Genomic DNA, 250,454 nt, shown 5'->3' with positions numbered 1-250,454 from the left:
GGGCCGAACTATCTGCCTTGTCATTCAATCCCCCCGCCTAAGTCCTACCGGCCCCGGCACCCAAAGGCTCAACCCGAGGGGAACGTGGGCTGGTATAGGTGAAGCTCCAGTGGCCTCTAGCTTCAGCCCACTCCGCCTGCTGACGGTGGGGACCCATAGGCTCTTGCCTGCGGGTTGCGTCAACCCCACCTCAGTCCAAGAATCCACCTCCAGTGCAACAGATTGTAAAGGCCAAGGGCTCGGTGGAGCCACATGCCCTCCAGGCCATCCCAGGCTTGGCTTCCAAGGTGCAAGAATAGCAGCAATGCCTGGAGGCATTGGCCTCCTCCATGGACTGTCTTCATGCCCAGGTCGATGCCTTCCTTAACGATCCAGCTCCTCCTCCTCCATAGCCACTTCCATCATCACCACGAGCCTTGTTGGCTCTTCCAAAGCCTTCATGTTTCAATGGTGATTCCAAGCTTTGCAGAGGGTTTATAAACCAGTGCTATATGCAATTTGCTCTGCAACCCACTGTCTTCCAGGATGACTTAACAAAAGTACCACTTCTCGTACCAGTTTTCACCTCTTTTGGTACCTTGGGCTTTTGATGCCAATCTTCTTCCTGCCTCAGCCTGTTGATGCCACTCCTTTTGCTGTGTTGCTCTGCACCTACCATTTGTGATATTAAACACCAGAGCTGCAGCTGCTCCAAGTCTCTCTCTTGGTACCTTTCAATGTTTTAGCCTCTGCTCCAGCTGTCTTCAAGGTTCTTTCCAAATTCCCTTCCTTTAATGTACTGCTAATGAGGAACCTCAGCATTCAAGAACAAAATATCTGGACCTGGCAGAGTTTAAGCACTAGGGTTATACCACCAAACTATTGCATCAGCTGAACAGACTTTAAGGCAACTTTTAAAAGCCCTGCATGCGCTACAACCAGGAGATATAAGCACAAGTCAGACCGGCGCACATTGAGCGGATTTTAAAAGCCTCCTAAGGACACACATCTCCTGCTGTGCACACAAGTAAAACATTTCTATAAAGGGATGGAAGGTGGGCATGCCATTGCCTGACCAAGAGATGTGCATGTAAATATGTATCCTTCCACATGCTGGGGTCCCCGACCATGTACATTTACTTCTGTTATGGATGTCGTGTAAGTAATAAAAATATAGGCAAAGCAGTGGGGTTTTAAGGGTTGGGCTAATGGGGGAAGGGGGGGCTATTAAATTAGGGGGGTTTTAAGTTTTTATCTCTAAACTGGGAAAATGGTGTATGCCATCGGCGTGCATCCCTTTTAAAGTTCCCCAACTTATGGGGTAGAAGCAGCTTTTGCATGCACGCATGCATGTCCATTTAAAAATGCACGCACATGTATGTGCATCCAGGCTATTTTATAACATATGAGCATATGTTATAAAATGGATGCGTCTCTGGGAGTGAGTCAATGAATGTATGCCAACGCGCTTGTTTAAAAGGTATCGTCTTTGTGAGCTGTTACTGTCATCTAAGTATCCCTCTTTAGAAAGTATTGTGGAATTGTGTTGTGGTGGAAATAAACAAGATGATTGGGCTCTAATGATGTCTCAAGTGGTTTGTTGCACACATATATGTGAGGAACATTACAAAGGGAGTGTAAAACACCTGAAGCTTATCCCAACGTACTCTAAACCCTAAAAAAGACAGAGGTAGTATAGACTACACAAGCAATATTTCAGTGACTGTGAGACTGATCCTTTTGGACATAGAAGCAAGTTGCTGACCCCTCTAAATGAAGAACCACCAGGATTGCATCAAGTTTATCAGGCCTCTACAGTGCCCTTTTCTACAGGAAGTTTATCTGGCTAACTAATGAGCCTCACGGAGGCTGAATATAGACCTCTGACCAAATGCGTTCCTGCAAACTCCATACTATTCCCTTATCATTGCTTTGAAAGATTTTATTGTAAAATCTGGAAAGCGACTAACAAATTTTATAAATAAATAAATCCTCATGGTCAGGGACTACCCTCCGGACTCCATCTTCATCCTCTTATTGCTGGTTCCCCGGACCTCCACACATCAAAGGACACCCTGGGATATTTCCAATTTTGTGAATTCACCCCAATCCTACATTTCTCCTGGTTGGGCATGATTAGTTCCCCTAGAGAGAGAAGAAACCCACACCTTGCCATTTTGCAGGCACCATCTCTCTGCTTCTCGGCTCCCATCCAACTCCTTAAGGGAGAAGGACTTGTTTCCATTCTTCCTGGCCTTGAGCCTCTTCCCTTCAGTGGAAGAGTCCTTGAAGGTCCCACTGCCCTTGGTGACTTCCTGAGCCTCCCAGATCTCAGTCTGGGTACTCCAGATGATCACACAGTTGGAGGACCTTAAACCCCACCCTCTACTGGAACTGGCAGGGGAAGAAAGGGTAAAAACTTACCAGAACTCTACACTTTTATACCTCTTGCTTCCTCTTGACATCCAATCACAGAATCCAAATATTTAAGGGGACATATACTTTTCCCAATTTCACATTATCACATTAAATATCATTGCTCATTCATATAAAGGACATCCAGTGCTTGTTTACTAATACCACTACCATAGCAGATCTATAGAACATTTTCTCAAACATGGTTAACATGATCATATGGTGGTGCCCTCCACCCAAAGCCTCTTGTATGCATACCTGGTGAAAACAGAGTGCACTAAAATTTGGGGGGTCTCTCAACATATGGATATCATAAGAAGAATGTGTTTTCTTTCAGCTGGTCACCATTCATCAAGTTGTACACCAATAAACTCTCTTTTTGGAACAACAACCTCTGATATGGACTATCGTTATTTCAAACCTATTGCTAAGTCATCATAACTCTAAGTGCTCTGAAGGAAAGCTTTTCCCCCGCTGGAGGAATGCCAGGGCGCCCTATGGGCTTTATTATGGCCTAGCAGCTTCCAGATGTGCCCCCTTGTCCAGAGAGGGTTTGGTAGGGAGGTTACATGTAATTATAAGTCCAGACACTGATATGTGACCAGAGTGGGTAACTTGCTTAGTGCTGCTGTCCTCTAATGTTGGAATCTGTGTTCATATCTAATATAGTAACATTAGGATCAATTTCAAGAAAGGCCAGAGTGCCTAACTTAGCCAACACAATTTTGACTGGGTAAGTTATGTTTGTTTAGAGCCAAACATGGACATCTTGTTGAGGTTCTGTCATTTTTGCTTCCGAGTTGGGAAATTCATTTATTTTCTAACCTTGCTGCCCAATTCTATCAGTTACAGGCACTGTGGTTAAAACAACCCAAGGCCAGAAAACAAATCAAACGAGATTTTGACAAGACCAAGTATGGCATGAGATCAGCCCCTCTGAGAATCGAGGTCATTTTTCAGATCCTCATCTAAAGTTATAATGGCCACAGAGTTCAGCTGGTACCTTCTTACCACCTTCTCTTTGGGAATTTCCAGGAGTTCAGTGCAGGCACTGAAAATGTGCTCATACCACAGCCAGGCTGCTGCCTTATGAGACCCAAACCTAAGGGACTGCTGCTTCCGTGAGTACTCCTGTGGGCAGTGCTGGTTAAACAGCCATGCGTCTTCATCAATTCTGCATTCTAGCAGTAGTCAGTACCAGCCAAATGCAAAAATTCTGCCAAAAAACTTGATTACTTGATATGCCCAGGAGTACTTTTATAGATTACCATCTGTGGATGTGCAGTTACCTGCTTCTGAACTGTCTTTCCACATAAATGCAAAAAGCTAACTACACTCTGAAAATATAGCTAAGATTTTTGTGTTATTTCATTACCATTAAAAGCTGAACTGTTTAACACGCATTAGGACTGCTCATGCTAACAGATATTGAGGTTATTTATATAATTTGCATATCATTTCATTATCATATGCAAGCACATTAATGGTGATTTAATGCACATTAAGTATTTGCATTATTGTATGATAGCTAACATAGGCATTTAAATCATGTTAATGTTTGTGTTAGCACTAATGCACATTAGTAAATCAGACCACTAATTCAGGTTAACAAGGAAGAAGCAGGTGACTTTCATCATCTTTTGCTTGCATTGCTGTGATGAGTTTGCTAGGTTTCGTCCTTGCAATGAAAAATGACTCTAAACCTATAAGATCAGCCTAAAGGGGGAACTACATTTCCCAATCTCCCTAGAGATTACTTCTAGGAGAATCTAAATGAGAGTCAGAGTGAATTAGCATGGCTATAGGCTGGTGGACACTACAAAGGAGAGGAACCTTAGGAGTAGGGAGACATCTCTCAGGGGAGCAGCAGAACATCTGGTTCCAGTGGAGCTTCGGACAGGTTGAAATGAATGATGTCTTGACAAGTAACTGAAAATAGGGCATGCTGAACAAAAAATAGTGAGATCAAAAAATATTGGGATGAAAATCGGTATGTGGAGACAAGAAGAACATTGATTATAATCTGGGAAGATTACATGGTGAAGCAGTTGACAGCAATAGTAAAGTCTCAAGATAAGAAGTACTAGAGTGATATGGACAATATCAGAAAAAATATTATATGACATTCCAGTATTATCAATAATGTAATAAGGTGATCCTGAAATTGTAATCATTGCATTGGAAGATCTGCATTAACCCTTGAGGAAGCTCTGAGAGAGCGAAATGATTAGGTTCCTATATTGTTGGGTATTGGGTATGTATTTTAATATAGTATGAATGATGAGTGTGAATGTGGGGGATAATCAGGGGTTTTAACAATTTGGTGGTGTATTATTTAATACATATGAAAAATTTGTTTGTATAAGGCAAGTATGAATAAAGGATTGAAATAATATTAAATAGTTTCCTTTATGTTGGTGGACTCTCTCATCAAGGCCACAGTTGGGTCAGCCATGGAAACTAAAGACAGGGACTGCTGCTGCTTCAAGAGGAGAAAAAAGTGAGTGAGAAAAGGAGCATGTGGTGGGTGGGTGAGAAAATATGTATGTGTGTGTGAGTATGAGAGAGCACATGCGTATGTGTGGGGATGAAAGAGCATGTGTATATGTGTATATGTGGGTGAGAACTCATGTTTGGGTGAGAGAATATGTGTATGAGTGGGTGACAGCATTGTGTGTGGGTGGATGGGTGAGAGCACTTGTGTGTGTGAGTGAGAGAGCATATGTGTGTGGGTGGGTGAGGGACAGCATGTGTGTGAGAATGAGAGGAAGCATATTTCTGTGTGTGAGAGTGAGAGAGAGCTCATGTGTGCAACAACCTCTCTGCCTGCTAATCCATGACAATCTTAAGGCATCTGGAAATCAAATGTTCCTAGGTTTGGAGATTAGGGAATTCTTTTAAATCCTTACTAGTTTTAATTGTAAGTATTATTTTATGTGTCTGCTTTGAAATATTTAATGGGTGTTGGAACATCTTTTTTGAGTTTGTAACTATTTGATTTTATTCTATTTGTTTTGAGTTATTCTTTTTATCGGTTTGGTTGCAGCTTTTGTTCCCTCAGTATGCGGTATAATTGCTACAGTACCCCTCTCTCCTCCTGGAGTTCTAAGGGGGACTCTCCCCAACCCCGGCCCCTGGTTCTGATAAGAATCAATAATGTGACCCTGTATAAAACATTTTGCCCACCCCTAACTTAGAAGAATCAAACTCTGATTTCTAGATTGCAATTGTGTGTCTAGGGAGGTTTAAATCAAATTAAAAGAATGGAAACCTGGGGAAAAAGGACTGTTTCTTAAGTGAAATGGTTAAACCCAATTAAGACTGGAAACATTTGGAAAAGAACTGTCTACCTGACTACTGTGGGATGAATTCCAAGCTGAGAAATCTTGTTTGTGAATAACCAGAAATAAAATATCACAATCAACTGCACTTTGCTCTACTTACATTTTTTAGACAATCTGGTTATATTTGTTTTGAAGGCTTCCTCTCCTTACCTGTCATAGGCTGCTTATGAAGAACGGTTGGGATTTGAGGCTCAAGCTTTGGAAAGCTTCGGTTATACCTGAGGGGAATTAACTGCAGTGTTAAAAGGGGAGGCCAAGAAGAACAGCAAAGCAGGGGCTGCTGGTTTTTGGGCAAAGAGAGAGGTTGTTTCAATAATCCTCCTAAGCGTTTTTAATACTGGCAGAAAATCTGAGTTTAGTCTCATACTAAGAAACTGAGGCAGATGCCCAGAAAAAGAAGAGGTCATGTGAATGCTGGCAATACAGGCCCTGATAACTCTTTATCCAGCCAAATTGCAGAGGTTCTAAGCTCAGATTTGTGGACAGTTAAAAGAAAGTCCATGGAAATAGCACCAGAGGAAGGGGGATTCTAACCATAAACATGAGGGAAATGGACAAGGATTCTAGCTACTCATCCACAACGGGGTGCTGTGTACTCTTAGGAGGACACTAAAGGCATGGGCTATCTCAAGAGGGGGAGGGGGGAGTAAAGTTGGAGATGCAGAGTGGTTTTGGGTTTGCTTGACTCTTCTCTTGTATTATTCCTAGGGTTAGCCTATGCCCGAGTTAGAGAAGCCAAGAGTAGCAGCATTGTGGACTAGATCACATCCCGAGGAAAGTAGACTTCACTACAATTGCTAATGGTAATGTTAGGGTTTTTTTCCTCCTCAATAATCTATTTAACAACTGATATGAAGTCTCAGTCAAGAAGTCCTCAGACACACAAATGTCTAGGGCAGAGCTTCCCAAACCTGTCCTGGGGACCCCACAGCCAGTGGGGTCCCCAGGACAGATTTGGGAAGCCCTGGTGTAGAGGCCTAATCTCATTTCTTCCTCTTGTTCAAGGAGCCCCAAATTTACTCCAGAATCCTTTATGGGAGAAGAATTCTCTCCAAGCCCTGAGCACGTACTCACAGTCCACTTGGTAAAAGTAGGCTGTGAGTACATGTAAGTATGCTGGAGTCTACAACTGGGTTCCAACATTACATGCCAATAATTCAGTAAAACTAAGAAGTTCAATACAGGCATATGTATTAAAGAGTGTGAGGGATTTCCATGAGTCTTGTGTATCTTTCAGTTCTAAAGCAAAGTAGAATTGTGTGAATGTCGCAATGATGGAATTCTAACTGCAGAACTTTAGAAGGTAACATTCTGTTTCTCTCCACGGAGATCCTTTCCTTATTCTCCATAGCTGAGAGACACATTGACAGAAATTTTGTGCTATGAATTATCCAAAACATTAGGACATATATGGTAATCAGAAGCAGCAGCCCTTTTCTGAATCCAAGTTAAGCTGAGACAGACGAGGCTATTGTCCTTAGAACTTGTCATCTATCTGAACACTGTCTGATTAGGACCTGAAATGTGAAGAGGGTATGTGTCCCAGCACTAATCCAGATGGACATGGAGTGCACCCTGTGCTGAGGGAAAGGGGCAGTGCCTTTTTTTCTCTTCCCCCAGTGAGCTCTAAGTATACCTGGGAACTCTCCGGATTTGGCCTGAAGACTCCAGATTTTCAGACAAATTGCTGGGGCTTTGGAGGCAATGCTAAAATCTCCAAGTACCATATAGAGCCGATATTTAGGTAGAGCAGGCTAGGCAGTCACCTGGAATGCTGAGATACAAGGGGCACTGTCACAGACATGCCGAAAAGAAAGGAATCATGGTGGTACAATGATGTCGTTGTAGTGATGACAAACCTGGGGGGAGTTCTGGATTCTAACTGCAAACACTGAGTTTTACTTACGGGGGCTTCTACATGCATGCCAGCAGGATTATATCTTGGGAGCTTACCTATTGTAATCATGCATCCACACTTATTGGGTTTATACCTGGGGGCTTGAACCCAGGAGCTAATTCACCACACAAATATTCACACACACACTCTGACTCAGGTCATCACGGCAGCCCATAGTATCTTTTTATTGGGCCTTTCTCTCTACCCACCAGAGCGTGGGGACATTGTATAGAAGAGGACATGCTGGTACCAAATATCACATGACCAACTGCATTGGCCCACTGGGGGATGCCCAATCCCCAGATAGGCCAATCCGCCCCTGCCTGGGCCTTTTCTTTGTGGGAGCAAGGAGATTCCCTTCTTCAAGATCTGCAACAATTTGTCAAGGCCTTCAAGCTCATCTTTGATGAACCCAGTTGACCACGGTGGGTTTGGACCTTCTTCACCTTCGTCAGGGCAATCTGTCCTTAATGGACTATGCAATTGCGTTCTGGACCATGGCCACAGAGTTAAACTGGGGAGAGGTCACACTCCATAGCATTTTTATGGAGGGGCTGTCGTCCTGGGTTAAGGAAGAGCTAGCCGTTTGCGAGCTTCCTGAATCCCTAGATGGCCTTTTCAATTTGGCTGGGAGAATCAATTGGTGCTTCCAGCAACAAGCCTGGGAGCTCCGCCCATCATACAGACAGTTTGCGCTGGCACCTTCATTTTCACACCCCCTCTCGCCTATGCTGATGGCAGCTCCAGCCCAGGCACGTCCGGAATAACCGATGCAACTCAGACAGGGACGCCTCACCCCTGAAGAAAGTTTCCATCAATGCCAGCTGGAACTCTTGCTTCTACTGTGCTGGGGCTGGGCACCAGCTTGCTCGCAGCCCGCTGAAACCAGGAAACTAACAAGCCTAGGATCCAATGGGGAGGTGATCCTAGGCTTCATGACTCCACCTCCTTAATTGATTCCTGTGACTATTTCCATGAAAAAACAAGAATTTCCCACCCTGGTGCTGGTTGACTCTGGTGCCAGGGGGAACATCATAATGAAACCCTCGTCAACCACTTACAGCTTCCTGTAGTTACCAGAAAGATGCCCTTTGTCATCTACTCCATTCACGTGGATCCTCTCTCCGGTTGGATTGCCTTAGTTACGGCACCCTTTCACCTCCGCACTGGCTTGCTACACATGGAGAGCATAGTCTTCCATATCGACAAGGCGGTACATACCATTTTGCTGGATTTATCCACTCTCCACACTTTGACTGGGGTTTATTACAGCTGACGAGCTGGGGCTCCCATTGCCACAATTTGTGCCTGCAACACATTGAACCACCACCAAGTTTGCCTTGGCGATAACCCTGGTAGGACTGCCTCCACAGTACACCAATTATACCAATGTGTTCTCCAAGAAGGAGGCTGAGACTGTGCCGTCCCATAAGGTGTGTGACTGTACTACTTAACACCGAGACACCTTGTGGGAGAGTAAATCCCTTCTCCACCCTGGAGACGAAAGCGATGTCAAGTACATCAATGAAAACCTTGACCGGGGTTTCATCAGGCCCTCCACGTCGTCCACCAGGGCAGATTTCTTGTTTTGTCTCCAAAAAAGATGACTCATCATTACGTCCATGTATCGATTATAGGATGTTGAATGCAATAACGAAAAGGACCAGTAACATTTATCACTCATTTCTGAGTTATTTGACTGTCTCCAGGCGCCAACAAAAGTACGCTGGATTTTATAAGATACGCGCGTAGCCTATAAAATCCTGGATCGGCGCGCGCAAGGCTGCCGATTTTGGGCAGCTGGCGCGCGCCGAGCCGCGCAGCCTGCCTCCATTCCCTCCGAGGCCGCTCCGAAATCGGAGCGGCCTCGGAGGTAACTTTCTTTCGCCCTCCCCTCACCTTCCCCTCCCTAACCCACCCCCCCCGGCCCTATCTAAACCCCCCCCCCCACCTTTATCCATGGATTTACGCCTCCAGGAGGGAGCGGCCTCGGAGGGAATGGAGGCAGGCTGCGCGGCTCGGCGCGCGCCGGCTGCCCAAAATCGGCAGCCTTGCGCGCGCCGATCCAGGATTTTATAAGATACGCGCGGCTACGCGCGTATCTTATAAAATCCAGCGTACTTTTGTTGGCGCCTGGTGCGCCAACAAAAGTACGCGAACGCGCTTTTTAAAAAAATCTACCCCTAACTGTTTAAGAGGGCTTCTGAAAATTGCTATAATATATGCCATTGAATTGTCCACAGGATTTACCCTCGTAAGTGCACCTTACGCGCATAAATGGCTCTTGAAAATTGATATGATCGTATGTTACATTTACATGCTTAACTCTCTGAAAATTTACCTGTATTGTAGCAGTTTTTGAAAGCCATTTAGGCATGTAAAGTGCACGTAAACGTAAATATCCTATGGGCAATTCAATAGCATATGTTGCAGCAATGTTCAAAAACTAACTTCCATGGGTAAAGAGCATTTACAGTGTAAAACCCAATTTTAAGCATGTAAATGCTTTTTAAAATCAGGCCCTTAATATCACTGAATTGTCCATAGGATTTACCCACATAAGTGCACTTTATGCATGTAAATGGATTTTGAAAATTGCTATGATAGTATATTACATTTACGTGTGTAACTCCTTTGAAAATTCACCAGATAGAGAGCAGTGTTTTATTGTATCCAGAGATGTTTGTTTTTGTCTTGGTAATTCTTGATATGTTTTTTAATTTATTTAATGTTTTTTTTAGAAATATAAGTATAGGTTTTTATAGTTTTCTTTAAATGTCTTTATTTTATTAAATTGTTTTTGATTTATTTTATTGAATATCTTATGTAAAACTTGTCATAACCCATCTAGTATTTTAGAAAGCTGGGATATAAATTTTATAAATAAATATTAGGAAAACAGAACGACTGCCTGATTCACTAAGATGGTAACTTTAAAACCCACGCGCGGGCATCCATATGCGCACGGTTGCCGGTGCACGCATCTGGTCACGGCGATTTTATAACATATGCATGCGTCGATGTGCACATGTTCTAAAATCTGCTACCCATGCGCACGATTTTATATCAGCAAGCGCATGTGCGCACGATTGCCAAATCGTGCGTGTAAGCAGGGGGGATTTTACAACCTGCGCGTGACTGGGAGGGAACTTCCTAAACCACCTACTAACCCTGACCCCTAAAACCCTGCTAACTACCCTAGATTTTTTTGTTTTTCTACTTACCTGCAGTCCAGAGCAGCAGCAACTTGAGCAGTCCAGTCGGTTCCTGGCGCACACTTTAGCCGGGACAATGCCTAATGGCGCTGTCTCAGCCCTCCCACGCCCCGACCAGACACACCTTCGGCCCACCCCTTTTTCAAAAATCCTTTTTTCAGCGGGCACAGGAAATATGCGCCTGGCCGTGAGCATTTGGAAATCCGCGCAGCGTGCATGCATCCCAGCCACTCATGTATCTCCCAGTATAGGCATGCGAAGGCCTTTGAAAATTAGGCCTTAAAGCTTTTCTCCTATTCTATGTCTTTGGGAAAATACCTTGTTGAATCAGGCCCCAAGTTAGGAATCTAACAACACAGAAACTACATGCTAGCAGAATAACTCACATTAGTCACACATGCAGACCCTCAACAAACACAAAATAAAGAGATCTTAAATAGAAATGTGCATTCAAAAAACAAACTGGAAACCCAAACCTGCCAGACTCTGTATGCTGTTCAACAGTGATAAAACAGAACCATCACCAGTCCTCACAAAAACATCAGATATTAAAATCAAGAAATATAAAATATCAATCATAATAGTAAAGTCATACTAAAAAAAATCATGTTTCAAAACCTTTGATGACTAGAATATTCAATAATTAAATAATCATAATTTTTTTTTTTTAATTTCCAAACCCCAATAAAATATTTCAAAACAGCAAACACATCAAACACGAATAATATAACCAATAAGAATAAAACATCCCCTGCTCTCCATACCTGGGACCTTTTGATTCCAAACACCCAGAGATTGTCAGGACTGAGCACAGATGCTATCTTTCCGCTTTCATATACACACACATTCTCTAATACACTTATCATACTCTCTCACATTCTCACTGACACACATATGCTCAGTCACACACACTCTCACATATTTAGATTTTTTTTTTTTTTTTTGTTGTGGCCCGAGGACGAAGAGGGTCCACAGCAAAGGAGAGCAACTGCAGAAAGCCTAGTGGCCAGTTTTCACTAGGAGAAAAGGCAGAGCTGGAAAAGGGAAGTGGCTGGATTATTTCCTGCCTCTATTGTTGAAGGTAGGGGAGGGGTCCAAAAGACCAGTAGAAGGAGGGCTAGGAATCCACTGCTGCACCACCATGGGAAAATGTACGGGCCGATACAGTAAAAGTCGCGGGAGAGTGGGCGAACAGGCCACTCTCCTGTGCGCGCGATTCAGTATTCAAATTAAGGCCGGTAGTAAAACGAGGCGCTAGGAACACTAGCACGTCCCTAGCGCCTCTTTTTGGACAGGAGCGACGGCTGTCAGCGAGTTTGACAGCCGATGCTCAATTTTTTTTTTTTTTAACTTTTTGTAACTTTCGGGACCTCCGACTTAATATCGCCATGATTCAATCAACCAGTTCAAGTTAATCAAGTTTTAATGTTTAACCAAGTTATGAAGTTATTCAAGTTAACCAAATTATTAAGTTAATCAATCAGTCAGTCACACACATATCCACAATGCTTTTCGAGGAGAATACTGAAGAGCTGCACTTCCTGCAGGGGTATATGTACTAGGGGCTGACGTCAGATTGAAATCTGATCAGTCTCCAACTGCTAACAGGAGTACACTGTACCCATTGGTCCTGAGTCCATCTGTCTACACTAAGGAAAACGAAATTATCAGGTAAGTAATTTCTCCATTGGTGTCCAGCAGAGCGCACTGTTAACCCGCGATTGGACACGCGTTTTTGATGCTCTAGCGTTACCCCTTATTCAGTAAGGGGTCGAAAACGCGCGTCCAACCACCCCGAACCTAATAGCGCCCGCAACATGCAAATGCATGTTGATGGCCCTATTAGGTATTCCCGCACGATTCAGAAAGCAAAATGTGCAGAAAAGCAGTTTTTACTGCTTTTCTGTGCACTTTCCCGGCTTGGCTGCACATTTTGCTTTCTGAATCGTGCGGGAATACCTAATAGGGCCATCAACATGCATTTGCATGTTGATGGCCCTATTAGGTTCGAGGGGGTTGGACACGTGTTTTTGACCCCTTACTGAATAAGGGGTAACACTAGCACGTCAAAAACGCGTGTCCAATCGCGGGTTAACAGTGCGCTCTGCTGGACACCAATGGAGAAATTACTTACCTGATACTTTCGTTTTCCTTAGTGTAGACAGATGGACTCAGGACCAATGGGTACAGTGTACTCCTGTTAGCAGTTGGAGACGGATCAGATTTCAATCTGACGTCAGCCCCTAGTACATATACCCCTGCAGGAAGTGCAGCTCTTCAGTATTCTCCTCGAAAAGCATTGTGGAAATGTGTGTGACTGACTGATTAACTTAATAATTTGGTTAACTTGAATAACTTCATAACTTGGTTAAACGTTAAAACTCGATTAACTTGGGAGCCTGAATCGAGTTGGAAGTGGGAGAGAAGCCGACGCAGGCAGCCCGAGAAGGAGGCGGAGACGAGTAAGACCTGCACAGCTGTGAACCCTCTTGCCGGTGACATCACTCCTGCGCCCGGGTCCTGAAAAGAGCGCGGGTTGGCAGTAGAGACCGGAGCCTGAATCGAGTTGGAAGTGGGAGAGAAGCCGACGCAGGCAGCCCGAGAAGGAGGCGGAGACGAGTAAGACCTGCACAGCTGTGAACCCTCTTGCCGGTGACATCACTCCTGCGCCCGGGTCCTGAAAAGAACGCGGGACTGCGGCGCACCGAGCCGCCGGCGCATCGTCTAAGCCGCGCACGTCAAAGGCGCGTGCGATTGACTTAGATCGACTTGGATCGCTTGGATTGATTGCGATTGATTTATCTTGAAATATATGGGGCGGAAAAGGAAGGCAAAGATTGTGTCATCCTCTCCAGCTCCCCTCGCTTCAGGGCCTATGGACGCACACGTCTATAAAGTATCGCCATTAAGGGGCGGAGAGAGGGACACTTTGGAAGTCTCTCTGAGCCCCGGCATCGGGCCAACACCTCCTCAACCCCCACTGGAACTATCAGGTGAAACCAGTAGAAGATCAGCAATAGTAAGTGACGGTGAAAGTTTTTCACAACAGCTGAGTATTGCATGTGCTCCCTGTTCAGAGCTAATACAGCAAGGAACAGGTGAGGGATCCCTGATAACTAACATTGATAGCGTCAGGCTTCCGGCTGTGGACGCAGCCAATGTGACAATGGGGGATTTGTGGAGGATGATGGTAAAACTGGATTCCAATGTAACACAGATGAATATCTCATTAGGAGCTGTGGTTAATAAAAATAAGATTCTTATACAGGAACAAGGGAAAAGTTTGAATAATTTAGAGGTATCTGTTCAAAATGTAAAGATGGAAATGGAAAATGTAAAAAAGCTGGAAAGTATGCATACATCTGATAATATTGTATTACATTCTAATATGGAAAATCTGGAGAATTTAATGCGTAAAAAAAACTTGCGCATTGTAAATTTTCCAGTGACGAGGCTTCTGTCACCATTTGAGATGTTTTCTAAATATGTAAAAGAAATTTTGGTTTGGAATGAGGTTCCAGCAGTGTCAAAAATGTATTATTTTCCATCCCTAACAGGAGATAATCCTGGGAGGGAGGGGGAAAATTCACCTGGAATTTCCACTTTTCTCGAGGAATCTGTGGATCTCATAAATAAAAGAGCAACTTTGTTTGTCTCTTTTATTTCAGAGAGAGATAAAGAGATAGTTATGGAAAAGTTTTTCAAATCTAAAGATATATTGTTTTGTGGGCATAAGGTTTATATCTTTCCTGACGTATCCAGACCAACCCAGGTCAGGAGGAAACAATTTCTTGCCCTAAAAAATAGAGTATTAGAACTTGGGGCTACTTTTTTTTTAAAGTACCCCAGTAAATGCTTTATTAATTATCAAGGGAAAAAATTTATTTTTTCCCAACCGTTTCATTTGGAAAATTTTCTTAGAGATAAGAGTCAGGTTCAATTGGAAAACGAAGTTTCATCAATGTTAGCCCAAGAATGATACTAGACTATCTACTCCCTCCGTTTAAATAATGTATAGTAGAATTATATGGTTAAAGGGCTCCCATATTATTAGTTTATATTATAGCAGCGTGTTAGTTTATGGAGAGTTGAATACTTGTTGTTTGTATTGGAATTTAAGGCTGCTATAATTATTTTCCCTTTTATTATGTAAAAGAAATATGATTTTACATTTGTAAATGTCATGAAAAATTAATAAAGTGTAAATTATAAAAAAAAACAACTCGATTAACTTGATTAACTTGAACTGGTTGATTGCTATAGCTGGAGACCGCCAGTGTACTCAACCAGAAAGCGTCGACACCCGGCAGGGTGGATGCCCTAGGTAAATGAAAACATGGCTTACCCTTGAATCATTTGAAAGACCATGCGTGATGGCAGCCAAGGGTGAGATGCTGAGTCCATCTGTCTACACTAAGGAAAACGAAATTATCAGGTAAGTAATTTCTCCATTTCCTAACATGTAACAGATGGACTCAGGACCAATGGGATGTATAAAAGCTACTCCTGAACCGGGTGGGAGGCTGCCCGCGACCCACATAGTATTGCCCTTGCAAATGCCGTGTCCTCCCGAGCCTGAATGTTCCAGACGGTAGAGAATCTGGAGAAGGTCTGGATGGAGGACCATGTAGCCGCCCTGCAGATCTTGGCAGGTGACAGCATTCTAGTTTCTGCCCAGGATACTGCCTGGGCTCTGGTAGAATGGGCCTTGACCTGTAGAGGTGGTGGTTTGCCTGCTTCTACATAGGCCGCCTTCATGACTTCCTTGATCCAGCGGGCGATGGTTGCCCGCGAGGCCGCTTCCCCTTGTCTCTTTCCGCTGTGAAGGATGAAAAGGCGGTCCGTTTTTCGTACGGGTTCGGACATTTCCAGGTATCTGGATAGGAGTCTGCCGATGTTGAGGTGGCAGACTATGGGTTTCTTCCGAATTCTTCAAGCCATCTGTTGTTGGTAGCAAGATAGTCTGGTTAAGGTGGAAGTGTGAGACCACTTTGGGGAGGAAGGAGGGAACCGTGCGTAGTTGGATGGACCCCGGGGTGAGCCTGAGGAATGGCTCACGGCAGGACAGTGCTTGTAGTTCTGATATGTGGCAGGCTGAACACACCGCCAGCAAAAACACAGTCTTTAAGGTTAACAGGCGGGGGCAGAGGCCTCGGGAGGGGTCTGAAGGCGGTTCCTGCTAGGAAGTCCAAAATGAGATTGAGATTCCACAGAGGGTACCGGCCACTTCAGTGGTGGGCGAATGTGTTTGACTCCTTTCAGGAAGCGTGACACTTCCGGGTGAGAAGCTATGCTGTCGCCCTTGCTCTTGGAGCCATAGCATGACAATGCGGCCACCTGTACCTGATGGAGTTGAGGGACAGACCCTTCTGTAGTCCGTTCTGTAAGAATTCCAGGATCATGGGAACTTTAAATGAGCGTGGTTTGATGTTGTGGTCTTCGCACCAGGCTTCAAATACTCTCCAGATCCTTATGTACGTTAGCGATGTGGAGAACTTGCGTCCTCGGAGGAGAGTGTCGATTACCGGCCCCGAGTATCCGCTCTTTCTCAGGCGAGCCCTCTCAATGGCCAAGACCATAAGAGAGAATTGAGCTGGGTCCTCGTGGAGGATCGGACCTTGTTGTAGCAGGTCCCTGTGTGGGGGCAGGGGTAGGGGGTTCCCTGCCAGCAGTCTTCTCATGTCTGCGTACCAGGGTCTTCTTGGCCAATCCGGGGCCACCAGAAGAACTAGTCCCTTGTATGGTTGTATCTTGTGAATGATTGCGCCTAGTAGGGGCCACGGCGGGAAGGCATATAGTAGAGTCCCCAGGGGCCAGGGCTATACCAGGGCATTGATCCCTTGGGACTGCGGTTCCCACCTGCGGCTGAAGTATCTGGATACTTGGGCGTTGGATCTGTTTACCAGAAGGTCCATGTCCGGTGTCCCCCACCGATTCACTATCATCTTGAAGGCTGCGGATGACAGCCTCCATACTCCTGGGTCTAGTCTTTTCCTGCTGAGGAAGTCTGCCGTGATGTTGTCTTTTCCGGCGATGTGGACGGCGGATATCTCCTGGAGGTTTGCTTCCGCCCACGCCATCAGGGGGTCTATTTCTAGGTACACCTGTTGGCTCCTGGTTCTCCCCTGCCAGTTGATGTAGGCCACAGTCGTGGCGTTGTCTGACATTACTCTGACCGCTTTGTTTTGAAATCTGTGAACGAACCTCAGGCAGGCTAGTCTGACTGCCCACGCTTCTAGGCGGTTGATGTTCCATCCCACCTCTTCTGCGTTCCACTGCCCTTGGGCGGTTAACTCCTCGCAGTGTGCTCCCCATCCTCATAGACTGGCATCTGTGGTGAGTAGGGTCCAGGTTGGGGAGGATAGTCTTGATCCCCGGCTCATGTGGCTGGCCTGCAGCCACCACCGTAGCTGGGTCCGAACTCTGCCTGGGAGTGATAGGCGTACGGTGTAGTTCTGGGACCGTGGGCTCCACCGTGATAGAAGTGAGCGCTGTAGGGGCCTCATGTGGGCTCGCGCCCATGGCACAACTTCCAGTATGGATGCCATCAGCCCGAGGACTTGCAGGTAATCCCATGCTGTGGGACGAGGGTCGTTCAGCAAGGTTTGCAGCCAGTTCCACAATTTTGATCTCCTTGTGGGGGTCAGGCTGACCTTGTCCTCTTTGGTGTCGAATCAGACTCCTAGGTACTCCAGCGACTGAGAGGGCTGTAGGGAGCTTTTGTGTGTGTTGACCACCCATCCTAGGCTCTCCAGTAGAGTTATGACTCTGCTGGTTGCTTGGCGGCTTTCCTCCGGTGACTTTGCCCTGATCAGCCAATCGTCCAGGTAAGGGTGAACAAGGATTGGTAATAGTGGTGGTGTTGCCGCCACCACCACTATTACCTTGGTGAACGTCCAGGGTGCTGTGGCTAACCCGAAGGGTAGTGCTTGGAACTGGTGGTGACGGTTCAGGACTTTGAAGCGTAGGTAGCGCTGGTGTTCCTGATGAATTGGGATGTGCAGGTAGGCCTCCGATAGATCCAGGGATGTGAGAAACTCTCCTGGTTGTATCGCCCTTATAACGGATCATAGGGTTTCCATGCGGAAGCGGGGAATCCTGAGGTGGCGGTTGACCGACTTGAGGTCCAGGATGGGCCTGAATGTTCCCTCTTTCTTGGGGACGATAAAATAAATGGAATAATGTCCAGTATTTATTTCCTGTAGAGGCACTGGGGTTATGGCCTCGAGGGCCAGTAGTTTTGACAGTGTAACTTCCACTGCCGACCTCTTGAAGGGGTCGTGGCAGGGGGACTCCACGAACTTGTCCGGAGGGGTTTGTAGGAAATCCAGGTAGTACCCCACCCGAATGATGGCTAGGACCCACTTGTCCGAGGTTATCTCAACCCATCTGCGGTAGAATAGGGCTAGTCTGCCCCCTATGGCTTCTTCCCTTGGATGGGTCAGCTGAATCTCATTGTGGGGTGCGGCTGATGCCTGTACCCGAGCTGGTTCCCCTCTTGTTGTGCTTGGTCCAAAAGGACTGGTTCCTGCCCGTAGGCGGGGCGCTTGATAGTTGCTCCTGTAAGGATTGAAGCGCTGTGAACCTCTGCCCCTGGAGGACCTGGGGAAGGGCCACTGGTTTCTCTTTGTCTTATCCTCCGGCAGGCGTGGTAATGGGGATTCGCCCCATTTGTTGGCCAGTTTCTCTAGTTCACTGCCGAACAGGAGGGATCCTTTGAAGGGCATCCTTGTGAGGCGCGTTTTGGAAGATGCGTCAGCCGACCAGCTTCGGAGCCAGAGTTGCCTCCTGGCCGCCACCGCAGATGACACTCCTCTGGCCGCTGTGCGCACTAGGTCGGAAGCCGCGTCCGTGAGGAATGATACTGCTGGTTCCATGTATTCTCCCGGGTTGTTGTTCCTGGTTTGTGATAAGCAGGCACGTGTCACCACGGTGCAGCAGGCCGCAATTTGTAGAGACATAGCGGCTACGTCAAATGACTGAGGATGGACTCCAGACACCCGTCATGTGCATACTTGAGCGCTGCTCCTCCCTCCACTGGGATAGTGGTGCGCTTAGAGACCGCGCAGACCATGGCATCAACTCTTGGACATGCAAGAAGATCTTTGGTTGCTGGGTCCAGGGGGTACAGGGCTGCCAAGGCTCGTCCTCCTTTGAATGTGGACTCCGGAGCACTCCATTCCAGGTCAATCAGCTGTTGTGTTGCTTGTAACAGAGGGAAATGGCGAGAAATCTGTCGGAGACCCTCCAGCAGGGAGTTCGGTTTAGGTTCCCCCGAGGTCCCTGGGCCTGGGATAGCGAGCTCTGTCAGGCATTGGTTGACCAGGACCAGGAGCTCGTCCTTTGTGAAGAAGCGCCTCATGGTTCAGTGAGGCTCTGTCCCCGGGGGGAGCTCCCCCTCCTCTAGGGGTTCGGCTTCCTCTTCAGAGATTTCCGAGTCCCCATAGGTGGGGCTTCTGGGTAGTGAAAGCCTATGCCTAGGTCTTGAAGGGCCTGGGGCATATGAGGTTCCTCCGGTGGAGCATGTGGCTGGACAGCCAGAGGTTCAGTTTGCATTTGAACAAAGGTGTGAATCCCCTTGAAGAACTCCACCCATGAGATCGACGCTGGGTCAAAGCTGAGGGGCGCTGGTTCCTTGGGGGTCCCCGTCTGTGGGGAGGTCCCCCTGGCTAGGTCCAGGGTACCCCCTGAGGAGCTAGAACTCGGCCCTGGGTGGGACTGACCCTGAGCTGGATCTCCCAGGGCCTCCTCGCCCTGTGTGCACAGGGCGTCAGCCTCCTCGCTTTGTGCGGCTCTGATGTGGCATGCTGGGCAGAGGCCTTGAGCTTTTATCTCTATTTCTGGAGGTGCCATGGCTGTCGGCACGTAAACTCTTATGCGCACTGGCGTGCTTAAGGTAAGCATGTAGTTGTGCGTGTAGCTGTGCGCCCAGCCGTAGATATGCGCCTGGCTCTGTGCGTGTAACTTATGCGCGCAAGACCTGATGTGCGTGTAAGACTATGTGCACAAGTGCTTTGTGCGCCTAGGTCGGAATTGTGCGCTCGGGCCGAACGGCGCAGCGAATAGGGCCAAGATGGCGACGGCAAGCACGCGGGCAACATGGCGACCCCCTCGGAGAGTCTCCACATGGGTAGACCCTTGAAAATAACCGGGGCCTGGCCCTGCTAGGGCGGATCAACCCGGTGGCACTGGTCCTGGCCGGCGACCTGTGCTCCTCCTCAATCCTCGGAGACCGGATTCAAGCAGAAGATTTCTACCTTACCTTGTCTTCGGCGCTTCCCGGTTTCCTCCCGGGCGGTCTCCGGCTGCAGGGGGAGAGGGCAAATACCTTCACTGCCGCGCTCGAGGTTGCACCCGCTGCCTCTCAGCCGTGCCCGAGGATCGGGGGGCTAGGTCCTCGCCGCGATTCGGCCGCCGGGCCAAGGCTTACCTCCGAGGGACCACGGAAATCACCTCGGGAATCTCAACTGGGGGGTGGACCCAAGGGTATCACCGCAGGAGAGCGGGGCTCATCTTCAGGTAGGTTTCTTCTTTAAAATTTGGATTTTCTTCTTTGAGTTTGTTCGAACGCTGTGAGAGCGTGCAGATAGTCCCTAACTGCTATGGAGACGGAAAATATTGAAGAGCTGCACTTCCTGCAGGGGTATATGTACTAGGGGCTGACGTCAGATTGAAATCTGATCTGTCTCCAACTGCTAACAGTTGTACACTATACCCATTGGTCCTGAGTCCATCTGCTACACGCTAGGAAATCATGTGATTGGCTGGACTAGCCCATTGCAGCATGCCCAAAGCCATGATAGACCAATCTGTCCCTGGTCATACATACTTTCCCACACTCATGTTCATGCAGTGATACACAATCTGTGTGATACTCACTCTCAGACACTCACTGACGTGCAATTGCTGCCTGTCTCTCTCACTCACACACACCTCTTCTCTCTCTTGCTCTTTCTCTCTTTTTTTAAAATCTTTATTTATCAATTTTTCAAATATCAAATACACGAAAATCAAAAATACAGACTTTTTGACACAGATAAATTCTCTAGTAATTTAGTTTAGTATGCAATTACATAAAAATATAACTAGTGAGAATTTATATCAAACAAACGTAATTTTTTTAAATTGCATATTTAAACATAGGAAAAGGAAACCAATAATCATAATTTCTCTATCTAAGAGAAAGAAACATTGAGGCTATATGAGGAATTTAAATTATAAAGGAGATAAAATAGGAAATATTTATCGATAGCTTTTCATATTTACCAGCCGGGTTTTTTCATTATAGCTCACTTTACACTCACTCACTTAGTTGTATTACCTCATTAGATGTCATATTAGGCAGCGGGGTAGATGCAGTAGGTTGTTGTTGTTGAGCTTCTAGGAACTGCAATAATTGCTCAGAATGAAAAAACACATATTCACAATCCCCCTTCTTCAGCTCACATCTACAAGGATATCTTAAGAAAAATGTGAATCCTAACGTAATTACTTTTTGTCGTAATTTTAAAAATTCATTCCGTCTTAACCTTGTGATGGGAGCCAGGTCAGGGTATATTTTCACAGTTTGACCGTGAAAAACGGTTGGAAATTTTTGGAAATATTTTTTCATTAGGGTACTAATATCTTTTGTTGCAATAAAAGAAACAATCAGAGTATTTCTATGTAATACATCTAATGATGAATCTTTCAGGAAATTAGATAAATTAGAAGGTACAGGGGATCTTTTTAATAAGAAAAAATATGTATTTATAGATGGTAAATCATCATCAGAATATGATAATACTTCTTTCAAATATTTTTTAAAGGAAATATAGGGTATTTCCCCTAATACCTGTGGAAAATTAGTAATACGCACATTTAAATGTCTTGCCTTATTCTCTATCAATTCCAAACGGTGTGAAATAGCAGTTTGTTCTTTGACTACCATAACATTCAATTTATGTATCATTTTCATATCATCCTCATTCTTATTCACCTTTTTTGAAACCTCTGATAAATTAATTTGAATTTGTTGCATCTTACCCTGGCTTTCTAAAGTTATTGTGTCCATTTTTTTTCCAATCGATTCACGGCTCCATTCAAGCTCTTAACTGCGTCCCAAATTGCCTCAAGAGTCACCTTCTCAGGCCTTACAATCTTCTGCATCGGATCTTCCATATTTGAGGTTGAGGCTTCCTCCTGTTCAGGCATTTCTTCTCCTATTAGGTTAGAAGACTGAAAAGCCTGTTCCTCAGATGCACGTTGTACCGGTGGTGGTCTAACATCTGGGCTTAAGGACGCCTCTTCACGGGAAATCCCCATTTCTCCTCCTTGAGGAATTCCAACGGACTCATTGGCTCCTTGCTTTCCCAGCTGGGTCAAGAATTTTTGAATTTCTAACTGTGTTGAGGTTGATGGAATTGGTTCCGGAGGGAAGATCCGAACTTTCCCCTTCCTCTTCGCAGGCATTATGTCAAGGCAATAACTTTAAAACTTATAATTCTTGATTATGCAGCAATTTCCTGGGCTATGTCGGGCGAAGTCGGGCAAAGTCGTGCGCGCCCCTTGGACACGCGCGGCTTCGACGACACGCCGATTCGACGACGCGTCGAATGGGGGGCGCCTTTTCAAAGGTTCTCCCGACGTCGGCGAAGCCGGCGTCCCGATCTCCCTCAGCAAACAGGTAAGGAAACAAGGTCCCAGGTCTCACCGCAGTGATATCAAATATTGAATAGCCTCACGGGATCTCTCACGGGAGGCGCCTTTTCAAAGGTTCTCCCGGCGCCGCCCTCTGACGTCGGCAAAGCCGGCGTCCCGATCTCCCTCAGCAAACAGGTAAGGAAACAAGGTCCCAGGTCTCACTGCAGTGATATCAAATATTGAATAGCCTCACGGGATCTCTCACGGGGGGCGCCTTTTTCAAAGGTTCTCCAGGCGCCGCCCTCTGACATCGGCGAAGCCGGCGTCCCGATCTCCCTCAGCAAACAGGTAAGGAAACAAGGTCCCAGGTCTCACCGCAGTGATATCAAATATTGAATAGCCTCCTCTTTCTCTCTCTTAATCACACACAGGTTTCCTTCATAGGAAACTAGACAGTAAGTTATTTTTGAAGGGTTCCATCAGCTAATTAATGATAAGAAAATCAGTTCATAGAGGTAAAATATTGTTGCAATTAAAACATGAATACTGCAGGTTTAAAATGTCATTTTGAAACTATTCAGTGCATTTACAGAGTTCATTATATTGCATTAGCTTTCTGTTTCTTTTTTGTAGGATGGATCAACTAGCATTACCCCATCCTATAAATTCTTCTGTCTCCCTTGCTCACTTCAATATCTCTTCACTCCCTCATCTCTTCACTCCCTCCTCCCAGAACCGCATTGACAGCTAATGTCACCTCCTGCCACTTTTTCCCAGTTAACATCATCTTTCTAAATAACTCATTCCACCTTGTCCTACCCCCTTCCAATTCTCCCATCTTTGCATCTTGAACATGGCCAACATCATCATCTGCCCAGGCTATTGAATATCTCAAGCCTTCTTCAGACATATCCCGGACAATTACATCTGTTCCACCTGCAGCAAGGTGAGTATAAGAAGCACTGAATGAGGTAGCAAATGATCAGTGAGGGCAATTACAGTGAGCACTTTCATTAATAATCAGGAGAAAGTAGTAACTCAGGGGCTCCATTGCATTTTAAGAATATATAAAAAGGGGGGAGGCAGGGAACTACAAATAGTGGATTAATTGCATTGAGGTTCACATTCAAATGAAAGTCTGGCCATTTATCCAGTTAAATACTAGCTAGATAACGATTTGTCTGGCTAGAATTTAACCAGATTCATTAGAGGCATTCCAGGGGCAGGGCAGAGGCATTCCGGAGAGGAGCTGGGTTAGCTGGAAATAGTTATTCAGCTAACTCTGGTCGACTTGTAAAGCTGTCCTAAAGTTAACTGGATAAACTTGTCCAGCTAACTTCAAGATAGCTGGGTTTATTTAGATGTGTGGTTATGCGATTTAATATACAGGACTAGTTAGCTGGATAACTAGCAGAGCCATACAGCGGCTGAATTCTGGGGATTATGATGTAATTTGGATTACTGTAAAATGTTGCATCTTAAGACAAAGAATGAATGCACTTTAGTAAATAAGCCCCTAGGTGCTGGAGCTACATATGATAATGTTTCAGCCAGAAGGAGGAAAGAGGCTTTGGGAGAGATTAGTCATTTCCTCCAACCTTTCCTGCCCCCTTCCATATATCTATATATATATCTATATATCTATATCTATCTATCTATCTATCTATATATATATATATGTACACACACACACCAGCGGCTCTACAGTTTAGGATTAATATGAATTGGTATCAATAGTCCCTGGGGGAGGCAGAGTGAATGTAACGCTTTCTGTAATGCGATATAAACTCAGTGAGTGAAACTTTCTCTTTCTATAAACCAGACTGGAGGAACCAGACTGAACAGGAAAAAATACCCATAGAGAGAGCAGCAGGTAACATAATCTAATACACAATTTTTAGCAGTCATTCATTTACACTCCCTTATCAAGTACAACAATATAGGGAGCAATTAAAGTGGAGGTATCTTCCTTTTCTTGCGCTTGTCGGCCGTGGATGGCCGTGGCCTGCTTCCCCTACCCGACACTGCTCCGTGGCAGGGTCGGGCCCGGGTTCCTTAGCAGCGGCAGGAAGGCACTGCCGACACACAATGCCACCCTCGCTCTCAGCCCACCTTCCCGACGCGAGCCTTGACACCGCCAGTCCTCCTCTCCCCGCGGCTCTGATACCGCCCAGCTCCTCCTGTGAGGGACCTCCCTCTAGGCGCATGCGCCTTACAATCCTTCTTAAAGGGCCAGCGGAAGGGAATGCTGCCGGCTCTCCCTGATGATAGGGCTGGATCCAGCTTCTAGCCTTGCCAACAGGTCTCCTCGCTTCCTGCAATCTGCATATTGTTCCTGAGTTTCCTCCTCGCTCCTGCCCTCCTCGTTCTTTCTGCTTGTCTTTTGGCTTTGACTTCGGAGCGGATTTGACTACGAGCTATGCCACCTGCCACAACCTTTGCCTGGACACAGACTAAGAGCTACGCTGCCTGTTACGACCCTTGCCTGGACACCAGCTAAGAGCTGCGCCACCTGTCAAGACCTTTGCCTGGACGCCGACTATGAACTGTGCTATCTGCCTTTACTCTGGACTTTCATCTTGCGGAGGTCCGATGTAAGTCCAGCCTGCCCCGGTACCCGAGGACTCAACCTGATATTGGTGAAGCTCCAGCGGCTACATGCCTACTTTTGACTATTTCAGTCACTTATCTGGATAAAATTTAGCCAGATAACATGAGTCATTCTGGGGGTGCTTCGGGTCAGAGTTAAGTTAGCCAGATCAGTTATCCAGCCTATTCTGGTCATACTATAGAGTAGTCATAAAGTTAACTGGATAAAGTTATCTTTTAAGACAGCTGGATATATTTAATGGTAGGGATGTGCAACCAGAAAGTATTCGTTGCATTCGGGATACGTATTCGTCGGGGGGCATATTCGTTGCATTCTTACAATGGCGCCCCGATACATTGATACGTGCATTCGTTTTCCGGTTCCCATTAAAGTCAATGGGGGAAGTATTTGCAGCCTATTTTTGGCTGCAGAATTGGGGTTTTATTATCAATTTTGATGAAACCTCTGGAGAGCAATCATCAGAACAACAAAACAGCTCCAAGGTACTTAAACTGTGGCAAAGTGGCACCAAAATGGCATGAATAGCCTAAGGTACTTTAAAGGGGCAAAGGGGTACCAGGAGTGGCAAGAAGAGTGCTTTAATAGAGGCGCAAAGCAGCAGTGAGAGTGTCAAAAACACACCACAGCTTCAAAAGAGAGCACCGATAACAGATGCATGAACCCTCGAAGGCAGCACGACAGGCAAAGCGGCAAGACAAGTGGCATCGACATCCTACATCACAATGAAGGAGGAACATAGCAAGCAGAAAGACTAGCACCAACACACTGAGCAACCATGATAGTGGCCAGAACACTACAAGGAGTTGAGTGAGTCATCTGGTGTATGGCAGCAAGGCACAGAGGCAGAGGGTAGATGCACGCGGGGAGAGTTCCCATTCCTTTGAACCGGGAAGGGCTCCCCGGAATGGGTTGTCCCCTAGAGTGGAGCACGAGCCTTCAAAGCGTGGCGACCTGGAGCATGGTCTCACTGTGTTGTGTTTGCCACAGTCTAAGTATCTTGGAGATCTTTTCTTGTTCTGAACATGGGTCAACAGATGGTAAGAGATAGGCTGCAACAACAGGGAGAGTTCCCGTTCCTTTGAGCAAGAAAGGGCTCCCTGGAATGGGTTGGCCCATAGAGTGTATAATGGTACAAATTGTTAGGAATTAAGCATTTGCAAACAGATCATGACTTCATAAGCACGACGGAGGAAGTTCTCTTCTCTGCCTTGAAACTAAAGAAAACTGTTTTATTTAAGGATCCATGCTGTGAAGGATTACTAGTTTGAATTGCCAGAGACTGAGGTTTCCCTTTGCAATGAGGGTTCAGCCGTTAGGTCTGGACATAAGGCCTGGATGAACAGGCAAAGCAATCGAGGTCAAACACTTGTAGGGACAAAAGGCCTGGACGAACAGGCAAAGCAATCGAGGTCAAACCCTTGTAGGGACATAAGGCCTGGACGAACAGGCAAAGCAATCGAGGTCAAACCCTTGTAGGGACATAAGGCCTGGATGAACAGGCAAAGCAATCGAGGACAGAGGTCAAGCCCATGTAGGGACATAAGGCCTGGACGAACAGGCAAAGCAATCGAGGACAGAGGTCAAGCCCATGTAGGGACATATAAGGCCTGGACGAACAGGCAAAGCAATCGAGGTCAAACACTTGTAGGGACATAAGGCCTGGACGAACAGGCAAAGCAATCGAGGTCAAACCCACGTAGGGACAATAAGGCCTGGACGAACAGGCAAAGCAATCAAGGTCAAGCCCACGTAGGGACAATAAGGCCTGGACGAACAGGCAAAGCAGTCGAGGACAGAGGTCAAGCCCATGTAGGGACATAAGGCCTGGACGAACAGGCAAAGCAGTCGAGGACAGAGGTCAAGCCCATGTAGGGACATAAGACCTGGACGAACAGGCACAGCAATCGAGGACAGAGTCAATCCCACCTAGGGACATAAGGCCTGGATGAACAGGCAAAGCAGTCAAGGACAGAGGTCAAGCCCACGTAGGGACATAAGGCCTGAATGGACAGGGAAAGCAATCGAGGTCAATCCCACTTAGGGACATAAAGCCTGGACGGACAGGCACAGCATTTGAGGACAGAGGTCAAGCCCACATATGGACATAAGTAAGTAGTTGCCAGTCCTCCAGCATCTGTCTGATGCATGCTAGAATATTGGCTGCGGTATGGGCCTGGTCCGTCAGGTGGGTATGCAGTAAAGCCCACCTCCACCCTGATACTTGTTTAGTAATAGAGCTGCTGGCTGCCCCTGCCTCAGCCAGTTCCCACCAGTGTGCTATCAGGGAGAGGTAAGAGTGTGCAGCATTCATGGCGGTCCAGATATCGGAGGTGAAATGCACTCTCCCCTCTGCCTTAGCTAGCAGCGCTTGCATGCGACTGCGACACTGCCTGTACAGGCTGGGGATGACCTTTCTGCTAAATGTGGTTCTGGAGGGGACTTTGTAATTTGGAACTACGACCTTCAGAAAACGCTTGAAACCCACATTCTCCACTAACTGCAAGGGCTGGTCATCAAGGGCAATCATTTCCCCAATGTTCCTGGTTAAAACTTTTGAGGCTGTCTGCCTCCTATCCCGGGATAGCATTACTGCACTCCACCCCATTTCCTCCATGGTGGGTTGTCGCTTCTGCCACATGTCAGGGGGTTGCTGGCCTGCCACCTGACTGCTAGAAGGGGATGAGGGCTTGGGCTGACTCTGCTGCTTTTCAACCACTTTACGCTGCTTGGAAGGGGTCCCCTGACTGGTACTGCCACCATCCCCAGATGGCAGTAATCTTGTTGGGTGTTGCCTCTACATATGATACATCATGCCAAAATTAGATAGATGTCCCATTTGCTTGCCTCTGCTAATATCCCTGGCAAAACGCGGGTCATCCGTCACTTTAAAATGGCTCCAGATCGCAGATGTCTTTCGTGATCCTCCTTTCTCTAAAGCCTTGGGGGTGTATGCTGGCACTGGAGCTAAGGTAGTGGGTGCACCCTGAGAAGCAATGCCAGGGGCCTCAGTCACCCTCTGTGCCTGCGCTGACTGCTCTTCCTCCTCCTCCTCATCATCAGTTTCATCTCTCCCCTGCTGCACTGAAGTGGAGTCTAAGACAGGACTAACTGATCCTCCCAAAGATTCGTCCCCTATTACTTCTTCCGTTTCAGATGAGAATCCCACACAAGATGATTCTTCATCTGAATCAGAAGCAAACAGTGACTGCACTACATTCTCAACGCTAAGTGTTAGTCGAGACTTCTGTTCCCCTGCTGCTTTTGGATGTCGACATTTTGTCTGGCATGACTCAGCCTCCTCTTCCCTCACCTCCAAAACTACAGGGCCAGAAACAGGTGGTGGCGATGCATCATGGTCAGATTTCATTTTTTTCTGGATGGAACTGCCTGCCCCTACACAGAGTTTAGATTGCGACAGGTGCCTTTTTAACTTTAATGGGGGAGTGGCACTAGTGTCTTTTGAAGTGCCTTCTCTGCCAGTCCCAATCACTTGACTACATCTAGCTTTCCTTGACATTATGGATTTAATCTCACTGCCTAGTGCCTACCGGCTGCCCACTGTCACGGTGCCTTGCTATGCACTAATGTAACGTGTGTGGTATGCACACACACGCAGCTTGCTTGTCAGCACAAAAGAGGCAGACTGAGGACTTGACTGCACAGACCGTACCAATAATAATGTTCAGTCTGTTCAACTACCCACTGCCCACTGTCACGGTGCCTTGCTATGCACTAATGTAACGTGTGTGGTGTGCACACACATGCAGCTTATCCCAGGACAAGCAGGATGCTAGTCCTCACATATGGGTGACATCAGTAATGGAGCCCTATGTACGGAAAACTTCTTTAAAAGTTTCTATGAAACTTTTGAATGGCACCGGAGTGCCTACTGAGCATGCTCAGCCTGCCATGATATTCCCTGCCACAGGGGTCTCCCTTCAGTCTTCTTTTTTCCGCGAAGCCGTTAGCCTCGCGGTTTAATTGGAGTCTGAGGTGAATTTTCATCTCCAAAAATTTCGGAAAATTTCAGAAAAATATTAACTTCACCGCAGGGGTTTTCCCATCTGTTACCGGCGGTAACTTTTTCTCTTCTCGATTCCCGGCTGGGAACGATACAATTCGGGGTTTTCGCTGTCGACGGCCATCCGGCGCCATGGCCTCCGGGTTTAAAAAGTGCCCGAATTGTACTAGAACAATGTCTATTACCGACCCTCATTTTGAATGTGTTCTTTGCTTAGGCAAAGATCACAACATTCAGACATGTCCATCTTGTGCTGAAATGACCAGTAAGGGTCGGCGACTTAGGGCCGAGAAAATGGAACAGCTTTTTTCAGTTCAGCTGCTTCCAAGACCGTCCACTTCAACACAGTCTTCTCCATCGGCCTCGGTTCGGCAACTGCTGTTGAAGAAAAAACTTCCAGTTGCGGGAGACGCATCCACTCCATCCCCGTCGATTTCATCGAAGGCATCGACTTCAGGAAGCGACAAACAGCCCGAGAAGCATCGCCATCGACATCGACGATGGCGGGAACCGGTGACCGGAGACACTACCATAGGTATGGCCTCTCCGGCAAAGAAAACCCGGACGGAGACAGAGGCTCCAAGGCCTACTGACGGGCGATCCCCACCGATATCGGTGCCGGGTTCCGAACCTCCTCAGGGCCCTGAGGAGGAATCGGTATCGCCAACACCGCCTCCCTACACAGCTGCTCTGTTTTCACCAGCTGTGAGAGTGGAACTTGACTCCCTCATACGTCAAGCGGTGCAACAGGCTCTCCGAGAGGCGATTCCACCATCGATGCCGATTCCACAACCATCGATGCCCATTCCCGCACCAACGATTCCGGGGTCATCGACGATGCCGCGGTAACCGGTACCGATTCCACCCCGGTACATTCACCGATACCGTATACACCTCCACCGATTCCTTCCTCGGTGCCACCGATGCCCATACCGGTGCCCTCACCAAGAATGCCGATGCCAGCACCGATTCCTCAGGAGGATGTTCCCATTCTACATCCAGTTTTCAATAAACTGGACACATTACTGGGAATCCTAACAAAACAATTACCACAGGATCCACTTCCAGGCCCTTCTGGGGTGCCAAGGCCCCCTAGGCCCCATTCACCTGTAAAGACGTCAGTTCCTTATCCAATGCCACAGGATAAACCGGATGACTCTCATTCTGAATATTCTTCGGATGAAGATTTATTCTCTGAGCCTTCTCCAACTGAGGATCACAGAAAGTCTCCACCTGAAGACCTCTCCTTTACAAATTTCGTTAGGGAAATGGCTGACACCATTCCATTTCCTATACAAACAGAGGTAGATGAGCGACAAAAGACTTTGGAAGTCTTGCAGTTTGTGGACCCTCCAAAGGAGATGTTGGCAATCCCGGTTCATGAAGTCTTACAAGAACTTCAACACAGAATCTGGGAGCATCCAAGTTCTGTCTTACCGGTCAACAAAAGGGCTGAAGCCACTTATCTGGTACAACCAACTCCAGGATTCCAGAGAACACAACTGCCCCACCAATCAGTGGTGGTTGAATCCGCCCAAAAGAAGGCAAAGAGACAAAAGTCCCATGCTTCTGTGCCACCTGGGAAGGAGAGTAGGTTGTTAGACAACCTAGGCAGAAAAGTTTTCCAGGGTTCCATGCTGGTATCAAAAATTTCATCTTACCAGCTGTACATGAACCAGTACCAAAGGAACCTTTGGAAACAGGTTCAGGAACTTTCTCTTGCTCTTCCGGAACAATATCAAGAGTCATTTCAAACACTTATACATAAAGGCCTTGACTCTGGCAAACATGAAGTCAGAGCAACTTATGATTGTTTTGAAACAGCAGCAAGATTATCAGCATCGGCTATAGCTGCAAGGCGATGGGCATGGCTAAAGGCCTCTGATCTTCACCCAGAAGTCCAAGAGCATTTGTCCGATCTACCGTGCTTAGGGGATAATCTCTTCGGAGAAAAGATAAAAGAAGCTGTAGCGACCCTTAAGGACCACTCGGAGACGTTAAAACAATTGTCGTCTCAGCCTCAGGAATCTCAGGCCTCTTCTAGAAAGTTTCCAAGAAGAGACACTCGACGGCCTTACTATCGCCAAGGTAGATACTACCCCCCAGCAGGTAGACAAAGACCTAGCCGCCCAGCACAATGCCAGCAGCCTAGACAAAGGCAACCGAGGGCTCAACCACCTCCACAAACGACAGCCACTTCTGGTTTCTGAACATCCCCAGAGAGCAGCAGCCACATCAATCCGTTCCCAGAAACACCTGTAGGAGGTCGCATTCAGCACTTCCACAACAATTGGACCTCCATCACCACCGACCAGTGGGTGTTATCCATCACAACTCACGGTTACAGGCTGGATTTCTTAACTACCCCTATAGAGAATCCACCACTTCACTCTTCCTCAATAAATCAACATTCTATAATTCTTCAAACAGAATTATCCACCCTTCTGAGAGCCAGGGCCATAGAACCAGTTCCTGGACCTCAAAAGGGCAGAGGATTCTACTCTCGATATTTCCTCATTCCAAAGAAAACAGGAGGTCTTCGTCCTATCCTAGACCTCAGGAATCTCAACAAATTTCTCAAAAAAGAAAAATTCAGAATGGTATCCCTAGGCTCCATTCTACCTCTTCTTCAAAGGGGAGATTGGCTCTGCTCTCTGGATCTTCAAGATGCCTACGCTCACATCCCCATCTATCCTCCTCATCGCCAGTACCTGCGATTTCGGGTAATGGATCAACACTTTCAATACAGAGTGCTGTCATTCGGTCTCGCATCAGCACCAAGAGTATTCACGAAATGCATGGCTGCAGCAGTGGCACACCTACACAAACAAAAAGTGCACGTGTTCCCTTACCTAGACGATTGGCTCATCAAAAGTCAATCAAAAGAAGGAGCTGTCACTTCTCTCAAGCTCACCATCCAAGTGCTTCATTCCTTGGGATTTCTCATCAACTACCAGAAATCCCATCTGTCACCAACTCATCTACTACAGTTCATAGATGCAGAGCTAAACACTACACTAGCAACTGCTTTTCTACCAAGAGACCGTGCTCAGACACTTGTCCTCTTAACTCACGATCTTCGCAACCGATTCAAGGTGACAGCTCACCAGTGCCTCATTCTTCTAGGGCACATGGCTTCCACGGTTCATGTAACTCCCATGGCCAGATTGACCATGCGACTTCTACAATGGACACTCAAAACACAGTGGATACAAGCCACTCAACCAATGTCCACTCCTATTTACATCACACCAGAGCTCAAAGCTGCACTTCTCTGGTGGACGTCAATGCCCAACCTGCTCAAAGGCCTACCTTTTCAGCAACCACTTCCACAGGTGATGTTGACTACAGATGCATCCACCTTAGGGTGGGGAGCGCATATTGGTCATCTAAAGACACAGGGCAAGTGGACACGACTCGAAGCCTCTTTTCAAATAAACTTCCTAGAGCTTCGAGCTATACGTTATGCGCTGCATGCATTCAAAGACTGCCTATCACACAAGACTGTTTTAATCCAAACGGACAACACAGTAGCCATGTGGTACATCAACAAACAAGGGGGGATAGGTTCTTACCTTCTTTGTCAAGAAGCAGCACAGATTTGGGACTGGGCCCTGACACATTCCATTCTTCTATGGGCCACCTACCTAGCGGGTATCCACAACACAGTGGCGGATCGCCTCAGTCGTCAGTTCCAACCACACGAATGGTCCTTGGATCCAGCAATAGCATCCAAGATCTTCCAACGCTGGGGACAACCGACGATAGATCTCTTTGCATCCCAGCTCAACTACAAAGTGAACAATTACTGCTCTCTACTCCGACAGCAGAACAGCCTACCAAAGGACGCATTTGCTCGCCATTGGAACTCAGGCCTGTTATACGCGTATCCTCCGATACCACTCATAACCAAAACATTAGTGAAGCTACAACAGGACAAGGGGACTATGATACTCATAGCCCCATATTGGCCTCGACAAGTATGGTTCCCCACACTGCTAGATCTCTCAGTCAGGGATCCGATTCGCCTGGGAGTAACTCCCAATCTCATAACTCAGGAACAGGGTCAGTTGCGCCATCCCAACCTCCAATCCCTGTCCCTGAGCACATGGATGTTGAAAGCTTGATCTTACAACCTCTCAACCTTCCATCCGCTATATCTCAAGTTCTTATAGCTGCACGTAAACCTTCCACTAGAAAGAATTATTCCTACAAATGGAAACGGTTTACACTGTGGTGCACTCAGCAGGATTTAGATCCTTTCACTTGCCCCACTACCTCGCTACTAGATTAACTTTACCATCTTTCAGACTCTGGTCTTAAGACATCATCTGTAAGGGTACACTTAAGTGCAATCTCAGCTTACCATAATAAGCTGGACGATGCTCCTATCTCCACACAGCCTCTCGTCAGTAAATTCATGAGAGGCCTAACTCACATTAAACCTCCAGTTCATTCCCCAAGCATACTATGGGACCTGAACGTAGTATTAACCAGACTTATGCGGTCTCCTTTTGAACCCATAAATACTTGCGACCTTAAATACCTGACTTGGAAAACGGTATTTCTCATAGCCATTACATCAGCTAGACGGGTCAGCGAACTACAAGCGCTAGTCACATACGAACCCTTTACAAAGTTCCTACATGACAGAGTAGTCCTCCGGACACACCCAAAATTCCTTCCAAAAGTTGTCACGGAATTCCACTTGAACCAATCCATAGTTTTACCTACATTCTTTCCTAGGCCTCACTCTCACCAGGGAGAAAGAGCCTTACACACTTTGGACTGTAAGCGTGCGTTATCCTTCTATTTAAACCGCACTACAGCCCAAAGGAAATCCAATCAGCTGTTTGTATCCTATGATCCAAACAAACCGGGTAAAGCAGTGGGTAAGCATACTCTGTCAAACTGGCTAGCAGATTGCATACAATTTTGTTATGACAAAACAGGCCTTACTCTTCAAGGGCGAGTAAAAGCACACTCAGTCAGAGCGATGTCAACCTCAGTAGCACACCTTCGCTCTGTACCTATTCTGGACATTTGCAAAGCAGCAACGTGGAGTTCTCTTCACACCTTTACAGCTCACTACTGTTTAGACAAAGAGGGAAGACAAGATTCAGCCTATGGACAATCCGTCTTAAAGAACTTATTTCCAGTTTAATCCCAACTCCTGCTACATCCAACCTGCGGTGATCTTCGGCTGCCTCATTTCATCAACAATACCTCACAGTTGCTTCAGCACAAAATGACTCGGCCTCTAGCTTGTTAATCACCCATATGTGAGGACTAGCATCCTGCTTGTCCTGGGATAAAGCAAAATTGCTTACCTTGTAATAGGTGTTATCCCAGGACAGCAGGATGTAGTCCTCACGAAATCCACCCGCCACCCCGCGGAGTTCGGTCCGATACGTTTTATTATTTTATTTTTGGCTAACGCTTATTGCTATAAAACAAGACTGAAAGGAGACCCCTGTGGCAGGGAATATCATGGCAGGCTGAGCATGCTCAGTAGGCACTCCGGTGCCATTCAAAAGTTTCATAGAAACTTTTAAAGAAGTTTTCCGTACATAGGGCTCCATTACTGATGTCACCCATATGTGAGGACTACATCCTGCTGTCCTGGGATAACACCTATTACAAGGTAAGCAATTTTGCTTTGCTTTAAGCACAAAAGAGGCAGACTGGGGACTTCACTGCACAGACCGTACCAATAATAAAGTTCAGTCTGTTTAACTATCCACACGCTGCACACACACGCAGCTTGCTGTAAGCACAAAAGAGGCAGACTGGGGACTTCACTGCACAGACCGTACCAATAATAAAGTTCAGTCTGTTCAACTACCCACTGCCCACTGTCACAGTGCCTTGCTATGCACTATTTATTTATTTATTGTATTTATTTAGGAGTTTTTTATATACCGAGGTATGGCAAAAAAATGCCTTCACTCTGGTTTACATTTACAACAACCTGTTAAATCTAAAGCATTTAAACAGAAACTGGAACTGGTACTGAACAATAACTTAGTGCAATAAATAAAAACAAACAAACGATATAAATCATATAACGAGGTATATAGCTGTGCTCAAATTATGTCTGGGGAAGAATTGTTAGAGGGAGAAGACTGATGAGGTTTCGGTGAGTTAGTGAAATAGTCATTGGAATGGTATTGCATACCCAAAGAGGGGATGCAGTAGGTGTGGTCTGTTGTGTTATCCTATGCCGTCTTTGAGTGTTTGGCTGAATAGCCATGTTTTGAGTTCCTTTTTGAAAGCTTTAAGGTTTTCTTGTGAGTTCATGTGTTGTGGTAACGAGTTCCATAGATTCGGGCCAGCAATGGAAATGGCTCTATTTCTTGTGGAGGACAGTTTGGCTAGCGGTAGTGGTGGCACTTCTAGATGTAGGTTACTTGTGAACCTGGTTGTACGTAGTGACCTGTGTACATGTATGACATTGTCCAGAGCTGTGTTGTCGGCTTTATGAATTGCATTGTGTAGAATTGTTAAAACTTTGAATTCTATTCTTTTGTCTACCGGAAGCCAGTGTAGATTGTTGAGTACGGGGGTGATGTGGTCGGATCTCTTTTTACCAGTTAGGACTCTGGCTGTGGCATTCTGTAATAACTGAAGTGGTTTTAAGGCTGTTTTAGGTAGACCTATTAAGAATGAGTTGCAGTAGTCTAGGCTGGTGAAGATGAGGGCTTGTAGGACGGTTCTGAAGTCTTGGTGGTGAAGCAATGGTTTTAGGTGTTTGAGTATTTGGAGTTTACGGAAGCCTTCTTTTGTTTTAGTTGCAATGTGTTTTTTGTAGTTTAGATCGCTGTAAATCCAAAAGCCAAGGTCTTTTACGTTATCTTTGAGTTGTATGCGGAGGTTGTCAATTTGGAGGGGTGGGGTGGTTAATGATCCTGAGTTTTTTCTTCTGATTAGAATGCATTCGGTTTTGCTCATGTTTAGGCATAGTTTTAGGTGGTTTAGCATATTTCGAATTGTATCGAGGTGTGTGGCTGCAATCGACAATGCGTCTTCTAAGGTGGAAGTGATTGGAATGAGGAGTTGAATGTCGTCAGCATACATGTAGTAAGTTATTCCTAGGCTTGATAGGAGTTGGCAAAGGGGTAGTAGATAAATATTGAAGAGTATGGCCGATAGAGCTGACCCTTGTGGTACTCCTGTTTCAAGGGGGATGGCTTCGGAAGATTTGTTGTTGATGGAGACTTTGTAAAACCTGTTATTTAGGAAAGAGGAGAACCAGCCTAGAGTTTTGCCGGCGAGCCCAATGGTTTCTAAGCTAGCTATTAGCATCTTGTGGTCAACTGTGTAAAAGGCTGCGGAAAGAAAGCTGCGGAAAGAGGTACTAGAGGTTACTAGAGGTAACCTCTAGTAGCTGCGGAAATAAGCAAGCTGCAGAATAAGCAAGCTGTGGAAAGAGGTACTAGAGCAGGGGTCAGGAACCTTTTTGGCTGAGAGAGCCATAAATGCCACATATTTTAAAATGTAATTCCATGAGAGCCATACAATATGTTTAAAACTAAATACAAGTAAATGTGTGCATTTTATGTAAGATCACACTTTTAAAGTACAATAAGTCTCTGAAAATATTACACCAGGCCTTAAGACACCATTACATCTCCTATTAGGAAAACGGACCAAGTCAGGCTGCTATAGAGTCCTACACAGAAACTACACGCCAGCAGAAAACCTCACCTGAATCACGTGCTGTCCCTCACCTAACATAGAATAAAGAGACCAAAACGCATAACAAGAAGCATGCAGAAAAAACTGAATTGGAAACTGCAACAAGCCAGAGTCTCTGTATGCAGTGTAACAAAGGAAAAAAGAAACATCACCCATCCTTATAAAACAAATCAAGAAATATAAAATCATCAGCAGTAAAACTGTACTAACAAAAAGAACATATTTCGAAACAGCTGATGAGTGGAATATCCAATAATTAAAAACTCATATAAAACATTTCCAGATACCAACAAAATATTTCAAAATAGCAGACACAAAGACCCAGTAATGAAAAATAATAAGGATACAAACATTTTTTTGCTCTGCATACCTGGGAACGTTTGATATCCAGGTGTCTTGAGATTGTTCTGAATTAGCAGGAGGTGGGGTGGTTTGCTTGGAACTTTCTCCTCTCTCAGTCACATACCAGCGTTCTCATGCACACTGGCTCTCAATGACACACCTATACACACATGCTCTCAGTACTCACATATACACATGTTTTTTCTCTCTCACTTATATAGGCTCTTAATTACACATTTACACACATGCTGTCTATCTTTTCACGCTTACACACACACACAGGCTTTCAATCACATAAATACATGCTGTCTTTTTCTCTCACACACAGACTCTCATTCACATACTTACAAACATGTCCTCTCTTTCTCTCATTTACACACAGGCTCTCAATCACATACTCACATGCTCCATCACCTAAACCAGCTCTCAATCACACACAGACACACATGATCTCTCTCTCTCATTTAAACACAGGCTCTCAATCACATACTCACATGCTCCATCACCTAAACCAGCTCTCAATCACACACAGACACCCATGATATTTGTAAACCGACACTCATGTTATTTGTAAACCATGTTATTTGTAACATGACACTCATGTTATTTGTAAACCGACATTCATGTTATTTGTAAACCGACACTCATGTTATTTGTAAACCGATCTGATATGAATTTCTTTCATGAAGGTCGGTATATAAAAATGTTAAATAAATAAAAATAAATAAATGATCTCTCTCTTACTTATACACACAGGCTCTTAATCATACATACACATGATTTCTCTCACACACATAGGATCTCAATCATACACACATACTCTTTCACACAAACAGGTTTTCAATCACAAACTTACACATACAGGTTTCCAATGGTAAACTTACATTCATGCTCTCTCTCTCACAGGCAGGCTCTCAATCACAGACATACTCTTTCACATATACAGGCTCTCAATCATTCACAGACATGCAATCTCTCACTCACACACACAGGATCTCAAACACACATGCTTGCTCGCTCATTCACACTCTCTCTCCCCCACCCCGGGAACTCGCGGCAGCAGCAGCCTCCTCCCAACGCTAACCTCCTTCATTTTCAGCCCTTGCGGAGGCGGAGTCCCATCGGCCGCGGTTGAAGCTCTTCATTTTCCTCCGAGCCGCGCTGCAGTCTTCTTTTCGTCGCGCACGCACCCGATGCTCTCCACTTCCTCTTCCGGGCCGCGGGGGGGGGGGGGGGGGCGGGAAGAAGAGACCACACTAGCGTGGTCTATTCTTCCCACGCACGCACCCGATGCTCACCACTTCCTCTTCCGGGCCGCGGGGGGGGGGGCAGGAAGAAGAGAGCACGCCGGTGCCGCTGACTCCAGCTGTCCTGCCGCGTTCCGCCCTGGCTGACAGCATTTTAAGCCCGGGCGGGAGCAGCTGGGTCAGCGGGGGACTGGAAAGTGTGGCGACACTTGTCTGCGAGCCAGATGCAGCCCTCAAAAGAGCCATATCTGGCTCGCGAGCCATGGGTTCCCGACCCCTGTACTAGAGGTTACTAGAGGGTAACGGTGTGGTGTGCACACACACGCAGCTTGCTTTAAGCACAAAAGAGGCAGACTGGGGACTTCACTGCACAGACCGTACCAATAATAAAGTTCAGTCTGTTAAACTACCCACTGCCCACTGTCTCAGTGCCTTGCTATGCACTAATGTAACGTGTGTGGTATGCACACACACGCAGCTTGCTTGTAAGCACAAAAGAGGCAGACTGGGGACTTGACTGCACAGTCCGTACCAATAATAAAGTTCAGTCTGTTCAACTACCCACTGACACGGTGCCTTGCTATGCACTGATGTAACATGTGTGGTGTGCTCACACACGCAGCTTGCTTGTAAGCACAAAAGAGGCAGACTGGGGATTTCACTGCACAGACCGTCCCTATAATAAAGTTAAGTCTGTTCAACTACCCACTGCCCACTGAAGCCCAGTGCACAGAGAGACTGAGTGAATTGAATTAAACAATGTTAAGATTACTTACCTGGTAATCTCCTTTTCCTTAGTGTATGCAGATGGACTCAAAACAAATGGGTATAGTGTGCACGTGCTAGCACAGGAAGTAAAGCAATTCAGTAATCTTCCTTGCAAAGCTGTTATAGCTATATGTGTACTGACCAATCGATTAATCAGCAGGATTACCCTGACCAACTGATGGTAGCTGGAGACCGCCAGTGTTCTCAACCGGAAGGCGTCGACACCCAGCAGGGTGGAAGCCCTATTATAAGCAAAACATGGCTTACCTTGAGTCAGCGAATCCCCATGTATACCAGCAGCCGGGCGGGATGCTGAGTCCATCTGCATACACTAAGGAAAAGGAGATTACCAGGTAAGTAATCTTAACATTTCCTAGCATGTAGCAGATGGACTCAAAACAAATGGGATGTACAAAAGCTACTCCCGGACTGGGCGGGAGGCTGCCCGAGGACCGTGTAGGATCGCCCTCGCAAATGCTGTGTCCTCCCTGGCCTGAACGTCCAGACGGTAGAATCTGGAGAAGGTATGGAGGGAGGACCACGTCGCCGCTTTACATATCTCTGCAGGTGACAGCAGCTTAGCTTCCACCCAAGAGGCTGATTGTGCTCTGGTAGAATGAGCCTTGACCTGTAGAGGTGGTGGTTTTCCTGCCTCTACGTAGGCTGCCTTGATAACTTCTTTAATCCAGCGGGCGATGGTAGGCCGTGAGGCCGCTTCCCCTTGCTTCTTCCCGCTGTGCAGGACGAACAGGTGGTCCGTCTTTCGTACTGCTTCTGACATTGCCAGATATCTGGACAGCAGTCTGCCGATGTCGAGATGACGTAGTATTCGACCTTCTTCCGATTTCTTCAAACCTTCCGTGGTAGGCAAGGATATGGTTTGGTTGAGGTGAAAGTGTGAGACCACTTTGGGTAAAAAAGAAGGAACTGTACGAAGATGGATGGCCTCTGGAGTGATTCTGAGAAATGGATCACGACAGGATAGTGCTTGTAGCTCTGAGATGCGGCGTGCTGAACACACAGCCAGCAAGAACACCATCTTCAAGGTTAACAAACGGAGAGACAGGTCTCGAAGGGGCCTGAAGGCTGATCCCGCTAGAAACTCCAATACCAGGTTAAGGTTCCACAAGGGCACTGGCCACTTCAGTGGCGGGCGAATGTGTTTAACCCCTTTCAGGAAGCGTGAAACGTCTGGGTGCTGGGCAATGGATTTGCCGTCACGTCTGGGACCGTAGCAAGACAGCGCTGCTACCTGTACCTTGATGGAGCTGAGGGAGAGGCCCTTCTGAAGTCCATCTTGTAGGAAGTCCAAAATGATAGGAATCTGTGCAGTATGTGAATTGGTGCTGTGAGAATCGCACCAGGCTTCAAAGATTCTCCAGATTCTGATATATGTTAGTATAAACTGCTCAGTTTATACCTTTCTCTAGGTCTGTTATTATATAATAATTATAATTGGTTCCTTGCAAACTGTCTGTTTTTTAAGATCCAGTATAACTGCATTTCTATTTTGTATAGCTGTTCTTTAATAATCTGCTTAATATTGGCACAGAAGTGCTGAGGGATCTTTAATAGCTTAAGGACGAATAAAGTTCCAGAAAGTGTCCTGCTCTACTCAGCTTGTCCCAGGTTCAACTGTTTGTTTCCCTCCCACCCTACCCCTCTACCCACCCACCCCTGGCCTTAGATTCTAATATAGACTGACTAAATTAGCATTAGCAACAAGATAAATTAGTAAATTGTTACCATCTAAGAATCACCAACCCAAAACTTTACCAATATGAGAACTATCCTTTGCAACTGTTGTGGAGCCTTTATTCTGAGGGAAAACATCTGGAAACGTAGAACTTGCCCAATCTGTGCACAACTCTCTTCTATGAAAAAGGAGCTGACTGAGGTTAAAGCTCAATTAGCTTTAATTACAAAAAATACACCCACATTGCATTACTCAGAAAATAATTCCCCAATACCAAAGAATAACCAGGAGTCAAGAAAAAGAAATACAGTAGGCTCAGGTAGGATTACACATGTGTCCCATAGTCACCCATTCGTGTCAGATTTGCAGCCAACAAGTATACCCCCCCACTCAAGCAGGTCATTAAGTAAATCATTAAAAACCAGGATTACAGTGGGCTCTGGTAGAATTGGACCAGTTACTAGGAGACACACACAGTATCAAATGCAACAAGAACAAAAAGCCTTCCCTATATTAAAAACTGAAGTCCTAGAGAAAAACATTGAAGTGTTACCAGAAAAGAGAGAAAACCAATGCATGCAGAATTTCAAGATACATAACCAAAAGAAAAAGCAAATTGAGATGGATAACTCTGGCATCAGTGGCACAACTGCAAAAGGAAAGAGTGAAGTGAATAACAAATCTCAACTAAAGTCTCATAAGGAGTACAGGAAAAGCAATAATCTTAAAGAGAGTACCTGGAAAGCTATGACCACAAATGCTCATAGTTTGGGAAATAAAATACCAGATCTGCAGGCCCTAATGATAGAGGCAGAAGTGGACATTGTTGCTATCACAGAGACATGGTTCACAGAATCTCATGATTGGGATACGGCAATACCAGGCTATAACTTGTTAAGGAAGGACAGAGTGGATAGAAAAGGGGGAGGTGTGGCTCTTTATGTCAGAAACAATATCCAAGCATCTGAGCTACAAGGAAGTTGGGGCAAGGAAGAAGCACTATGGGTAGACCTAAAAACAGATGATGGAGCATCAATTTATATTGGAGTGGTTTACAGGCCCCCGAACCAAAAGGAAGAGCTGGACAGAGACCTGGTTGAAGACATCCATAAGATAGGTAAGAAGGGAGAAGTGGTGATCGTGGGTGACTTTAATATGCCAGATGTAGACTGGAAAATCCCATCTGCAGAATCTAAAAATAGTAGAGCAATAGTGGATGCCATGCAAGTAGCTTTGTTCAAACAAATGGTATTAGAACCCACGAGAGAAGGAAATATACTCGACTTAGTGCTCACTAATGCAGATAATGTCTCTGATGTCGAGGTGGGCACCCACCTCAGCACCAGTGATCATCAAACAATATGGTTTAATATCACTAAAAGAATAGGGAAAAGAACCACAAAGACCCGAGTTTTACAATTCAAAAACACAGACTTTGAGGAAATGGGGAAGTACCTAGAGGAAGAACTAAATGGATGGGAGAATGAGAGAGATGTGGATCAGCAGTGGATCAATCTAAAAGGAGCAATCACCAAGGCAACTACTCTTTATGTTAGAAATGTAAAGAAAAGCAAAAGGAAAATGAAACCTATCTGGTTCTCAAACGAGGTGGCTGACAAAATTAAAGCTAAAAGAACAGCATTCAAAAAATATAAAAGATCCCAAAGGGAGGAGCACAAAGAAGAATATTTGATTCAACTGAGGGAGACGAAGAAAATTAATCAAGTTGGCAAAAAGTCAAGCGGAAGAGAGGATTGCCAAGGAGATAAAAAATGGTGACAAAACATTTTTCAGATACATCAGCGAAAAGAGAAAAGTCCATAGTGGTATAGTGAAATTGAAAGGTGGAAATGATCAATGTGTGGAGAGAGACGAAGAAATGGCAGAAATATTAAATGAATACTTCAGCTCTGTATTCACTAAAGAAGACCCTGGAGAAGGACCATTTCTACACAAGAAGCTGGAGGGTAGTGGAATAGATGAAAATCATTTTACAGTAGAAAATGTATGGGAAGAGCTAAAGAATCTGAAAGTGGACAAAGCCATGGGGCCTGATGGGATTCATCCAAGGATTCTGAGGAAGCTCAGAGATGTGCTGGCGGGTCCGCTGTGTGACCTGTTCAATAGATCCCTAGAAACGGGAGTGGTGCCGAGTGATTGGAGAAGAGCGGTGGTGGTCCCGCTTCACAAGAGTGGGAACAGAGAAGAGGCTGGTAACTACAGACCGGTTAGCCTCACTTCGGTGGTGGGAAAAGTAATGGAGTCACTGTTGAAAGAGAGAATAGTGAAATATCTACAGTCCGGAGAATTGATGGACCAGAGGCAGCATGGATTCACCAGGGGAAGATCCTGTCAGACAAATCTGATTGACTTTTTCGACTGGGTAACCAAGGAATTGGATCAAGGAAGAGCGCTAGATGTCATCTACTTGGATTTCAGCAAAGCTTTTGATACGGTTCCGCACAGGAGACTGGTGAATAAAACAAAAAGCTTGGGAGTGAGTGCCGAAGTGGTGACCTGGATTGCAAACTGGTTGACGGACAGAAGACAATGCGTGATGGTAAATGGAACTTTCTCTGAAGAGAGAGCGGTTTTTAAGTGGTGTACCGCAAGGATCGGTGTTGGGACCGGTCCTGTTCAATATCTTTGTGAGCGACATTGCGGACGGGATAGAAGGTAAGGTTTGTCTTTTTGCGGACGACACTAAGATCTGCAACAGAGTGGACACGCCGGAAGGAGTGGAGAGAATGAGACGGGATTTAAGGAAGCTGGAAGAGTGGTCGAAGATATGGCAGCTGAAATTCAATGCCAAGAAGTGCAAAGTCATGCATTTGGGGAGTGGAAATCCGAATGAACTGTATTCGATGGGGGGGGAAAGGCTGATGTGCACGGAGCAGGAGAGAGACCTTGGGGTGATAGTGTCTAATGATATGAAGTCGGCGAAACAATGCGACAAGGCGATTGCAAAAGCCAGAAGAATGCTGGGATGCATAGAGAGAGGAATATCGAGTAAGAAAAGGGAAGTGATAATCCCCTTGTACAGGTCCTTGGTGAGGCCTCACCTGGAGTACTGTGTTCAGTTCTGGAGACCGTATCTACAAAGAGACAAGGACAAGTTGGAGGCGGTACAGAGAAGGGCGACCAGGAAGGTGGAGGGTCTTCATCGGTTGACATACGAGGAGAGATTGAAGAATCTAAATATGTACACCCTGGAGGAAAGGAGGAGCAGGGGTGATATGATTCAAACTTTCAGATACTTGAAAAACTTTAACGATCCAAAGACAATGACAAACCTTTTCCAACAGAAAAAAATCAGCAGAACCAGAGGTCACGAGCTGAGGCTCCAAGGAGGAAGACTAAGAACCAATGTCAGGAAGAATTTCTTCACGGAGAGAGTGGTGGATGCCTGGAATGCCCTTCCGGAGGAAGTGGTGAAGTCCAAAACTGTGAAGCACTTCAAAGGGGCATGGGATAAATATTGTGGATCCATCAGGTCCAGAGGACGCATATAAAGAGCAGGTAGTAAAATACTGCACGGAGCGGCAGTAGCCACAGAGGCATTCACGGAGCGGGATGCCAGTGGCCAGTGGTAGGTGTCCACCTTCATGGAGCGGAAGGATGTAGGGCTGTCATCTCCCAATTAAATAAAAAACAAAAACAAAAAACAAAACAGGGATGGGATCCATCAGGTCTAGAGGACACATATAAAGAGCAGGTAGTAAAATACTGCACGGAGCGGCAGTAGCCACAGAGGCATTCACGGAGCGGGATGCCAGTGGCCAGTGGTAGGTGTCCATATAAAGAGCAGGTAGTAAAATACTGCACAGAGCAGCAGTAGCCACAGAGGCATTCACGGAGCGGGATGCCAGTGGCCAGTGGTAGGTGTCCATATAAAGAGCAGGTAGTAAAATACTGCACAGAGCGGCAGTAGCCACAGAGGCATTCACGGAGCGGGATGCCAGTGGCCAGTGGTAGGTGTCCACCTTCACGGAGCGGAAGGATGGAGGGCTGTCATCTCCCAATTAAATAAATAATAAAAAAACCCAGGGATGGGATCCATCAGTTCTAGAGGACGCATATAAAGAGCAGGTAGTAAAACACTGCATGGAGCGGCAGTAGCCACAGAGGCATTAACGGAGCGGGATGCCAGTGGCCGGTGGTAGGTGTCCACCTTCACAGAGTAGAAGGATGAAGGGCATCCATCTCCCAATTAAAAAAAGAAAAGAAAAAAAAGAAAAAAAACAGGGATGGGTTCATGGGCTTATAGGTATTACCAATTATTAGGCTTTTCAATATTTGATGATAGTTAATGTGACTTTCAAGGCATTCTTCACTTTCGGTGCATGTCCGGCATGACTCCTAGCTTCAATGACAGGGGAAAGAACATAAGAACATAAGAAAATGCCATACTGGGTCAGACCAAGGGTCCATCAAGCCCAGCATCCTGTTTCCAACAGTGGCCAATCCAGGCCATAAGAACCTGGCAAGTACCCAAAAACTAAGTCTATTCCATGTAACCATTGCTAATGGCAGTGGCTATTCTCTAAGTGAACCTAATAGCAGGTAATGGACTTCTCCTCCAAGAACTTATCCAATCCTTTTTTAAACACAGCTATACTACCTGCACGAACCACATTCTCTGGCAACAAATTCCAGAGTTTAATTGTGCGTTGAGTAAAAAAGAACTTTCTCCGATTAGTTTTAAATGTGCCCCATGCTAACTTCATGGAGTGTCCCCTAGTCCTTCTACTATCTGAAAGAGTAAATAACCGATTCACATCTACCCGTTCTAGACCTCTCATGATTTTAAACACCTCTATCATATCCCCCCTCAGTCGTCTCTTCTCCAAGCTGAAAAGTCCTAATCTCTTTAGTCTTTCCTCATAGGGGAGTTGTTCCATTCCCCTTATCATTTTGGTAGCCCTTCTCTGTACCTTCTCCATCGCAATTATATCTTTTTTGAGATGCGGCGACCAGAATTGTACACAGTATTCAAGGTGCGGTCTCACCATGGAGCGATACAGAGGCATTATGACATTTTCCGTTTTATTCATCATTCCTTTTCTAATAATTCCCAACATTCTGTTTGCTTTTTTGACTGCTGCAGCACACTGAACCGACGATTTCAATGTGTTATCCACTATGACACCTAGATCTCTTTCTTGGGTTGTAGCACCTAATATAGAACCCAACATCGTGTAATTATAGCATGGGTTATTTTTCCCTATATGCATCACCTTGCACTTTTCCACATTAAATTTCATCTGCCATTTGGATGCCCAATTTTCCAGTCTCACAAGGTCTTCCTGCAATTTATCACAATCTGCTTGTGATTTAACTACTCTGCACACATTTCCAGCATTGCCCTCTGCTTCATGGCAGAGAGCTATGCTGCCGCTTACCCAACTAATCAAACTTAATATTTCACTTGGAAGCAGCTCCAGCACTGCTCTCTACATTAATGGTGGGGGTGAAAAGGGAATTAGAACATAAGGTTACTAAGAGCCAAGAGAAACAGTTAAGTATGAGAACAAATGTGTGAAGCTTGCTGGGCAGACTGGATGGACCGGTTGGTCTTCTTCTGCCGTCATTTCTATGTTTCTATGTTTCTATGTGGAGAACTTGCGTGCTCGGAGGAGGGTATCTATCACCGGCTCTGAGTATCCTCTTTTCTTCAGTCTAGCCCTCTCAATGGCCAGACCGTAAGAGAGAATTGAGCTGGATCCTCGTGGAGGATGGGGCCTTGCCGTAGCAGGTCCCGGTATGGAGGCAGAGGTAGAGGATTCCCTGCTAGTAGTCTTCTCATGTCTGCGTACCAGGGTCTTCTTGGCCAGTCCGGGGCCACTAGAAGAACTAAAACTCTATGTCGCTGAATCCTGTGAACAATGGCGCCCAACAGGGGCCATGGAGGAAATGCATATAGTAGGATCCCCTGAGGCCACGGCTGTACCAGGGCATCGATAGAATTTGGAAAACACGCTCAGCGAGCGTGGGTAGCTCCAAACTGCTTTGGAGACGGAAATTACTGAATTGCTTTACTTCCTGTGGGGGTATATGTACCCGTGCTGACGTCAGATCCGTCTCCAACTGCTAGCACGAGCACACTATACCCATTTGTTTTGAGTCCATCTGCTACCCGCTAGGAAAACTCAGTTTAAAAAAGCTGGAATTGTTGGCACACCAGGAAAATGGATGAAATATATTTTCTAATGCAAATTCTAACAAACTTGAATATATCTCTCCCAGCCACAACACCCAAATGGTGCTTGCTGGCTTGCAGCCTAGCCCAGAGGGTGTATGAAAAAAAAATGGCACTGCTAGCAGCTTCTCTCCCTGGCACAGAGAGACCATCTCAGATCACCTAAATAATAAACTGCTTCAAACAAACACAAACAGGGCTAGCTGACACTGACACTGCAGCCAAATTAAGAATAATAAACTTTTTTTCTCTTTCCTAACAAGCCAAAATTGCTCTCAGTGCAGCCTCCTTCCACAAAGCCCACCGCCCCACACAACCCCTGCAAAGAAAGTGCGTGGCAAGCATCGTGCTGATGTATATATAGTGCTGGCTCATCAGTAAAATCCTCACAGAGCACTGAATGACAGCACGATTGGGCGCATTCAGTGCATTTCACAAAATGTCAGCTCTGATATGCTGCATTCCGGTATCCGTGCCAACATGTCCGACCCTTTCCTGTGAGTCACTGTGAGTCTTGGCCTTCAGTACCCTTTTGGTTCTATTTCCCTTCCACCCCCGCTGTTAATGTAACCTTTTGGTACTATTTCTCTTCCACCCCGCTGTTCATGTAACCTTTTGGTTCTATTTCCCTTCCACCCCTGCTGTTAATGTAACCTTTTGGTTCTATTTCCCTTCCACCCCCGCTGTTAATGTAAACTTTTGGTACTATTTCCCTTCCACCCCCGCTGTTAATGTAGAGAGCAGTGCTGGAACTGCTTCTAAGTGAAGTATCTAGCTTAATTGCTTAGGGGTACTAACCTCCGCAATAAGCAAGCTACTCCCACACTTATTTGTTTACCCAGGCTGTGCCATTCAGTCCTTGTTGGTTGTTATCTGAATATATATCCACTTTTCTTCATTTTCCCCTGCCATTGAAGCAGGGGGCTTCTCTGGATATGTATTGAAAGTGAAGTATCAGGCTTAATTGATTCGGGGAAGTAACCGCTTTAGCAAGAAAGTTACACCCATGCTTATTTGTTTACCCAGATTGTGGGATTCAGTCCTTGTTGGTTGTTGTCGGAATATAAAATAATCTTTTCTTCATTCCCCCTGCCGTTGAAGCAGAGAGCAACACTGGATAGGCATTGAAAGTGAAGCATCAGGCTTGTTTCGTTTGGGGTAGTAACCACTGTAACGAGCAAGCTACTCCCCGTTTGATGATCACTGGTGCTGACGTGAGTGCCCACCTGGACATCAGAGACATTATCTCCATTAGTGAGCACTAAATCGAGTATAGCTCCCTCTCTCGTGGGTTTCATTACCATTTGTTTAAACAAAGCCCCTTGCAGGGCATCCACTATTTCTCTACTGTTGTTAGATTCTGCAGAAGGGATACTCCAGTCTACATCCGGCAGATTAAAGTCTCCAACGATCACCACTTCTCCCTTCTTTCCCATCTTTCGGATGTCTTCAACCAGATCTCTGTCATGCTCTTCCTTTTCATTTGGAGGCCTGTAAACCACTCCAATATAAATGGATGCCCCATCATCTTTTTTTAGGTCGGCCCATAGTGCTTCTTTATTGCCCCATCTTCCTTGCAGCTCAGATGCTTGGATATTGTTTCTAAATCAAAAAAATCTAGACTTGCTACTAAAAGAAACTTCTTGAATGATAAGTAACCTTCATACGTAGCCACTGTGAATTGTGTGGCTATCGTGAAGATAAACCCAATAGTCTTATGGGTTTTTAAATCATTAGGTTACTTATTGTTTATGAACGATTCTTGTGAAAGCTTTCGTCATAGAACTCGCACTTATCTGTAAATGTCCACTATCCTTCTGTAAATCAAGCCGACATCGTGAATGTTTCGGAGCTCTGCGGCTCCTTCTTCAGGGTGATTCGGCGAGAATAGATGCTGACTTGGTTGTGAACTGATTGGTCTGTGCGAGAAAAAAATCAAAGAGTTCTTAAGTATTGCGAACACAATCTACTGGAAAGAAGCTAATGCTGAAAGGTTGTGACACATACTTATGAAGTGCTATGCTGCCAGTTTCGCCATCAAACTTCTACTTTAGCTGACAGCTGCTAGCGGAGTAGTCAAATCGCGCTTGCGATGAATGCTATGACAAAAGAAGTATTATGAGTTTTAAAGTGCGGACTTGATAGAAGAGTCTAAAATTAGATGGCGAGAGATTCCTTTGCGCCTTTGGTACTTACTGTGACGGTGCTGCTGGCTCCCGGCACAACGAGGGTACTGCGCCCTTAAACTGACCCAAAAAACGCTGGAATCGTGCCATTTTTAAAGGGGGATTCCTCCGTCTGTCAAGGTTTGACAGGCGGAAGTGATGTCAATGAAAGCATCACGATTAATTAAAATTGATGAAATAGAAGAAGGATAATTAAAGAAAAATTTATATCAGCAAGAACCATTCAATTTTATCATTAAGTCCTGCAGGCTGTAATGTTTGCAGGCAGTGTATCCATTCATTTTCCTTGCGATTGAGAATCATATTTCTGTCTCCTCCGTGCCACGATAATGGGACATGTTCTATAATTACCCATTTAAATTCTTCAAACTTATGTCCGTGATCCACGCAATGTTGCACTGTAGGTGCTTTAACCTCTCCATTGTTGATGCGGCATTTATGTTCAGTAAACCGTGTTCTTATTTTTCGTTTCGTGCGGCCAACATACATTTTTGGACATGGGCACTGGAGTGCATAGACGACGTGATCGGTGTTACAGTCAACGTCATTGAAAAATTTAACCTTGTATCCAGTATTTGGGTCTTGCCAACCTTGACCTTGATGGGCTTGGGCACAAAAAGAACACTTGCTACAAACAGATTGTCTACCTATTATTTGAGGTTTAGACTCTATAGGGGATGCTCTGACAACGTATTGTTTGATGTTTTGACCGCGTGAATATGCAAACATGGGCTGATGTTGAAAGACAGAATGGGGGCTGAGAACGTGCCAGTATTTAAGTAATGTTTGCTTGATTTGATGAGTGAATTGTGTGTGCTGCAATACACAAATTAAATCAGGAGAAGAAGATCTTCGTATTGCAACAATATCTCTCTGTCTGAGAAGGGAGCTCTTTTATAAGCATGATTGATGGCTTGCCGAGGGTAACCTCTTTCTCGAAAACATTGTTTGAGCATGGTAGCTTGATGATGAAATTCTTCTTTATTGGAGCAGATGCGTCAAATGCGAAAGAACTGGCCTACTGGGAGGCGTTCCTTAAACCGCCTTGGATAGTGGCTTTCAAATCTTAATAAATTGTTTCTATCTGTGGGTTTTCTAAATAATGTAGTACGTAAGAGACCATCTTGCTTGTGGATTTGAAAGTCCAAGAATGAAATGCTATCATGATGATATGTGAAAGTAAATTTAAGAAGAGGATGTGATTGATTCAGCCACTGATGTAATGCTAGCAAATGATCTTCTCTACTGTTCCATATAAAGAAGATGTCATCGATGTACCTGGACCACTGGATGATATGTGAAAAGAAGGCCGATGTATACACTGTTTTTTCTTCAAATTGTGTAACAAAAAGGTTTGCCACGTCCGGTGCTACCGGAGATCCCATGTATGGGGTATACATCTGTAAATAATATTCGTGCTCAAATGAGAAAAAATTGTGAAACAGTATCATTTCTGTAAGTCGGATTAAGAAACTTGAAGGGATTCTATGCGGTCTGTCCCTCTGTTTTAAAATCTCTTTCACCAATTTCAAAGCTTCCCTCATGGGCACACTGGTGTATAATGCTTAAGGTGTATAATGTAAAAGGATCGTGTTTATTGGTGCCGCTCAGCACGAAGGAACGGCTGACGGCCTCCAGGCCGCGTAGGAGAAGCTCTCAGCGGTGGCAGCCCCGCCGCAAAGGAGGAAGAAAGGCAGAATGCAGGAACGGCTTCGCGCCGCGAGGACCTCCACCAGCGACACTAGGACCGCGGGGGAGCCAGAAGCAACGCGGTTAGGCCTGCCGCAGGACGGTGGCGACGGCGGAAGTGGCGGCAGCGGCCTGGCTGGCCGCGTTTCGAAGAAGCTGAAGGTAGGGTGTCTGCCCGCATCCCGTGGGCAGATTCACAACAATTACTGTAGGATTCAAATGTCCTTCCTGAACTATTCAGTATTTTCAGAGTTCACTACACTGCAATAACTTTCTGTTTGTTTTTTTGTAGACTGACTCAACTAGCCTTATCCCATCCTACAAATCATATTGCCTCCTTTGCTCATCTCAATATCCCTTCCCTCTTCTCCCTCCAAATATCTCCACCAGACACTGCATCCAGTGTTAATGCCACTCCTGTCTCATATGCCCAGCTTACGTCATCTATCTGGATGACCGGTTCCAGCTATTGGCACAGCACCCTCTCAATTGTCTTACTTTTGCATCTCTTATGTGGTCAATATCATCTGCCTTATCTCCGTCATCTGCGCACTCCATTACATATCTCAATCCTTTGTCAGGCATTCCCAGGGCTATTACATCTGCCTCACTTGCCCCAGTTGATAATCACTTTGTAGATTCCTTTCCTACAACTGTTCCACATGCAGCTACATCTACCCCACCTGAATCAACTGACTATTTTTGTCTAGACTGCTCTCCTGCAGCTGTTTCACCAGCAGATAAATATAGTCCATGTAAACCAACTCTTAATTGCTGTGTAGATTTCTCCTCTTTAGTTATTACACAGGCAGCTACAGTTGGCAAACATAAATCAGCCAATAACTGCCCTACCACTGCATATGCCCCTTCTCCCTTGTCTGTATGTACAGGTTTTAACGTTCTGAGAAATTATCTGCAATGGAGGAGAGCAGCAAGGTGACTAGAAGAAGCAATGAGTCAGGTAGTCAGTGATCAGTGCTGGCAAATCTGGTGAACACTTCTATTAATACTCGGGAGAAAGCAGTAACTCAGAGTCTCCATTGCATTTCAAGTGTATGTACAAAGGGGGAGGCAGGGAGCTACAAGGAATTGGTTAAATACTTTAATATTCTAGCCTGAGTTCTGGGATTATGAAGTCATTTGGATTACTGTAAAATGTTGCATCTCGGGAAAAGAATAAGGGACCTATTTACTAAAGTACTTCCCCATTTCACCAAAGTCTGTGTTTTTGAACTGCAAAACTCGGGTCTTCATGCTTCTTCTCCATATCCTTTGTGTGACATGAAACCATACCGTTTGATGATCACTTGTGCTGAGGTGAGTGCCCACCTGGACATCAGAGACATTATCTCCATTAGTGAGCACTAAATAGAGTATAGCTCCCTCTCTCATGGGTTTCATTACCATTTGTTTAAACAAAGCCCCTTGCAGGGCATCCACTATTTCTCTACTGTTGTTAGATTCTGCAGAAGGGATACTCCAATCTACATCCGGCAGATTAAAGTCTCCAACGATCACCACTTCTCCCTTCTTTCCCATCTTTCGGATGTCTTCAACCAGATCTCTGTCATGCTCTTCCTTTTCATTTGGAGGCCTGTAAACCACTCCAATATAAATGGATGCCCCATTATCTTTTTTTAGGTCGGCCCATAGTGCTTCTTCATTGCCCCATCTTCCTTGCAGCTCAGATGCTTGGATATTGTTTCTAAATCAAAAAAATCTAGACTTGCTACTAAAAGAAACTTGTTGAATGATAAGTAACCTTCATACGTAGCCACTGTGAATTGTGTGGCTATCGTGAAGATAAACCCAATAGTCTTATGGGTTTTTTAATCATTAGGTTACTTATTGTTTATGAACGATTCTTGTGAAAGCTTTCGTCATAGAACTCGCACTTATCTGTAAATGTCCACTATCCTTCTGTAAATCAAGCCGACATCGCGAATTTTTCGGAGCTCTGCGGCTCCTTCTTCAGGGTGATTCGGCGAGAATAGATGCTGACTTGGTTGTGAACTGATTGGTCTGTGCGAGAAAAAAATCAAAGAGTTCTTAAGTATTGCGAACACAATTTACTGGAAAGAAGCTAATGCTGAAAGGTTGTGACACATACTTATGAAGTGCTATGCTGCTAGTTTCGCCAACAAACTTCTACTTTAGCTGACAGCTGCTAGCGGAGTAGTCAAATTGCGCTTGCGATGAATGCTATGACAAAAGAAGTATTATGAGTTTTAAAGTGGGGACTTGATAGAAGAGTCTAAAATTAGATGGCGAGTGATTCCTTTGCGCCTTTGGTACTTACTGTGACGGTGCTGCTGGCTCCCGGCACAACGAGGGAGCCCCGCCGCAAAGGAGCAAGAAAGGCAGGCTGCAGGAACGGCTTCGCGCCGCGAGGATCTCCGCCGGTGGCACTAGGACCGCAGGGGAGCCAGAAAGAACTCGGTTAGGCCTGCCGCAGGACGGCGATGGGGGCGGCAGCGGCCTGGCTGGCCGCGTTTCGAAGAAGCTGAAGGTAGGGAGTCTGCCCGCATCCCGCGGGCAGATTCACAACAATTACTGTAGGATTCAAATGTCCTTCCTGAACTAATCAGTATTTTCAGAGTTCACTACACTGCAATAACTTTGTTTGTTTTTTTGTAGACTGACTCAACTAGCCTTATCCCATCCTACAAATCTGTAAGCTTCGTGGACCCTTGGGCCGATTGGAACCAGGAGATGGGATACCTGCGAGAGGTTGTGACACCGGTTCCAACCGGTAGGCGGCGGAGACAGGCTCGCGGACAGCTGAGAGGAAGACACGAAGGGCCCTATGCGACCAAGGGCCAGGAGAAGAGGCTGGCCTGGTGGAAGAGGATCTTCACCCTGGAAGCCGGTACCCCCCCGAGAGGAGCTCGTAAGGGTCCGGCCGCTGGGACTTAGGCGATTCACCCTGGAAGCCGGTGTCCCCCCGGGAGGAGCCCGTAGGAACCCGGCCGCTGGGACTTAGGAGATCTCTGCAGACGGAGTCGTTGCTCACCAGGCCAGGGTCGGGTGCCGGAGAATCGCCGTCAGCCAGTCCGAGTCCAAGCCAGGGGATCGTCGTCAGCCAGTCCGAGTCAAGAGCCAGAGAAGTACCGTAAGCCGAACCGGGTCGAGAGCCAGAAGACCACCGAAGCCAAACAGAAGTCAGGAGCCAGGAAGAACCACAAGCCAAAGCGAAGTCGAAAACCAGAAGATCAAGCGACGAGCAGGAACTCAGCAACTGGGAGCAGGACGAACCTGGGAACCTCGTTGCAAGGCGATGTCCTGGTCCAGCTGCAGGGCTTAAGTACCCTGCAGCGTCTGACGTCACAGGGGGCGTCCCTGAGGTTTTCCCGCGCTGGCCCCTTTAAATACTAGCCCTAGACGCGCGGCTTAGCACCGCGAGGCGCCGGCTGCTCCGGCGAAGCGAAGGAGCAGGAACTGAAGGCGCTGCAGGCCCGGGCGAGGTGGGGAGACGCCGGGCCTGCGGAGGAAGAGATACACGGAGGCCCGGGGAGACACGGGGCCCGAGCGGAAGCGCGACCAGGTGGGGGTGGCGATTCCGGGGGCGGCCCGGAATCGCAACAAAATCATATTACCTCCTTTCCTCATCTCAATATCCCTTCCCTCTTCTCCCTCCAAATATCTCCACCAGAGACAGCATCCAGTGTTAATGCCACTCCTGTCTCATATGCCCAGCTTACGTCATCTATCTGGATGACCGGTTCCAGCTATTGGCACAGCACCCTATCAATTGTCTTACTTTTGCATCTCTTATGTGGTCAATATCATCTGCCTTATCTCCGTCATCTGCCCACTCCATTACATATCTCAATCCTTTGTCAGGCATTCCCAGGGCTATTACATCTGCCTCACTTGCCTCAGTTGATAATCACTTTGTAGATTCCTTTCCTACAACTGTTCCACATGCAGCTACATCTACCCCACCTGAATCAACTGACTATTTTTGTTTAGACTGCTCTCCTGCAGCTGTTTCACCAGCAGATAAATATAGTCCATGTAAACCAACTCTCAATTGCTGTGTAGATTTCTCCTCTTTAGTTATTACACAGGCAGCTACAGTTGGCAAACATAAATCAGCCAATAACTGCCCTACCACTGCATATGCTCCTTCTCCCTTGCCTGTATGTACAGGTTTTAACGTTCTGAGAAATTATCTGCAATGGAGGAGAGCAGCAAGGTGACTAGAAGAAGCAATGAGTCAGGTAGTCAGTGATCAGTGCTGGCAAATCTAGTGAACACTTCTATTAATACTCGGGAGAAAGCAGTAACTCAGAGTCTCCATTGCATTTCAAGTGTATGTACAAAGGGGGAGGCAGGGAGCTACAAGGAATTGGTTAAATACTTTAATATTCTAGCCTGAGTTCTGGGATTATGATATCAATTTGGATTACTGTTAAAATGTTGCATCTTGGGAAAAGAATAAGGGACCTATTTACTAAAGTACTTCCCCATTTCACCAAAGTCCGTGCTTTTGAACTGCAAAACTCGGTCTTCATGCTTCTTCTCCATATCCTTTGAGTTGACATGAAACCATACCGTTTGATGATCACTGGTGCTGAGGTGAGTGCCCACCTGGACATCAGAGACATTATCTCCATTAGTGAGCACTAAATCGAGTATAGCTCCCTCTCTCGTGGGTTTCATTACCATTTGTTTAAACAAAGCCCCTTGCAGGGCATCCACTATTTCTCTACTGTTGTTAGATTCTGCAGAAGGGATACTCCAGTCTACATCCGGCAGATTAAAGTCTCCAACGATCACCACTTCTCCCTTCTTTCCCATCTTTCGGATGTCTTCAACCAGATCTCTGTCATGCTCTTCCTTTTCATTTGGAGGCCTGTAAACCACTCCAATATAAATGGATGCCCCATCATCTTTTTTTAGGTCGGCCCATAGTGCTTCTTCATTGCCCCATCTTCCTTGCAGCTCAGATGCTTGGATATTGTTTCTAAATCAAAAAAATCTAGACTTGCTACTAAAAGAAACTTCTTGAATGATAAGTAACCTTCATACGTAGCCACTGTGAATTGTGTGGCTATCGTGAAGATAAACCCAATAGTCTTATGGGTTTTTTAATCATTAGGTTACTTATTGTTTATGAACGATTCTTGTGAAAGCTTTCGTCATAGAACTCGCACTTATCTGTAAATGTCCACTATCCTTCTGTAAATCAAGCCGACATCGCGAATGTTTCGGAGCTCTGCGGCTCCTTCTTCAGGGTGATTCGGCGAGAATAGATGCTGACTTGGTTGTGAACTGATTGGTCTGTGCGAGAAAAAAATCAAAGAGTTCTTAAGTATTGCGAACACAATTTACTGGAAAGAAGCTAATGCTGAAAGGTTGTGACACATACTTATGAAGTGCTATGCTGCCAGTTTCGCCATCAAACTTCTACTTTAGCTGACAGCTGCTAGCGGAGTAGTCAAATTGCGCTTGCGATGAATGCTATGACAAAAGAAGTATTATGAGTTTTAAAGTGCGGACTTGATAGAAGAGTCTAAAATTAGATGGCGAGTTATTCCTTTGCGCCTTTGGTACTTACTGTGATGGTGCTGCTGGCTCCCGGCACAACGAGGGAGCTCCGCCGCAAAGGAGCAAGAAAGGCAGGCTGCAAGAACGGCTTCGCGCCGCGAGGATCTCCGCCGGTGGCACTAGGACCGCGGGGGAGCCAGAAAGAATGCGGTTAGGCCTGCCGCAGGACGGCGACGGGGGCGGCGGCGGCAGCAGCCTGGCTGGCCGCGTTTCGAAGAAGCTGAAGGTAGTGAGTCTGCCCGCATCCCGCGAGCAGATTCACATCAATTACTGTAGGATTCAAATGTCCTTCCTGAACTACTCAGTATTTTCAGAGTTCACTACACTGCAATAACTTTCCATTTGTTTTTTTGTAGACTGACTCAACTAGCCTTATCCCATCCTACAAATCATATTACCTCCTTTGCTCATCTCAATATCCCTTCACTCTTCTCCCTCCAAATATCTCCACCAGAGACAGCATCCAGTGTTAATGCCACTCCTGTCTCATATGCCCAGCTTACGTCATCTATCTGGATGACCGGTTCCAGCTATTGGCACAGCACCCTCTCAATTGTCTTACTTTTGCATCTCTTATGTGGTCAATATCATCTGCGTTATCTCCGTCATCTGCCCACTCCATTACATATCTCAATCCTTTGTCAGGCATTCCCAGGGCTATTACATCTGCCTCACTTGTCCCAGTTGATAATCACTTTGTAGATTCCTTTCCTACAACTGTTCCACATGCAGCTACATCTACCCCACCTGAATCAACTGACTATTTTTGTCTAGACTGCTCTCCTGCAGCTGTTTCACCAGCAGATAAATATAGTCCATGTAAACCAACTCTCAATTGCTGTGTAGATTTCTCCCCTTTAGTTATTACACAGGCAGCTACAGTTGGCAAACATAAATCAGCCAATAACTGCCCTACCACTGCATATGCCCCTTCTCCCATGCCTGTATGTACAGGTTTTAACGTTCTGAGAAATTATCTGCAATGGAGGAGAGCAGCAAGGTGACTAGAAGAAGCAACGAGTCAGGTAGTCAGTGATCAGTGCTGGCAAATCTGGTGAACACTTCTATTAATACTTGGGAGAAAGCAGTAACTCAGAGTCTCCATTGCATTTCAAGTGTATGTACAAAGGGGGAGGCAGGGAGCTACAAGGAATTGGTTAAATACTTTAAGATTCTAGCCTGAGTTCTGGGATTATGGTGTCATTTGAATTACTGTAAAATGTTGCATCTCGAGACAAAGAATAAGGGACCTATTTACTAAAGTACTTCCCCATTTCACCAAAGTCCGTGTTTTTGAACTGCAAAACTTGGGTCTTCATGCTTCTTCTCCATATCCTTTGTGTGACATGAAACCATACCGTTTGATGATCACTGGTGCTGAGGTGAGTGCCCACCTGGACATTTTCCTATGTCGTTGGTACCCACATGTACCACGACAGCCGGCTCCTCCCCAGCACTGTCTAAAATCCTATCTAGGTGACACGTCCATATATCGATTACCGAGGTCTAAACGAAATCACGATCAAAGACAATTACCCCTTGCCGTTAATCTCGGAGCTGTTTGACCGGCTGCAAGAGGCCAAGATATTTTCAAAGCTTGACCTGAAGGGGGCCTACAACCTCATTCGCATTCGGAATGGCGATGAATGGAAAACGGCCTTCAACACGCGGGACGGCCACTTCGAGTATCTAGTAATGCCGTTCGGGTTGTGCAATGCACCCGCCATTTTCCAAAATATGATGAATGACATCTTGCGGGATCTGCTGTACAAGAATGTTGTGGTCTACCTGAATGACATATTAATCTTCTCCCAGGATTTGGACACCCACATTGCAGATGTCAAGCAAGTACTCCACCGTCTTCGCGAACACCGGCTGTACGCCAAACTCTCTAAGTGTGAATTTCACAAAGACTCAGTGCCTTTTCTAGGCTACATAGTGTCGAAAGAAGGCTTCCAAATGGACCCTCACAAACTTGAAAGTATCAAGAATGGTCCCAACCTACCAGCCTGAAGGCTTTAAGGAGATTCCTGGGGTTCACCACCTATTATCGAAGCTGTATAAAGAACTATTCTTCTTTAACCGTACCCTTGACTGCGATGACTCGCAAGGGTGCCAACGCTTCAAAATGGTCAGCGGAGGCCATTTCCGCATTCGAGAAATTGAAGACTGCCTTCTCCACAGAACCGTGCTTGCGGCATCCAGACCCCCAACAAGCCCTTTATCGTCGAAGTTGATGCTTCAGATGTGGGTGTAGGGGCTGTGTTGAGCCAAACAGGAGACTCGAAAGCCTTACGTCTCTGTTCCTTCTTCTCACGAAGATTTTCTCCAGCCGAGAAAAACTATGGGATCGGTGATAAAGAGCTCTTGGCAATCAAGTTTGCATTCGAAGAATGGTGGCCTTGGCTCGAAGGCGCTCAACATCAAATAACCGTATTCACGGATCATAAAAATCTAGAGTATCTCCGCCACGCACAACATCTGAATTACAGACAGGCCAGATGGTCCTTATTTTTTAATCGTTTCGATTTTGTGCTGAAGTTCCCCCCGGGAGATAGAAACACCAGAGCAGATACTTTGTCATGCTCTTTTCATTCGGAAGATGTGCCTGATGAGCCTCAGCACATAATTGACCCGAAGAAGATCCTCTTGGCATCCACCAGTCTGTACTCGCTGGTAAAACTATCGTTCCTAAAAGACTTAAGAAGAAAGTGCTCTTTTGGGCGCATGATTCCAAGCTGGCTGGCCATCCTGGCCAACGCCGTACCCTGCTCAAGATACAGAAGCTGTATTGGTGGCCTACTATCAAAAAGGATATCTATTCCTACGTGGCATCCTGCACCAATTGTGCCAAGAACAAACCTGCTTCTGGACAACCGTGGGGTCAGATTGCAACCACTGCCAGTTCCGGAAAGGCCCTGGTCGCATATCCCTACTGACTTTGTAGTCGATTTACCCACTTCCGGAGGAATGAACACCATCTGGGTGACATTGGATCGATTTAGCAAGATGGCACACTTTGTGGCGCTCCCTGGCATACTTTCAGCCTTGGAGCTTGCAAAGCTCTTCATAACGCACATATTCCGCCTCCATGGACTACCTTCTCACATCATATCTGACCGTGGGTCCCAATTCAAGGCACAATTCTGGAGGGCCTTGTGCAAGTTGGTCGACATCTCTTTAGAGTACACCTCAGCCTATCTTCCACAGTCGAATGGCCAGACAGAACGGATGAATCGAACAATGAAGCATTTTATTCGAGCTTATGTCACGTCCCGACAGAATAACTGGGCCGAATTGCTTCCATGGGCTGAATTTGCCATCAACTCTCATCCAGCAACATCTACTGGATTGTTACCTTCTGAAGTGGTTTTTGGACGTTCCCCAACACTGCCACTTCCACTGAAGCTCTCAGTGATGTCCCCAGCAGCTCAATCCACTGCTGATGATATCCATAATCTGTGGGTTCAGACAAAGGACATGCTAATCAAAGCGAGTGACCGTGCTAAGAAGTACTACGATGCGCACCATTCGCAAGCTCCAGTCTTCAAGCCAGGAGAACAAGGTCTGGTTGTCAACCAAGCACCTCAGACTTAAACTACCCTCCTCTTGGTTTGCTCCTCGCTATGTGGGACCATTCACAGTCCTTCAACGTATTGGCAAAGTCACCTACCATCTGAAGCTACCACCTGGTCTCAACATCCATAACGCTTTCCATGTTTCACTTCTGAAACCGCTCATACTCAGCAAATTTTCTTCCAAATCTCAGGACCCCCCCTGTCATCATCAATGCAGAAGTCGACTTAGAGTTCAAAATCGAAGAGATTCTGGATGTTCGAAAAAGAGGCAATACTTTTGAATATCTTCTCTCCTGGGAAGGTTTCGGCCCTGAAGAAAACTCTTGGGAGCCTCAGACCAATATCCTTGACAAAGAGATGCTTCGTCAGTTCCACATCGCGCATCCTTCCAAACCCAAGCCTGGTACCCGAAGAGGAGATCGCCCTTTGAAGGGGAGTACTGTTGCGACCGTCGCTGCCCGACGTCTCCACTCCGCCCACCTTACCTCTTTTGCGACTTCCTCTTTGGTTGATGGAAGTTTGGCTGCCGCAGCATCGTCTTGCCGTTCTCCTCTGGCGTCCTCGGACCGGCTAGACACTGCCTTCTGCCATGTTCTCCTGAAGCCTAAGAGCGCGCGCGCAGCCCCGACTCATGTACCAGCTGTGGCGCGAACCTCAGGGGCGTCCCCGAGATGACGTCATCCTCACCAGATACTTAAGGTCTTTCATTTTGCTAGCTATTCGAGTTAGCAAAGGTAAGGTTAAGGGTTTCATATGTTTACCTATCTTCCTCCAGGTATCGCTGAGGATGGGATTCGCTCTCCGCATACCTTGCTACTCTGTCTCCTCGGACTTTACCAGGGGTACCCGATCCTCAGGGACCTCGCTCTCTCTCTTGCTTTTCAGGTCGCAGTCTGGAACTGGTACTCGCTCGAGGGCCCATGTTCCCGGACCTGCTACCGAATTCAACTTCTGCCAGGAAGTCACCGCTGCCTACAACACCAGTGAGTTACCATCTCTCTCTTTCTCAGAGCTTTCCCTGGAACCAGGTACTCGCTCCTCGAGGGCCTATTTCATTCCAGCCCCTGGGCTGCTTCAAGAGACTATTGTGTGTTACCATCAAGGTTCTGTTCCTGAACTCTGCATACTTTGCCTACTCACTATATTCAGTTTCTCTACAGCTCAGCCATCCTGGGATCGCTGTTCCAGTGTCTGAGGGACTACAGCCCAGCCGGGCTCTTCCAGCTCACTACTGTCACATCTGGTGATTCACTATACAGTTTAATAAAAGATCTAGTGGGTGTCTGTCTCCCAACTCTGAGCCTGACCGGTGGCCCCTCTCGGGATCTTCCCCCGTAGGCATGGTCATCTGCCACCAACCCAAGGATCCACCCACAATTATCACAAATAATAACACTCACACAGGTTCAAGGCTTCCCTCTCTTTGCATGCTGCTGGGTCGCAGGTCCTCTCTTTTTCAGCCCCCTGCAGTGGCCTGCCGGGATTTGTCTTCAGCCACCAATGGGATGGGCTCTGCTGCCGGCCGCTGGGTTGCAGTGTCTCCTCTCGACTTCGTCTGCTGCAAGATGGGTTCTGTGGTGGCAGCCTGCTAGATCACAGATTCCTTGTGACATGCCCCATATGCAATCGCATTGATGCAGCATGAACTCTTGTTGCCATGGGACCGATTTTGCGATAAGCTGTGAGATTGATCCGACGGCAGCAGAAGATGATGTTCACTTATAAGCAACTCCTGCTGCTGGTTGTGGGGGTAAGGAAGTGGCGATTGAGGGCAGCATCAGCTCGGGCAGGTACAAGCCATGCACCCCCCCACACAATTCACTTTAGAAAATTAACATTGTGAATTAGTAGGAATAAAGAAATCTGAATTTATAACAAATGTATTTTACCTGAAAAGGAGAATATGATAAGAATATACAATAACTTGTTCACCATTTCCCTCCATTCCCCCATTCCTGCTGTTCCACCTAATCCCTGCTTGTGTTTTGTCCTCACACCCCAATCCAAATCCCCCACTCGCCCATCCCCAGGCTTTTCTCCCATCAGTTCCAATTCTTCTTTCTCCCTCTTGCTTTCTCCTTCAATCCCTCCTTCACCTAATCAAAGTTCCTGCGCTCCCCATCAATCCCAAATTTCCACTCGCCCCACTTAATCCCTCATCTCTCCCCACGCTCTTTCAGCCATCTCTTTCTCCCACCATACTAGTTCCCCAGGCCCTTCTAGTAAAATCCCTGTTCTCGGAACCAAGATGGTCGCTCTCAAGCCGTAGCTCACCGGAAGTTGCCTCCTGTCGCATTTTACCCTTTTGTTCGGATCTTTTCCTGACCACTAATTTCTTTCGATGGGCAACGCAAAGTAGCTATTAGGAAGGGAAGCCTGAAGAACACATGGCTCCCCTCCGTCAGACTACCATTCCGGAACTTGGCACTTACCTCGCAGGCGGCGGCAGTTTATTGGCTTTGCTGGGTGTTAGGGATGCTAGCCCATCGGATGCTGAGGTTTCACTCAGCCCTGACCGCCATTCCACCCCGCATCTCCCTGATGGTGCCGCCAATCTTCTGGATTCTTTTTTGGAAGGAGCAGGATTGTTCCCCAGTCCTGCTGTGCCTCCGGGACCAATTTTTCCCGCCCGCCCAGAGCAGGCTCAGCTGTGGGGTTTGAGTGGAGCAATGCAGGAGTCTGGGGAAGCACTGTTGAAGCAGAGGACACGATTGTGCACCTTTCTTTGGCTGGAAGACTTTCTGAAGTAAGTTCCAAAGTTCCCGCTGTTTCTTCATTTGTTGCCCTCGAGGGTCTGGACAATTCTGCTCTTGGTTTGAAACCACTTGTAATAACTCTGGAGAGTCTATGGACAGTAATGGTATCAGTTAATAAATCAGTTACATCTCTGGTATGTATGACTTCCGATTTACATAGTCAATTTCATTCTCAAGAGCTTCATTTAAACTCTTTGAAAAAAAGAGTGTCCGAAGGTGAAGCTTCTTTGGAGAAAGCTCAAGAGGTTCAGATTAACATTATTAAAGACCTTTTGTCTACTTCAAGTAGAACTGAAAATTCCTTAAGGTCCTTAAATTGAGGATTCTTAATTTCCCTCAGATTTCTATGATGATGCCTGCTGATTTGTTTACCACCCTACTTGAAAGAAGTTCTTCAAATCCCCTGAAAATGCACTACCTCGGCTTCCTATGGAAAAAAAATCTATTTTTTTGCCTATTTCTTTTTTATTTAATTAAAGTGTTTTTATTGTAAATTTCACATGCATGTACCAGCAAGCGTATTCAACTTTGTACATCAATGTCAAAAAGAAACGTTATACAATTGACCATGTTGCATCACAGAGTTACAATTCCATTCCCATCAAAATGTAAACCTTAACCTTGCAACAGAAATTTCACTGGCCCAACCTTGGCCGGCTCTAGGGTACATGAAGAATGTTAATACCTATAACAATAGCTACTTTTTCTTGACTCAATCCCATCCCTCCCTCTCCCCTACCCTTCCATTCCCACACCCCCTCCATCATTCTTTTTGTCGTTGGGATGTATAATGAAGTGCTACAACCAATAAAGGTGGTGATTCTCTATAACCAAGTGTTACTTGTATGTATCATGAAACAGTATTTTGATAATTTGCCTTCCACTCCGTGTAGGCCTTCCAGGTTTTCACAAATCTATGTCTGGTTATGTGCTTATAAGCAGATATCCCAGGCAGTATATATATTTTCGCAACCTTTTGGTGTATATCTGAGGGTGAAGGTATCTGGGGTGAGTGTGTGATTAAACTCCTGGTAGCAGTGAATATGTATTTTTTTGCCTATTTTTAAAGGCTCAGGGGATAATGTTGCAGCAGGCGGTATGTAACGGCTAATGTCCGTAAATTACTACAAGTACTACAAGTAACTTGCCTTTTCTAGTAGTTAGCTTTGACATGGAAAATGCATTTTATAGAGTGAAATGGCAATATTTGTTTACTGTGCTCCAGTACATGGGTTTAGATGGTTTTTTTTCAATGGGATACGTTTGTTATATACCAATCCCGTGGTAGCCATAATGATTAATGGGGAGCTGTCTTCCGCATTTTCCATGCTTAGAGATACGCAATTTGCCATTATTTCTTTTAACTTTGAAACCACTATTGGTAGCCATTCAGAACTCTGCTGTGATTAAGGGATTTAATATGGGTTCCACCATTTTTAAATATCCTGCCTTTGCGGATGACTTATTAGATTTCTTCTATAATCTGATGTCTTCTCTTTCACAGCTACTGCAGCTTTTCCAGGTTTTTGGGGAATTCTCTAGGTTTAAATTAAATAAAGACAAGTCTGAAGCTCTGGCATATCCTAATTCACTTCAGGAACAATGGGTGGGTAAATTTCTCTTGAAAAGGGCAGAAGGGTCTTTTCGTTATTTAGGAATTTTTGTTCCTTTGAATTTGGGATTTCCCATTTGCTTACTCTTACTAAAGATAAATTAAGGGTATGGCACGCTGTTGGCCCAATTTTAAAAGGGCCACGCGTGTAAACAATGGGGATTTTGGAAGTGCCCGGCCACGTGTGTAACCCCCGTTATAAGCCAAAGTGCCGGGCCTCTCAAAAGGGAACAGGCTTTGGGGGCTGAGGGCAGGGCAGTACAGCACCATTAAATGCTGTCCTGGGGAAGTGCACGCCAGCAGCTGGCCAGCGCATGGAAAATACTTCTGCTCCGGAGGAGCAGTAAGTAGTGAAGTAAAATAATTTGGGGTAGCTAAGTAGAGGTTAGGGGTTGGGGTGGAGAGGAGAGGAGAGGAGAAAGAGAAGGAAGGTTAGGCAGAGGGGTAGGGAACCGAAAAAAGACCAATTTGTTGCCCTGCCACTGCTTCCATGCAGCGTTGACTCAGTTGCCGCCTTGCTTCCTGTAGCTCTCGAATGTCGCAGATGCTGCTCTCTTCGCAGCCTGAATGCTGCCGACATACCTCTTCTCCTGGCATTCTCTCTAGGTGCGTGCACACCAATGCCTTCAATTTAAAGGGCCCATGCCGGGAAAAACCCCGCAGCCCTCCTTGATGATGTCACGCCTGCAACCCTATAAAAGGGCTTCTCTGCCAGTTCAGCTTTGCCTTTACAAGGAATTGCTTGCTCCTGAAGTTCCTGTTCTTCATTCCTGGAGTTCCTACTTGTGATCCATGCTTCTTCAAGGTCTTCTTGTTCTTCATGGGAGCTCCTCTGTGATCTTTGTTCCATGTTCTTGGTCTCTTGATAGTTCCTGCGTCTTCGTTTCCTAATGTCAAGTCGTCATTTGTTCCTGGTATCACATCTTCCAAGTCTTCAGTCAAGTTCTGGAAGTTCCAGTCCTCGTTTCAAAGTCCTGCCTTCCAGCTCCTCTCTTGTCCTTCCTCCAGGCATGCCAGCAATGTGGTTTGTGACCAGCTCTCCTGACACAGTTTTGAGTTCCAAGTTTCGAGTTCCAAGTTCCAGTCTCATGCAGCTTGTCTAGCTAGCGGATCACCTTGTCTCAAGTGATGTTCCTCGTTCCAAACATGTTCCTCTTTCCAAGTCTTGTTCCAAGGGATGTTCTGGCTTTCGACCATGTCCGAGTCTCAGTCCAGAGCCTGTCCTGCCTCTGGCGTGGTCCGTGAACAGCCGGGGGCAGTGCACTCTACACGGATTGTGTAGAGTGTACTGCAGTGCAGAGCTCATTTGAACCTGAACATGAGTGTCTATCCAAGTTCCAAGTCTTCAGTGCCTTGTCCTATCCTTGTTGCTAAGAGTCCTCAGAGTCAAACCTAAGCCTTCTTCATGTCATGTCTTGTGTCCTTGACCTCTGTTTGTCCTGACGCACAAGCTGTTCCCAAGCGGCAGATCTGAAAGAGCTTGAGAGTGGCCAGAGGGCTACCCCAGAGGTCAACATTGCGTTGTTGGATCTCACTCTGTGCGTGCAAGTTCAGCGGAGGCTGAATGAGCTACGTTCCAAGTCCAAGCTACATTCCAAGACCAGCCCATGCCTGGATATGCTCACCTCCTGCAATGTGTACTTTGGAGCTGCGCCTTGAGGTTGTGCCATGGTTCAAGGGCTCACTTTCTCGAGCAAGCAACCAAATTTCCATGCATGTAATAGACTGCAAAGGTCCTGTGATGCTCAATAGTTAGCGAGGTCTCTGCTTGCAACAGTGAGGATTGCAGAGAAGCACTTTCCTTTTCAGGACTGGTGTTGGGGGGAGGGGGTAGTAGCAAATAGGCGAATCTCCTGCGCACAGGGCTTTAAAAATTAGCCCTTTATTGAAGATCACAAATTTTCTTATTTGAATTAAGCCTTTTTGATATTAATGCATATAGGAAAGAATAATCCAAACTATAAGTACACGATGCTGTATTCCATATTAGGTGGTACCACCCAGGCAAAAGATCATGGAATCACTATGCAGAATACTTCATGTAACCCCTACTTGGTGGATGCCTTATTAAACAAGGGCACCTGGGGGTCCCAATGTCACTTTTCATATTGCCCACATTCCCACAGTCCAATAGGCCCTGGGACAGGGTTCTTTTCCAGTTGGGGGGGGAATGACTAAATCCTCCAAGGCCCAAGGGGAGGCAGCTGTTCATTTTTCACTCTTGAGGGATGCGAGTGCCAATAAATACACTGGAGGCTCAGGGTGCCTGTCCAAAATAAATCTTTACTCAGTAAGTTCCTGAAAGGCAAAATTGGTACGTTCCATAAAGGAGCTTGGCATATATAGCTTGAATTTCACAGTTGTCAATTCTTTCTAAGTCTGTGCAAGAGTCTCTCAGTAAGGGACTAGGAATAGTGTTGCCAACTGTCCAGTTCTGGACTGAACATTCAGGTTTTCAGGCATTCTGGACAGTGTCCAGTCAGAAGTACCAACCGGACACTACATTTATTTATTTATTTATTTAGCATTTTTATATACCAATTTTCCAGTAACAGAATTACTAATCAAGTCGGTTTACATTCCAAACAGTAACCATGACAAGAGGATGTCTTACAATAAACAGGTAGAATGAACTTGGATAAAAGTAACTGGGGTTAACAACATAAAGTACTGGGGTTTAACAACATAAAGTAAGAGATATGGGGCCTAATGCAGGCTGGGAGTTGAGAACGGGTGTTGGGCATAAGGCTAGGTTTTTAATATTGTTCTCTGGGGGTTTCCAATGAAAGGGATCATAGGATGGAATTCGAAAAGAAGCTGAAGTTAGGAGAAAGCTTTGCAAGCGAATCCTCCTTTTTCCCCTCAGCCTCCTAGTTAGAGGAAGAGAAAGGCAGGTCGGAACCTATGGGGGGAGAGCTGTGCTGTATCCCTGCCTCCTTTCCCATGCTGTGATTGGTCAGCATAGGGAGAGGAGGTGGTGCACAGCACAGTCCTCAGCTCCCAGTGCTTGAGCAGATACATAGATACACTGATTAAGAAGTTCACTGGCAGGATCTAAAATGTATGCAAATGAGGGGGTTCCATTCCCCCACCCCACCCCACGGTCCTCAAGTGTCCAGTCCTGGTCTATGGAAAGGTTAGCAACCCTAGCTAGGGAAACACTTACCCTCCAGGGTTTGGAAACAAAAGGCTTCCCAGGTGGATAGGGGTATAGGTATCCTAGGTGGGTGGACAAAATTTCCTTCCAAAAATATTGGCACACAAGATATAAGGTCTCAGCCTACACCATCTCCATCAGATTCAAAAAAATCTAGACAGCATTAGTAAGCGGGGAGCTCGACGAAAACTTTAAAGCTGTAAACGAGTATACTTTATAATGCAGGAAGGGATTCCTCCGATCAGTCAATCAAAAATAGCAGCATATCCATTGGATAGGAAAAATTGCGACAGCGTTAGGCTTTTAACTAATCCAGAGCAGATGCGGTGCCAGAAGGTGAGGAAAGGTGTTTCATTGTTAATTGACGGAAGCTGTGGCCAAAGAGGTGAGGCGGATTAGAAGGCAGGCCTTGTAAAGGTGGCGGTAGAGTGGAGTTTTGAAAATGGGAATTCAGAGTTAGACCTCTTGAAATGGTGGTTGAATTAACAATAAAGGGACTCTAGTGGCGGGCTTGGACCCCGGAAATATCTTGCGCTGGTAAAGTGGTCTTTTTAGTGCGGTTCTGTTTGTGCATTTGAGCAATGGGCGGAAAGATGTTGATTGTGAAATAACTTCCGGTCTTCCTTCGGCTGCAGCTCAGGTAGGCCTCAGTGGGTCTCCCATAATGTGTGGGAACAGCTCGTTATATAGTGGAGCTGCTTGGTCTTTATGCTTCGTTTCTTATGAATGATGCGTAAACTAGAGCAGTGGTTCTCAACTTTTTATCTATTGGGACACACCTGACAGATGGTCATGCATGTGAGAACTCACTGAACACAGGCCCATCATAGCGCTAAATGTAAACATACACTAAATACACAAGAACCTGGACCCCCCCCAAAATGGTTGCAGGCAGAACTAGGATATTGCCTGTACAACTCACTATACAAAAAGATATTTCTGGTGTTATGTTAGTAACAGCAACACTACCAGTTGCAATAGCCCTACTCATGAAAGGCAGCAATTTACAACCAATGCATATCCAATTCAGAAAACAACAAATAAGTGATACAAATGCCTACATGCTAGTAAAATACCTCACCTTGATCACATACACAGAAGGTAACCTTCACCAAGAACAGAAAGACCTCAAATTACAAATATGGAAACAGAAACTGGAATGGAACCCCAAAAAAATACACTCTGCATGCAGTGCAAAACTGGAGAAATGGAAACAGAAATATAGAACCAAAGATAGTACCAGGATCTGCAATAATGCACACAAACTAATCCGCACAAAGTTACACCTGTATTATGGAACATACTCAAACAGTAACAACCAGCTTATGAAAAGTCAACACTACAAATATTTAACCAGGCCCTAAACACCAATACACCTCCTATTAGGGAAACAGAACAACGCCCTACAGTCAAAATTCCGATCCTACCTCCACACCTACCGAGAAGCCATTGTCAAGACAAAAAGAGACTTCTACGCCCAGAGAATCCACCAACATTAATTTAATGCTCGTGCCCTCTTTGATTTTGTATCCTCCCTAACCAAAACCACCGTCACTCCCCCTCCTGACACCGATGACAAAGCCAGATGTGAGGAACTCGCCCTATTCTTCCACATTAAAATAGAAAAAATCATGGTTCGTCTCCCCCACTCCCCCTCTCACACAAACTTCCCCATACCAAACTCCACCTCCCCCACTTCCCCACCCACCACCTCCCAAACACCCAACATCTCTCCCGTCCTTAAGTCATTTGAGACCACCACACTCATGGAAATAGAATCCATCCTAAAAAAAAATTAACCCTGCAACGCACCCCTCTGATACTATCCCATCCAAATCGCTCCTCTCTATTCCCAATATAATCTCCCATCCTTTATCCAACATCATCAACTGCTCTATATCTCAAGGCACTGTCCCCGACCAACTTAAGCAAGCCATAATAAAACCCATCCTAAAAAAACCCCTCCCTCGACCCATCTGATCCTGCCAACTACCGCCCCATCTCCAACCTCCCCTTTATCTCAAAATTCTAGAAAAAACAATTAATCGGCAACTCACAGACTACCTTAATGATAATCACATCCTTTTCCCCTCCCAATACGGATTCGGCAGACACCACAGCACTGAAACCCTTCTCGTTTCCCTTGCTGACCACATTCTGAAAGCACTTGACAAAGGCCAAGCATACATCCTAGCCCTCCTTGACATCTCCGCTGCATTTGACACTGTTAACCACCACATCCTTAGAAAACGCCTCAATGAAATCGGCATTTCCAGCTCCTCCCTTCGCTGGTTTCAGTCTTATCTAACTAACAGACAATACAAAGTAAAAATTAGACAAAGTGAATCTAAGCCCATTAACCTGACACAAGGTGTCCCCCAAGTTTCCTCACTGTCTTCAACCTTCTTCAATATTTACCTCCTTCCTCTCTGCCGCCTCCTATCCAACCTTTGTCTTCCGCACTTCATATAAGCGGATGACGTTCAGATCCTCATACCTATCACAGACACCTTACCAAACGCCCTGAAAACCTGGGAAACTGCACTCAATGCCATCAACTCGCTACTCTCCAACAACCACCTCGCGCTCAATACCGCCAAAACCAAACTCCTACTCATCTCGCCCCAACATAACAACCTTATACCACTCCTACCAAACACACCATCCCCACTCACCACCTTCTCCCAAAACATCTGCAGCCTCGGAGTCACCCTAGATAATCACCTCGACCTCAAAAAATTCATAAATGCCACCCTAAAAGACGGCTTCTTTAAGCTCCACACCCTAAAGAAACTGAAGCGTCTCCTTCACCTGAACAACTTTCGCTCTATTCTGCAAGCCATCGTCCTATCCAAAATCGACTACTGTAATGCCATCCTCCTAGGTCTTCCAAAAAATGCTATCCAACCCCTGCAAATGCTCCAGAATGCTGCCGCCCACAACCTCACCAATGCCCATCAACATGATCATATTACCCCTGTCCTCAAACACCTGCATTGGCTGCCAATCCCATCCCGAATAATTTTCAAGTCACTTATCCTCATCTACAAATCCCTCCAAAATCAAGAAATGCTCTGGTTCAATGAGCACCTCCGCTTCCGCACCACAGACAGACCCACCAGAACGCAATATCTGGCAACACTGCACACGCTCATTACACTGATGACCACCAGAGAACGGGCCCTCTCCTTCGCTGGACCTGCACTCTAGAACAAGATGCCCCCCCAGCCTTCGCCAGGAACCGTGTCCAAAAAAATTCAAACAGAACCTCAAGACCTGGCTTTTTAAACAAGCCTTCACCTGAACTAAGCAGTCTATGCTCACTCCCCCCAGTGCTTGTACCTCCGCTCTCTCCTGAAATTCACCCTCTTGTCAATTCTCCTTGGTAATTATGCTTGTAAATATCCACATGTCAAAACCCCTCTGTAAATATGCCCGAACTACCTCCTGCAATACATCTCCCTTGAACCTTTCCCCCTAAAACCCTCCATTCCTCTGAAATATCCCCCCACTGTAACTATGCTAAATCTTCCTGTTGCTGTCATCCTCCTGTGTTTACTGATAAAGCCTTCAATTAATCCCCCAGAATATGATCTTCCTTCCTCCCATATTCCCATCCGTACGCTTTCCCCTTGAGGAATCCCCTGCTGGCTACTAACTTATTACCAGCACCCACATTAATATCTCCCCACTATCACCCCCCTTAACCGGCAAAGCCCTGCTACCACTGCCATTAATCGCAGTATTAATCCCAGTATTTTATTAAAGCCCCCTACTCATCCTCTCTAATGTTAACAACTCTCTTCCAATGTCTTTTCTGTACAACCCCATACCATTTCCCTGTTAATTAGTTTCTGTTATGCTATGTTATCTGTAAAGCCTGTTGCTGCTTTGTGTTTCCTGTAAACCGAGGTGATGTTCCCAACGTGCCGCGGTATATAAAAAAAACAAATAAATAAATAAAGACAGGCTGCTATAGAAACTACAAGCTTACAGAATGTCTCACTTCAGTCATACATGCAGAACACAAACACAGAATAAAGTGATCATAAAGTTAATGTTTTTGGTTTTCCATTGTTACACTGCATATAGCTTCTGTTTCCAATTCAGATTTAGTCTGCACATGTCTACTTAAAGATTCCTCAAGAAATATAAAATAATAATTATAAAAAATACTAAGAAGATGATCATGGGGGGCAAGATGGTGGCGTAGGCAGATGCTAATATGCTGAGCTCCACTGTTTGAATTTTTTTTCTTGCTAAGATGCCCGCGAAAAGGAAGGGTAAGCTCTGTATCTATCCCTCAGATACAGAGCTTATGGCAGCTCAGCGTTTGATTACAACTTACGCGTCTGTGAAGGTCCTTGAAGCTGGGGGAGCGAACTCCGTTGAGGGATCCATCGAGGAAGCGCTGGTCTCTCCAGGAGATGTGACTCTCAGCCCCCCTGTTCCTCGCAAACCCGAGATTGCTTTTTCCCCCTCACGCCCGGAGGCCGCTGAGTTGCAGACACATGACGTGTCGTTGTTGGGCTCGGCGCAGGGAGGTCAGAGGGCGGTCGATGCTGAAACGCCGAAGCAAGAACCAGAGGTCCCCCGGAACTTCAGGGGCAGAAAATATGGCTGTGCCCCCCCGTATCTACCCCGATTCGGAGTGAGGACAATGGAATCTTGAGAGGTGCTGTTTCAACACTGGAGAGGGAAACTTGCCTGGCCGGAATATCACCGGTGTTAAAAACGGGTGAGTTTGCAGTGAAACCCCGTTTTCAAATGCCCTCTAAGACAGAAAAAATCACCTTAGAAGCAATATGGGATATTATGGCGGCGTTAGTGAATGTGATTGGAAACTTTCAGGACAATTTGGAAATCGTTGAGCAGAAAGTATCGTCATGTGAAAATCAGATAGAAGATATAAAACCTAAGTTGGGACTGATGGAGGTTGAAGTAAAGAAAAATCAGGAATGCAATGTAAAGATCATAAAAGATATTACTACGATTTCACGGAGGTTGGAATATATGGAAAACTATTAATGACATTTAAATTTAAGATTCCTTAACTTTCCCAAAATTGTTGGTGAACTTCCGTATATAACGTTAAAAAAATATTTCGTTGAAAATTTGAAATTTCAAGAGGGAGAAATCCCTCTAGTGAATAAATTGTATTATATACCTACATCGAATAAAAACAGGAATTTCTTGCAGACTAATGATAATGAAGGGAATCTAACTAGATTCCTAGAGGATTCAACAATGGAATATTATGAAACTGCTACTTTAATGGTATCTTTTATTGTAGAAAAAGATCTTAATGACATAATAAAACGGTACTTCAAAAATATTCAGAATCAGTTCTGGGGGGCAATTATACGAGTGTTTCCTGATTGTGCACCCATTACCCAAACTAGGAGACGTGAGTTCCTCGTAATGAGACCCCAAGTATTAGCCTTGGGCTTTTCTTATGTTTTGAAATACCCATGTAAGTGTGTTGTTAGGTCTGCGAAAGATATATACGCTTTCCAATACCCTGAACAGTTAAAATCCTTTCTTAAAGCTAGGAGGGTAATAGCTCCCTCCATAGTTAAGCCTTAATATGGAACTAAAAAATAGTAGTACCTTTAACTACATAAAGCTTATTACTTGCATGTTAGATTTTTGTGTTTGAACTTCCTTAAATTTCTGTCCCCACTGGTATATGTTTCTTATGATGAAATGCAATAATGTATCTAATAGATGAGATGCAGTATAATGTTTCAGCGTATGTAAATGATTGAAGTGTAGATTTATTGCATTTTTTTTCTGTAAGTTTACACTTGCTGTGATTTTTGAAAATTTGAAAAAAAAAATAAAAAAAAAATACTAAGAAACAGAATGTTTCAAAACAGCTGATGAACAGAATAATATCCAATTAAAAACTCATTAAAATTATTCAAAATTATCCAAACACCAATAAAATATTTCAAACAGCAGACATCACATAATACCCAATAACTAAAATGGCATTCAATCAAGAACAAATAAACTTAAAAAGCTACCATTACTTACCCTCTCCAGCAACTCTCACCTCCTTGACCATTCTCTCTCTCACACAGTCACCTCCTTGACCAGTCTCTCTCTCACACACACACACCAGTCACCTCCCTGACCAGCCTGGGGCTAGCACATTTCGGATGTCTCCTGAAAGGCCTGTTTTAGTAGGTTAGAAACTCCTGGAGCACGGGGAGGGGGGGGAGAGAGAGACACAGACAGACACATAATGTCCTCTCCCCAGACAGGTATTTGTAGAGACACAGACAGACACATAATGTCCTCTCCCCAGACAGGTATTTGTATCCTTATGGGAGACCCACCTAGTAACTCGAGGTTAGGGGCCATTTTGACATTCAACCCAAGACATACGAACAGAACAGTGGTCTCTTGTGAAGATTTGATGATCTTCCGCGTGAGGAAACTCACTCCTGCACAAATCTCATCTTGGAGTGAGTGTAGAGAGTCCATCAAGCTAGGTTGAGAGAACCTTGCACAAATCTCATCTTGGAGTGAGTTTCCTCTCTCCGAAGATCATCAAATCTTCACAAGAGACCACTGTTCTGTTCGTACGTCTGGCGTTATAGACAAAAAAAAATATTTTATTTTCAAATCTTTCCTTTTGCAATGATTTCTCTAATCGAGACTTATGCTCATGTACAGCGTACAACTAGAGTGCAACCGCCTCGGGTTTCTTCAACTGGTTCTGCAGGTCCTAATTCACCATCGCACCCTATGTGAAGTCTATCACGATGGCCAGCAGCGCTAGGGTGTGTAGCGCCTGTCTGTGGGAGCACATCCCATTCTGCCCCTCATGGGGCCGGCAGCGAGCGTAGGCTACAGGACTCTATGTTCGCCCCGCAAGTATCGCACGGTTGTGGGAGGAAGAGCTTATTTTCCCCAGAAACTCTGCTGAACTTTCAGAGCCCATAGTTTGGATACTGCTGGCTTTGACATGCCACCACCGACTCCGTGGCTCACTCTGATTCTGCCAAGAGGAGCCGGGGGATGGGCGGGTGCGTGGAACGCCCGAGCCGGGGGATGGGCGGGTGCGTGGAACGCCCGAGCCGGGGGATGGGCGGGTACATGGAACGCCCGTGCCGATCTCACTAGATAGGAGTAAAACAAATGGCGAGCAGCCAGCGAGGGAAGTCCACCTTCCAGCACTACACAAATACGCTCCACTCCTTCTCTCAGGAGGCGGATCCTTGTTTTGCTCCATGCCGATGCTGCCGCTACATTTGAACGCAGCCCGGCTCTTTCTTCTTCCCGCGCATTCCACTTCCTTTTCCGGGTCGTTACCTTCCACTGCTCCCTCCCTCCCGGGGCTTGAATGTGCTGATCAGAAGGTGGAGCGGCGTTAGTGGAAGAATGATCGCCTTCGCGCTGGGGTGAAAGGAAGGGGGGAGAGAAGCAACCGGGCCAGCGGGAGGACCGGGAAGCCCGCGACACGCCGGTTGAAAATCACGGAACTAGAGGATTTGAAAACCTGGAGGTGCTAACAAACTTTCTCTTCAAGCTGGTAGGAAAAAAACAAAATAACGACAATATGTAACTGTTTTGTTTTTGATGTTTGTCTTTAATGAAGGCATACGGGTCATCTACCTATTCTTGATAGTTCCTTCTTCGTAACTATTGCTATCATTATGGACCTGAAGCAGATCAGGAACTGCAGCAGCCCCCCTTACAGATATCGCTTTGATTGCTGTGATATACGAACACAGAATTAATAGTTTAAGAATGGGCTCTGGAGGTTTCTCAAAAGACAGATGTGCTAAGCATTTTTCCTATGAGCACAAAATGAGGGGAAAAAAACTTTAGTACACTTATTAATTATAAATTGCCCAATCCAAAAAGGCTCTGGATTATGATTGCCTTAATAAAATGGGTACATATATTTCTATATTTTTGCATATTTTGGAATACAGCAAACCTACGGCAGAAGCCTGAAATATTTTATTTAAAAACTTTTCTATATCCTCGTTAAGCTAGCTAACCATCACAACGGTTTATAAGGCACGATAATGATTAATTTGTAATCCATACCACTCATATTTTCATGTGCCATCAAAGTAGGGTAACAATGTAATGCAATAATCTGTGTGTGAAAGTTAAGCTTGTATGTTTGGAACATATTAGGTGGCTTGAAATTAACATTAATATGCATTTGTAGGTTACTAGTGACAACTTTTTAGTATGGTGCATCCTTATCCATCAACTGTTTTTCTCCTTTTCTTTATCTTTATAAAAAGCTTGATTAAAGAGCCAGGCTTTCAGATTGGTTTTGAATATTTTCAAATTTCTCTGTAGCCTTATTTCGAGTTGCATGGTGTTCCATAGCACAGGGCCAGCCAGTGACAGTGCTCTTTCCCTTACTTGTGTGAGGTGTGCTGTTTTGACATAGGGGACAGTAAGTAGAGCCTTATTAGCAGATCTCAGGTTTCTTTGTGGGACATGTACGTGCAGTGTTAAGTCAGTCAGCTTTTTCATCATGGATTAGTTTTTGAATTATACATAAAACCTTATATTGTACTCTTTGTTCGATTGGAAGCCAGTGTATTTCGGCGAGAGTTCCTGTAACGTGATCATTCTTTCTTTTTTTTGCCAGTCAATATTCTGGCAGCTGAGTTTTGTAAGATTTGCAGTGGCCGAATCGTAGATTGTGGTAGTCCTAAAAGTAGGGAGTTACAGTAATCTGTGCTTGCGAATATCATTGCCTGTAGAACTGTGCGGAAATTGTTTAGTGTTAGTAGAGGTTTAAGTCTTCTCAGGATCATTAGTTTCGCGTATCCTTCTTTTACTTTCAATGAGATGTGGTGTTTCATGTTTAGCTCAGGGTCAATTATTACTCCTAGATTCTGTACTTTCGTTGCTAGCTCAACGGCTTGATTATTTTTGCTTGTGAGTGTAGGTTGTATGTGGTGTGTGTTTTTACGTTCAAGGTGTAAGAATTCTGTTTTGTCGATGTTTATTACCAGTTCCATCTGATTTAAGAGCTGTTAGATTATTTCAAGATACTTATTGGCAAGTTTCATTGTTTCCTCAATGGTGTTTACAATGGGTAGCAGTAGCTGTATATCATCTGCATATATGTAATGTATGATTCCAAGTCCCGCTAGTAGGTGACATATCGGGAGGAGATAAATGTTAGCGTGTAGCTGACAGGGCTGATCCCTGTGGGACATCTGTTAGGAGTGTGGCTTTGTCTGAGAGTGTATTTTTGATTTGCACTTGAAAGCATCTATTTATTTTATTTAGGGCTTTTCTATACCGAATTTCTTGATACAGATCAAATCAATTCGGTTTACATCGAACAATAGTTTTAAACAATAACAACATAGTCAATAAACATATCAGTATGGAGCAGAAAGTGGCAGAGTCAAAAAGTTACATTATAACAAGGGCGAGCAACTGGGATAGTGAAAAGGAAGGAGGGAAAACAAAAGTATGCAAATAATAGGAATACTTTATACAGAGAGAGAGAGTGGCTAGAATAGCCAATCTCTAAGGTAACTTCTGAAGATTATGACATCTTTGTGAATTAATATGAGGCGTGACGAAATAAAGTGTTAAAGTTCAATGATGCAGTTATTGTCTAGGCGCACGGAAAGGCTCGGCCGAACAGCCATGTTTTGAGTTTCTTTTTAAAGGTCAGAAGGAAGGTTTCCTGTCGGAGGTCAGAGGGTAGGGCATTCCAGATGGAGGGACCTGCTGTTGAAAATGCCCGCTCTCTGAAGTTTAAATATGACTCAAACCATTTTATTGTTTTATTAGTGAGTAGTATTTTGTGGTTTACCGTGTCAAATGCTGCAGCGAGATCTAAAAGAACCAGAAATATTGTGTTCTTGTATCAAAACCTCTTAAGATATTATTTGATAAGGCTAATAGAGTTTCAGTACTGAAGTGTTTGCGTAAACCGTGTTGGGTAAAATATGTTACTTTCAGTGTGGTTTGACAATTATTTTTGTACTGTTTTTTTCAATTAGCTTGGCTAATAGGGGTAAGTTTGATACTGGTCTATAGTTATTGATGTTTAGTGGGTCGAGGTTCTTTTTCTTAATTATTGGTTTGATTATAGCTCCTTTCAATGTATCTGGCATTACTCCTTCATCTAGTGAGAGGTTGATGATCTTAGTTAAAGTTGGGGTTATTGTGTTGGCTAGTCTTTTTAGTTCTGTACTGGGAATGGTGTCAATTACATGTGTAGTAGGGTTCATTTGCTTTATCATTTTCTCGACTTCAACATGTGATACCTCTTCAAATTCTGACCAGTTACTAACGTCTCTAGTGGGCATTTTAATCTCTTGTTTTGTAATGATAGAGATTTTTCTTTTCTCAGGTTCTCAATTTTTTCTTTCAAGAATTGAGCTACCTCATTGCATTGGTTCTCTTGTAGGGTTAAGTGGTTGTTTGTATTGTCACTTGTTAGGTTCTTTACTATGCTAAATAGGATTCTGGTGTTATTTGAACATTTTTCTATTTTTGCACTGTAGTATTTTTTTTATGTCTAAAATTGTTTTTTTGTAGTATGCTAGTTGTTTTCTGTACTTTGTTAAATTCTCAGAAGTTTTGTTATTTTTCCATTCCTTTCTTTCTAAGGCTTCATTTTATTTCTTTTGATTTGTTCACTATACCATGGATTATTTAACTTTGGTTCTTTTATGCGAGCCATTTGCAGAGGGTTTAATTCATTAGCCAAAGTAGTGGTTCTATTTAACCAGTCATTTGTTGCGTTGGGGCTATTTGTGTAGCTGATGTGTGTTAGTTCTTCAATTAGTTTGTCTTTAAGAGTATCTGTGTTGAAGGGGGGATGGTATGAGAATTCAGCTGGTTCTGTTTTGTTTTTTTTATTGTTCCTGTGTGCTTGATCTGGGAGTTAATGAGGACGTGGTCTGACCATGGAATTTGTGTGTATTTGGTTTTTATGTTTTCAAGGAAGCTACTGTTAATGAATGTAAGATCTAATGAGTGGCCAGCTTTGTGTGTTGGTTTATCTGTGATCAGTTTGAAACCTAATGCTGTCATTATGTCAAATAATGTAATAGAACTAAGAAAAGAGTTAAATTTGATAATCCAGATAGTATTGCTGTGGAGTTCTGTTGAAGTGAAGTGTTTCCTGAAGTCTTGCCTGATTAAGTTATCTGTGAAGGGCAAACACAGTTAAAGCGAAGGAATCTTCTGTGAAAATGTTGTGTAGTACAGATTTGCCTTTTAAAAAACTATTTCACATTGATGCTTTTGGACAGAAACTTGCAAGCACAATAATGAAAGAAATTGTAGTAGTTCCAAAGAAGAGAAGCGGTTGCTTCTGATGCAGTGGTGGCTGCTGGTGGCAAAAAAAAAAACAACAACCCACTGGGGGCCCAGTTGAGAATTATAATAAAGTGGAAAAAGCCAGGTATAAATATGTTGTATTTATTTTCTATAATTCAAGTACACAAATGGTTTTACACCCCTTCCAACCTTAACATTCCCATAGAAATACCTTTTTTTTTTTTTTAACTTGGTTAAAAGTGTATGTGCTGAAGCCCACATCTACTTTTAACTGGGCAGAGGAGAGTGATTTTTAGTGGCCATTTTTCCCCCCTTAAATTGCTTTGAAAATTGTCCTTTTAAATTGAGTGATTTGTAGTAATGTATTATGAATGTACACCACACAATTTTTAGCTGTGAAAATATTTTTTGTTATATGTAATGGCACTTTTGAGAATTCAATAGGAATCCTAGAAATTAAAGTTAATGACCCTGTTTTGGAATCTTCCATAGTGTATCAAAATAAGATATCAGAATGCAGTATGGTCTTAGGAATAACAATATACTTATGTTAGGTAAAATGAGTTACTTGCCTAAGGTTACAGAATGTTGTATGGGATGACATTTGAACCTAGATGTGTTCTGTAGGATTATAGAGTTCTCAGTTTCATCAGAATGAGAATTCTTCTTTTTGTTTTCTAGAAATGGCTCAAGAGGAAATGGAGTTGGATCTAGAACCAGAACTTGATTATGTGGTAGCTCAGTCCAACCCACATCTGCCTGAGACATATGCTGATGGTAATGAGAGCAGGTCCCTGCCTGCTCCAGGGGGGCTACTTCGAGGATTAGATGAAATGGTTGTGATTCTTGGTGAAGAGGAAACCAGGTCAGTTGTGGATTCTCCAGCTAATGCAAGTGTTGTCCTGACAGATGAGATACAGAGGTTGCCAGGAGCAATGGAAGTCCATGAACAACGCACCCAAAGGGTGCAGCAACGTACTTTGAGGGGAAATTCCCGTCGGCAGCAAAGAGCTAGGGGGGCTCGGAGATCTGCCAGCACCAGGTAATTGGGATGGGGATATGTATGTGGGAGCAAAGAGCTTGCAGACCTGCTAGTATCAAGTGATGGAGCTGGGAAGTGGGGGGGGGGGTGTCAATGTGGATATGTCTTCTAGGGGCAGGCATACATTTTTTAAATATGTTTATAAGTAACTTGGTTACAGATACCAGTACACATTGGGGAAAAGAACATCTGTAAATATTAGCATGCACTGAAAAAACAGGACAGGTAAGAGGGTTACAAATGCTAGACTGCATTTAGAAAAACAGGACATAAAACACTAGAATACACTAATGGTCCGATTTTAAAAGGGTGACGCGTGTAAAAAAAAAACCAACTGGAGTTATGCACATGGCCACGCGCAGCTAGGCCCTATAAAAGGGGCGGGCCAGGGGATATGGTCTGGGTGGGGGTGGGCCGGGACAGCGCCATTAGCTATTGTCCTGGGGAAGCTTGCACCGCCAACCGGCTGGCACGTGGATATTGCTTCTGCTTCCGGGGAGCTGTAAGTATTAAAATTAAAAAAAAAATTAGGGGTAGGTAGGATTAGGTTAGGGGTCGGGGAAGAGGTGAGTAAGGTTAGGGATAGGAAAGTTCCCTCCCAGTTCGCTCCTTAATTGGAGCAGACTGGGGGAGGCCCGATCGCGTCGCTACGCATAAATTGCTAAAATCCTCCCTCTGCGCATGAGTCACGGGCCGTCCGCACATGCATGGGCGGATTTTAAAACCCGGCACATGTGCGCCTGGCCATTGGATTTTATAACATGTGCGTCCATGTTCATGCCCTGGGAACCTCACGCACATGCACGTGCGGGTCTTAAAATCGACGCCTTAGGTGTGTGTTAGAAAACAAGTCATAAAACAGATTTTCAGTATTGAGGCCAATTTAATTTTTTTATTGAGTGGCATATTGTCTTTCTCTTCAACTTCTTCATTTAATTTTGACAAAAGAAAAATTCTTATCTAGAGAAACAAAGATGTTGGAAAAACATGCACACGTGCTCGAGCACACACTGGATCCTCTGCAGTTTTAGCATGCACTAAAAATAACATGCTGTGTATTAATGGTGACCTTATTGGGCCCACACCTGATGATAGTGGTTCCCTGTATGTACCCGGATCAGTCCAGACACCTGGGTTTTGCTTCCCCTCCAGCAGATGGAGACAGAAGTTTTCACGGACTCTGTCCTATACCCTGAGGTGTCTCCAGCAGATGGTGGAGCTGCAAAACCTACAGTCTGTTCTTAGTCAGTTGGTTGTGTTTAAAAAAAAAACAAACAAATTTATTCGAAAAGAAAAACTGATACTTCACGCATATCCAGCATAACTTCAACGGCAGGGGAGAAGAAAAAAGGATTCACACTCACAAAGCGGGGAGTAGCTGGCTTGTTACGGCGGTTACTACCCCAAACCAAATGTGCCTGATACTTCACTTTCGATGCATATCCAGCATAGCTCTCTGCTTCAACGGCAGGGGAGAAGAAAATAACTGATACCTCACGCATATCCAGCATAGCTCCCTGCTTCAACGGCAGGGGAGAAGATAAACAACTAATAAGGGCTGTATAACATAATCTGGGTAAAAACAAATAAGCATGGGTGTAGCTTGCTTATTGCGGCGGTTACTACCCCTACTACCTCTAACTAATCAAGCTAGATATTTCACTTGGATGCAGCTCCATCACCGCTCTCTACATTAATGGCGGGGGTGGAAGGGAATTAGAACCAAGAGCTAAGAGAAACAGATAAGTATGAGAGAAGAAATGAGGGAAGCTTGCTGGGCAGACTGGATGGGCCATTTGGTCTTCTTCTGCCGTCATTTCTATGTTTCTATGAATTCTACACAGCCTTCAGAGCCTCCCATGGGGTTGGCAGGTCCCGAGGGGACTATTCCCCCCTGCTATTTGAGGCATTTGGAGCAGGGAGTTGAGGACCCCCTCGTCTACTCCGCCGCCCCCCCCCCCCCCCCCCCCCCTAGCATTTGGGGTGATACCTGGGAGCCCGGCTCACTCACCCTCGGAGACAACTGGGTGATTCGGGCAAAGTCGGAGGATCTCTATTGTTCAGCACTGAGTAGAGTGCTTCAACTACTACAGTCCCTCGGCTGGGTAGTCAACCCTGCCAAGAGACACCTAACTCTCTCACAGTCCTTGGAATTCCTGGGAGCTTTGTTCAACACGCGACAAGGAAGAGTCTTTCTTACAGAGGACTGCATTGTCAAGCTGCAAGGACAAGTTCTAGATTTGTTGTCCAAAAATTCTCCAAGAGTATGGGATTACTTGTGGGTCCTTGGCTCCTTGGCCTCCACCCTAGAGTTAGTGCCTTTGGGCATTTGCTCATATGAGACCTCTACAGTCAGCATTGCTTTCTCTTTGGAATCCAGTTTCCGAACAATTTCATCTCCTGCTTCCTCTTACAGATTCTGCACGGTCCAGTCTCGACTTGTGGCTCCTCTCGGACAACTTGAATCAGGGTGTGGCCCTGGAAGTGCCAGTTTGGACGGTAGTTACCACGGATGCCAGCCTCTCTAGATGGGGAGCGGTTTATCAAGAAAGATCGGTGCAGGGCCACTGGAAGAATCCAGGTGGTCAATCAACCGTCTGGAGATCAGAGTGGTGAGGTTAGCTTTGCAAGCCTTTATATTGCTTCTGCAGGGGAAATCGGTCAGAGTTGTGTCAGACAACGGTGGCTTATATCAATTGCCACGAAGGACGAAGAGCCAACCAGTGGCGATGGAAGCCCAGCACCTGATTCATTGGGCAGAGCAGCATCTAGTCAGTATCGCTGCCTCTCACATTGCCAGAGTCGACAACATTCAAGCGATTTTCTTAGTAGCAACAGTCTCAGTCCCGGTGAGTGGGAACTCTCCGCAGAAGCATTCCAGATGATATGTGACACATGGTCCAGACCAAGCATGGATCTCATGGCCACGATTCGGAACGCCAAGGCTCCTCGTTTATTCAGTCTGCGCAGGGAGCCAGGAGTGGAAGCGGTGGATACCCTGGTTCTTCCTTGGCCGACGAAAGTCCTACTGTATGTATTTCTGTCCTGGCCACTGATCGGCAGAGTACTTCGAAGAATAGAGGCTCGTTTGGCAGAAGTGGTACTAATTGCGTCAGAATGGCCGAGGCATCCTTGGTTTGCGGATCTGGTCAACCTGGTGGTAGACAGCCCCCTAAGGTTCCGAGAGCTGCCAAATCTTCTTCATCAGGGGCCCATTTGTTTGGACGAGGTGGATCACGTTTGTCTCGCAGCATGGCTTTTGAGAGGTGATGTCTGAAGAGCAAAGGATGCTCAGATGTGGTGATAGCTACTCTCTTGCGGTCAAGAAAGACATCTACCTCACTATCTTATGTCAGAGTGTGGGAAATCTTTGAGTCCTGGTGCATTCAACACAAGAGATTCAACTCGGGTGTTGGTGTCGGATATCCTGTCCTTCTTGCAGAGGGGCCTAGCTAAGGGCTTGTCCTGCAATTCGCTACGTGTTCAGGTAGCGGCCCTTGGATGTTTCCGTGGTAAGTTAAGAGGGGGTCTCTTTGGCCTCTCATCCGGACATGGCACGTTTTCTTAAGGGGCGAAACATCTGCGTCCTCTGATCAAGAGGCCTTGTCAGTCATGGAACTTAAACTTGGTTCTTAAAGCTCTGTGTAATGTGCCATTCGAGCCCATAAGGAGGGCTAATTTGAAGGACCTTACTTTAAAGGTGTAATTTCTCATGGCCATTTCTTTGGCACGTAGAATGTCTGAGCTGCAAGTGTTATCCTGCAGGGAGCCATTTTTACGGATTTGGGAGTATCCTTTCGGACAGTTCCTTCCTTTCTTCCAAAGGTGGTATCCTCTTTTCATTTGAATCAGTCTGAGGAACTCCCGTCCTTCTCTGACTTGGATTGTTCTGATCCCCAGTCTAATGATTTATGGAAGTTAGAGGTCTGCCGAGTCCTGTTGTGCTATTTGGTGGTCACAAATGGTTTCCGCATGTCAGACCATCTATTTGTACTGTGGAGTGGTCCCAGAAGAGGTCATAAAGCATCTAGGGCTACAATAGCCCGTTGGATGAAAGAGGCTATTGGCTCAGCGTTCCTCCTTTTTGTGGTCGACCACTCCCGGAAGGTCTCCGAGCATATTCAACACATTTGCAAGCAGCCTCGTGGGCTGAGTGCCAACAAATTTCGCCGCAGGAAATTTGTAGCGCGGCCATTTGGAAGTCTTTGCACACCTTTGTTCACCATTATTGATTTGGATGTGCAAGCCCCAGACTCTGGCGGTTTTGGGGAAGGTGTGATCCGAGGGGGACTCTCAGGATCCCACCCCCGGGTAGGAGAGCTCTGGTACATCCCAGGTGTACTGGAAAGGAAAATTTGGTTATTACCTGCTAATTTTCGTTCCTGTAGTACCACGGATCAGTCCGGAGTCCCACCCTTTTCAGCGTAGGGATAACTGAGAGTCCGCTCGTTCAGTTCTTGGTTATTTTGCTCTGCAGATAAGTAGTTTACAGAATTTGGAATTTTTGTTGATGTTCTAAATTGTTTCGGGCTCTGCTGCCGTTTTGAGTTAGTTAGCTTGGTTTCTATGGAAGTAAACCCCAGTTATAGCGAGTAGATAGTTGAGTTGGGTTTTTTGAATCATTCTGCTTTGATACAGTGAAATACTGATGGATGTATGTGGCACCTCAGGATATAGGACAGAGTCCGTCAAAACTTCTGTCTCCATCTGCTGGAGGGGAGGCAAAACCCAGGAGTCTGGACTGATCCGTGGTACTACAGGAACGAAAATTAGCAGGTAACCAATTTTCCTTTCTAGCACAGGTTAGCTTTTGTTTTTGTTTTGTTCTACATGCTATGAAGTGACTTAATTTTATGTATGTTTTAACTACATTCTCTTCCCCAAACTGTGGACGAGGTAGGCTATTAATGTTTTAAAATAAATAATATATATTTGTTATACTTTTTATACTGCTTTCTTTAAAACAAGTTCAACCCAAGGAAGTTTACTTCAAGGAAATGGAATAATTAAAACACATCATTAAATAATACAGCAATAATCTAGAACCAGGAGTCTTAAAAACCACTTGCTCTTACCCTGGCATATTTACTCTGAAGCAGACTTTGGTCATCTGCAAGCAGGTATACTTTCCTTTCTAGCCCTTTCCCAAGATCACTTATAAAGACATTGAAGAGAACTAGGCCTAACACTGAGCCCTGTGTCACCTGCTGGTCACTTTATCTTCACCAGAGTGGATCCCATTGACCATCACTCTTGAGTTTTGTTCCTTAACTAACTTCTCACATAGCTTAAATAGTTTTCCAACTCCCAGACTGGTTAGCTTGCACATCAGTCTTCTGTATCGAACAGTACCAAAGGCCTTACTGAAATCCAGATAGCCCACATCTACTGTATACCCCTCTGATTAACCACAAGGTCATAACACCTATCTAGTCTCTGCTTCTGCCTGATCTCAAGCTTTAAACTTATAAATGATCTGGAAAGAAATACGAGTGAGAATCAAATTTGCAGATGACACACAATTGTTCAGAGTAGTTAAATCACAAGCAGATTGTGATAAATTGCAGGAAGACCTTGTGAGTCTGGAAAATTGGGCATCAAAATGGCAGATGAAATTTAATGTGGATAAGTGCAAGGTGATGCATATAGGGAAAAATAACCTATGCAAAGTTACACAATGTTAGGTTCCATATTAGGTGCTACAACCCAAGAAAGATATCTAGGCGTCATAGTGGATAACACGTTGAAATCGTCGGTTCAGTGTGCTGCAGCAGTCAAAAGCAAACAGAATGTTGGGAATTATTAGAAAGGGAATGGTGAATAAAATGGAAAATGTCATAATGCCTCTGTATCGCTCCATAGTGAGACCGCACCTTGAATACGGTGTACAATTCTGGTCGCCGCATCTCAAAAAAGATATAGTTGCAATTGAGAAGGTACAGAGAAGGGCTACCAAAATAAGGGGAATGGAATAGCTTCCCTATGAGGAAAGGCTAAAGAGGTTAGGACTTTTCAGCTTGGAGAAGAGACTGCTGAAGGGGGATATGATAGAGGTGTTTAAAATCATGAGAGGTCTAGAATGGGTAGATGTGAATTGGTTATTTACTCTTTCGGATGATAGACTAGGGGGTACTCCATGAAGTTAGCATGTGGCACATTTAAAACTAATCGGAGAAAGTTCTTTTTTACTCAACGCACAATTAAACTCTGGAATTTGTTGCCAGAGGATGTGGTTAGTGCAGTTAGTATAGTTGTGTTTAAAAACGGATTGGATAAGTTCTTGGAGGAGAAGTCCATTACCTGCTATTAATTAAGTTGACTTGGGAAAATAGCCACTGCTATTACTAGCAACAGTAACATGGAATAGACTTAGTTTTTGGCTACTTGCCAGGTTCTTATGGCCTGGATTGGCCACTGTTGGAAACAGGATGCTGGGCTTGATGGACCCTTGGTCTGACCCAGTATGGCATGTTCTTATGCTGTCTTCACATAGAAGCATTTTGTATTTATCCCAGACTTTCTCTGTCATCAAGCAGGGCTTGATTTATGTGACATCTGGTGCCAAACAGACCTGCCTAGGAGATCATCTCTTCAGAGATAGTCACCTTTTACTTTTTTTTTTTTAATAAAATTATAACCCCTGCATTTCAATACAGTTCATGGCAGCTTATATAAATTACATTCATAAATAATAAAAGAATGCAGTACACCAAAAACAAGCAAGGAAAAGCACAAGACATAAAAGCAATATATGGCAGTCCAGTCGCTCTCAACCAGATCGGAACAATTAACTTCAAGGGGGCCCTATTTCACTTTTAAGCATTTGTACTTTTCAGAGATGCCCTTTTTGGCAATTCCAGAGGTACCATGCTCTTCCTCTGCTTCTGCAACAACAGGGTGAGAAGTACCAACCAAAAGCAGTTGAGGTCCAGTCAAAACCTGGATTGAGATTTGACTAATCTCCAAATCCAGCACTCATCCTCTTTGGTAAGGGGGAGAATTTGTCTCTTCCTGGAAGAGTGATGCAAAATGACCAAGTATTGCTGGGTATTACAAGATTGTGAAATTTGGCTACCGCTTGCATTTCTTTTCAATTCCCACACTTCCCATTACTCAGCTTTAAGTACAAATCTGTCCCTCAGTGCAGCTCTGCCTGGATATTATGGGACTCCGAGTCGTCATATCAGTGAAAGGTGAACACGACCCCATGACTGGCCTAATGCTGAAAGATGCCGCTGCAGTCCCGGCCAGGCAGAAAGTCCAAGTTACCCAACAGTGGCATCAGTATGAGGTGGTGCCCGCCATACCCTGGAGCTTTCTCAGCCACTTCCAGGCACGAATACATGGATTCATCAGCCGTCTGGGGTAGTCCAAGTTGCGAGGGTTGGAGATGTGGCAACCAAGGTGCCGTCATTCTGCTCGCTAACCGCTTCTCACAATAGCGGTAAGTATCAGTCAGCCACTCTCACTCAAATCTCAGTTGATAGGTGACATTGTAGAGCCGAAAATCTGGCATCCCACAAAGCCCCCTGCCTGTCGAGGGTGTTCAAGAGTGGTGTATTTAATACGGACGGCCTTGCCCCGCCACAGAAATTTAGAGATGCAGGATCGCAGGTGCTTTAAATTGCTAACATGGGAGCATATGTAACACACACAGAACTTTAGGAAGAAGTGCCATTTTCACCAATGCGCATCTGCCAGAGAAAGTGGGAGAGGTCGCCATGCTACTAATTGTGCCTGTCCTTTGCTAATGACAGCAGATAGGTTTAATTCATACAATAGGCCCAAATCTCTGGGGATCCAAACCCCCAAATACCGAAGCTTGCCAGGGGCCCATGCAAATGGAAAGGGGTCGTGTCCCCCCCACCCCCACCCCCATGACTGTGGTAGCGCTGGGTCCAATGCTAGGGCCTCAGATTTTTGAAAAATCAATCTTCAGCCCTGCAATGTTCCGGAACTGTTCAAAAATGTGGATAATCACCGGAATACTATGGCACGGGCGTCCCACAAACAGCAAAATATCATTGGCGAAAAGTGCTATTTTTAAGGGGTGGTTGCTGATGCTGAGTCCCCAAAACTCCTTCTCCTCTCGCAAACGGGTAACTAGAGGTTCCACTGCCAGCACAAATAAGAGTGGGGATAGCGGGCACCCCTGCCGTATGCCACACTGTAAGTCAAAGGAGTCTAAGGGTGCCATTCAGCAAAATACGAGCGGTAGGATTGTGATATAGCGCTTCAAGCCATGTCACAAACGGTCCCGAGAAGCCATATTGACGCATGGCCCAGAACAGATATTCCCACGATATGGAATCAAAGGCTTTCTCGGCATCTAAAATCAATATTATGGCATCTATCATGGGGTGTAGCTAAGGGCCGGAATAAGGCGCCTCACATTCTGCACTCCCTGTCGCCCTTTAATAAAGCCGGTCTGATCGGGATCAATTATGGCAGGTAAAATCCCGTTTAAGTGCGCAGCAAGTATGGCCGCTAAGATCTTAACATCAACCTAAATCGGAGATATAGGCTGGTATGAGCTAACCTCCAGAGGATCCTTGTCCTTTTTGACAGGACCACAATGACCGAGCGATTGGCTTCGGCAGGGAGCTCTTTTAGTAACAAGCAGCTCATTATAATACTTGGACAGCGAGGGCAAAAGTTGAAATTTTAAAATTTTGTAAAATTCGGACCCTAGCCCGTCTTGGCCTGCCGCCTTCCCCACCTTCAATCCCTGTATCACAGCATAGACGACTCAGTCACTAATAGGCTTATTCAACTCCACTAGCTGGTCCGCAGCCAGGCGTGGCCAAGTCAGCCCCTGAAAGAAACGCTCTGTGACGGCAGGATCAGGAAGCTGCTTAGTGTACAGCGTTTTATAATAGTCCAGAAACTGGGCTGAAATATCTGCCGCTGTAGTCTTATGCGCTCCGTCCCGCCCCTGACTGCCGGTAATAACCGATCTTTGATTTCGAGGCCGCACTAAATTTGCTAACATTCTGCTCGCTCTATTACCGTATTTATATAGTTGATATTGGTAATGCTTTAACGATTTAGAAGCTCTTTGGTGTAGTAAAGAGTTAAGTGTTTCTCGTGCTTGGTCCACCAGGCCTTTATCGGCCGGTGTCATGGTGGCCATGTGTTGGTGCTGCACCTTTTTAAGCACTCCGGTAAGACGTAGGATTTCTGCATTGCGCTGCCGATTCACCTTAGCAACATAGGCTATAATATGGCCGCGCATCACTGCCTTTCCGGCTTCCCATAGCAGTCCTGGAGAAATCTCAGGGGAGGCGTTTAGCTCTAGATACTCCTTCCACTGATCCTATAAGTAAGTGTGGAATTGTTTATCAAGAAACAGCTCAGGGCGCATGTGCCACGGAAAAGGGCCCCGAGGTCCCCATGCTCGCCGGAGCATGGTCTGAGAATGAAATGACACCAATAGTGGCATCCACTACCCCGGGAAACGTGATGCTAGAGACTAGCAAGTAGTCCAAGCAGGAATACGACTGGTGCGGATTGGAATAAAAAGTGAAATCTAGCTCATGGGGATGTAAAACCCGCCACACGTCAAGTGGTTGGAGTTCTTGGCATAGGAAATTTATGCCTAAATATAGGGGTCATTGGCAACAACGGGCTTGGATGGTTTGCAGTCGAGCTGTTTGCTAACAACCGTATTAAACCCCCCACCCCCAAGGTATGGCCTGGAAAGCGTGTCAATATGCCCACCAACCCAGTAACGCCACCCGCTGTTGGTAGAGGACCCCAGCAGCTACCACACATCTTCCCTCTGTCATGGCACACCCACGCGAGCTGGAAGGGCAATTGTTTGTGTATGAGAATGGCAACGTCCCGCTTATGAGCGGAAAAAGAGGAATATATACACTGCCCCACCCAATCCCATTTTAGTTTCCCATGATCTACATCTGTAAGGTGCATTTCTAGGAAAAACATTATCTGTGAGTGCTGGCGTCGCAGCATGGAAAGCAATTTGGACCTCCTTTATTGGGGAGTGGATACCATCCATATTAAGAGACGTGATTTTAACCGTTGCCATGATCACTACAAGTGCATTGCCAAAACAAAGGGACCTCTGCCCTGGCTTTAAACACAATACAGAGTGGTCCTGGGGCTCCCCAGCCTGAGCCTCCGGATCCAGCAAAGTCAAAACCCATGGAATTATTCCCTGGTCTCCATACCCCCATGCATACTACACTCATGCCCCAAGAGGCACTGGGACATTCCCAATCTGGAACCATACCTTCCAAACGTAGATAGATACCCCCCACCCCTCCTCGTTCACTCAGCTTAAAGACTACTGTATAACCTGTATAGAAACCATAGTATTCAGTCCCGCCAGGCCAAGTCCATGAGCTCTGCTGTGCTGTAAGGTTCATCTGGCCTGGCACTGTGAAATTCCAAAAACGGGAAACTGTGATAACCAACGATAACAACTCCACCACATGCGGTAACCAGGAACGTATTGAACTGTGGACCCCATCGTCATGTGGTGGTGAAACGCCTGTCCCTGTCCACATGCATTATAAATTGCACATGCTGTGGTCTTTCACAGTTTTCAGATGAGATTGTTTAAACCACTCCAGGATATCTAGCTTTTGCCAGAAAGGTTGAAGCTTCCTCCTTTGACATACTGTAGAGCACACTATTATCATGGTGCACCCTCAGCTTCGCTGGGTATAGGAAGGCAAAACGTATTTCTCTTTTCTGAAGATCTGAACAGGCTGGCGACATTTGCTTCCTCTGTGCTGCCGTAGCTGCGGAGAAGTCATTAAAGAGCAGTATTTTGTGGCCTTGATATTTCACAGAGGGTTGCTGGTGGAAAGTGCGGAGCAGCTGAGTTTTGTGTGCCCAATTGAGGATGCGCGCCATAACCGGTATGGGTCTGACCAGTGCCTCGCATGGTAGCCCCACCCGGTGAGCCTGTTCACAGCACAGCTTATCATCTTGAAGCACCAGGCCCAGTTTACCAGAGACCCACGTTTCCACGAAATTTATCAGCTCCCCCCTCCTGCACCGATTCTGGCAGTCCAATTACTTTAAGGTTATTGCGCCTGCCTCTGTTCTCTTGGTCCTCCAACTTATCCAGGAGTTCTTTTGCTGGGCCTGGAGCTCCACCACATGGCGCTCTGAGTCTGCCAGCCAGTCCCCATAATTAGAGAGTACCTGTTCTGCCTGGTCCAGCTGCTTTGCTTGTCCCTCCAGAATGCCTTTTAAGTCATCCATCGAAGCCTGAATTTTAATTAGGCGCGCATCCAACACCGTAGAGACACTTTGGGAGAATTGCTGTCAGCATTTTAGGGGCCTCCGTTGTGGCCACCATTTTGACCGTGCTTTGCTGCCGTGCCTCGTGGGTCGCTGCCATATGCCACCTGTGGCACTCGAAAAAATCTCCGGTGTGTGCACGGACCTATGAGATGCCCTCTAGAGCAAAAATGCATGAAAATCGCCGGTATTTGTGGGTTTTTTTGCTGGGGAAACTGAACGGTGCCGCGGAGCTCAAACACCGAACTTCCGTCCCACTTCCATCATTGCTGGAAGTCCCACCTATATATTTTCTAAACAATTCTATAGCTGAAAGTAATCTTGATACTGGGAAATCTAGGAAACGAAGATTCCTTATCTGAATTTCATTTTCCATTTGTTTTTGTTGCATAAAGGCAGCACTAGATGACTGTAAAGAAGACATTAGAGAAATAGTGGAACTAGAGGAAAATTCTAAGTTATTTAAATGTGAACCATGATCTTCTAATGTATTCTTAACTTCACTTGAAAATTGACTAAACTGAGATGTTGAAGAAGCCAAAGATTTTTCCATATTAACTAACAAAGTCCATATATCTGCCCACATCATACAACCATCATACAACCATACAACCCACACTAGACAATAGGAAACCTTGGTTTACACCCGAACTTAAATCCCTTAAACAATCTCTTAGAAAAAAAGAACAAAGCTGGAGAAAAAACCCAACCACTTCAACACATGCCATCTACAAATCCATCCTCAACAACTATAGGAATACAATCCTTAGAACAAAGAAAGAATTCTACGGAAAAAAAATACACCACTTCATATTCGATTCAAAAGCTCTTTTCTCCTACGTCTCCTCTTTAACCAAACCATCTCCTCCTACTATCCCAGACCACCAAGCTCTCAACAAAGCAAACGAACTAGCCAGCTACTTCAAAACAAAAATCACCAACCTTACTCAATCAATCACATCCAACAGCCTTACCCTAACACACCATCTCACATCCATGCCGCAACAAACCACAAACCTGGATTCATTCGAGCTCACTTCTTCACTGGAGATTGAAAACACACTCAAAAAATTCAAACCTTCCTCCCACCCATCTGACCCAATACCAACAAATCTCCTCATCGCCATACCAAACACCATCTCAAAACCAATTGCAGAAATTATCAACACATCCCTTTCTCAAGGTTTAGTTCCTAACCAGTTAAAATTGGCAATACTAAAACCATTACTAAAGAAACCAAACGCTTGCCCATCAGACCCAGCCAATTTTAGACCCATCGCAAACTTACCACTTATCGCCAAACTGATGGAAAAAATTGTCAACAAGCAACTGTCAGATTATCTGGAAGATCATAACATTCTATCCCCAGCCCAATATGGATTCCGAAAACGCCTAAACACCGAATCGCTCTTACTATCTCTCACTGACACAATCCTCGTTAATCTGGAGAATAAACAATCTTACCTGCTCATTCTTTTGGATCTTTCCGCTGCATTTGATACGGTAAAACACTCTACTCTAATAGACCAACTAGCCAACATAGGGATCAAAGGCACAGCCCTTAGATGGTTCCATTCTTAATCAACAGATACTACAAAGTAAGGATAAACAACAAAGAATCGCACCCAATCCTGACAGAGCAAGGAGTCCCACAAGGATCATCACTTTCACCCACCCTCTTCAATATCTACCTCCTCCCTCTCTGCCATCTACTCTCAAACCTTAAGCTTACCCATTACCTCTATGCAGACGACATACAAATCCTCCTTCCGATCACAGAATCCCTTCAAAAAACCATCACGTACTGGAACGAATGCCTACAGCCCATCAAAAACCTACTCTCAAGCCTTAACTTAGTATTAAATGCTAATAAAACCGAAATGCTCATTGTCTCCCAGGATCCACGCACAATCTCTTCCAGCCTTTCTCTACCTAACACAAACAACCCGTTCTCATCTGACGTCAGAGACCTTGGAGCATGGCTAGATAATCATCTAAACCTAAAAAAGTTCGTAAACAATACTACAAAGGACTGCTTTTACAAACTGCAAGTCCTTAAAAAACTTAAACCCCTCCTTCACTTCTCCGACTTCAGGCTAGTACTGCAATCCATTATTCTTTCCAAGCTCGACTACTGCAACTCCCTGCTACTAGGTATTCCCGCCAACACTATCAAGCCATTACAGATGGTTCAGAATTCAGCGGCTAGAATTCTAACTAGCACTAACAAAAAAGACCATATCACCCCAATCCTTCGGAGCTTACATTGGCTCCCCATTAAACAAAGGATACTCTATAAGGTATTCACTATCATCCACAAAGCGACAAACAATCTAGCCCCCATCACATTAAGCTCTCAACTCCAACCGCACACTTCCTCCAGGACCAATCAGAAGCGCATACAGAGGAACACTGCATGCTCCGCAAATAAAATCATCATTGAGCAAACGTGCGCTATCTTCAGCAGGCCCACACCAGTGGAACACGCTTCCCCCAGATCTTAGACTAGAACCCAGTTATCAAGAATTCAAAAAAAGACTGAAAACTTTTTCTCTTCCAACAAGCTTTCCCAGACGCTTAATCTTACTATGACTGACAGACTTCCATCCCTTAACTATGGACACTGTATTAAGTACTACTTTTAAGAATCTGCAACTGGACAATTATCTGTGAGCTCAAAAATTCACTTTATTTCATATATATATTAGGCATTGCCTATATTTATATTTATTGCTACGTTAAATAGTTATACTTCTTATATAAAATATTATATTTCTTTATTTATTACCAGTTAAAATATTATCACTTTATTTAGCACTATGTTAAATTGTCAACCAGTTATACTGTTCCATATGTTATACGGTTCCATGTAAAGCTCCGCTATCTGTTGAGCAGTTCTTCGTTTTATGTAAACCGGAGTGATTTGTAGTCCCTACTAGAACTTCGGTATATAAAAATTAAAAATAAAATAAATAAATGTTACTTTCTGAGAATCTAAGCGCTCAATAACTTGAGGCCCAAATTCCCCTGATACAGTCTGTTGCCTAACAAAGTTTCCCAAGTGAGATTGTAAATTAACGGTCATCGATTGAGATTTAGAATTATCCACTATTAGAGGATTATCAGTGACATTATGGGATAATGGTAGCTGCCCTGGACTCTCTGGAGACCCTGAAGAAAATATTTCAGGAATAGAGTTTCTCATGGACTGACTCACCCGTCGCTCCACATGTGAATCCATTGGGCCTCTCACTACTACAGGACCCGGAGATGATGTCCAAACCTTTTTTTCCCCTCTTTCTTCCCATATAACTTAGTATGAAAAAAAAAAAAGGCAGAAGGAAATTTGCAATAAGGGATGCGTCCCTTTGGTGCGAGGCTTCAGCTGCGCGCAGCAGGCACACTGGTTATATTGGGTCCTCAATCCCTGATTGATGTCATCAGGGGGCGGGAGCCACTCTGGAGCATGGAGACCAGGTGATACCAGCCTTGCACAGATTCCTCCAATTAGCAGTCATCTAGCCAATCTCCTTCATGGGAGAGTGTACTCTCTGGATAGCCTCCCATCATCATCCGTTTTGAACCCTGCTTTTTGGGTTGGCCACTGCACCCAGAACTTTTCGAAGGTTAGGGTGGTGATGGCAGAGCTGAGACAGGAGGGGATTCTGGTACACCCTTATTTAGACAATTGGCTGCTTCAGGCCAAGAGTCAGGAAGAGAACCTTCGGGTCATGCGCAAGGTGATCTCCTTGTTGCAGGAGCTAGGCTGGTTGGTGAACCCAGCTAAGAGCAATCTTCAGCCATCATTGTCACTGGAGTATCTGTGTTCGGTTTGACACAAAGCAGAGCAAGGGGGCTTGCCGGAGGGCTGTCTTCAGAAGCTGATGGCGCAGGTGCATCTCTTGACGAATACAATATGACCGACCAATGTGGTCTTATCTACAGGTACTTGGATTGATGGTGGTGACCCTGAAGGTGATGCCGTGGGCAAAGGTGCATATGCATCCTCTTCAGTGCACTCTGCTGTCTTGTCGGAACCCACAGTCTCAGGAATATTCGATTTGGCTTCACCTACTGAGGGAGATCTGGTTGCAAGCGGATCATCTAAGAGGGGATTTCTCTAAGATCACCAGACTGGTTAGTACTTGCAACAGATGCAAGCCTACAGGCTTGGGAACCTTACTGTCAGTTGACAGCACAGAGGAGTCTCTCTAGAGCATCAATCGGCTGGAAGCCTGTGCTGTATGGTTGGCATGCTTGTGATTCGGCGACTGATTACAGGGTCGAGCAATCCGGATAATTTCAGACATTGTGACAACAGTGGCTTACATCAATCATCAGGAGGATCCAAGAGCCAGCAAATGTTGCAGGAAATATCCACCCATTCCATAAGTTGGGCTGTGCATCTTCAGATCTCAGCCTCGCACATTTCAGGAAAAGACAATCTAAGAGATGACTCTCAGCAGACAGTCTGGATCCAGGAGAATGGGAATTGTCAAATGCGTTTCAGCTCATAGTGGATCACTGGGGCCTTCCATTTCTGGATCTTTTGGCAATTTCTCACAATGCAAAGGCTCCTCGCTTCTTCAGTGGCAGGGGAGATCAAAAGTCCTTGCGCATCAATGCCTTTGTGCAGGAATGGCTAGAGGGCTAGCTACTGTATACCTTTCCCCCGTGGCCCATGTTGAGCAGAATGATTCGGAGGATCGACAGTCACATGGAGATGGTGCTTCTGGTGGCACCAGATTGGCTCAGAAGACCATGGGATGCAGATTTGCAAAGACTTCTGGTAGACTCTCTCCTCTGGTTCCTGGCTCATAGGGATCTGCTTTATGAAGATCTGGCTTGATTTTTGTCTTACAGTATGGCCCTTGAGAGCTCAGTTGCTGAAGCATGAATTTTCTACTGCAATGATTGCTACCTTGCTATGAGTGAAGTTCTCCACTTCCTTAGCCTATGTGCGGCTCTGGCAAGTATTTGAGGCTTGGTGTGAAGATTGAATGGTTCTTCCTCGTTTGGTTAAGATCCCGCTTATTTTGGAATTATTGCAGATAGATTGTGTAAAGGGTAGGCCCTTAAAACATTAAAGGAACAGATGGCAGCTGTTGCCTGTTTCCGAGGTTAGGTGAATGGTGGACCCTTGTTGGCTCATCCGGATATGGCCCGTTCTTAAAAGGAGTAAAGCGTCTTCATTCTCCCTTGCCACCAGTGCCTTTGTGGAGTCTTTAATCTAGGTTTGGATTTTTTGGCGGGCCCCACTTTTCGACCAATGTGTACATAAGAACATAAGAACTTGCCATACTGGGTCAGACCAAGGGTCCATCAAGCCCAGCATCCTGTTTCCAACAGTGGCCAATCCAGGCCATAGGAACCTGTCAAGTACCCAAAAACTAAGTCTATTCCATGTTACTGTTGCTAGTAATAGCAGTGGCTATTTTCTAAGTCAACTTAATTAATAGCAGGTAATGGACTTCTCCTCCAAGAACTTATCCAATCCTTTTTTAAACTCAGCTATATTAACTGCACTAACCACATCCTCTGGCAACAAATTCCAGAGTTTAATTGTGCGTTGAGTAAAAAAGAACTTTCTCCGATTAGTTTTAAATGTGCCACATGCTAACTTCATGGCGTGCCCCCTAGTCTATCGGCAGAGAGCCGTGAACCGAATATTTTAATACAGAAAACAGCAAAACTCGCGTAAACCTTCAACTGCAGTGTGAGCTCACCTCCTCAGCGCATGAGCAATAAGGCTGCTATTAAAGAAGGGTTACTTATGGAAAAAAATAAAGCAGCGACAATCCCTTACATCCCCTGGGATAAGTACCACCAGGGCTCCTTTTCTTGGCAGACCTCGTTGGGTAATAGGATTCATCTCCTAATATGGGTAAAACAGAACAGGAAATGGCTATGCATCTCATCACCGGGTACGACATGCTGAGGTCAGAAGGCCTCTACAGGAAAAAGGCATAGCAGGGTAGTAGTACTCATCCACTGAAAACCGGGCAACACGGCTGCATCAGGTAGCCTTTCCTTCAGGTTACTGACCTAGAAAACTGTGTTTGTGGCAATTTGTTCTGCGCTTAGAGACTCCGAACTGCAGGCCTTGTCTTGCTGGTAGCCATTTCTACAGGTGACTCCGGGGGCAATACAATTGCATACTGTTCGTTCCTTTTTGCCAAAAGTGGTCTCGAATTTTCACTCGAGTCAATCAATTTCCCTGCCGTCCCAGGACAGGGAGGAATATCGCCTGTTACCGCTCTTAGGTGTCAAGAGGCATATACTGAGGTAAATGGAAGTTTCTAAGCTCCCAGGAAGAAGGATTGCCTATTTGTTCTCCACAGGGGAAGTAAATAGAGCGAGCCGGCATCTCTTGCTACAATAACCCGCTGGATTACGGAAGTAGTCATAGCCGCGTATATGGATGCTGAGTAGCTGTGGCCTAGTCAGGTTAGGGCTCATTCCACTAGGGCTCGGGCAGTGTTATGGGCGGAGATTAGATTGCTTTTTGTTGACATTTGTCGAGTTGCGATATGGTCCTCTTTACACACCTTTACCACCTGGATGTGCAGGCCCGGGAAGAAACAACCTTTGCGTGTGCAGTGTTGATCGGACCACAGGTACATCCCACTTGTTTTGGATCCAACTGCCCGTATGCTAAGAGGAGAAATTACTATTTAACTGATCATTTCCTTTTCTTTAATAAGGACAGGTAGAGCCACCTTCCTACCCCTGGCTGCAGGATGGTTGTGCTATTGTCCTTCTGTGTGTTCCAGGGGTTACTGGTAAGTGTTACTACATTCTGTCTGACCTTAGTGCTTTCCTGTTGGCTGAATGCTGGAATGGTTATCTGTTACTAATCAAGTTTTTGTTAGTTTGTCCATAGTTGGCTTTTGCAGAGAATACTGGCAGACTGATGCCAGTGTAGGGGTATATATGTCATGATGTCAGCTTTGCTTAGTCTCCATCTGCTGATAGAGGTGCATAACCCACTTGTTCTGGATCCACCTGTCCTTATTAAATAAAAATAAATTATCAGGTAAGTAGAAACTTCTCCTTCTCATAATCCTGCAATTGTGAGCTCCAGTGGAACAGGAGAAAATTCTGTAGAGGATGCATATGCACTTCTGTCCACAGCAGCCAAACTAAAATTGCCGCCGTAGAGCCTCTGACTTGATGATGATGATCCCCAGCCCCAAGTGCCCTCTCCTGCAGCAAATTCTGGACTTGAAGCTGGAGCTTATACCTTTTTCAATAGCACCATCTATTACCTCTTCCAGCCCATTTTAGCAACCACCTCTGGCCACACTCCAGCAGTGACGGTCTAAGGCTACACATCAGGTCCAGCATATGCCTGGCCCAGTTCTTTATCCCTCCAAACCCTGTTCCGGAGGGGACAGGATCCAAACCTTCTTGGAAGTGTGACTTCAGATAACCAAGGACTTCTAGCTCCTATGAATCGTGGACTCTGGATACCATTTGTAGTTCTCCTGGCAACAGTCCCCTGTACACTACTCGAATCTTGAGCCATATGTCTCGCTTGATGCAGTTTCACTGAGAAGTGCAATCATTTTCCCCATCAACAAGCAATAGATCCAGTCTCTGCATCCCAGTATGGACAGGATTTTTACTCTGCATATTCCTAACCCCCCTAAGAAATCGGGAGGATTGAGGCCCTTCAGGATCTGGGACTCTCTGACCATCTACTTCAATGGAAATTCAAAATTAATTCCATCAGTACGCTTCTCCCTTACATCCAAAAACAAGAATGGATATGTGCACTCGAGCTGAAAAATGCTTCTGCTCATATACCCATCCATTCTTCGCATTGCCTGGTGGTTAGAGCAGTGGACTACAAACCAGGAAAGCCAGAGTTCAAATTCCTCTGCCACTCCTTGTGACCTTGGGCAAGTCACTTCACCCTCCATTGCCTCAGTGATTGTGATCCTTCTGGGGACAGGGAAATATTTGCAGTACCTGAATGTAATCTGCTTTGAAATGTCTGAAATTTAAATGCAGATTTATTTAAGTATGGGTAGACTCCCTGGAGAAAGCGTTTAAAGACAGATTGAGTGTACGCATTGCATATTGTCCCTTTGACCAGCCTTTTCTTTTTACTGAGGCCTCCATTCTCAATGGGATCAGTTAACAACCATTATCTACTACAATCCAGGTTTTCAAGGTGAAAAATACTCTAGTGGTACCATCCTTAGAATATTAAATGGGAAAGCTAGAAGAGAAAGCAACTTGAAAGTTTTATAGTTATAGCAGCACCAACACCCTTCTATGGATGTGAAACATGGGTTCCCTGTACGTACCAGGATCAGTCCAGACTGCTGGGTTATGCCTTCCTTCCAGCAGATGGAGTCAGAGAAAAGCTGAAAAGCACCCACCATATAACCTGGTGTGCCACCTGCAATCCCTCAGTATTTCTCTGACTCCAGCAGATTGAGAGACCTAACCTGCGGTCCTGGTCCTGACTAAATTTACCGGGATTATTCCAGTCAGGTTTGATTCAATTTCTCATACAACCTTTGACTAAATCAAATTTTATTTAAAAAAAAAAAAAGGGGGGGGGGCATTTTTTCAGTTGGCAACAGCAGCTATCTTCTGGCAGGCAAGGCAGGGCATTGCCCTGCAACTATTTTCCCAGAACAATTGGATTACTGACCCGGTGAGCGGAGGGGGAAAACTTACCAGTGGGCCTGTCACTCTCCCCCTCCTTGGACAGATCTAATACTTGTTGAACCTTCCAATTATGGCCTGGCTGTCCACCGAGGCTGACACACAATAAAAAAAAACCAAACCCCCCCCCCCCCCCCCCCCCCCAAAAAAACGTGGTTCGTGGATCTCATCAATCTAGCGGGGTAGATAGTCCTTTGCGTCTCGGTCACCTGACAAATGTACTCCATCAGGGTCCTGTATTTTTCGATCAGGCAGACCGCTTCTGTCTAGCAGCTTGGCTTATGAACAGAGGCAATTAAGGAAGAAGGGTTACTCGGAGGCGGTTATTACCACCCTTCTACGGGCAAGAAAAACTTCTACATCTGTCACATACATCCGAGTATGGAAGGTTTTTGATTCTTGGTGCCGTGGGTTGACTCTGCCCCCGCGGCATGCCACTATTGGCCATATTCTTGCCTTCTTGCAGGACGGCTTATGGAAGGGCTTGGCGTATAATTCACTCAGAGTGCAGGTAGCAGCCTTGGGCTGTTTTCATGGTAAGGTTAATGGTACTTCCATCGCTGCTCACCCAGATGTGGCATGGTTCTTGAAAGGGGCTAAGCACTCGAAGCCTCCAGTTCGCGTGATCTGTCCTTCATGAAGTTTAAATTTGGTTCTCCGTAGCCTTTGCAGCTCTCCTTTTGAAGCAGGCCACATTGAAGGATTTAACACTTAAGACTGTGTTTCTCGTGGCTATCTGTTCGGCTAGACGAGTTTGAGCTCCGAGCCTTTTCTGCGTATTTCTGATTCAGGGATTTCTATTCGGACAGTGCCCTCATTCCTTCTGAAGGTGGTCTCGGCATTTCATGTAAACCAGTCTATCAAGTTGCCAGCATTCTCTGTTGAAAATAGGGATTTGAGGAGGTTGGATGTCCTTTTACAGTACCTAGAGGTTACCAATCCTTTCAGATTGTCGGATCATCTTTTTGTGTTGTGGAGCAGCCCTAAGAAAGGGTCCAAAGCTTCTAAGACTACTATTTCCCGCTGGTTGAAAGACGCTATTGCCTCTGTTTATATAAGTCACGGGCGCCCAGTAAGAGAGGGCCTTAAGGCGCATTCTCTTAGGTCACAGGCAGCGTCATGGGCAGAAAGCCAATGTGTTTCACCCCAAGAGATTTGCCGGGCGGCCACTTGGAAATCATTGCACACGTTTGCTAGACATCACCGAACGATGTTCGGGACCCGAAGGTGGATTCCTTCGGTAGCAGTGTGGTTCACGCTGGACTCTCCACGCCCCACACCTTTTAGGGCAGCTTGGGTACATCCCAGCAGTCTGGACTGATCCTTGATACATACAGGGAAAGGAAAATTAGTTCTTACCTGTTAATTTTCGTTCCTGTAGTACCAAGGATCAGTCCAGACGCCAGCCCATTGGCAGGAGAGTCCGTACAGCAGTTTTGTATTTCTCTTGGCAGATTACTTCACAGGCTATGCATCTACGCGACACGGTCGCTGTTGTTTACGAAGTTTCTATAAGTTTACCTCAAGACCTTTTAAGTTTGACTTGGTCTAGTCATTTGGTTGTTGAATTAAAATACAATAAAATAGTTACAATAACAGTTATTCATTCTGCTTTGATATTGATTATACTGAGGGATCGCAGGTGGCACACCAGGTTATATGGTGGGTGCTTTTCTCTGACTCCATCTGCTGGAAGGGAGGCATAACACAGCAGTCTGGACTGATCCTTGGTACTACAGGAATGAAAATTAACAGGTACGAACTAATTTTCCTTTGTGTAACGAATTCTGCCAATATTTTTAAGTAACAGAAATGGATGTAATAGACAAGGTAAGGTGAGGAATGAAGATATAAGAAAATAATTAATTAAATATTTTGTGAATGAGAAATTCAAACATTATATGGAAACAAAAACGTAGAAAGAACGGAACATGGAAGATTCCCCACAAAAAAATAAATAAATCTTCAGTATCTATCTTCAGGAAAAGAGATCCTGGCAGACCTAGGAAAAGATGGACCAATGGTGCATAATGAAACTGGAATAGGCATTGTGGCTAAATCCATGATGAATACTGACTGAGGTGGGTGTTATGGGAAGGCATTCTATGTACTCTTTTGATCTAAGTCCTTTATAAATAAACTGAATTTCCAGTAGAAGTGTCTCCAAAAACTTCCCTAGATCCTTACTTTTCATTCCCCCTGCAAGCCCCAAAATTTTCTTTTGAAGTCCCTTTTCAGTTCAGTAATGACTTTCACTTGTGCTATAACAATCTCACAGTATCTTCTAACAAAGTTCTTCAATTCATTCACTCTTTTGAAATAGAGAAGCTACCTCTGTTTTGAATTTTTGTTTTCGGTTGTGCTTTGATTTTCTTTCTTTCAGTACCTTTTTAGGGATTTCAGCTCCTTCATAATATTGGATGTTTTAATTTCTTTGCCAACAGCTGTTTTCTGAGGTGCTGATAGGTGGTGTGTTGTCCTCTGACTCCATAGGACACTATCAAAGTTGCTTCTATGTTGGCCATTTTATCAGTAACGGTGCTTGCCATCTTTACTAGATTTTTGGCTTGTTCCTTAGAGCAGATCCCTCTCGCATTTATCCGGCATCAAGCTCTGTAGAGCTCCACCTCCAGATGTAGGATTTTAATCTCGTCGTTCTTCTCCAGAAAATGGAACATGAGTCTCAGAAACCCTTCTTAACATTGATTTTATCAATATATCACCTACTTTGTAAAACACCATTTCTTTATCTGAATTTTGTCTTATGAATACTTGAGAATATATTAACTGTGTATGATGGATTGTATTTTTCTCTTCTCTATGTATTGATAGTGCACCATTTGTACAGATATATATATATATATATATTTTTTTTTTCTTCCTCCCACCTCACCCCTTTGCCCCTTGCAAGGCCTCATGTACTGGATACTTACTTCCCTGCGAACAGGAATCGGGCAGAAGCAGCACCAGCAGTGGTAGTATCAGCAGAGTCTGGGACACCCCCAGAGAGCAATGAGGGAAACCTCTCAGATGAGACCCTTGAGCTGAGTGAGTCTGAGGAAGAACATGGCGACGGCAGCACCACAGAGGTGGAAGATCCTGAGCAAGAGAGAGCCAATATACCCAGCGAAGGAGGTTTGTGTCAGAAGGGAACTTGGAAATGTGGTGGGTGATGTCACTGTCCTGTATGTTGATTCTTCCTAAAGAGGGGGCAGATGAATACTGTTTTGTTTTGTTTTTTTTTGAAGACCAGGGAATATTTATTTAGGATAATTGCTGCAAAGAATTCTGAGCCAGGCTAGCTTTTATACCACACTGAGAGGCAAATGTAATAAAATCCATACTAAAATCGGAGTTAGATTTTAACATAGGTTTTATTTAATGTACGGTACATTTTAAAATAAGTTGTCCCCATGGGAAGCAGGAAGCTTCCCATGGGGACAACTTAGAGATGTGCATTCGTTTTAGACATATTAGATAATTTCAACGAAATTGTCTAATTCGTCCTGTTTCGGGAGCGCCCCCAAAACTAACAATAATTTGCCAAAATTCGTGAAGAATTTGAATTTCGGGACTTAGTGCGCAGTAAGTTCTGTTAGTGTGCATTAACACGAAATTAGTAAAATACAAAAAAAACAAACCCAGAAACGCAGGAAAAACGAAGCACAAACAGATACAATATATAAAAATGATATTCATCTCTAGACCATAGTGAAAAAAAGCGGGCTAAAAGCTTTGCCTTTTTTTTTTGTTATGTAAACCTGCCCAAAAGAATAAAAACAAGCTCCCTGACCTTGATTTCACATCTCTCTCCCCCCCTCCCTCCCTGTTTTGGCTTGATGGCTGACTGGAGAAGTTCTCCTTCCCAAGCAGGCTGATTATCCCCTCACCCACCTTTTAAAACGAAACAAAACAAAAAAAACCATGCCAGAACCAAATTCCCTCGCCCTCCCCAACTCCCTTCACCTGGTAGAGGCTAGGCTGGAACAGAAATCCCCCCCCCCCCTCCCAAACATCCTCTTCTTGCTCATCTACACATCCTGAGCCCTTCAAATACCCCCCAACCTCGGGCAACCCCAGCTGTAAAAGAATTTACCTTCTCCGGCAGAGCTGCTCCCTCTACTGGCAGCAGATTGGTCCTTCCACTGTCAGTCAGTGAAAGGACCACCCCCTTTCAGAATTCTGAAAGGACAGCTTTCTCAAAGAGGATTGGTCTTTTCACAGACAACTGACAGTAGAGGACCAATCGGCAGTGAAGGAGTGAATAAATTAATAATTTATACAGCAAGCATATACTTGAAAAAGGAAAACAAAATAACATCAATGAACATATTTTATCAAACAATATTCCAAAATAATGGCAATAATACAAACATGTCTCAATAATTGAGGAGATCCAAATAGAAAGGGTTCCTGAAGCCAACCCAACAGGCAAATCCTATAAATTTAACATGCCATCATTTAACCTAACCAATTTAAACTAAACATAACTTAATCTAGAGACTGCCTTGTCTTAGAATCCCAACTGTTTAAGTGTCTAAAAAATAACGGTCTGTCTTGTTGCAACTTAATCAGATTTTATGCTGACAGGGCTCTACAGAACCTGGCTGCCCCTATTACTTGGAACAATTTTCTGTTTGCAAATGAAACAGCATTGAGGAATTCTGTATTTGATTTTATTTAGATTAACTCCTGCCTTTTTATTGGTAGCTCCAAGGCGAGATACATTCAGGTATGGGAGGTATTTCCCTATGCCCAGAGGGCTTACAATCTAAGGATCTGATTTACTAAGGCTTTTCTTCCATTCTGTGTCTATGGGAAAATACCTTGATGAATCAGGCCCTACATTTGTACCTGAGTCAATAGAGAGTGAAGCAACTTGCCCAAGGTCACAAGGAGTGTTGATGGGATTTTAACCCTTGGTTCCCTGATTCTTAGCTTGCTGCTCTAACCACTAGGCCAGGGTGGCTAACTCCGGTCCTTGAAAGCCACAAACAGGCCAGGTTTTCATGATATGCATGAGATAGGTTTGCATGCACTACCTCATGCAACTCGTGCATATTCATTGCGGATATCCTGAAATCCTGGTCTTTGTGGCTATCGAGGACCAGAGTTGGCCACCCCTGCGCGAGGCTACTCCACTTGCAATTACTAATCTTCAGGAGCCAATAAATTCAATCCCATTGCCCTATCTAAGTTCTTTAGTGTGCTTGTCCATTCTTTTATATATTTTTTGCCCCTCTTGCAGCTTATGTTGAGGTTCAGCTGGATCCTTCTAGAGAGACTGCGCACTCTGCGGGTCAAGAGCACAAGGAGCCAGAACCAGGGACCCAGATTAAACAGGTAATAGAAATTCACTTGGAATTAGCCCCCCCCCCCCCATTTTAAGGGCCTTATGTTTATATCAGTATGATAAGCATTGGTGTGGATTACATTGCATTTCTTTGGGAGGTTACATGAACATAAGAACATGCCATACTGGGTCAGACCAAGGGTCCATCAAGCCCAGCACCCTGCTACAAATACCTGGCAAGTACCCAAACAATAAGTAGATCCCATGCTACTGATGCCAGTATTAGCAGTGGCTATTCTTTAAGTCAACTTGATTAATAGCAGTTAATGGACTTCTCCTCCAAGAACTTATCCAAACCTTTTTTGAACCCAACTGCACTAACCACATCCTCTGGCAACAAATTCCAGAGTTTAATTGTGCATTGAGTGTGTGAGAATTTTCTCCAAATAGTTTTAAATGTGCTACATGCTAACTTCATGGCGTGCCCCTAGGCCTTCTATTATCTGAAAGAGTAAATAACAGATTCATATTTACCCTTTCTAGACCTCTCATGATTTTAAACACCGCTATCATATCCCCTCTCAGCTGTCTCTTCTCCAAGCTGGACAGCCCTAATCTCTTTAGCCTTTCCTCATAGGGGAGCTGTTCCATTCCCTTTATCATTTTGTCCGCCCTTCTCTATACCTTCTCCACAACTATTTCTTTTTTTGAGATGCAGCGAACAGAATTGTACAGTAGTCGAGGTGCAGTCTCACCATGGAGCGATTACAGAGGCATTATGACATTTTCCATTTTATAATCCTGGAGGAATTCTGTGCTACTGTGGAGCGCAGAATTGCAATTTTCTGTGCAGAAAATGGTAGAGGAGACCCCGGCATGCCACGAGCGGAGCACGCGAAAATGAAGACCCTGGCGCGCTGTTTGCGGCAAAGATGAAGGCCCCGGTGAGCGTGAATGTGTGCTTGTGAGAGGGGAGGGGGTGAGAGAGAGCAGGGGGATGAGAAGGAGGGTAAGAGAGTGGGGTGGGGATGCTTGAGTGTGGGTGCCAGAGAAGGAGCCTATACTGACGAAATTGTGAAGGAGTGTGTATGTGTGAGAGAGATTGGGAGCTCATGTGTATGAAAAAGGGATCGTGTGTATGTGAGGGTGCTAGCCTGTGTAAAGGGATTGTGTATGTGTGAGACAGCCTGTGTGAAAGAGTGCATATGAGAGAGACATAGGTAGCTGTGTGAGGATGTATAATTTTAAGTATTTGTGTGCAGAATTCTCCCAGGAGTAATTTTATTCACCATTCCCTTCTTAATTCCTAACATTCTGTTTGTTTTTTTGACTGCCAGAGCACACTGAACCAATGATTTCAATGTGTTATCCACTATGACGCCTAGATCTTTATCCTGGGTGGTAGCTCCTAATATGGAACCTAACATAGCATGGGTTATTTTTCCCTATATGCATCACCTTGCACTTGTCCACATTAAATTTCATTTGCAATTGGATGTCCAGTCTTCCAGTCTCGCAAGGTGGTCCTGCAATTTATCACAATCCACTTGTGATTTAGCTACTCTGAATAATTTTGTATCATTTGCAAATTTGATTACATCACTCATCATATTCCTTTCCAGATCATTTATAAATGTATTTAAGTGAATTTTCAGCTGGAACCTTAGGCTCCTAAATTCAGCTGAAAATAAGCACCTAAATTTAGGAGCTCAATTTATCTGCTTCAATGCTTCTTGTCTAAGTACCTTTTTAGATGGTTTTTCCAATAGCATACATTCTTTATTAAGTGAGGCCCAGACTGTATTTGCTTTATAAAATATCTGATGTGAAAATATCCATACCTATCTGATAAAGACAGATGGAACTCTTGCCTCAGTCTCTAAAATGCTTGAGTGGCCTATGATCGCAGATCTTATCCAGCTTCCTTGCCTACCATACAAAAATTAGAGAGAGCCATTGTAGAACTACACTTAACATGTACTCCTGCCATCTGTCCTTTTAAAAAAAATATTGAGCCAGGGGGTATGGTGGTGGGAGTACATGGCAGGTACATTTCATCCCTGGTGAATAAGTCTTGGAAGTTTTCCAAACCCTGCTTTCCTAGCATGTAGACAGATGGATTCAGGACCAGAGGTTTTATGCTCTCCTGACAGCAGATGAAGACGGAGCAAGCTGACGTCACAGTATATATAACCCTGCAGTGAACCCAGCCTGCCAGTATTCTCTGTCTTCAGCAGATGGTGGACATGGATCTCCCTATGGGGATTGCTTCAAGATTTTTGGAAGGAGAAATTTGAAGATCTAAAGGAAAAGAAAGCCCTGCTTTCCTGCAGTGATACTTAAAGGTCCCTCCCCCAGTTGAGAATTCCTGAGGTGATTTCCGTGGTCCCTCAGAGGTGTGCCTTGGTCCTGTAGCTGGGGTTCCTGGTGTGGACTTAGCTGCAAGTTCAACTGAGTGGCAGCAGGTGCAGGAGGCTGAGTGCGGCAGTTACAGCAGATGCCCTCTGCCCCTGCAGCCGGAGACCGTGTCTGTTCTCAGCCGGTAATTGCTGAGCTCAGGTAAAGTTTAAAAAAAAAAAAAAGTTTTACCTTTGAATTGAAGACAGAGGGGTTTCAGGACTTCCTCCAGTCTCCGTGCACGGCGTGCCATACCGACTAATTTCCCAGACCTCGAAACAGCTGCGTATCCCTGGTTTGGATGGCATGTCGGAGCTGAGGAGAAATCCATTTTGTTTTCCTTGCGTAAAGCCTCTTGGGTTTTTTTCCCTGTGATGGAAGCCATTCAGGAATTGATTGATCTGGAATGGGAAGCCCCAGAGACAAATTTTAAAGTGGATCTGACATTGGAAGGCCTGTACCCCCTGGATCATGCTGTGACAGTGTGTTTGCATTTTCCCAAAGTGGATGCACTGGTATATGCCCTCTCTTAAGTGAATGACTATCCCTGTAGAGGAGGAGTGGCCTTGAAGGATGTACATGATAGGATAGAGGCTGCTATTAAGCAAGCCTTTGAGGTGGTGGCAATTACTTTACAGATTGCTTCCTGTTGCGCCCTAGGAGAGTTTGCTGCTGCCTTTTTAGCAGATACAGGCTGAGATTTGGTCCGTACATCGGCCAGAGGAGTGGCTTCGGTGGTAGCAGCCAGGCGTCAAGTCTGGTTGCGAAATCGATCAGCTGACCCAGCCTCCAAAACTATTCTTACCAAGATGCCCTTTAAAGGCTCGCTCTTGTTTGGGAGCAAGTTGGAGAAACTGGCCAGTTAAGTGGGGGCAAGTCTCCTGTTCCTCGGTTGCCGGAGGATAAGAAGCAGTTATAGGTATGAGGGATCATCTCTGGGGTTCCAGGTGGTTTCGTCCCTACAGAGGGTCGGCCTTTCGATAGGTCTCTGTCCTTTTGCCCCCGGTTGCCCAAGACAGGAGCAGACTTAGGTGGTGGACCTTCCCGAGCTTCCCAGTGAAGGTTTGCCGACCCACCTTCTGGAACAAGAGAGGGGAATGTCTCACGCTCGTTCTCTCTCCTATCGGAGGTGGGTTGAGATCACGTCGGACCAGTGAGTCCTGGAGGTGATACGAGAAGGATATGCACTGGAATTTCACAGTATTCCTTGGGACGCATTCATGGTGTCCCCTTGCCATTCCCCGCAGAAGAAGCAGCCAGTGAAGTTCATGCTTCAAAGGCTCCTCAGGCTGAGGGCTGTGGTTCTGGTGCCCACATCTCAAGAAAGTGTGGGGCGATATTCCATTAATTTTGTTGTGCCCAAGAAGGAGGGCTCCTTTTGTCCTATCCTGGATCTCAAGAGGGTCAACCGTCATTTGAAGGTGATTCATTTTCACATGGAAACCTCATGCTCTGTGATAATGGCGCTGCAGTCGGAATTTCTGACTTCCTTGGATCTGTCAGATTTACCTTGATATTCCTATCCGTTTGGAACACAGCTTTCTACATTTTGCAGTGTTGTGGCACAATTATCAGTTTCTGGCACTACCCTTTGGTATAACCACCGCTCCCAGAACATTTTCCAAAGTTATGGTGGTAGTAGCAGCGGCCTTGCAAAAAGAAGGGGTCTTGGTGCATTCTTATTTGGATGACTGGCTGATTAGAGCCAAGACACACCAGGTGATCTCCTTATTGCAGGAGCTCGGTTGGATGGTGAACCTGACCAAGAGCAATCTTCAGCCATCCCAGTCATTGGAGTATGTGGGGGTCCGATTCAACACAAAGCAGAACAGAGTTTTCATTCCGGAAGTTTGGATCCGGAAATTGATGTCTCAAGTGCATCAGTTGCTGAACACCATACGCCCGACTGTTTGGTTCTACCTACAGGTGCTTAGCTTGATGGCAGCTACCCTGGAAGTGGTGCCATGGGCAAGGGCACATATGCATCCTTTAAGCACTCTCTCATGTCTAGCTGGAACCTGCAGTCTCAGGACTATGTGGTTCGGCTCCATTTTCTGATGGAAATCTGCTCCCCTTTCCAGTGGTGGCTGCAGGAGGATGATCTGAGAAAGGGAATTCCCTTATTCTCTTCTCCCTGGTTGCTATTCACGACAGATGCAAATCTTCCATGGTTGGGGGGGGCTCACTGTCTGGAGTTAACAGCCCAAAGGTGTTGGAATGCCAAAGAGTCCTGTTAGAACATCAATCGCCTGGGAGCTTGGGCGGTACGGCTGGCATGCTCACAGTTCAGCCATGGGCTGTGGGATCATGCAGTTTGCGTGATGTCAGACAATGTGATTATGGTAACCTTTTATCAATTGCCAGGGAGGAACCAAGAGCCAGCAAGTGTCACAGGAAATAGACCAGCTTATGGAATGGGCTGATGTCATCATCTGAGATGATCTTGGCCTTTCATAGTGCAGGACAAGACAATGTAAGAGCAGACTTTCTCAGCAGGGAGAGTCTGGACCTAGGAGAGTGGGTGTTGTCAGCCGAGGCATTTCAGCTGATTATGGATCGCTGGGGCCTTCTATTCCTAGACCTGCTGGTGACTACTCGCAATGCGAAGGTTCCTGGATTCTACAGTCACAGGAGAGATCTGTGGTCCCTGGGAATAGACGCTCTTGTATAGGTCTGGCAGAAAACAGATTTACTTTATGCCTTACCTCCAAGACCCTTGGCTGGGTGGGATAATTCGCAAGATCGAAGGCCACATGGGGGATAGTACTCCTGGTGGCACTGGACTGGCCCAGGCATATGTGGTATGCAGATTTGCGAAGACCTCTGGTAGAGACCCCCCTTCGTCTTCTGCTGCACATGTATCTATTACAGCAGGCACCGGTTCTTCACAAGGATCTGACTTGGTTCTGTCTTACAATTTGGCCTTTGAGAGGGCTTGCCTGTTAAAGCATTGTTATTCCTCTGTGGTGATTGCCACCTTACTCCTCGCTCACAAGTTCTTTGCTTCCTTGGCTTTTGTGTGGGTTTGAAGAGTTTTTTGAGGCCTGGTGTGAGGAGTGCAGTGTGCTTCCTCGTTCAGTTAAGATCCCACTCATTCTGGATTTTTTTGCAGGATTGGCCCTAAGTCCTTGAAGGTGCTGGTTGCAGCTCTTGCCTGTTTCAGAGGCCAGTTTAATGGTGTTTTCTTGTCTCATCCTGATGTGTAGCATCTTAAGCCTCCGTTGAGGTTACCGGTTCCATTGTGGAGTCTTAACTTGGTGCTGCATTTTTGGCGAGCCTATGTTCCAACTGCTTTTCCTTGCAGTTGTTGACCTTAACTGTGTTCCTGGTGGCTGTTTGTTCAGCGATTCTGATTTGAGTTGCAGGCCTTCTCTTGCTGGGAGTTGTTCCTTTGGGTGACTCCGGGGGCCTTACAGCTGCGTACTGTTCCATCCTTTTTGCCCAAGGTAGTCTCAGACTATCATTTGAATCCGTCCGTCTCCTTTTAATCCCTGGATAAGATCAGGGATGCAGAGATGTATCTCCTCTTGCGCTCCTTGGATGTCAAGAGACTTGTCGTGCGGTTATTGGAGGTTTCTGAACCTTTTCAAAAGACTGATCGCCTGTTTGTTCTCTATGGCAGGAGTAAGCACGGTGCTCTGGCTTCGCGGTCTGCCATAGCTCGTTGGATTAAGGAAGTCGCAGCCACATATGTGGATGCCGAAAAGCTGTTGCTCATTCCACTAGGGCTCAGACAGTGTCATGGGTGGATGTCTCCTGTCGATATCTGCCAAGCTGTGATGTGGTCTTCCTTACACACTTTTTTCCCAGTTTTATTATCTGGATGTGCAGGCCCGGGAGGATGCAGCCTTTGCATGTGCGGTGTTGACTGGACCGTGGGCAGCCTCCTACCCTGTTGGGGAGTAGCTTTGTTACATCCCACTGGTTTGGAGTCCATCTATCTGTACGCTAGGAAATGGAGAAATTACTTACCTGATAATTTCATTTTCCTTAGAGTAGACAGATGGACTCTGCTTCCCGCCCTCGGCTGCCGCATGAGTGTGTCAATAGTCCTCCTGTGGGGCTCTGGGTCCCAAGGGATTACTGATAAGTTTTCATCCACTCCCTAGCTGGGATACCTAGAATCTTATGTGAGTTCAGTGTTTATGGTTGGTTAAGTACATTTCTGATTACTTGTTTTTAATCAAGTTTTTTGCTAGTCTGTCCACAGTTGCTTTTGAAGAGAATACTGGTAGGATGGGGTCACTGCAGGATTATATATATATATACACACAAACTAATGCTCCTATCGGAACGGGGTAAAAGCACATTAATTGTTCAATAATTACCTCTTTTTATTAAATCCTTATGAAAGAACATACAACAGGTGTCGGCAAAAGTTACAAACACTCACATAAAATAGCTTAAATTTTACATACTTCCGCAACATTCTATTAAAATCAACACTCATACATACTCATCCATACCACCCTTTTCAACATGCATACTCATACTTTGTGCAAAATTAGCCTTTAAATAACTTTTATATCTTCCAAGTGCAAAATTACATAATATCCCTTACAAAGTTTTCCAATGGTTGACATCAACATAAGTAATACATAGTAATACATAGTAATACATAGTACCTTATATACCATATATATATATATATAATCTATCCCAGTTAGATTTAATATAAAAGTATAATTGCTGTTACTATGTAATGTACTGCTAAGTATATATATGTATGTGTGTGTATATAATATACTGTGACGTCAGCTTGCTCAGTTTCCATCTGCTGGCAGGAGAGCATAAACCCACTGGTCCTGAGTCAATCTGTCTACACTAAGGAAAATGAAATTATCAGGAAAGTAATTTCTCCATTCTTGTAGTAATTGCTTTCTTTTTTTCTTTAATTATAATTTTTTTTGTCATCGTAAGAAAAGCAAGTTTGCTTACCGTAAACAGTGTTTTCCGTAGATAGCCAGGGAATTTAGCCATGCATAGTAGGGTGGCGTCGCCATGATGTCACGGAGGCGGAGCTTTCTCTCTAAGCTTGAAGTGCGCATGAGCATGACTTCCCGTGCTCCTCGAGCCTGCCTCAGTTGGTTTTCCAAGCTAATGCTGCTGTAAATGTTGTAAGAAGAATGGCTGTCCAGGGAGGTGGGAGGGAATGCATGGCTAAATTCCCTATCTATGGAAAACACAGTTTACAGTAAGCAAACTTGCGTTTTTCCATCGATAAGCAGGGCATTTAGCCATACATAGTGGGAGTCCCAAGCGTATAGGTTGGAGATGTGAAATCACAGAAAAAACAGTAACATTAAAGAAACAGTTTATTAAATTTTTTTTTTTTTTTGGCAACCGGTAGAAACGTGGACAGCTATTAGGAGTTAGAAAAAGGTTGTAGAATCGCAGAACCCAGTGAGGAATCTGCTGCTGATTGCTGGTCGAGACAGTAGTGAGAAGTAAAAGTGTGAATGGAAGACCAGGTCGCTGCTTTGCAGATGTCCTGAATCGGTACTCCCTGGATATGTACAATGGAAGCTGCAGTTGCCCTTATTTGATGGGCCTTAACTGGACCAACCAGAGGCGTGTCCTTTGTAGAATAGCAGTATTGGATACAAGCTGTTACCCAGTTAGAGTCTGTTTCGTAACTGGTTGACCAGGATTATTTGGGTTGAAGGAAACAAACAATTATGATGAGTGTCTGATTGCTTCAGTGGTGCTTTTGTAATAAGCTAAGGCTCATTTACAGCCTAGAGTATGAAGGAGTTTTTGTTGATCATCAGTGTGTGGCTTTGAGCAAAAGACCGGTAAGGATATCATTTCATTCAAGTGAAAAGCAGAAACTACCTTTGGTAGAAATGAAGAATGAGTTCGTAAAACTACTTTATCGTGATGAAATTGGAGACATGGGAAAGTGATTACAAGTGCTTGGAGTTCACTTACCCTCCTCGCAGAAGTGATAGCTACGAGGAAAAGTACCTTCCAGGTTAGACATTTAAGGGAAGAAGTTGATATGGGTTCGAAGGGTGGATTCATTAATGCATCCAGGACTAAATTGATAACCCATGGCGCACTATTGGTTTCCTAAGAGGTGGGTGTAAACATAGTAAACCCTTCATAAATTTTGAAATCAAAGGATGGGAGGAGATGGAACAGTCCTGTTCCAAGACATAAGCTGCAATAGTGCTAAGATGAACCCTAATAGATGCAACTGCCAGACCAGAAAGGGATAAAGAATGTAAATAAGTTAGTATTTACTCTGGACAAGAAAAAGGGTCAAGTTTGTAGCGTGTGCACCATGTAGAGCATCGTTTCCATTTGAAGGCATAGTTACGTCTGGAGGGTTTTCTTGCTGCAATGAGAACATCTGTAATGTTGGATGAGATATCTAAGGAACTCAGTATGTGCCGTTCAACCTCCATGCTGTTAAGTCGAGGGAGGCTTGCATTGAGTGGATTAAGGCTCTCTTGTCTTGCAAAAGGAGAGTTGGGTCCTTTGGCAGGAGAATTGGAGGATGAACGGAAAGATGGAGAAGATAGGCATACCATGGTTGTCTTGACCACGCAGGTGCTATGAGGATCAAGTCCGCCGTGTCCACTATACATTTTTTGATCGTGCGCAAGATTAGCAGAGTTGGAGGGAAGGCGTTTAGCAGACCCTTGTTCTAAGGAATCAGGAACGCATTCTGCGAAATCCTGCACTTGCTGGGAAGTAGAGAACAACATTTTTCTACTTTCCGGTTCTCTTCTGTTGCAAAGAGGTCTATGTCTGGAGTTCCCCAGAACGCAAAGATTTTGTTTGCTTCGGATTGCTTGAGCGACCACTCGTGAGGGTGGAAAACTCTGCTGAGTTTGTCTGCTTTGGTATTCGCTAGGCCTGGTAGGTAGGATGCTCAAAGGAAGATATTGTTGTGTTCCACCCATTCCCATATCTGAATCACTTCCTTGCAAAGGATCTAGGAACCGGATCCTCCTTGTTTGTTTATATAAAACATCACTACCTGATTGTCTGTATGAATCGGAGATTTTCCCCGAATCCATGTCTGGAAAGCCAGTAGAGAATTTTTTATTACTCTGAGCTCCAACAAATTTATTTGAAAGTTTTGTTCGTCCATGGACCAAAGTCCTTGAGTTTGCAGGTGGAGGAGATGTGCTCCCCACCCCCTTGTGTTGAGAATTAGTTGATGAGGGAGGTGTTGGAATGGGCTCCCTTCCTCCAAGATAGACGGCTGAAGCCACCATTCTCTTCATGGAGTTTGTAACATGTACTGTGTGAGACATTGGTTGAGTGAGTTGGTTCCATTGGGATTTTAGTCCCCATTGGAGGCATCTGATATGGAGTTGTATTTTGGACTGCATGTATTGCTGCAGCCATGTGACCTAATAGCACCATAACGTGACGAGCTGGAACTTTTTCCCGATGTAACAAAGTTAGAGCTAGGGAGCGTAAGATTTGGATTCTTTCTGGAGGTAGAAAAGCTCTGGAAAGCGGGGTTCGGATAATGGCCCCTATGAATTGAATGTTTTGGGTTGGATGGAGTTGAGACTTTTTGTAGTTTATTATCCAACCCAGGTTTTGGAGACAGCGGAGTGTATCTTCTATGTGATTCTGAAGCAACTGGGGGTCGTGAGATACGATTAGTCGTCTAAGCAAGGAAAAATGTTTATGCCTTGTTTGCGTGAGTGTGCCATAACAGCAAGGCATTTTGTGAAATCTCTTGGCACTGAAGAGACACCAAAGGGAAGCACTTTGTATTGATAGTATTAATTTGCAACCTGAAAACAGAGGTATCGCCAGCAACGGTTGTGAATCAGGATGTGAGTGTAAGCATCTTTTTAGATCGAGTGAGCACATCCAGTCGTTAGTCTGAAGAAAGGGGAGAACCGTTTTGAGAGAGGTCATCTTGAATTTTTCTTTGGCAAGGTATTTGTTGAGTTCCCGAAGATCCAAAATAAGGTGAAGACCTCCTGATTTCTTAGGAATGAGGAAGTATTTATTTATTTATTTAATAATTTTTATATACAGCTTTTCATGTGAGCATATCAAATTGGTTTACAGTAGTTGGCAATCATTTAAAAATATTTGCATTCCAAAGAAGAAAAGTAAATACATTATTTCATAATATTATTAACATAGCAAATTAAATAGTATGCTAAATCAAAATCTAAACACTTAGGTAGTATAGTTAGGGTAGAGATAGTATAATAAAATATACATTACCTTGGTATTAAATCAGAAGTTGTAAGATAATTATGCTAACAGCTCTTGGTAGGCTTTTTTAAAAAGCCAAGTTTTAATATCCCCTTTTTAAATAATTTGATGTCAGCTTCTAGTCGTAATTCCTGCGGGATGGAGTTCCATAGAAGGGGTCCAGCAATAGAGAGAGATCTTTCTCTTACATTATTTAGGTGGGCAATTTGGGGGAAGGAATTGGTAGCATCCCTGTTCCGGTTGATTCTGGTGGTTCTTGAGTGGGTGGTGGAAGTGAAGTGAGGAGGTTAGCCATTCAGTTTTTTCATTGTAGAGGGTTTTGTGTATTGGTGATAAGATTTATGCTGGGCCCTGTATTTGATCGGCAGCCAATGAAGTTCTTTTTAATATAGGGGTGATACGTTCAGAATCTTCTAGTACCTGTCAAGAGTCTAGCTGCCGAGTTCTGCAGAAGTTGCAATGGTCTTGTTATATTTGCAGAAAGGCCTAAGATTAGTGAGTTACAGTAGTCTAATCTTGATAAGACAAGTGCCTGTAAGACAGTTCTAAAGTCTTTAGGGAATAGGAGGGGTTTTAATCTTTTGAGTATGTTTAATTTGAAGTAACCATCGCTTATGATTTTTTTTTTACCGCAGGAATTCATGGAGAATTCGCAATCTATAAGAATCCCTAGATCTCGTACTTTTAGGGAGATGGGGTCGTTTTTGGCTGCTTCTTGAATTTCAAGCTCTTTTGTCTTGCTTGATTTAGGGGAGATGTATAGGATTTCAGGGTTTTTTAGTATTTAGGGAAAGATTCATTTGGGTTAATACCTTTTTCAATGGTGGATTGGTATATGTCCCAGAGCTTTAGAGTTTGCGTCAATGGACTTTTGGCATCAGCATTAAAATTTGAACATCATCGGCATAGATAAAATGTGTTAGACCGAGGCCTGATAGAATTTTGCATAAAGGGAGCATATAGATATTAAATAGTGTAAAGGATAGAGAGGAACTTGGGGCACTCCGAAGCTGAGATCGATAGGATGTGGCTCTTTATCAAGAAATTTTACTTTGAAGGTTCTATTTGTTAGGTAAGAGCTAAACCATTTGAGCGCTAAGTCTTTAATGCCTATTTCGTTTAGTCTATCAAAGAGGATATTATGGTTAACTGTATCAAGGCTGCTGGAGATGTCCAGTAAGATTGGCTGTTATCTGTTCCTCTTAGGATGATATCTTGTAGTGAAGTTTAAAAGGGTCTCTGTACTAAAATAATTTCTAAATCTGTGTTGGATTGGAAGGTACCAGCCGGATAGCCTTCTGCTGAAGGAGGAGTGAAATTTCCTTCAGGAGCGATGGAACTTGAACCAAAGGAGTCTTGGGACGAATGATGTGAGGGAGCATTGGAATTGAGTTGAAACGTAGACGATATCCTTGTGCTACAATGCTCAAGACCCATCGGTCCGTAGTGATATGGGACCATTGGGAATGGAACAGAGACAGGCTTCCTCCTAGAGAAACTGTTGTTGTGGCAGGTGAACTTAAAAAGATTGTTTAGGTTATTGTTGAGTAGTCTGAGGTTTTTGTGGCCTCTGGGCTCTTTGGCGTGGTATTTGTCCCTGCATCTGAGATTGAGACCACTGTTGTTGGAAAGGCTGTGGTTTGTAAGTTGATTGATAGGGTTGATAGTACCGGAATGGCCTGCGGTAGTAGTAACCACTCTTATACAGTGGGCCCTTGACTTACGAACGGCTCGGGTTACGACCAACATCTCCGGGTTTGACTTACGAACAAAATTTGAGTTACGACCATAATTTTAGGTTCCGAGATACAACCAAATTTTGAGTTACGACCACAGCAACGTGTGTGCCGCGTGCGGGTTTTTTTTTTTTTTCCCCCCCCACGGATTGGTTGTGTATCACATTTTTTTGGTCTTGGAGGGCGGGACTTCTACAGGGATTGGCTGGCTACTGATGCTGCTTCTACTAATTGGACCCAGGCGCACATGGGCAGACCCGGCACGCAATTTCAGCAAACAGCATCGAGGGATATCACTCAGCTGGCAAGGTACAGTAATGTGCTCAGAAGCGATTTGGAGGGGGAAAATAGTTTCTGGAGGGCAAGAGCTGTGCTCAGAAGCGGTCGGTAGGAAGAAGTGTGTCTGTGGTTGGTGGTTTTTCTGTTAGGTTTATTTTTTTTTTCTCCTGCAGAACTGCACTTTTATCAAAGAAGTGTTCAAAATGGCCCCAAAGATAAAGAAAGCAATCACAATCGAGAAGAAAAAATTTGTGCAGAAATTTGAGAGTGGCGTTCGAGTGACCGATCTCGCTGTCATATACAGCATGTCAAAATCCACCATTTCAACAATCTTGCAAAGAAAAGATTTGTACAAGGAAGTTAGTGTGGCTAGAGGTGTCACTCAAATTTGTAAGTCACAATCAACAGTGATAGAAGAGGTAGAAAGCCTATTGCTAGTGTGGATAAATGAAAGGCAGATGGCAGGTGATTGCCTATCTGAGTGTTTAATTTGTGAAAAAGCTAGGGCTATAAATGCAGGTATCATAAAAGATAAGCCATCCGCAAGTGAAAATGGTGAAATATTTTGTGCCAGTAAGGGGTGGTTTCACAATTTTAAAGCAAGAACTGGTGTTCATAGCATAGCTAGATATGGTGAAGCTGCCAGTTCTGATAGAAAGGCTGCTGAAAATTACATTACCCCACTTCGAAACAAGGACACAGAGCAATGGCTTTTTCCTGTCAGCAAGTTTTCAACTGTTGGTGAAACTGGACTTTTCTGGAAGAAAATGCCCAAGAGAACGTACATTACCCAGGAAGAGAAAAAAATGCCAGGTCACAAGCCATTGAAGGATAGGCTAACCTTATTGCTATGTGCCAATGCGAGTGGTGACCTCAAGATAAAGCCTCTCTTAGTTTATCACTCTGAGACCCCAAGAGTGTTCAGAAAACAGAATGTCATTGAAGAATAGGTTAGGTGTCATGTGGAGATCTAACAGAAAAGCCTGGGTAACAAGAGTCCTTTTTCTTGAGTGGATCAGGGAGGTTTTCTGTCCTACTGTACAGAAATATCTTGAGGACAAAGGATTAGCACTCAAGGCTCTCCTCATCATGGACAATGCTCTTGCTCACCCACGAGACTTGGAAGTCGAGTTGGCTGAAGAATTCCCATGGCTCACAGTAGAATTCCTTCCACCTAACACAACTCCTCTACTGCAGCCTATGGACCAGCAGGTCATAGCTAACTTTAAGAAGCTATACACTAAGGAACTGTTCCAGAAGTGCTTCCAGATGGTTTCAGATACGGATTTAACCCTTAAAGAATTCTGGAAAGAACATTACAGCATCCTTTCATGTGTGGGGTAATAGAGAAACTGGACCAATGTCTCTCAAAGGCCATTGAGATCGGCCTGGAAGAAAGTGTGGCCTAAAATTGTAGAAGAAGAGGAGCCGGACCCTGCAACTGACCCTGTGGTTAATGACATCGTCACTATAGCAGAGTGCATAGGCTTGCAGGTAGACAGTGCTGATGTTGAGAAACTGGTGGAAGAACACTCACAAGGAATTGTCTACAGAGGAACTTCAGCAACTTCTGGCTGAGCAACAGAGAATGGCAGCCGAGGAGCTTGATGAAGAGGAGGATCAACAATCACTGCTGCAAATTTCCTCTTCTGGAATTAAGGAAATCCTGAAAAAATGGACAGAGCTACAAACATTTGTAGAGAAGACCCACCCAGTCAGAGGAAAAGCCAATCATTGCATTCACTTGCTTAATGATAATGTCATGTCATACTACAGAACAGTGTTGAAGAAAAGACAGAAACAGACAACCTTAGACCAGTTTTTAGTTGTGAAAAGGTTGAGACCAAGTGAGCCAGAAGCAGGTCCTAGTGAGCTACAGACTCCCCCAAGGCGAGAAAGGACACCAGAAAGCCAGATTCCAGATGTTCTTATGGAATGGGATTCTCCTTCTGAACAATAACCACTTCCATTTCATCCCCCGATGCTGTTTGCAAACCAAAGATGTCAGCTTTTAAATAAATGAATGAATGAAAAATAAACTTGAATTGTTTTTTCTGGTAGGCTAAGCACATTTTATAACTTTTTGGCGAGTACACTAGGGAAGTATAGGTGTTTCTGCTAATTACAGACCTCATACAACCATGATTCGACGCAGTCTGCAGTGCACGGCTCTCTGAAGCCGAATGCATGCGTCTATGTCTCAGACTGGGGTTTTGGCTTACCCAGAGAGGACTTTGTCGATCTTCCATTCGTTGAGAGGGTGCATAAGATTGCCTCAGCTTCTCCATTTTTTCTTCCCTCTGCCTTCTAGCCCTCGGGGACATCCATCCACAGTCTCTGCATGCGGGTTGATTATGGTTGGGACCGAGGCATAAATAACAGTAGTTATGGCAGTCTGTCACAGACATGATTTTTCTGCATGAGCAGTATTTAAAACCCGGGCTTTTCGGCATGTGTTTGGTTTGTTTTTTGTTTTTTGTTGGTTTTTTTTTTTTTTTTTTTGAAGCCTTTGTTTTCTGAGGCAATGAGAGAGACCACACGTCCATGCAGTGTTGTGGAAAACAAAAACTGGGGCAGGCTCGAGGAGCGCAGGAAGTTGTGCTCATGCTCAGTTCAAAGCTCTTCGAGCTTAGAGAGAAAGCTCCGCCTCCGTGACATCATGGACGATGCCACCCACTATGCATGGCTAAATGCCCTGCTTATCGATGGAAAAAATACATTGCATTGAGAAAATTTGTTATGTTTTGTCAATATACAGAACTTACTCCCCTCCCCCCCCCAACTGAGAACACTATAGTCATGTAATTAAAGATAGAGTACTTATAATTTTACACAGTTTCAAATAAACAGACATAGGTCATGCACCATCAACAGTTATCCCTGGTGCATCTTTATTAATCAGTTGCTTGCTCTTTCTGCCATGTTATTTAGGGATTCCAAATCCTATAGAATCTGGGTAGGCTGTGATTTTTTTTTTTTTTTTTTAACGCAGTCAATTTATACATTAAACAATTATGCCATTGTAGGGAGGGCAGTCTGTTTCCAGTATAGAGCAAGCTCACATCTTGCCGCTAGGATAATTTGGTGAGCCAGCAACCACTTTGTAGTAGGTACATCTGGTGGCATATTCTGCAAAAAATGTTCAGGGGCATAAGGTATGGGTTGATGATTAATGGCTGTAAAAAAACGGAGGGTTTTCCAGAACCGCTTCAGATGAGGGCAATTCCACCACATATGGAAGTATGTGCCTTTCGCTTCGCAATTTTTCCAGCAGGTGTCACCTATTGTTGGCTATATCGTATGGAGCCTTTCAGGCGTGAGATACCATCTCATGAGCATCTTGTAACTATTTTCCGACAATAGGGCGGAGAGCAAACTACATTTAGTATTAGAAAATATCAAATCCCATTGTTCCGCAGTGAGTGGTTTACCCAAATCTCTTTCCCATGCCATTACATATGGGGCCTGTATCTTCTTTGCATGGCCAAGAAACCCATAAAGAGTAGAGAGAACACCTGTCAGGTGGTCAGCCTTGTTACACCAGTGTTCCAATTGTGTCTTGCCCTGTTTTAGCTCTATCCCGATTTTTCCCGCTATCACAAGGTGATATAATTGTATATAATGGAAACAGGCCTCCCTGCCCAATTGATATTTCTCCATGAGTTCCTGTAAGGTGTAGAACTTTTGTATTCCCCAGATATGCGCCAGGTGGACTTTGCCCTTACAGAACAGAGGTTGAAAGTTTGCGAGTTCTCTGCCAGCCGGGAATTTAGTATTATAATTTTGGCCGTACTATAAAAGTAATGTCGTGCTCCCACAAAATATACACGCCATTTTTCCCAAATATCCAGGGTTAATCGCGTGGTGGGAATCATATGAACAGTCCTGAGCCAGGTGTCCCTGGGTTGCCAGACCCTAGTCTGCAAAGGCACAGTCCCCACCTGTCTTGCTCTGTTTTTGCCCACTGTTGGAGTTCTTTGTCTCTATGCCAGTTGATGAGTGCCCTCAGCTGGGTCACTACCCATTGAAGGTTTGGGACTCCCAGCCCCTCCCCTAAGAGTGGATTGATACATGACATCTGTGATGCAGTACGACCTGGCCCGGGGCAGAAACAGCTGAGACACAGCCGAGCAGAAGCTAGTGGTACCAAACTTAGCCACCGGAGGGCGCTGAGGAAGGTAGCAAAGACTACACTTCCCAGGTTCCCCGAACCAACACCTGACCCCTGGCTGGAGCCTGAGCAGGAACAGGTGGAGGAAATTGGGACTGATCCCTATGACTCAGCATGCTCTATGGAGGCTGAAGAAGAGGGCGTGCCCCCGTGGTGGACCTGGCCACAAAAGCCCGGCTCCTCGGAGTCTCTGGAGGAGGAGATGGAGGTAAGCTGGGGAGAGGAAAGCTCCAGCTGTTCCTCTATGGAGGTGGAATAACCAGGAGGTTGGGGGATGGTAAATCCTGTATTGCTGTATGGATGTATGAGACAGGCGGGAAGGGAATTGTGTTTTAAATGCTGTGTACCCTGGGGCTTGTAAGGACAACCCCGCATTAATATAAGGCTGCAGCCGCTGAGCTACAGCACCACATTAAACTCCTTATTGATTAAGATCCTTTTTCTGTGTACTGCTTGGGAGTGCCAGGACTGGGCCTGGCACTCTGACTAGAGGCTGTGAGGAGTCCATAGCAGCGCTATGCTTGAGCTGTGCAAGGGGACAAGACGTGTCATAGGAGCGAAGCCAGAGGCCTGAAGCCCAGCAAAGCCCCACAGCACGCTGAGCGGAGGGACCTGATCGTGACACATCTCACCTGATCCTGGGTGGCTTCCGTTTCCAAATGTAAGAAAAGATACGCTACTGCCAACGTTTCAACATAGCATTAGGTATAGAGATCGGAAGGGCTTGAAAGAAATATAAAAATCTAGGGAGTGTATTCATTTTCACTGCTGCCATCCGACCAAACCAGGAGAGTGAGTATGGGGCCCATTTTTCCAGTTCTTTTGATAAGATTTGCCAAAGCAGTTTATAATTCAACTCAACCAAATCTTCATAATTCTTGCTAATCCTGATGCCTAGATATTTTATACTTTGTTTAGCCCATTTAAAAGGAAGCTGTGATCATAATCTAGCCTGCTTCTCCTCCCCTAGTGTCAGGTTTAATACCTCAGATTTTTCTAGATTTAACCAAAACCCCGAAACCCTACTAAACTCCTGCAGTAAAGCTATAGTCTCTGGTAATGAAGTTTCTGGTTGTGTTAAGGTAAACAATACATCATCGGCAAACATAATTTTATATTCTGCACAACTAGTCTGGACCCCATGACTAGCTCCCGAAGTTCGTATGCTATGAGCCAGGGGTTCCAGGAATAAGGCGAATAGAAGCGGTGAAAGCGGATACCCCTGTCAGGTGCCTCGCTGAATAGTCAAGGGTTCCGAATAAATTCCATTAACCTTGACACGTGCCTGAGGGTTAGAGTATAAATTTAATAACCAGGCCAGAAAAGATTGTCAAATTCATTTTACGCAATAAGCTGAATAGGTAATGCCAATGGACCATATCAAAGGCCTTTTCTGCGTCAGTGGAAAGTAACACTGTGGGTGTCCCTTTCTCCTTAACCAACCAGACAAGATCCACAACTTTTCTCACATTATCAGCCGTGATGCGACCCGGGATGAAGCCCGCCTGATCTTTATGTACCAATTTAGTCATGACACGCTTCAATCTGTTCGCTAAAATCTTGGCAAAGATCTTTAGATCGACATTGATCAAAGAAATTGGCCTGTAAGACCCGCACAGGGAGGGGTCCCATCCAGGCTTAACCAAAATGGAGATCCCTGCTACATTGGCACTTGTGGTAAGGGATTACCGGCCTTAAAGGAATTGAACCACTCCTGTAGTAAGGGGGTAACTTGGGTTGAAAATTTTTTATAAAATAAGGCCGTATAGCCGTCTAAGCCCGGCGCCTTATGGATTTTTAACTCCTTTATCACTTGCTGGATTTCTATTTCAGCAATGTCTTTGTCAAAGAATTGCCTCTCAATCTGATATTTGAGGGATGTCTATATCATTAAGATACTGCTTGATGTGAGCTGATTGGATCTGAGAGTCCGCCGTATAGAGGGATCTATAGAAATCCATAAATCTTTGCTGTAATTCCTTAGGTTGTGTCAGCATGCTGCCATATTCTGATTTAATTTTTACTATTTGGCATTGGGCCACCCGTTTTTTCAGTCGACAAGCTAATAAACGATTTGCTTTATTTCCCCATTCAAATCTTGTTTGTCGCATTTGCTGTAGCTGAAATGCTATTTTCTCCAATTTTAAGGCTTGCAGCGCATCCTGAGCTCTCCGAAGTTTGACATAACAGGCCTTTGCCAACGTTACCTTATGTATGCGTTCTAACTCCTGTATCTCCTTTCGCAACTGCTTTTTTTGCTTTATTTCTTTTTTAAGAAAGGCTGTGCGAGCAATTAAGCGGCCTCTAATCACTGCTTTTAGACCTTCCCAGAGTATTGTGGAGTTAACATGCTCTTTGGTATTATGATCAATGTACTCTTTAATTTCCCCCTCTAATTGCACACAATACTGTTCATCCCCCAATAGGGAGTTAAGGGTCCAGAATCGCCCTTCCTCCCGTCTAGCCGGCTCCTTCAACATGAGTTCTACTGGCATGTGATCGGACCAGGTTATTTGTCCGATATCTGCCACAATATCCCGGGTGAGCAATAATTTATCTGAGAAAAAAATCAAGTCTCGAATTTGAGGAGTGAGGATTAGAGAAGAAAGTATAGTTCCGGCTATGAGGGAACTTAACCTCCAAATATTTACCAGATTCCATTTTCTCATTAAGCGTTGTAGTCGTACCCTAGCTATACCCATTCCCGAACCACCTTTCTGGGAGTTGTCAACCTGTGGGTCTAAAGTTAAATTAAAATCTCCAGCCAATATCAAGTGACCCTCCACTGCCTGTATCAAATATTGACTCAACGCAGAATAAAATTGGGCTTGTCTTTGCACCGGAGCATAAATATTTACCAGGGTATATATGACAGTGTCTAATTCAAATTTTACCATCACATATCTGCCTTGCGGATCTGAAGAATGATCAAGTACAGCCCCTTGAAAATCCCTAGGTAACAGAATGGCAGCACCGGCATATTTGGTCTGTTTAGTAGCGGCCGCTAGGAATTGAGTAGGATAAAGGGACCACTGCATTAAGGATTCATACCTCTTTCGTTAGTGAGTTTCTTGCAGCAGGATTATTGCTGCCCCTGAGTGGGCTGCCTCATCTCGCAGAAACTGACGCTTTCTGGGGGTATTCAGCCCCTTAACATTCAGAGATAATATGGAAAGTTGCTCAATCATTGGCAATCCTTGGTGAGATGAGAGGAAGAAAAGCTAAAGTAACAGGAGGTCCTTGGCCGTGCAGGCTGCCACTGAGTACTAAGTACTCAGTGGCAGCCTTATCTCAGTACTAAGCTGTCTCAGTTCTAGAACCCTGACCCCCATTGTGCCTGTTATGTTGCCATAGCAACGCTGCCCACACAACAAGAGGAGGTAACTATGGGAACATTGAAACAGTTCTCCCTCCCCCGAGCCATTCTCATAACCATTATAAATAAAAAGCAGCATATTCAATACAATACATCCCTTGTAAACATACAATTAAAATGTGAACTCTGTGCGAACGCACTCACGTAACCTGCGAATCACTAATTCCTCTTGTAAATTAACAGTCGCTCCTCGCGATAAGGCTGTGATCCTGGATTACCACAGAAGAACCGGGAGATTTCATCATCCTTTCCCGCTGTCCTTAGCGGCGTGAGAGTCTCCTGAGTCATTTGTTGTTCTTTCCGACACGCTGCCAGCGTGGCGTGTCCGGCCTGCCTGAAGTTGGTGCTCGCCTCTGCTGTCTGCTCTTCTGTGACATACAGCCAGCCTCTGCCAGCTGGTGTTTGGCCTCCTCAGCCTTATGTACCGTGTAGGTAGTGCCCTGCATGGTCATTGCAAGGCCGAAGGGGAACAACCACTGGTACCGAATCCCCTCATTCATCATGACCGCGGTGGCTTCTTTAAATTCTGCGCTCTTTTTTTTTTTTATGGTGATAGGGGATAAATCTGAAAAAATAGAGATATGATTGTTCCAAAGCCAAGTTTGCTGCTTTCTGGCAATTGCCAGCAATTACTCTTTTACAGGGAATCTGTAGAAGCAGGCTTAAATATCACACGGTCTATCACCTATATCCTGGGCCCCAGTGTGCGGTGCGCTCTTTCCAGAGCGATCTCTATCGGGGCCCTGAGCTTGGGCGCTGTTAGTATCATGCGTCAGTAAAAAGTCAGATATTTTGCACCACCTCCTGTGTATCTCTGATTCTGGCACTCCGTGGATTCTCAGATTGCAATGCCGCCCTCTATTTTCCAAATCCTCCATTTTTAATATTTAAGGCAGCATTCTGCTGCTGTAACTCAGCAATATGTATGTCTTGCTGCTCGGGTTTTGTACTCTGAGCGTCCTGATGGACTTCACTTTCATCTACACGGCGTCCTAATTCAAAACTTTTAAAGTTTTTCACATCTTTTCGAATTTTACAGAACCATTCCCTGAACTCATCGCGGGAGGGGATGTCATTCACCGCTGTTTCACAGGGCTCTGCAGTCATGCAGGATGCCATGTTCTCCGCTCCCCGGGTCTCCAGGCCCTGGTATTTCCTCCGTGCTCCTATGATACGAAAATTGCTTGAGATCTGTATTTTTCTTTTTGGGTGGGAATGCCATTGTATCCCTCAGGTCGCAGCGGCAGTGAAATGCAATTTCGTGGGGTTTGCTGGTGGTTTCAAAGCTTTTAGGCTCTGTGGGGAGCAGAGCTTTCCTTCAGGCAGCCATCTCGCACGGTGGCCACACCCCCTCTCAGTAATTGCTTTCTGTTGAACAAATGTTTGGTTTCCATTCTGTCTGTCATAAAAGGGGACTGCTGCAAGGCCTTTTCTGGGAGAATTAATTTTTTAAACATTGGCAGAGTGTCAGTAAGTGCCAGCAGTGGTGTGGCCATGGGTGGACCTTGGCCCCACCCACTTTGGCTCAGGCCCAACCAATCAGGGCTACCTGACACCAGACAAGGCATGAAAAATGGCCACCGCCGACTCATTCATCACGGTGGCTGAAGAAGTCATCCTGCCAGCTGAAGCAAGGCTGCCACGGGACCCCATCTCTGTGGCGGCAAAGAAGGGGTTTGGCAGTGAGGCCCAGTTTGTGATGGGAGTCTGTGAGAGAAAGCATGGGCCTGTGTGTGTGTGAGGGGAAGGGAAGAAGATAGGAAGGAGAAGAAACAACTGATTAGAAAAATAAAAAGATCAGAGGCCAAAGGTAAAAAAAATTTTTTTTTTTAAAGCAATTGGAATAGACCATCTTTGGGTCTATGCATTTCTTAAAATTTTGTATTTTGCTCTTTGAACAGTGGAAGGCTAGAGTCTGGTTTCTCAGGCTTTCTATTTCAGTTTTGTTTGCATGTTTCTATTTCTAAATTGTAGTCCCTTATTTCTGTATAGGTAAGGGTCTGTCTGTTCTGCCTGTGTGTGTTTGTATTTATTTATTTAGATTTTTTTATATTCCGTTTTTCAGCACTTCAAAGTGTACATCAAAGCGGATTACATTCAAGTACTATAGGTGTGACTGAGGTGCAGTATTGCTGCTCGCGTGTAGTTTCATTGTAGGGATTTGTAGCAGTCTGGTGTGTTCTATTATCCCAGTAGGTGGTGTATTAATATTCTAGGGCCTGGTGAGGTGTTTGCATTGCTTCTTTTTCATAAGGTTGCTGTTGAGTCCTGAGAGTCAGTGCTGTTACATGGTATGGCAAGGTTCTGGGTGCCTTTTTTTTTTTTTTTCTCTGAGGTGACCTCAGAATTTGAATATAGCTGCTTTATTTATTTATTTTTTCATGTTTGATTGTAATGTGAACTGTCATAGCTTGGCTCTGCACCCGTTCTCATGATTATTGCTATTTTATTATAGTTATGGTGATCTCTGCCTTTCTGGAAAGAGCATTTGAGAAGAATACATTGATATTTGTTTTATGACTTAATAGATTGGATTTGATGTTTGTGGTATTTGCTTTTTACCTTGTTTGTTTAATTGCAATAAATATAAAATAAAAACAGATTAATAAGGAATTTTTTTAATGTTGGTAAGTGCTTGAAATAGTTAAAATATTCTAAAAAGTTTCACTCATGATGCATAAGGGCTGTTGTAGACCACTTAGGAACCCATTGTAAGGTGCATACTAAGGCATTATTTATCAATAACAATACAACTAGTAGGGTTCAGACCTGTATGCCTTTACTGCTTCCCCAAAAACTCAGTTGTGGCTATAGCACTGAGTGCCAGTGTACATTTTGGATTGTTAACATTAGGTTCCCGTTTTGATTTGAGGCAGTTGCAGAGGCGTCACGTGCAAGAATTACTCTAAAAGAGAATAAAAGTGTTTTCCAGAGCCTCTGACGTAAAAAGATGGCTAGCGTAGAAGCTCTCCAAGGTCCCTGAAGCAGACATACGTTGTCGAAACATGGCTGATGTCGGTCAGGCGGCTTCGACTCATGTGAAAACTAACAGCAGCTGGGTAGGCTTTGACCCACATCACAGAGTTAGAGAAGTACAGATTTGGAGAAGCGCGTGCGCCATATGGGAGTCGGGGTGACTGCCAGGGGGAGTGGAAATGAAAAATTATATATATATATATTTTGAGAATAAAGACAGCAGCCATTCAAAGGGATAATCATATGATGGTTATTTCATGTATATGGCTTCTGCACATAACCTCACATTAAGATGTTCCCTATATACAGTTAGTAGTTGTTGATTTGAGTAATAGCTGCTCTGTTCATTGGTTTAAAATGGTTTTGATTTCTTACTCTGTTGCATGGAAGTTGAAGTGATCCTTTCTGGAACCAATCTTATTAGGACGGTGCATCTTATCAAATGTCAGCACTTCATTCCGTTGCGTTTACCCTCTTCATTGGAGGGTCTGTTTTTTTAAAGCATCAGCAATTCACAGGTCGAAACTAGGTCTATAACTTAAAGCTACTAGTTTATATATTACTTTATGTTTAATTAAAAGTATATGTATACAAACTCTATTCCAGTCCCAAGATTTTCACTTTTCTATTATAGCTATATCATGGAGTACTTGGTTATTTCTTTTTACATGTTCGCATTTTTTTTTTTCTGTGTTTGAAATGGATCTATATTGTGCATATTTTGTATTATTGTTCTTGGAAAGTTTTATCTAAATTCTTGAGCAAATAGGTTGCTGCATTCATGCAGTTTAGGTTAAAAGGGAAATGTTTTGTTTTGTGACTCTGTTCTAATTGTAATATTCAATGAAATCTTTACATACTAATCAAATCAATAAAATCTTTATCCAAATGCTTCATATAAAATAGTTGATAGTGTATTAGAATTTATTTACAATTCAAATTTTGTATTTACAATAAAGCTTTTAATTACATAAACCAGTGACTGTACAAGTTATGAACTTGGTTTGCATGATTCCATCGCATATTCCTTGTTTAAGGTTTTTCTCTTACAAGTTAACATTTGGATAAAGATTTTGATTTGTTTATTATTTTTATATACAGACATTAGATCTGAGATATCACATCGGTTTACATTCAGGTACTGTAGGTATTTCCCTATCCCCAGAGGGCTTACAATCTAAGTTTTGTACCTGATTAGTATGTAAAGATTTCATTGTGTGTTGCAGGTATTGTGTATCTTTTCTTGCCTTTGTTTTTGTTGATATTGTAATATTTACAATGCAGGGAGTGTGTGTCTGTTTTTCAAAATCTGTTCAAACACATTAATTATGAAACTGTTTTGGTGCGGCATCTATTTTGGACCTGGAGAACAGTGACTTCTTTGCAGGTTGTGATATTTATTTATTTTTATTTATTTAATAATTTTTATATACTGGATTTTCATGCGAGCATATCAAATCGGTTTACAGTGGTTAGCAAATCATTTAAAATTATTTGCATTTCCAAAAGAAAAAAGGAAGTAGATACATAGTTTCGTAATGTACATAAATAAAATAGTAAATTAAAAATAGGCTAAATCTAAAAATTTAATCAATTAGAGAGACAGTATAGTAGGAGTAAAGATAATAAAATAAAAAATGTATACATTATCTTGGTATAAATTCAGCAGTTTGAACTCATTATGTTAACTCTTGGAAGGCTTGTTTAAAAAGCCAAGTTTTAATGCCCTTTTTAAATAATTTGATATCTGCTTATAATCGTAATTCCTGTGGAATAGAATTTCATAGCTGGGGTCCAGCAATAGAGAGAGTTCTTTCTCTTACATTATTTAGATGGGCAATTTTAGCGGAAGGAATTGACAACATCCCTGTTCCGGTTGATCTAGTGAATTCTAGAAGGGATGTGGAAATGAAGTTAGCCATTCAATTTTTTCATTGTGGGTTTTGTGAATTAGGGACACGATTTTATGCTGGGCCCTATGTGACCGGTAGCCAGTGAAGTTCTTTCAATATTGGGGAGATATGTTCAGATCTTCGGATCTTCTAGTTCCAGTTAAGTCTAGCTGCTCAATTTTGCAGAAGTTACAGTGGTCTTGTAATATTTGCAGGTAGGCCTAAAAATAGTGAGTTGCAGTAGTCTAATCTTGACAAGTGCCTGTAAAACTGTTCTAAAATCTTTTGGGAATAGGAGGGGTTTTAATCTTTTGAGGATATTTAATTTAAAATAACAATCGCTTATGATTTTTTTAACGCAAGATTTCATTGAGAATTTGCAATCTGAGGATCCCTAGATCTCGTACTTCTAGGGAGATGGGGTAATTTTTTTTGCTGCTTCTTGAATCTCAAACTCTTTAGTCTTGCTTAATTTGGGTGAGATGTATAGAATTTCAGTTTTATTAGTGTTAAGGGAAAGATTCATTTGGGTTAATACCTTTTCAATGGCGGATTGGTATATATCCCAGAGCTTGAGAGTTTGGTCAATAGATAGTTTGGTTGATAGCTTTTCTTGGAACAACATGAATTCTCCAAAGATTTTTATTTTATTTATTTAACAGTTTTTTATACCGACCTTCATAGTAAATAACCATATCGGATCGGTTTACATTTAACAAGGGTAAACTGAAGTAACAATTCTGGTAAACAATAGATAACAAAAGATAGGAATAAGTCAAAAAGTTACAATCAACAAGGAATAAAGAACTTGGAAGCTTAAAACAAGCTGGAAAGAAGATAAAGGCAGGTGAATAATTACAAAGATGATGTACATGAGAGCTCAACACCACGCTGGTTCTTCCTTCACATGCAGTAAGCACAGCTGAAAAAATGACTGCTGTGCTCTTGAAAGTTCATATAGAATTGTTTAGATAATTCTTATGTTGGCCTAATGGTAGGTAGTAGAAACCAATGTGGAAAATAGAGGGGTGAGGAGATTTAGGGCTTTTTTTGTTAAATATAATTATAAAAAGACTTGAGCTATAAAGTACAAGGATTAAAAACCAGATACATTGAACAGACTTCTTGAAAAACTATTTTGTTACAAAATTCCTATTCTGCAGCCATACATTTTTTTTTTATTTTTTTTTGCTGGTGTTGTCAGAAGCTAAGTGAGGTCTAACTTGGTGGGTGCTTTGATGTGAGATGTCTGAGGATTACTGGCTGATGTAGGAAGTAGTGCTGGTGACTTGCCAGTAGGCGTTGTTTCCTTTCAGCCAATGTCTCAGCATGTTGTTAGGGGGCACTATATAGTGTTACAATTTGGTGTTGATCTAATGCTCCCTATAAAAATAACCTAGTTTAGTCTAGAAAAAACGTTTCTGTTCTCTCATGTTGGTTTATGCCTGATTTTTTTTTTTTTTTGGTAAATGTTTGCCATGTGGAGCCCCCAATGCTTGGGAGACTTCAGCTTGACTAACAAGTTTTACTGTTGTGTTCTAGAAAAGCCCACTGAAGAAGGCTGATGTGGCTTCTGTTCGTGCTGAGGATGACGACGATGCAGATACTTGTGCTATTTGCTTCGAACCATGGACAAACGCTGGACAGCACCGTCTCTCTGCCCTGCGCTGTGGTCATCTGTTTGGCTTCACCTGTATCGATCGCTGGTTGCGAGGACAGGCAGGGAAGTGCCCGCAGGTACAGTATGTGACAGAGCAAACACTGGGGATCATTGCTGTAAGGCCACATTACAGGAGTGTTATGCAAGTGCACAGAATCTTGAGCAAGTTACTTCTCATTGTCTTCTGCAGTTCTGTTTTGCAACTTATGTCAGTTTTTAATATTAGTGTATTTGAATTTTTAATTCATACATCCCCATTCCTGCTCAGTAGTTTTAACAATGAACTGTGGTAGTGTCTCTAGAAGCTATGGGACAAGCACAGAGGATCCTAAGCAATGGAGTAATGAAGACCGGAAAAATTCTGAGAGCCATATTCTAGACTTGTTTAAGAATTCCTGAAAAAATTACATCATATCTTATCCTCGGAGGACAGGAACAGATTGAATATAGAAATACAAAAAGGAAATTCAATTAGCATTTAAGTATCTCAACCTTTATGGATTGATTCAATGCATACTTTTTCAAACATTGAGTTCTAGATTGGTTCCTGAATGTAAATGGGTTTTTCAGTAGGTTTTGTTTTTTTTTCCAAGATTGTGCAGAAGGATTCTTTTCAGAAGCAATGATTTAGAGTTATAGAGAAACCAAAGAGAGAGAGATGCAATCTACCCAAAATTATAGGCCCATTTCATTAACGTTTATAAAAATATATGTAAAAATATTAGTGCAGATATTAGAAGTCATGGGAACTCATTCACATGGATCAATCAATCAGTTTCTAAAAGGTCAGTATTTACTAATGCAAAAATACTATGTGGCAAGATGTACAAAACTACTGCACCCTCCTTAGATGCCAAAAAGGCTTTTGATAGAATAGAATGAGAATATTTTTCAGACATTAAGATTGTTTGTTTGGATTTGGAGATTTATGGACATTTTAAATGGTCCTAAAGTGCACCTCTGTGGAAATCTGTCAGATTTCTTTTCTCTTCGCAGAGGAACCTGGCAAGGTTGCTTCTTATTGCCATTATTAATTTAGGACTTGAACCCTTAGCATATGCCATTCGGCAAAGTGAGGACATCTAAGGGATCAAATTCAGAAATGTATGATCAGACTTTGCAGGGATTTGAAGGTATTAAATATTTAGGTGCTACTTAGATAAGTGTGTTAATATGAGATCTGTACCCAAGATGACTACTGAATGATCACATGGTGTGTTTTTTCTATTTTTTAACTTGATAACAGTAAAAAGTACACAAGAAAAACAGAGAACAATAATTAGTCAATGTTGCATCTGCATTACTGATATAGCAGAGTTCAGGAAGTGAATGGATTATTCTAAAAATGAGACATTTACAAATCTAACTTAAAAAGTGATAACCAATGACATGTCTTAAAATGTAGCAGCACAGCCTCTTGCAAATTAAAAAGATGCCATTTCTCTCTGCCAGCTAGTTAGGAATATTATCTGCAGTCAGCTCTCAAATCCATAACTAATCACATTTTTATCCCTGCGTAATTTCAGTTTGTTCCTCCAAAAAATGTTGAAATTTCTTTTAGAAGAAAGTAGATAAGCAGGGAAATTGAGCAACATACTTAATAGCAATTCACTACAGGCACAATATACATCTTGATGGCATCAAGGCATCTCTGTCAAGAAATGTAATGATCCCCTCTATTCTCTACTTTGTAAAAGCAACTTTCTTTGCATTATCTTCCTGATATGGTCCTTCAAGATATGTGAAAGATTACCCAATATTTATATTCACTTTTAAGAGTCTTTCAGAAAGTTGAATATAACTGGAATTATGCAGTTGGGATACTGCTATGGCATCATCCGTTGTTTAAAATGTAACAATTCTTCTATAAACTAGTTGGGGTGCCAGAAGCTGGGTATGTGGACATAAAGTATATATTAAAAGGAAAGATTTTGTGACTTCAAAATACAAAAGCATAAATTATAGTGATGCAGCGGAGTGTGTGGGGTTTTTTTTTTGTTTTGTGTTTTGTTTTATTCCCCCACCCCCAATATCTTTCTTTGCTTTTTCCTAGTGTGTAGCCAGATGGACTCAGAACCCCAAGGGGTTGTGCACCCCTGCTAGCAGATGGAGATTGAATCAGGTTTCAAAGCTGACATCACCCTAGATATACTCCTGCAGTGACCTCAGCCATTCAGTATCTCTCTGTCTCCTAACAGATGTGGACGCTATCCTCACACCAGCAGCAGTGTGTAGCAGGATTGCAGCACTAATTCAAAGGAGAAATTTACCTTAAAATCAAAAGAAAGATCGAGCCCCATTCTCCTGCGGTAAATACCTAAAGGTCCCTCCCCCAGAATTCCTGAGGTGATTTCAGACATCCCTTAGAGGGGTGCCTTGGTCTGATAGCCGGCTCCCCAGTGTGGACTTTGCTGCTGAAGCAGCTGAAAGGCAGCGGGTGCAGAAGCCGAGTGCAGCAGTGAAGGCCTAAGCACTCTTTCCCCCCCCCCCCCCCCCCCCCCCCCCCCCCAGCTGGAGACCGTCTCTGTACTCAGCCGGTAGGCACTGAGACCAGGCAAGTAACGAAGAACTCCTCCATTCCAGAGACATGGAAGGGTTTGGTAAGTCATTCCTCCGGTCTCCTTGCTGTACTGACATCGTTCCCGATCCATTCGGGTGAGGGAAGGGAGTTTCTGAGCGGGTTGAGCGGTCACCCGATGGGCTAGGCCCCACTTCAGGCTCGGTGGACTCTCCATGTGACGATCCATGGAGGTGCCATCTTGTGCGCGGTTTGGTGCGGTGCCGTTATCCCACCCTTCGTCCATTGGTACGCACAGTGGGGGCCGGCCTTCACGCATAACCTGCTCATAAGCGCATGCACTCCTTATCATAGCACAACCAGCTGCTTAGATCTATGCACGCTGAAGCGAATCTGTGCACACTCGAGGCATTTGCTGGCTAAACGCACAAGCTACAGAAGTTTTGGCCCCAGAAGCAAAGAAGCTCAGATGCCCTTTGCGCTGCCTGCCATATTAGGGTGGCACAATCTGACCTGGAATCCTGCCATTCCCTGTACGTACCTGGATCAGTCCAGACAGTGGGTTATGTCCCCAATCCAGCAGATGGAGTCAGCACAAGCTTTGAGGGGGCGTATCCGTATATGCTACTACCCCCTCTGCAGGAGTTCAGTATCTTCTGACTCCAGCAGATGCGAGTAGGGGAATCAGGCTTCCCCTCCTTTTCCTTCACTTTCTTGCTTGATTATGGCTTGTTGTTGTCTTTTTCTGTGGATCAAGTTTGTATCAAGTTTGTATTAAGTTTAAAAAAAAAAAAAAAAAAAAAAAAAAGGCAGAGTTCTTTCAACTTCTGGGGAGTGGCTTATCTTCCTTGTCTCTTCTCTGCGGCCTTGCTGTTTATTTCTCGTTGCAGCCAGGGGTAAGTTTGTTTTTCCTTTGTAGTTTTTTCCTTTACAGCTCAGCCCCTGGTGCCCGCGAAAGCCGGTGGAGCCGGCCTCTTCGCTCTTTACTCCCTCACCCGCGGCCATTTTACAGCTCCTCATGGGCTGCTGAGCCATTTAGGGAAAGATGTCTGGGGCGGGTCGTGTGGCCAGGAAGGCCCCCCCGCGGCACCCTCCTCTATTTTCAGACAGCGGGCAGTGCGGGCCGACCGGGCCCCCCCGCAGCGGCGCCTTTGTGCGCGTGGCCCCCCCCGTGGCTTTTTCTTTTCTCCTGCAGCAATCCCGATGCCGCGGCCGTCCCGCTGTGCGGCCTGCGGAGACCCGGGGTCCCGGATTTCCCGGGAGGGCATCTGTGCACGATGCCTTCCCGGGGGGGGAAGGTACCTCACAGTCCCTGACTGATTTCTCTTTTTTGCCCGGGCGGTGCGGGCCGGCCACTCCGCCATTTTTGGCGGGAACGGCGGCCATTTTACATTCTGAGCGCCCTGAGGCGCAGGCCACGAGGGGGAACGGATCCCTGGAGGCCACGAGGGAGAACGGATCCCTGGAGGACTCTACCAGCGGGGGTGTTCCCCCGATTTTGGTGCAGGAACCAAGCACCCAGAGCCAGGGAGCAGGAACCCACGCCGCCCCCGAAGCGCACCCGAGCAGGCCGGGGTTCTCTCCGGAGTTTATCCTGCTCATGCATACCGCTTATCTGCAGGGGCTGGAAGCACCTGTGGGACCCCCCCCTCCTAAGATCCCTCGGATGTCGCCCTCGACGCCGGCCCCCCCCGACCCTCCGGGAGTGGGGGCCTCCCGCCTTCCTACCCGGGTCCGATCCACGCCCGCGGCAGTGGGGGCGGTGCCAGACCCAGCGGGACATGGACTTGACCTCCCGGACGGGGGACAAGGGGACGGCACACAGGAGGGGGATGATCCGCGTACCCTACGCCTCTTCCAGAGGGAAGAGCTGGATGACCTCATCCCGCAGATCATCCAAGAATTAGATTTGGATCCACCACCAGACCCGCCTGCCCCAGTAGCTCCCGCTGTCATCACTTCTTCAAGGAAGGGAGATCCTGTCCTGGCGGCACTCCGGCCGAGGGCTCGGGCTTTTCCCATTCATGACTCGTTTTTACAACTTCTCACCAGGGAATGGGACACCCCGGAGGCCTCCCTGAAGAGCAGCCGGGCTATGGAAAAGCTGTACCCGCTCCCCGAAGATTTTCTGGACCTCATCAAGGTCCCAAAGGTGGACTCCGCAGTGTCGGCGGTCACGAAGAGGACGACTATCCCAGTGACGGGAGGTGCGGCGTTGCGGGACACACAGGATCATAAGTTGGAAGTTTTCCTTAAGCGGGTTTTCGAGGTCTCCGCTCTGGGTATGCGGGCGGTGATGTGCAGTTCGCTTGCCCAGCGGGCTAGTCTCCTTTGGGTGCAACAACTCCTCACGTCTCAGAACCTGCCGTCCGATGAGGCTGCCCAGGCAGATCGGCTAGAAGCCGCAGTGGCGTATGGGGCGGACGCCTCGTACGACCTTTTTCGGGTCCTCGCAAGATCCATGGTTTCGGTAGTGGCAGCACGACGACTACTGTGGCTACGCAATTGGGCGTCTGATACGTCCTCTAAGTCCAGTCTGGGCTCTCTTCCCTTCAGGGGCAAGTTCCTCTTCGGGGAGGATTTGGACCAGATCATCAAGTCCCTGGGGGAGAACGCTGTTCATCGGCTGCCGGAGGATAGGTTTCGACCATCCAGAGCGTTTTCTTCTTCTCGGACCAGAGCCAGAGCGCAACGGCGCTACAGGGGCTACAGACAGACGGGCTCCCGGCCATCCGCCCCCAGGTCTCAGCCCTGGTTGCGCGCCTTCCGCGGGCATCGGCCCGCACGCACTACTCCCGGAACCGGGAACCCCTATACCAAGTCTTCACAATGATGCCAGTCTCGCCCACTCCCCTGTCCCCAGGATTGGGGATCGACTAACGTATTTCTAAGCGGAGTGGGCACGGATCACCTCGGACCAGTGGGTCCTGGATACCATAAAACACGGCTACGCATTGGAATTTGTCCGCCCCCTGCAGGGAAGGTTCATCTTTTCCCCCTGTGGCTCGGACCTCAAGAGAGGAGCGGTGCAGCTGACTCTGGACAGACTCCAGGAGATAGGCGCTACTGCGCCCGTGCCCTTCGGAGAGGTGGGCTCGGGACACTATTCCATCTATTTCGTCGTACCAAAGAAGGACGGTTCCTTCTGGCCTATCCTAGTCCTCAAGGAAGTCAACAAATCCCTTCGAGTCGTTCGGTTCCGCATGGAAACGCTCCGGTCAGGGATTGCGGCGGTGCATCGGGGGGAGTTCCTCGCCTCCCTGGACTTAACGGAGGCCTACCTGCACATTCCCATCCGCCCGGACCACCACAGTTTCCTTCGTTTCAAAATTCTGGACCAGCATTTTCAGTTCACGGCTCTCGCGTTTGGATTGGCGCCGGCGCTGCACACCTTCACCAAGATCATGGTAGTTGTGGCGGCAGCTCTCCGGAAGGAGGGCATCCTGGTTCATCCTTATCTGGACGATTGGCTCCTCCGGGCGAAGTCATTCGATCATGGACGCTCAGCGGTGACTCGAGTAGTACGGTTTCTACATTCCCTGGGATGGGTAGTGAACTTCTCCAAGAGCTCCCTCATGCCCTCGCAACGCTTGGGTTTTTTTTGGGGGCAACTTTCGACACCCTACTGGGCAAAGTTTTTCTGCGCCAGGACAAAGCTCAATCCTTGCGGGATCACACACGACGGTTCTCTGCGTTACCAGAGCCCACCTCCTGGGACTACCTGCAACTCCTGGGAGTGATGGGGTCCACCATCGACCTTGTACCTTGGGCTTTCGCGCACCTCAGGACCTTACAGTGGGCGCTCTTCTCCCGTTGGAAACCAGTATTGCAGGACTATCAGATGATTCTCCCGCTCCCACAGAATGCCAGGGACAGTCTGGGCTGGTGGTTGGATCCGCCGAACCTGGCCCGTGGCATGTCCCTCGATCTGCCAAATTGGGTGGTGGTGACCACCTATGCCAGTCTAGCAGGCTGGGGTGCAGTCTGCGATTGAAGCGCCACGCAGGGGACGTGGTCCACGGTGGAGGCGAAGTGGTCAATCAACCGTCTGGAAACCAGAGCGGTCCGGCTAGCTCTGCGACATTTCCTCCCGCTTCTTCGGAACCGAGAAGTCAGAATCCTATCGGACAACGCTACCACCGTGGTCTACATCAACCGACAAGGAGGCACGCGCAGCCCGCAGGTCGCGCTCGAGGCGGCGCTGCTGATGCAATGGGCGGAGCGTCATCTCGTCCGGCTAGCGGCCTCGCACGTCGCCGGTGTGGACAGCGTCCAGGGGGACTTCCTCAGTCGTCAACTGCTGGACCCGGAGAGTGGTCTCTCTCCGACAAAGCAATGCAACTTCTCGTCCATCGGTGGGGGGCCCCCCACTTGGATCTGATGGCGTCCGCTCTCAACGCCAAGGCTCCACGCTTCTTCAGTCGCTGGTGAGAGCGCGGAGGGAGTGGATGCCCTGGTCCTCCCGTGGCCGCCATATCTTTCTTTTCCACCATGGCCCCTGGTGGGCAGGATGCTCCGCAGAATAGAAAGCCATCAGGGGACCGTGGTTTTCGTCACCCCAGAATGGCCCAGGCGACCCTGGTTTGCGGACCTGCTACAGCTGGTGATCGACAGGCCAATCAGGCTGGGGCACCTCCCCCAGCTCCTACATCAGGGCCCGGTATTTTTCGAGCAGGCAGAATTCTTCTGTCTTGCAGCCTGGCTTTTGAGAGGCGCCGCCTCCGGCGTCGGGGCTACCTGGAGGCGGTAGTATCCACGCTATTGCGGGCACGAAAGACATCGGCCTATGTTCGAGTCTGGAAGGTGTTCGAGCTGTGGTGTACCAGCCAGGCCACGAGACCCGCTAAGGCTTCTGTACCTCAGATCCTTCAGTTTCTACAGGCGGGGGTGGAAAAAGGGCTCACCTATAATTCACTACGGGTTCAGGTGGCCGCCCTTGGTTCGCTGTTGAGCGATGGGGGCTCTCTTCTACAGCATCCTGACATTGCTCGTTTTCTCAAGGGTGTCAAGCATATGCGTCCTCCGTTACGGGACCCTTGTCCCTCCTGGAGTCTTAACCTTGTGCTTTGCTCCCTGTCGGGACCACCGTTCGAGCCGCTGCGCAGCGCAACGATAAAGGATCTCACTCTCAAGACTGTATTTCTTGTGACCATCTGTTCCGCTCGACGCATCTCGGAGATGCAGGCTCTGTTGTGTAGAGAGCCCTATCTCCGTTTCTCCGACTCTGGAGTTTCGCTTCGCACCGTTCCCTCCTTCCTTCCGAAGGTGGTTTCTGCATTCCATGTGAACCAGACGGTGGAGTTGCTGTCCTTCTCTTCCTCAGAGCCGAAGTCTCTCCGTCTCTTGAATGTCAAGCGCACTCTGCGCCTCTATCTGGAGGCTACAAATGAGTTCCGAACCTCTGACCATCTCTTTGTACTCTGGGCCGGTCCTAAGAAGGGGTCTCAGGCCTCGAAGACTACCATTGCCAGATGGCTGAAGGCCGGCATTGCTGCTTCTTACATTGGGGCGGGTCGGACTCCCCCACCCGGAATCGTAGCGCATTCTACACGTTCTCAGGCGGCTTCCTGGGCGGAGGTTCGCTCGGTATCCTCGCAGGAAATTTGTAGGGCAGCCACCTGGAAATCGTTACACACGTTCTCGAGGCACTATCGTCTGCACCTCGCCTCTTCGGTCTCTGGACACTTTGGCGAGCAGGTTCTCCGAGCAGGCCTCGCAGGACCCCACCCGATTTAGGGAAGCTTGGGTACATCCCACTGTCTGGACTGATCCAGGTACGTACAGGGAAAAGAAAATTATTATTTACCTGCTAATTTTCGTTCCTGTAGTACCATGGATCAGTCCAGACGCCCACCGCGTTTGGGTTCTTGATCCTGCTCAGCTCTGCGCTGCTTCTTGCTCGCAGTGTTCTGTGTCTTCACAGTTGTTTCTTTTCGCTGTTTTTCACAGCTCCCTACAAGTTGGTAGGATGTTTGCAGTTACTTGTTGCGGTTACAATTGTTTTCATTATCTGATTCCACAAACTTGATCCTTCGGGGGTTTCTACTCGGGCTTTGATATACTCGATACTGAACTCCTGCAGAGGGGGTAGTAGCATATACGGATACGCCCCCTCAAAGCTTGTGCTGACTCCATCTGCTGGATTGGGGACATAACCCACTGTCTGGACTGATCCATGGTACTACAGGAACGAAAATTAGCAGGTAAATAATAATTTTTGTTTTGTGCCGGCTCTGCGCACGTGCTGCTTGCGTGCATACATACGCACGTACATTCATGCATACAGGCGTGTAAACTGAAGTGCATCAGTACAGGATCTGTGCGTACTCGATTTCAAGTGCTAGCCGTTTGAGCGTACAGTTACAGTTCATAATAGCTCCAGCAGCAAAGAAGCATACGTGACACTCTTTGTGCTGCCTGCCATATTAGGGTTACACAGTCTGACCTTGATTCCTACCTGTATCAGCACTGTGAGGAGGCCCAGGGACAGTTGGACTCCCAGAACTTTTCTAAACCCGGCTCCTCCCAATCAGAGGGTGGGTCAGCCTGATGAGGCTTGGATATTCGGCAGCAGTATTATATTTTATTTATTTATTTATTTGTGGCTTTTATATACCGAACTTCATAAAGAAACATCAGATCGGTTTACAATACAACTTCAAAAATCAGCAACAAGAGCTTTACATGGAACTTATAAGAGAACAGTGAATAAAACTACAAAAATTAGAAACGAGGCTTAATATAGAAACTTAGCTAGTAGTTATTGATAAATATGGATAACATTGGGAGAAATGTTTGGATGCGGAAGCAGGAGAGAAAGATTGGGGGGAGGGGGGGAAAGAAGAATTGCACAGATGGCGCGCACGCCACCCACATCTTTATCCACGTCATGGCGGGAACCTCGGGGGCGTCCCCTCCGAGTGATGTCATCACATCCTGGTATTTAGCCTGCCCTTCATTTGCTAACAAACCGAGTTAGCAAGGATTGGACTGCTCCGGTCTAAGCTGCTCTGCCGCAGGAAGCTCTCTCTGCCCTTCGGGGTATTCTCTCTAACCTGGGTACCCACTCCTCGGGGGCCCATCTACTCTATTTCAGGTATCTACCCTGGGACCCCAGGTACTCGCTCCTCGAGGGCCTGCTCTCCCTAATCTGGTGCCTGTTACTGATCAACTTCTGCCTGACTGGACCTATAACTTCAGCTTCAGTGAGTACTAACCTTCAGTCTGGCTTCAGCGCTCCGCTCTACATCCAGGACCTGTTCCTGCTACGCCGCGCTGCCTACCATCTACTCAAGAGAAAGACTCTCTCCTCTGCTGAGGATCCCTGGACTGCTTCACTGGGTTATCTCCACTACTTCCTGTTGCCGGGCAGTGCCATCAAGCTGTATAATAAATCCATATTCTCTGTGTCTGCGTGTAGAGTCTAGCCTAGTACTGTGGTTCCTCACGGGGCTTCTCCCCGTAGGAGAGGCCATCTCTGCAGTACCCAAGAATCCACTCCAACACCTCAAAACCATAACAAGTAATTACCACCTTGCTCCGTGCGGGGAAGTTCTTGACGTCCTTAGTGTATGTGTGGATCTGGAGAATATTTGAGGTCTTGTTGCGAGGACTGCGGGGTTGCTCCTCGGATAACCAAATTCCCGCTGGTCCTGGAATTTTTACAGGATGGCCTGAATAAAGGTTCTCCCTTAGCCATTACCTGGACCTTCAAGGAGTTATCTCCTGTTTCAGAGGTGTGGTGAACGGAAACCGCTTATCAGCGCATCCAGATATGGCCTGTTTTCTAAAAGGGGTAAAACACCTCTGGCCACCCCTATGGTGGCCGATTCCTTTAGGGAATCTTAATCTAGTGTTGGACTCCTTAGCAGGGCCTTCCTTTTGGCTGCTGCACAGTCTACCCTTGCGCCTGTTAACGCTGAAAATGGTGTTCTTGATGGCGATATGCTCAGCTAGTTGCATCTCTGAATTACAGGCATTGTCATGTAGGGAACCTTTTCCTCCGGATGACTCCAGGAGCGTTACAACTTTGTACTGCTCCATCCTTTTTGCCCAAGGTAGTCTCTGAGTTTCACTTGAATCAGTCCATTTAATTACCGTCCCCAGATAGGCACAAGGTCACAGAAGACTACCACCTCCTCCGCCACTTAAACTTCAGTAGGCTTTTGGTGCAGTATCTGGAACTCTTGAGAACCGGTTTGCAAGACTGAATGCTTCCTTGTTCTTCATGGTGGAAGGAGGCAAGTTGAACCAATTTCACGGGCTGCTATAGCTTGCTAGATCAAGGAGGTAGTCACGGGAGCTTATGTAGAGACAGGAAAGCAATTACCTTAGCAAGATAAAGCTCATTCCACTATAGCTCAGGCAGTATCCTGGGTGGAAGCTAAGCTACTGTCTCCCGTCGACATCTGCCAAGCTAAGACATGGTCTTCCTTGCCACCTTCTCCAGGTTCTATTGCCTGGATGTTTGGGCCCGAGAGGATGCAGCCTTTACAAGGGTGGTGCTAACTAGACCGTAAGCAGCCTCCCGCCCTGATCGAGAGTAGGTTTTGTGCATCCCATTGGTCCTGAGTCAATCTGGCTACACGCTAGAAAATGGAGAAATTACTTACCTGATCATTTTGTTTTCCTTAGGGTAGACAGATGGACTCAGCATCCCACCCACAGCTGTCTAAGAACTGTGCCAAGGAATCTTCCATGAGGAGAATATCTATTCCAAGAGGTTACGGGTAAGCCATCACCCAATCCCTAGATCAGGGCATCTATGATCTTGCTGGGATTCAGCCCTTATGTTTGGTTGAGTACAGTTACGGTTATCGGTTTATAATTGTTATAATCGAGTTTTTCAAAAGCATGTCCACAACTGCTTTTGAAAAGAATACTGAAGGGCTGACATCATTGCAGGGGTGTATCTAAAGTGACGTCAGCTTTGAAACCTGACTCACTCTATCTACTAGCAGGGGAGCATATAACCTATTGGTCCTGAGTCCATCTGTCTACATTAAGGAAAATGAAATTATCAGGTAAGTAATTTATCCATTACACGCCCATGATTTTCTTTCGTATGCTCAATTAAGACATTTATGTCCATGGGAATTGTTAGAGATTTATTATCTTTAGGTAAATCCCTTTTTGAAATTTGTTGTGATAAAGCTATTGCTTTGAAGGGAATTAATTTAAAACTGTATGGTTTGCTTAATTCTGAATTGCAAGAATCTCCAGTTTATATTAAAGATTGGGAGAGGGTTATTGGGTCAACTTTTTTGGAAACTGAGTGGGATTTTTCTTTCTTTACACGAGTAAATGCTCAATCTGCTACCCTGGTAGAAAATGGTTATAAAGTATTACTTAGATGGTACTCTACGCTGGAGAGATTACACAGGATGTATCCTCAGATGGATAATAGATACTGGAGGGGCTGTGAGAAACTGGGATCCTTCTGTTATAAATGGTGGATGTGTGGAATAATAAATTATTGGAAGCTTATTGTTTCCTGGATACATGATGTAACTGTAGATATTATTCTTAATCTTAAATATGTTTTATTGAACATACCTGTGCCTGTTACTGATGGATTGATACAAAAATTACTCTGGCAGATATTCTTGGCTGTAAGATATGAGGTTGCTCTATCTTGGAAGAGTAAATTGGCATCTATTTGATCTGCAGTTCTCACTCGCTTGCATAACATTTATCATTTGACTTAAGATTTCAGCTCTGCAGATAAACTGTTTAAATTTGAAAAAAATATGGCCCCTTTATGTGATTTGGTGTGTTAGACAAAAATCCAAACCATTGAGTCAGTTTTACTTGCTTTTATTTACTTATTATTTTGCATTCATATGTAGGGGCAATATGGTCTCTGTACCTTTTTTATTAATATTGATCTCTCTCTTTATCTCGTTTTTTTATTTGGTTGAACCTCCTTTAGTGTGGGGGTGGGTTTGTTGGGAAATGTTAGTGGGGTTTGTGATGTAGCCTTTGTCATTTTATGATATTGTTGTAACTGATTTTATGCTTGAGACAATTTAAATAAAAAAATAAATTTTATATATATATATATATATATATATATATATATATATATATATATATATATATATATATATATATAAAATTGGCTTTTACTGTAATCTCTTATTTTTTTCAGTGCAATAAGAAAGCAAAGCGATCAGACATTGTGGTCTTGTATGCTCGTTCGCTTAAAGCACTGGACACCAGTGAGCAGGAACAGCTGAAGAGGTACAGCCCATCTTAGTCTATGGTATAGAAAGACTTCAGTGATTCCTTAACTGCTCCAGAGTATAGTTTTGATATCATTATATGCCTTCCCTGTGTCCCTCTGGCTGTTTGAGTCCTGCCCAGTGCTATAATAGGAATTAAGGTGTTCTGGCAGAGTTCTTTATGAGGGTTTATTGCTGAAATAGGTGATTTAGGTTGGGTTTTGAGGTGCTTTGGCAAAGCTTGAAAAGGAGAAAGGGTCTCTACTAGAATAGCAAGGCATGACAGACGTGAGGGTTGAGCTAAATTATTTCACTTTACTACATTACGCTTGACTATTTCCAGTGACCATAAGAGCTCTAGAACTGGATTTTCCTGTTTCACTATGCAGTTCCTTAGAGCAAGAACAGATGATGCGCCGGAAAGCAGAGCTGGAATCTGCACAATGCCGTTTGCAGCTGCAGATCATGACAGATAAATTCAATCACTTCCATAAGCAAGTGCAGGTAAGGTTGACTGCTCACTTTAATGCACTGAATTTTAAAATGTAAACTTAAAAGCATTCCAGTTGACTATGGGGTAGATTTTAAAAGAAGCGCGATCAGCCTACTTTTGCTTGCGCATCAGACTCAAGCAAAAGTACGCTGGATTTTAGTAGATACGCGCGGAGCCGCGCGTATCCACTAAAATCCCTGGATCGGCGCGCGCAAGGCTATCGATTTTATATAGCCGGCGCGCGCCGAGCCGCGCTGCCTAACCCGTTCCCTCCAAGGCCGCTCCGAAATCGGAGCGGCCTCGGAGGGAACTTTCCTTTGCCCTCCCCTCACCTTCCCCTCCCTTCCCCTACCTAACCCACCCGCCCGGCCCTGTCTAAACCCCCCCCCCTTACCTTTGTCGGGGGATTTACGCCTCCCGGAGGGAGACGTAAATCCCCGCGCGCCAGCGGACCTCCTGCGCGCTGGGCCGCGACCTGGGGGCGGGTACGGAGGGCGCGGCCACGCCCCCGGACCGCCCTGGGCCGTAGCCACGCCTCCGTACCCGCCCCCAAAACGCTCCCGACACGCCCCCGAAACGCCGCGACGACCGGGCCCGCCCCCCGACACGCCCCCCTCCGAAAACCCCGGGACGTACGCGAGTCCCGGGGTCTGCGCGCGCCGGTAGGCCTATGTAAAATAGGCTTACCGGCGCGCAGGGCCCTGCTCGCGTAAATCCGGGCGGATTTACGCGAGCAGGGCTCTTAAAATCCGCCCCTATGTGGGGCTGCCTTAGTTTTCTTTTTCTGTTACACAACTGCTAAGAAAAATGTATATTTTTGTAAACCATTATGATGGCTCTACCGAATGACAGTATATAAAACTCAACAAATAAATAAAGAAATTAAAACAGATGGAAAATGAAGATGGAATGTTACCCTGTTTAAGTGTGTGTATGTATGTATTTAAAATATCTGTAGATCTAGATAGCGATATGACAATGTCTGGCAGTAGAGGGCCATTTTAAGGGAAACTTAATCCTGTTTGAGGCAGGTGAGTTTGTCTCACCTGGTGATAGTAACATTTGTACTTAGTCTTAAGAAAGATCATATGTAATGTGTGTGTGTGTATTTGTTTTGCTTTTTACTCTAATTTCTTTTCTCAGATGCCTTTTTGTATTATCCTCCTAGGACAAGCAGGATGGTAGTCCTCACACATGGGTGACATCATTGGATGGAGCCCGGCATGGAACTTTTATCTCAAAGGAATCTAGAACTTTCAAAAATGCCCTACTGAGTATGTGCGGCTATAGTCATCACCCTGCCTCCTAGGCAGAGTCCCTCAGTCTTTTTCCCGCAGAGCCATATGGTTTCGGGAGCCATGTGTCTCGCAGTATTAAGCTTTGCTGTCTCTTCACAGTTTTTGTAAGTGATGTTTTTTTCTAGAACTGCAGCTGTTTTCTTTCCTTTACGGTAGTTTTATTTCTTTTCTGTATTTCTTCCCTGTGAAATTAGCTCTTGGTTTCAGTTGTTCCAAGCAGGCTAAGGGCTCTATCTCTGTGGATAACTCCCTACTGGAATCAGCAGTGAGTTATTCGCTTGGGGTTGTTGTGCAACCTAATGACTTGTGCTTACCCCAGTGGTCTGCCTCCTTGTGATCACTCCTTCCAAATTCCAGTTGGAATTTTGGGGAGTGGAGGAGCTAAGGCAATTTGTAGTATATCTTAGTTTCTCTGAGGACAAGCAGGATGGTAGTCCTCGCACATGGGTGACATCAGATGGAGCCTGATACAGAAAACTTATGTCAAAGTTTCCAGAACTTTGACTAGGCACACTGAGCATGCCCTATTCCACGTGTCCAGGCGGGGTCCCTCTCCAGTCTCTCTTGTTTTTCCATGGAGCTGTGAGCCTCACAGTTTGTTTGAGCTCAAAACATAACATTTTGCCTTGTTTAAAACTTTTGTGTTTCATGTTTTTTCGCAATTTTTTTTTCTCAACGCAGACTCCCTCTTTTGATACCTTTCCTTAGTGTCCCCAGTCAGTGTTCAACGTTTCATGAAAGTTTTCCTTTCGCAGTAAATTCCCCTCCTGGTGGTTGTGCCTCTGTGCATACCGGCCATCAGTGCCCGCTGCCATAGTTTTGACTTTTGGCCCTTTTGTTTCACCTCATGGCTACTACTGTTTTTTGCCAATGCCCTCAGTGCCTGAGGACCATGTCTATCATGGATCCTCTGCCTGGGGACATCGCATGATGTCTGGGGTTGCCGCTTAAGACCCCAAGGGGTCATCTGCTTCGACTCGACAAGATAGGTCAGCTCTCTGGGTCAAGGAAGTCCGAGGCATTGGCAGCATCGAAGGACCTCTGAGCCGCACTAATGGATGCCATCGACGGGACAGTCCGTTGCCAGTGGATTAGGGGTACTGAAGACTGACTGTTGTCAATCTCCTCCGGGCTGAGGACTCCGGGTACATCATCTTCTACCTCTGCACACAAGGAATGACAGGGCTGAGCATCGAGGGAAGCCTAAAGTATCTGCACCGGTCCCCAGTGATACACCAGCTTTTACTGTGATGCTCCCAAAGCGGCCCTGTGATGTGGAGTGCCCATCCTTCATCAATGCCCTGGGTCCGAAAGTCTCCACCGTTCCTGGTACCAGTCGCCGATCCCCTCTCACAGGTCCGAGGAAGATCTGGCCGCTCCTCCATCCTCCCAGTGGGTGTTGGCATTGGCAACGTTCGAAGAGGAGCTGGCGTGCAGAGGTCACAGTGGCACCAAGCCACTTAGAGCCTCCAGGATTGCATCCGAGTTACCCCATCTCTCAGGGACTTGTTGTCCTGGTGGTGGGTACTTTCCAGTCTGGAACAGAGGATCTCCTTTCAGGGTCTTCCTACTCAAATTGTGCTAACCACGGATGCATCTACCCTTGGGTGGAGATTTCATGTGGATGGGCTTGGCACCTAGGTTCTGTGGTCCTAGGATGTTAGTCCTCACGAAACCCGCCTGCCATCCTGCAGAGTTGGGTTTCTCCTATTTTTTATTTTTATCGTAATTCTATGTTTGGAGATTGGAGAGGGGACCCTGTGAGGATGCATGGTACAGGGTATGCTGGGCATGCTCAGTGTGCCTTTTCAACATTCTAGAAGCTTAACATAAGTTTTACATATCAGGTTTGATCTGATGTCACCCATGTATGAGGACTAACATCCTGCTGACCTTAGAGAACACGTGTTACAGGTAAGCAACTCTGCTATATACCTGCAGGGAAAAAGACACCACTTTTTCCCTATATTTTTGCCAAGCTTGGCCAATAATGCCTTTAGCTTTTCTTGCTTCACTAGTTTGGCCAAAGTGTCTTCCTGTTCATCTGAACTATCCTGTAGACAGGATGGATATCCCTGCCCTTGCAGGGTGTAGTGTGAGTGAGCTTCAGGCCTAATTTATCTCCCTGCTAGGGGGGGTTTGGGCTAGCAATCTCATTCAGGGATTGCCTTTCATCCCCTGAAACTCTTGATGCTGGTCAGCTATGTCTGCTGCTTTGGCATGTAGGGTCTATCACAGACCTCGTTGTTCCTGATTATTCTTCCAAGCATTGCTTGGGTCTTCTGCCTATTAGCCAAACATGGGTGCACCTCTGCAGAGAGCTTCTGTCCTTTGGATGTCAGTGGACCACAATTTTTCATGGGAGTTCTCAAGCCCCAGTTGGTTTTTCAGTTGTCTTGTAACACCAAAGAAAACTGTTTGATCTTCGTCCAAGAATATCTTGTTTACACCTCTAGACTTTTTCCTCTATCCAGGAGGTTCTGGATTTCTTGTTGGGTTTTACTGATCCAAAACCCTGCTTGTAATGTTTTCTGTGATGCAGAGTATGTTTCTTGTTGGCACTTGTTTGTCTATTTTATGGTTTTCTCTTTGTAGAACTCAACTCTTTTCCCATTTAGACCCCTTTGTGGGTCGGCTGCCTCACAGGCAAAAGGGAGAGAGATGGTGCTTTCAACAAGGTACAGTTTCCTGCTTTGTCCTACTTAAACAGTCTATAGCTTGGGATCCACCTGTGTGTGAGGACTACCATTCTGTTTGTCCTTGGAGAAAGCAGAGTTGCTTACCGGTAACAGGTGCTCTCAGGACAGCAGGATGTTAATCCTCACGAAATCCACCCACCTCCCCTGGGAGTTGGTTTCTCCATGTATTAGCTATATCAGGGATTGAGGGACTCTGCCTAGGGAGCGGGCTGATGACTACAGCTGCACATGCCCAGTAGGGCATGTTTGAAAGTTCTAGTTTCTTTGAGATCAAAGTTCTGGGTCAGGCTCCATCCGATGTCACTCATGTGTGAGGACTAACATCCTGCTGTCCTCTGAGAACACCTGTTACAGGTAAGCAACTCTGCTTTTTCTCATATGCAGTCTCTGCTGTTTCCCTTCCCCCAGAGAGCGTGCTTCAGCAACACTGGTACACCTCATTGGCTGAAGGGGCTAGAGAGATGCCTCAAAGGTTTGGCAAGGCCACCATCTTACAGAAAATGCACGCTTATGAAGCTTGTCTTCAAGAGACACGTGTTTGGATGGAATCACTAAAAGGGGCTTATCTGAGGATCTTAATCTATTTGGGCAGTAATTCTGTAGTACATTATGCTGATACAAAGATACCTGGTCTTTTAGGGTCATAAAGGTCTGATAACCAATGTAAACTGCTACGAACCTACCTAATCATATGTAACTTAGCAAAGCAGAACTACTGGTGAAATCCCAAAAAAACTTGCCTACTTATCCAGAGCAGCAATGGTGTGTGATTGCCCCCCCCCCTTCACCCCCCCAAAACTATGTTCATTAGTCTCTCCAGCTGCTATTGTCATTTCTCATTCTCTCTTCACCTCTTGTGCAAATTCTTTGGTTTCAAGCTTAACACAGTTTGTTTTTTGAGGGTGGGGCGTAGCAATTTCCTACTGTTACTTTGTGCTTCCTGGTTGCCCCAAGAGAGTATTATGGCTATAGTGTGTTTTTGTTTTTTTTTTTTAAATATAATTGGCAGGGGTAGAAAAATGCTGAATGCCTACATTTTGATGTCTAACGAGGATAGAAGCTAGAGCTGATGAGAGAAGTTGAAGTAGTGGCTACCCTGAGGTGCTGCTAGCCCAAGACTGAGGGGGAAAAGCTGCTACTTGGGTTAACCTGTGGCTTGAATGTAGCGGCAGGTGAGGGAGACCTGGACAGGGAGAGAGGAAATGAGTGAAATGGATTGAGGCATGGAGAAGAGCAAGAGCACAGAGAAGGCAAACCATGTTTACAAATAAGGAAAAAAAAACAGTAATGTAGACTAAACAAAGGTGGCAAAATTTTTATGGAAAAGAATAAATGTTTCCCTGTCTTAGTTTTGGATGGTGCCTATGTTTTCTAAGTATTCTTGGCAGTTCTAACATTGGAGCTCTCTTTGCTCTATTTTGACTGGATATTTAAAAGCTGCATGCTCCAACTTTTTTTGTTTGTTTATAAATATAGTAGTATATTTTTAGTTGCTGGGTGATGTATTACTGCTTTTGTTTATGAATTTGATGTGTTTATAAATTATATATTTTAACTGTTGTCATGGTCTGTATCTGCTGGAGACAGAGAAATACTAAAGGGGCTGCAGGTGGCTCATCCTACTTACAGGGGTACCCTTCAAGTTTTTCTCTGCTGGAAGGGAGGCATAACCCAGCAGTCTGGGCTGATCCGGGTACGTACAGGGAACAGTTTGTTTATTCCTCATCATCCCACTAGACCAGACAAGTGGTTTATACTCTCCTACCAGCATGTGAGGCTGAGAACAATAAGCTTGCTGGTGTCGCCCTGTGCTGACATCAGTCTGCTGGTATTCTCTGCCTCCAGTGGATGATAGGATACCATACTTGTTCTGTTCTGGAATCTGGGGCCTGATGAAGAAATTTTATAGCAGAAAACTTCTGAGTTGAAAGCTTCATTAGGGAGGAAGTGAATTCACTCCTCATGATAGCTTAATCCTTCGCTCCCCAAACCCGCCAGGTTTAATACAAGCCTTTTGCAAGCAACAGAGCCCTAACTGAGCCCAGTGATGACTAAGATATTCTAGCACACTGTTAGATGTTGGTGAAGAGAAAATCGACTGATTTGCGGAAGTATTCGTACTCCAAGAGTGGAGATGAGCCTGAGGAAGTGTGACACAAAATGGCACCAGAGGACACGATAGAAGAAGCGGAAGAGATATGGGGAGACCTGACAGAGCGCAGCAGCAACTACCCCACTCACTCAGAGATGCGGGGTTGGTTTGGAGAACTGAGGCAAGACCTCAAAAATTATAAAGCTGAAGTCTCCACTTTAATCTCTAAGCTCCGGGAGGAAACAGCGGAGATAGGCAGGAGATTCGAGGCTGAGATTTGCCTAGACACACAAGGCGAAGCCGAGAAAGCCTTTGATATGGTGCATTGGCCATATCTCTTTGCACTGTTGCAGAAGATCATGAGGACTTGCAATTGACCTGCCAGACACTGACAAACTTGAAGATTTAGAGAACCGTAGTCGCCGGTGCAACATTCGCATGTGCAGTGTGCCGGAAACAGAGGAGTTCTCAAACTGTGTCCTTGTGGTAGAAAAAATTTCCGATTTCTTTCTCTGGGAAGGAGAGACCACTTCAGATCAACCAGAGCCTTCTATCATAGTAGTCAGGGCCCACAGAACATTAGGGCCGAAACTGGCAAACAAGCCACGTGATATTGTGGTGTGCTACCATTCATTTACCCAGAAGGAGAAAATATATAATGCTGCATGGAGACAACGTGTCTGGCAGTGGGAAGGTCATGATATAGCTCTTTTCGCAGACCTTTCAACGACTAGAAGAAATGGCAAGAGTTTTGCAGCATTACTGTCAAGCTGACTGTGGCTAATGTACGCTACCGGTGGCTTTTCCCGGGCGGCCTGGGAGTCACGATACAGGGGGTGTCCCACCGTGTTAAAACCTTAGAAGAGGCTGGCAAGTCCATCGAGCTACCGCAGCATGACACCAGAGTCTCGAGCAACATGAATCTGACTCAACCACGGTGGCAACGTGCTATGAAAGGCAGGAGGCAGTTGCAGAGAAACCCTGAAGGAAACGCGAGAGACATTGACCCAGCATGAGCCCACGGGTCCAGTGGTGACTACTATAATTTCAAGATGACTGTTGCTGTATACTCAGCGGTTAGAGAACTATATCACTGAGTTAGTTTCATAAACATTGAACAATAATTTTGGGGCTCGGAGTTTGTTAAATTTCAGTCTGAAAGCAAATATTGTCTGGTAGATATTAATGCCCGGCAGTGGGGGATAGGAGTGTATCCTTTAACGTCCTCTGAAACTATCTGGGACATGGAGAAAATATTCCGGGGAATGGGAAGGGAAGAAAGTACTGCTGGGTTGCAGTGGCGTTTTGTGTCATGGGGGTGGGGTAATGCTTATACAGGGGAAGGTGATGCCTTGGGAGGATTTATAACCAGTGTTTATTCTTGTTTGCAACTTAGGTTTGTTAAGAGACACCCATTGGGGGGAGGTGCTATTCCAATTGAGATATGGGTGACTGACATTAGTGGGGCTATGCATGTGTATGGAAAAGGGGGGACGTTAAACACGGATGGCGACTTTTACATTTCTTTCCTTAAATGTGAAAGGTCTTAATGCACTGCGAAAGAGGCGACTACTATTCAAAGAATTAGACAGATTGCGGGTGGACATGGTGTTTCTACAAGAGATACATTTAAGGAAACGCTACCAAGGACTGATGAGATCAGATAAATTCCCGCACCAGTACTGGGCTCCAGACATCTAAATATGCAGGGGTGGGAATCTTGATTCACAAAGATTTCCATTTCGAGCTGAAAGAGACCCATTCCAATCCTCAAGGGAGGTATCTGATAGTTAAATTATCAGTGGGAGGGGAACTCCTCACTATGATTAATATATACGGACCTACATCTCATAAAGACACATTTTATCACTCATTACACCAAATTCTAGCGACTAAGGTAGAGGGATACTTGGTTATGGGAGGGGATTTTAATTTGACTCTTAATCCGAGGCTGGATAACTCCACTGGACATAGTTCTGATCCCAAATTGGCTAGGGATGCCTTAAAACAACTAATGACCAATCATGTCATGATGGACATATGGTGGACCAGATATCCTAGATCATGGAACTATACATTCTTTTCCCAACCACATGAGAGCTACTCCCGCCTGGATATGTTTCTGTCCAGCAAAGGTTTAATTCCAAGAGTAACTGCAACTGATATTGAACCTATCCTATGGTCCAATAATGCTCCCATATGGTTCACATTACAGATTCAGGATTATGATAGGGGTCTCAGGTTCTGGAGGCTTAACGATACCATAATTGAAGATGCTTCCTACACTGCTCAGGTGATTGAAGACATAAAAGCGTACCTAGATATGAACTATACTTGGGAAGTTGAGCATGTGGTAGTTTGGGATTACCTAAAGGCGGTACTGTGGGGAAAATTTATTGCCAGGGCTGCGTATCTAAAGAAACAGAGACAGTGAACGGGTCCAGCTGCTCACTAAATTAAAGATTGTGGAACGGTCCACACACAATCACCGCTCAACTACAGGAAACACTTAATTGAATAGCGTCCTTAGATGCTGCAACAATAGCACACCAACTAGATATAACGCAGCAAAAATATTTTGAAGGAGGCAACAAAGCTGGAAAGTTGTTGGCCCATACTTTAAAACGGCGACAGGCCCAATCCACCATAGTAAAGATAAAGAATTAGGGTGGCATCATGCTGACTGATAACAAATTCATACGCCAAAGATTTCACCAGTTTTACTCAGAACTGTATTCTATAGACGCGACTGTCAGATCAGAGGAGATAGATAAATATTTAGAGACTTCACATTTACCAGAACTGACCGGCCTCCAACAAACCCTTTTAGATAAAGATATATGGAGATCACGTGATGAGCTGAGCCGGTGAGACATGCTCTTTCTGGCTCCGGGTCCCACTCTGCCCATCGTGGCACATCCTAGCGCGAACATAGTGCTTCTTCGTTTTGAAAGGTCCTGGGGGACTGAATATATGCTGGGCACCAGATCCCTGCAAAAGGCGGGGGTGGTTATGTCCGCGAAGAACGGAAAAAAAGATAGAGAGATCGCGCGCGCCGGAATCTAAGATGGCGGCCGTCACCGATGGTGAGCTTCCTCCTTCCCCCCCCCGGCGGTGACCATAGCCGATATCAAAGAGGCGATCCACGAAGCTCTTGACGAGCGTTGGTCGCAGCTCACGTCGCAAATGGGGGAGGTGCGGGATCAATTATCGGCCCTTCAACCCCGGCTGGAGCAAGCGGAAACGCGCATCTCGGGGCTCGAAGATGGCGCGGCTGCATGCACTGTCCACATGGCCGCCCGGGACAAAAATATTCAGGCTCTTCAATCCAAGGTGGAGGACCTCGAGAATCGAGCGCGAAGGGATAACCTCCGTTTTTTGGGGTTCTCGGAAGATATCGAGGAGGGGTCCCTGTGTCGGGTGCTTATCGGAGTGGTTACCGGAAGCGCTGGCGCTCCCTCATCTGCAGGGATCCCTTGTTATTGAACGGGCTCATAGGCTTGGGCCACGAAATGCGGGCTCCGGGAGGCCTAGGTTGGTGATCGCCAAAGTTTTGAATTCAGCGCACAAATCAGAAGTTTGGAGAGCCTCACGTACCAAACGGGACTTACAGTACCAGGGAAAATCCATCCGGATCTTTCAGGACTTTTCCGCGTCTGTGTCCTCTGCCCGGCGCAGCTTCACACCCATCTGTACTACACTGCATCACAAGGGGATAAAATTCTCGCTGATGTTTCCTGCCCGCCTGAAGATTTGGCACAACGAGCAAGCTCATCTTTTTGAAACCCCGGAGAGGGCTCAGGCTTTTTTGGACGCTTTGAACAAATAACTGCCCGCACGGCTGGCGCGTGGTTTTTTTTGAGTGTCTGACCAGCGCTGGATATGTTTTTCTGGTACCGACTCTCGAATCACCGGGTTTGGCCAAGGGACGGGCCTTTGGTGGTAAATGACTAGCTCTGCCTTCAGTCCCTCTGAACACTGTTGGTTAGAGTGCTGGGCCTCTCTTTTGGGCCAGGCTTTCCGATCCCGGTCCCATGGTTTTTGGGGGTTTTTTTTCTTTTTTTTAGGGTTGGTATCCAGTGACTGTGACACAGGCAATGGGGACTGGTTTTTTTTTTTGGCTTTATTACCATTGTTGGTAGTGTTTTTTTTTTCTCTGCAGGCACAGTGTTCGGGTTGGTACTGGGGCCCGTCGCCTGGCGTTTAGGCCCCTGGGAACTCCTGAACGGTTCACAGCATTTCCTCTGTCGAGTGTCGGGACTCTTATTTGGGGCCAGACTTTCAGATCCCGTTCTCATCGCCCCAACCCTTTTTTTTTGGGTTGCTATTAGATGCCTGCAACAGCGGCGAGGAGACTTTTTTTTGGCTTTAATACCATTGTTGGTAGTTTTTTCTACAGGCAGAGCGCTCTGGATTGTTTACGTGCCCTTTGCCTGGAGTTCAGGCTTCTTGGAAGCCCCATACTGCTCCTAATGTTTCTCCTGTATTGATGGGATGGGGGAGGTTTGGTTTGAAACACAGGCCTGTTATGTTTCCTGGTTTGTACTTTATGATGTATGTTCGGTTTGTTTTTATAGTTTATACTTAACATAAGAGTGGGATCCCGGACTCATCTCTTCGTGATCCTCATGTCCTCCTTGGTAGGAGGTATATCTAAAGGAAGGGAGAGGGGGGTTGTTAGGGGGTGGAGGGCGGGGGGGGGGGGGGGGTGGGAGGGAGTGGGGGGAGGCTGGGGAGCAGTGGGGGGGGGGGGAGGGGAGTGATTCACGTACTAGGTGGGAGTGGACGGCTGGAGGGGTCAGGTTTTAGGTGGGATTATAGTGTGCCATTTGGATGGCTTGGGCGCTGGGGGGCGATAGTAAGGGTCTCGGCTGGGAGGGCCCCTGCTAGCATTTTTTGGTTGGAACGGGGTGACATAGTTTTTAGTGTGACTTGGTATGAGTAATTCAACCAGATTTGTTTCTTGGAACGTGTGTGGTCTGCACTCCCCTATTAAACGTACTAAAGTACTTTCTCTATTGAAGAAAACACTGACAGCGGTGGCTTTCTTGCAAGAGACCCACCTTACCGACTTGGAACATTTGAAACTTAAGCGCACATGGGTGGGGGATGTCAGATACGCCTCCGCCTCCACTAAATCGGCGGGCGTGGCAATTCTTTTACACAAACAGCTCCCCATTACTATCCGGAAGGAAATAAAAGACCCCCAGGGGCGGTACTTAATATTGATAGCAGAGCTTTTCAATCATCAGGTGGTGCTTTGTAACGTCTACGCTCCAAACACTTACGACCACAGCTTTTACAGAAGTTTGTACGCTCATTTAATTCCATATTTGTCTGATACCTTAATAGTGGGGGGGGATTTTAATACCATCAGGGATCCTCAGCTAGACGCGTCTCAGCGCCGTAGGTGGGACACGGGTATGGGTAAAGGTCCGGCGATGCTGGAGTCCCAATTACACCTGTTGGACGTTTGGAGGATCCTGCACCCTACTGACTGTGACTTCACACATCTGTCGAGAGCCCACACTTCTTTCTCTAGGATTGACTATTTTCTACTGAGCACTCACGCCTTCCATCGGGTCATTGACGCGGGCATTGAGAATATAGTGGTCTCGGATCACGCCCCGGTGTGGTGGATATGGGGTTTTTGGTCCCTACTGGCTCCTCTAAAATTTGGCGTTACCCTTATTTCTTAGCGCAAGACGAGAAATTTAAGGAGTTCCTTTTGGAGAAATGGAAAGACTTTGCAGCCAACAACCCCATTCACGAGTCCCAGCCGATTCTATTTTGGGATACGGCTAAAGCGGTGCTGAGAGGCGAAATAATTTTCTACGTCTCTTATCATCGAAAGAGCCTTAATCACCGTATATTGACGCTTAGCTCTCAGGTACGTCAGGCTCGGGCTCAGTTGATTCGGGTTCGATCGGAGGAGGCGCGAGCCTCCTATCTTTCCAAACAACATGCTCTCAATTCTCTCTTGCATCAAAGGGCTAAGAAAAGTTATTTATATTACCGATTTAAGTTGTATCAATACAGTAATAAGGCCGGGAGGATGATGTCTAATCTCATTAAATCCTCAGGGGCTAATAGAGTCATCCCGGCGCTGCGCAAGTCCCCATCGGAGGTGGTCCGAGACACGCCCTCTATCTTAAATTGTTTTCGGGATTTCTACACTACACTCTACTCGTCTGAGGGGGTGGAACCAGGCGGCCTGTCGGGAGTTTTGTGAGACGCTGTCCCTCCCCCATTTGACCCCAGTTCAGTGTGACGCGCTGAACGCCCCCATTTCAGCTGCGGAGGTACGCTTGGCCATTACCCGGTCTAAGAATTTTAAAGCCCCGGGCCCCGATGGATTCACAGCGGAGTTTTTTAAATTAATGGTGGATCGGGTGTCCGAACCTTTGGCTTTGATGTTCGCTGCTCTTGTGACTAAGGGCTCTTTTCCTGAACATACCAATCTGGCTCACATTATTTTGATTCCGAAGGCGGGTAAGGATCCCCTGCTACCAGAATCGTATCGACCAATATCCCTGCTTAATTATGACCATAAGTTATTGGCAAAAATCTTGGCGGACAGATTGGCGGCTTTCTTGCCAGCTTTGATTGGCGAACACCAGGTGAGGTTTGTCCGTCAGCGCTATGCGCTCGCTAATATTCGGAAAATTCTAGCCGCTATGACTATGAGTCAGTGGATGTCCCTCCCATATTTGGCCATCAGCTTCGATGCGGAGAAAGCGTTTGATAGAGTGGAGTGGGAGTATTTATTTTATGTTTTGCAGCTCATCGGGTTTGGCGGTTTTTTCTTGCAGGCTATTAAGCTCCTCTATAGGGAACCAAGAGCGCGTATAGTGGCTAACAGGGCGCAGTCGGAAGCATTTCCGGTAGGTCGAGGCACTCGTCAGGGGTGTCCCCTTTCTCCCCTCTTATTTCTTTTACAATTAGAACCTTTGTTGCTTATGATTAATGAGTCTCCCGGAATCCGAGGCATTTGTATGGGCGAGGACATCTTTAAACAGGTTGCCTTCGCGGATGATCTCCTCCTTTTCATTACTAAGCCTCATTCGTCGTTGCCCCTCTTATTTCAAGTGCTTAAGGCTTTTGGGGAGTTTTCTGGGCTGCGGCTCAACACCTCCAAGTCGCTGGTTTTGGCGTATCCGTCTGCCTTGCGGGAGACCTGGACGGACCCTTTCCCCTTACAGTGGGCGGGGGATCACCTTCGGTATTTGGGGGTTTCCCTTCCCGGGGACCCAGACAGGGTCTACCAAGCCAATATACCTCGTTTGCTTCGGCAGACCAAAGACTCGTTGGCCATGTGGGGATCTTTGCCAATATCGATCACGGGGCGGGTGGCTCTTTTTAAGATGACCATATTACCGAAATGGTTATATCTTTTCCAGAATCTGCCCTTGCTCCTGCGGAAAAGGGACCTAGCGCTTCTGGAGAGCGCCCTACGTAAGTTTCTGTGGAGAGGTGGGAGGTCTAGACTCCCCTTAAAATGGCTGCAGAACACTTGGGGAATGGGGGGGCTAGGCATGCCTGCAATCTGCGGCTCTTGCGTAATTGGCTAATGGGGACTTCCCATTATACTCCAGGGTCTACGGACCAAGCCCTTCTATATCCACTGGCCCCGTCTTATGTGTTGCAGGCCGGATCCAGTCATCTTCCTGTAGTTTTGTCCCAGGCGGCTCTTACTCGGCCACTTCGTTTGACTTGGTTGCGTCTCACAAAGCTCCTATTGATTCCTCCGATGTGTGCTTATTTCTTACCGTTTAAGGGGAATGTTGAGTTTCCTTCGGGATCTCAGTCTGCGATGTTTCGGCTATGGGAGTCAAGGGGAATCACCCATTTGGGACACTTGTGGACTCGGGAGGGGGTCTTTATGCAGTTCTCGGCCTTTCGGGAGATGTACAATCTGGGACCTATCCATACTTTCCCATATTTACAAGCCCGCCACTATGTGAATGCCCTGCCGGCGACAACTAAAGACCATCAGCTGTTTCTTACTCTAGATGGTATATTTCATTTTGAGAGACCCACGGTCCCATCCCTCTCTGGTTATTATAAGACTTTGCAGCAAAGGTCCATGGTAGATGTCTGCTCTTCCCTGGTGGCTCGTTGGAACAAAGACGGAGACTTTTGTGTTACGAATCTTATTTTGCGTATCTGTTTTCGACGCATCTCCAGGATCTCTACTCATATGTATTTCAGGGAAATGCAATTTAAATTTTTAAGTAGGGCCTACGTTTCTCCCCAAGGGGCGTACCATTTGAAAATTGCCACATCGCCGGTATGCTCCCGCTGTCCTGGGACGGTGGGTACTCTGTCCCACGTTTTTTGGACGTGCCCAGTGATTCGGCGTTTTTGGCACAAGATAGCGGACTTTTTGGCAGACTTGCTGGATGTTGTATTGCCGGTTTCCCCCATGTGGTTTTTATTTGGTTGCATTTCCCCTATCAGAGTTCGAGATCCTGGAGCGCGACTGCTGTTACAGAAAGCCAGCCTGGTAGGGAAAAAAATTATCTTGCAGGTCTGGAGATCCACGGACCCCCCATCCTTCTGGGCCTGGAGGAATCAACTGCATGCGATGCTGACTATGGAGAGTATGGCGGCTCGGGGTTCTCCGAGACGACGACAGCGGTTTTTCAGTATCTGGAATCCGTATATTCAACGGCTATCCCCCCGGGCGCGTAGCCTTGTGCTCAATGAGTGAGTGCGGCCATAGACCTTCTGAAGGCCTCGCCTGGTGCCCCAGTCTACACTGCCTGGCACCATTCGTCTATTCCACTAGTATTGGACTCTAAGGGTAGGGGGGGGGGAGGGGGGGGTACTGTTGCTATTGAGTTGGGTTTCTTGTGTGGGGGAGGGATCAGACCTCCCCCTCCCCCTTTGTTATTGTATTTGTTCTTGTATTTGTTGAAAATCCAATAAAATTGTTTAAACATAGATAAAGATATATGAGGGTGAAATACTAACAGCAATAAAATCCTTAAAGCCTGGGAAATCACCGGGGTTGGATGGCTACACCAGTAGATTTTATCAAATTTTCACCATGCAATTAGCCCCCTTACTGGCAGAATATTATAGGGCATTGAGAGAAGGGGTCTCGCTATCTCCCCTTGCTAATACGGCCGGCATTACGGTCATAGCTAAGCTGGGCAGAGATCCAACCCTATGCGGTTCGTATAGACTGATTTCTTTAATAAATATTGATTTAAAATTGCTAGCAAATTTTAGCGACACGCCTGAACAGCTTCATAGCCCAAATCATACATCTGGATCAAGCCGGGTTTATCCCGGGATGACAGGCGAGTGACAATGTCCACAAAATCCTGGACATGGTGTGGAGGGTGACTAAGCATAGCATTCCTACTCTGACTCTTTCAGTTGACGCCGAGAAAGCCTTTGATATGGTGCATTGGCCATATCTCTTTGCACTGTTGCAGAAGATGAAATTTGGGGATCACTTCCGTCAATGGATGCGGCAACTCTATAATTCCCCCTCGGCATGTATAAAGATAAATGGCGGATATTTACCTACCTCCTCAGTAAAACGAGGTACCCGGCAGGGTTGCCCCCTATCGCCACTCTTATTTGCATTATTTTTAGAACCCTTTTGCAATTCACATCAGGAATAATCCAGGCATTAGGGGTATAGAGGTGGGACAGTTCTCATCAAAATTGTCGCTATTTGCAGATGACACTTTGATAATGCTAACTGAACCGGAGACATCCCTGTCCATCCTGACTACTGCACTAGAGGACTTTAGTAAGGTTTCCAGATTCTGGATAAATTGGGAAAAGTCAGAAAACATAAATGTTACCTCCAGTTTGGAATCTCAATTCAGAACTCAATTCCAATTTAAATGGGCACATACACTAAAATATCTGGGAGTATACCTCAGCGCCACTCAAGACCTGTTTCAATTGAATTTCAACCCTTTATGGTCTAAGATTCGCCAGGACTTTGAGGAATGGAATAGATATCGAATATCTTGGCTTGACAGGATTGCCGCTGTCAAAATGACAGTACTACCCAAATTGTTATATTTATTCCAAACCTTGCCGATAGCAATCTCAAGACAACAGACAGATAGCTAAATGGCAAAGGAGATTAACAACCTACATTTGGGGGGACAAAAGACCTAGGATAGCACGTCATATTATGTATAAATCCCAATCTCAAGGAGGTTTGTGTACCTAACCTCGAAAGATACTATATGGCAGCACAATTTAAAATGTTAGTCGGTTGGCATAGACAGCATAATCCTAAACCCTGGGTCCAATTCAGTCAACAATTGATAGGAGACGTCCCACTTTCTAGTATAATATGGCAACCCAGGAAAACCTGGAGCATACAACCTCTGGAATTGCTTCCACCTACTATGGTATTACCTCTAGATCTTTGGGCTCGCAAGAGTCACTTATTGTTAGGTACACGGGAATATCATAATAGTACTTACCTCTATGCGAATTGTGCTTTTACACCGGGTTATGGGAACCCAGCATTCGAGGTATGGAAAGCAAGGAGGATATGTAACTGGGAACATGTTTGGGGTGCAAAGAGCTTGGTCACCCTTCAGGACCTGAAGTTGAAATACGACGTGCCAGATACCGATTTTTATCCCTACCTCAAATTACATCATTTTGCACTCACCTCTATGATCGGAGGTCATTTACAAGGAAGGTCTGATTTTGAAATTTTGTGCCGGAAAGCTGACCACGCCACTAAACTGTTATCGCTTCTTTATACCCTGATAGGTCAGGAGTCATTCACAAAGACCACACACATGCAAGCTTGGGAAAGCAACCTCCATAAAGTCTTCTCACAGAGGGAATGGGAAGGGATTTTCAAACAGCTGGGAAAAGGGCTTATTGTGGCCTCTTTGATTGAAAATTCTTTGAAGTTGCTATTTTGATAGCACTATTGCCCATTAAGTCTCCATAGAATGATACCTGCCATCTCAGATCAATGCTGGAGAGGTTGTTCAGTGGTGAGCAGTTATATTTATATGTGGTGGGAATGCACACAGATTCGGCTACTGTGGAAAGCTATAGAGGTATGGCTCAGTCAGATACTTAAGGCCAATGTGGTGATTCATCCTCATCATGCCTTACTGGGTATTTCTCTTTTACCAAATAGGGAGCATGAAAGTAGATTAGTCAATTGTGTTTTCACGGCCACCATAACTGAAATCGCCAGGAAATGGAAAACTCCCCAAACACCTACAATTGTTGAAGTACAACACAAACTTGAGAAACTATACATTTTAGCGGAAATCACAGCACATAACAGGAAAACTACTGGGCGGTTCCAGAAGACTTGGCAGAATTATTGCTTATGGACTAGGGAACAGAGAGAGGAGGCACCACAGGGGCAATCAACCGAAGCCTCCAATTAATTTCAACCATCCTCTGGGTAGAGATGTGATGCACCTTCTACCACCTCTTGACTATTTAAAGAGCGGGAATAGGGAGGGAGGGACCAGGGGGGTCCAAGGGAAAAAGATTGACACAACACCTAGTCTTGATAATAGGGTCTTTATTGTACCCAATTTGAATATTACGTTTTCATATTGCTGTAATGTACAGTATGTTACTTAGCCTGTACCTTCATTGTTTCTTCATGGGTTATTCATGATCTATGTCAGATTTATGACAAGGCTTGTATTCTGTTAATATCTGATGTTGATATCATTCGTTCAGTGTATTCTGTTGTGTCCTCAAACTTTAAATTACAAAAAAAGAAAACTGCTGAGATTCTGGGGCGACAAACCTGGGGGTCTGATCCTAGCCCAGTTGAGTGACTTCGAAGGTAGCTTCAGCAGTACCGTGGACTAACGACAGGTTCTGCCCCTGCATCATTCTCTGCTTTTCCTTAGTGGGTCCTACGACCTGCTAATAGTTTAAAAAAAAAAAAAAAAGCACAGGGGTTGATCATGCTCATTGTAGCAGGTCATCTCAGGCCTGCATAGACATCTGATGCCCTTTGCTGTGTGATGAGTAGATTTTTTTTTGAGGGGAGGAGAGGCATGTCAGGGCAGGCTGGGCACATTTTGTGCTCCAGCCATTGCGGCATGTGTAGCCTGCACCATACCATGGTCTGTGGTAGTTGCAGATTCAGCAACATTGTGGCTTCATCTTAGGAGTGAGTGCCAAGGTGGTGGTGTGGATTGGAAGCTGGTTGGATAGAAGACAGCGTGTGATGGTGAATGGAACCTACTCTGAAGAGAGAACGGTGTTAAGCGGAATGCCACAAGGATGGGTGTTGGGACCGGTCCTGTTCAATATCTTTGTGAGCGACATTGCGGAAGAGATAGAAGGTAAAGTTTGTCTATTTGCGGATGATACTAAGATTTGCACAGTGGCGGTTACTACCTTTAACCAATAAGCCTTCATACTGTTGATTCAACTCCATCATTGCTCTCTGCTTCAATGGCAAGAGGAGACTGGGAATTGGACTCAAACAGCAACCAACATGGCCCCTGGCTTAATAGTCTGGGAAGCTGATAAGTATATTGGGGTGAATTGTGTGGCGTGACAGATACTACCATAAGCTTGCTGGGCAGATTGGATAAGAACATGCCATACTGGGTTAGACCAAGGGTCCATCAAGTCCAGCAGTGGCCAATCCAGGCCACAAGAACCTGGCAAGTACCCAAACACTGTCTATTCCATGCTATTGTTGCTAGTAATAGCAGTGGCTATTTTCTAAGTCAACTTAATAGCAGCTAATGGACTTCTCCTCCAAGAACTTATCCAAACCTTTTACAAACCCAGATACACTAACTGCACTAACCACATCCCCTGGCAACAAATTCCAGAGTTTAATTGTGCGTTGAGTGAAAAAGAACTTTCTCAGATTAGTTTTAAATCTGCCACATACTAACTTCATGGAGTGCCCCCTAGTCTTTCTATTATCCGAAAGAGTAAATAACTTTTTCACATTAACCCGTTCTAGACCTCTCATGATTTTAAACACATCTATCATATCCCCCCTCAGCCATCTCTTCTCCAAGCTGACAAGTCCTAACCTCTTTAGTCTTTCCTCATAGGGGAGCTGTTTCATTCCTTTATCATTTTGGTCGCCCTTCTCTGTACCTTATCCATCGCAACTATATCTTTTTTGAGATGCGGCGAAGAGAATTGTACACAGTATTCAAGGTGCGGTCTCACCATGGAGCGATAGAGGCATTATGACATTTTCCGTTTTATTCACCATTCCCTTTCTAATAATTCCCAACATCCTGTTTGCTTTCTTGACTGCCGCAGCACACTGAATCAATGATTTTAATGTATTATCCACTATGACGCCCAGATCTTTCTTGGGTGGTAGCTCCTAATATGGAACCCAACATTGTGTAACTATAGTATGGGTTATTTTTCCCTATATGCATCACCTTGCACTTATCCACATTAAATTTCATTTGCCATTTGGATGCCCAATTTTCCAGTCTCAGAAGGTCTTCCTGCAATTTATCACAATCTGCTTGTGATTTAACTACTCTGAACAATTTTGTGTCATCTGCAAATTTGATTACCTCACTCATCATATTTCTTTCCAGATCATTTATAAATATATTGAAACATACGGGGTTCCAATACAGATCCCTGAGGCACTTCACTGCCCGCTCCCTTCCACTGAGAAAATTGTCCATTTAATCCTACTCTCTGTTTCCTGTCTTTTAGCCAGTTTGTAATCCACGAAAGGACATCACCACCTATCCCATGACACTTTACTTTTCCTAGATGTTAGGGAGCGCTAGGAGAGCAGTCCCATTTCAGAGGAGATTGTGTGCCCTTGGACCTTGGTACAATCCCAGAGGGCTCCAAGGAGGTACCGAGGCAGGTGAGACATGTCCGAGCCTGGGCTGAGACCAGGAAGCCAGGCCCCTGCCGACCTGCACAGGCTGAGTGAGGCCAACCACGCAAGGTTGGTGTCTGAGTGGTCCTCAGACTACTCCAAGCCCTTTTGGACCTGCCGCTGGGAGCAGCAAAGGCAGCAGGCCGGACAGGAGACGAGAGCAGACGAAGGCTCTGGAACATGAAGACTCAAGACGAGGAACTTGAAGACATGAAGACACAGACAAGAAGCTTGGGACGTGAAGACTCAGACGAGAGGCCTGAGCATGAAGACTCAGGATCAAGGTTCAGGAGTCCAGGTGGGGCCCAGGGCATATCCAGCCGCGGGCCCTTTAGATCTGTGAAGGAGGTGTGGCTCGCGCCTTAGGAGACAGGAAGTGCAGGACCCTGGAAAGCGGCCCTGCACAGAAGCCGAGGAGACAGAGCAGGGCTGAGGAAACAGGCCCCGACGTGTCCTGCCGTTCAGAGGACTGAGGGCGGCTCCTGCTGCACAGCCGAGACCGGGGACTGCTGCCTCCGGGCCGCGAGGCTGAAGAGGACATTGGCACTCCCTGCCGCGAGAGGGTCCCAGTGAGAGCGGCTCCATGCCGTGCCAGGAAGCACCGAAGTCCGCGGCTCCCTGCCGCGGTGAAGGGAGACTGACTGCAGCTCCATGCCGCGGAGGTAGTCGGCGGCTCTGTGCTGCGTTGGTAAATACTGGAGTGTAACACTAGAAGCCTCCGAGGAGGAACTTTGTCAAACATCTTCTGAAAATCCAAATATACCACATCTACCTGTTCACCTTTATCCACATGTTTATTAACTCCTTCAAAAAAGTGAAGCAGGTTTGTGAGGCAAGACTTCCCTTGGGTAAAGCTATGCTGACTTTGTTCCATTAAACCATGTCTTTCTATATGTTCTGTGATTTTGATATTTAGAACACTTTCCACTATTTTTGCTGGTACTGAAGTCAGGCTAACTGGTCTGTAGTTTCCCGGATCACCCCTGGAACCCTTCTTAAATATTGGTTACATTAGCCACCCTCCAGTCTTCAGATACAATGGATGATTTTAATGATAGGTTACATATTTTTACTAATAGGTCTGAAATTTCATTTTTTAGTTCCTTCAGAACTCTGAGGTGTATACCATCCGGTTCAGGTGATTTACTACTCTTCAGTTTATCAATCAGGCCTACCACATCTTCTGGGTTCACCGTGATTTGGTTCAGTCCATCTGAATCATTATCCATGAAAACCTTCTCCGATACGGGTATCTCCAACATCCTCTTCAGTAAACACTGAAGCAAAAAATAATTTAATCTTTCCGCAATGGCCTTATCTTCTCTAAGTGCCCCTTTAACCCCTCGATCATCTAACGGTCCAACTGACTCCCTCACAGGCTTTCTGCTTTGGTTATATTTTTTAAAGTTTTTACTGTGAGTTTTTGTCTCTACGGCCAACTTCTTTTCAAATTCTTTCTTAGCCTGGCTTATCAGTGTCTTACATTTAACTTGCCAATTCTTAATCATTATCCTATTTTCTTCTGTTGGATCCTTCTTCCAGTTTTTGAAGATCTTTTGGCTAAAATAGCTCTTTCACCTCCCCTTTTAACCATGCCGGTGATCGTTTTGCCTTCTTGCCACCTTTCTTAATATGTGGAATACATCTGGACTGTGCTTCTAGGATGATATTTTTTAGCAATGATCACGCCTCTTGCACACTTTTTACCTTTGTAGTTGCTCCTTTCAGTTTTTTTCTAACTATTTTTCTCATTTTATCAAAGTTTCCCTTTTGAAAGTTTAGCATGAGAGCCGTGGATTGGCTTACTGTCCCCCTTCCAGCCATTAATTCAAATTTGATCATATGATCACTGTTGCCAATGGCCCCACCACCGTTACCTCTCTCACCAAATCCTGTACTCCACTGAGAATTAGATCTAAAATTTCTCCCTCTCTTGTCGGTACCTGAACCAATTGCTCCATAAAGCAGTCATTTATTCCATCCAGGAACTTTATCTCTCTAACAGGTCCCAATGATACATTTACCCAGTCAATATTGGGGTAATTGAAATCTCCTATTATTACCGCAATACTAATTTGGTTAGCTTCCCTAATGTCTTAGCATTTCACTGTCCGTCTCATTATCTTGACCAGGTGGACGGTAGTATACTCCTATCACTATAGGCTTCCCCAACACATAAGGGATTTCCCGTTGATAGCAGAGCTGAATTAGCCATACTGTCATGGGAACTGCCAATCAGGGCCCGGGAGGCAGAGCTTAAAAAGCAGCGTGTAGATTTTTTTCAGTCTCTGCGGCTGCGCGTGTGTTCCCACGCTGGAAAGTAACAGATTCTCCTCATTCTGTTTTTTCCGCGCACAGGAGCGTACGCAGAGCTGATTTCTCCTCACACTTATTTTTCGAACCGACGAAATGTCGAAGAAGCCCTCTGGCTTCAAACCGTGTCCCTGCGGTAAGATCATGTCTGTCACAGGTGGACATGATCGTTGCTACTGCTGTTTGGGACCCGACCACAATCAATCAGATTGTGATTTTTGTGGACGGATGTCCCTGCGAGCCCGGCGTCATATGGCCTACAAAATTCTGGAACTAAAGGTAGGAGACAGGCCGTCGACAACACACTCTTCGCTGGGGCCGACTTCGCTGGCATGAGCCTCGTCATGGGACCCACAGGCCTCCAGGACTGGAGGTAAGGAGGACAGGCGTCCCAAAGACCAGGGCGAATCCCATGGACCTGGCACAAAAAACGCCGATACTGCTCGAGTCCCCATGTCAAAATGGAGGGATTTGAGAGGGCGATCACCACCATTCTTGGGAAAAACGGCACCGTCTGTCATCTGATCAATATAGACGGGCGCACAGGGATCCATCGGCGCCAAGGGAGCCGCGGCCTATATCGAGCCGACAACTTCCCAGGCGGGGCCAACGACCCAACCAAAGCATGTGGCGCCGATTTAAAAACAAAAAAAAACACCACTCGGCGATGCACACGGAGCCAATGCCGAAGAGGCTGGCGCCGAGCACATCACACCCGGAGCCGGGACCGGTTACGGGACTGGCGCAGGTGCGGCAAGATTTGATAAAGCAATTGGAGCCCTTATTGAATGCAACTCCTCCTGGCTTAATGAACCCTTCCAACCCACACAACCCTCACGCCCGACCAGAACAATTCATAAATGTACTCTCCTAGTTCCCTCTCTCAAGAAAGCCCGCCTCTCGACCACCAGGAATCGCGCCTTCTCCATTGCCGGCCCTAAGCTCTGGAATGACCTACCGCCCAACCTCCGTATGGAATCCTGCCCCTTCAAATTTAGAAAACAGTTAAAAACATGGCTCTTTCATCAAGCCTTCCCAGATTAACATTCTCACCCCCCTTGTATAATTGCATATGTGTATTCTCATTTAATCGTATAACTGCCTCCACCCTTTCGATTCCTGGCTCCATTTGTATATTATGTATATTATTTATAGTATATCTTGTACTCCTTTGCATTTAATTAACATGTTACTGTTCCTTTCGCCTTCTCCCCTTCCCTATCTTAGTTTGGGGTCTCCCCTCTGACCCCACGTTCTTAGTTTTCCCCCCACCTCACCCCCTGTTATTTGTATTTTCTACCTTTTGTTACAATGTAAACCGATATGATGTGTATTTTAATGTCGGTATAGAAAAGTTGTTAAATAAATAAATAAATAAATAAAATGCAATAGTGCCGAGAGATGAGACACACAAAAGACAGACTTCGCCAGTAAGAAGCCATACGTCTTCAAAAAGATCCATGTCCGGGAGAAATTCTCCAAGGGGTAGTAAGCATTTAGACCGACATAAGGGGTCTAAGCACCATAATAGAAGTTCCTCTTCCTCGTCAAGACGTAAGCATGTTCACAGACATAAACGTCTGCATTCCACACATTACAGACCTTCCCAATTTGAGGGCAAGTCATCAGCCTCATCCTCCTCCCATCATACAGGACTATCAGGATGGTCAGGCCTCTCTGAGAGGCAGATAATACATATACTATCTTCTGCTTCCTCTCGTTCTATCTCCAGGTCCAGTGATTTTTTTTTCTAGAGCTACAGCTGTTTTTCTTTCCTTTCCCTTATGGTTGTTTTATTTTCCTCCTCTTCCACCATCTGTTAGCTGCATGGCGAGCTTTAGTTGCTGTTCAGTCTGGCAGAGTCTATTTCTATCCTTTATTAAATAAATATTGCATCTGCAGTTTAGTGTCTGTCTTCTCCTTGCTCTTTCTGTTTTTGTACTTTTTGTCAGGTGCTGGCAGGTCTGACTGATTGCAGTACATGGGTGATCCATGTAGGCTGCTGAGCCTGGAGACTTGCCTGAGTTCTACCCAGGCGGGAGTTCCATGTTTCACTGATCAATTGGTATCAATGGAGGTTTAGACAGTGAAGTGATTAATTGACCACACTGTTCCTATGGGGGGAGAGCTCAACCTCCCCACATTCGAAAGAACTAGTTTCCATGAGCAGGAGCCCTTGATGATGTAGCCTCCCCTTTTGCTTGCTTGTGATGGTAGTGCAGACTCCTTGAGAGAGAGGGTGGGCAGGAGCATGGGCAAGCAGCTTTCTGCTGCACTTTTGGTGCCATGCCCAGCAACAGTTGCCCATCCACATCTGTGACCAGCGCACTGTTGATCTGATGTGTCAGTGTCAGACTGCATTGGGTACCAGGTCTGCCAATGAGTGCCATGGTCACCCTGGATACTGTCGAGCTGCCAGGGCGCCCTCGATGCCGTAAGGGCCTTCTGTGCCATAGGCATTGTCTCAATGCACAGAATCATCGAGCGGCTTGGGCCTTAATGTGGTGGAGTAGCGGCACTGACCTCTAGTGTTGGGGACCAGGACTGCCATTGAGTGCCATGGTCTCTCTCTATGCCATCGGAGCCTCCATTGATTCCTTCAGTATCCTTGGTGTCATCAGTGTCCTCTATCCCATCGAGGTGCAAGCATGGTTGCCCTCTATGCCTTCGAGGTGAGTGGCCTCAATACTGTGACTGCCCTGGATGCCACCGAGGTGTGGGGCCGCCATTGGGCGTGTTGGCCACTGATGCCATTCGTTGCCACTCTTGACAAGATCGAGCACCATTAATGAGTCATTGGGATAGCCATTGAGCGCCCTGGTTGTCCTCAAGGCCATTGACCACCAGGGCTCTTAAGAGCCCTCGAGTGCCACTGAAGCCCTCAGGCAACAGGGGTTCGGCCTTGGTCGGATTGAGCGCTGAAGTTTCTGTCCACTCAAGACATCCCAGAACACTGCAGCATCCAGTCACAGTGGTCCGGTGTCCTGATAGGACAACAGGATACCTCTCTGTATCCTATCACTGGCCTACAGCTATCAGGCACCATGGATACCGATGATCTTTGGGTCCTGAGGCACTGGGATCGGGGGGGGGGGGGGGGGGGGCATGCTAGGCCCTACCTGGATTCATGCATCATCTGTGCTAATGAGCTCCAATGAGGCTATCGTCGGCCATAGCCGCTGGCGAAGAAAGCAATCGAGCTTACAACATCAACTCCTTCGGATGGATTGGTGAACCTAAGGGAACACTTGATGACACTGGCAGTCATCTGTTCCTTTGGGCACCGAGACATGATGGCTCTGCCTGCAGGTGCCCCTGGCATCCTTAGTTGCTGCCAGTCCATCGATGCCTTTGTGCACTCGGGTCTCTATCGGATTTGCCAGACTATTGGTGTCCACGAGCACGTGCGCCACCAGTGGTGGCGCTATATACTGTTGAACTGATCAAGACATGGTCAAGTGCCATCGAAACCCTGGGTGCAGTATTGTTTGGTGCCCTTGATGTGATGAATTGTTGATGATTGCAAGAGCGCTATTCCATCACCATGGTGGGCACCAGTGGACATGGTCAGATGCCACAGGACACAACTGCAGAGCACCATGGGCGCCATGTCAGTTGCCATAGACTTTGCTGCTCCCATTCCATGAGGGAAATGAGGGTGAGCCATTCCTGATGTAATTCCAAGGGCTGGGTCCAGCCTCTTGGAGTGTTATCAGGTACTGGAGGGGGCTTTACTTTGGAATGCCACCTACCACCATGCCATAACCAGAGCCCCAGTGGTACTGGGGACACTATTGTCGCAATGTTACTTCTGAGAATTAGTGTGATAGTGGAGCGCAGCATGCGTGGTTGGGCTTGGCAAGGCATCTACTCAAAGTGCCTCGGGTGATGACTGTGTGTAGTGCTCAGCCATGCCATGGTTCTGCCATCATTGTCCGTATCAGCCTCCTCATCAGTTCTGCACGACAAAGTGCTGGGGAGCACTGGCAAAGAAGGCGTCATCACACACTCTGTGATTGGCTGTGCCCTGCCAAAAAGCAATGACAACGTCTGTCCTGGTTGTGCCATGGGATTCTACCCACTTTTACAGTGGACAGCTCTATTGTTCCAGTTGCCCTCTACTGTATGGATGTGTATGGAGGTGTTTCCCTTGTGAGCACATTCTGTACGCCGCAGCTACAGGACTGACCTAAGACTGCATTCCTGGTTGAACCCTTAGGGGAGTAAACACCAGGAGGGTAGTGTCGAGAGTCTTCTCCTTCCTCAGAAAAGGAATATGTCTTCTGACCCCTCCTGATTCACATAACCTCTTTGTGGGGAGGTTATCACGACCTGAAGCCTCGATTCTTTGAATCTGTGCCTCTCCTTGTAGGCCAGGACTGGGGGACAGAAGCAGCATTAATTGCTGGGGTCCCTCCATTGGTTACCATGGTGGCCTACCCCATCTGCTGGCAGTGGCAGATTTGGTCACTTCTGAACCTCAGCGATCCAGTGATTTTAACTTAATTCTCAACTGGAGAGTTGACAGGTTTTTCGGGATCGGGAGGCCCTGATTCCCATTGCTTTTCTATCCCTTCAGGAAGGTGAGATTTGACTGGGTTCCAGGGCAGCCCTTATGGGTTCCCCTCAGGATGTCTGGTTGTCCACTCCTACAAGGGGTGTCCCTCGTTCTCTGTTTCCCAGAGAAGGGATGTCACTGCTTCTGACTGGTGGCTTCTCTCGGTTCCTTGTGGGCTCAGAGCTGGTCAAGCAGTAGTGCTCTCCTTAGGTTGTCCTAAGGTACAGCAGATTTATTTCACAAGGGAACCATTCCAAAGTAGCTCCCTGGTGAAGATTAGAGGTTCTCCCATCTAGGACTCCTTTGATACCTGCTGAGCTCAATGGGTGTTTTATGATAAGGACCACTATTGCCAGTCATTCTCACCCCAGGTACCTTAATTCAGTGAGAAGGGTTCTAATCCATCTAATTGGCAAGTATGCCTTTCAACCTATCACCATATCCATTGCTGAGAGAGTTGGGGGATGAAAGACCCCGCAACAGAGGTGCTGCTGTTTTGGTTGCAGTGGCTTGCAAGCTATACTTCCCCATTTTAAGGATAACCCTGTCTGCAGATAGTGGAGTCCTGGTTCATGCAGCGATTGTTCCATTTACTGGACCGCGTGCTTCCTTGGGGGAAGTTATGCTATCATGGCTGAGGTATTAATACCTGAGCCAGGTTTGGGGCAATCTGTTCAGAGATTGCTCTTGCCCTGCTACCTTTAGAGTTTCCAGGCCAATGAAGAAATCCTGTTCGACAGGGGTTTGCACTTGCGGCACCCCGGCTTCCTGTCTTAGTGGGGTGTGTTTGGATTTCTTCCTGGGGGATTCGCTCTCAGCTTCAGCTGTTCCAAGCAGGCTGAGAGCTCTGACTTGGTGGGTAACTCCCGTCTGGAATTGGCAGTGAGTTATTTGCTTGGGATTGAGATATACAACTTAGTGACTTATTCTTACCCCTGCAGTCCAGCGATCTGCCTCCTTGTGTTCTTCTCGCCTTCAGACTTCCAGTTGGCATGTCGAGAGGAGGGAAGAAGACAAGCTAGGGCATTCGAGGTATAACTTAGTGTATACCTGCAGGGAAAGATTTACCACTTTCCCTATATTTTCACCAAATTGTGGCCAGTACTGCCTTTAGTTTTTCTCAGTTCACTAGGTTGTCCAAAATGCCCTTCCTGCTTACCTGAACTATCTTGTAAAGAGGATGTATAGCCCTGCCCTTCACAGGGTGCAATATGGGTGAGCTTCAGGCCTAACTTATCTCCCTGCTTAGGGGTTTGGGCTAGCGATGCATTTGGGGATTGCCTTTCATTTACTGAAACTCTTGATGCTGACCTGCATGGTCAGCTATGTCTAGTGCTTTGGCTCGTAGGGTCTGTCACTGACCCTTCAATAGTTGCTGATTATTCTTCCAAGCGTTGCTTGAGTGTTTCTGCTCATTGTGCCTATCAGCCAAACATGGACACATTTCTGTAGATGCATTCTGTCCTTTGGATACCAGTGGACTGCAGCTTTTCTGGGGAGCTCTCAGGCCTCAGTTGGCTTTTCGGTTGACTTATAACAACGAAAGAAACTATGCAGTCTTCGTCTGAGTCCCTCTCTTGTTTACAAATCTAGACTTTTCCTGTAACCAGGAAGTTTCAGACTTACTACTGTCAGGGTTTCCTGATCCAAAATCCTGCTTGTAACGTTTTTCATAATGCGGCGTATGTTTCTTGCTGGCACTCGCCTCACTCCCCTGCCTTAGGCACCCCTGCTACTCATTGGGGTTTTGTCTGTCTCTTCTATCTTTTTCTCTTTGTAGAATCCAACTTCTTTCCCATCTAGACCCTTTGTGGGTCGGCTGCCTCACAGGCAAAAGGGAGAGAGGTGATGCTTTTAGCATGGTGTGGTTTCCTGCTTTGTCCTGTTCAGACAGCCTATAGCTTGGGATTCACTCATGTGAAGACTTCCGTCCTGCTTGTCCTCCAAAGAAAGCAGAGTTGCTTACCTGTAACAGGTGTTCTCCAAGGACAGAAGGATATTAGTCCTCACGAAACTCACCTAACTCCCAGGGGAGTTGTTTTCTCCATGCATTAGCTATATCATGGACTGAGGGACTCTGCCTAGGGGGCAGGGTGGTGATTACAGCTGCACATGCTCAGAGCATGTTTGAAAGTTCTAGAATCTTTGAGATCAAAGTTCCGGACCAGGGCTCGATTCGATGTCACCCATGTGTGAGAACTAACATCCTCATGTCCTTGAACACTTGTTACAGTTAAGCAACTTTGCTGATGGCAGGGAGACTTTTATTGTCCTTGGATTTGACCAAGGTTATATTCCCTTCAGAGTAGAAGTGTATCAGTATCTGAATGATTGGTTGATCTGAGCAAAGGTGCCACTGGAAAGCCATTTTTTCACTAGCAGAATAGTAAGGCTCTTGCAGGAGTTGGGCTGGATGGTGAATTTTTGCCAAGGACCCACTCAGCCTTTGAAATACTGGGGACCCGCTTCAACACAAAGGAAGATCAGGCATGCATGATGTTGGACAGAAGTCAGATGATTCAGGGCCAAGTACTTAATCTGTTGTCTGATCAGAGTCCCATACTCTTATTTACAAGTTCTGGGTTTTATGGCGACTGCACTAGACCTGGTAACCTGGGCAAAGGCTCATATGTGTCCTTTATAGAAATCCCTTCTCTCTTGTTGCAGGTCTACTCTGAGGCCCTTCTCAGCAGAGTCTAGTCTGGTGGTTGGAAATTGGGGAAGGCCAATTGTGGACTTAATGGCAATCAATGGGAATACAAAGGTGAACAGGTTTTTCAGCTACAGAAGAGAAGAGGTCTCTGAGGATCTGGATGTATGGACACAAACGTGGCTTATGCATAGTCCCTTTTTTTTTTTTTTTTTTTTAAATGTATATTCTCCAAAGCCCCTTGTGGAGCAAATCCTTAAAGGAGCCAGGTTGCAAAATTGAAGTGATCTGATTGGCCCAGGTTTGTGGACCTCAAGGTAATAAAGCAGGGAGAACTGGTTTTTCTCAGATAAGTGGTGTTTAGTGCAGGTAATGCACAAGAATCCTGCTCTGTTTTGTCATACAGCTTGGCCATTGAAACGGCATGTTTGTCTAGGAAACAAGTTGATGTCTTTTCTTAGAGGCTCAAACAATCCATTTCCTTATGTCTGGTTGTGGAGGACTTTTCAGGTTTGGTGCTTGAGGAAAGGTGTCAGTGGCTTCAGTATTGACCATTCTACAGGAAGGTCTGGAGAAGGGCCTGGCACTTAATTATGGCAAGGTACATTTTCTAACTATTGCCTGCTACAGGGAAGGTTTTCAAGACTTATTGTTCATGGTTCATCCAAACATTTTGCATTCCCTAAAGGGGGTAAAACATATCTGTCCATCCAGGATGGCAGTGGTTCCCTCACGTAATCTGAATTTTGGTTTAGGTCCCTGAATATGGCCCTTTTTTGAACCCCTTCAGGAGGTGTCTGTGAAGGATCTGACTTGTGACAGTATAAATGATACGGGGGCACTTTCCTGTAGAGCCTTTTCTGAAGTTCATGGAAGAAGCCGTTTAAATCTGCACAATCCTATCTGTCTTGCCTAAGGTGACTTCACAATTTAATCACAGCTAGATAGTTTTCCTTTCTTCCTTCCTTCAAAAAAAAGAATCCTTGGGAGAGGCAGTTAAGGATCTCCACTGGCGGGATGTTCATAGGGTCCTTCTGTGACATTTGAAAGTGACTAATTTCCTTTATGAAATCGATTCAATGTTTTCAACCTTTTTCGTGGCCAAAGAATGGGGGAGGCAGCTTCTAAGACTTCAGTAGTTCTCTGGATAAAGAAAGGATTCTGCTCAGTGTATATTGCTAATGGTCTACCTTTTCCCAGAGGTCTTAGAGCTCATTTGATTAGAGTTCTAGCCTCTTTGTGGGCAGAGTTTTGGTTCGTTTTTTGTTTTGTTTTTTCCCATTGGAGATCTGCAATGTGTCTACTTGGGCATTCTTTTACTAAGCATTATCGTCTGTTTGTTCGAACCAGATAGGATACTGCATTTTGGCTTGGAGGTTTTGAGAGGCTAGCAGGATCCAGTTGAGTTTGAGGGGTGGTTTTGGTACAGTCCACTTGTCTGAACTGGTCAGGCAAAATGATTAGGAAGAAGAAATTGAGTGCTGTTAGGCCAGTCCAGTACTCTCCCAGACTGCAGATGGATTTGCTTTATCTGTAGGGATCTATAGGTTCTGACTGTTTTCTAAGTGTCTAGTTGAATCCAGTGTTTTATAGGTTACAGCATGCAGGTCTCTGAACTTGTTAGCAAGTCTCCCAGGTTTCAGGGATTGCCGCTGCCACTGCTGTTGTGAAGATCTGTGATGTTGGGGGGGGGGGGGATTTTGTGTTATGCTCCCCTACCAGCAGATGGAGACATAATCTATTGCCTGGACTAGTCAGGCAGGATTCAAAGAAAGGAAATTAGCAGATAAGACTACATTTCTTTTCTCTTTGAGTGAGTTATAATTAAACTTAAAGGCTGACATCAAATGACAGTCCTGCAGTTGCTTTCAGGGCAAGGAAAGCAAGGCTATCAGCCCATAGCTTATACAGCCATGTCCTCATATTAATGTAAAACCTGTGATATGTCATTATGCTTGCTTAACCCCGAATGAAATGTGGAATAACTCTCTCTTCTCTATTCAAGGAGCTGAAGATGCAGAAAGCCCAGCAAGGTCCCTGTGCTTCCCAGCTATCATGTGGCTCCAGCTCCCTTGCACCCAGCCAGAACCAGAAACAGTACAGCTTTTACAAGGCCATCCTAGTTTCACAGACTGGGAACTGCAGGGTGATGGCATACTGTGAGCAGATAAGCTGCCTTGTTGTGTCGCAGCCCTCCCCGCAGGCCACACTCATCCCTGGTAAGACAGTAAGGACATAACTTAAGCCTATACATTCTTTACAAGAAATACAAATAACTAGAGTATTACTTTTAAAGACTATTTTATTTTATAACATTTTTATACTGCTTATCCTAGGGGCACAAAGCAGAAATGCAACGGTAATAAAACTAACAAAATCGTAACCCAGACTCTCAACAATTCATAAAATCTAATCCAAATTAAAGAAAAATCAACATGTTTACATGCAAAGGAAGTAAAATTTCTGCTCTAATCAAAGGACAAGAACCTTTAAAATACATGTGGTAAACCATGTTTACAAAAGACCACAAAATTAATATTTTGAAGACCAACTTAGACTTGGCAAAATACAGAGCAAAATTAGGGTATAGAGGGAACAATCTGAGGATATATATGATATATATATGATATATATCTCATATATATATCATATATATATCAATCCCTTCCTGTCCCTCATGCTCAGAGCAAACAGGATGAAAAGCAAATAACCCATGAACTCTTTTTAAAAACAGAAAGGGAGACCCAAGAGGAAAAAAAAACAGAGGTGATTCCTCAAGTGACCAAAAGAAATATTCAGCTGACAAACTGCGCTTCCCCACTAGGGATGATCAGCAACAAAAGAGCAGGCGTCCAACACCAAGGCATAAAGTAACAAATAAATAAGTCCAACATTCTCAAAAAAGGAGGCGAGACACCCAACTACCAGCTGCATGTCAGATCCCTGAAACCGAGCCTGCCAAGGTCAAGCCTTCCGTCAAGCCTTCCCAGACATCTAATGCTACCTAATCAAGTCTTTTAACCCAAATCATGGGTTATCTCACTGTTTTTCCTATTACGATTTTTTCAACTGTACCTTAATTTTGGAGCTCTTTCATCTTTTGTATTTATACTGTACTCACACTCCATTTACTCTATCTCTCTTATATTTATTTTCTATATAATATTTATTACTATATTACTATGTTTAATTGGTTATCTATTCTATTTGTTCCATCATTATTGTTATTGTTCTATTGTTACCTGTTTTATTGTTCAACTGTTCTATGTAAAGCCCACTACTCTTTTTGGGCATCTAAAAGTTGTATGTAAACCGGACTGATTTGTAGTTCCTACAAGAACTTCGGTCTATAAAAATTAAAAATAAATAAATAAATAAATATGCTGAAAAAATTACAAACCTTAGGTAGAGAATTATATGAAAAAATTGACAAATTAGTCTGCATCACAACAATATTTGAATCTGGGCTGTATCAGAAACATAAGAGCCAATGCAGCAGATGCTAGTACAGACAACATTGCGGGGATATAGAAGAACATGCCATACTGGGTCAGACCAAGTGTCCATCAAGCCCAGCATCCTGTCTCCAACAGTGGCCAATCCAGGCCACAAGAACCTGGCAAGTTCCCAAAAACTAAATCTATCCCATGTTACTGTTGCTAGTAATTAGTCAATTAATAGCAAGTCAATTAATAGCAAGAAATGGACTTCTCCTCCAAGAACTTATCCAATCCTTTTTTAAACCCAGCTACACTAACTGCACTAATCACATCCCCTGGCAACAAGTTCCAGAGTTTAATTGTGCATTGAGTGAAAAAGAACTTTCTCCAATTAGTTTTAAATGTGCCACATGCTAACTTCATGGAGTGCCCCCTAGTCCTTCTGTTATCCAAAAGAGTAAATAACCAATTCACATTTACCCGTTCTAGACCTCTCATGATTTTTAAACACCTCTATCATATTCCCCCCTCAGCTGTCTCTTCTCCAAGCTGAATAGTCCTAACCTCTTTAGTCTTTCCTCATAGTGGAGCTGTTCCATCCCCTTTATCATTTTGGTCGCCCTTCTCTATCGTAACTATATCTTTTTTTTTTTTTTAAATGCGGTGACCAGAACTGCACACAGTATTCAAGATGCGGTCTCACCATGGAGCAATACAGAGGCATTATGACATTTTCCGTTTCATTCAGTTCCCTTTCTAATAATTCCCAACTTTGTTTGCTTTTTTGACTGCCGCAGCACACTGAACAGACTATTCAATGTGTTATCCACTATGACGCCTAGATCTTTCTTGGGTGGTAGGTTCCATATTAGGAGCTAACATTGTATAACTATAGCATGGGTTATTTTTCCCTATATGCATCACCTTACTAGCAACGGTAACATAGAATAGACTTAGTTTTTGGGTATTTGCCAGGTTCTTATGGCCTGGATTGGCCACTGTTGGAAACAGGATGCTGGGCTTGATGGACCCTTGGCCTGACCCAGTATGGCATGTTCTTATCCACATTAAATTTCATCTGCCATTTGCATTCCAGTCTCACAAAGTCCTCCTGCAATTTATCACATTCCGCTTGTGATTTAACTACTCTGAATAATTTTGTATCATCTGCAAATTTGATTACTTCACTTGTCGTATTCCATTCCAGATCATTTATAAATATATTGAAAAACACAGGTCCCAATACAGATCCCTGAGGCACTCCACTGCCCACTCCCCTCCACTGAGAAAATTGTCCATTTAATCCTACTGTTTTCTCTCTTTTAGCCAGTTTGTAATCCACGAAAGAACATTGCCACCTATCCCATGACTTTTTTTACTTTTCCTAGAAGCCTGTCATGAGCAACTTTGTCAAATGCCTTCTGAAAATCCAAATACCCTACATCTACAGATTCTCCTTTATCTACATGTTTGTTTATTCCTTCAAAAAAGTGAAGCAGATGTGTGAGGCAAGACTTGCCTTGGGTAAAGCCATGCTGATATTAAACATAACTACCCATAATGTAGTCCCTAAATCTGGGTCAGCCACATCCCCAGCAAATTATCTCTGGCTGGTTTCCGCGGATCCTTAGAAGTGGAAAGGATGTTGCCAGAAAGAGATGCGTATATTGCTGCCATTCTCCTCTATGGGAAGGGATTAGCTTCTTTCAGTTTCAGCCATTGTGTGCTTTTTTTTTTTTGACAGATCTTAAGGCCATGTGCATGGATTTCTTATCACAATATGTGGCTCTATTGTGGAAGATCTGAAATATATCTGAAACAGAATGCCCAGGAAGATTTGGGGCAGTATTTTCCACCGGTAGAGCCAGGGACTGTCTATCTAGAGTTGGATACACTCTGGTGTGCTTCTCAGGCAAAGGGGTAGCATCCATGATAATGGTTCAGCGGTTTCTCTGGAGGTGCCTCTCTGACAGTCCTTTCAGGGTCAGCTCTTCTTGACTGAAGAGCTGGAGAGGTTGGCAAAGACAGGGGGCAACTCTTAATGTTCTGCCGTGGAGTAATTTTCCTTTAAATCAGTGACAGGTGGTAAGGCAGGCTCTGACTCCTCTGGAGCAATACAGTGAGTGCTAGGGGTTCTTATTTTAGGTTACAGCGATAGGTGGCCGTTTATGTCACTTCTCTTTCAGATTTGAACCCAAATTACAGTGGACCAATGGATTCAGGAGTTAATAAGAAATGGTTATATTCTGTAGTTCACCAATTATAATTCAACTTTCCCTGTACGTACCCGGATCAGTCCAGACTCCTGGGTTTTGCCTCCCCTCCAGCAGATGGAGACAGAGAGGTTTTAACAGACTCTGTCCTAATCTCCAAGGTGCCACAGTCCGTCAGTATTTCTCTGTCTCCAGCATCTGTTCTGTGTTAGTTGTTCCTTAAAAAAAAAAGTGAATAGGCAGATTTGAAACAGGGACATTGTTTGAATTAGGTTGTCTCTTTAAAAAGAAACAAACCAAAAAAAAAGTACACCACTACTTGAAGAGTATTCCTTTTAGCCTCCCAGGGGGTTGCCAGGTCCTGAGGGGACCATTCCCCCTGGTGTTAGAGGCAGCAGAGGCTAGGGGTCGAGGGCCCTATTGCCTAGTGAGTGCCACTTTGGGGGTGATACCGGGGAGCCCAGCTCACTCACCCTAGGAGGACCAGGAACCACTGAGGCAAGTTTTGGGGAAAAAAAAAATCTTTGCTTTGTGTGCTGCTTTAGAAATGCCGTAGAGAGCAGTTTGTCAGGTCTGCGGCTCAGCGCATGCGCAGCTTTCACACGACGGCCTTTTCTCATCGGGGGGGGGGGGGGGGAACCTCCGCTTCGGCCGGGGATGACAAGAGAGCGCTCGCACAGCTTCCACAAGGGTGCAGAGACCACAGGCTCCTTCTCCTGATCCGTTCCCACTAAGCGCAGGAACGGAAGCCATTTTAAACTCCTTTAGGGCTGCCATGCGGGCCATGGTGGGGGAGGGGATTCTCCCACCACCATTATCCCCGCAGCAAATGGCCCCCGGGGGGGGGGGGAGGTGAACACAAAGGCAAGATGTGGCAGCGGTAGAGGACAGCCCCGAGGGGGTGACTGACTCCTCCTCCTCGTCCTCATTCTCTTCTGAGTTTCTTCTTCATAAGGCCAGGAAAACAGTGAAGAAGCAGGCTAGGGAGAAAATGTTGTGTGATCTGCCCATTGCAAAGGCTCTGAAGCGGTCCAAGACTACAGGGAGTGCTGGGTCATTTAAAGGTTAAGTGCCCCTTACGTTCTGTGGCCCACCATGCAGGCAGACCTTGAGGCATGCCCCGCCTGTTCAAGGGTATTCCTAGTGGGGACCCTGATGACAAACAAAGAGCAAGATCCCTTGGAAGTGTTATGGTTACGTGTGTTTTGGTGGATCCTTGGGTGCTGTGGAGATGACCATGCCCACGGGGAGGAGCCCCGTGAGGAGCCACAGCACTGGGCTAGACTTGTACCACACAAAACACAAATAGTTCTTTATTAGACAGCTGGAAGAGAGCCACCAGGTGGCAGTAGTGAAGCAGTTCGTAGTTGCAGTCTCAGGGACCTCAGCAGAGGGGGAGCCTTTCTCTCCTAGATGACGTCAGGAGGTTCCGCAGCAGGTCTCCCAGTGAGGAGATACTGTGGATGAGATGGACTGAGATTTAAAGTACTCACTAGGTGTTTGCTGTAGATATGCGATTCCACCAGGTATGTTGTAGAAGGTAGAGGCACCGAGGCAGGGAGAGCAGGCCCTCGAGGAGCGAGTACCTATTCCCTGTAAGGCACCTGAAATAAAGCAGAGGACCCCCAAGGAGCAGGTACCCAGGTTAGTAGTTACCCCAAAGGGCAAAGCAGTGACTGGTCCTGCACAAGAATCTGACTCTATTCTCTTACAGTCTGACCCTTGAGAGGGCTCGCCTGATGAAACTACTATTCTGTGGTGGTATTTGCCTCCTTACTCCGCGTTCAGAAGTTCTCTAAGTCCATAGTATATATGCGGGTCTGGAGAATATTTGAGGCCTGGCGTGAGGAACGCAGTGTCCCCGTTCAGGTGGTCAAAATCCCACTTATTCTGGATTTTTTGCAGGATGGCTTGAATAAAGGTTTGACCCTTAATTCATTGAAAGTGCAAGTAGCCGCTCTGACCTGTTTCAGGGGTGAGGTAAACGGAATCGCCCTGTCAGCTCATCCAGACGTGGCCCATTTTCTGAAAGGGGTGAAGCACCTTTGGCCACTCCTACGGTGGTCGGTTGCCTTGTGGAGTCTTAATCTAGTTTTGGAACTTTTGGCAGAGCCCTCCTTTCAGCCGCTGTGCAATCTTTCCTTCATTTATTAATCTTGAAAACCGTGTTCCTGCTGGCTGTATACTTGGCACATCGCATTTTTGAACTGCAGGCATTTTGTCAGGAACCATTCCTCCAGATGACTTCACGAGCATTACAGCTTTGTACCATTCCATCCTTCTTGCCCAAGGTAATCTTGGAGTTTCATTTGAATCAGTCCATTTCGTTGCCTTCCCTAGATAAGCACAGGGCCACGGAGGAATACTGCCTCTTCCGAAATTTTAATGTTGTAGACTTTTGATGCGGTATCTGTTAGTTTCAGAACCAGTCCAAAAGACACACTGCCTGTTTGTTCTTCATGGTGGAAGGAAGCAGGGCAAACCAGTTTCATGGGCTACCATAGCTCGCTGGAATAAGGAGTTGGTCACGGGAGCGTATCTGGAGGCAGGAAAGCCATTACCTTCTCAGGTTAAAGCTTCCAGCAGGGCTCAGGCAGCCTCATAGGCGGAAGTTAGACTGCTGTCACCCATCGATATCTGCCAAGCGACAACATGATTGTGCACCTTCTCCAGGTTTTGTCACCTTGACATACAGGCCCGAGAAGATGCAGCCTTGGTAAGGGTGGTATTAACCGGACCACGGGCAGCCTCCAGACCCGATCAGGAGTAGCTTTTGTACATCCCGTTGGTCCTGAGTCCATCTGGCTACACACTAAGAAATGGAGAAATTACTTACCTGATAATTTCATTTTCCTTACTGTAGACAGATGAACTCAGCATCCTGCCCCCGGCTGCCCAAGAACGGTGCCAAGGATTTGCCCGTGGAGTGGATATTGATTCCAAGAAATTAGTCAACCAGTCCCTAGATCAGGGCATCTATAATCTTACTGGAGCTCTGTGTATGGTTGAGTACAGTTACGATTATCCATTTTTAATCAAGTTTTTTCAATATTATGTCCACAGTGGTTTTTGAAGAGATTACTGAAGGGCTGAAGTCACTACAAGGGTAATCTAGAGTGATGTCAGCTTTGAAACCTGACTCCGTCTCTGTCTGCTGGCAGGGGAGCACAACCCATTGGTCCTGAGTCCATCTGTCTACACTAAAGAAAACAAAATTATCAGGTAAGTTATTTCTCCATTCTTTTTGTTTAACATTCTGGAAAGATCACTGGTGTTTCCTCAGATTTGTGGTCTTAAGTTGCTATTTTCAGTTTGTCGCTAACCTTTGGGCTAACAGAACCAATACCCTTCTTCAAGATGAATATGGTATTGGCTACGATACTGCATGAAAAAGAGTTTTTGCTATACCCTTCTTTGGTTGATTGGCTGATTAGAGCAATCTATTTAGGAGAGATTTCCACTTCTTAGCAAGAGGTCCAGTAGTTGCTGGGTTTGGGACAGATTGTCATTTTCTTTCCAAAACCAATCTTCAATTCTTACTCACTGGTTTTCCAGGGAACTAGCTGTTGACAGTCATCTGGGTTTCCACCTCACAAGATGTTCCTATGCCAGAGTCCTAGGTTTCACTTGTATCTGGATTAATCTGTCTGATGGTTTGGCCCTTTTTTTTTTTGTTTTTAATTTTATTTTTATTAATTTTCAGCTTATACAAGTAAGATAATCCTTACTATAAGTAAATGAAGATAGCATATCAATGAAAACACAAAAAGAAATTAACATTCTCTGAAAATACGACATAGATGTGCTTTTCCTATTCAAGTAAACTTAAATGAAACAAAGGGGCACATATATTTAAGGGAGATGAAAGGTAACCTTACAAGAAATCGGCTTAACGTGGCACAGGCAACCCTTTACTTATGAATCTTCTGATCTAGGGATTGCCAGGAGACAAAAAACATAAACTCCTAGCATTAATAAGGGATTTGAGTTGTTCCGGGAGGAAGAAAACGAAGCACTCATTTTGGGAACGAATGATATACTTGCAGGGATATCATAGAACAAAAGAAAACCCCAAAGCAACAATCTGTTTTTTAAAAAAAAAACCCAAAGCAACAATCTGTTAATTAAAAAAAAAATAGTGGAAAGTGTTCTAAACATCAAAATCACAGAACATATAGAAAGACATGGTTTAATGGAACAAAGTCAGCATGGCTTTACCCAAGGGAAGTCTTGCCTCACAAATCTGCTTCACCTTTTTGAAGGAGTTAATAAACATGTGGATAAAGGTGAACCGGTAGATATAGTATACTTCGATTTTCAGAAGGCGTTTGACAAAGTTCCTCATGAGAGGCTTCTAGGAAAAGTAAAAAGTCATGGGATAGGTGGCGATGTCCTTTCGTGGATTGCAAACTGGCTAAAAGACAGGAAACAGAGAGTAGGATTAAATGGACAATTTTCTCAGTGGAAGGGAGTGGACAGTGGAGTGCCTCAGGGATCTGTATTGGGACCCTTACTGTTCAATATATTTATAAATGATCTGGAAAGAAATACGATGAGTGAGATAATCAAATTTGCAGATGACACAAAATTGTTCAGAGTAGTTAAATCACAAGCAGATTGTGATAAATTGAAGGAAGACCTTGTGAGACTGGAAAATTGGGCATCGAAATGGCAGATGAAATTTAATGTGGATAAGTGCAAGGTGATGCACATAGGGAAAAATAACCCATGCTATAATTACACAATGTTGGGTTCCATATTAGGTGCTACAACCCAAGAAAGAGATCTAGGTGTCATAGTGGATAACACATTGAAATCGTCGGCACAGTGTGCTGCGGCAGTCAAAAAAGCAAACAGAATGTTGGGAATTATTAGAAAGGGAATGGTGAATAAAACGGAAAATGTCATAATGCCTCTGTATTGCTCCATGGTGAGACCGCACCTTGAATACTGTGTACATTTCTGGTCGCCGCATCTCAAAAAAGATATAATTGCGATGGAGAAGGTACAGAGAAGGGCTACCAAAATGATAAGGGGAATGGAACAACTCCCCTATGAGGAAAGACTAAATAGGTTAAGACTTTTCAGCTTGGAGAAGAGACTACTGAGGGGGGATATGATAGAGGTGTTTAAAATCATGAGAGGTCTAGAACGGGTAGATGTGAATCGGTTATTTACTCTTTCGGATAGTAGAAAGACTAGGGGGCACTCCATGAAGTTAGCATGTGGCACATTTAAAACTAATCGGAGAAAGTTCTTTTTTACTCAATGCACAATTAAACTCTGGAATTTGTTGCCAGAGGATGTGGTTAGTGCAGTTAGTATAGCTGTGTTTAAAAAAGGATTGGATAAGTTCTTGGAGGAGAAGTCCATTACCTGCTATTAAGTTCACTTAGAGAATAGCCACTGCCATTAGCAATGGTTACATGGAATAGACTTAGTTTTTGGGTACTTGCCAGGTTCTTGTGGCCTGGATTGGCCACTGTTGGAAACAGGATGCTGGGCTTGATGGACCCTTGGTCTGACCCAGTATGGCATTTTCTTATGTTCTTATGTTCTTAATGTGAGGAAATCCCGTCTCCTGGGTAGCTCTGGCAAAGTCTGGGTATATATGGATTTCTTGCCCATAAAAGCTATCAGTAATATTCTTAAAATACCTTCTCATTACCTCACTTAATTCCTTTTCTGAAATAAATGAGACTAAGAGTAACACGTTTGATTATTTCATCCTTAGAATCTTCCAGGAATTGAGTTAGGTTTTCTAACACTTCAGGATGGTTACGAAGAACTCTATAACAAAGACCGGCAAAAAATACAGCTTATTTATACAGGGAATTTGACTATCTTCAAATTTTAAGATCTCTTGAAAATATCTTTTCAAGGTAATATAGGAATCCTCCCTCACCACCATTGGAAAATTTAAGAAACCAAAATTCAAATGGCTTGTAAAATTCTCCAGGTTTTCTAACCTGCGTGAGGTATTAGTAAAATCTTTCACCATTTTCACATTGCACATTTGAATTTTAGTATAGAGGACTCCATTGACTCTAATTGAGCTTTGACAGTATTACTTTGTCCTTCTACCTTAAATTCCAGAGTTTCTATTTTAGTAGATAATTTCTCCACTTTTGCCTGTTGATCCCTTAAGGAACAGCCGAATCCAGCTACTAGGTCTCAGAGCGCTTCGAAAGTCACCACTACTGGCTTAGGAGGGAGATAGAGCAACTCACCCCCCAGTCGCAGAACGGTGGGCTCCACCTCCGCTAGTTCTTCTGCCGAACCAAATGCAGCTCCCCCGATAGCTCCCAACCTCTCCATCGGGTCGAAGTAGATGGAAATAGTCCTAAATCCGCAGCACCTGGAACCTCAGACAAGCAGGGAGGAGCTGAAGGTGGCGGCGAATCTACTCCATTCAGGCCCCCACCTCCCGTGGTCGCAGCGACAATGTCATCAGTCTGCGCCAGAGCCAAGAGTGAAGGGTTAACCCTCCCAGGATCCAGCGGTGCTCGAAGATACGGAAGACTCTCTGTGACCTCCCCAGGTAGTTCTGATGCTTCCACACCGAGAACCACAGCGGGGCTATGCTCCCCCCTAATGGTGCCATTCTGGGCATGTAGGAGGTGATTAGGCGTTTGTCCAGAGGGAATGCAGTGTCGGGGGAAGACACACACTTTCCTCTTTATTTTGGAGGGCATCTTCAAGAAATTAGATATTCCGAGGAGAACGCTGACCTGCGGCCCAACTCACGCTGCCATCTTGCCCGCACAGCTCCGGTTTGGCCCTTTTAAAGGGCATGTTTTAGTGAGGAATGGCTTGATTTTTAGATTTATTTTTTTTTTTGGACATACCCTACTGCTTTTTATTGGTTACTGCAGGAGCCCAGCTTCTTTCACTAAGCACAATAAAACCAGCCTTAGATTTTTCTTCCTGATACTGTGGAGTAGTGTATATTCACCTTACCCAAATCTGCTCCAGTGGGCCACAGTTAGAACTGAAAACAAGGACTCTACATAGTCCAAGGCGCACAAGTTTTGCCTTTTTCATGTCATGTAAATTTTAATAACCAATGTTGATTGAGAACTGGAAAATGTAAAATTTAAACTCCAACATTTCTTCAGATTGTAACTGTTGTCTGTCTTTTCACTTGCAGGCTGTGGAGTAAAGATGATCAGTGCTGCCAACATGAAGAGCAGCCAATATGTGCCAATCCACAGCAAACAGATTCGTGGGCTGGCATTTAGTCACCGGTCGGATGGGCTGCTGCTTTCTGCAGCCTTGGACAGTACTGTCAAACTCACTAGGTATGCGACAAATGGGTCCTCATGATTTATCTATATCCTTCCAGTGTCCTTCAATTTACATTCCCTGTACATACCTGGATCAGTCCAGACTCCTGGGTTCTGTCCACTCACCAGCAGATGGAGGCAGAAAAAGTTCCAACTGACTCCGCCCCTTCCGTGAGATGCACCTACAGTACATCAGTATTTTTCTGCCTCCAGCAGATGGTGGCGGTGCAAAACCTACAGTCAGGATTTTAGTCAGTTTTGAAAAATACAGACAAAATAGATATTTTTGTTCATAAAATGTATCTTTTTCTTTTAAGTATTTCTTATTTTACTTTACTTAAAAAAAAAAGAAGTTTTTTGTTTTTTTTTCTGGAAGCAGGGCAAGTGGAGACTAGCCTCCCCTCCCAGGGAGTTGGCAGGTCCTGAGGGGACCATCCTCCCTGGTATTTGAGGCTTTTGGCTTTAGGAGTTGAGATCCCTTGGCTTCAGTTTGCTGCAGCTTTTGGGGTGATATCGGGGAGCCCGGTTGACTCACCCCGCGGAGCAGAGGACCCAGCTTCTTTCAGGTCATATAAAAAAAAAAGTTATTTATAGCCTTTTTACTTTGCCGGTCGGACTCTCCGTAACCTCTTTAGCTGCTTTGGGCGGTCGGCAGGCTTTTTTCTTTCGCTTTCGTTTTCTCCTCAGCCAACTCTTTTTTTTTTTTTTTTTTTTTTTCACAAATGCCATGCGGTCTGGCCTGCCACGCATATGGAGACGTGCGGGCTAAAGTCTCTTGCGATGGCTTATGCTCCTCCTGCCTCCCCGGGGGGAGGGATCTCTAGGGGTAGCTGGGGGCTTTATTTCTTCCTCGCTCCGTCGCTCTCTCAGACCAGGATGCCCGCGGTCTTTCTGCTGCAGCCTCCTTCCCATTTCCTGCTTCATCTGAAGCTATTTCTGGCTCTGTTCAAGCTTCTCCGCTCGCAGCGGAGGGGTTTCTCCTCCTGCTCTTTCTCCACAGCAATTAGCCTCTAGGGAGGTGGTTGTTTTGCTAAATCAGCTGCTGCTGCTGCTGCTGAGGAGAGTCCTGAGGGGACTTCAGGCTCCTCCTCTTCGTTTTCTTCCGACTTTATTATGTTTTTACATAAAGCTTGTAAGGCCAGAAAGTCCTCAAAAAAGAATTCTGAGGGTATTTCTTTTTCAGTACCACTGTCTCAAAAAGCAGCTTCTAAACTGAACAAATCCTCGTGGGGGATGGATGTTCCCAAGCTTAAACGCTCTCTTAGGACTACGGTGTCTCGGTGTTGTCCGTCGCTGCTTGACGCCCTCACTCCGCCCTCTTTACCTCTGTGGCGACTCCCTCCGGGTCTGATGGACGGCTGGCTGCCACGGCGTCTCCATGCCATCTCCCTCCGGTGTCCCCGGACCGGCGTTGCAGATCCGCCATGTTGCCTGATGACCTAGGGCGCGCACGCGAGCGCTCTGAAGTACCAGCAAGGGCGCGAACCTCAGGGGCGTCCCCCTGAGATGATGTCATCCACGTCCAATATAAGGTCTCTAATTCACTATCTGAGTTAGCAAGGAGAGGATTCGGATATGGATTCGGCTAAGTTTCCTCCAAGCTACTCTGCCTCCTCGGACTTACCAGAGGTACCCGCTCCTCGGGGGCCTCGCTCTTTTCTTTACTTTCAGATTACAGATAGGAACCGGTACTCGCTCCTCGAGGGCCCATGTTCCTGGACACTCTGAAGATTCTCTACTGCCTGGAAGCTATCGCTGCTACAAACAACTGTGAGTTATCATCGCTCTCTCAGAGCTTTCCCTGGAACCAGGTACTCGCTCCTTGAGGGCCTAAACCTTTCCAGCTCCTGAGCTTCATTGAGACCTTATGTGAGTTTTATCATCTAGTTCTGTTCATGAACCTTGTCTACTCTACCTACTCACTTTCTACAGTTTCTCAACAGCTCAGCCATCCTGGATCGCAGTTCCAGTGCCTGAGGGACTACAGCCCTGCTGGGCATATCAGCTCACTACTGCCACCTCTGGTGGTTTCCAAAACCTGTTTAATAAAAGAACTAATGTGTGTCTGTCTCCATACTCAAGCCTAGCTGGTGGTCCCTCTCGGGGTATCCTCCCGGGGGTGTAGTCAACTGCCACTGGCCCAGGGATTCACCACTACTGTCTCAGATTCATAATAGGGTTCTCCATGAGGAGTTAGCAGTCTAACAGATTGCTACTCCCAGCATAGCGGAATATACAGAATCTGAGACACTACAAGATAGCTGACTCCTTCTTAGGAGCCATTCATTCTGATTGCTCCTCTCATCTAACGCCCAGCTTTCTTAATAGATTTACATCAGATTGCTACTCCTTAGCAGAATTCCAACAGATATATTACAGATTGCTAACTCCTTAAGGAGATATATTACACTCGGCACTTACCTGACATTTTTTCTGATACCTCAGTCAGACCAGGGGGACCCATGCGACATTCCTCCTCAGGACCCTGATTCTGCTGCTGGTCAAGATCCCTTGCCCTCTCAGGGTCCTCATGTGGTAAAGGCGATGATCTTAAGGTGGTCCGCCTCTTTAGGAAGGATGAGCTGCTTCCTCTCATTCCTGCGATTCTTGAGGAGTTGGTAATTGATTCCTCGCTAGAGGATTCTCGTATGGGTTCAATTGACCCTGTCATGGTTGGTCTTCGTGATCCCACTCTGTTTTTAGCTTTTCATCTTTCAGTCACAGACTTATTATTTCGCGAATGGGACACCCCTGACTTGGGATTAAAGGTCAGCAAGGCCATGAATAAGCTATATCCTCTGCTTGAGGATGCTTTGGACCTTTTGCGTGTTCCCAAGGTTGATGCAGTGGTCTCTGTTGTTACCCAAAAGACTACAATCCCGGTTACCAGTACTACAGTTCTCAAAGATCTTCAGGATCGAAAGCTAGAGGTTCAACTTTAAAAGATTTTTGAAGTTTCGGCTCTTGGAGTCTGAGCTGCTATGTGCAGTAGTTTTGCTTTAAGAGCAGGACTCTGCTGGGTTCAGCTCCTGCAGAATAATTCTTCTCTTTCTGAGTCCTAGGCTATTCAAGCTGGGCGTTTGGAAGCCGCTGTTGCTTACAATGCTGATGCTCTTTATGATTTGTTATGTATCTCAGCCAGATCAATGGTTTCGGCTGTCTCTGCCCGCAGACTTCTCTGGTTAAGACATTGTCTGCGGATGTCTCTTCAAAAGCTCAATTGGGATCTTTACCCTTTAAGGGTAAACTTCTCTTTGGGAAGGATCTTGAGGACTTGATTCGTTCCTTAGGAGAAAATAAGGTACATCATCTGCCTGAGGATAGGCCCAAGACAAGGGGATCATTATCTTCCAGATCCTGTTTACGAGGAAACCGCAGGTTTCGCTCCTCCCGCTCTTCAGGTTCTTCTTTTCGGCAACAGCCTGCTAAACAGCAATCTTGGCCTCAATCCTTTCGAGGATGTCGTTATGGGAGACCTGGTCCCTCCCAGTCCTCTGGAGCGAAAGCTTCTCAATGAGATGAGGCCGGTCCGTTCCTCAGTTCTGGTATTGGGAAACAGATTGTCTCTCTATTTCGAGGAGTGCGCCAAAATAGCATCGGATCAGTGGGTCCTTACTGTGATAAAACAAGGCTACACCTTAGATTTTGTACAGCGCCCTCGTGACCGTTTTCTCGTGTCTCCATGTTCTTACGCTCAAAAGTGTCAGGCGGTGCGGGGCACCTTAAATCGTCTGAGAGCTCGGGGCCATTGTGCCAGTACCTCCATTGGAGCGATGAAAGGGCCGTTATTCCATCTACTTCGTCGTACCCAAAAAAGATGACACATTTCGTCCCATTCTGGACCTAAAAAGAGTCAATCGATGTCTGAGAATCCCAAGGTTTCTCATGGAAACCTTAAGTGCGGTCCTGGCACCGTTCACAAAGGCGAGTTTCTAGCTTCTTTTGGACCTGACCGAGGCATATCTTCACATAGGAATTTAGTCCGACCATAAGAAGTTCCTGCGGTTCTCTATTCTGGGGACCACTTTCAATTTTGCACTCTTCCTTTCGGTCTCGCCATGGCACCCGGGACCTTTACCAAAATAATGATTGTAGTAGCCGCATAGCTCCGAAAAGAGGGATTCTTTGTTCATCCCTACCTAGACGATTGGCTCATTCGAGCGAAGTCAGAACATCTGTCACTTGACTGTGTCTCGAGTTCTTCAGCTTCTGCAGTCTTTGGGCTGGGTTGACAACCCGGCAAAGAGCCATCCCAGTCCTTGGAGTTTCTGGGAGCCGTGTTCGACACCCGGTGGGGGAAAATTTTTCTCACTGAACAATAGATCATCAAACTACAGTGTCAGATTCGGGTCTTGTTGTCCAAATCTTCTCCCAAAGTCTGGCATTATCTACAGATTCTTGGCTCCATGACCTCCACTTTGGACTTAGTTCCGTGGGCATTTGCTCATTTGAGACCATTTCAATCAGCATTGTTCTCCCGCTGGAATCTGGTGTCTGAACAGTTTCATCTTCCCCTTTCTCTTACAGACTCTGCTCATTCCAGTCTCGATTGGCGGCTCCTATCGCAGAATTTGCATCGTGGAGTAGACCTAGAGGCTCCAGTTTGGACAGTAGACACGACGGATGCCAGTCTGTCTGGCTGGGGGGCAGTTTGTCTCGACAAGTCTGTTCAGGGGCAATGGTCGCCAGAGGAATCTCGTTGGTCGATCAATCATTTGGAGACCAGAGCGGTGAGACTAGCCTTACAGGCCTTTCTACCGCTTCTTCAAGGGAAGTCAGTCAGAATCCTTTCCGACAATGCGACAACAGTGGCTTATATCAACCACTAAGGGGGAACCAAGAGCCAATCGGTCACGTTAGAGGCTCAGCTGTTGATTGCATGGGCGGAACAACATTTCCTTTGCATTGCAATGTCTCACATCGCTGGGCTCGACAACATTCAAGCAGACTTTCTCAGTCGCCATCGTCTAGATCCCGGGGAGTGGGAACTTTCCGAGCAGGCGTCTCATCTCATATGTGAAAAGTGGTCCACGCCGAGCATGGACCTGATGGCAGCGTTCCGGAACTCCAAGGCTCCACGCTTCTTCAGTCAATGTCGAGAGCCGGGGCAGAAGGAGTCGATGCTTTTGTTCTTCCCTGGCCAATGAACATTCTGCTTTGTTTCCTCCTTGGCCTCTCATCGGCAAAATTCTTCGGCATATGGAATCTCATCCCTAGGAGGTGTTTCTGGTAGCTCTGGAATGACCAAGACGTCCTTGGTTTGCAGACCTTGTCAACCTCATAGTGGAAGGTCCGCTTCACTTTCAGAACCTTCCAAATCTTCTCTACCAAGGTTCCGTGTGTTTGGAAGAGGTAGATCGCTTCTCTCTAGTGGCATGGCTTTTGAAAGGTGGCGCTTTAAAGATAAGGGTTATTCTGATGCGGTGGTCGCTACTCTTCTCAGGTCAAGAAAAACCTGTACTTCCCTGGCTTATGATAGGGTTTGAGGAGTTTTCGAATCCTGGTGTGAGGAAAATCAGGTGGTTTCTACTCTGGCTTTGATTCCTGACATTTTGTCTTTTTTGCAGGCTGGTCTGGTTAAGGGCTTATCTTTCAGCTGTCTCTGGGTACAGGTGGCAGCTCTAGGTTGCTTCCGTGGGAAGATAAAAGGAGTTACCCTGGCATCCCATCCTGATGTGGCTCATTTTCTTCGGGGGGGCAAAACACTTGCGGCGTCCTTTCAAAAATCCTTGCCCTTCATGGAGTTTAAATTTAGTTCTTAAAGCTCTTTGCGTTGTGCCCTTTGAGCCTCTAAAGAGGGCTACTCTTAAAGACCTTACCTTAAAGGTGATTTTTCTGGTGGCTATTTCTTCGGCCCATAGGATTTCTGAGCTTCAGGCTTATCTTGTAGAGAACCATTTTTAAGAATTACAGATTCTGGAGTTTCTTTGAAGACTGATCCGTCCTTTCTTCCAAAGGTGATTTCTTCTTTTCACTTGAATCAGTCGATTGATCTGCCATCTTTTCCTGATTCACAGCCTTCGGATTCTCAGTCTAGAGATTTGAGAAAGCTAGATGTGCGGCGCTCTCTATTGCGTTATCTCGAGGTCACTAATAGTTTCCGCATGTCGGACCATCTTTTTGTGCTCCGGAGCAGTCCCAAGAGAGGGCACAAAACATCTAGGGCTACTATAGCCCGATGGCTAAAAGAAGCTATTGGTTCGGCATACTTACTTCATGGTCGGTCGCTTCCGTCTGGTCTTCATGCTCACTCTACTCTGTCTCAAGCAACTCCCTGGGCGGAGTGTCAGCAAGTATCTCCGCATGAGATTTGTAGGGCGGCGACTTGGGAAGTCTTTACATACTTTTGCTAGACATTATCGCCTGGATGTTCAGGCTCCAGGATCTGGGGGTTTCGGTGATCCGAGCGGGACTCTCAAGGTCCCACCCTAGGTAAAGGAGCTCTGGTACATCCCAGGAATCTGGACTGATCCAGGTACGTACAGGGAAAGGAAAATTGGTTCTTACCTGCTAATTTTAATTCCTGTAGTACCATGGATTAGTCCAGAGTCCCACCCATTTCAGTTTGGAGATAAAGGAGAGTCCACTCGTTCTTGTTGTTTATTTTGCAGATATGTATTTTCACATAATATGTTTCTTCTATGTTGTTAGGTGCTCTGCTGCCGTTTGGGTCAGTGAGTCTGGTTCTTATGGATTGTTCTCCCAGTTTATAGCCGTTAGCTACTTAGTTGGGTTTTTTAGTTCTTCTGCTTATTTACATTTAAATACTGACGTACTGTAGGTGCACCTCACGGAAGGGGTGGAGTCAGAACTTTTTCTGCCTCCATCTGCTGGTGAGTGGACAGAACCCAGGAGTCTGGACTGATCCGTAGTACCACAGGAACAAAAATTAGCAGGTAAGAACCAATTTTCCTGTGCTAGCTAAGATAGCATTTCAGAATCTAAACTTTAATCTTTTTTCTTTTTAATAGATTTAAGAAACTAACAAATCTAAGCTTTTATTTTAGCAACACATTGATATGCCAACATAAGTCATTCAGTGAACCCATAGTGAAAGCATGTAATATTGATCAGTCATTTATACCAGTATGTGGCTATACACTGAAATGTTAGCGATATCCTCCCTTTGCTTGTCAATGGTCCTCCTGCTTGAAAATTCCATCATGTTTATATGAGAGTATTGTAGCTGCTGAATGCTCTTTGAATGTATTGTGGCAACACTTCTGTCTCCTTAACTCAAATTTGTCTTTTTTGTTTGTTTGTTTTTTATTTAATTTTCCCCTCCCCAGTTTGATGACAAACACTGTTGTACAGACTTACAATGCTGGTCGCCCTGTCTGGAGTTGCTGCTGGTGTCCAGATGACAGCAACTACATCTATGCAGGACTTATCAGTGGGTCGGTGCTGGTGTATGACCTCCGAAACACCAGTGCATTTGTACAGGAGCTAGAGCCACAGAATTCCAGGTATAGTGTTGCCTTTTCCCTACATAGGAACTAGTGCCACAAGCCTTCCTGCTTCTTTCCTGATCACCTCCTTTTATCTGTCAGAAAAGGGAAGCAACTCCAATTTAATTCATAGTCCAGATTTTTTTTTTCCCCTCCCATTATAATTTCTCCCACTTCCTTTAGTATTAGCAATGGTAACATGGAATAGACTTAGTTTTTGGGTAATTGCCAGGTTCTTATGGCCTGGATTGGCCACTGTTGGAAACAGGATGCTGGGCTTGATGGACCCTTGGTCTGACCCAGTATGGCATTTTCTTATGTTCTTATGTTCTTATTCAACAAAATTCACTTTCCTCCAGGTTTCATTTTATTGAGCTTGTCAAATGGTATTCTACCATTGTGGGACTGTGCTCTTCCAGTATACAGACAGTGCCTGGGAGATGAAAATAAAATAGTATGACTTGAAAGCCTTAGCCAGGTAAAACTCTGAGACAAGCAGAAGAGACTTGAAACTTGAACAAAAACTAACTTTCTGTGCTAAACAGGGAGCCTTATAAATAGTTCTAAAGTTGAAAACTGGATACTATATTTTAATTTAAAATTTTAAAGCGAGATCAGTGGTGCACAGTGCATGATTTTTAGCTGCTTTATTCACCGAATCTTCTCCCATCGGTAAATAAAGCACCTAAAAATCAGTTCCTATGTGAGAAAGGCATCGGCTTGATTGCAGGCAAGTGTTAGTTATTTAGGAAAGACCTTAAAAGTGTCACAGAAGGATGAAGACCGGCTGAGGGCTGAAGACAGGAAAATGGCAGACGATCAGTGCACTCCCGATAGGGAAATGGTTCACTCATCAGCAATTGTAGAAGTGGCCGTAGTGGAAGCACTAGAGCCTGAATTTAATAAATTAGTGGAGAAACTTGATGAAGTCACTAAAAGGTTGGTGACATGACCAAAGATTCGCTGAGCTGAAACAGTGCATTTTGGATAATTGTGATGCGGTGCACTCTGCGACAGAGGATATAGCAACTTTAAAAATCTTACTACAAAAACAAGACAAACGGCCTGAAGATCTTGAGAATTGATTTCACAACAACAAATTTTATTGGTATTTCTGAATCAGTTGGTACAACTTGTGGAAACCTGGCTTACTAAAGAATTGGGCCTGTCAGAGACGCGTGGTCCCTTGCTCATAGAGCAGACTCACTGACTGGGAGCTAGAAAAGAAACCGCTGATAGGCCACGTGTGGTCATAGCCAAACTTTTTTTTTGGACTTTTCGCATAAGTCCAAGATCTTATAAGCTTTACGATATGGGAGATCACTTAAGCATGACAACAATAAAGTGTGTTTCAACATTTTTCAATTCACTTGGCTGCCCAGAGACAGGAATTTTCCCCAGTGTGCTCTAAATTACATGAGATAAGCGTACAATTCGCTATGTTGTATCCAGTGAAAATGAGTTACCCTTTCAAGTGGAGTGAAATGGTGTCATTCAACGAATGAGGCAAACAAGCTGGTAAAGAATCTGGAAAAGAGAAATATGCCTTCCAGAGGAGCTATATTCGGTTGATTGCTGCCACTGCTATCTTCTGACGCAGTAGGCCATGGCATGTTCTTAAGTTGGGAGCTTTGAGCGTTTTGCGGATGCCTACAGAATGGAACCTGCTTTAATACTAGGCTGGGTTGGCTTTTCTGACAGTGCTTATATGTACTTTATTGGAATTGTTTTAATTTCTCAAGGGTGCCTGCGATGTAACATTTTTCTTTTTGCTAGTTCTTTATCATTTTTGCTGTGGAGGTTTTATTTTCTATCTTCCTTTTTCTACAACTCTGGTGCAGCACTTCTGCTGCATTTAAGCTGTAAGGCAGCTGGCGTTGATCCTATTGCATTTTTTCATATATCTGTGTTGTTTTTCCTTTACCATTGTGGTTGGGATCGCATTGTAGACACAAGGGGCTGTTCGGGTATTGGGTTCTCTGTGCTTAGCAGTGATTGCATGCCTGCTCCGTACATCTCAGCCCTTCTCCCCCCATTGAATACAGTTCTTTCGGATTTCCATACCCCATATGCATGACTCTGCACTTCTTGGCATTGAATCTCAGCTGCCATATCTTCGACCACTCTTCCAGCTTCCTTAAATCCCGTCTCATTTTCTCCACTCCTTCCGGCGTGTCCACTCTGTTGCAGATCTTAGTGTCATCCGCAAAAAGACAAACCTTACCTTCTATCCCGTCTGCAATGTCGCTCACAAAGATATTGAACAGGACTGGTCCTAACACCGATCCCTGTGGCACTCCACTTAACACTGCTCTTTCTTCAGAGAAAGTTCCATTTACCATCACACATTGTTTTCTGTCCGTCAACCAGTTTGCAATCCAGGCCACCACCTCGGCACTCACTCCTAAGCTTCTCATTTTATTCACCAGTCTCCTGTGCGGGACCGTATCAAAAGCCTTGCTGAAATCCAAGTAGATGACATCGAGCGCTCTTCCTTGATCCAAGGAAGATTTGGATTTGTCTGACAGGATCTTCCCCTGGTGAATCCATGCTGCCTCTGGTCCAGCAGTTCTCCCGATTGTAGATAGTTCACTATTCTTTCTTTCAACAGTGACTTCATTACTTTTCCCACCACAGAGGTGAGGCTGACCGGTCTGTAGTTACCAGCCTCTTCTCTGTTCCCACTCTTGTGAAGCGGGACCATCACCGCTCTTCTCCAATCACTCTGCACCGCTCCCGTTTCTAAGGATCTATTGAACAGGTCACACAGCAGACCCGCCAGCACATCTCTGAGCTCCCTCAGTATCCTGGGATGAACCTCATCAGGCCCCATGGCTTTGTCCACTTTCAGTTTCCCCAGCTCTTCCCATACATTCTCTACTGTAAATGGAGTTACATCTACTCTAATCCCCTCCAGTTTCTTGTTAACTAGCGATGGTCCTTCTCCAGGGTCCTCTTTAGTGAACACCGAACTGAAGTATTTGTTTAATATTTCTGCCATTTCTTCGTCTTGCTCCACATATTGATCCTTTTCATCTTTCAATTTCACTATACCACTTTGGACTTTTCTCCTTTCACAGATGTATCTGAAAAATGTTTTGTCACCTCTCATTACCTCTTTGGCAATCATTTCTTCCGCTTGACTTTTTGCCATCTTGATTACTTTCTTTGTCTCCCTCAGTTCTACCAGATATTCTTCCTTGTGCTCCTCCCTTTGGGATCTTTTATATTTCTTGAACACTGTTCTTTTAGCCTTTATTTTGTCAGCCACCTCCTTTGACAACTAGATAGGTTTCATTTTTCTTTGCTTTTCTTTACTTTTCTAACATATAGATTAGTTGCCTTGGTAATTGCTCCTTTTAGTTTGGTCCACTGTTGTTCCACATCTCTCTTGTTCTCCCAGCCTACTTTCAGTACCTTCCTCCAGGTACTTCCCCATTTCATCAAAGTCTGTGTGTTTGAACTGCAAAACTTGGGTCTTTGTGCTTCTTTTCCGTATCCTTTTTGTGATATTAAACCATACTGTATGATGATTACTGGTGCTGAGGTGGGCGCCCACCTGGACATCAGAGACATTATCTCCATTAGTGAGCACTAAATCAAGTATAATCCTCTCTCTTGTGGGTTCCATTACCATTTGTTTGATCAAAGCTCCTTGCAGGGCATCCACTATTTCTTTACTATTAGATTCTGCATATGGGATTCTCCAGTCTACATCTGGCAAATTAAAGTCTCCAACGATCACCACTTCTCCCTTCTTTCGGATGTCTTCAACCAGATCTCTGTCCAGCTCTTCCTTTTGGTTTGGAGGCCTGTAAACCACGCCAATAAAAATGGATGCCCCATCTTTTTTTAAGTTGGCCCATAAAGCTTCTTCATTGCCCCTCCTGAGGGTAGCTAGGATGGTGTTGTATAGGAGCCGACGGGACGGAGGGGTAGGACTTCCATCCTTACTACATTATGTGGCAGCTCAACTCAGATCAGTAATCGACTGCCATGACCCTAACTCAGAGCAATTCCGCCAGCACGTAGAGGGGTGGCCTGAAGACCACCTGGCTATACGAGCCGGAGAATAATGCCAACGGTATAGAAGTTTATATCTATTTTCCATCAGGGCGGCCGACATGGAAACCAGTCCCAAATTGCGAAAACATTCTTCCCACTGATTCCTGTCCCATGTGACCCCCAGGTCTGACTCCCATGCTGCAATATGCACCTCTTGAATACAATCTAGTCTCTTTCCCTTTTCTCTTTCTCCTAACTCTCCCTAACCCTCTCTCCGGCTAGACACCGCATTCCTCTTCCTATTCCTTTTCTTTCCCCTATCTACCATCTCCTCTGTACCTCGTCCCCTGAGCTGATTTATGCACTTTACTTATATTGATTTATTTATATTTACTGAATTTACTGTTAAGATGAGTTTTCATGAGTTTTAGATTGTTAATATGAGTCTCAAGAGTTTTAGGTTACGTTTAGTGTTTCTACTGTTAACTGGCAACATTGTTCCATGTACCGCCTTAGAGCGAAATTGAAGTTTCATTGTAAACAGATATGATTTGTACTTCTACAGGAATGTCAGTATAGAAAAAATATAAATAAATAAATAAATCTTGCCCTATTAATAATTGATATACCTTGGAGATATGCTTTTGAACTTTTCCTGCCAAAATACAGCACCCTTCAAATAGGGACCGGCCCTGCTGTAAGTCGTCTTCCACTGCTTTAGTACCAATAAAGTGTTTCAACTGGGCAAAGGCTTAAAAAGTCAGACCCGGGGAGGCCATATGTCCGTTGTAGTTGGTCAAATGCTATCACTTCATTGCGCCAAACTTGCCCCAGACAGGTCAGCCCCCATTTTTCCCATCTAATAAATACCGGATTTGATCTCCCAGCAACAAAGTGTTTCAGGTGTCGGATGGATGAAAGCGTCAAGTATTGTTTGTTCCGCACCAGTTTTGATTTCCAACATCTCCATATTCGATATGTACATTGTAAAGGAGGGGGGGAAATCTTTAATATCCTGGTTGGGAGTCCCTCCGACCAAAACAGGGTATTTAATGGGAGATCATCCACCAAAGCCTGTTCGATCTCTACCCATTGTTTGGTTGAGTTAGGGTCATGGCACTAGATTACCAATCTGAGTTGAGCTGCCACATAATAATGTAGTAAGGATGGAAGTCCTACCCCTCCATCCCGTCGGCTCCTGTACAACACCATCCTAGCTACCCTCAGTGGTCTCCTATGCCAGATAAAGTAGAACATTTTTCTCAGTAAGGGTTTCAACTCATGTTTAGGGAGGAGACAGGGGAGGGCCTGAAAAAGATATCCCAGGCAGGGTAATATATTCATTTTAATGGTATTTATCCTACCAAACCAGGAAAGCTGAAACCTATCCCATTTATCCAAATCTCCCATTATACTCCCCACAAGGGGTTGATAATTATTCCGCATTAATGCCGCAATTCTAGCCCTAAATTTACACCCAAATAGCAGATGGGGCCCTTTGTCCAACGAAAGGGAAACAATAGTTTCCCTTCTCGTTCCAATCCAGTATCACAATGGGCTGATAAGATTTCCGACTTATCTTAGTTCACACGAAACACCTGGTCCAAAGAAAAGGGGCTGTGTTAAGGAAAATATAATATCATCACCATAAAGAGAAATCTTATACTGACGGGAACCCCCCCACCCCAATGAATCCATTATTTAGCTTGGTCATCTAAGCATATATGGTGCTTCACTAACCTTATACTGGACTAAAACTTTACTAAGAAACCCTAGAGAGACTACATATATTAAAAAAAAAAAATAGTGGATTGAAACCATCAACCAAATCAATGTCAGAGCACTGCTTCTAAAACAGCAGTAGTGCTGCAGCACTGAAACTGAAAAAACATCTTGACAACAATGAGTTATTGCTTCTCTGGTTTTAATCTTCCAACTTAAGCGACCAGCCTGCCCGCTCTCCCTCTCAACCGCCACAACCTACCGAACTTAAGATTGCCATGGCCTCTTCCTCCTAAAAAGTGGATTCCGTGGCCTTCCTGCCCACCCGCATGTCGTAACTCCCACCGTTGCAGACATCACACACAACTATTACGACCCTCCCACTTGCCTGCTTGGCTGCCACGACTTCCTCCTCCTGAGGAATGGTGCATTCCTGAAAACAGTGTGCCTACCCACCCACCCAACCTCCCGCACACTCAAGCTGCCTTGCACAGCCTATTCCAGCAATCGGAGCAAAGATTATTGGCCGCGTTGTGCCAATTGAGAGAGAGAGAGAGAGGAAATTTTGTACAGCATGCCCCAAGGCCCGAGATAGGCATGAACTAAATCATTGGGGAGAAAAGATGGGAGGATACGTATTTCAACAGCCACAATTACTGCTGCTGCATTGAGAAGGAGGAGGTGAGAAGTGTCAAGAAAAAGCATTTGATCTGCTGAAGCTAGAAGAGAGAGGAAAGAGCAACTGAGTTGCTGTTTGTTGCAATCGTCGCTGCCCGATGTCTCCACTCTGCCCACCTTACCTCTTTGGCGACTCTCTCTTTGGTTGATGGAAGTTTGGCTGCCGCGGTGTCATTTTGCCGACCTCCAGCGTCCCCGGACCGGCTAGACGCTGCCTTCTGCCATGTTCTCCTGAGGCCTAAGGGCGCGGCCCCAACTCAAGTACCAGCTGTGGCGCGAACCTCAGGGGCCCCCCCTGAGTCATCATCCCCAGATATTTAAGGTCTCTTGTTTTGCTAGCTAATCGAGTTAGCAAAGGGTTTCCTACCTAGCTGCCTTCAGGTATTGCTGCGGATGGGAATCGCTCTCCGCTTACCTTGCTACTGTGCCTCCTCGGACTTTACCAGGGGTACCCGCTCCTCGGGGACCTCGCTCTCTCTTTTGCTTTCAGGCCGCAGTCTGGAACCGGTACTCGCTCCTCGAAGGCCCACGTTCCTGGACCTGCTACTGAATGTAACTTCTGCCAGGGAGTCACCGCTGCCTACAACACCAGTGAGTTACCATCTCTCTCTCAGAGCTTTCCCTGGAACCAGGTACTCGCTCCTCGAGGGCCTACTTCATTCCAGCTCCTGGGCTGTTCCAAGAGACTATTGTGTGAGTGTTATTATCAAGGTTCTGTTCCTATACTCTGCCTACTCACTATCTCAGTTTCTCTACAGCTCAGCCATCCTGGGATCACTGTTCCAGTGCCTGAGGGACTACAGCCCAGCTGGGCTCTTCCAGCTCACTACTGCCACCTCTGGTGGTTCTCTAAAACAGTTTAATAAAAGAACTAGTGTGTGTCTGTCTCCCAACTCTGAGCCTGACCGGTGGTCCCTCTCGGGATCTTCCCCCATGGGCTTGGTCATCTGCCACTGGCCCAAGGATCCACCCACAATTATCACAAATAATAACACTGTGGTGAGGTGAGAGAAGGCAGGAGAGAGCTATTGACCTGCCGAAGTGAGAAGAGGAACGAGAGAGAGCATTTGAATCCTGATATGAGGAGAGAGAACAATTTTGCTACCAAGGTGAGAAGGAGGTGAGAGCAATTGAACTGCTGAGGTGAGGGGAGAAGAGGCAAGAGAGAACAATTGACCTGCCAATTTGAGAAGGAGGAGGAAAAAGCCACAATCCGTTACTATAGATGGTGGAATCTGCTCTGAGTAGTATTTTACCCCCACCTGGTGAACCCACAATCTCCACTTGAGATCACATCTTGATTAAATCTTTTAAAGATGCCACCACCACATGAGATAACCACCTGATTTAACCAACACTAAATCGTAGTCTCCACCTGAATGAAGACACATCAGAAGATACCGCCCAAAGATACAACTATTTAAAGACACCACTACATTCCCTACCATTTGAAACAATCTGATCTCATCCGCTGCATTTTCTCCCACCATCTATCCCCCACTGGTTGACTACCCAAGGTTAATACCATTGTGCTGGAAGACCCCCTGAGGACACAGCTTTGCTTTCATCTCCGAGACTTCACTATCATGGATTCAAAAATTCAAAATAGATCCAGTAACAGGTAATGGAAAGAACAGTGATCTAATGAACAACAAAAACCTTAAGGATGAAAATTTCTACAATGCACAACAAACTCCAAAAACCAAAACATCAAAACTTGCTTATTGTTCACCCTACTACTACTGAATGCTCAATCAATTTTAAAAAACATACCACTTATCAAGGATATCATAGATGAACAACCTACAATATTTTGTATAACTGAAACCTGGCTAAACGACAATGTACTCTTAAACCAATTATCTAATCCTAACTATGATCTATTCCATATTCCACGACAAAAAGGAAAAGGTGGAGGCCTACTAATGATCTGCAAAAAAGAAGTCTAACTACTAAAGAAAATTGATATTTACACTCCATATGAAGTAGCTATCTTAAAATCAAAACAAAATATTGGATTAGTTTACTGCCCACCTGGTTTACTCCAAAAGGATTGCCCATCCATTATAGAACTCTTCACAAAATAAATCTGTACTCCAGAAACAACAATCTTAGGAAATTTTAATCTACACATAAATGTTTCACCAAGATCCCCCTCTTGCGACTTGTTCCTTGATGCAGTGGGGGCCTTAGGATGGACTCGACACATCTCTGAAGCCACCCACAAAGCTGTCAACACCCTTGATTTAATATTCACAAATCCCAATTACTACAATATAAGTACTAAACACAAGACAAGTCCATGGTCTGATCATCCTCGCTAATCAAAGCTGATCTAATATATAAAAAAAACTGAGTTGAAAAACACCATAACATTCAGAAAGAAAATATAAATAGAAACACTAATCAAAGCATTAGAGATCAAAATCAATACTTTAAACCTAAACAGCTTCTATGATGCATTTAATTTGTGGGAAAATATGATCAAAGAAATTGCAAATGAATATAGCACCATACAAACAAAAACTACTAACAAAAAAAGAAAATCTGAGAAAAATGAACCCCTGAATGTAGTTAGTGCAGTTAGTGTAGCTGTGTTTAAAAAAGGATTGGATAAGTTGTTGGAGGAGAAGTCTATTACCTGATATTAATTAAGTTGACTTAGAAAATAGCCACTGCTATTACTGGCAACATTGGCATGGGATAGACTTAGTTTTTGGGTACTTGCCTGGATTGGCCACTGTTGGAAACAGGATGCTGGGCTTGATGGACCCTTGGTCTAACCCAGTATGGCATGATATGTTAACAAAAAACTGAAAGAATCCAAAAGACTACTAAGAAAACTAGAAAAAAAGAGATAACGAAAAAACCCTACAGATGAATCAATAAGAAGATACAAATCTCAGCTATCCCAGTACAGAACACTAGCGAACAAATCGATTAAAGAATACTACGCAAAACAGATACATGGAAAGTCTCATCTTACAACAAACATTAATTTTTCAAAACCTTCATGTAACGATTATGCAACAGTATTAACAGAAAAAAATCAAGATGCTGAAACAAATCTTATTCCTATCCTCTGATAGCAACAGAAGATCTATCTGCACATGATAAATGGTCATCATTTGACAGATTATCGAAACTGGTGATAAGCAAAATTATAACCAAACTAAAACCTGCTACACATCCCCTTGACCCAATACCAGCCACCCTACTAAAACAAGTAAACCAAACAATAACCCCTAGAATCACAACGCTAGTCAACCTCGCCCTTGAGACAGGTTATATGCCCAAGATCTAAAACAGGCAGTTATAAAACCAGTTTTAAAAAATATATCGGGAAGATATGATTGGAATAACTATCATCCAATCTCCAACTTAACCTTCATTGCGAAAATACTTGAAAAAACAATCCTTACTCACCAGGAAAATAATCTTGAAGATAAGACACTTTATCCTAACCAATTCGGATTCTGGAAAAAACACTCAACCAAAACTCTTCTTCAGTCCTTAACTGATCGTATTTTGCAAGGTTTTGACTCAAACAAATCATACTGCCTAGACCTGATTGATCTAAGAGCTGCCTTCGACCCTGTTTACCATAACCTGCTATGCCAACAGTTGAAAAACATCGGGATAGATAGAAATGTGCTAAAATGATTCGCCTCTTTCCTCACAGATAGATCATTCCAAGTAAAACTTGACAATTACTTGTCTGATACCTTCCAAAGCACAACTGGTATACCACAAGGATCAGCGCTATCAGCAACATTATTTAATATCTACATGCTGCCTATATGCAAATTACTTACAGACCTAGGTTTAAACTTCTTCCTTTATGCAGATGAACTACAATTCTATATTTCTCTAACAATCATATGAAAAAACATCACTAATCTTTGATTATATGATTAAAATAAAAGGCATACTAGCTCAGTGGAAATTCTCGATGAACCCCAATAAAACTGAAATAATTTGGTTAAGCCGCAACCCACAAAAAACTATACCCCCAGGAATAGAGCTTGGAAGTTGCCAAGTAACCATTACAAACCAAGTGAGAAATCTAGGTGTCCAAATCAATGAAAATTAACAGTGAAAACCCTCTTAAGCAAACTAATTAGATCTGATTTCCACAAGCTACAGATTTTGAGCCGATTAAAACCTCTAAGCACAACAGATTTCAGAACAGTTTTTTTACAATTTCTCATTTTCTCAGACCTTGGATACTGTAATCCATTATTTCTAGGTCTTCCGTCTAGTCACTTAAAACCCCTGCAACTACTGCAAAATGCAGCTGCCAGACCATTGTCTGGAGCAAGAAAATTTGACACATCACTCCAATTCTGTGGCTCTGCATTGGCTTCTAGTACAATCAAGAATACATTATAGAGTTCTAACTATAATAATCAACATTTACCTGAACAATAAAGATCTACTAGAAATAACATTTAAACCTCACATCCCCTCACAAACTTGCAGATCACAGAACAAAGGCCTCCTAGAAATCCCAAACTTAAGACTCTCATCTAAAACTAACTAGAGATGGAGTGATCTCAATTGCTAGCCCTAAACTTTGGAATTCCATGCCTGATGAACTTTGAACTTTAACAGATATAAAGAAATTGAAAAGCGACTTAAAAACTTATCTATTCAAAAATGTCTTCTACTTGACTGAAGTACCCAGTTCCCCATGACTCAGATAACCTATATAATTTCTTAAACAATAACCCCCACTCACTAATCCCTTTAATCTAGTTCAATTCTATGTTAGAAGTCTACCATTGTATTACTTCCATTTCTATGAAGGTCTATCCACATTGTAACACATTTTATTTATGATAGTTTTTCCTGTAAACTGTTATGAACTAATGATTCTCACCATGGAATGATGGTATATAAAACATTGAAATAAATTATATGCTATGAATATCATGCCCCTTTGGCCATCACTAAAGAGAGGCTGCACATATTCCAAATCTTGCCTCTTTTCTTGATTGGTCACATAACTCTCCCTAAAATATTACTCCCAAAGTGGCGCTATACTCTCCAAATCCTATCACTTAAGCTACTACACTGGGATATTAAGCAACTGGAATGTATGATAAGTTCCTTTATTTGTAATGGGGGGAAAAACCAAGAATAGTTTTTCAGTGGCTTCAAAGGGACCGAGGGAGGACTTAGTGTGCAGGATAAGGAGCGCTACAGTTTGGAATGCTTATTACGAATAGTGCGGGACTGGATTTTTGAAGATGCAAAATGCCTAGACAGTGAAAAATGGTTAAACCTCTAGGTTTAAAGTATGTTCTTCATGTTGACACCAGCCTAACTACAAAAAGAGACTTAAATAATATCTTAGTAGCCCCTTTACATTGGGCATAGTGAAAAGCCATGCATCTTTTGAATTTATCTAGCTCTAGCACACCCTTTTTACCTATCTGACATGACAGTTCTCAGATTGTTAAATGTTGTTTTTCTTCAATGTCTTCAATAGTTTTATGTAACAGGTTGTTATAATTGTAAACCGGCGTGAAGGCTACTCTGCTCTACCTCGGTATATAAAAAATGCTAAATAAATAAAATAAAATAAATAAATCAGGGTAACTTGGATATTTCTCCTGGGTCTCAAATAGGCTGATGCAATGTCTGCACATGGAAAACGGGCGCTCATGATTGAGCACCCACTCTCTTAACGTGCGCTGATCGACACCCCCCCCCCGAGGGCATCTGATGCAATATGGAAATGGGCTACCATGGTAAAAAGGAGGCACTAGGGGAAATGGTGCGCCCCTAGCACTACCTCGGCAGTGGACTCCCACGAGAGGTGGCGGTCAGCGGGCTAGGAAAACGGCCGCTCAATTTCACGAGCATCTGTTTTTCTAACCAGTGCACAGCCATGTGTTAGGAAAATGGACGCTTGTTAATTGAGCATCCCTTTTCCTACCCTGACCGCCAGCATACTTTTTTTTTTTTTTTTTTTACATTTTTTTGATAGTTATACTTCTTCACTTCCTCCGACTTAATAACACCTCGATATTAAGTCAGAGGAAGTAGAGAAAAGCAGTATGTTCTGCTTTTATCTACACTTTTTGGGCTCCTCAAAAATTAAAGCCTGCTTCCGGGCAGGTGTTAATTTTAGAGAGTGAAAATGTGTGCGCATCGGGTGCACTTTTTTTTTTTTTTATTTTGCATTGGGGGAAAATAGCTAATAGCCTCATCCACATGAATTTACATGTGATGAGCGCTATTAGCTATGCGCTATTTTGGACGCGCTAACCTCAGTTTTGCATCAGGGGTTATGGACATGCGTCCAACTGCGAATTGAGCTGTGTGCTGTGGCCAGCGCACAGTATTGCATTGGCCTGAAAGTCTTTTTCCTATTGGCATAAAGTGGGTATTATTAGTGCTTTATAATATATTTTGGACGTTGATGGAAAGATCCTTTCATTTCAGGAGCTACAAAACCAATTTCAGCTGCATGACATGGATTTTTTCCTGTACTGATAAATTCAGCACTATATTAGGTAACTTCAAGAGAATTTAATGACAGCCAAAATAGTGTGCATAGAGGATCTTTTTCATTTTGAAAGATTATCTATATTGCTTTTGTATAATGATTTAAAAATGTCTCCAGAGTGAGTTTTTGATATAGTAAAGGACAGATGGGTTAAAGATAGCAGCTTTCAGGACACGACCAAAGATATTCAGTCTTGGTTTGTTGGACTGAAGGATATTTCATCTAATATGTATTTGAGAAAATTGCAATTCGAATTCTTATATAAGGCCTATATTTCTCCCTTCATGGCTTTTTATGCTAAATTGACTACATTTATACTGTGTAGGAAGTGTAATCTGAGCAAAGGCTCACTGTCTTATGTTTTTTGGGACTGTAATGTTATGCTGAAGTTTTGGTCAAAAGCCCTTCTATATTTAGAGAAGATATTTGTGCTACTCTATTTCTTTTTCACCTGAATTGGTATTGTTTGGTGTTAAGATGTTTAAAAAGGGGAGATATTTGTAAAGCATTCTGTTGGGAGAAAAAGTTGATTTTGTTGGTGTGGTGAGAAGACACGTCTCCTTCATTTTGGCAATGGAGGAATTCTCTGCCCACTATGAAGTCCACAGAATCTATGGTTTTAACTAATACTGTTAGTCCTGCGAGAGAGAACAAGTTTCTAATAGTGTGGGGAAAAATACATTTACAGCTTGTCTCCCAGGGCTAGAAGTTTAATTTTAAATAATTTGTAAGTTTCTTTACTATTAGTTTCAATAACACACAAGTCCTACAGTGTTATATATTGGCAGAGGGGTGGGTTGCAGGTTGGGGGGGTTGGGTCTTAGTGGTTCTTTCTTTTGTGTTATCTCTTCTTATTGGGTTTGTAGATTGCGCCCGAGTGCACAAGAACATGGCACTTGAGTGTTTGTGTTATGATAAGGGGATGAAAAATTGAAACTATGTATTGTTCTCAAGACATGGTAATTTTTATGAATTTGGTCGTTTGTTTGAACTTGTTTCTGTATTTTCATGTTCTTTATTGGTGTTGTCTCCCTATGATGACAGATGTCATCTTTTTGCTTGACTGTTATTTGAATAAACAGATTTAAGCTAAAATTTTATAGCAGTTTTTTTTATTAAATACATTTGCTTAACTGCTTGAAGACTGATTAAAATATAAATTGAGGAAACATACAATTCTTTAAAATGTAGCTAATCCCCATCAATAATGGTATACAGGGGTGGGAGTATATTCAGTAATAATATACCCCACACTTTAACAGTTAATATTTACTACTTTCTTTTATCCTTCTCGTCTTTCAACATTTTTCAGCTGAATTTTAATCAGTAACTGATTCTATTCTAATTCTTACCTGAAGATTTTCTGGATATTCAAATCAAAATCTACACATGTCCATTCATACACATATTCACACTTCAATTTGTGTTCTCATTCCCTCAGTGTGATTGATTGTTCTTTGAGATTTAGCTGTCTCTGTATAAGAGATGGGCATCAGACTCTTCTACTTCACTCAAATCATTTCCCGCGCTCTCAGATTTTCACTGAAACCACTGTCCTGTCATATTGCAAATCATAAATCATTACAGATGCTGATGTCATGAGCAAATAGTTACTACTGGTAACTCTATAAGGTGTTTTAGTACTATAAAATCCTTTGCAATTTTACAGGCCGTTAGGAGAATTACTTGTGATTTTTTTTATTCTAGGGGTTCATGTCAGCACATTCGGAGATGAAAGATGTTTAGTGAGGGCTAAATTGGTATTCTTACACTGACCACTTTACTTTAACTTTCCTGTCAGCTTATCTTGAAGCACTTGGGTTACCATGGATATAGTAGGCTGACAGTTTTCATCAGCTTGAAATGCCAAAGACTGAACATGGGGGAGGGGGAGGGGAATCCTGTAACTGAGCTGTGGCAGTGAGAGCATTTTAATAAAACCAATTTTAGAGCAGAGTTTAAGTGCAAAAACACACTCACCAAACTGCCCATATTATCTTTCCTGAGTATTCATTCCCCTTTTAAATTTTCTCTGAACACTGCATTAAAAAAAAACTATAACAATATTGACAATTTAAATGTGAAATTCTTCTTTTAGAGGCATTCAATGACCAGCCTGAAGGTCAACAGGTCATTCCATATGTCCACCGCTGAGGACCTGTTTAAAATGGGGAAATGAGGGTCAGTTCAGGGCTTTGAAACCATATGACACCACCTGAAGAGATTCCCCTGGCTCGTCCACACTCTTCTTATTTGGCAAAATTTTGCATCTCCAGAGTTCTGGGCACTGTTTGGGTCGGTTGGACAAATTTTAGTCAGGCTTTCAAACTTATGTGGGGGCTCAAGCAGAATCCGTCCCGTTTCCTCCTCCCCCCCCCCCCCCCCCCCCCCCCACCACCACCACGGATTTCTATTTTATAAGTGATTTTGCTGCTTAAAACTCTTTTTAGGGCACTTTAAAGTCACCCCTGAGCCAGCGCGATACCAGAAGTGCCTCCTTGGGTCATTCCAATTCAAGGCGCACATACTTTTGGCATCTGGGATCTTCCATGGGTCCCCAACACTAACTTCTGCCTTAATAGGGCAGCATTGGCTTTCTCCAGGCTGCCACTGCAAAAATACTAGCACTCTGGGCTTTCCCTCACAGCCTCTTTGGTGGCTGCAAGTCCTGCCCTCCTGCCATTCAGTTTTCTGCCGGGACCTACTCCCAACGCAGCTCCTGCCTCTTCTGCCACTCACAGCTACCAGAGACAGGTGTTGCAGTGCTATCGCAGACCCCCACGATCACGGACAGGTCTCTCTTCTGCAACACCCTGCTGCCATATAATTACTGCCTCCAGGCAAATAAAAAAAATCAAAACAATACTACTGTATTTCTGCTTGGCCATGACAATTCAGCCAGAAACCACAGTAGTCTTCCCTAGGAGCCCAGGTCAGTTTTAAGTTTAAATTTGTCATTTCTGTGTCCCTTTATTAAAAAGAAAAAATTACTCACCAACTTTCTTTTTGCCCCAGGGGTTACATGTATTAAAGAACATACACATGTTAAAGTAGTTTTTTATGGTTCCTATTGGTTCCTCTTCTATTTGATGTTACAGGTGATGTCATAATTGCATTAATGTAGTAATACTGCTGTTGCACTTATTGTGATATGCCTTATCTGGTAGGTTATGTATTGGAAATGTCTCTTATTCAAATTTCACCTTGCACATATTTGATGCAAAGACCACAAGACAAAGGATGAGGATATGTAAATGCTATTCAGATAGTCAATTCAATCAAAGAAGAAAATAAGGACTCTGAAGTTCATATTATCCATTTGGGAACCATCGACCTTGCAGGAAACAACATCCAAGTGGTACAGAGAGATTTCTAGACTCTGGGGAACCAGATAGTCACTTAGTGAAGACTATTGCCTTTTCAGAAGTGTTACCTGTTCATGGAAAAGGGAAAGAGAGGCTAAGCCATATAGATAACTTCAGTGCATGGTTCAAAACTTGGTATAAGGAAGAAAGTTTTGGATATATTGGGGGAGAATAACGGTTGTGGTCCTGCTTCATAAGAACGGTAGAAAAGAGGAGGCTGAAAACTACAGGCCAATTAGTCTCACTTTGGTGGTGGGAAAATTAATGGAAACGCTGCTGAAAGAAAGGATACTGAACTCTCTACAATCCGGTAAGTTGCTGGACCAGAGGCAGCTTGGATTGATTTTTTTTTTTTTATTGGGTGACTAGACAATTGGATCGAGGAAGTGCACTTGATGTCATCTATTTGGATTTCAGCAGAGCTTTTGAGATTGTTCCACATAGGCTTGTGAACAAATGAGAAGCTTCGAAGTGAGTGCCAAGGTGGTGGAGTGAATTACAAACTGGTTGACTGATAGGAGACAGCATGTAATGGTAAATGGTACCTACTCTGAAAAGAAAGCCATGTTAAGTGGAGTGCCACAGGGATCAGTAGTGGGACCGGTTCTGTTCAATATCTTTGTGAGTGACATTGAGGAAGGGATAGAAGGTAAAGTTTGTCCATTTGCGGATGATACCAAGATCTGCAACAGAGTGGACATGCCCGAAGGAGTAGAGAATGAAAAGTGATTTATGAAGGCTTGAAGAGTAGTCAAAGATTTGGTAGCTGGGATTCAATGACAAGAAGTGCAGTCATGCACCTGGGATGTGGTAATTCAAAAAAGTGGTTTGAGGCGGGGGGGGGGGAGGCTGATGTGCATGGACCAAGAGCGGGATCTTGGGGTGATTGCATTGCCACCTTCAGATCACCAGAAACTATGTGACAAGGCAATAGCTAAAGCCAGAAAAATGCTGGACTGCATGGAGAGAGGAATAACCAGTAAGAAAATGGAGATGATGAGGCCTCACCTGGAGTATTGGGTTCAGTTCTGGAGTCTTTATCTCAAGAGAGAGAATATCAAAATGGGGTCAGTATCAGAAAACCGATGAGGTAGGCTGAAGGATTCTGAATATGTATACCCTAGAAGAGAGGAGGCACAGGGGGTGATATGATGCAGACCTTCATATACCTGAGAGGTTTTAATGATGTGCAAACGTCAAACCTTTTCTGTTGGAAAGAAATCAGTAGAACACGGGATCACAAAATGAAACTCCAAGGAGGACGCCTCAGAACCAACGTCAGAAAATTTCTTCATGGAGAGGGTAGTGGATGCCTACAATGCCCTTCTGGAGGAGGTGATGAAAACCAAAACAGTGAAAGAATTCAAAAGGGCATGGGATAAATACTGTCCATCCCTAAAGGCTCAAGGATGGAAGTGAAGAGTGCATGGAATTAGATTTGTTCAGCAATAGAAGGATCCAATTTTTATGGTCTGGGGAAACAAGTATGGGGGTAACTCGTTGATGTTCGCCTTTTAACTCTTGTCCGGGTTCATTGTTCAGAGGCATCATTGAGAATTATCCTGATTATATATGCCAAATTTTTAACCAGTCATTAGAATCGGGAAAATTCCCAGATGCGCTGAAACAAACCTCAGTATTGCCTATAATGAAGAATAACACTCATCCATTTTCGGAATTCTCAAATTTGAGACCTATAGCCTCTTTATCATCTTTAGCAAAAACTCTGGAATCCGTTGTTCTATTCCAACTTAGAGTACTTGAATGAACATAGTATTTTAAACCCTAATCAACACGGATTTCGTAAGGGCTATTCCACGGAAACCCTTCTTCTTTCTTCCTTCGATACGTTCTTGAGAGGTTTTGACTCCTACACAGATTATTTGGTAATCTTTTTGGATATATCAGCTGCATTTGACACCTTGGACCATAAAATTTTACTATCCATTTTACATTCTATAGGACTTCGTTCCACAGTACTGAATTGGTTTAAAAGCTTTCTTGAACACCGTCATTGTCAAATTAATATAGGTTCTCATTCTTCTTACCATTACTCCCAATCTACAGGTGTACCTCAGGGTTCATCGTTATCACCAATATTGTTCAATATCTACCTGCTTCCCTTGTGTCATATTCTTTCATCATTGAATGTACAGTATAAGATCTACGCTGATGACATTCAACTCTTTGTACCGTATAAATCTTCTTGGACAGAAACATTGGCAATGGTGCAGTTATATATAAGTACCATTGAAAAATGGATGGCTCATAACCGTTTAAAATTAAACAAAAAGAAAACAGAAATTCTACTACTGAGCTTTATATCAAATTCTAATAATGCTCCTCCTGCAAATATTATGCTGGGAAAAGATACCATCCAAATTACCAAAATCGCCTGGAACTTGGGAGTTTGGATCGATTCAAACTTATCACTTTCACAACACATTTCTAAGGTTGTGAAAAACTCATTTTTTAAATTACATGTGGTAAAAAGATTAAGACCTTTATTATTCTTTAATGATTTTAGATCAGTCTTGCAAGCTTTAATTCTTTCCGGCATAGACTACTGCAATGGTCTATATCTAGGCTTACCCGAATCCACCATTAAACCACTTCAAATTATTCAAAATTCTGCAGCGAGACTACTTACAGCTACCCCGATGAGGCAACACATTTCCCCAGTCTTACAGAAACTACATTGGTTGCCGGTGAAGTACCGAATAAAATATAAGATTCTCAATCTTATTCACTCACTACTAAACAATATGGATTCTACTTGGCTTTGTTCTGAACTTTGAATTTATAAACCTTCTAGGGATCTTAGATCAAAAGGAAAAAATCTTCTGGAAGTCCCTTCAGTAAAAAAGGCCATCTTAAACGTCACTAGACAAAGAGCATTCTCAGTTGCGGGACCTATACTGTGGAACGCCTTGCCAGACCCCTTAAGGCAAATTTACAATTAAAAAGAATTTTAAAAAGCCCTAAAAACTCATTTTTTCAATGAAGCTTTCAGTAATCTAGATACTGTTTAGACCTTGGATAGGTTAGTCGCTTAGCTGTTGAATTATAATCAAATAAGCTTTGTAATTTGTTTTGTTTTAATTATTTATTTATAATTTAATGTTAAAGTTACTCCTATTTCTTATTTTTATTTTTGTTGGATATTGATCATGATGTTTTAATGTAATTTTGCTTTTGTTTTTTTAGTTTTATCTCATTTGTGTTTTTATTTTTATTTTATTTCTATAAAATTTACGTCGTTTTAATTTTCTTTGAAAATATTGTTAACTGCTTCAGTCATATCTTGTACTTGGTGAAACGGTATATAAATGTATTAAATAATAATAATAATAAAATGTTGCTGTCTGCTTCAACAGCAAGGCATAACAGGGAATTTGATTCAACAGCAATCAACGAGGACTAGGGTGAGAAACTGATAAGCATGGGGGTAATGGGGAATTGGCTTCAAAAAGCAACCAATGAGGGCCCTCACTTTTATGGTCTGGGAAATAGATAAGCATGGGATGATCTACATGGCACAGCATATACTACCGTAAGCTTACTGGGTAGACTAGATGGACTATTTTGGTCCTTTTCTGCCATCATTTCTGGTTTTATTAAGGTTTAGTTCATTTCCATGACTGTAGCAAAATGACATTTATTTTTATGTATTTATTTATTTAAAATCCTTTCTATGCTGCGTACTTCCCTGATCATGGTGGCTAATAGTAAAACATACATACTTTAATCAAAACAGAGTATTAGTACAAACCATAGAACAATTAAAATTACATATTTTTGCTGTCCACATTCTCCCAGGACAAGCAGGATGGTAGTCCTCACATGGGTGACATCAGATGGAGCCCTGTCACGAAACACTTTTGTCAAAGTTTCTAGAACTTTGACTGGCACACTGAGCATGCCCAGCATGCCACTAACCCTGTAGCCACCAGAGGTCCCCCTTCAGTCTCTATTTTTCCACGCAGGGTCCAAGAGGCAGCGCTGAATGCCCTTTGGGGTTTCCATTTGCCACCGGAACAGGCGTCCTCTATGTTCGCACCGCTCTTTGAGCGTCTAGACACCCTCATCGGTGCCCTGTCAACTCAGCCCATGCCATTGGACATGCCAGTACAGAGTCTCACATTGAGACCTCTGCAGGTCCCGATTCCCATACCGGGTTCCTCTGAGGAAGAAGGGACGTCCATCCTGATTCCAGCATGGGATCCACCGATGCCGGAGCCCGTTCCAGAGCCATCGGGACTGTCGATGCCTAAGCGCACCGCATCTGCCTTGATGTCCTCGATGCCGCATCCATCGATGCCTTCTCTTCTTCTCGATTCTGGCATCCTTCCTCCCTCAGGAATCCTGGTGGGTGAAGAGCACACTCCCTATGATCCATGGGAGGACGCATCCTCTGACCATTCCTCACAGGATTCCGAGGAATTGCTTTCAGAGCCTTCACCCCCAGAGGAAAGGTGTCGTTCTTCCCCGGAGGACCTCTCTTTTGCCAGCTTTGTCACACTCTCCAGCCTTCCATCCATACACAGGCTGATAGATCAGATTTGACCAATGACTTTTGTATGTGCTGGCTTATCTTGGTGCTAGGGAGTCTGCTGGCTTCTGGCCTGAACAGAAGTTATGCTTAGCACCAACAGAAATCCTGCTAGCCCCTAACCACAGAAGCAATTACCCTTGCATACTACATACACTATGTGCAAAGTTCAGCAGGAAAAGCCATGCTATTTCTTACAACTAAGCTGCAGATTTTTCCTCCAAGAATTGCTTGCTGAGTTGTCCTTTTGGGAAGGGCTTGGGTTGTTCTGGTCTTTTTTTGGAAAGAAATCAGGGATTGTACACTTTTTTTTTTTTTTTTTGGTCAAGCTCAGTCAATATCTCCAATCTAAATTTAACAGAATGTAGGTTCAAAGAGAGACCTTAAGGGAAGAAGGGCTATTCATAATTTGGGCCTGCTTAGAGCAAGAAAATTAATCTTTGAAAAGACTCAGGCTCAGCATGTAGCATAACTAGGTCATGTGGCACAGCAAAATTCCAGACTCTTCTGGAAAAGATTAGAGATCTTTTCTGCACATGCACAGGACTTCCTGTGCTGTAGCAGCCCCACAGTATCTGTTTCATTTTTTGCCACCAGCCCAAACTAATAATTTCTATCAGGCTTTGTGATTTTTCCCTTCAGTGATTATGCTTTTCTTCCTGACTGCTGTCAGGAATTTTATTTTTTTTTTTATCCTTCTAATTTTCTAGTCAGATTTTGGGCCCTGTAAAAGTATTTTATTTTCAACATTCAGCCAAATAGCTCCTCTCCCCCCCCCCCCCCCCCCCCACTACCACCCTGATTATTCAGTATGAAATGGAGCATTGGATAGACCTCCATTTCGCCAATCATTTTTCTCACAGGCATCTTATTTGAAAAAATGATTTTCTTTTGATTTTGTAAAGACCTGTGTTTTTCAGCCACCAGTTCATGGATTGGTACTGATCCCCACAGCATTTCTGCCAGTCCATGGAGTAACACTGATTGCAGAAGAATGAGGAGGAAGCAAGACCTGCCCTGCAGGTACACACACTGTTCTCCAATATGCACTACAGCCAGCAGAGAATTTTTTTTCCCCAATCTATCTGCAGCCTATCTGTTCTGAGGATCTTCTCCCCCCCCCCCCCCCCAAAAAAAAAAAATTGGGGCCACTCCTAAGGCCCCATTTTTGGGAGGGGAGTAGCTACTGCTGAATGTTAATGAGCCTGCATGAGATTGTCTGCTCTGCTTTGTAGGCCTATCCCTTCCTGGCTTCTCTAAGGGAGGCAGAGCCTAGAACAAAGCAGACACTGATTCAGGCTAATGCAGACTCATTAACATTCAGCTGCAGTTGCTCCCTCCCTGAGAAGGCCTCAGGACCAGTGCCAACTGGGGGAAAAAAATCCATGCAGTTTGACACTCAGAAACCATGGTCTCTTCAGAGAAAAAAAAATCCACCTGTACTGATTGCTATAAAGGCTTTCAGAATTCAGGTGGCCAAAAAAGTTATCCTTGGGTAATTGTTTTATCTGAACAAACAAGGAAGAAAAGGCTCTCACCTCCTGTATTGGGAAACAGTCAAGGTGTAGAACTGGGTCATCGCTCATGGAATTGAATCTGAAGACATTATATTTAGCAGGGAAGGACAGTGTCCTTGCTGATAGGTCAGATTAACATCTGGACCCCACAAGTGGTTCCTAGACCATGATACAACAAATCGAACCTTCCTCAAGTGCAGCATTCCTCAAGTGGATCTGTTGGCGACAGTCTTCTCCAGGAAGAAATAAAATGGCTTTTTTTTTTGGGGGGGGGGGGGGGATCATAGATCTTCTGTAGGCATATCTTCAAACATTCCTAGTAGTGAAAATCTGGATAAAGGACCAGCGGATTATGATTCTAATAGTTCCCTTTTATTGGATCAGATTTAGTTTGATTTTTGTGGGAAATATCCCTCAAGAAACCAGTCAGGTTGGGGTCTTCCCCCAGACTTTATCACACACAACCAAGGATCATGGTTTCATTTCAGCAGAAAGTCCCTAGCTAAGGGCCTCAATGTTGAAGTGGATGAGGCATCGCAAGTTCTGGCTTCCAAAAATCTACTAGGAGATCTTGCCTTGACTTCAACAGTTCATATAACCTCCATTTCTTAATGTTTCTGACAGTTGAAATTGCTAGCTGAACTTAGAGATTTTGTTTTATAGCCATCCCCTGCATTTTCAAATTCTTCACCTGTCTAACTGAAACTCTGAGTCAATCAACTTTTTGGGTGTTTCCTTTTTTACTAAAAGGAATAATGAATCAACTGGAATGGTATCAGAACTTTTGTACATGCCATATTCATTTTATTTTCAATCTGTTAAAATCAGCAGATAGTTTTACATTAAACTTTGCAGAAAGATTTTTTCTCACAGGACAAGCAGGATGGTTGTCCTCACAAATGGGTGACATCGAGGATGGAGCCCACCACGGAAAACTTCTGTCAAAGTTTAAACAGAACTTTGACTGGCCCCTACTGGGCATGCCCAGCAAGGCACTGACCCTGCAGCCAGCAGGGGTCTCCCTTCAGTCTTCTTTTTTCTGCGCAGCAGTTGCCACGCGGTGAAAGGAGCTCTCTAACCACGTTCCTGACAGGAATTTGGAAGTTAATTTCCTAAGAAAATTTGCCCCTCAGGGGTCTCCCTTCGACAAATTTTTAGTCATCTTACGGAACCCGGTAAGTTTTTTGCCTTTTTCCATCGACTACCGTCGAATTTGGCCCTTGAGGCCTGTTGGCACTTACCGATCCCCAGCCTAAATTTTGGCTTCAGGCCATGGCAACGGGGTTCCGCCGTTGTCCGGATTGTACCCGGACTATGTCCATCACAGACCCCCACAGTGTTTGTGTGATGTGTTTGGGTAGTGAGCATGATGTCCTGACTTGCACCAAATGTGCCTTAATGACACCCAAGGGTCGCAAAGCCAGGATGGAGAAGATGGGGCTCCTCTTCCATGCACCCACCCCAACGCCATCGATAGCATCGACGTCATCGGAACCGGCACCGTCGAAGTTGTACCATCATCGTCAACCCTCCGGTGACCGTCTGCCATCGATCGCTTCTCGGCCGTCGACTCCCGTCCCTTCCCCGGATGGGCGAGGGGATCGGAAGGAAAAGCACCGCTATCGACGGCACAAATCTCGGCCTGTCGAGGATCCACAGCCATCGACCTCTGCTCAAGCCGAGCCACCGACAAAGAAGCCGCGAACAGACCGGACACCCTCCACGTCTCGTTCGCAGGCATCGAGGAAACCCTCACCCTCCCGGGGTGCGGGGGCCGTGATCCCACCGGTTACGGTGGTCCCTCCGGCCATGCCTCAGCCTCCCTCTCCCGTCGAGCCGGGTATGGTTACCCCTGGTCTCCGGGCAGAACTGGACAGGCTAGTCCAGGAGGCCATCGAGAAAGCGATGAAGAAATTGCAACCTCCATCGGCACCGTCTCCGGCACCGGTTCCAGTGCCGCCCCTGGCACCGACACCGGCACCGGCTTCGCCACCGAGGAGGGAACCGACCACCGAGCCGTTGATACAAGCGCTAGCACCGCTACTGAGCCGCATGGAGGCGCTCATGACGGCCCTTCCATCGGTGATTCCAGTGCCATCGACAACACCACCGTCTCCGACTGGATTTTCATCGGCAGGAGAAACACCGTTCCGGATTCCCCCTTCCGGGGTGGTTCCATCGGTGCCTTCTGGTATATCTCCACCGATATATCCTTCGGTTCCATCCATTCCACGCCAGGCACCGATTCCATCGACAGCACCGAAGCCATCGATGCCATTTCTGGTTCCACCTTCGGCACCGATTCCACCTCGGTTTCCATCGATGCCTTCAGAACCTCAGCCAGGTCCATCGGGGTTACAAACCCCACTTGATCCCTACGATACCTGGGGTGATGATGATGATACATCTTCTGACACGGATTTGCCTTCGCCTCCATCTCCTACAGAGAGTAGAAAAAAAAAAAAAATCTCCTCCTGAGGATCTATCTTTCATTAATTTTGTGAAAGACATGTCAGAAGTTGTACCTTTTCAACTACAATCTGAAGCTGATGACAGACACCAGATGATGGAACTCCTTCAATTTCTGGATGCTCCAAAAATCATCGCTTCCATCCCTATACACCAGGTGTTTTTGGATCTACTCAAGAAAAACTGGGAATCTCCTTCCTCTGTTTCCCCAGTTAACAAAAAAGCTGACTCCACCTACCTTGTTCAGTCAGCACCAGGTTTCCAAAAACCTCAACTGGATCATCGCTCTGTTGTGGTTGAGTCCGCGCAGAAGAAGGCCAAGCGTCTTAAGCCACACTCTTCTACCCCACCTACCAGGGACAACAAGTTCCTAGATAGTGTTGGACGGAAAGTCTATCATGGAGCTATGTTGATTTCACGCATAGCTTCATATCAACTTTATATGACTCAGTACAACAGAGCCATCCTTAAGCAGATGCAAGACTATGCTGACACGTTACCAGACCAATACCAACCGCAGCTTCAAGCCCTTCTTCACAAGGGATTTGAGGCAGGGAAGCACGAGATTAGGACTGCCTACGACATATTCGATGCTTCCACAAAAGTTTCAGCCACAGCCATCTCTGCCAGACGTTGGGCTTGGTTAAAATCATCCAACCTTCGCCCAGAGGTTCAGGATCGTCTTGCTGATTTACCCTGCTTAGGCGATAATTTGTTTGGAGAGCAAATTCAGCAGATTGTGGCGGAGTTGAAAGACCACCATGAGACGTTGAAACAACTCTCATCTGTCCCACCTGAGCTGACCTCCAAGCAACCGCAAAAGAAAGACTCTAAGAAGTCATTCTTTCGACCACGCCGTTATTACCCTCCATCGGCCAGGCCTCGTCCAGCTCGATCCTCTACTAGGCCTCAGCCGCGTCAGCCTAGGAAACAAAGGCCTACTGTAGCCCCTCCTCCTGGGCCTGCGGCTGGCCTTTGACTCCCCTGTAGGGAACACATGCCAAACCCCTCTTCCGGACATCCCTGTAGGAGGTCGACTGTACCATTTTCTACAACCTTGGTTGCAGATCACCTCAGATCAGTGGGTGCTAACAATTATCGCACAGGGTTACCACCTCAACTTCATAACTCTTCCGGCAGACTCCCCGCCTCTTCAAGCGTGGAGTCTATCCACCCATTTGACTCAATTACAACAGGAAGTATCTCTTCTTCTGCAATCAAATGCTATAGAACCCGTTCCTCCCTCTCAACGAGGCAAGGGATTCTATTCCAGATGCTTCCTAATACCAAAGAAATCGGGGGGACTACGTCCCATTTTGGACCTTCGAGCCCTCAACAAATACCTTCAAAAAGAGAAGTTCAAAATGGTAACCCTAGGCGCGCTGCTCCCTCTGCTACAAAGAGGGGATTGGCTGTGCTCTCTCGACCTCAAGGACGCTTATACCCACATTGCGATCACACAATCCCATCGCAAATATCTGCGGTTTCTAGTTGGCCACGACCATTATCAATACCGTGTCCTCCCTTTCGGTCTAGCTTCTGCCCCACGAGTCTTTACCAAATGTCTCGTAGTGGTAGCAGCATTCCTCAGGAAGGAAGGTGTCCACGTCTACCCATACCTGGACGATTGGCTAATCAGGGCCTCCACCCAACAGATAGCTCAATCCTCCCTAAAATTGACAATTCAAACACTCCTTTCCTTAGGGTTTCTCGTCAATTACGAGAAATCTTGCTTAGTCCCGTCTCAAACCTTATCCTTTATTGGAGCAGACTTGGACACCTTGCAGGCAAAGGCTTACCTTCCTCTTCAGAGGGTCCACACCCTAATATCCCTGGCTCGCCAGCTCCAGTCTCAGAACACTGCCACGGCTCGCCAGTTCCTCATTCTCCTAGGACACATGGCATCCTCGGTTCAAGTCACTCCCATGACCCGACTAGCCATGAGAGTAACACAATGGACTCTACGACACCAATGGATTCAAGCTTTTCAGCCTCTGTCCTCCATAGTCACAGTCACACAAGCGCTGCGCCTATCCTTAACCTGGTGGACGACTCAGGTCAACCTCCTTCAGGGCTTACCCTTTCTTCCACCGGATCCGCAAGTAATCCTAACCACCGACGCTTCTCACATCGGTTGGGGAGCCCATGTGGACGACTTTCAAACCCAAGGGTTATGGTCCAACGAGGAAGCCGAACACCAGATCAATTTCCTGGAACTTCGAGCAATCCGCTATGCGCTCCGCACTTTCAAAGATCATCTCTTTCATCAGATAATCTTAATCCAGACGGACAACCAAGTGGCCATGTGGTACATAAACAAGCAGGGAGGCACAGGCTCCTTCCTTCTGTGTCAGGAAGCTGCGCAGATCTGGGCGGAAGCCCTCTCCCACTCCATGTACCTCAGAGCCACTTACCTGCCGGGAGTAGACAATGTATTGGCAGACCAGCTGAGCCGTGTCTTCCAACCGCACGAGTGGTCACTCGATCCTCTGATAGCGACCTCTCTGTTTCACAAGTGGGGTTCTCCCCGCATAGACCTCTTTGCGTCCCCTCAGAACCACAAAGTGGACGATTACTGCTCTCTCATTCGGAGCCAGCACTCTCGGCCGAGGGATGCATTCTCCCTCAAGTGGACAACCGGTCTGCTCTATGCATTCCCTCCACTTCCTCTTGTGTCAAAGACTCTCGTGAAGCTACGCCAGGACGGGGGAACCATGATCCTGATAGCACCTTACTGGCCACGCCAAGTATGGTTTCCAATACTCCAGGATCTCTCCATCCGCAGGCACATTCCTCTGGGAAAGGACCCGCATCTACTCACTCAAAACGACGGATGCCTCCTCCATCCCAACCTCCAAGCCTTGTCCCTGACGGCATGGATGTTGAAAGGTTAGTCCTTCAGCCTTTCAACCTTTCAGATTCCGTTTCTTGGGTCCTGATAGCTTCACGAAAGCCTTCCACAAGAAAGTCTTACTCATACAAATGGAAAAGGTACACATCATGGTGCACTTCTCAGTCCCTTGATCCCCTTTCCTGTCCAATCTCCAAATTCTTGGACTATTTATGGCATCTCTCTGAATCAGGTCTTAAAACCTCTTCTATCAGAATGCATGTCAGTGCGGTAGCCGCCTTCCATAAAGGTGTACAGGGTGTCCCTATTTCAGTACAACCCCTAGTAACACGTTTTCTTAAAGGCTTGCTCCATCTGAAGTCACCCTTACGTCCTCCGGCCCCATCCTGGGACCTTAACCTGGTTCTTGGTCGTCTAATGAAACCTCCTTTCGAACCTCTGCACTCCTGTGAGTTAAAGTATCTCACATGGAAAGTGTTATTCCTTTTGGCTATCACTTCAGCTCGCAGGGTTAGTGAATTGCAGGCCCTAGTTACCTATCCGCCTTACACTAAGCTCCTGCAGGACCGGGCGGTACTCCGCACTCACCCTAAATTTTTACCTAAGGTAGTTTCTGAGTTTCATATTAATCAATCCATCATACTACCTATCTTTTTTCCCAGGCCCCACTCCAACTCCGGGGAACAGACTCTGCATACCCTAGACTGCAAACGAGCTCTAGCTTTTTATCTAGACCGTACAGTTGCTCACAGGAAGAGCACTCAATTATTTGTCTCTTTTCATCCTAACAAGTTAGGACATCCTGTGGGTAAGCAGGCTCTTTCCTCCTGGTTGGCGGACTGCATTTCTTTTTGCTATCAGCAAGCTGGCATTCCCTTTCAAGACCGTGTGAAAGCACACTCTGTGAGGGCCATGGCGACGTCAGTGGCACACCTTTGATCGGTGCCGCTTCCTGACATCTGCAGGGCTGCAACCTGGAGTTCTCTCCACACCTTTGCAGCCCACTATTGTTTGGACAAAGCTGGAAGACAGGACTCCATCTTCGGCCAATCTGTCTTGCGTAACCTTTTTCCAACGTGATGTACCAACACCCTTCCACCTTCCCGGTAGGGTGCGGATGCCCTTTACCAAATTCCACCCCAGTTGTTATGCCGGTTGCACGTCATTGGGTGCATTTGGTGCAAGTCAGGACATCCTCAGCTCGGTACTCACCCATTTGTGAGGACAACCATCCTGCTTGTCCTGTGAGAAAGCAAATGTTGCTTACCTGATGTAACAGGTGTTCTCACAGGACAGCAGGATGTTAGTCCTCACGAAACCCGCCCGCCACCCCGCGGTGTTGGGTTTGTTTTGTTTTTACTTTCTAGGCACTGCCTGTAGCTTTGAAAATCAGACTGAAGGGAGACCCCTGCTGGCTGCAGGGTCAGTGCCTTGCTGGGCATGCCCAGTAGGGGCCAGTCAAAGTTCTGTTTAAACTTTGACAGAAGTTTTCCGTGGTGGGCTCCATCCTCGATGTCACCCATTTGTGAGGACTAACATCCTGCTGTCCTGTGAGAACACCTGTTACATCAGGTAAGCAACATTTGCTATATTTAACTTTGTACCATGTAAAGTTTGCATCAGCTTCTGTTCATTGAAACATACGGTTTGACCAAGGGTATCTAAACTTTTGCACACAACTATACATCTCTGTTTAGCCTCAAAACCATGTCAGTGCAATTAGTGTTTGTCATCATGTTGGAAAACCAGATTTCTGTTCAGCTTTAGTTATCAGATTCAGGCTTGCTTCATTTGAAGCCTCCATTAGACTTCCTGTAGTACCATGATACATCAACTTGTTTTCTAACCCTGCTGATAAAGACCCCTTCCACCCTGTTAACTGAGTGCAAATACCTGACCTGTAATGTCACTTCTTTGGTGACAGTCATTTGAACCCCACAGTCAAGGAACTCAAAGAATTGGTCATATTAGTCTGGTGCTGTGCACACATCTCAAGTTCCTGCCTAAGGTGGTGTCTGACTTCCATTTTAATCGGTCATCCTGCCAGCATCTTTCTTAGGCTATGTTCCCATAAGAATGAATCAACTCTTTATGCTTTTGGTTGCAAGAGTTATTGCTTTCTATCTGTCATGAATTTGAGTCCAAAGAGAGTCTACCCAGCTTTTTTTTTTTTTTTTTTTTTTACCCTAGTAGACAAAATACACCATTTCCAACTGGTTAGCAGACTGCATCTGAAGATGGTAGTTCACTAGTTGGACAATCCCTCTCTTCATCTCTTGTATTTCTTTAATAAAAATGAACTGAGAGAAGCTGCAAGGCTTCAGCAGTACTTGAAGTCTTGTGCATGTGCAGAAAAGACTTCTAATCCTTTTCTAGAAAATTCTAGAATTTTGTTCTGCTTGGCATCACAGTCATATGACCCACTTGTGTGACTGAACTTTCTTCAGAGAACATCTACAGTATTTACATAAGAGACACTTGCTTTCTAGCAACAGACCATATTCAGTTAGAAAACATTTTACATTCTAGTGTTAAAAAAAAAAAAGGCATAAAATGCCTTGAGCTATATTCCTATTTTTTATCCTTTCAATTTTCTCTTGCACTTTGGGCTTCCAGCTCATTTGGAAGCAGTGTCTGGATGGCTGAAGGCACGAGCCTTCATCTTCATTTTTCCCTGGGTTTTTTTAATATTATCATTCCATCTTTCTTAGCATAGTACTCTTCTGTGATAGTACTTTAGCCAAGAGTCATGCAACACACTCTGGGCTCCTTCCAGAACCTTGCTGTTGTAGGTCCTTAGCCTCACCACTAGATGTTGCTATTACACAATAACTGAATTTTTGGCTGACCAAGAGAACAGAAGCCTATCCCAGGAATTGAACCTGGGACCCTCTACATTGCAGAACACAGCATAAGTTTAGAGCTTGATATTTTTTTCTTAGTCTGAATTTCGAGCCAAAGCATCCATGCATGGAGCACAGGTAACTGCTGTTGCTAGTACTGAAGGAAAAGTTTAAAGATAATCTATTTCTTCTCATTCTGAGGCATATTTTTTTGTTACAGCTGAAAATTAGACTCTCTGCCGCCTTGGAATATGAATGTGTTAAATGTATTTATGGAACCTCCATTTGAATCTTTGGGCTTAGCATTGCAATATTTAACAAGTGAAGTATTTTGGCTTGCAGTAAGAAGTGTGAGCAAAATAAAGGCAGTTCTTTCCATATCACGTTTTTCAAAAACATTTTCTGAAGTTGTACTAACTTGAGTGAAGACCCAGAATAGCTCTTAATTTAACTTATTTTGATATATTAACCACCTTTTTGAATACAAAATTCATCCAAAGTGGATTACACTACATTAGAATAGCAACATATGAGCAAAGGTCATTTGTAGCTTTACAAACAAAGTGTATAACAAATTTGAATAGAAGTAAAATCATATTTGTGGAGAGGACGTGATGTCGTCAGGGCGGATGGAAGCCTGAACCTGAGCTCCTCTCCCTAGCGAGTGAACATCTACATCCATCGCTAATTTACAAAGCCAATAATACCTCAAAAATTGCTGTGAATAACAGGAGGAGAGTTTCTGATGTCTGCCAAATGGAAAACAATGGACTTTTAAGAAGTTTTCATATCAAAAATCTGATTTGTCCCGGGAGACCACGCTGGACAAAATGGCGGAGTCTGTAGAGGAGACGGAAGTACAATGGACCCAGAACCGGAAAACGAGATTCAAAACCTTAACACAGAAATACCCACAAGGGCAGAATTCCGAGAGTGGTTCTGTGAACTGCGCCAGGATATAAAAAACCACAGGAAAGAAATCATGAATGCCATCTGCGATGTCAGAGGACATGGCGTACATTGGTCGCAGACTAGATGAATCAAACCAGAATGGACTTGCAAGCAGAAGAAATTAAACTATTGGAGTCTGACCTAAAAGGAATGCAGCAGACCTGAAACTCTAAGGAATGCAGCTATCTCTGAAACTCGAAGACCTGGAAAACAGGTCCCGTCGGAGTAATCTACGATTCCAGGGGATATCGGAAACACCAGAATACTTTAACTGCAAAGGCGTTATCCAACAGAGTTGTGGGAGTATTTTACTAGAGGCCCCACTTTCAGAAACCCAGAAACCGAATGTAATAAAAATTGACAGGGCACAGAGTGCAATCTAAGGCAGGCAAATCAATCAAGGGACATAATTGTCTGCTTCCATAACTTTAAAGATAAGGAGGCTGTTTACAAACTCACTTGCCAGCAAGCTATGATGAAATGGAAGGGTAATGATATAACCATTTTTTCTGGTCTCGCTGCCATTACTCTCTGTAAGTGCCAGGAATTCCGGGAAGTGACTACGCTACTTTGCCGCAAATATGTGAAATATCGCTGGCATTATCCATTCGGGCCGCATTTCTCCAAGCAAGGGAAGTCATTCAGAATTAAAAACCTGAGCAAGGCAGCAACAATCCTCTTAGAAGCCGGATATTCGGACCAGGAAGTCAAGAAATCCACCCCAGCTCCATCTATACGGAAAAATGAACAACCAAGCTGGCAGAGAGTCAAGAGAGGAGGCAGGCGCCTTAGAAGAAACTCTAAGCCCGACAACCTCCAAAGACAACACCTGAAAGACTAACTATGACTAGAAATGGACATAATTCTTGCCTTAAGCAGTTTAGGTTGTTTTAGTCATCATACAGTGCCTAGTATAAGGTTTGTGGTTAAAAAAGATTGTTCTTTACCTTGATATAAGCAATGTTTATGCTTAAAGTTAGTACTTCAAAATGTAATGCGATGTTCGCTTGCCAGGTGAGGGATACCCGGAACCCCTGGTGACAGGTCCTCTCATGAGGGCTTACTGTCTGCCTTGTGGGGAAGGCTACCTGGAAGGGAGAGTGGTTGGAGGGACAGGGGAGAAGGCGGTGGGGGGAGGAAACTAATCCGAACTTGGGGAACAAATTTTATCCAATCTATCTTTCTCAATAGTTGTACCTTTTGCCAAAACCAGCTAGGGGAAGACCTCAGACTGCATATTTTACTGGTTTATTTAGAACGGAACTGCAATGCTCTAAATATATCTATGGGAAATGGCTGAGTTTAAAGTAATTACATTGAATGTTAAAGGATTTAACTCGTACAGAAAGTGCAGGTTATTTTTCAGTGACTTACAGCAGATGCAAATAGCCATGGTGCAAGAAACGCATTTGAAAAGCAGGCATGACCATCTGATGAAGTCTGCCATGTATCCCAACCAGTACTGGGCAGCCTGTACAAAAGATTCGAAATATGCGGGAGTAGGAATACTCCTTAGAATGGACTTTCTTTTTGATCTGGTAAATTGTGTAAGAGATCCAAACGGGAGGTTTATTATAATAGTAATTTCAGTAAGGGGTAATAAATACAGTCTAGTAAATATCTATGCACCCAATTGCAAACAAGGCATATTTTTTCAGCAAGTGACTGAGATACTGTTATGCGCTGCAGCCGCAGGTGCCTGCAGCCTCTGTTGCTCACCTCTCTTTTACTGCTTTGACTCCGTGGAGTGAACTCACGGCCTCTGCCAGCTACGGCTGGCCTTCTGGCCTCCGTCCTGGACCCACCTGAGCAGCATGGACGCTGCCGACCGCCATCTTACCCTCCAGGGTTCCCTAGGCGCGCGCGCTCCACGACCTGCTTTAACCACGTCATGGTGGGAACCTCAGGGGCGTCCCCATCAGATGACATCACTCATCTCGGATATTTATTTAAGCTCGCCGGCCCAGACAGCCGACGACTTGCAACGAGTTCTTCGTGCTGAATCCACCTACTCTCGCTTCAGTGCTTGTTCCGGTTCCTGCTTCCATGGTGTGAGATTACTGGGTACCCGCTCCTCGGGGGCCCTTCCTTGTCTCTCGGCTATCCGCTCCTCGGAGGGCCTTTCACCAGGACTCCTGCCTGCCTTGCTTCCCGAGGCTTTTTACGGAACTACTTCCTCCTCTTCAGTCGCTGTGTAACCTCACAGTGGACCACTAGTGTGATATCTACGTGGGAATTCTCGCTGATGTACCCTGTTTTGCGGATCATTGCCGTGATATCGCTAGAGGAACCTTCGCTGGTGTACCCCACTCTACGGACCACTACCATGACCACACCACGAGGAATCCTCGTGTACCATTTCTACGGACTCTGTTACAGTCACTGACGGTACACAATCACCCAGCACCCCCACTCCTTGGGTAGTGCCGCATCCATTGCCTGACTCCAGTCCTCCGAGCTGAGTCTGACGTCAGCATCTGCGCTGTTGCTCTGTGGCCCTCCTCCTGGGGTCAACCTCTCCTTCTCTACCTCTGCTGTATTTCATCCCGCAGATGAGACTCCGCCTCCCAATGGTGGGGCTCCTCCCCTGGGCGGTCCCATCTCTCACCTTGGCCAAAGGGCCCACATACTTACAAATCCTAACAGATACTCCTGAACACAGTAGAGGGCTCAGCCATAATGGGGGAAGACTTTAATATGACTCTTAGCCCCAATTTAGATAACTCAAGGGGTTCAAATCCATTGCCACACAAAGACCGTGCCCGTTATCAACTCCTTCTCTTTGCAATATTTTTGGAACCTCTTGCCATTCGTATTCGAAATAACCCTCAGATCAGAGGCATTGACGTGGGGGATTTCTCTACGAAGCTTGCACTTTTTGCAGATATTTTGTTCTCTGTATCTGAACCAGCCACATCCCTTCCAGAGATTGTAGTAGAGAGATCCAAATTTAGCTCATTCTCAGGATTCAGAATCAATTGGGACAAGTCCGAAATTCTAAACGTCTCCATCCTGACTTTGCAAACTAAAGCCCTTCAATTGGCCTACCCATTTAAATGGGCATCACAAAAAATAAAATACTTAGGGATCTATCTTGATCCCCTTCAGGAACTATTTGCCCCTCCTAGCAAAAATCTATAAAAGAGATGGAAGAGTGGGACAGGTACCACATTTCATGGATGGGCTGAATAGACGCGGTAAAGATGAACATATTACCGCGCATCATTTATTTATTTCAAACCCTCGCCATAACAGTTCCCTCTGTGGTAATAAACCAATGGCAACGGCGGTTGCTCCAATTCATATGGAGTGGTAAAATTCCCAGAATATCTAAGAAAATCTTGTATCTAACAAAATTACAGGGAGGACTTAGGGGTACCTAACCTGCATTGGTATCATGCAGCTGCCCATTTAAGAGCAATTATCGAATGGCATAAAACACCCATTATCAAGCCATGGATACAACTTGAACAAGCTATGATAAAAAAATATGCTGTTACAAGTGCTTATATGGCAACCCAAAAAAACTTGGCTTAAAATACAAATGATCCCCGCTTCATTAGAGGCTTCTTTACAGATTTGAGACCAGTGGCAAGTGTAAAGTTCATGAGAGACAGAATTTTTTATAATAACATCTCCTCTTTCATAATGTAACGTTCACACCAGGTCTACCGCCACAATCTTTTTATGAATGGAAGAACAGGGATATATTGAAGTTAAAACATGTATGGGGACCCAACAGAGTTCTAGATTTTCCTACTTTGTGTCTAAGATATAACCTCCCTGCCAAAGAAAGCTATGCGTACCTCTAGATCAAGCATTTCATATCTGCTTCCAGGGTCTCTGATAGTCTACTGAAAGGGGGTATGTTTCTTTGAAGGCCTGTATAGAGGGGCGAACAAACTCATGAGTTATATCCAAACTGTACATGTTTATAAATTCAGACCTTCAGGAAAAACCACACTATACGGGCCTGGGAGTAGGATCTCGCCAGAGAATTAGATCACGATAGTTGGAAGGAGATCTACAGAGAGGTAGGAAGGGGATTTATTTATTTATTTTATTTATTATTATTTTTGATAACTTCCTCTCTTATTGAAAACTGCTATATAAGATGTTATATTGATGGCATTACTACTGACTCACCTACATAGGATTTTTCCTGAAGTCTCTGACAAATGTTGGAAAGGATGTCAAAAACTAGGTACTTATTTGCACCTTTGGTGGGACTGCCCATATATTCAAGAATACTGGCAGAAAATGTTTAAATGGATATCAGAGATCTGCCATATAGAACCAGTTTTCTCAGCTGGCCAAGTGCTGTTAAATATGGCCAGACGGATAGAAGATGGTTGTATACAGAAATTAGTGAAGTTTATAATTATAACTGTAAGGTGTGAACTTGTGAAATATTGGAGGAAACTTGGTACCCCCACACTACTAGTGGTGCAAAGAAAGGTCTCTACTATCTACCGGCTAGGGAAAATAACAGCATTTAAAAATAAGAACTTGGAGGCCTTTTTGAAAATATGGGCTCCATATGAGGTATGGACAACCTCTGCTTGATGTAGACGGGTAATTAAACTTCGCTATTTATATGCTGCTCTTCATACATTAAGATGTATAACCTCCTGGTTTTTGTGTTTGATAGACCAGTTAAAGAAGGTACAACAAGCAAGGGGGGGGGGGAAATTTAAAAGGGAGACCACGTGACTTGATGAGCCGATAAGCTGCGTGCAGACCGTGCTCCTGGCTCCCCCACCACATCGCAGCGATTACAGGCAGCGAATTTCTGAGCAAAGTGGCGTCCCCAACAGAGCAAGGAACACAGAAGCCGATTACAGATTTTTTTTGCACCGAAGAGGCTGCTATGTCCGCGAAACCGCAAAGGAAAGATAAGCTTCCTACCCGGCAGAGTGAGGCCAAGATGGCCGCCGGCCCTCCGAGCCCTGGACCCGCGACAGGAACGGCAGATATTGTGAGTGAAGTGACCGGGGCGGTTGTTAAGGCGCTAGAACCGAGGTTCAGTGACTTGGTGCAGAAAATTAATTTGGGTAATGAAACCCTTTTGGAAATAAAACAACAAGTAGCAGACACTCAGCAACGTGTGGCTGATGTGGAAGCAGAGGCGCAAAATTTAGTACAAAACCAGGGCACCATGCTCAAGAAAATCTCTGAATTAGAAAACAAAGTGGAGGATCTGGAAAACAGATCAAGGAGGAATAATCTGAGATTCGTGGGGTTTCCAGAGTCCGTGGCAGATAGGGAACTGGCACATGTGTTGGAAACATGGCTGCCTGCAGCTCTCAATCTGCCTAACTTAGTAGGCAGAATTGTTGTTGAAAGAGCGCATAGATTGGGGATGAAAAAAGCAGACGCCCCCAAACCCAGAGTGGTAATTGCACGTCTCCTGAATTTCAGTCAGAAATCAGATCTTCTGCAAGCCTTTCGCAAATGTGACTCCCTGCTCTATGAGACTCATAGAATACTGATTTTTCAGGACTATTCCGCAGCTTTGTCAGCTAAGCGCCGGGAGTTCTCACCCGTATGTGCTGATTTATTCAAAAGGAAATTGAGATTTAATTTACAATATCCAGCAAAACTTCGCATGGAGCATAATGGAGTCTGGCACAGTTTTGACTCAGTGGCGGAGGTGAAGCAATTTTTGACTGACAGAATCGACTCCAGTTGAACCGCTCCTTTGAGAGCCGCTAATTGGCTATGATGGATTTATGCAGAATGATGGGCTCTGCTCAGGGCCTTGGCTCTGGTTGGGGGAGGGTTCTTGCCTCCCATAAGCAACACAATGTTTGGTTTTTGTTTTCTGCTCACTGCTCAGATATATGATGTTATAGCACTGGTTATTGTTGGTGGGGGAGCCGGAGGGAGGTGGATCAGGTGGTCTCTCTTCTCCAATTAATGGAGGACACGAATTTGGTTTATTTGAGGGGGAAGGGAATTGGGGGGAAGGGGTGGGGGGAGGGATGTTCGCTATGGTCCATTGGGCTTCTGATATTGTATCACACATTGAGACATGGAAATGCAGGTCTTGCGCACATGTTGGAGGAAGTATATGAGTTTTGGGGGTCTGTTCAGGGGTCCTCCCTAGGCTGGGGTGGAGGGACCTGTGGGAGTAGAGAAGCTTCTGTACTTTTGTGGGGTGATACCCTCTACTCTCTAGAGTATGGCTGAAACCTTGCGCTGCATTTCTTGGAACGTAGCGGGTCTGGGCGCTCCTATAAAAAGAGCTAAAGTGCTTCAATCTTTGAGACGTCATAAGGCGAACATTGCACTACTGCAGGAAACACACCTTACAGAAGGTGAAAGTAGAAAATTAACCAGAGATTGGGTGGCGCAGGTCTTCTTTTCTCCTGCAGTGGGCCGGAAGGGAGGTGTGGCTATTCTTATGGGGAAGAATGTGGTGTTTGAAGAAGCACGGAGTTTTTCTGATAAGGAAGGAAGATATGTTTTGGTCACTGGGAAATTGTTTGGTACGGTTGTGACACTATGCAGCGTATATGGCCCAAATGTTTATAGCCATGATTTTTTTCAGGACCTGATACACTTCATTTCCACTCATCAACAAGGGTTGCTCTTTGTAGCAGGAGATTTTAATCAGGTGATGGATGGCGAGTTAGATAGATCCACCAGAGGCTCAGGTCCGCGGCAGCGGCAAGATAGAGGGTTGCCTTATTTTTGCCACCAGGTGCACTTGGTGGATCCCTGGAGACTTCTACACCCGGAATTGCGCAATTATACCCATATCGCAAGGGCACATCCCATGATGTCTAGACTTGATTACATTCTGGTGTCTCCACAGTGCTTTAATGCGCTCAGGCTGGCTGAGATTGGTCCGGAGGAATGCTCAGATCACACCATGATTTGGGTAGAGGTGCAACTAGGGGGCCCTAAGCCAGATAGGACCAGGTGGCGCTTCCCGGCCTATCTGTCGGAGGATGTGGGATTCCGCTCTTTCCTTCAGGAAAAGTGGCGAGAGTACACCCTTCATAATACGCAGCATTTAGACACCCCGGCGCTATTTTGGGAGGCGGGGAAAGCCACAATCAGAGGTGAGATCATAGCCTATGTCATACGACAGAGAAGGATTGCCAATCAACAACTCATAGATTTGGGAAACGCAGTCACTAAGGCTAGGGGATACCTTACCACACATCCCACGCCACAAGCCAAATGGGATTATAGGGACCTTCTTTACACGTTAAACTGTTATATCCACCAACGGACACAGAGGGATTTATTGCATCAGGCGCACAAGCTGTATAGGTTTGGGAACAAAATGGGGAAACTATTAGCGAACCAAGTTAGGGCTCAGCGGGGAATGACATTTATTCCTATGCTAATGGACACCGCCGGTAACAGACATACCAAGGGTGCTAAGATTTGTGCCATCTTTCGGGCTTTTTACGAAGGATTGTATACAAATGACACTTCTGCACAAGCACAGGTAGCTGAAGCAAATTTCTTCCGTGATTTAACACTACCTACAATTAGTACGGCCCAATTGGAGGCGGTGAACGCCCCCATCACTAAACAGGAAATATGGGAGAACATAGGAGACAGTAAGGCGCACAAAGCTCCAGGTCCGGATGGGCTAAATGCGGACTTTTACAAATTATTAAAAATGGAAGTGGGGGATCCGTTACAACGATATTTCCTTAGTATACCCACGGCTGGGTTTTCTAGGGAAGCAACAATGGCATATATTACTGTACTCCCCAAGGGTGGCAAAGATCCACTTCAGCCGGCTTCTTACCGGCCAATCTCTCTGTTGAATTATGATGTCAAATTATTTGCCCGAATTTTGGCCAATAGACTTAGTAAAGTGTTACCGGAATTGATCTCCATCAATCAGGTGGGATTTGTGAAAGGGAGGAAGGCCAGTAGACACCTTTTGAGTTTGTGGATGGCAATGACACATTGCTCGATGCACCGCATTCCAGCCTTAGCAGTGGGGTTTGACGCCGAAAAGGCATTTGACCGTGTGGCGTGGGACTATCAATTTTCTGTTTTGCAAAAATATGGTTTTCAAGGCAATGTCATTAATAGCATTGCAGCCCTCTATCACCATCCTTTGTCTATGATAGTAGCTAACGGCCTCCTGTCTACTCCGTTTGAGCTATGCCGCGGAGTCCGGCAAGGTTGCCCCCTCTCACCATTGCTCTACATTCTGTCTCTTGACCCCTTATTAAGAACGATTCAGGGGGATCCTGGGGTGGAAGGCCTGCAGTTGAGGGGGTCTCAATTTAAGATTGCTGCTTTTGCAGACGATGTGCTGATCTTTGTGATAAACCCGGTAACTTCTCTTCCCAGAGTCCTTGCACTTCAAGCACAATTTGGGGTATTTTCTGGCTTAAAAATTAATAGAGATAAATCGGAAGCTATTGACATTCTTGGTTCCGTGAAAGGACTTTGGCCTGGAGTTTTCCCATTGCGATGGGTAACCTCTGAGATGAAGTATCTGGGTATTAGAATACCGGTGAATGTTAATCATTTATACGATGTGAATATCTTGCCATTATTGAAAAACACGAAAAAGAAACTTTCGGACTGGATGAACCTGCCACTGTCCATCTCGGGACGGATACAATTGTTTAAAATGATTGAGTTGCCTAAGTGGCTGTATATCATGCAAATGCTGCCCATGTGGGTCCGGCAGTGTCACATACGTGAGTTGAACGCCGCTCTTCGGACATTTATTTGGCAAAAGAAGAAAGCCAGGATTGGTATGTCTATGCTTATGCGTACCCAACAAGAGGGAGGTCTGGCGTGTCCCAACATCCATCTGTATAATGTGGCCCTGTTACTATGTCATTTACAAGACTGGATACGGGGCACGAGTCTTTTCATTCCACGTGACCTTCTGCAAGATTGGTGTCACCCGCTTGACATTGGTAATTTACTTATTGCCCCAAGATCAGCATTGCCTAAGCATGTGGGGGACTTTCCATATATTGGGGCATGTAGGATGGCCTGGAAAAGACTGTGCTCACAGCTCTCTATTTCTTGGAGGTCGTTATATTTTGCTACTATATGGGGTCTTCCACAATTCTCTCCCAGCTGGGACCCCTCTATTTTTCGTCAGTGGACTGAGTTTGGTCTTACTCACATTGAGCAGCTAATGAACCCCACTGGTCCTGGATTATTGCCCTTTGCAGATTTACAGGCGCTCTATGGCATACCCAAGACACACTTTTATGCTTACCTACAAATTCGACATTTTATTACCACGTGGAAAGCGCCCACGATAACGGGAGTCTTAGGAGAGCGGCTTGAGATGTTTTTCCCTGTTACTCCCCATCGGACTTCTTGTGCCACTATGTTTCAGAAACTTACGTCCTTGAATCCCACAACGGGGTTGACACATCTAACGGACAGCTGGAACGCGGAACTACACAATCAGCTTTCCCCCAGGCAGTTGGAAGTTTGTTTCCGCACTATTGGTTACTACACTGACAATGTACAATTAAAGGAAGTACAATTTAAGTTGCTACATAGAATTTATGTAACCCCGGCTAAAGCCTGCCAATGGAAGATGACCACCTCTTCCGCTTGTTTTAAATGCGGGTCAGAAGGGGCCAATCTATGGCATAACTTTTGGGACTGTAGCTTTATCAATCTCTTCTGGCAGAAGATTTTGGCCTATATGGGACGGCTGTGGGAATGTGTTATTCCAGGGGATCCACAGCTGTGTTTACTCCATCTCTCACCAGATCCAAGGTTGGGAACACACACCAGTGCACTGGGACGTTTCTTACGTAAGGGCTTTCTCTTGGCCAAACAGGTCATTCTGTCTCACTGGCTGGATAAAGACCCGCCAACCTTTCCTCACTGGCGTCTAAAACTTCATCAGATGGTAGTATATGAACAGCTAACGGCGAAAGCTACCCTGTCGCTTCCCAAGCAAGACCAGTTTCTGGAAATCTGGAACCCATATCTCCTTACATTGCATCAGCGAGCCCGGAGTAGGATCCTAGATTTTTCCTCTTGACCTGGACCGTGTCGCACGGCTACATCAACATCTGGTTTACTCACACAGACTCTGCTTTGGTTTTTTTTTGGTTGTATTCTGTTGTTTCTTTTGTTTTCTTTTACTTACTTTCTTTTTCCCCCTTTTTTAGTATCTGGTGTTTTATGAGATATATATTGAACCTAGGATCACCCATGTTTCATGAAAATGTTTCTCTGTATTGTTCACGGTTTAACTGCTGTCTGTACCTGCATACGTGTCTAACCTGGGACACAGCGAACCGGGGGGGGGGGGGGGGAGGTTAGGGTTGGGTTTAGGGAGGGACAGTGGGGGATTGTGACTGCATGATAGTCTGCTTTATCTTTATGATAGTGGTTGTAATGTTAAAATGTTATAAATAAAGGATACAAAAAAAAAAAAAAAGGTACAACAGATTGATTGACTTTATTGGAAATTTACAAATGATGATTAGTTTCTCCAGGTTAGGGAGGGGGGAGGGTATGGGGAGGTAAAAATAGAAGTAAAATGTATTAGGAGTTATTGTTGAATACAATTCAGCCGGGTTATCACGGCTCTTATAATTTTGATGTAAATACTGTATCAAGAAGTCGAGGATCTAAGATACAAACCTTGTACAGCTAATTATGCTCGGCTGAATATGTAAATGTTTTACTGACTTCTAATATAATGGGGAAAAAAATCATATTTGGCAAGAACTTATTTTCTACGTAAATTAATAGTTCTTTATGCGTTGTCTTCAATGGAAAATTATGAAAGAAAGTATTCTTTCAATGTGATTTAGTTTTTTTATTTGCAGGAGCAGAATTCTTCTGAAAAACAGAAAAAACTTTGTTTAAAGCTAGGAACATAGGATTTTCTGCATCTTAGGCTTCAATTTATTTATTTATTTATTTAGAATTTTTATATACCGGCATTCTTGATACAATATCATATCGGTTTCCAATATAACAAAAACAGTCGCTGTTGAGGCGTTACATTAAACAAGGTGTCTGAACTATAGAACTTAAATATTAAATAGAGATAAATGAATCAATGAACATCGTTAATAGGCGTAACAAATAAGTAAACAATAAAATAAGATAAAGTAAAAATAAAGTAGAAAAAACTACAAGGAGCAGCGAACTGTTAGTGGGCGTGACATGAACTAAAGTATCTGCTAGGGTATCTTTCGTAACATATTGATTGTCCTAATCTGGCGTAAGCGGGTCCTAAGGGTAGTGAGCGGGTCCTAACGGAAGTGAGAATGATCATGGGTCTCATAGAAGACTGTTATGTCCTTTGACCGGTGTCCCAGAGGTTCTTGAGATTCCGGGAAGGCTTGTCGAAAGAGCCAAGTTTTTAGTTGTTTCTTAAAAATTTGATGGCATGTTTCAGAGCTTCGCCAAGAATTTATCTGGATAATTTCCAGATAAATTCAGTGTTATATGTAAGCTGTAGAATCTCCTTGTTTTATCAGAATACAATCCACTAGAATAGTCTACCTCCTATGTGAAAACCTATTTATAAATAGAGGAAATATGTAAAGCAATTGCTCAGAGTTCTGGGTATACCTTCACAAGAAACAGGGTGGATGAGTGTGCCTTGACAGATGAAGCCATTGAAAGAAGAGGTTTTTTTGTTCCGGCTGCTGTCAGTCCCACCCCATGAGATACTCTTATTTATTTTATTTATTTAGCATTTTTATATACCGACTTTCCAATAACAGAATTACTGATCAATTCGGTTTACATTCTAAACAATAATAATAAGTACATGTCTTACAATGAACAGGTCGATAGAACTTGGATACAGATATATGGGGTTAACAACAAAAGTAACTGAAACGGAGCCTAATGTAGGCTAGAAAAACAGGTGAAGGGTATGGGCTGGGTTTTGATTTTAGACTGCCAAGGATTCGTAGTTGACCTGAGAATTCTTTCGGGGGTTCTAGGGAGTATTAAAGATGACCTATATAGTTCTCTAGTGGGTTACCAAAGAAGGGATCATTGGCAGGGAAATTCCGCAGGCTGATGTTATGAGAAAGCTTGGTTGAATAACCAAGTCTTAAGTCTTTTTTTAAATATAGTGGGGCATTGCACTCTTGAGATATGTCTTTAAGATACCAGCTCTTGAAATGTAATAGAATAAGAAGTTTATTGGTAACTACCACTAGATTACTACCACTGATAGTCAAGTTCACCCCACCATGTATGTATTTATTTACTGGTTTTATATACCGTCGTTCAGTATTCTATCACAATGGTATACACAATTATGAAATGATAAAACAAACAATTACATACAACAAAACATAACAAGTAAAATAGTAAAACAATAATAAAATGATAAAAACTGAGAGAATAAAAATACAACTAAAATTAAAATAAATGCCTAGAGTCTAAGCTAAATTTTTAACAATGATGATATGCTTCCCAAAATGCTTTCTTAAAACAGTCATATTTAAGTGCTTCTAAATTATAATCATTCTGTTTCCTGAAATGCCTTTGTAAAGAGCCATGTTTTTAGATCTTTCTTAAAGGTTTTTAAATTTATTTTGTAAAGCAATTCTACTGGTAAGGTGTTCCATAACTTGGGTCCTGGTATTGAAATAGTCCTTGATCTGACCTCACTTAAATGAGCAGTGTGAATTGATGGAAAGGTCAGTAACCCTTTAAGGATCTTAGATTGTGTTGAGTTGTGTGAAGGTGTTTTCCCACATTTAGCCAGCCATTCTGTTTGCTCTCCATTTATCACTTTATATAGCAAAGTACTTTGTAATCATGTGTTCCTTCTTCTGTTATAAGATCTTCACTACATGGCAGTATGCATGTACACTTACATGCAGTATAGCTATCTGCTACAGAGAGATTTAGATTGATTAATGTCTTAATCTGGGTAGACTGGATGGGCCAGTTGGTCCTTATGTCATTTACTATGTTGGGGAGGGATTTATCAAAAGCACTTATCAATGTACATATAGTAGGATTGTTTGGTTGTATCTAGAGTTCTGAAGCCAGTTTGAACAATTCTTTACAGGTGTCCTGTGGTGTCTCTGTCCTACCTTCCTCGAATGGCGTCTGCCATGTTCCCCTGTGGGGGGGTTCTGGCTGGGACCTTGGAAGGAGCCTGTTTCTGGGAACAAAAAGATGCACACTTCCGTCCCCACCTTCTACCACTAGAGCCTGGGGGCTGCACGGACATCCAGATAGAAAGCAACACTCGGCACTGCCTAGTGACTTACAGACCAGGTAAATTACATGGGATGTACAGACTCTATAAATTATTGTCCAGGGCAAGAGAGAGAACAGACAGATCTGGCAGCCACTGCAGAACTTCCCCCTTAACCATAGAATCATGTTCCTACAGGACATCCCAGGGTCGTCATTCATGTTTCCCATTTTCATGGCTATTGTCTCCACCTAAGCTCCTGTTAGCCTCTGCTGCTGATCCTCCCTTCTGCTCTCAACTACCTGGGCATTGCGTGCCAGTTTAACAGGTCAAACAGTGGAATGCCAGATCCAAAATAGTTTGGTTTTTATCGGAAGAAAATCATGTCTAACAAATCTGAGCAAATTTCTTGAAGTGACTAGAGAATTAGATTATGGAGGTGCACTTGATGTGTAGTATACTTGGATTTCAGAAAAACTTTTGACAGTGATTCAAATAGGAAGTTCATAAATAAGCTAAATGTAAGGTATGATTCTCAAAGTAATTGAATTAACTGATTGAATGATAGGCACATAGACATCACCATAGGAGGAAGAGCCCCCACCAAAATTATTTTTTTCATCAGCACCTCTCATTCTCTTGCTGCTACTCATGATCAAGAATAAGTCACTGGGCAGCAAGACCACAGCACCCTGGATCAGAAGTAGGAGGCAGCACTTCACATTTATTAATTCACTTATGTATTTATTTGAAAGGATTTACATCCTGCACCTTGCCCTATGATTGGGGTGGGAAGTAATTAAAAAAAAAAAAAAAAATTCCGGTAAACAATGCATAAAAACAGCGACATACTAAAGCACTTGAAAATCCAGGTAGACAAATACTGATCTCTCACGGAAGCTGCATAATTTACTCTGTTAAATTGAAGGCACTCTTAAATATTAATGTTTCAGTGCCTTTTAAAATTTCTCTGCATCAGAGCATTACAAATGATAGGGCACTTTAGTTGACTGTTCCCATCTCGCATCTTGCCAAGATGGGCATAGTGAAGAGCAGGTATCTCTAAAAATAAAACCTTGCTGTGAGGATCTCTGGACTCTACTTGAGGCATATATGCACAAGACTGAATTGATCAAAGGCGCTTGTACATTGTTTAGATTGCCCTTTTGGTATATAAAATGTTAGTCGATCCGCCACTGGACACATGAATAAGGTGCTCCCACAGCCAGGTCTCTGACTCTAGACGGGCTGCTGAATTTTGGACTATCTGTAATGGTCTAACAGTACATGTTGGGAACCCTAGATATAGAGTTGCAATAATTTATAGCTGGAAGAATGAACAGCTGTAATACTGCACGGCAATTGTTGGGAATTAGGAGCAGATTTAGGTGACGTAAGAAGATACAACAGACATGTCTTGTTCTCATTGATAGCTGTTGATTAGGATAATTCCCAGATTCTTAACCTCTTGAGAAATGGATATCTTCTGGCCTTTAAATTTAAAAAATGACATGCGTATTTGTCCTTGGGAACAATTAGTTCCGAATTATCTATATGTCTGTTATGACAGAATCACTACTGAATGACTGATAGACACGTGCAAAAAAATCGAAAGCAGCCCATGATGACAGCATTTGGGGGGGAACGGGACTGTGTACTGTCTGCATACAGTTTATGTATTAGCCCAAGATTTATCCATCAGGGAGTCAGTTGGGTTGGCCCCTTTTTTTCAGTTTTAATATCGCAGAGCAAGGAATTGCTGCTTCTTTCCAGTCTTCGGTATCTTGCCTTCACAGTTTGGGTGCTGAGAGCGAATGAAGTTCTTTTGGTTTCTTAAGTATTTTTCTTTTCTTAACTAGAATGTTTTATTGATTGCAAATGGAAGTGGTTTGCTATAAGGTGTGACTGCAAAATCCTAGATCATTTTCACATGAAAACTGCTTGAGGTCTTGATACCTCAGAGTATTGGCTCAAATTCAGCTCTGCCAGAGTACACCTTAAATGGATTTAGCGAATATCAGTATGTAGAACAAAAACATATTTCTGTACAACCTTTAGTTATAAAATTAATGTGGAGCTTAACCTCTAGGGGTGGGAAGAAGTAAAAAGTTTTTTTGGAGGGGGGTCCCCAAAAATTTTGTTTTGTTTAATATTTGTCTTGAAATGATAAATTCTGCTGGAAACACGCTGGAGTAGATTGACTCCGATGCACCCTCCCCACCAGAGGGCATTATTTTGATGTACAGCAGCTGAACTATCTGGGAATGACAGGGCAGGAAGAAAGGGAGGAGGAGTGGTGCTTTATATATATATATTTTAAAGCAACAGGTCTGCAGTGTAAGCAGGAGGCACTATGGGTTAATCTGGAAAAAGGGAATGGAACCCACCACTTCCCCCAAATTATACCCATACAAAATGATTTTTCTGCACTGGAAAATGAAGATACTGCAGAAATGAAACTAAAATGGTATCTGAAAAGAAGGAAGACACCCAACGAACACACACAAACAAGTACTGTCAAAGGACCTCAAACCAAAAAACTCCTGGGTGACTTTATTGTCAAAGGGATTAACTTGGGACATATTTTGAATGGGTGCGATTTTAACCCTGGTTTCCCTGGTTCATAGCCCACTGCTTCACTGTCTAGGAATTGAAAAGATCTATCTTCTATGCAAGAGGTCATTGTCATGGTAAAGATGTAGACTAAAAGATCAGTGATTCTATCCACTCTGTATCGGCAGCACACGTTTATGAGAGATACCCTGTCCTGGTGGCTGATTCATTCCAAAGTTGTCTAGTACAACTTGTCCTGTCTATGGATGCGTCCAACCATGATGTGGAAGCTTGCATGAGAGGCTTCGCATAAGAGTTGCTTAGAGAATTTCATTGCTTTCCTTCAGCGAAGGACAATAAGTGTTAACCTAAAGTCTTTGAGGGTTTACTTGGCTGATGAAATGTTCTTGTCTAAACAAGAACATTCATTCTGCTTCATGTAACAGGAGACTGTTAGGTAGAAGAACAAGGCAATTTTTGGCAGTAGGGCTTGAAGGTCTATGCCAAGTGGACAAGGAGTCTGTCCTGATGTTTGACTGAATCCAGGTCAGGAACCCTCAATGGTCCCTGGTCAGAGTAAAGACAAGATATTCCACAGGTACAAAATCCTGTGGTACTGCTGGGTTTTTTTTTAATCTCTGTAACAGAGATTCCTAGACTTCTGTTTCAGCATATTCTTACCCTAGACTAGATATTTTTCTCTTTATTCAACGGTCAAGGTCCTATGTAAACTGAGAAGAATCTAGGCAGCCAGGTTCTACATAACTCCCTATTGACAGAGACAGATTCCAGTAGAAAAAGAAACGACCCCGGCAAGTCTGGGGTCGTTGAAGGTAACCTGGGCTCGAGTGGGGACGGCGGCCAATAGAGGGGAGGAGAAAAGAATAGGGGGAGGTGGGGGTGGGGGGGGGTGGGGAACGGGTCTGACGAGCACACCAATGGGAGGAGAGAAAGTTAAAAGCAGTCCTCCCATTGGTGTACCGGCGGGGTAGCATAGATAAACTAAGCAGGCTGATCGGCAGTTGGGAAGCAGGCAGCGGAGCAAGCGGAGGGTTCTTTGCTTCCCGCCCTCCCTCCCTTGGATGTTATTGTTTTGTGTTGCATATCGGTGCATGTCGCAGTTGGAGGCGGAAAACCCGAGCCATATGTTGTATTGGTGTATTGGAATACGGTAATGGACTGTTCGGCGGTGGGGGAGGAATGCCCGAGTAACTTGGGGCCGTTACCCGGGAAGGCCTAAAGAGCAAGAAGGGGCCGATGCTCAGGCCCAAAACTTACCCTCGCTGATGCCCAGGCGGGGTAAGGAGGGTGGGGGCAAATCACTAGCTTACCACCGGGCCGCGGTGGTAAGTGAAGAAGGGGAGGCGGCCAAGGAGGGGGAAAGGGGGGCATTGTTATTTGAATGTATGTTAAGATAGCGGCTCGGGTTAGGTTAATAAACTGCGGCCTTTGTTAATACCATACAGTTGTCCAGTATTTATTTAAAGGGGGGAAGGGGCTGACCTGCAGCCGCCGGACCGATTGTCTCGAGTCCCGATGTTAGCTCCCTGGGTGAACATTTTGTTGATGATCTCATGCATGGCTGTATCTGTTACATCCAAAATGTTGAAGCTCTCTTTTTTTTCTTTTCTTGTTTTTCTTTGGGGCAAACTTACTCTTTCCCTGTCCCTACTTAGCATTCTGAATTCACCTGAAATTGCAAATCTTTCCTATTATATTTCATTTTTCAGACAGGCTGTTGTCCTTCCTTCTCACCCAAGCTCTTTATTGCTTCTATATTGTTATTGGCCTGTAGGATATGCTAATGACTTGTACCTTTGAAAGAAGCTGAAAGCATGCTAGATTATACTAAAAGCCTTGCAAATCCCCCTTCCTCTGAGATGCAATGGTATGATGCCCTACAAAAATGCTTCCTCCTTTTAATGAAAGGCAAGCTCTATATATAGAGCAACTTTAAAGTCTATCTTCTGTCTTGATGGAGAAATACTGATAAAGGCTCCCCAAATTGCTTTGTGTAGTTTGAGGAGGTGAGGGTCCTGAACACAGTGGTCATTTATCCAGACTTTTAATTGCAACTAATTCAGTGCTTCATGCTCAAACATTTATTGTGGAGCCATAGTGCAGTGCAGGAGAGAGGGAGCCCAGCTAGTAGAACAGGATAGGCAAGGATATAGTTGGCAGAGACTATTTTTCTGAACTGGATGCTTGAACCAGTGCTGCTGCTGGCATGGAATCCAGAAAAAGAGGCAGCAAGAGTGTCTGTTCTCCAAGGACAAGCAGGATGGCAGTCATCACACATGAGTGACATCATCCGATGGAGCCTAGTATAGAACACTTATGTCAAAGTTTTGGAACTTTAACTGAGCCTCATAGAGCATACCCACACATATACCATGCATCCATGCAGGGTCCCTTCAGTCTAATACTGGAGCAAAAGAAAAAAAACAAATGTAGTAGAGACCCAATTCCACAGATTGTGGGAGGATCTTGTGAGGGCAGACATCCTGCTGTCCTCAGAACACTTGTTACAGGTAAGCAACTCAGCTTTTTCTGAGGAGCTGGAAAGGTACAATGACTGAAAGCTGCTAGTTCAAGAGATAAGGAGGGGGAGTGGCAGCATAGAAAGGAAAGAGAGAAAGAATGAGCAGGTAGCCATAACACACTATTGTACCACTTACTTTGGCCCACCAGGTACAACTGCCATTTTCTGAAACTCCTGTTATGAAATTTTAAGGGGTAAGTAGTTTGACTCGTGGCAGTCCTTTACTTTTCTACTGTATGACTTTTGTGTCTCCTACACAGGCAAAACGCATTCTTCTCTGCGCTGTGTTATGATGGAGCTGATCAGCCATGCAACAGATTCAGATGGGGAACTGACCTGCTCCTGTTACCCTGTTCAGACATTCAGTGCTGGCCCAACCTGTAAACTCCTCACCAAGAATGCCATCTTCGAGAATCCTGATAAAGATGGCAGTATTCTCGTGTGTGCTGGGGATGAAGCTTCCAACTCTGCCATGGTGAGCCTTACTGCTTATGCGGTTAAAACTCTCTGAACGCAAACCTGGGGAACAGAGGTTAATTGCAGACTTAAGTTTTGTGGTGAGGTTGTTCAGTAAGGTGATGATCTGTAATGACAAATGGCAAGGTTATAGTACATATGGGTTTGGAAAGTCTTAATATCTGGTCTTACAGATAAGTCATATTCCAATGAAACTAAGGGCATCAAGTTTAATTGCTACTCTGAAGACAAGTAGGTGATTAAGAACATAAGAAAATGCCATATTGGGTCAGACCAAGGGTCCATCAAGCCATAACAACCTGGCAAGTACCCAAAAACTAAGTCTATTCCATGTTACCATTGCTAATGGCAGTGGCTATTTTCTAAGGGGCGGATTTTAAGAGCCCTGCTCGCGTAAATCCGCCCGGATTTACGCGAGCAGGGCCCTGCGCGCCGGTGCCACCAAGTTTGTATCCACGGGAACCCCCCAGCAGGGGGGTTCCCGTGGATACAAACTGTACTTTTACATCTAGCCCCGTGACGATCATGGGTCAGTGTGCCATGCATGTGAGAACCTATGGTGAGTTGAGTCACATTCACATTATAAATGTCATAATTAAATGATAAGTGTGCACTAAAATCCAACCCCCTCCATAACCCCACCCCCACCCCGCCCTGCCGGGGCATGGAAAAATGGTCTTGCTTGAAGCTGGTCCCTGGTGCAAAAAAGGTTGGGGACCACTGGTATAGAGCATGCTCAGTATGCCAAGTCAAAGTTCTGAAAGCTGACAGAAGTTTTCCATGCCTAGCTCCATCTGATGATGTCACCCATATGTGAGAACTAACATCCTGCTGTCCAGGCCAGTGGGTGTGAGATTTGGCCAGATTACGCGTGGTGACGAGATTAGGCCTCCACCAGTTCCCTCCCAGTCCGTTCTAATTATATTCTCAGATGGAAGAGTGGAATGACTGCTCTCTGACCTCCCTTCTGTTTGTCTTCCTTAGCTGTGGAATGCTGGGACTGGAGCTCTCCTTCAGAAGCTTCAGGCACATCAGCCAGTGCTGGACATCTGCCCATTTGAGGTGAACCAGAGCAGTTTACTGGCCACTTTGACAGAGACAATGGTGAAGATCTACAAATGGGAGTGAATTGGGAGCATGGCTGACATACTGGATGAGAAACCTAAGAATACGCTGCAGAATAAATTGGATCAGATACTGTGTTCCTCACCTAGTAAAAGGCTAAAGCCAGTAGTGCCTTAGAGGAAGAGGAACAGCAGCAAGGCCAGCATCAGACTGACCAAGAATGCTTGGTAACCATATTTCAGCGACTCCACTCTATGGTTATAATGGTGCTTTGTTCCAGAATGCTTATGGCAGAGGGCCTCAAAAAGGACATGTGTTTGGATTTCTCACCGGGGTCCCTGGCATCTTGGAAACTACCTGACTGCAGGAACCCTGGGGATTTAGCACTATGAACAGTTTCTTCTTCATCCCTTCTGGATGGGGAGAAAAACCCTATCCTGGAATTTCTAACTTTGAGCTCAGCATCTGTGTGAATAATGTTTGAAGCACAGTAAACTGCAGTTTATGGAAATATGAGAATGAGGTGATGACTTAACAGCTCAGGTGAATGACCATGTTTGATATTTAGCTTTGCAGTGATGCACATTTAATACTATTGTGGGTCATACATTCTAATACCATCCTTTGAGTCCTAATCTCCTTACAATAAAGTTATATGATCTCTTTATAATGCAAAGAGTGCCAAACAGAATATACTGAAGAGGGAAGAACTATTATTTTATTGATCTCTTGCTGTTACCATTTGACCTCATACCTGGTAATTGGCATGTGTATTACAGTACAAACATCTTATTTTAAAACCTTCATTGCATGGCTTCTAGCCTTAATTCTGATGATCTGTTTTTCCAATTGGAGTCATCCTGTATGACCTGCAGTAATGTTCTGAGTTGTGCTCTGTCCCCGCTTGCTTGCATATAGGCCATGTACTGCAATACTCTTCTATGACCAGGAGAGCAGCCTGCAGCCATCAGCTACCTTCCATGCTGCTCTTTGGCCAACCAACAGATTTCGCTGTAAGAGGAGAGTATATGGTGCTCCTTGCAGGGAGTGAGTGCTTCTTTATCACTTGTAGCCAGCCTTATAAAAGGGGGTGTCAAGGGTTGGCATAACAGCTCAGTGTAGAACTATCTACAGTCATACAAGATACCTGTAAATTCCCAAGGCCAACTTCCAATCTGATACCCAAACTAAGGAGGTTGCAGAGGCAATGTTCACTGCCCCTTCAGGAGAGACGACATTTACTAGTTGGCTCAAAGTGCATTTGAGCCAGGTGTGGTCACAGTATCTCAGGACTGTAGCTGTTATGGTTAGTGTAGATAGGGGATGGGGAAAAATTCCCCATGAAAGTTCATAGTACCATAGCTGACACGGGACCAGTTTTAGTTGAGCTAGAAACCCCCCAAAAATGCAGAAAGCTGCTGGCCCAAAAGAGTGAAAGTATTTTTCTGTTTTTTTTTAAATGTTTGTGTGTTGTGTGTATATTTTGTTTTTTTGTTTTTTATTTAATGATCCATATATTCTAGTCCTGTTCTATTTCCTTATTCTGTAATTTGTGTGACCTCTTAGGGACCAAATATCATCCTGGATCCAATACTTTACTGTAATGTGCAAGTCTCCCTTGTTCAAGGCAGAGGCTGCATTTTTCTTGAACTTTACTTGGGGTTTGTGTGTTTTCCTTGTGTTTTCTATTTTCTTTTTTTAATTGGTTTCAAAATTACAAAACATGTGAACAGCCCTACAAATATGTTTGTTTTAAGCAATAGGCATGTATACAAAGCTGTATTAATGCCTGAATAAGAAGCTGTAATAAAGTGAACAAATTGTATCCTTGCATTCTGAGTTTTCTTAAAACCATGTAACTTCTCTTTTATCTGATAAGTGTATTCAGAAGCTCTTAACATGAGAGAATATAGCACTGAAAAGATTTTCATATCCCCCTGCCCTCATCTCTAAGATCAGTCATGGATAACTAAGAAAAAAACCAGTGTAGTAATTTGTTTTCTCACTTGTTTGCTACTCTGGAATTGATTTTGGTTTATTTCCCCCCACACTCTGTGTTTTTGTAGGGGAAATATCAACTGAATCAGGAATAAACTGCAGAAACCTCTTTCCCAAAAGGTCCTTATTCTCCAATTTTATCAAGGGTTCTCAGACTGATAATCCTCTCTGTTCACAAGTTAACTTTTCCAGAATGTTACTTAGATCAGATGGAACAGGACTTTTCCAGCTATAGTGCATCTAGCTACTGTCTAAAGATGATTGATGAGAGATACCAATTTTTGATTTAAGAGGAGTTAGAGTAATCATCTAGATCTTAAGGAGAATCACTAATGGATTTAAGAACAAAATAGTACCAGTTCATATATCTGTGAGATGACTTCCCTCAAAAGCTTTTTATCACTTGACAGTACCACCACATATGGAAGAAAGTACCGTTAGAACATAAGAATTGCCAGCTTAGGTCAGACCAAGGTCCATCAAGCTCAGCATCCTATCTCCAATAGTGGCCAATCCAGGTCACAAGTATTTGGCAGATCCAATCAGGTAGATCTAATTCGTGTTATTCCCAGGAATAGCCATAGCTTTCTTTAGTATACTGGCTAATATAGTATGGACCTTTTCCTAGCATGTAGCCAGATGGACTCAGGACCAATGGGGTTATGCTGCCCTGCCAACAGATGGAGATGGAGTCAGATTTCAAAGCTGATGTCACCCTAGATACACCACAGCCCTTCAGTATTTCTCAGTCTCCAGCAGATGGTGGACATACCTCTCCATATGGGGATTGCTGTACCTTTTGGAAGGAGAAATTCTACATTTAAATTGGAGAAAAAGTTGCTCTCCTGCGGTGATACCTAATGGTCCCTCCTCCAGTTGAGAATTCTTGAGGTGATTTCTGAGATCCATCAGAGGTGTCCCTTTGGTCCAGTAACAGGTTCCTGGTGTGGACTTTGTTGCTTAAGCAGCTGAAAGGCAGCGGGTGCAGGAAGCAGAGCATGTCTGTGACAGCCAAAGCCCTCTTCCCCCCACAGCCAGAGACTCTCTGTACTTAGCCAGTAAGCACTGAGCCCAGGTAAGTTTAATAAAAAAATAGATAAATATATGATTTATCCCCCAATTCAGAGACATTTGGAAGGGTTTTGGTAAGACTTCTCCAGTCTCCTTGCTCGGCTCAGCACACCTCACCAATGTTGTTCCTGATCCCGTTGGGGTAAGGGGAAGTGGGCTTCCAAGCGGGTTGAGTAGCCACCCCCAGTGGGCTAGGCCCCACTTTAGGCTTGGTCAGCACACTGTGTGGTAGGCTGCAGCGGTACCATCTTGCTCGCATGTCTGTGCATGCCATATTGCCCTCCATAGAACATCGGTACACTCAGTGCATAGGATCTGCGCATTTTGCGCATATACTTATGCACACAACCTACTAAGCGCAGAATACAGGCTTCGCTGCATCCTACCTAGGTACCTGAAATTATGCATATACAAATTTAAACACTAGCCGACAGAACACACATTTCTCACCACCACCAATGGCTCTGGCAGCCAAGAAACATAAGCGCCTTTCTCTCTGCGCTGCTTGTCATATTAGGGCTTCACAGACTGACCTGGATTCCAACTTATGTCAGCAACGTGAGGAAGCCCAGGGAGAGCTGACCTCCCCGGACTTTGCTAAGCCTGGCTCCTCCCATTCAGAGGATGGGTTAGCCACAGCCTTAACTGGAAGCTCCCTGGATCTGAGTACCCCCGGGACTGGGTCATCCACAGGGAAGAGAATTTCGGCAGCACCTACCCCAGTACCTCCTGGGCTAGGCATGGGACCCGGCTGCCTTCTCGGGTGGAATTTTTACAGGGCCTTCAAACCTTCATACAAGCGCAGTCTGCTACCTCACTTGCCCCTATCGGGACGGAACATCAGCCGGTAAACCCTCCCTCTCCCAGTCCTATCAACAGACCTCTAGGCATGCCTTGCCTCACCAAGGGTATCCCTGGCAGGGATAAGGACAAAGAGAAGGATACAGATTCCTTGGAAGATGGGGAAATTCCCCCTGTTTTAGAACCATATTGGACCATGTTAGTTTTTCCCTAGAGATTAATTGCTGGCCCTGATTTTCCAGACCCTGAAGATGCTGTGAGTTCCTAGGGAGGACTCCAGTAACATAGTAAAGACGACAGAAAAAGACCAAAATGGTTCATCCAGTCTACCCAGCAAGCTTCCTATGGTAGCAAATGCCACTCTGTGCA

At 44.8% G+C, this 250,454-nt stretch overlaps 1 protein-coding gene and 1 long non-coding RNA gene across 3 annotated transcripts; one reads left to right on the top strand and one right to left on the bottom strand.

Moving 5' to 3' along the window:
• Positions 1-56,001: 56,001 nt before the first annotated feature.
• LOC115095353 lies at positions 56,002-125,231 on the bottom strand. Its single transcript, XR_003857748.1, has 4 exons — positions 125,005-125,231; positions 107,013-107,100; positions 62,493-62,905; positions 56,002-56,215 (listed from the first exon to the last, which is right to left on the bottom strand). It is a non-coding gene; the product is annotated as an uncharacterized LOC115095353 (long non-coding RNA).
• RFWD3 (ring finger and WD repeat domain 3) lies at positions 74,747-248,040 on the top strand. Of its 2 annotated transcripts, XM_029608898.1 has the most exons (14): positions 74,747-75,128; positions 79,562-79,657; positions 79,790-79,922; positions 102,790-103,013; positions 105,127-105,221; positions 131,740-131,934; positions 144,526-144,617; positions 144,988-145,102; positions 176,571-176,784; positions 187,369-187,519; positions 194,794-194,970; positions 239,447-239,658; positions 244,934-245,148; positions 246,135-246,278. In XM_029608898.1, exons 2-14 carry the CDS (start codon positions 79,564-79,566, stop codon positions 246,276-246,278), a joined length of 2,061 nt encoding a protein of 686 aa, XP_029464758.1. In that variant the 5' UTR covers positions 74,747-75,128; positions 79,562-79,563. The 2 variants fall into 2 exon arrangements, with proteins under 2 accessions (XP_029464758.1, XP_029464757.1); XM_029608897.1 differs by having other exon boundaries at positions 79,562-79,922; positions 246,135-248,040.
• The last annotated feature ends 2,414 nt before the right edge of the window (positions 248,041-250,454 follow it).

The sequence above is a fragment of the Rhinatrema bivittatum genome, chromosome 7 (assembly GCF_901001135.1).
Source record: "Rhinatrema bivittatum chromosome 7, aRhiBiv1.1, whole genome shotgun sequence".
NCBI lineage: Eukaryota > Metazoa > Chordata > Amphibia > Gymnophiona > Rhinatrematidae > Rhinatrema > Rhinatrema bivittatum.
Note: the sequence above shows the minus strand (reverse complement) of the source record. Positions and strands in the feature narration are given on the sequence as shown.

Coding starts and splice junctions, on each gene's coding strand:
- RFWD3 (XM_029608897.1), top strand. CDS start 79,564: ATGGCTCAAGAGGAAATGGAGTTGGATCTAGAACCAGAACTTGATTAT. Junction 131,935..144,525: donor AGGCAGGGAAGTGCCCGCAG/GTACAGTATGTG, acceptor TATTTTTTTCAG/TGCAATAAGAAAGCAAAGCG. Junction 176,785..187,368: donor GCAGGCCACACTCATCCCTG/GTAAGACAGTAA, acceptor TTTCACTTGCAG/GCTGTGGAGTAAAGATGATC.